The sequence below is a fragment of the Tachyglossus aculeatus genome, chromosome 16 (assembly GCF_015852505.1).
Source record: "Tachyglossus aculeatus isolate mTacAcu1 chromosome 16, mTacAcu1.pri, whole genome shotgun sequence".
Classification (NCBI taxonomy): domain Eukaryota; kingdom Metazoa; phylum Chordata; class Mammalia; order Monotremata; family Tachyglossidae; genus Tachyglossus; species Tachyglossus aculeatus.
In genome coordinates this window covers 48,067,723-48,353,197 of record NC_052081.1, presented here as the reverse complement: position 1 = coordinate 48,353,197, position 285,475 = coordinate 48,067,723, and the positions used below count along the sequence as shown (strand labels likewise).

The window sequence follows — 285,475 nt, the reverse complement described above, 5'->3', positions numbered from 1 at the left end:
CCAGAGGAGGTCGCTGAGGCTCAGAGAAGTTAAGCGACTTGCCCAAGGTCACACAGCAGACATGTGGCAGAGCCAGGATTCGAACCCATGACCTCTGACTCCAAAGCCCGGGCTCCTTCCAGTAAATAATAAATAATAATGGCATTTATTAAGCACTTACTGTGTGCAGAGCACCATTCTAAGCGCTGGGGAATTTACAAGGTGATCAGGTTGTCCCACGTGGGGCTCACAGTCTTCCTCCCCGTTTTCCAGATGAGGGAACTGAGGCTCAGAGAAGTTAAGCGACTTGCCCAAGGTCACACAGCAGACATGTGGCAGAGCCGGGATTCGAACCCATGACCTCGGACTCTCAGTCCCCCCCCAAAAAGCTCCCACCCACTTCCCCAAGGAAGCTCTCTCACCTTCTACCTGGGGCCTAGTTAATTATTCATTCCCTAAGGTCGTTCGCCCAGGAGGCAGATCCCTACTACTCCCTCGGAGGTTAACATAGGTCACAATAATACCAATTTTTTTTATTTTTATGGGCTGTATTAAGCGCTTACTACGCGCCAGCCACTGTACTAAGTCCTTGGGTGGGTACACGCTAATCAGGTTGGACGCGGGCCACGTCCCGCAAGGGGCTGGCAGGAGGAGAAGCAGCGTGGCTCAGTGGGAAGGGCCCGGGCTTTGGAGTCAGAGGTCCTGGGTTCAAATCCCGGCTCCGCCAACTGTCAGCTGGGTGACACTGGGCAAGTCGCTTCACTTCTCTGGGCCTCAGTTCCCTCATCTGTAAAATGGGGATGAAGACTGTGAGTCCCTAGTGGGACAACCTGATCACTTTGTAACCTCCCCAGTGCTTAGAACAGTGCTTTGCACATAGTAAGCGCTTAACAAATACCATCATCATCATTATTATTATTATTAGACAGGGGAGGTTATTATTATTATTATATATAATAATATAATATATTATAATATATATTATATTTTATTATTATTATTATTATTATTATTATTATTATTATTATTAGACACAGTCTTCTAGACTGTGAGCCCGCTGTTGGGTAGGGACCGTCTCTATACGTTGCCAACTTGGACTTCCCAAGCACTTAGTACAGCGCTCTGCACACAGTAAGCGCTCAATAAAGACAATTGATTATTAATCCCCAATTTTTTTATGGTATTTGTGAAGTGCTTTCTATGTGCCAGGCACGTTTTTTTATGGTATTTGTGAAGTGCTTTCTGTGTGCCAGGCACGTACTAAGCGCTGGAGTCCAAGCTAATTAGGTTGGACACGTTCTATGTCCCAGTTTTTGTTTTTTTTGTGGTATTTGTTAAGTGCTTACTATGTGCCGGGCGCTATACTCTGCACTGGGGTAGATGAGAATAATAATGACGGTATTTGTTAAGCCCATGCTCTTCCCACTAAGCCACGCTGCTTCTCGAGTAAGCGCTCAATAAATATGATTGAACGTAAGAAGCCTTTGCCAAGGGGCAGCTGACCGTGAGCCCATTGTTGGGTAGGGATAGTCCGGAGAAGCAGTGTGGCTCAGTGGAAAGAGCATGGGCTTGGGAGTGAGAGGTCTTGGGTTCTAATCAATCAATCGATCGTATTTATTGAGCGCTTACTGTGTGCAGTGCACTGTACTAAGCGCTTGGGAAGTCCAAGTTGGCAACATACAGAGACGGTCCCTACCCAACAGTGGGCTCACAGTCGAGAAGGGGGAGACAGAGAACAAAACCAAACATACTAACAAAATAAAATCAACAGAATAGATATGTGCAAGTATCCCGACTCTGCCACTTATCAGCTGTGTGACCTTGGGCAAGTCCCTTCTCTGGGCCTCACTTCCCTCATCTGTCAAATGGGGATGAAGGCTGTGAGCCCACCTGGAAGAACCTGATTACCCTGAATCTCCCCGACAGTGCTTGGCACATAGTAAGCCCTTCACAAATACCACCGTTATTATTATTACCTGTTGCCCAATTGTACTCTCCGAGCGCTTAATCCACTCATTCATTCAATCGTATTTATTGAGCGCTTACTGTGTGCAGTGCACTGTACTAAGCGCTTGGGAAGTCCAAGTTGGTGACATATAGCGACGGTCCCTACCCAACAGTGGGCTCACAGTCTAGAAGGGGGAGACAGAGAACAAAACCAGACATACTAACAAAATAAAATCAACAGAATAGATATGTACAAGTATCCCGAGTCCGCCACTTATCAGCTGTGTGACCTTGGGCAAGTCCCTTCTCTGGGCCTCACTTCCCTCATCTGTCAAATGGGGATGAAGGCTGTGAGCCCCACCTGGAAGAATCTGATTACCCTGAATCTCCCCGACAGTGCTTGGCACATAGTAAGCCCTTCACAAATACCACCGTTATTATTATTACCTGTTGCCCAATTGTACTCTCCGAGCGCTTAATCCACTCATTAATTCATTCAATCGTATTTATTGAGCGCTAACTGTGTGCAGAGCACTGGACTAAGCGCTTGGGAAGTCCAAGTTGGCGACATATAGCGACGGTCCCTACCCAACAGTGGGCTCACAGTCTAGAAGGGGGAGACAGAGAAGAAAACCAGACATACTAACAAAATAAAATCAACAGAATAGATATGTGCAAGTATCCCGACTCCGCCACTTATCAGCTGTGTGATCTTGGGCAAGTCCCTTCTCGACGGTCCCTACCCAACAGTGGGCTCACAGTCTAGAAGGGGGAGACAGACAACGAAACAAAACATATTAACAAAACAAAATAATTAGAATAAATATCCCAGACTGAGCCCCTTCCTTCTGCTCCCCCTCGTCCCCCTCTCCATCCCTCCTTCCCTTCCCCACAGCACCTGTATATATATATATATATATGTTTGTACATATTTATTACTCTATTTATTTATCTTACTTGTACATATCTATTCTATTTATTTTGTTAATATGTTTGGTTTTATTCTCTGTCTCCCCCTTCTAGACTGTGAGCCCACTGTTGGGTAGGGACCGTCTCTAGACTTTGCCAAGTTGTACTTCCCAAGCGCTTAGTACAGTGCTCTGCACACAGTAAGCGCTCAATAAATACAAGGTCACACGGGTGACGTCACCCAGGAGGGCCGCGGCGCCCTCCTGCGCGCGCAGCTCGGGGCGTGTCCTGTGACCGTCCACATACGGCTGCGCCCGGCGGCGATGACGTCGCCCTGCTGCGCGCGCAGCTCGGGGCGGATCATGCGACCGTCCAAATATGGCTGCACCCGGGGGCGATGACGTCGCCCTACTGCGCGCGCAGCTCGGGTACGGTCATGTGACCGTTCAAATATGGCTGCGATGACGTCGGTCTGCTGAGCGCGCGGCTCAGGGCGTGTCATGCCACCGTCCAAACATGGCTGCGCCCGGCGGCGATGACGTCGCCCTGCTGCGCGCGCAGCTCGGGGCGTGTCATGCGACCGTCCAACTACGGTTGCGCCCGGCGGCGATGACGTCGCCCTGCTGCGCGCGCAGCTCGGGGCGTGCCATGCGACCGTCCAAATATGGCTGCGCCCCGGCGACCAGGACGTCGCCCTGCTGAGCGCGCAGCTCGGGGAGGAGGAGGGGGGTCATGTGACCGCCCAAATATGGCTGCGCGTACGTCGGTCTGCTGCGCGCGCAGCTCGGCGTGTGTCATGTGACTGCTCTAATAAGGATGCACCCGGTGGCGATGACGTCGCTCTGCTGAGCGCGCAGCTCGAGGTTTGCCATGCGCCCATCCAACCATGGCTGCGCCCGGTTGAGATGACGCCACCCGGCTGCGCGCGCAGCTCGAGGTCCGTCCTGCGACCACCCAACCAGGGCTGCGCCCGGTGGCGATGACGTCGCTCTTCTGCGCGCGCAGCTTGAGCTTTGCCATGCGCCCATCCAACTAGGGCTGCGCCCGGTAGCGATGACGCCACCCGGCTGCGCGCGCAGCTCGAGGTCCGTCATGCGACCACCCAACCATGGCTGCGCCCGGTTGCGATGACGCCACCCGGCTGCGCGCGCAGCCCGAGGTCCGTCATGCGACCACCCAACCATGGCTGCGCCCGGTTGCGATGACGCCACCCGGCTGCGCGCGCAGCTCGAGGTCCGTCCTGCGACCACCCACCCAACCATGGCTGCGCCCGGTTGAGATGACGCCACCCGGCTGCGCGCGCACCATGGGGCGCGCCGTGCGACCGTCCAAATACGGCGGCGATGACGTCGCTGTGCTGCGCGAGCGCAGCTCGACGCGGGTCACGTGACCGCCCAACTACGGCTGCGCCCGGCGGCGGCGACGTCGCCCCGCTGCGCGCGCAGCTCGGGGCGTGTCACGTGACCGCCCAACTACGGCTGCGCCCGGCGGCGGCGACGTCTCCCCGCTGCGCGCGCAGCTCGGGGCGTGTCATGTGACCGTCCAAGATGGCTGCGCCCGGCGACGACGACAACAAGGACGACTGGTCGTCGGCCGCCTACCTGGTGGTGAGCGGGATCCCCGGCGCCCTGCGCTCCGCCCAGCTGCGCGATTACTTCAGCCAGTTCCGGGAGCAGGGCGGAGGCGGCTTCCTCTGCTTCCACTACCGGCACCGGCCCGAGCGGGGACCGGGTCCCGGCCCGGGCCCCGCCCCCGGCCCCGCCACCTGCTGCTGCGTGGTGGCCGTGCGGGAGGCCCAGGCCGGCCGCCTGCTCCGCATGTACTCCGCACGACCCTGGCACGACGCCCACGGCAACCGCCTGCCCGGACGCTGCCTCATCCGGAGGCTCCGGGACCCCGCACAGGCGGCAGGTAAGTCCATCAATCAATCAACCAATCAATCGTATTGATTGAGCGCTTACTGTGTGCAGAGCACTGGACTAAGCTCCTGGGAAGTACAAGCTGGCAACATATAGAGACGGTCCCTACCCAACAATCAATCAGTCGTACTGATTGAGCGCTTACTGTGTGCAGAGCACTGGACTAAGCGCTTGGGAAGTACAAGTTGGTAACATATAGAAATAGTCCCTACCCAACAATCAATCAATCGTATTGATTGAGCGCTTACTGTGTGCACAGCACTGGACTAAGCGCTTGGGAAGTACAAGGTGGCAACGTCTAGAAATAGTCCCTACCCAACAATCAATCAATCGTATTGATTGAGCGCTTGCTGTGTGCAGAGCACTGGACTAAGCGCTTGGGAAGTACAAGGTGGCAACATCTAGAGACGGTCCCTACCCAACAATCAATCAATCAATCGTATTGATTGAGCGCTTCCTGTGTGCAGAGCACTGGATTAAGCGCTTGGGAAGTACAAGGTGGCAACGTCTAGAAATAGTCCCTACCCAACAATCAATCAATCAATCGTATTGGTTGAGCGCTTCCTGTGTGCAGAGCACTGGACTAAGCGCTTGGGAAGTACAAGGTGGCAACGTCTAGAAATAGTCCCTACCCAACAATCAATCAATCGTATTGATTGAGCGCTTCCTGTGTGCAGAGCACTGGACTAAGCGCTTGGGAAGTACAAGGTGGCAACGTCTAGAAATAGACCCTACCCAACAATCAATCAGTCAATCGTATTGATTGAGCGCTTACGGTGTGCACAGCACTGGACTAAGCGCTTGGGAAGTACAAGGTGGCAACGTCTAGAAATAGACCCTACCCAACAATCAATCAGTCAGTCGTATTGATTGAGCGCTTACGGTGTGCAGAGCACTGGACTAAGCGCTTGGGAAGTACAAGGTGGCAACGTCTAGAAATAGTCCCTACCCAACAATCAATCAATCAATCGTATTGGTTGAGCGCTTCCTGTGTGCAGAGCACTGGACTAAGCGCTTGGGAAGTACAAGGTGGCAACGTCTAGAAATAGTCCCTACCCAACAATCAATCAATCGTATTGATTGAGCGCTTCCTGTGTGCAGAGCACTGGACTAAGCGCTTGGGAAGTACAAGGTGGCAACGTCTAGAAATAGACCCTACCCAACAATCAATCAGTCAATCGTATTGATTGAGCACTGGACTAAGCGCTTGGGAAGTACAAGGTGGCAACGTCTAGAAATAGTCCCTACCCAACAATCAATCAATCGTATTGATTGAGCGCTTCCTGTGTGCAGAGCACTGGACTAAGCGCTTGGGAAGTACAAGGTGGCAACGTCTAGAAATAGTCCCTACCCAACAATCAATCAATCGTATTGATTGAGCGCTTCCTGTGTGCAGAGCACTGGACTAAGCGCTTGGGAAGTACAAGGTGGCAACGTCTAGAAATAGTCCCTACCCAACAATCAATCAATCGTATTGATTGAGCGCTTCCTGTGTGCAGAGCACTGGACTAAGCGCTTGGGAAGTACAAGGTGGCAACGTCTAGAAATAGACCCTACCCAACAATCAATCAGTCAATCGTATTGATTGAGCGCTTACGGTGTGCACAGCACTGGACTAAGCGCTTGGGAAGTACAAGGTGGCAACGTATAGAAATAGACCCTACCCAACAATCAATCAGTCAATCGTATTGATTGAGCGCTTACGGTGTGCACAGCACTGGACTAAGCACTTGGGAAGTACAAGGTGGCAACGTATAGAAATAGTCCCTACCCAACAATCAATCAATCAATCATATTGATTGGGCACTTACTGTGTGCTGAGCACTGGACTAAGCGCTTGGGAAGTACAAGGTGGCAACATCTAGAGACGGTCCCTACCCAACAATCAATCAATCAATCGTATTGGTTGAGCGCTTACTGTGTGCAGAGCGCTGGACTAAGCGCTTGGGAAGTACAAGGTGGCAACATCTAGAGACGGTCCCTACCCAACAATCAATCAATCAATCGTATTGGTTGAGCGCTTACTGTGTGCAGAGCACTGGACTAAGCGCTTGGGAAGTACAAGGTGGCAACATCTAGAGACGGTCCCTACCCAACAATCAATCAATCAATCGTATTGATTGAGCGCTTACTGTGTGCAGAGCACTGGACTATTTATTTATTTATTTACTATTATTTTTTTATTTTATTTGTACATATCTATTCTATTTTATTTTGTTAGTATGTTTGGTTTTGTTCTCCGTCTCCCCCTTTTAGACCGTGAGCCCACTGTTGGGTAGGGACTGTCTCTAGATGTTGCCAATTTGTACTTCCCAAGCGCTTAGTACAGTGCTCTGCACATAGTAAGCGCTCAATAAATACGATTGATGATGATGATGATGATGGACTAAGCGCTTGGGAAGTACAAGGTGGCAACGTATAGAAATAGTCCCTACCCAACAATCAATCGTATTGATTGAGCACTTACTGTGTGCAGAGCACTGGACTAAGCGCTTGGGAAGTCCAAGTTGGCAGCATATAGAGACAGTCCCTACCCAACAGTGGGCTCACAGTCTAGAAGGGGGAGACAAACAAAACAAGACATATTAGTAAAATAAATAAAATAAATATGTACAAGTACAATAAATAAATAAGTAGAGTAATAAATATGTACAAACATATATACAGGTGCTGTGGGGAAGGGAAGGAGGTAACTCGTTCATTCATTCTAGATTGTGAGCCCACTGTTGGGTAGGGACCGTCTTGGATGATGATGATGATGGCATTTGTTAAGCGCTTACTGTGTGCTAAGCACTGTTCTAAACGCTGGTTCTAATCAATCAATCAATCAATCAATCGTATTTATTGAGCGCTTACTATGTGCAGAGCACTGTACTAAGCGCTTGGGAAGTACAAATTGGCATCACATAGAGACAGTCCCTACCCGATAGTGGGCTCACAGTCTAAAAGGGGGAGACAGAGAACAGAACCAAACATACCAACAAAATAAAATAAGTAGGATAGAAATGTACAAGTAAAATAAATAAATAAATAAATAAACAGAGTAATAAATATGTACAACCATATATACATATATACAGGTGCTGTGGGGAGGGGAAGGAAGTAAGCGCTGAACCCGCACCGGGCCGGGAACTGGAGGACTCACAGTCTCGTCCGTGGAGAACTCTGTCCCATCCGAATCTGCGGGGGGGAAAGAGCGATTTTCGGACGAGACGATCCTCTCCTGACCCTTTCACGTCAGCTAGGCCAGGAAAGAGAAAGCTGAGGAAAGCGGCATTTACTGAACGCCCTTGTGGAGCCATGTACAGAGTAACTTTTGCTTGCCAAAACAGATACTACAGTTATTATCATTAGAATTCCGAGGGAAGACTAACTCTCCTAGTCCGTGAAAGATTAGCACAAAGAGGGCACTGACCTGCCGTCACGGTACTTGCTGAACGCTCACCGGGTGCAGCGTTGCTAGATGGCGAAGCAGCGAAGCCTAGGAGAAAGAGCTCAATCCTGGGCGTCAGGAGACCTGGGTCGCTGCCTGCTGCCTGTCGTGGACAAAAGTTCCCTTAACTTTTTCAGTCGTATTTATTGAGCGCTTCCTGTGTGCAGAGCACTGTACTAAGCGCTTGGGAAGTCCAAGCTGGTGGCATATAGAGACGGTCCCTACCCAACAGTGGGCTCACAGTCTAGACTTTAATCAATCAATCAATCGTATTTATTGAGCGCTTACTATGTGCAGAGCACTGTACTAAGCGCTTGGGAAGTACAAATTGGCAACACATAGAGACAGTCCCTACCCACCAGTGGGCTCACAGTCTAAAAGGGGGAGACAGAGAACAGAACCAAACATACACATAGAGACAGTCCCTACCCACCAGTGGGCTCACAGTCTAAAAGGGGGAGACAGAGAACAGAACCAAACATACCAACAAAATAAAATAAATAGGATAGAAATGTACAAGTAAAATAAATAAATAAATAGAGTAATAAATATGTACAACCATATATACATACTTTAACTTTTCCGTGTCTCGGTGTCCTCATCTGTAAACGGGGGGTTCGGTCCCCGTCCTCCGTCCTCAGCGCGCGCCCCCGGCCTCCCGTCCCCCAGGTCTGGCGGCCTTCCCGTACCGGACCCGGCCGGAGCCGCGGGGCGGGCAGCCCCCCCGACGGGACGTTCACCCTGGCGGACCTGCGCCGGCTGCCGGAGCTGAACCCGCCCGCGCCGATGCCCAACGGGAACGTGGGCACGCCCCTGCGGGTCTTCCTGGACCTGATCCGGGCCTGCCGGCTCCCCCCGCGCGTCATCACGAAGCTGCGGCTGACCTTCCCCAAGACCGGCTCCTCCCGCCGCTACGGCAACGTGCCGTTCCGCTACCGGGACGCGGAGACGGCGGAGCGGGAGGAGATCCCGGAGTCCGGCCCGGGCGGCGACGGGGACCAGCCCGGCCCGGGGGGCGAGGCCGAGACCTCCGGCTCGGATGAGGTACGGCGGCCCGGGCGGGGAGGGGGGACCCCCCGGGACCCGCCCCGGTCTCACCCCCGGCCCGGTGTCCCCGGCAGGACGACGACCGGGGCGAGGAGTGGGAGCGGCACGAAGCCCTGCACGAGGACGTGACGGCCCAGGAGCGCTCGGCCCCGAGGCTCTTTGAGGAGGAGATAGAGCTCCAGTGGGAGAAGGGCGGCCCGGGACTAGTCTTCTACACGGACGCCCAGTACTGGCGCCAGGAGGACGGAGGTGCCCGCGGGGCCCCGGCCCGGGGGGCGGGCGGCCCGGGGGTCTCACCCGCGCTGACGCGTCCGCCCGTCCCCCGGCAGACTTCGACGAGCGGACGGCCGACGACTGGGACGTGGACGTGAGCGTCTACTACGACAGAGGTGAGCCCGCTGTTGGGTAGGGACCGGCTCCATCTGGGCTTCCCAAGCGCTCAGTCCAGTGCCCTGCACACAGGAAGCGATCGATAAATGCCATCGAATGAACGAATGAATACAGTTGAATGAATGGTGGGTGGCCAGAAAGAACAGCAGCAACTTTGGCGTTCAACGAGCGCCCACGTGGTACGCTGCGCCAGCTGACCCTATGCTTTTTGTTTCCCAAATCTATTCAGGGCTTACTACATGTCAGGCACTGTACTGAGCGCTGGAGTAGTAATAATAATAATAATAATAATGATGGCATTTGTTGAGCGCTTACTGTGAGCCCACGTGGTGTGCTGCGCCAGCTGACCCTATGCTTTTTGTTTCCCAAATGTATTTGTTCAGGGCTTACTACACGTCAGGCACTGTACTGAGCGCTGTAGTAATAATAATAATGATGGCATTTGTTGAGCGCTTACTGTGAGCCCACGTGGTGTGCTGCGCCAGCTGACCCTATGCTTTTTGTTTCCCAAATCTATTCAGGGCTTACTACATGTCAGGCACTGTACTGAGCGCTGGAGTAGTAATAATAATAATAATGGCATTTGTTGAGCGCTTACTATGAGCCCACGTGGTGCGCTGCGCCAGCTGACCCTATGCTTTTTGTTTCCCCAATGTATTTGTTCAGGGCTTACTACACGTCAGGCACTGTACTGAGCGCTGGAGTAGTAATAATAATAATAATAATAATAATAATAATAATGGCATTTGTTGAGCGCTTACTATGAGCCCATGTGGTGTGCTGCGCCAGCTGAGCCTATGCTTTTTGTTTCCCAAATGTACTTGTTCAGGGCTTACTACACGTCAGGCACCGTACTGAGCACTGGAGTAGTAATAATAATAATAATAATGATGGCATTTGTTGAGCGCTTACTGTGAGCCCACGTGGTGCGCTGCGCCAGCTGACCCTGTGCTTTTTGTTTCCCAAATGTATTTGTTCAGGGCTTACTACATGTCAGGCACTGTACTGAGCGCTGGAGTAGTAATAATAATAATAATAGTAATAATAATGGCATTTGTTGAGCGCTTACTATGAGCCCACGTGGTGTGCTGCGCCAGCTGACCCTATGCTTTTTGTTTCCCAAATGTATTTGTTCAGGGCTTACTACACGTCAGGCACTGTACTGAACGCTGGAGTAGTAATAATAATAATAATAGCATTTGTTGAGCGCTTACTGTGAGCCCACGTGGTGCGCTGCGCCAGCTGACCCTATGCTTTTCGTTTCCCAAATGTATTTGTTCAGGGCTTACTACACGTCAGGCACTGTACTGAGCGCTGGAGTAGTAATAATAATAATGATGGCATTTGTTGAGCGCTTACTATGAACCCACGTGGTGCGCTGCGCCAGCTGACCCTAAGCTTTTTGTTTCCCAAATGTATTTGTTCAGGGCTTACTACACGTCAGGCACTGTACTGAGCGCTGGAGTAGTAATAATAATAATAATAATGATGGCATTTGTTGAGCGCTTACTGTGAGCCCACGTGGTGCGCTGCGCCAGCTGACCCTATGCTTTTTGTTTCCCAAATGTATTTGTTCAGGGCTTACTACACATCAGGCACTGTACTGAGTGCTGGAGTAGTAATAATAATAATAATAACGATGGCATTTGTTGAGCGCTTACTGTGAGCCCACGTGGTACGCTGCGCCAGCTGACCCTGTGCTTTTTGTTTCCCAAATCTATTCAGGGCTTACTACATGTCAGGCACTGTACTGAGCACTGGAGTAGTAATAATAATAATAATGATGGCATTTGTTGAGCGCTTACTGTGAGCCCACGTGGTGCGCTGCGCCAGCTGACCCTATGCTTTTTGTTTCCCAAATGTATTTGTTCAGGGCTTACTACACGTCAGGCACTGTACTGAGCGCTGGAGTAGTAATAATAATAATAATAATGATGGCATTTGTTGAGCGCTTACTGTGAGCCCACGTGGTGCGCTGCGCCAGCTGACCCTATGCTTTTTGTTTCCCAAATGTATTTGTTCAGGGCTTACTACACATCAGGCACTGTACTGAGTGCTGGAGTAGTAATAATAATAATAATAACGATGGCATTTGTTGAGCGCTTACTGTGAGCCCACGTGGTACGCTGCGCCAGCTGACCCTGTGCTTTTTGTTTCCCAAATCTATTCAGGGCTTACTACATGTCAGGCACTGTACTGAGCACTGGAGTAGTAATAATAATAATAATGATGGCATTTGTTGAGCGCTTACTGTGAGCCCACGTGGTGCGCTGCGCCAGCTGACCCTATGCTTTTTGTTTCCCAAATGTATTTGTTCAGGGCTTACTACACGTCAGGCACTGTACTGAGCGCTGGAGTAGTAATAATAATAATAATAATGATGGCATTTGTTGAGCGCTTACTGTGAGCCCACGTGGTGTGCTGCGCCAGCTGACCCTATGCTTTTTGTTTCCCAAATCTATTCAGGGCTTACTACATGTCAGGCACTGTACTGAGCGCTGGAGTAGTAATAATAATAATAATGGCATTTGTTGAGCGCTTACTATGAGCCCACGTGGTGCGCTGCGCCAGCTGACCCTATGCTTTTTGTTTCCCCAATGTATTTGTTCAGGGCTTACTACACGTCAGGCACTGTACTGAGCGCTGGAGTAGTAATAATAATAATAATAATGATGGCATTTGTTGAGCGCTTACTGTGAGCCCACGTGGTGCGCTGCGCCAGCTGAGCCTATGCTTTTTGTTTCCCAAATGTATTTGTTCAGGGCTTACTACACGTCAGGCACTGTACTGAGCGCTGGAGTAGTAATAATAATAATAATAATGATGGCATTTGTTGAGCGCTTACTGTGAGCCCACGTGGTGCGCTGCGCCAGCTGACCCTATGCTTTTTGTTTCCCAAATGTATTTGTTCAGGGTTTACTACACGTCAGGCACTGTACTGAGCGCTGGAGTAGTAATAATAATGATGGCATTTGTTGAGCGCTTACTATGAGCTAAGCACTGGGGAGGTTACAAGGTGATCAGGTTGTCCCATGAGGGGCTCACAGTCTTCACCATTTTACAGACCAGGTCACAGGCCCAGAGAAGCTAAGTGACTTGCCCAAAAAGTCACACAGCTGATAATCGGTGGAGCTGGGATTTGAACCCATGACCTCTGACTCCCAAGCTGCTTCTCCAAACTAATTAGGGGGTATCTACCCAACAGGTTCTATCTCGATCAATTTGCTTGTATCCACCTCAGTGCTTAATTCATCGCCCGGCACATAGTGTTTAACAGCTCTTCTTCTTCTGATGAAGTTGGAAACAGCCCCGTCCCACATCTTACTATATGCTGCCAACTTGTACTTCCCAAGCGCTTAGTACAGTGCTCTGCACACAGTAAGCGCTCAATAAGTACGATTGAATGAATGAATGTTACAGTGGGGCTCACCGTCTTAATCCCCGTTTTCCAGATGAGGGAACTGAGGCCCAGAGAAGTGAAGCGACTTGCCCAAGGTCACATGGCAGACAAGAGGCAGCGGCAGGATTAGAACACAGGTCCTCCTGCCCGCCGGGCCCAGCCTCTAGCCACTTAGGCCACGCCGCTCGTTGGTCTGTGGAAGCCACCCGGGGTCCGGGAGGGCAACAAGTAGAGAGGGAGACCCCGACCCTGTCGCCCTAGAGAAGCTCAGTGGAAAGAATCCGGGCTTGGGAGTCAGAGGTCGTGGGTTCTAATCCCACCGCCGCCACTTGTCAGCTGTGTGACTTTGGGTGAGTCACTTGGCTTCTCTGGGCCTCAGTTCCCTCATCTGTAAAATGGGGATGAAGACTGTGAGCCCCCGTGGGACAACCGATCACCCTGTATCTCCCCCAGTGCTTAGAACAGTGCTTGGCACATAGTAAGCGCTTAACAAATACCATTGTCATTATTATTATCAGGGGGTCTGAGGTGGGAGGGAGCAAGGTGGGGGGGCGAGGTGATGCGAACCCCTTGGCCGCTGTCCCCGGGTCCGCAGATGGAGGGGACAAGGACGCACGGGACTCGGTCCAGATGCGCTGGGAGCAGAGGCTCCGGGCCGGCGAGGAGGATGGGTCGGTGGCCGGACGCCAGCTTGGCACCTTCGAGCGCCATACCAAGGTAGGAGCCGCAGCCGCCCGGACCCCCGTCTTCCCGGTCCCTCCCTTCCCCGGCCTCTGGACCTCCTCTGTCACCGTACCTCGCTCTCGCCCGTCCCGCCATCGACCCCCGGGCCTGGAATGCCCCCAATCCCTCTGCCCATCCGCCAAGCTCGCTCTCTTCCTCCCTTCAAGGCCCTGCTGAGAGCTCACCTCCTCCAGGAGGCCTTCCCACACTCAGCCCCTTCCTTCCTCTCCCCCTCGTCCCCCTCTCCATCCCCCCCATCTTACCTCCTTCCCTTCCCCACAGCACCTGTATATATGTTTGTACGTATTTATTACTCTATTTATTTAATTTGTACATATCTATTCTATTTATTTTATTTTGTTAGTATGTTTGGTTTTGTTCTCCGTCTCCCCCTTTTAGACTGTGAGCCCACTGTTGGGTAGGGACTGTCTCTAGATGTTGCCAATTTGTACTTCCCAAGCGCTTAGTACAGTGCTCTGCACACAGTAAGCGCTCAATAAATACGATTGATGATGATGATGATGGTTGGCAGGGAATCGGGCGGAGGCTGATGGAGCGGCAGGGCTGGGCGGAGGGCCAGGGCCTGGGCAGCACCAACCTGGGGAGACCCGAGGCCCTGGACGGCGACGGCCAGGACCCCAGATGCAAGCGGGGACTGGGGTGAGTGGGGCGGCCGGCTCGGAGGACGAGGTTGGGGGAAAGGGGGCGGTGGGAGGGGGTTTGCGAGAGGCCCCCCCGGGCCCAAGCTGAGGGCTACCACTCCCTCGGGGGGTCCCCGCTCCCCGCGCCAACTCGGCTACCAGACGTTGATGAGAAGCAGCGTGCCCGGGCCTGGAAGCCAAAAAGACCCAGGTTCTAATCCCGGCTCCGCCACCTTGTCTGCTGGGTGACCTCGGGCAAGTCACTTCACTTCTCCGGGCCTCCTTAATCCCTGGGAGAGGGGGATTAAGATCGCGAGCCCCGGGACGGGTCCCCGGCCACCGTGGCGACGGAGCCCGGGGCTCCCGGGTCTGTGCCGCTGCGCTCGGCAGGTACCACGGGGAGAAGCTGCAGCCGTTCCGGGCGCCCAAGAGGCCCCGCGGGGACGCCCTGGGACTCATCTCCACCATCTACGACGAACCGCGGGCCCAGGACCAGGGTGACCGACTGCTCCGGCGCCAACCGCCCACCAGCATGAAGTACCGGGCCCCCGCCGTGCCCTTCGTGCCCGCCTCCGACCGCTCCTGAGCTCCTCGAGGGGCTCCCACGTAGCCCCCCGGCCTCACCCCTGGGGACGCTTACTCCACTGCCAGTCTGGCCCACCCAGGCCTCACGCTGTTCCTCGGGCCCGGGTTTATTTACTTTCTACAGAGCAGTACTTTTATAACAATAATCACCATTTTTTCAAAATCCTTTCTCTTTTCCTCACTCGGTCCTCATCCTTGAGGGAGGGAGAAGCGGGGGTCACCCTCGCCCTGCTACAGACACAGAAGAGGAGGCCCAGGGAGGTTAAGTGACTGGGCCAGGGTCACCCAGCCGCGTCCCGCACCCGGTTCCGTCCACCCTTGTTTCACTCGACTCTCGGGTCCTGTCGTTTGCCCCGGCAGATTCCCCTGCTTGACCTGGGGCCCATCCCGACGCCTCAGTGGAAGGAGCCCGGGCTTTGGAGTCAGAGGCTGTGGGTTCAAATCCCGGCTCCGCCACTTAGCTGTGTGACTTTGGGCAAGTCACTTCAATCAATTGATCAATTGTATTAATTGAGCGCTTACTGTGTGCGCAGCACTGTACTAAGCGCTTGGGAAGTACAAGTTGGCAGCATATAGAAACAGTCCCTACCCAACAGTGGGCTCACAGTCTAAAAGTCACTTCACTTCCCTGGGCCTCAGTTCCCTCATCTGTAAAATGGGGATGAAGACTGGGAGCCCTACGTGGGACGACCTGATTACTTTGTATCTACCCCAGCGCTTAAAACAGTGCTTTGCACACAGTAAGCGCTTAAATACCAACATTATTATTATTATTTTTCCCCCGGCCCACCCACCCCTGATTTTCTCTGCTGAGGGATGGCTGACCCAGCACTGTCATAATAATAATTATAATAATGGCATTTATTAAGCGCTTACTATGTGCAAAGCACTGTTCTAAGCGCTGGGGAGGTTACAAGGTGATCAAGTCCCACGGGGGGCTCACAGTCTTAATCCCCATTTTCCAGATGAGGGAACTGAGGCACAGATAAGTGAAGTGACTTGCCTAAAATCACACAGCTGACAATTGGCAGAGCGGGGATTTGAACCCATGACCTCTGACTCCAAAGCCCGGGCTCTTTCAGAGAAGCAGCATAGCTCAGTGGAAAGAGCCCGGGCTTTGGAGTCAGAGGTCATGGGTTCGAATTCCGCTCCGCCACATGTCTGTTGTGTGACCTTGGGCAAGTCACTTAACTTCTCTGAGCCTGTTACCTCATCTGTAAAATGGGGATGATGACTGTGAGCCCCACGTGGGACAACTTGATCACCTTGTATCCCCCCCAGCGCTTAGAACAGTGCTCTGCACATAGTAAGCGCTTAATACCATTATTATTATTATTATTATTACTATTTCCACTGAGCCACGCCGCTTCATGTGCTTAGCCCTCCTGAGGCTCTTACTAAATGCCCTTGATTGCTGCGGAGAGAGGCAGGCCTCCCACCTTGCAGGCTGGGGAGACAGAACTCCTTCAATCAGTGGTATCTATTGAGTGCTTACTGTGTGCCGAGCACTGTATTAAGCGCTTGGAAGAGGACAACAGAGTTAGTAGCAGATCCCTGGGAAGCATCGCGGCCTGATGGGTTCTGATTCCGGCTCCGCCGCTTGGGTGATCGTGGACAAGTCACTTCACTGAGCCTCAGTTTCCTCAGCTGTAAAATGGGGATTTTAATACCTGTTCCTCTGCCGACTGTGAGCCCCACGTGGGTCAGGGACTGTGTCCTTGGGGCTTCAACCTCCGTGTTCACTGATTTGCCCCCCTCTCCCCCCGGGCCACCTGTTTACATACATCCTGCCCCGCTCTGCCCGGAGCAAGATATTAACAGCCAACGTCTGCGCCTCTCAGCTCCGGCAGAGTCTCCAGGGCGCTTCCCCCAGCCACCTAATAAAAAATACTAACTGTGGCATTTGTTAAGCACTTATTGGGCTTCAACACTGTGCCAACCCATCCCCCCCATCTTCCCCCTCAACCAAAAGAGGCTGGATGGCCTGGCTGCCATCTGCCCAAAGTCAACGTTTGATCAAAGCACAGCCCATCCGTTGATCCAGACGTAAATAAGCTGTTTAAGTTTCTGCCTAATCTAACACTGTCGTGAACCTGAATCAAGAAAAGAGAATGTGAAATAATTCAAGTACCCTAAAAAGTATTTGAAACCAAGCACGGATTTAGCAAATAGAATGTTTTTATAGAGGTAATACAGAGTATGTTACCAAATGGTTTGGGGTGGGGAAGCCTTGGGGAGATGCTTTAAAATTCTGCATGTGTTCTCTAAAGAGCCAGGTTTTTTTGAGAGGTGAATCTGCCTGGATCAGTGCCTAAGAAAACTGATTGCCACACCCCCAGTAAATGGAAACCAAATGAATCTTACTAGGCAGATTATAAAATCTTGCCCTGATTTGCCAGTAAATGGCTTCATATTCAATAGCTCAACTTGCCCTCCTGGTGTTTGACTGTGCTGTACTATAAAGAAACATAATGGGACTTTAATGACTTCAATGGGACTTTTAGACTGTGAGCCCACTGTTGGGTAGGGACCGTCCCTATATATTGCCAACTTGTACTTCCCAAGCGCTTAGTCCAGTGCTCTGCACACAGTAAGCGCTCAATACGATTGATTGCTTCTATTCATTCACTCATTCATTCAATCGTATTTATTGAGTGTTTACTGTGTCAAGAGCACTGTACTAAGCGCTTGGGAAGTCCAAGTTGGCAACGTATAGAGACGGTCCCTACCCAACAGTGGGCTCACAGTCTAGAAGGGGGAGACAGAGAACAAAACGAAACATTAACAAAATAAAATAAATAGAAGAAACATGTACAAATAAAATAACTAGAGTATCCTGATTATCTTGTATCCACCCCAGCACTCAGTATTCATTCAATCGTATTTATTGAGTGCTTACTGTGTGCAGAGCACTGTACTGAGCGCTTGGGAAGTCCAAGTTGGCAGCATATAGACCGGGTCCCTACCCAACAGCGGGTTCACAGTCTAGAAGGGGGAGACGGACAACAAAACAAAACGCATTAACAAAATAAAATAAACAGAATAAATATGTATAAGTAAAAAAGAGTAATAAATATGTACAAACATATATCCATATGTACAGGTGAATATATGAAGGGGGAGGCAACATCTAGAGACGGGCCCTACCCAACAGCGGGTTCACAGTCTAGAAGGGGGAGATAAACAAAACAAAACATATTAACAAAATAAAATAAATAGAATAAATATGTATAAGTAAAATAGAGTAATAAATACGTGCAAACATATATCCATATATACAGGTGAATATATGAAGGGGGAGGGCAACATCTAGAGACGGTCCCTACCCAACAGCGGGTTCACAGTCTAGAAGGGGGAGATGGACAACAAAACAAAACATATTAACAAAATAAAATAAATAGAATAAATATGTAGAAGTAAAATCGAGTAATAAATACGTGCAAACATATATCCATATATGCAGGTGAATATATGAAGGGGGAGGGCAACATCTAGAGACGGTCCCTACCCAACAGCGGGTTCACAGTCTAGAAGGGGGAGATAGACAACAAAACAAAACATATTAACAAAATAAAATAAATAGAATAAATATGTAGAAGTAAAATCGAGTAATAAATACGTTCAAACATATATCCATATATACAGGTGAATATATGAAGGGGGAGGGCAACATCTAGAGACGGTCCCTACCCAACAGCGGGTTCACAGTCTAGAAGGGGGAGATGGACAACAAAACAAAACATATTATTCATTCATTCATTCAATCGCATTTATTGAGCCCTTACTGTGTGCGGAGCACTGTACTAAGCGCTTGGGAAGTACAAGTTGGCAACATAAAATATGTTATATATTTTTAAAAAAAAATAAGTAGAATAAATATGTACAGGTAAAATAGAGTAGTAAATCTGTACAAACATCTATACAGGTGCTGTGGGGAGGGGAAGGAGGTAGGGCGGGGAGGATGGGGAGGGAGAGGAAGGAGAAGCAGCGTGGCTCAGTGGAGAAGAGCCCGGGCTTTGGAGTCAGAGGTCATGGGTTCAAACCCCGGCTCTGCCAATTGTCAGCTGTGTGACTTTGGGCAGGTCACTTCACTTCTCTGTGCCTCAGTTACCTCATCTGGAAAATGGGGATTGAGACTGTGAGCCCCACGTGGGACAACCTGATCACCTTGTAGCACCCCCAGCGCTTAGAACAGTGCTTTGCACATAGTAAGCGCTTAATAAATGCCACTATTATTATTATTATTATTATAAGGAGGGGGGCTCAGTCTGGGAAGGCCTCCTGGAGGAAGTGGAAATAGAACGCAAATCCTCTGACTTCTTACCTCTGACTGTTGTAACCTCCCCAGCGTTTAGAACAGTGCTTGGCACATAGTAAGCGCTTAATAAATGCCGTCATTATCATTATTATTATTTTCCTCCTGCTCGCCCGAAAAGAGGCCTCACGGGGACCGGAAGTGACGTCACCCTCTTACCCGCCTCCGAGCACAGGCCTCGCGGGGACCGGAAGTGACGTCGCCCTCTTACCCTCCTCCGAGCCGAGGTCTCGCGGGGACCGGAAGTGGCGTCGCCCTCTGTCCCTCCTCCGAGCAGGGGGTCTGGCGGGGACCGGAAGTGGCGTCGCCCTCTTTCGCTCCGAGCCGAGGCCTGGCGGGGACCGGAAGTGGCGTCGCCCTCTTTCCCTCCCCTGAGCCGAAGCTTCGCGGGGACCGGAAATGACGCCACCCTCTGGCCCTCAGAGCGGAGGCCTCACGGGTACCGGAAGTGGCGTCTCTCTCTGTCCCTCCTCAGAGCGGAGGCCCGGCGGGGACCGGAAGTGGCGTCGCCCTCCGTCCCTCCTCAGAGCAGTGGCCCGGCGGGGGCCGGAAGTGACGTCGCCCTCTGTCCCTCCTCAGAGCTAAGGTCTCGCGGGGACCGGAAGTGACGTCGCCCTCTGTCCCTCTCCCGAGCGGAGGCCTCGCGGGGACCGGAAGTGACGTCGCCCTCTGTCCCTCCCCCGAGGGGAGGCTTCGCGGGGACCTGAAGTGGCGTCGCCCTCCGTCCCTCCTCAGAGCCGAGGTCTCGCGGGGACCGGAAGTGGCTTCTCCCTCTGTCCCGCCTCAGAGCGGAGGCCCGGCGGGGACCGGAAGTGGCGTCGCCTACTGTCCCTCGCCCGAGCCGAAGTTTCGCGGGGACCGGAAGTGGCGTCGCCCTCCGTCCCTCCTCAGAGCCGAGGTCTCGCGGGGACCGGAAGTGAATTCTCCCTCTGTCCCGCCTCAGAGCGGAGGCCCGGCGGGGACCGGAAGTGGCGCCGCCCACCGTCCCCCGCCCGAGCCGAAGTTTCGCGGGGACCGGAAGTGACGTCGCCCTCTGTCCCTCCTCAGAGCGGAGGCCCGGCGGGGACCGGAAGTGGCGTCGCCTACTGTCCCTCGCCCGAAACGAAGTTTCGCGGGGACCGGAAGTGACGCCGCCCTCCGTCCCTCGCCCGAGCGGAGGCCTCGCGGGGACCGGAAGTGGCGCCTCCCTCTGTCCCTCCTGAGAGCGGAGGCCCGGCGGAGACCTGAAGTGGCGTCGCCCTCCGTCCCTCCCCCGAGCCAAGGTCTCGCGGGGACCGGAAGTGGCGCCTCCCTCTGTCCCGCCTCAGAGCGGAGGCCCGGCGGGGACCGGAAGTGGCGCCGCCCACTGTCCCTCGCCCGAGCCGTAGTTTCGCGGGGACCGGAAGTGGCTTCGCCCTCTGTCCCACAGAGGACTCAAGGGGACCGGAAGTGGCGTCGCCCTCTGTCCCTGCTCAGAGAGGAGGTCTCGCGGGGACCGGAAGTAGCGTCGCCCTCTGTCCCTCCGAGCGGGGACCGGAAGTGGGGTCGCCCTCTGTCCCTACCGGAAGTGGCGTCGCCCTCTTTCCTTCGCCCGAAAGGAGGCCTCGCGGGGACCGGAAGTGGCGTCGCCCTCTGTCCCTCCTCAGAGCGGGGGCCGGAAGTGACGTCGCCCTCTGTCCCCCCCCTCCGAGCGGAGGCCCGGCGGGGACCGGAAGTGGCGCCGCCCTCCGTCCCTTCTCCGAGCGGGGACCGGAAGTGACGCCGCCCTCCGTCCCTTCTCCGAGCGGGGACCGGAAGTGACGCCGCCCTCCGCCCCTCGCCCGAGCGGAGGCCCGTCCCGTCGCGGCCCGCCATGTCGTCGGCCCCGTCCGGTCGCCCCCTGAGGGCGTTCGGGCAGGCGGTGCTGGGGCCCCCGGGCTCGGGCAAGAGCAGCTACTGCGCGCGCGTGCGTGAGGCGCTGGCGGGCCTGGGCCGGCCGGTGTCGGTGGTGAACCTGGACCCGGCCAACGAGGGCCCGCCCTACCCGTGCGCCGTGGACGTGGGCCAGCTGGTGGCCCTGGGCGACGTCATGGCCGCGCTGGGGCTGGGCCCCAACGGCGGCCTGCTCTACTGCATGGACTACCTCCGCGACCACCTGCCCTGGCTGCGGGCCCGCCTGGACGCCCTCCCCGGACACTACTTCCTCTTCGACTGCCCGGGACAGGTGGAGCTGGGCACCCACCACGGCGCCCTCAGGGACGTCTTCGCCCGAATGGCCGGCTGGGGCCTCAGGGTGCGCCGCCCCGACCCGCCCCGCCCCTTCCCGGGGGCCCAGTCCGGGGGGGACACCACATAGAGAGAGATATATATATATATATATATAGAACGATAGATATGTGTGTGTATATATATATGTATATAGATATATACATCATGTGTATATATAACGATATATATATAACGATATATGAGCGATAGTGGTGGTAGTTCTTAACCGATTGCTATGTGCCAAGCCCTGTTCTGAGCGCTATATAACGAGATATCTATCTATCTATATATATATATATATATAGATCTAGATATAGATAGATCTAGATCTAGATATATGTCTAGATATATATCTAGATCTAGATATATATATATATGTCTATATATACCGATATAAGAACGATAGTGGTGGTAGTTCTTAACCGATTGCTATGTGCCAAGTCCTGTTCTGAGCGCTATATAACGATGTATATAGATATATATATCTAGATATATACAGATATATATCTAGATCTAGATATATATAACGATATAAGAGCAATAGTGGTGGTAGTTCTTCACCGATGGCTATGTGCCAAGCCCTGTTCTGAGCGCTATATAACGAGATATAGATCTAGATCTAGATCCAGATAGATCTAGATCTAGATATATGTCTAGATATATATAGATAGATATAGATATATGTCTAGATATAGATCTAGATATATATATATATATATGTCTATATATAACGATATAAGAACGATAGTGGTGGTAGTTCTTAACCGATTGCTATGTGCCAAGCCCTGTTCTGAGCGCTATATAACGAGATATCTATCTATCTATCTATATATATATAGATCTAGATCTAGATATAGATAGATCTAGATATATGTCTAGATATATATCTAGATCTAGATATATATATATATATGTCTATATATACCGATATAAGAACGATAGTGGTGGTAGTTCTTAACCGATTGCTATGTGCCAAGCCCTGTTCTGAGCGCTATATAACGATGTATATAGATATATATATCTAGATATATACAGATATATATCTAGATCTAGATATATATAACGATATAAGAGCAATAGTGGTGGTAGTTCTTCACCGATGGCTATGTGCCAAGCCCTGTTCTGAGCGCTATATAACGAGATATAGATCTAGATCTAGATCCAGATAGATCTAGATCTAGATATATGTCTAGATATATATAGATAGATATAGATATATGTCTAGATATAGATCTAGATATATATATATATATGTCTATATATAACGATATAAGAACGATAGTGGTGGTAGTTCTTAACCAATTGCTATGTGCCAAGCCCTGTTCAGAGCGCTACAGACCGGGGAGGACCACATAGAGAGAACCAGATAGAGAGATGGATATATATAGAACGATATATATATGTGTGTGTGTGCCAGATATATATATATATAGAACGATATATATATATAACGATATATGAGCGATAGTGGTGGTAGTTCTTAACCGATTGCTATGTGCCAAGCCCTGTTCTGAGCGCTATATAACGAGATAGATATAGATAGATATATAGGGATATATATATCTAGATATATATATATCTAGATCTAGATATATATCTAGATATATATAGATATATATCTAGATCTAGATATATATATATCGATAAATAACGATATAAGAACGATAGTGGTGGTAGTTCTTCACCGACTGCTATGTGCCAAGCCCTGTTCTGAGCGCTATATAACGAGATATATATATATATATATATATATGTCTAGATATATATAGATAGATATCTAGATCTAGATATATCTAGATCTAGATATCTATATATATCTATAGATAGATATCTATATATCTATAGATAGATATCCAGATCTAGATGTATATATCGATATATAACGATATAAGAGCGATAGTGGTGGTAGTTCTTAACCGATTGCTATGTGCCAAGCCCTGTTCTGAGCACTATATAACGAGATATATATATATATAGGTAGATATATATCTATAGATATATATAGATATATATCTAGATCTAGATATATATATCGATATATAACAATATAAGAACGATATTGGTGGTAGTTCTTAACCAATTGCTATGTGCCAAGCCCTGTTCTGAGCGCTATATAACGAGATATAGATATATCTAGATATATATCTGTAGATATATATATCGATATATAATGATATAAGAACGATAGTGGTGGTATTTCGTAACCAATTGCTATGGGCCAAGCCCTGTTCTGAGTGCTATATAACGCGATATATATAGATAGATATCTAGATCTAGATATATATATATCAATATATAACGATATAAGAACGATAGTGGTGGTAGTTCTTAACCGACTGCTATGTGCCAAGCCCTGTTCTGAGCGCTATATAACGAGATATATATATATATATATATATATGTATATCTAGATATATATAGATAGATATCTAGATCTAGATATATATATATATATATCGATATATAATGATATAAGAACGATAGTGGCGGTATTGCTTAACCGATTGCTATGTGCAAAGCGCTGTTCTTAAATCCGGAGAGGTTACAAGGTGATCAGGTGGTCCCACAGGGGCCTCACAGTCTTCATCCCCCTTGGACAGATAACAGGCCCAGTGAAGTGACTTTATATTAGTAATGGCATTTGTTGAGCGCTTACTATGTGCAAAGCACTGTTTTAAGCGCTGGGGGGGGGTACAAGGTGATCAGGTTTTCCCACAGGGGGCTAGCAGATGAGGTCACTTGAGGCCCAGAGAAGAATGATGGCATTTATTAAGCGCTTACTATGTGCAAGGCACTGTTCTAGAATCTGGAGAGGTTACAAGGTGATCAGGTTGTCCCACAGGGGCTTGCAGATGAGATAACTTGAGGCCCAGAGAATACTGATGGCATTTATTAAGCGCTTATTATGTGCCAAGCACTGTTCTAAGCGCTGGGGAGGTTACAAGGTGATCAGGTTGTCCCACGGGGGGCTCACAAATGAGATAACTAAGGCCTAGAGAAGAATGATGGCATTTGTTAAGCGCTATGTGCCAAGCACTGTTCTGAGCACTGGGGAGGTTGCAAGGTGATCAGGTTGTCCCACGGGCGAGGGCTCACAGTCTTCATCCCCATTTTACAGATGAGGGAACTGAGGCCCAGAGAAGTTGTGACTTAATAATGATAATAGCATTTGTTAAGCGCTTACTATGTGCAAAGCTCTGTTCTAAGTGCTGGGGCCGGGGCCTACAGTGATCAGGTTGTCCCACTTGGGGCTCACAGTCTTCATCCCCATTTTACAGATGAGGGAATTGAGGCCCAGAGAAGTTGTGACTTAATGATAGCATTTGTTAAGCACTTACTATGTGCAAAGCTCTGTTCTAAGTGCTGGCGGGGGGAGCCTACAAGGTGATCAGGTTGTCCCACTTGGGGCTCACAGTCTTCATCCCCATTTTACAGATGAGGGAACTGAGGCCCAGAGAAGTTAAGTGGCTTGCCCAAAGTCACACAGCTGACAGTTGGCGGAGCGGGGATTTGAACCCATGACCTCTGACCCCAAAGCCCGGGCTCTTTCCACCGAGCCACGCTGCTTTCCATCTTCCAGAGGAGGGACCTGAGGGACCAGAGAAGCAGCAGGGCTCGGTGGGAAGAGTGCGGGCTTGGGGGTCGGAGGTCGTGGGTTCTAATCCCGGCTCTGCCACTTGTCAGCTGGGTGACCTTGGGCAAGTCACTTCTCTGGCCCTCAGTTCCCTCATCTGTCAAATGGGGGTGAAGACTCAGTCCCCCATGGGACAGCCTGATCACCTTGTATCCCCCCAGCACTTAGAACAGTGCTTGGCATATAATAAGTGCTTAACAAATACCATCATTATTATTATTATCATCTTCCAGATCAGGGAAATGAGGCCCGAGAAGCAGCATGGCTCGGTGGGAAGAGCGCGGGCTTGGGGGTCGGAGGTCGTGGGTTCTAATCCCGGCTCCGCCACTTGTCAGCTGGGTGACTTTATAATAATAATGACGGCATTTACTAAGCGCTTACTATGTGCCAAGCACTGTTCTAAACGCTGGGGAAGTTATAAGGTGATCAGGTTGTCCCGCTGGGGGCTCACAGTCTCCATCCCCATTTGACAGATGAGGGGACTGAGGCCCAGAGAAGTTAAATGGCTTGCCCAAAGTCACACAGCTGACAATTGGTGGGATTTGAACCCATGACCTCTGACTCCAAAGCCCGGGCTCTTTCCACTGAGCCACGCTCCCTCCCCTCAGCCTGCCCCGGGCCTTCCCTCCCTCTGACTTCTCACCCCCCGGAAGGTCCAAGAAGCGCCATGGCTTCAGTGGTTAGAACACAGGCCTGGGAGTCTGCCGTCTAATACAGTATTTATTACTCTATTTATTTTATTTGTACATATTTATTCTATTTACTTTATTTTGTTAATTTGTTTTGTTGTCTGTCTCCCCCTTCTAGACTGTGCGCCCGCCGTTGGGTAGGGACCGTCTCTATATGTTGCCAACCTGGACTTCCCAAGCGCTTAGTACAGTGCTCTGCACACAGTAAGCGCTCAACAAATACGATTGATTGAATGAATGAATGAATGAATAGTTCATTCCATCGTATTTAGTAAGCGCTTACTGCCCACAGAGCACCATAATCATCATCATCATAGTAATAATGATGGTGTTTGTTAAGCACTTACTATGTGCCAAGCACTGTTTTAAGCCCTGGGGAAGATACAGTCAATCAATCGTATTTATTGAGCGCTTACTGTGTGCAGAGCACTGTACTAAGCGCTTGGGAAGTACAAGTTGGTAACATATAGAGACAGTCCCTACCCAACAGTGGGCTTATCAGATTATCAGGTTGTCCCATGTGGAGCTCACAGCCTTAATTCTCCCCCCCACCCTTTTACAGATGAGGGAACCGAGGCCCAGAGAAGTTAAGCGATTTGCCCAAAGTCACACAGCTCACAAGTGGAAGAGCGGGAATTAGAACCCGTGACCTCCGACTCCCAAGCCCAGGTTCTTTCCACTAAGCCGTGCTACGCGCAGAGCACCATACTAAGCGCCTGGGAAAGTATGCTGCGGCAATAAAGAGTGACGGTCCCTGCCCGCAACGAGCTCACGGTCTAGAGGTGGGGGAGACCGACATCAATACAGGTGAATAGGCATCACTATAAATAAGTAAAATCACAGATATAATAATAATAATGATGATGATGACGGCATTTGTTCGGCACTTACTACGTGCTAAGCGCCGCGATAGATACAGGGGTAGATCTTCTAGACTATATGAGCCCATTGGTGGGTAGGGATCGTCTCTATCCGTTGCCGAATTGTACTTTCCAAGCGCTTAGTCCGGTGCTCTGCACACAGTAAGAGCTCAATAAATACAATCGAGTGAAGGTAATCAAGGTTCATTCATTCATTCAGTCGTATTTATTGAGCGCTTACTGTGTGCAGAGCACTGGACTAAGCGCTTGGGCTGTACAAGCTGGCAACATAGAGAGACGGTCCCTATCATCATCATCAATCGTATTTATTGAGCGCTTACTATGTGCAGAGCACTGTACTAAGTGCTTGGGAAGTACAAATTGGCAACATATAGAGACGGTCCCTATCATCATCATCATCAATCGTATGTATTGAGCGCTTACTATGTGCAGAGCACTGTACTAAGCGCTTGGGAAGTACAAATTGGCAGCATATAGAGACGGTCCCTACCCAACAGAGGGCTCACAGTCTAAAAGGGGGAGACAGAGAACAAAACCAAACATACTAACAAAATAAAATAAATAGAATAGATATGTACAAATAAAATAGAGTAATAAATATGTACAAACATATATACAGGTGCTATACATATATACAGGTCCTTACCCAACAGTGGGCTCACAGTCTAGAAGATGTCCCACGTGGGGCTCCCGGTCTTAATCCCCATTTTACAGACGAGGGAACTGAGGCAGAGGGAAGTTAAATGACTTGCCCAAGGTCACACAGCAGACCCATATGTTCCGTAGGGCAGGGAGAGGGGGCGAAGAGCAAAGGGAGCAAGTCAGGGAAGGCGCCACTTTGCCGCGCGACCGTATGCAAGTCACTTTCAATCGTAGTTATTGAGCGCTTACCGTGTGCAGAGCACTGTACTAAGCGCTTGGGAAGTACAAGTTGTCACTTGAGGAGAAGCTGTGTGGCTTAGAGGATAGAGAGCCTGGGCCTGTGAGAAGGACCTGGGTTCAAGTCCCAGCAACGCCACTTGTCTGCTGTGACAGCTTGGGCAAGTCACTTCACTTCTCTGGGCTTCAGTGGCCTCATCCGGGAAATGGGCATTAAGACAGAGCCCCACGGGGGACAGGGACTGGGTTCAACCTGATTAACTCACCTACCCCGGCACTAAGAACAGCGCTTGACATATAATAGTAAGCGCTGTTACTATAGTACTATATACTATACCTATACTATAGGTACCTATAGTATAGTACCTATACTATATACTAGTACTATATACTGAGTACTATATACTCAGTTCCTTACCATCATCATCAACACTCCCCCACCCCACACTGTGAGCCCACTGTTGGGTAGGGACCGTCTCTGTATGTTGCCAACTTGTACTTCCCAAGCACTTAGTACAGTGCTCTGCACACAGTAAGCGCTCAATAAATACGATTGATTGATTGATCACTTCTCTGTGCCGCAGTTACCTCACCTGTAAAATGGGGATTGAGACTCTAGATCGTAAAAGTCTAGAGTCTTTAGACTGGAAGCTCATTGTGGGCGGGGAGTCTGCGTGGCTCAGTGGAAAGAGCCCGGGCTTGGGAGACAAAGGTCAAGGGTTCGAATCCCAGCTCTGCCACTTGTCTGCTGTGTGACCTTGGGCAAGCCACTTCACTTCTCTGTGCCTCAGTTCCCTCATCTGGAAAATGGGGATGAAGACTGTGAGCCCCACGTGGGACAACCTGATCACCTTGTATCCCCCTAGCACTTAGAACAGTGCTTTGCACATAGTGAGTGCCTAAATGCCATTATTATTATTACTATATTGTTGTATTGTACTTTCCCAAATGCCTAATACAAATCCTGGCTCCGCCAGTTGCCAGCTGTGTGACTTTGGGCAAGTCACTTCACTTCTCTGGGCCTCAGTTACCTCATCTGTAAAATGGGGATTAAGACTGTGAGCCCCCCGTGGGACAACCTGATCACCCTGTAACCTCCCCAGCGCTTAGAACAGTGCTTTGCACATAGTAAGCGCTTAATAAATGCCATTATTATTATTATTACAGAACTCTGCACCCAGCGCTCAGTAAATACGATTGACCGACTGGCCGAGAGCCCCACGTGGGACGGGAACTGCGTCCAACCTCATTAGCTCGTGTCTACCACAGTGCTTTGCACGTAGTAAGCGCTTAATAAATGCCATCATTATTATTATTATTACCCCAGCGCTTAGTACAGTGCTTGGCACATAGCACTTAACAGACTCCATTTTTAAAAAAGCCCAACTGAGCCCCCTCGTGTACAGAGCACGAGCCTAAAGGAAGGATCTGGGTTCTAATGTCGCCTCCCCCACTTGTCTGCCGGACGACCTGGGGCAACTCACTTCACTTCTTTGTGCCTCAGTTTCCTCATCTGTAAAATGGGGGCTAAGACCGTGAGCCCCGAGTGGGACAGGGACTGGATCCAACCTGATTATTTATTACTCTATTTATTTATTTTACTTGTACATATCTATTCTATTTATTTTGTTAGTATGTTTGGTTTTGTTCTCTGTCTCCCCCTTTTAGACTGTGAGCCCGCTGTTGGTTAGGGACTGTCTCTACATGTTGCCAATTTGTACTTCCCAAGCGCTTAGTACAGTGCTCTGCACATAGTAAGCGCTCAATAAATACAATTGATGATGATGATGATGATTAGCTTGGATCTACCCCAGTGCTTACTACAGTGCCTGGCACGTAATAAAGCGCTTAACAAACACCATAAAGAAACGCGGGTGACGAGTTTCGCCGCCAGGCAGAGGGGCCCTTGCTGCCCATTCAGCTGCTCACTGTCAATTGATCATATTTATTTATTTATATTGATTGATTGATTGATTGATCTAGACCGTGAGCCCGTTGTTGGGTAGGTACCGTCTCTATATGCTGCCAACTTGCACTATCCAAGCGCTTAGTACAGTGCCCTGCACACGGTAAGCGCTCAAGAGATACGATTGAATGAATGAATTGAGCACTTACCGTGTGCAGGGTACCGTACTGAGCGTTCAGTCCATCCTAACAACGGTATTTGTTGAGCGCCGTGTGCCGAGCGAGCATCGTTGTAAGCGCCGGGGTGGACGCAGTTCCTGCCCCACGTGGGGCTCACGGTCTTAAAGAAGCAGCGTGGCTCCTTGGAAAGAGCACAGGCTTTGGAGTCATCATCATCATCAATCGTATTTATTGAGCGCTTACTATGTGCAGAGCACTGTACTAAGCGCTTGGGAAGTACAAACTGGCAACATATAGAGACAGTCCCTACCCAACAGTGGGCTCACAGTCTGAAAGGGGGAGACAGAGAACAAAACCAAACATACTAACAAAATAAAAGTAGAATAGATATGTACAAGTTAAATAAATATGTACAAGCATATATACATATATATGGGTGCTGTGGGGAAGGGAAGGAGGTAAGATGGGGGGATGGAGAGGGGGACGGGGGGAAAGGAAGGAAGGGGCTCAGTCTGGGGTCAGATGTCATGGGTTCAAATCCCCGCTCTGCCAACTGTCAGCTGGGTGGCTTTGGGCAAGTCACTTCTCTGTGCCTCAGTTCCCTCATCTGTGACCCCCCGTGGCCCAACCCGATCACCTTGTAACCTCCCCGGCGCTTCGAACAGTGCTTTGCCCATAGTAAGCGCTTAGTAAATGCCATCGTTATTATTCTTAATCCCCGTTTTCCTGATGAGGGAGGGAACTGAGGCCCAGAGAAGCGAAGTGGCTCGCCCAGGGTCACCCGGCAGAGCCGCGCTCTCCTCTGGGCCGTGCGGCTTCCCCTGGTCCCCTTCGGCAGCCCTCACGGGCCCACCCCCGCCTGCCGCCCCCACAGCTGGCCGCCGTCCACCTGGTGGACTCCCACTACTGCACGGACCCGGCCAAGTTCATCTCCGTCCTCTGCACCTCGCTGGCCACCATGCTGCACGTGGAGCTGCCCCACGTCAACCTCCTGTCCAAGATGGACCTCATCGAGCAGTACGGGAAGCTGGGTGAGGCCGGATCGGCCCCCGGGGGCCCCGCGGGACGGGCAGAGAGCGGGGCCGGAGAAGGCCGAGGCTTCGGCTTGGGGCGGACGGCGGTGGGTGGCCACGGTGACCCCGACCTCCAGGCTTGGGGGAGGCGGGATGGGTCTACGGGGGCCGGGCTTCGTGGGGAGTGGGCGAGGGTCCCCGTCTCGTCGGGTGGCACCGCGCCGGGCTGGCGGGACGGGGCAATTCCCCATAGAGAAGCAGCGTGGCTCAGTGGAAAGAGCAGGGGCTTTGGAGTCGGAGGTCATGGGTTCAAATCCCCGCTCCACTAAGCGTCAGCTGTGTGACTTTGGGCCAGTCACTTCTCTGGGCCTCAGTTACCTCATCTGCAAAGTGGGCATTAAGACTGTTGACCCCCAGTGGGACAACCTGATCACCTTGTAACTTCCCCAGCGCTTAGAACAGTGCTTTGCACATAGTAAGCGCTTAATAAATGCCATGATTATTATTATTATTTTCCCCCGTCCCCCCGCAGCCTTTAACCTGGATTACTACACCGAGGTCCTGGATCTCTCCTACCTCGTCGACCACTTGGCCTCCGACCCTTTCTTCCGACGTTACCGCCGCCTCAACGAGAAGCTGGTGCAGTTGATCGAGGACTACAGCCTGGTTTCCTTCATCCCCCTCAACATCCAGGTAGCACCCCGGCCCCTTGGAGGCCGGGACGGGGGCACCCCCGGCTCCCCAGCTTCCCAAAGCCGAGGGGGACGACGAGGCTGGGACGCCTCGGCCCGCGCCTGAGGGAGGGTGTCCGTCGTCCCACCCACCTCCACAGGACAAGGAGAGCATCCGGCGGGTCCTGCAGGCCGTGGACAAAGCCAACGGTTACGGCTTTGGGGCCCAGGAGCAGCGCAGCCTGGAAGCCATGATGTCCACCGCCATGGGGGCAGATTTCCACTTCTCCTCGTATCCTTCGTGCCCCGACGGGACCCCGGGCGGCCGGCGGGGAGGCGGGGGTCCCCCGGCGGGGCGGCGGCCCGGGCGGTGGGTTGTCCCGCGAGCACCGCCGCACCGTCCTTGACCGGGGCCCCAGCACGCTGGCCGTCCAGGAGAAATACCTGCAGCCGCCGGAACGGGAAGACGAGGAGCCGTAGAGGCCGTGGTGGGCCGAACGGAGGCACCGTCTCGGGAGTCCGGAAGGACCGGGACCGGACGGCGGGGTCAGGAGTGTCCGGGGCGGGCGAGGAGCCGGCCGGCCGCCCTCCACGCCCGCACGGCTGCTGGTGGATCCTCGGGGGGTGGCACCAGCCTTCCGTCCCTCCCCAACTCTCCATCCCTCCCCCCAATACACGCTCCTTTCTATCTGGCCGAAACCCACTTTCTCCTCAGCCGTGCCACGCGGGCTGGGTCCCCTCAGGCACCGGACGGCGCTCCAGGAGAACCGCGGCGTCCGGTCCCCGCTCCCGCCCCGTCCTTGCCTCAGACCCAGCCTGGCCGCCTGCCCGAACGGCGGGCCCCGCTCCCGGAGCACCCAGCAAAGGGCGGCCGCAGGACGCCCTCGGGGCGGGGGGTGGCCGGCATGGTGGTCAGCGCCCCCAGCCCCTTCTCCGTGGGTGACAACAACCGGGTGCACGGCCCCGACCGCTTTCATCTGCAGAGTTCAAAGCCAACCCCTCCCCGCCGTTCAAGGGCGCCCAAGGAGGCGGCGGGGGGAGAGGACCCGCCTCGCCGGGCCCCAGCGGCAGCCTCCGGGGCCGGGGAGCTTCGGGGCCCGGCTTTACGGGCCGGGGGAGGCGGAAGGCGCCCCAGCCGGGCCTCTGGTGTGGTCGCCCCGTGTGCCAGGGAGGAAGCTGGCCCCGTACCAGGGCTGTGCCCGCCCCAGTTATAGGCTTGGACGCCAACAAAACCCGTCCCCCACCCCCGCTGTCGGCCACCCCACCGGAGGAGCCCAGCTGGAACCGAGGCCCGGGGCGATCCCCCGGAGCCAGACGGCGGTGCCCGTTCCTCAGCCTCACCCCGCTTCCCCAACTTCAAGTGGCACAGCCTTGGGGAAAGAACCCCGGGCCTCCTGGGAGTCAGGCAACCCGGGTCCTAATCCCGGCCCTGTCACTTCACCTCTCTGTGCCTCAGTTTCCTCACCTGAAAAGTGGGGCTTCACCGGCTGTTCCCCCTCCCACTTAGGCCGGGAGTCCCCTAGGGGACCGGGACGGAGTCTGACCAAATGCGTAGTACAGTGTTTGGCACCTAGTACGTGTTAAACAAATACCACAATTATCATTAAAGGCATGATTGCTACCCCCAAGTAATAATAATAATGATGGCGTTTATTAAGCACTTAGTATGTGCAAAGCATCATCATCAATCGTATTGATTGAGCGCTTACTATGTGCAGAGCACTGTACTAAGCGCTTGGGAAGTACAAATTGGCAACGTATAGAGACAGTCCTTACCCAACAGTGGGCTCACAGTCTAAAAGCCCTGTTCTAAGCGCTGGGCAGGCGACAAGTTGATCGGGTTGTCCCACGGGGGGCTCACAGTCTTCATCCCCATTGGACAGATGAGGGAACTGAGGCCCAGAGAAGTCAAGTGACTTGCCCAAAGTCACCCAGCTGGCAGTTGGTGGAGCGGGGATTTGAACCCATGACCTCTGACTCCAAAGCCTGGGCAGCCCTGCCCGGAACCCTTGTTGACTCAACTAACGTTCTCAAGGGAATAATAAAGATGGCATTTATTAAGCGCTTACTATGTGCAAAGCACTGTGCTAAGCGGTGGCAGCAGGGTGTCTGAGCATGCCCCTGGGCCTCAGAGCGGAGCCCTCCGGGTTGGAGAGAGAAGAAACGCGTCAACCGACTCTCTGAAGAGCTTAATCCAGTGCTCTGTGCACAGTAAGCGCTCAATAACGTGGCTCAGTGGAAAGGGCCCTGGCTTGGGAGACCCAGGCCGTGGGTTCAAATCCCGGCTCCGCCACTTAGCTGTGTGACTTTGGGCAAGTCACAACTTCTCTGTGCCCCATCTGGAAAACGGGGACTAAGACCGTGAGCCCCACGGGGGACAACCTGACGACCTCACATCTACCCCAGCACTTAGAACGGTGCTTAAGAGAAGCAGCGTGGCCCAGTGGAAAGAGCCCGGGCTTTGGAGTCAGAGGTCATGGGTTCGAATCCCGGCTCCACCACGTTTGCTGTGTTACCTGGGGCAAGTCACTTCTCGGAGCCTCGGTTCCCTCATCTGTAAAAAATGGGGATGACGACTGTGAGCCCCACGCGGGACAAACCCGATCACCTTGTATCCCCCCACCCAGCGCTTAGAACGGCGCTCTGCACATAGTAAGCGCTTACCAAATGCCATCATTATTATTAATAAGTACTACTGATTGATAGGGGCTGGGCACTGGGGACGATGCCAAGCCGAGGGGGCGAGTCTGGCTTCTCAGTGCCCACGTGAGCCCTCTGAGCTCCCACCCCTCTCTGGACCGGCTCTGAAAGAGCAGAGGGGCTCGGGGGCCTGGTACCCACCCTTGGGGCAGGAACCTGCTCACCTGAGCCCCCCATCCCTGCCCCGGTGAGACCCCCGGGTGCTGGGAAAATGGGGGCATCTCTCTTGCCCCCTACACCAGGAGTGTGGGAGGAGAGCCGTGAGGAAGTCTCCGCTCCCTGGGCCCTGTCCGTCCTTTTCCCACGGCTTGGGACTTACCTGTGGCTCCGGGGCCGGGAAGGAGTTAAATTGTCTTGGGCCGGGGCTCCTGTGCCAAGGAGGAGCAGGGGGGCTGGGGTTGACTCAGCCTCGACCTCCCCAGATGGCATACGTACCTGTCTGCCGCATTCCTGGCTCCCAAACCCTTGGGAAGGGGAAGGGAAGGGCCGCTGGAGCCAGGCAAGGCCTTGGGGGTGGGGGGAAAAGTGGGGGAGTCCTTTACACCCCAGCAGGAGCTAGTCAGGGGTAGGGGGGGAGGTGGGAAGCCCCCCCACCTTCCACGCCCACCCCCTGCCTGCCCTGACAGGCCCTGGGCCTTGGGGGCTGGGAGGAGTGATGGGAGTGAGCCTCTGCAGCAGCGGAGTCAGTTGAAACTGGGGAGGAGGCCCACATTCCTTCCTTCAGTCGTATTTCTTGAGCGCTTACTGTGCGCAGAGCACTGGACTAAGCGCTTGGGACGTACTAGTTGGCGACATTCATTCATTCAATCGTATTTAGACTGTGAGCCCTCACTGTTGGGTAGGGACCGTCTCTATATGTTGCCAACTTGGACTTCCCAAGCGCTTAGTCCAGTGCTCTGCACACAGTAAGCGCTCAATAAATACGATTGATTGATTGATTGAGCCCTTACCGTGTGCAGAGCCACCGGACTAAGCGCTTGGGAAGTACAAGTTGGCAACATCTAGAGACAGGCCCTACCCAACAACGGGCTCACATTCGTTCTTTCAGTCGTATTTATTGAGCGCTTACTGTGTGCAGAGCACTGGACTAAGCGCTTGGGAAGTACGAGTTGGCAGCATTTATTCATTCAATCGTATTTACTGAGCACTGGACGTCTGCGGAGCACTGGACTAAGCGCTTGGGAAGTCCAAGTTGGCAACATCGAGAGACAGTCCCTACCCAACAACGGGCTCACATGCATTCATTCAATCGTATTTATTGAGCGCTTACTGTGTGCAGAGCACTGGACTAAGCGCTTGGGAAGTACGAGTTAGCGACATTCATTCATTCAATCGTATTTATTGAGCGCTTAATGTGTGCAGAGCACTGGACTAAGCGCTTGAGAAGTCCAAGTTGGCAATATATAGAGACAGCCCCTAACCAACAGTGGGCTCACATTCATTCATTCAATCGTATTTGTTGAGTGCTTACTGTGCGCAGAGCACTGGACTAAGCGCTTGGGAAGTACGAGTTGGCAACATTCATTCATTCAGCCATATTTATTGAGCGCTTACCGTGTGCAGAGCCACTGGACTGAGCGCTTGGGAAGTCCGAGTTCATTCATTCATTCAATCGTATTTACTGAGCGCTTACTGTGTGCAGAGCGCTTGGGAAGTACAGGCTGGCAACATCTAGGGACGGTCCCTAACCAACAACAGGCTCACGGTCTAGAAGGGGGAGGCAGACAACAAAACATATTAATAAAATAAAGAGTAGTAAATATGTACAAGTAAAATAGAGTAATAAATATGTACAGACATATGTACAGGTGCTGTGGGGAGAGGAGGGGGCTCAGCGTGGGAAGGCCTCCTGGAGGAGGTGAGCTCTCAGTAGGGCTTTGAAGGGAGGAAGGGGAAGGTGGGACTCCAGGCTTAGGAGTTGTTTGGAAGCCCAAAAGGGTGACCCCCCCAAAAGAGACCCTGCCTCCCTCCCAAGGACAGCCCCAATAATAATAATAATGGCATTTATTAAGCGCTTACTATGTGCAAGGCACAGCAAGCACACACTAAATACCGGAGAGAAGCAGCGTGGCCTTACGAGAGAAGAGCCCGGGTTTGAGAGTCTGAGGTTGTGGGTTCTAATCCCAGCTCCACCAATTATCAGCTGGGTGACTGTCACTTCGCTTCTGTAGGTCTCAGTTCCCTCATCTGTAAAATGGGGATGAAGACTGTGAGCCCCCTGTGGGACAACCTGGTCATCTTAGCTTAGTACAGTGAGCGCTTAGTACAGTGCTCTGCACACAGTAAGTGCTCAATAAAAACGATTGATTGATTGATCTTGTGACCTCCCCAGCGCTTAGAACAGTGCTTTGCACATAGTAAGTGCTTAATAAATGCCATCATTATTCTCTGGGCCTCAGTTATTCATTCATTCAATCATATTTATCTAGATTGTGAGCCCACTGTTGGGTAGGGACCGTCTCTACATGTTGCCAACTTGGACTTCCCAAGCGCTTAGTCCAGTGCTCCGCACACAGTAAGCGCTCAATAAATACGATTGATTGATTGATTGAGCACTTACTTGTGCAGAGCACTGTACTATGCACTTGGGAAGTCCAAGTTGGCAACATCTAGAGACGTTCCCTACCCAACAGCGGGCTCACGGTCTAGAATGGGGAAACAGACAACAAAACATATTAACAAAATAAAATAAATAGAATAAATATGTACAAATAAAATAAATAAATGGAGCAATAAATCCGTACAAACATATACACATATATACAGGTGCTGTGGGGAGGGGAAGGAGATAAGGCGGGTAATGAGGAGGGGGAGAGGAAGGAAGGGACTCATTCATTCATTCAATCGTATTTATTGAGCGCTTACACCAGGTGGTCCAATGTGGGACTCACAGTCTTCACCCCCATTTTCCAGATGAGGGAACTGAGGCCCAGAGAAGTGAAGTGACTTACCCAAAGTCACCCTGCTGACAAGTGGCGGAGCCGGAATTAGAACCCACGACCTCTGACTCTCAAACCCGCTGCTCTCCGGTATTTAATGAGTGCTTGCTGTGGGGAGGGGACTGCAGTAAGTGCTTGCAGCTGGGTAAACCGAGGCCTGGTCAGCTGGGTCCTAGAGGGGGAGAGCACTGTAGTAAGCGCTTGCAGCTGGGTAAACCAAGGCCTGGTTAGCCCGGCAGAGCATCTGGAAAATGGGGATGAAGTCTGTGAGCCCCACGTGGGACAACCTAATCACCCTGTATCCCCCCCAGCGCTTAGAACAGTGCTTCGCACATAGTAAGCGCTTAACAAATACCATTATTATTATTATCGAGCCCAATGCCCTGGTCAGCTGGATCCTTGAGGGCGAGAAGAGTAAGCTGTGTACACGCTTAGTACAGTGCTCTGCACATAGTAATCAATCAATCGTATTTATTGAGCACTTACTGTGTGCAGAGCACTGTACTAAGCGCATGGGAAGTCCAAGTTGGCAACATATAGAGACAGTCCCTACCCAACAGTGGGCTCACAGTCTAAAAGTGGGTTCACACAGTAAGCGCTCAATAAATACGACTGAATGAATGAGCGGGCCCTAAGAGCCCTCCGAGCCCAGCGTTTCGCGGAGGGAATGGCTCAGCCGCAGTCAGGTCCCTGCCAGCGGCAGGCTGGGCTTCTGTGCCTCAGTTTACCTCCCTTTCCTGGGACGAAACTCCCCGCCAGGAAGGCAGGCAGGGTGGGGGCGGCTCCGGGCCCATCAATCAATCGTATTTATTGAGCGCTTACTGTGTGCAGAGCACTGTACTAAGCGCTTGACCATCCACCCCCACCCTTGGGGGGGCCTGCTCGGGTTTGGGGGACCCCCCCCAGCTCCCCATCGGGCCTCTACCCACCTCCCCGTCCCCAGAACTCGTTGTGAGCAGAGAATGGGCCTGTTAAAAATAATGATGATGGTATTTGTTAAGCGCTTACTATGTGCAAAGCACTGTTCTAAGCGCTGTTGATTGTCATCTTCTCTACAGGGGCTTAGTTCAGTGCTCAGCTCATGGTAAGCGCTCAATAAGTTCATTCATTCAGTCAGTCCTGTTTATTGAGCACTTACCGTGTGCAGAGCACTGGACTAAGCGCTTGGGAAGGACAAGTTGGCAACATCGACGGGCTCACAGGCTGGAAGGGGGATAGAGAAGCAGCGTGGCTCAGCGGAAAGAGCCCGGCCTTTGGAGTCAGAGGTCATGGGTTCAAATCCTGGCTCCACCACTTGTCAGCTGGGTGACTTTGGGCCAGTCACTTCACTTCTCTGGGCCTCAGTTCCCTCATCTGGAAAATGGGGATGAAGACTGTGAGCCCCTCGTGGGACAACCTGATCACCTTGGAACCTCCCCAGCGCTTAGAACAGTGCTTTGCACATAGTAAGCGCTTAATAAATGCCATCCTTATCATTATTATTATTAAAGTACGATTGAAGGTGAGCCAGCTGTTGGGTAGGGACCGTCTCTAGATGTTGCTAACTTGGACTTCCCAAGCGCTTAGTACAGTGCTCTGCACACGGTAAGCGCTCAATAAATACGATTGAATGAATGAATGAATGAATGAATGAGGGCTCCTCCCCTCCCAGCCCCCAACGGGAAGGCCCCAATCTGATGACTGTGGTAGCGTCCTCTTCCCAGGCGCTTAGTCCAGTGCTCAGCACACAGTAAGCGCTCAATAAATACAACTGAATGAATGAATGAATGAGGGCTCCTCCCTTCCCAGTCCCCGACGGGAAGGCCCCAGCCTGCTGATTGTGGTAGCGTCCTCTCCCCAGGTGCTTAGTCCAGTGCTCAGCACACAGTAAGCGCTCAATACATACGACAGTGAATGAATGAATGAGGGCTCCTCCCTTCCCAGCCCCCGACGGAAGGGCCCCAGTCAGCTGATTGTGGTAGCATCCTCTCCAGGGGCGCTCAGTCCAGTGCTCAGCACACAGTAAGCGCTCAATAAGTACGAATGAATGAATGAGGGCTCCTCCCTTCCCATCCCCCGACGGGAAGGTCCCAGTCAGCTGATTGTGGTAGCGTCCTCTCCCGGGAAGCTTAGTCCAGTGGTCAGCACACAGTAAGCGCTCAATACATACAACTGATTGAATGAATGAATGAGGGCTCCTCCCTTTCCAGCCCCCAACGGGAAGGCCCCAGTCTGCTGACTGTGGTAGCGTCCTCTCCCCAGGCGCTTGGTCCAGTGCTCAGCACACAGTAAGCGCTCAATACATACGACTGAATGAATGAATGAATGAATGAATGAGGGCTCCTCCCTTCCCAGCCCCCGACGGGAAGGCCCCAGACTGCTGATTGTGGTAGCGTCCTCTCCCCAGGTGCTTAGTCTAGTGCTCAGTGCACAGTAAGCGCTCAAAAAGTACAACTGAATGAATGAATGAATGAATGAGGGCTCCTCCCTTCCCAGCCCCCGAAGGGAAGGCCCCAGCCTGCTGATTGTGGTACCGTCCTCTCCCCAGGTGCTTAGTCCAGTGCTCAGCACACAGTGAGCGCTCAATAAATACGATTGAATGAATGAATGAGGGCTCCTCCCTTCCCAGCCCCCGACGGGAAGGTCCCAGTCAAATGATTGTGGTCGCGTCCTCTCCCGGGGCGCTTAGTCCAGTGCTCAGCACACAGTAAGCGCTCAATACATACGACTGAATGAATGAATGAATGAATGAGGGCTCCTCCCTTCCCAGCCCCCGACGGGAAGGCCCCTCCCAGGCGCTTAGTCCAGTGCTCAGCACACAGTAAGCGCTCAATACATACGATTGAATGGATGGATGAATGAGGGCTCCTCCCGACGGGAAGGTCCCAGTCTGCTGATTGTGGTAGCGTCCTCTCCCCAGGTGCTTAGTCCAGTGCTCAGCACACAGTGAGCGCTCAATAAATACGATTGAATGAATGAATGAGGGCTCCTCCCTTCCCAGCCCCCGAAGGGAAGGTCCCTGTCAGCTGACTGTGGTAGCGTCCTCTCCCCGGGCGCTTAGTCCAGTGCTCAGCACACAGTAAGCGCTCAATAAGTACGACTGAATGAATGAATGAATGAGGGCTCCTCCCTTCGCAGCCCCCGACGGGAAGGCCCCAGCGTCCTCTCCCCAGGCGCTTAGTCCAGTGCTCAGCACACAGTGAGCGCTCAATAAATACGATTGAATGAATGAATGAGGGCTCCTCCCTTCCCAGCCCCCCACGGGAAGGCCCCAATCCGCTGATTGTGGTCGCGTCCTCTCCCCAGGCGCTTAGTCTAGTGCTCAGCACACAGTAAGCGCTCAAAAAGTACAATTGAATGAATGAATGAATGAGGGCTCCTCCCTTCCCAGCCCCCGATGGGAAGGCCCCAGCCTGCTGATTGTGGTAGCGTCCTCTCCCCAGGCGCTTAGTCCAGTGCTCAGCACACAGTAAGCGCTCAATACATACGACAATGAATGAATGAATGAATGAGGGCTCCTCCCTTCCCAGCCCCCGACGGGAAGGCCCCAGCGTCCTCTCCCCAGGCGCTTAGTCCAGTGCTCAGCACACAGTAAGCGCTCAGTAAGTACGAACGAATGAATGAGGGCTCCTCCCTTCCCAGCCCCCGACGGGAAGGCCCCTCCCAGGCGCTTAGTCCAGTGCTCAGCACACAGTAAGCGCTCAATACATACGATTGAATGGATGGATGAATGAGGGCTCCTCCCGACGGGAAGGCCCCAGCCTGCTGATTGTGGTAGCGTCCTCTCCCCAGGCGCTTAGTCCAGTGTTCAGCACACAGTTAGCGCTCAATAAATACGATTGAATGAATGAATGAGGGCTCCTCCCTTCCCAGCCCCCGACGGGAAGGCCCCTCCCAGGCGCTTAGTCCAGTGCTCAGCACACAGTAAGCGCTCAATACATACGATTGAATGGATGGATGAATGAGGGCTCCTCCCGACGGGAAGGTCCCAGTCTAATGATTGTGGTAGCGTCCTCTCCCCGGGCGCTTAGTCCAGTGCTCAGCACACAGTAAGCGCTCAATAAGTACGAATGAATGAATGAATGAGGGCTCCTCCCTTCCCAGCCCCCAACGGGAAGGCCCCAGCCTGCTGATTGTGGTAGCGTCCTCTCCCCAGGCGCTTAGTCCTGTGCTCAGCACACAGTAAGCGCTCAATAAGTACGAATGAATGAATGAATGAGGGCTCCTCCCTTCCCAGCCCCCGACGGGAAGGCCCCTCCCAGGCGCTTAGTCCAGTGCTCAGCACACAGTAAGCGCTCAATACGTACGATTGAATGGATGGATGAATGAGGGCTCCTCCCGACGGGAAGGTCCCAGTCTGCTGATTGTGGTAGCGTCCTCTCCCCAGGTGCTTAGTCCAGTTCTCAGGACACAGTAAGCGCTCAAAAAGTACAGTCGACTGAATGAATGAATGAATGAGGGCTCCTCCCTTCCCAGCCCCCGACGGGAAGGTCTCAGTCAGCTGATTGTGGTAGCGTCCTCTCCCCAGGCGCTTAGTCCAGTGCTCAGCACACAGTAAGCGCTCAATACATACGATTGAATGAATGGATGAATGAGGGCTCCTCCCGACGGGAAGGTCCCAGTCTGCTGATTGTGGTATTGTCCTCTCCCCAGGCGCTTAGTCCAGTGCTCAGCACACAGTGAGCGCTCAATAAATACGATTGAATGAATGAATGAGGGCTCCTCCCTTCCCAGCCCCCAACGGGAAGGCCCCAGTCAGCTGATTGTGGTAGCGTAGCGGCCTCTCCCCAGGCGCTTAGTCCAGTGTTCAGCACACAGTAAGCGCTCAATAAGTACGAATGAATGAATGAATGAATGAGGGCTCCTCCCTTCCCAGCCCCCAACGGGAAGGCCCCTCCCAGGCGCTTAGTCCAGTGCTCAGCACACAGTAAGCGCTCAATACATGCGATTGAATGGATGGATGAATGAGGGCTCCTCCCGACGGGAAGATCCCAGTCTGCTAACTGTGGTAGCGTCCTCTCCCCAGGCGCTTAGTCCAGTGCTCAGCACACAGTAAGCACTCAATACATACGATTGAATGAATGAATGAGGGCTCCTCCCTTCCCAGCCCCTGACGGGAAGGTCTCAGTCAGCTGATTGTGGTAGTGTCCTCTCCCCAGGCGCTTAGTCCAGTGCTCAGCACAAAGTAAGCGCTCAATACATATGATTGAATGGATGGATGAATGAGGGCTCCTCCCGACGGGAAGGTCCCAGTCTGCTGATTGTGATAGCGTCCTCTCCCCAGGCGCTTAGTCCAGTGCTCAGCACACAGTAAGCGCTCAATACATACGATTGAATGAATGAATGAATGAATGGAGGGCTCCTCCCTTCCCAGCCCCCCACGGAAAGGCCCCAATCCAATGATTGTGGTCGCGTCCTCTCCCCAGGCGCTTAGTCCAGTGCTCAGCACACAGTAAGTGCTCAAAAAGTACAATTGAATGAATGAATGAAGGCTCCTCCCTTCCCAGCCCCCGATGGGAAGGCCCCAGCCTGCTGATTGTGGTAGCGTCCCCTCCCCAGGCGCTTAGTCCAGTGCTCAGCACACAGTGAGCGCTCAATACATACGACTGAATGAATGAATGAATGAGGGCTCCTCCCTTCCCAGCCCCCGACGGGAAGGCCCCAGCGTCCTCTCCCCAGGCGCTTAGTCCAGTGCTCAGCACACAGTAAGCGCTCAGTAAGTACGATTGAAGGAATGACTGAAAGAAGGGGCTGGTGCTCGGGTGGGGCCGGGGGGCGGGACGGGCATGCCCAGGACCTGCCTGGGCATCCTGGAAGCCACCAGACCGGTCGGGTGAGGGGGCGGTGGGAAGGGCAGGGCAGGGCTGGGCGGCCCGGGAGGGGGAAGAGGGAGCCCCCTCCCCACCTTCCCCCCCAAGCTGCTCGGGGGGCAGGGGTTAGGGTCGGGCAACCAGGCCCGAACTGCCCCGTCTGGGGGCGGAGGGTCCGAGGTGCCCGCTGTGCCCGCTGCACGGAGGCGGTCCCCTCTGCAGGCCGTCGGTCGAGGCCCGGAGGAGGAGAAGGAGGGAAGGGGGCGGCCCCCGGCGCTGGTCGTGGGGTCAGAGGTCAGGTCACGACCCCTGCAGGGACCCCCCGGACCCACCCTCCCGAGCCCCCCGCCAAAGGAGACCAGACCACAGCAGCGGGCGGAGCGTCAGGGGAGCTTTATTGAGAGGAGACATGGTCACACGCACTCAGACACGCTGTCACATACAGACACACACGTGGACACCCTGTCAGGCGCGGGCGCGCACACAGACACCACACACGCACGCACGCGTGTCCCGCAGCCTCCGCGCCGGCCCTTGCTTCCCCCAGCAGAGACCCCGGGGACCGACGAAGGAGCGGGGGGCGGGCGGGGGGCCGGCCCACCTCCTCCCGCCGCACCCCGGTGGGCCCCCCGCCTCCGGCCCGGGACGCCTCCCCCGGGAGGCCTGCCGCGCTGGGGCCGCGGGCCGGGCGGGACGACGAGGGAGATGGGGCGGCCTCCCCGGGGAGTCCTCGGGCCGGGCCGGGGTTCAGCTCTGGGGGTCCTCGGGGGCCTCCCCGCCTTCCTCCCCGGCGCTGTCGGCCGTCCAGAGGGTGAGGTTGTCGCGGAGCAGCTGCATGATGAGCGTGCTGTCCTTATAGGAGTCCTCGCTGAGCGTGTGCAGTTCGGCCATGGCCTCGTCGAAGGTGGTCTTGGCCAGCGCGATGGCCTCCTCGGGGCTGCTGGCGATCTCGTAGTGGAAGACGGAGAAGTTGAGGGCCAGGCCCAGGCGGATGGGGTTGGTCGGGGGCATCTCGTTCTTGCCGATGTCCATGGCCTCCTGGTAGGCGCCCCGGGCCGAGTCGATGGTCCGCTTCTTGTCGTCGCCCGCGGCCACCTCGGCCAGGTAGCGGTAGTAGTCGCCCTTCATCTTCAGGTAGAAGACGCGGCTCTCGGCGTCGCCCGCCCGCTTGATGAGGTGCGAGTCGAGCAGGGCGAGGACGGCACCGCACACGGCCCGCAGCTCGGCCTCCACCTTCTCCCGGTATTCCCGGGCCTCGGGGCCCCGCTCCTCGCCGCCTTCCTCGGGGCCCCTGTGCTCGATGCTGCTGAGGACCCTCCAGGCGCCCCGCTGGCTGCCCACCACGTTCTTGTAGGCCACCGACAGCAGGTTCCGCTCCTCGCAGCTCAGCTCCTCGCCGCGCTCCACCGCGGCCTTCATGAAGGCCGCCATGTCCTCGTAGCGCTCGGCCTGCTCGGCCAGCTTGGCCTTCTGGATCAGGCTGGCTCGCTCCATGGCTCGGGAAGAGGAGGAGGAGGAGGAGGAGGAGGAGAAGAGCGGGAGGAAGCGGAGGCTCCCGGGCACCTGGGAGGGAAGACGGGCCGGCTCTGCTCGCCACCCGCGCCCGGCCCCGGCTTTTGGCTGGGCGTCCTGCCCCGGAGCGGGGCGGGACGGGGCGGGAACGGGGCGGGATCCCGAGGGGCGGCCCCCCCTTCTCCGTCCCCCCCCATTCCCGGCCCGCGCCCTTTCCGGCTGGTCCTTGAAGGCGATGGCGGAGACGGCTGAGAAACCCAGGTGTGCGGACACGCACAGGCGCCCCTCCCTCCCCTTCCGTTTTTCTTTTAATAATAATAATAATAATGATGATGGCATTTGTTAAGCGCTTACTATGTGCACGGCACTGTTCTAAGCACCGGGGGGGATACAAGGTGATCAAGTTGCTCCACGTGGGGCTCACAGTCTTAGTCCTCGAAAATCTCCAGTGGCTACCAATCAATCAATCAATCAATCGTATTTATTGAGCGCTTACTATGTGCAGAGCACTGTTCTAAGCAGTGGGGGGGATACAAGGTGATCAAGTTGTCCCACGTGGGGCTCACAGTCTTAGTCCTCAAAAATCTCCAGTGGCTACCAATCAATCAATCAATCAATCAATCGTATTTATTGAGTGCTTCCTGTGTGCAGAGCACTGGACTAAGTGCTTGGGAAGTACAAATTGGCAACATATACAGTTCCTACCCAACAGTGGGCTTACAGTCTAAAAGGGGGAGACAAAACCAAACATCAACCTGCGCATCAGGCAGAAACTCCTCACCCTGGGCTTCAGGGCTGTCCATCCATCCCCTGGCCCCCTCCTTACCTCCCCTCCCTTCTGTCCTTCTCCAGCCCAGCCCGCACCCTCCGCTCCTCTGCCGCCGCTCACCTCCTCACCGTTAGGCCTCATTCTCGCCTGTCCCGCCGTCGACCCCCGGCCCACGTCCTCCCCCGGGCCTGGAATGCCCCCAGTCCCTCTGCCCATCCGCCAAGCTAGCTCTCTTCCTCCCTTCAAGGCCCTACTGAGAGCTCACCTCCTCCAGGAGGCCTTCCCACACTCAGCCCCTTCCTTCCTCTCCCCCTCGTCCCCCTCCATCCCCCCATCTTACTCCTTCCCTTCCCCACAGCACCTGTATATATGTATATATGTCTCTACATATTTATTACTCTATTTATTTATTTTACTTGTACATATCTATTCTATTGATTTTATTTTGTTAGTATGTTTGGTTTTTGTTCTCCGTCTCCCCCTTTTAGACTGTGAGCCCACTGTTGGGTAGGGACTGTCTCTATATGTTGCCAACTTGTACTTCCCAAGTGCTTAGTACAGTGCTCTGCACACAGTAAGCGCTCAATAAATACGATTGATTGATTAATCCCCATTTTACAGATGAGGGAACTGAGGCTCAGAGAAATTAAGTGACTTGCCCAAGGTCACACAGCAGACATGTGGTGGAGCCGGGATTCGATCCCATGACCTCTGACTCCAAAGCCCAGGCTCTTTCCACTGAGCCACGCTGCTTCTCTTCACTTCTAGACTGTGAGCCCACTGTTGGGTAGGGACCGTCTCTATATGTTGCCAACTTGGACTTCCCAAGCGCTTAGTACAGTGCTCTGCACACAGTAAGCACGATTGAATGAATGAATGAGTGACTATCAATCGACGGTCTTCATGGAGCGCTCACTGTGTGCGGAGCGCTGTTCTGAGCGCCTGGGAGAGGGCCTACAATGGAGTTCATTCATTCAACCGTATTTATTGAGCGCTTTCTGGGTGCAGAGCACTGGACTAAGCGCTTGGGAAGTCCAAATGGGCAACATATAGAGACGGTCCCTACCCGACAAGGGGCTCACAGTCTAGGAGAAGCATTAAGGCTCAGTGGAAAGAGCCCGGGCTTTGGAGTCAGAGGTCACGGGTTCAAATCCCAGCTCCGCCAACTGTCAGATGGGTGACTTTGGGCAAGTCACTTCATTCATTCAATCGTATTTATTGAGCGCTTCCTGTGCGCAGAGCACTGTACTAAGCGCTTGGGAAGTACAAGTTGGCAACATACAGAGACAGTCCCTACCCAACAGTGGGCTCACAGTCTAGAAGGGGGAGACAGAGAACAAAACATATTAACAAAATAAAATAAATAGAATAAATATTCTATTATTTATTAATTCTATTTATTCTATTCTTCACTTCTCTGGGCCCCAGTTCCCTCATCTGGAAAATGGGGATTAAAACCCTGAGCCCCCCGTGGGCCAACCTGCTCACCTTGTAACCTCCCCAGCGCTTCGAACAGTGCTTTGCACATAGTAAGCGCTTAATAAATACCATCAGTATCATCTTCTAGACCGTGAGCCCACTGTCGGGTGGGGACCGCCTCTCGATGTTGCCAACTTGGACTTCCCAAGCGCTTAGTCCAGTGGCTCTGCACACAGTAAGTGCTCAATAAACACGATTGAATGAATGAGTGAATGCTTAGGAGGGGGGAGACGGGCAACAAAACATGTCCCCTAGCCCCCAATCAATCAATCAATCGTATCTATTGAGCGCTTACTGTGTGCAGAGCACTGTACTAAGCGCTTGGCAACATAGAGAGACAGTCCCTACCCAACGGTGGGCCCCCAGGGAGCTTCCCATCTAGAGGGATTGAGTCTCAGCCCAGACCTGTCTGGGCCTGGGCCCTTATCTAGGGCACTGCCCAGTGGGAAGCGCCCGGGGCTTGGGAGTTGGGGAAACCGAGGACTAATCCAGCCACCGCCACTCGCCTTCTGCGTGACTTGAGGCGACTTGTCACTTTTCTTCTCCATCCTCCCTCCCCCTTAGACTGCGAGCCCCCCTGGGGGATCTTTGGTACCAACTTGGACTTCCCAAGCGCTTAGTCCAGTGCTCTGCACACAGTAAGCGCTCAATAAATACGACTGACTGAATGAATGAATCTGGTTAGCCTGTATCTACCTCAGTGTTAAGTACAGCGCTTGGAAGTGAGCCCCTTCCTTCCTCTCCCCCTCGCCCCCCTCTCCATCCTCCCCATCTTACCCCCTTCCCTTCCCCACAGCACCTGTATATATGTATATATGGTTGTACATATTTATTACTCTATTTATTTATTTATTTTACTTGTACATTTCTATCCTATTTATTTTATTTTGTTGGTATGTTTGGTTCTGTTCTCTGTCTCCCCCTTTTAGACTGTGAGCCCACTGTTGGGTAGGGACTGTCTCTATGTGTTGCCAATTTGTACTTCCCAAGCGCTTAGTACAGTGCTCTGCACATAGTAAGCGCTCAATAAATACGATTGATTGATTGATTGATTGATATCTATTCTATTTATTTTATTTTGTTAGTATGTTTGGTTTTGTTCTCTGTCTCCCCCATTTTAGACGGTGAGCCCACTGTTGGGTAGGGACTGTCTTTAGATGTTGCCAATTTGTACTTCCCAAGCGCTTAGTACGGTGCTCTGCACATAGTAAGCGCTCAATAAATACGATTGATGATGATGATGATGGAACGTAGTAAGCGCCTAACAAACAGCACAGTTACCGGCGCATTAGACGTGTGTGAGTGTGTGCGTGGGGGTCGGCGGGAGGGTTCACCTCACTTTCCCGTCTCCCCCTTCTAATTATAATGATGGCATTTATTAAGCGCTTACTAGGTACAAAGCACTGTTCTAAGCGCTGGGGAGGTTACAAGGTGATCAGGTTGTCCCACGTGGGGATCACAGTCTTCATCCCCATTTTACTAGATGAGGGAACTGAGGCACAGAGAAGTTGTGACACACAGCTGACAATTGGCAGAGTCAGGATTGGAACCCATGACCTCGGACTCCAAAGCCCGGGCTCTTTCCAGGGAGCCACGCTGCTTCTAGACTGTGAGCTTGTTGTCAGGTAGGGACCGTCTCTATATGTTGCCAACTTGGACTTCCCAAGCGCTTAGTACAGTGCTCGGCACACAGTAAGCGCTCGATAAATACGGTTGAATGAATGAGTGACCGCCTCACAGCCAGACTCGGACCCCGGGACCCCCGGCTTTGGGAAGCAGCGTGGCTCAGTGGAAAGATCCCGGGCTTTGGAGTCAGAGGTCATGGGTTCAAATCCCCACTCCGCCACTTGTCAACTGTGTGACTTTGGTCAAGTCATTTCACTTCTCTGGGCCTCAATTCCCTCATCTGTAAAATGGGGATGAAGACTGTGAGCCCACCGGGGGACAACCTGCTCACCTTGTAACCTCCCCGGCGCTTAGAACAGTGACTTCACTTCTCTGTGCCTCAGTGATCTCATCTGTAAAATGGGGATGAAGACTGTGAGCCCTCCGTGGGACAACCTGCTCACCTTGCAACCTCCCCAGCGCTTAGAACAGTGCTTGGCACATAGTAAGCGCTTAAAAAATGCCATCATTATTATTGTGTGCCAAGCACCGTACTAAGCGCTTGGGAAAGCACGATACAGTACTAAAGAGACAATCCCTGTCCGCTTGTCAACTGTGTGACTTTGGGCAAGTCACTTCACTTCTCTGCGCCTCAATTCCCCCATCTGTAAAATGGGGATGAAGACTGTGAGCCCCCCCGTGGGACAACCTGCTCACCTTGCAACCTCCCCGGCGCTTAGAACAGTGACTTCACTTCTCTGCGCCTCAGTGACCTCATCTGTAAAATGGGGATGAAGACTGTGAGCCCCCCGTGGGACAACCTGCTCACCTTGCAACCTCCCCGGCGCTTCGAACGGTGACTTCACTTCTCTGCGCCTCAGTTCCCTCATCTGTAAAATGGGGATGAAGACTGTGAGCCCCCCGTGGGACAACCTGATCACCTTGCAACCTCCCCGGCGCTTCGAACAGTGACTTCACTTCTCTGCGCCTCAGTTCCCTCATCTGTAAAGTGGGGATGAAGACCGTGAGCCCCCCGTGGGCCAACCTGCTCACCTTGTAACCTCCCCGGCGCTTCGAACGGTGCTTGGCACATTGTAATAAGCGCTGTCGTTATTATTATTATTTGGGAAGGGGCGGCAGGGACTACTTAGTCTGTGAGCCCCAGGTGGCACTCAATCAATCAATCACTCGTATTTACTGAGCGCTTACTGTGTGCAGGGCACTGTACTAAGCGCTTGGGAAGTCCAAGTTGGCAACATAGAGAGACGGTCCCTACCCAACAGCGGGCTCACAGTCTAAAAGGGGGAGACGGAGAACAAAACCAAACATAACTCGATTTCCTTTTCTTCATTCATTCATTCATTCAGCCGTATTTATTGAGCGCTTACTACCTCAACGCTTAGTAGACTGCTAGGTACACAGTTGAGCGCCTAACGCACTCAATGAGAAGCAGCGTGGCTCAATGGAAAGAGCATGGGCTTCGGAGTCAGAGGTCACGGGTTCAAATCTCGGCTCCACCAGTTGTCATCTGTGTAACACTGGGCAAGTCACTTAACTTCTCTGTGCCTTAGTTACCTCAGCTGCAAAATGGGGATTAAGACTGTGAGCCCCACATGGGACAACCGGATCACCTTGTAACCTCCCCAGCGCTTAGAACAGTGCTTTGCACATAGTAAGCACTTAATAAATGCCATTATTATTATTATTATTATTATTAACGAATATTATTATCATTTCTCCAGAGCTGTCCGGCCCTGTCCCCTCCCGTCCGGACCCCTTATGCCCAGGGCCGGCCGGCCGTACTGGGGGCCTCTGTAGTGGCCCTCTAATGAGCGCGGACGCTCCGGGCCGGCCCGGGCCCTGTAATTAACCGCGTGGCCCCGGCCTAGGCCCCATTACTCTGCAGTTTTCCCTTTCATGTCAGAGGCCTGTTGGCACTTGCAGGACTTTCCCCGTGACGCGGTGAGAGGCCTAGGCGGCCGCCCCCTCCGTACGGGCCCGGCCCGGCCCCGTATCGGCCCCGCCGACTCCGCCGCTGCCCCACTTCCCGGCCTGACTCACCCGCCACCCCCGGCCCTGGGCGAGGGAAGGGGCCCGACCAGGACCGGGAAAGGAAGCGGCGAGGCCTAGTGCAAAGCGCCCGGGCCCGGAGTCGGAGGACCTGGTTTTTTTTTAATAATGGTATTTGTTAAGCGCTTACTATGTGCCAAGCACTGTTCTGAGCGCTGGGGGGTTACAAGGCGATCAGGTTGTCCCATGCGGGGCTCACAGTCTTCATCCCCATTTTCCAGATGAGGGAACTGCGGCACAGAGAAGTGACTTGCCCAAACTCACACAGTTGACAATTGGTGGAACCGGGATTTGATAATAATAATAATGGCATTTATTAAGCGCTTACTATGTGCAAAGCACTGTTCTAAGCGCTGGGGGGATACAAGGCGATCGGGTTGTCCCACGTGGGGCTCACAGTCTTCATCCCCATTTTCCAGATGAGGGAATTGAGGCCCAGAGAAGTGACTTGCCCAAAGTCACACAGTTGACAATTGGCGGAGCCGGGATTTAATAATAATAATAGTGGCATTTATTAAGCACTTACTATGTGCAAAGCACTGTTCTAAGCGCTGGGGGATACAAGGTGATTGGGTTGTCCCACGTGGGGCTCACAGTCTTAATCCCCATTTTACAGATGAGGGAACTGCGGCCCAGAGAAGTGACTTGCCCAAAGTCACACGGTTGACAATTGGTGGAGCCGGGATTTGATAATAATAATAATGGCATTTATTAAGCGCTTACTATGTGCAAAGCACTGTTCTAAGCGCTGGGGGGTTACAAGGTGATCGGGTTGTCCCACGTGGGGCTCACAGTCTTAATCCCCATTTTCCAGATGAGGGAACTGAGGCCCAGAGAAGTGACTTGCCCAAAGTCACACGGTTGACAATTGGCGGAGCCAGGATTTAATAATAATAATAGTGGCATTTATTAAGCACTTACTATGTGCAAAGCACTGTTCTAAGCGCTGGGGGATACAAGGTGATTGGGTTGTCCCACGTGGGGCTCACAGTCTTAATCCCCATTTTACAGATGAGGGAACTGCGGCCCAGAGAAGTGACTTGCCCAAAGTCACACGGTTGACAATTGGTGGAGCCGGGATTTGATAATAATAATAATGGCATTTATTAAGCGCTTACTATGTGCAAAGCACTGTTCTAAGCGCTGGGGAGGTTACAGGGTGATCGGGTTGTCCCACGGGGGGGGCTCACAGTCTTAATCCCCATTTTACAGATGAGGGAACTGAGGCACAGAGAAGTGACTTGCCCAAACTCACACAGTTGACAATTGGTGGAGCCAGGATTTAATAATAATAATAATGGCATTTATTAAGCGCTTACTATGTGCAAAGCACTGTTCTAAGTGCTGGGGGTTACAAGGTGATCGGGTTGTCCCACGTTGGGCTCACAGTCTTCATCCCCATTTTCCAGATGAGGCACAGAGAAGTGACTTGCCCAAAGTCACACGGTTGAGAATTGGCGGAGCCAGGATTTAATAATAATAATGGCACTTATTAAGCACTTACTATGTGCAAAGCACTGTTCTAAGCGCTGGGGGGATACAAGGCGATCAGGTTGTCCCATGGGGGGCTCACAGTCTTCATCCCCATTTTCCAGATGAGGGAACTGAGGCCCAGAGAAGTGAAGTGACCTGCCCAAAGTCACCCGGCTGACAATTGGCAGAGTCGGGATTTGAACCCATGACCTCTGACTCCAAAGCCCGGGCTCTTTCCACCGAGCCGCGCTGCTGTTCTCACCCCCTCGTCTGCTGCCCCACACGCGGCTCACGCCTGTCCGCTGGGATCGATGCGCTGAGCGCCTACTGCGCGAAGAGCACTGTACTAAGCGCTTGGGAGAGTACACTGCAACAACACGGCGGACCCGTTCCCTGCCCAAAGCCAGCTTACGGTCCAGAGGGGGAGGCAGGCGCTATCAATCAATCGTATTTAGAAATACTAATAGAATATCGTAATCGAAATACTAATAGAATATAGTAATCGAAATACTAATAGAATATAGTAATCGAAATACTAATAGAAATCTAGATGACGGATACAGACGTAAGCGCTGTGGGGCTGGGAGGGGAGGATGAATAAAGGGAGCGAGTCAGGGCGACGCAGAAGGGAGTGGAAGATGAGGAAAAGAAAAACCACGTCGGTCAGTCACTTCACTTCCCTGGGCCTCAGTTTCCTCATCCGCAGAATGGGGATTCAACACCCATCCTCCCTCCTGTTTAGACGGCGACTCACGCGGGAGCTGATTTATCTTTCCAACCTGATTAGCTTCTAGAAGCGGCGCGGCTCAGTGGAAAGAGCCCGGGCTTTAGAGCTAGAAGTCATGGGTTCGAATCCCGGCCCCGCCACACGTCTGCTGTGCGACCTTGGGCACTTCACTTCTATTCATTTTGTTAATATGTTTGGTTTTGTTGTCTGTCTCCCCCTTCTAGACTGTGAGCCCACGGTTGGGTAGGGACCGTCTCTATAGGTTGCCAACTTGGACTTCCCAAGCGCTTAGTACAGTGCTCTGCACACAGTAAGCGCTCAATAAATATGATTGATGATGATGATGACTGTCTCTATAGGTTGCCAACTAGTACTTCCCAAGCGCTTAGGCCGGTGCTCTGCACACAGTAAGCGCTCAATAAATACGATTGATTGCTTCTCTGAGCCTCAGTTCCCTCATCTGTAAAATGGGGATGAAGACTGTGAGCCCCCCGTGGGACAACATGATCCCCTTGTAACCTCCCCAGTGCTTAGAACAGTGCTTTGCACATAGTAAGCGCTTAACAAATATCACCATTATTATTATTATTACTATCTAGCCCAGCGTGTTGGTCAGTGCCTGGCACATAGTAAGGGCTTAACAAATACCTTTTTTTAAAAAAAGAAATGCTCTTAAATACCACAATTTTTAAGGAAGTGGAGGGGGGGAAGCGGAGGGGAGGCAGGGGAAGTATTCTATTTCTTTTATTTTGTTAGTATGTTTGGTTTTGTTCTCTGTCTCCCCCTTTTAGACTGTGAGCCCACTGTTGGGTAGGGACCGTCTCTAGATGTTGCCAACTTGGACTTCCCAAGCGCTTAGTACAGTGCTCTGCACACAGTAAGCGCTCAATCAATATGATTGATAGATTCTCTGAGCCTCAGTTCCCTCATCTGTAAAAAGGAGATGAAGACTGTGAGCCCCCCGTGGGACAACACGATCACCTTGTAACCTCCCCAGCGCTTAGAACAGTGCTTTGCACATAGTAAGCGCTTAACAAATATCACCATTATTATTATTATTATCTAGCCCAGCGTGTAGGTCAGTGCCTGGCGCATAGTAAGGGCTTAACAAATACCTTTTTAAAAAAAAATAAATGCTCTTAAATACCACAATTTTTAAGGAAGTGGAGGGGGGGAAGAGGAGGGAAGGCAGGGGAAGTATTCTATTTATTTTATTTTGTTAGTATGTTTGGTTTTGTTCTCTGTCTCCCCCTTTTAGACTGTGAGCCCACTGTTGGGTAGGGACTGTCTCTATATGTTGCCAACTTGTACTTCCCAAGCGCTTAGTCCAGTGCTCTGCACACAGTAAGCGCTCAATAAATACGATTGATGATGATGATGATGATGGGGAGGGAGGTGCCCAGGAGGACCGGATTTCGGTCTCGGGCCGCCCCGGGCACGGTGGAGGGGGCCGACAGCCCTTCGAGGGCCCCTGTTTGGGGCCCACCCCTAGGAGCTGGCACAGTCTAGACTCCAATTAAGAAGGGGGCTCAATCAATCAATCAATCGTATTTACTGAGCGCTTACTGTGTGCAGAGCACTGGACTAAGCGCTTGGGAAGTCCAAGTTGGCAGCATCTAGAGACGGTCCCTACCCACCAGCGGGCTCACAGTCTAGAAGGGGGAGACAGAGAACCCTCTTCTCCGTCCCGGGGGTGGTCCCCCACACCCTCAGCCTCCCAGCCTCAGTTTCCCTCGGTCCAGGGCGGGACCCGGGGGGGGGGCCCTCAGTGTCCCCTGGCCGCCGGGAGGTTTTGCGGCCTCGGCTGCTGACTCAGTTTCTGACGCGCACCACCTCCCTGGCTCCGGGGCCTCCGCTCGTTTCCTAAACCATCCCGGAGCGGGCCGGGAGAAGCGGCCTGACTTAGTGGAAAGAGCAGGGGCTCAGGAGGCAGAGGAGCTTGCACTCCAATGGCAGGGATAGACATAAAAACATTTCCCAACGGTGAAATCGGAATAATCAGGGAAGCAGCGTGGCCTGACGGCTAAAGCACGGGCCTGGGTTCTAATGCCGCCACTGGCCTTCTAGACTGTGAGCCCACTGTTGGGTAGGGACCGTCTCTATATGTTGCCAACTTGGACTTCCCGGGCGCTTAGTACGGTGCTCTGCACACAGTAAACGCTCAATAAATACGACTGATTGATTGATGGGTCTGCTGTGTGACCTGGGGCAAACCGCTTCACTTCTCTGTGCCTCAGTTCCCTCATCTGAAAATGGGGATGAAGACTGTGAGCCCCACGTGGGACCACCTGATCACCCCAGCGCATAGAACAGTGCTTGGCACGTAGTAAGCGCTTAAGAAATACCGTCATTACTATGGTTAGGAGGACCAGGTGAGAGGAAGAGGGCTACCGGTTACGCAAGGCAGACCCCCGCCCGGGATCAGTTGGGTAGGCCCCAATCAATCAATCAATCAATCAATCGTATTTATTATTAATAATAATAATAATAATAATGTTGGCATTTGTTAAGCGCTTACTATGTGCAAAGCACTGTTCTAAGCGGTTGGGGGGATACAAAGTGATCAGGTTGTCCCCCGGGGGGCTCCCAGTCTTCATCCCCATTTTACAGATGAGGGAACTGAGGCCCAGAGAAGTGAAGTGACTTGCCCAAAGTCACCCGGCTGACAACTGGCGGAGCCGGGATTTGAACCCCTGACCTCTGACTCCAAAGCCCGGGCTCTTTCCACTGAGCCGCGCTGTACACAATAAGCACTCAATACATACGGCTGAAGGAATGAATTCATTTCATTCATAATAATAATAATAATGGTACTCTATTTATTTATTTATTTATTTATTTTACTTGTACATTTCTATCCTATTTATTTTATTTTGTTGGTATGTTTGGTTCTGTTCTCTGTCTCCCCCTTTTAGACTGTGAGCCCACTGTTGGGTAGGGACTGTCTCTACGTGTTGCCAATTTGTACTTCCCAAGCGCTTAGTACAGTGCTCTGCACATAGTAAGCGCTCAATAAATACGATTGATTGATTACTCTGTGCAAAGCACTGTTCTAAGCACTGGATGGGAATGAGCCTGGCTCAGTGGAAAGAGCGTGGGCTTGGGAGCCAGGGGTCATGGGTTCAAATCCCGGCTCAGCCACTTGTCAGCTGGGTAAGCCACTTAGCTTCTCTGTTCCTCGGTTACCTCATCCGTAAAATGGGTTTTAAGGCTGTGAGCCCCACATGGGACAACCAAATCACCTTGTATCCCGCCCAGCACTTAGAACAGTGCTTCGAGCATAGTAAGCGCTTAACAAATACCGTTATTATTTTTATTATTTCATCATCTGGGGACTTTGACACGTTAGGCAGATCTCCGGCTGTCCGGACGGGTGGGTTGGGGCAGGAGGGAGGGAAGGGGATATGCGGAAGCAAAATGGCAGCTCGGCATCAGTCCCTTCTGGAAACCCTATGTGGCTCCCACTGGGGTCCAAATAATAATAATAATAATGACATTTATTACGCGCTTACTATGTGCAAAGCACTGTTCTAAGCGCTGGGGAGATTACAAAGTGATCAGCTTGTCCCACGGGGGGCTCACAGTCTTAATCCCCATTTTCCAGATGAGGGAACTGAGGCTCAGGGCAGTGAAGTGACTTGCCGAATGCCCCCAGCCCCCTTTTTATGGCACTTTTTAAGCCCTTGTCATCCGCCAAGCACTGTACTAAGTGCTGGGGCGGATGGAAGTTAATCAGGTTGGACACAGTACCTGACCCAGTTTTAATCCTACTTTTATAGATGAGGTCAGAAGCCCAAAGAAGTTTTAAGTGGCCCACCCGGAGGTCACGGGGCAGCTTCTAGACTGCGAGCCCACTGTTGGGTAGGGACCGTCTCTATATGTTGCCAACTTGGACTTCCCAAGCGCTTAGTACAGTGCTCCGCACACAGTAAGCGCTCAATAAATACGACTGACTGACTGAATGAATGGAGCTGGGAACAGAACCCAGGTCCTTCTGACTCCCGTGAGCCCACTGTTGGGTAGGGACCGTCTCTCTATGTTGCCGACTTGGGCTTCCCAAGCGCTTAGTCCAGTGCTCTGCACACAGTAAGCGCTCAATAAATACGATTGATTGATTGATTGATTGAACCAGTAGGCCATGCCGCTTCTCCAGGCCCTCGCTTCTGTTGGCTGCACAGTGGGGGAAGACCAGGGGTTGAGGGGCCGTTCTTTTAGACTGTGAGCCCACTGTTGGGTAGGGACCGGCTCTATATGTTGCCAACTTGGACTTCCCAAGCGCTTAGTACAGTGCTCTGCACACAGTAAGCGCTCAATAAATACGATTGATGATGATGATGTGACCAGAGTGGCTTCCCCGGCCCCCGGGAGAGACCAGCCAGGTGCCATCATCGGGCAAGACCCGACTCTCCCGTGCCCCATCTGAGGGTCTGCAGGCCCGGGGGTGGGGGATCCTCCGACACGGACCCCCCAGACTGTCTCAGAGAAGCGGGGAGATTGTACTTTCTCCCATTCTGGGGCATCGCCCCTTTCTCCTCTTCCTTACCAGGCCTCGGGGCCCCGGGTTCAAGAGGGCAGCCCGGTGCCCGGGGAAAATTCCAGCCAGTGATGGGAGGCGGGGACCGTTTCTCCCATCCCTGTCCTCCTTGCTCTGCCCCAACCCCTTCCCGGCTGCCCCAGACCCCTCCCAAGACATAATACATAAAATAATGACGGCATTTGCTAAGCGCTTACTATGTGCAAAGCACTGTTTCTCCTCCACGAAGCCCGTGATACGCCTCCATCCCCCACGCCCCTCAGGTGTGGGCACGAAGAAGGGACGCTTTTATTTGGTTAAAAAACGCGGTAAGGCGGCACCGACCGCCCCGATCTATGGCCTCCGGACTGGGGAAGGCCCCGGACCGTTCCTCGGGGAACGTGAGAGACGGGGCAGCTTCGGCCCGAGGAGCCGGACGGGACCGGAGCCCGCCCCGTCCGTCCCGCCCCATCCCCTCGGCCCTGATGCCGTGGGAGCCGGCGAACACTGCCCGGGCTCGGCAAGGTCACAGTCACGGAACCTGTTTGGCCGCGTCGGCAAGGCCCCGCACAAACCTGTTCGGTTACGCTGCGGCGGCCGGAGGGGGTGGGGGGCCGGGGTCCCCCACCAGGGAAGGGCGGTGGGAGGGTGGGGTCCCCCCAGGGAGGGCAGGGCTCCTTCCGGCCAGCCGCCGCTCTATGGCTTCAAACTCCGCACGTGGAGAGGGGTCTCGGCGCCACCCGGCCTCGGCCGGGCCTCCGGGAGGCCCAGCCGTCGGTGGAGGCCGCGGGTTCGGACGGGCAGGGGCCCCCGATGCCCTCTGTCCACCCCCGGACGCCTCGGAGCGGGAGACGGGAAGGAGGTGTCCTCAAAGACTCCTTCACGTGTCACAGGCGACGCAGTGAGGAAGAGGAAGGAGCTAGAGACGGGAGAGATAGAGAGAAATTCAGAGACAGAGACAGTTGGCGACCGGGGCGGAGAGCCGGCCCAAGGCGGGATGGGGGAAGAGGAGACCGCCCGTCCGGCGGAGACCCGAGGTCGGACCCCAGAGGCGGCGGGCGGGGGACGGGTCTGTTCTCTTGCCCTCTCCCAAGAGCTCTGGACAAAGTAAGCGCTCAACAAATAGGCCCGACTGGCCGAGGCCGGGACCCCCAGCCCCTCTCGGCTGGTCTGGCCTTTCTCGCCTGCCACCCGCAATGGAGTCCAAACCCGGTTGTCCGAGGAGACCCTCGGAGGAGCCGGCCTAGGCTCTCCCCTCTGGGGGGTGGGGGGCTCTGCCTGGCTGTGCCCCCTGGCAAGCCGGCAGCCCGCTCGCCTCCCCCGGCCGACCCACCCCCTGCTCTCCTGGCCTCCCAAGACCACCGCCTCCCACCCCCGGCCGCCGGAGGGGCTCCCAGGGCTCCTCTTCCCTGCGGAAGAGGAGGTGAGCGGGGGCCGACGGGGCAGGAGCGGGCGCAGCCAGGCCGGGTCTTACCCGCAGAGCCGCAGCAGGAGGCAGAGCCCTCCCGTCACGCTGTGCAGGAGATGGCAAAGTCCTGACAAGCTTCGTCCTGGGGGGAGACAGCGGAGAGGGGCCGCGTCACGGGGGGCCTTCGGGGCCCCGCGGCCCTCCCCCCGGGGGCTGGGCAGAGTGCTCATCATCATCAATCGTATTTATTGAGCGCCTACTATGTGCAGAGCACTGTACTAACCGCTTGGGAAGTACAAATTGGCAACATCTAGAGACAGTCCCTACCCAACAGTGGGCTCACAGTCTAAAAGGGGGAGACAGAGAACGAAACCAAACATACTAACAAAATAAAATAAATCGAATAGATATGTACAAGTAAAATAAATAGAGTAATAAATATGTACAAACATATGCTCTTTGGGGGGATTGGTTGTGAGCCCACTGTTGGGCAGGGACCGTCTCGATATGTTGCCAACTTGTACTTCCCAAGCGCTTAGTCCAGTGCTCTGCACACAGTAAGCGCTCAATAAATACGATTGAATGAATGAGGGGAGGGACGACCCCCCCCCCTTGCCACCAGCCCCCGACCACTAGGCTAGCCTCTTGGTGTAAGAAACTCCCGCCAACCCCAACTTCGGGGGCACCAGACGGGTAAGGCCAGTTTGACCAAAGGGGGGGGGGGGGGGAAAGGCCAAAACACTCCAGAGGACCCAAGGAAACGAACTCTCGAAAAGCAGTTTTATTCAGGGTGGAACTAAAAGTGAGTGGCGACGGGCAACCATGGGAGCCCGCCCCCTTGCCTTCCTGCCGGCGAGGGGAGGCTGCCGGGGGTGATGGATTAGTTTGGGGCCCGGCCCCACCCCATCCAGCTCCCCACGAGCCCGGCCCGGCTCGGCGGATCCAGGCCGGAAGGCCGGGACTGGGGGTAGCCGGCATCCCTCACCCACAGGGACTCCCAACATCCAAGTCCGGGAAGGGAGGGGTCGGGAGGCTCCTTTTAAACCCGCACACGCCTGGGCCGTGCCCCTCTGCTCCCCAACGACCAAGAGTCAGGAAGCGAGCAGATAGAGGAGAACGAACACCCGCAAACACATACGCTGCGGAGGAGAATGAACCAACGTTCCCCCTCACGCCACGACCCCGGCCTCTCCCATTTTCAAAGGTTCGGTAGAAAAGGTCTATAAAACTGTGCAAAAAAAACTACCCTGGTTGCTCGAATGACCTCATTTCAAGTGCTGCCAGTGTGGGCGGGCGCCGTCCCGCCTGGCACCGCTCCGGGGCCCGGTTGGGGCATAGGCAGCGCCCCGCTTCCCTCCCCATCTAGGGATGGGGCACCGAGAGGGGAGGGCCCCGGCGGGGCGGGGTGGCAGGCTGGAGGAGACGAGGCCGTTCCCACGATCGGCGTGGACCCGTCCCATCCCGTCCCCGCCCGCGGGCACGGCTCTTTCCCGGGCCTCCCGCCCGGTGCCCCCACACGCTCCCGCCTCCCCGAGAGTGAGGTCGGGGGTGGTCTTCTTCTCCTCGCTCCCCTCCCACGTGGCCGGCCCTCACCTCGGCCCAGGCCTGGAGGCCGCCGGGGAACGGCTCCCGCAGCCGGAGGCCCACGAGGGAGACCTGGTGACCAAGGCCGAGGCGGGCCGTGGGGAAGAAGGAAGGAGGGGGCGTCCCCGTGGCCGGGGACCGGACCCCCGATCCCGCAGGCCGAGGCCCGGGGCCCGGAGGGGGTCCCCACTGCTGTGGGGACGGCGGCCACCGCCTCCTCCTCCTCCTCGGCCGTTGGGCCCGAAGGGCCGTCTTGGCGGCAGCAGCAGTTGCCCACTTAGGGGAGGCCTCCTACCATGCCGGGGGTGGGCTTGGCATCGCTCTTGGCAGGGGACGGTATCCCGGCGTCGGGTGGCACGAACCCTCTCCGGTCGATCAAGCTGCGGACAGAGGGGAGACGACGGGGCTGAGGTCTGGGAGACGGGGGGCCGCGGCTACCGTCCCCCCGACCCGGGGCGGGCTTGGAGGTTCCCAGGCCCCTGCGATGCAGAGGGGAATCGCCTTGGGCACCCCCTACTCTGGTCGGGTCGGTCGTATTTATTGAGCGACTACTGTGTGCCGAGCGCTTGGGAGAGTTCATCCGTCTCCCCCTTCTAGACCGTGAGCCCACTGTTGGGTAGGGACTGTCTCTATATGGGTTCGAATCCAGGCTCCACCACAAGTCTGCTGTGTGACCTTGGGCAAGTCACTTCACTTCTCTGAGCCTCAGTTCCCTCATCTGTAAAAATGGGGATTAAGACTGTGAGCCCCACGTGGGACAACTTGATCACACTGTATCCCCCCAGTGCTTAGAACAGTGCTTTGCACATAGTGAGCGCTTAACAAATGCCATCATTATTATTATTATTATTATATGTTGCTGACTTGTACTTCCTAAGCGCTTAGCACAGTGCTCTGCATTCATTCATTCATTCATTCAATCGTATTTATTGAGCCGCTTCTTGTGTGCGGAGCACTGGACCAAGCGCTTGGGAAGTCCAAGTTGGCAACATCTAGAGACGGTCCCTACCCAACAGTGGGCTCACAGTCTAAAAGTGGGGGGACAGACAAAAAAAAAAAACATATTCACAAAATAAAATAAGTAGAATAAATATGTACAAGTAAAATAAATAAATAAATAGGGTAATAAACACGTACAAGCATATATACGCATATACAAAAGAACAAAACAAAACATATGAACAAAATAATATAAGTAGAATGAATATGTACAAGTAAAATAAATAAGTAGGGTAGTAAATACGTACAAACATATATACATATATACAGGTGAACAAAACATAGTAACAAAATAAGTAGAATAAATATGTACAAGTACAATAAGTAAATAAATAGGGTAGTAAATACGTACAAACATATATACAGGTGAACAAAACATATTAACAAAACAAAAGGAGTAGAATAAATATGTACAAGTAAAATAAATAATAAATAGGGTAGTAAATATGTACAGATATATATATACAGATGAACAAAACAAAACATAGTAACAATATAAAATAAGTAGAATAAATATGTACAAGTAAAATAAATAAATAAATAGGGCAGTAAATACGTACAAACATATATACATGTATAAAGGTGAACAAAACAAAACATATTAACAAAAGAAAATAAGTAGAATAAATATGTACAAGTAAAATAAATAAATAAGTAGGGTAGTAAATACGTACAAACATATATACAGGTGAACAAAACATAGTAACAAAATAAAATAAGTAGAATAAATATGTACAAGTAAAATAACTAAATAAATAGGGTAGTAAATACGTACAAACATATATACATATACACAGGTGAATATATGAATTGAATATATATGAATATAAACTGAATGAATGAATTAATGAACAATATAGCAGATATTCCCTGCCCACAAAGCATATTAACAAAATAAAATAAGTACAATAAATATGTACAAGTAAAATAAATAAATAGTGTAATAAATACATACATATATACATGTGAATATATGAATTGAATATATAAGAATATAAATTGAACGAATGAATGAATGAACAATATAGCAGACATTCCCTGCCCACAGATAAACAAAACATATTAACAAAATAAAATAAGTAGAATATGTACAAGTAAAATAAATAAATAGGGTAATAATTACATACATATATACATGTGAATATATGAATTGAACATATATCAATATAAATTGAATGAATGAATGAATGAACAATATAGCAGACATTCCCTGCCCACAAGCAAAACATATTAGCAAAATAAAATAAGTAGAATAAATATGTACAAGTAAAATAAATAAATAGGGTAATAAATACGTACAAACATATATACAGGTGAATATATGAATTGAATATATATGAATATAAATTGAATGAATGAATGAATGAACAATATAGCAGACATTCCCTGCCCACAAACAAAACATATTAACAAAATAAAATAAGTAGAATAAATATGTACAAGTAAAATAAATAGGGTAATAAATACGCACAAACAGATATACAGGTGAATCTATGAATTGAATATATATGAATATAAATTGAATGAATGAATGAATGAACAATATAGCAGCCATTCCCTGCCCACAGTGAGGCTGCAGTCTAAAGTGGGGGACAGACGTTAAGCTAAGGTCAAGTGAGGAATTCCTCTGCCCCCGTTATCCCTGCTCAATGGGAGCCGGGGGGCGAAGGAGTTGACTCAGGCTGGGCCCACCACCGTATCAGGGAATGCCAAAGCCGGATGATGTCAGGGCCCCGGGATTTCTCCGGGGCACTGGGGTCTGCCCAACTGCCCCCCTCTGCCCCCCACAATCACCAGCCTGGATTGGGCATCACTGGGTGCGCCGCCCTGGGCCGGGCCCGGCGGGAAGGAGGACGGGAAGACACGGCATTGCCCTGAGAGAGCTCCGGCCCGCGGAAGGTGGCAGGACCGACGAGGAGCCGCGGACCGGACTGGCAGCGGACGGGCACCGAGGCGCAAGATGGCACGGGGAAGGGATGCGTGGCGGGTGGAGAGAGGGGAGTTGGCGAGGCAGGTGGGAGGAAACACCCACAGTCCAACCCCGCATGGCAGTGGCAGGCGAAAGGAGAACAAGCGACGGTCCCAAAGTCCGAAGGAAGGGAGAGCTACGGAGGCTTGGGAAGGAGAGGCTCGGGTCGTGGCCTCCGGGCAGGAGGGGGAAAGGTCAGCAGAAAAGCAGTGGCGCCTAGTGGCTAGGGCCCCGGGACTGGGTGAGCCCACTGTTGGGTAGGGACCGTCTCTATATGTTGCCAACTTGGACTTCCCAAGCGCTTAGTACAGTGCTCTGCACCCAGTAAGCGCTCAATAAATACGATTGATTGATCGATTGATTGATCTAGACTGTGAGCCCGTTTGTGGGCAGGGATTGTCTCTCTCTGTTGCCGAGCTGTACTTCCCAAGCGCTCAGGGCGGTGCTCTGCACACAGTAAGTGCTCAATAAATACGGCTGAGTGAATGAATGAGACTAGCAGATCTTTGAGGGCGGGGATCCCCTCTTAACTGTCCTGGGTCCCTCGAATCCAGGCTCGGGTGTAGGCATTCATTCATTCGTATTTATTGAGCACTTACTGTGTGCAGAGCACTGGACTGAGCGCTTGGGAAGTCCAAGTGCATGTATGTACACACACACACAAAGACACGGTGAGGAGGACGAAGATTCAGCACAGAGGGACCCCCAACTAACAGCATCAGGTCTACGGTGAGGGTGGGGGTCTCTGGCCCACCCAAGGGATTGGGGTCTGGGGAAGGAGGAGGGGGTGCAGCAGTAAGCACAGGCGGCAGAGCAGGTGCGGGGGCAACAGGACTTGCTGTGGGCGGGGAATGTGTCTGTTGTATCGTTGTGTTGTTGTATCGCACTCTCCCAAACGCTTAGCATTCTGTTCAGCACACAGTAAGCTCTCTCAAAAGACACGACTGACTGACAGACTCCACGTCTGGACATTCAGTCATTCAGTCAATCGTATTTATTGAGCGCTTACTGTGTGCGGAGCACTGTACTAAGCGCTTGGGAAGTACAGGTCGACAACACAGAGAGACGGTCCCTACCCAACAACGGGCTCACAGTCTAGAATCTGTGAGCATCCTCCAGGAGCAACTGCAGACGGGGCAAGGGGCGAGGGCTCTAGACTGTGAGCTCGTTGTTGGGTAGGGACCGTCTCTACATGTTGCCGACTTGGACTTCCCAAGCGCTTACTACAGTGCTCCACACGCAGTAAGCGCTCAATAAATAGGATTGAGGGGAGGTGCAGGGCGGCCAGGGGCGCTGGGACAGCGGGGTGAGGAGATCCAGGGCTGGGGACGGTGCGAGGGCAAAGGGAAGGGGCACGGGACACCCTCGGGTGAAGGGTAAACTGAGTCCTCTCTCGGGGACAGCCTGCTGCCCAGTCGTGGCAGCCCAGGGAAGCCAGGATTTCGGAAGGCTTCCGACCCGGCCGGGGCTGCTTTTAGAGAAGAGCCGCGGGAGCTGCTTTTAGAGACGCAGCGTGGCTCGGTGGAAAGAGCCCGGGCTTTGGAGTCAGAGGTCATGGGTTCAAATCCCCGCTCTGACAATTGTCAGCTGTGGGACTTTGGGCAAGTCACTTCACTTCTCTAGGCCTCAGTGACCTCATCTGTCAAATGGGGATTAAAACCGTGAGCCCCACGTGGGACAATCTGATCACCTTGTAACCTACTCAGCGCTTAGAACAGTGCTTTGCACATGGTAAGCGCTTAATAAATGCCATCATTATTATTATTATTATTTCCTGGGCTGCCCGGAAGGAGCCAGGGGCCCGGGCACCCCTCCCAGGGGCTCCCGTAAAGTGCTGCTATCAGCTGCGCCAACTCACGGTGAGTCAGGCTGGCATCGGAGAGTCACTCACCTGCCCCGCGGCCGTCTCCTGCCATTGACCCCTTTTCCACGCCCTCTCTCCCACCTGGAACTTCCTTCCCCTTCACATCCGCTGCTCTTCTCATCTTCAAAGCCCTCCTACAATCACATCTCCAGTGGCTACCAATCAATCTGCGCATCAGGCAGAAACTCCTCACCCTGGGCTTCCAGGCTGTCCATCCATCCCCTGGCCCCCTCCTACCTCACCTCCCTTCTGTCCTTCTCCAGCCCAGCCCGCACCCTCCGCTCCTCCGCCGCTAATCTCCTCACCGTTAGGCCTCGTTCTCGCCTGTCCCGCCATCGACCCCCGGCCCACGTCATCCCCCAGGCCTGGAATGCCCCCAATCCCTCTGCCCCTCCGCCAAGCTAGCTCTCTTCCTCCATTCAAGGCCCTACTGAGAGCTCACCTCCTCCAGGAGGCCTTCCCACACTGAGCCCCTTCCTTCCTCTCCCCCCTTGTCCCCCTCTCCATCCCCCCATCTTACCTCCTTCCCTTCCCCACAGCACCTGTATATATGTATATATGTTTGTACATATTTATTACTCTATTTTATTTGTACATACCTATTCTATTTATTTTATTTTGTTAGCATGTTTGGTTTTGTTCTCTGTCTCCCCCTTTTAGACTGTGAGCCCACTATTGGGTAGGGACTGTCTCTATATGTTGCCAACTTGTACTTCCCAAGCACTTAGTACAGTGCTCTGCACACAGTAAGCGCTCAATAAATATGATTGATGATGATGATGATGATGATCTCCTCCAGGAAGCCTTCCCTGACCCGCCGCTCGCTTCCCCCACATTACCGGCCCTCCCTCCCTTCAGGGCCCTCCCTGAATCGGTACCTCTTAGGCACGGAAGGTATTCGCCTCACCCCCGCCTGGTGCTTAACTCATTCGTTTGTTCATTCATTCAACTGTATTTATTGAGCGCTTACTGTGTGACGAGCACTGCACTAAGCGCTTGACACTGTACTAACTGTATATCCTCGTATAGGTGAAAAATAACGTTAATGTCTGTCTCCCTCGCTACACTGAAAACTCGTTGAGGGGAGGGGATCGTGTTGATGCACTCTGTTGGACTCTCCCAAGCGCTGAATATAGCGTGGCTCACTGGAAAGAGACCGGGCTTTGGAGTCAGGGGTCATGGGTTCGAATCCCGGCTCTGCCAGTTGTCAGCTGTGTGACTTTGGGCAAGTCACTTCACTTCTCCGGGCCTCAGTTCCCTCATCTGTAAAATGGGGACTAAGACTGTGAGCCCCCCGTGGGACAACCTGATCACCTTGTAACCTCCCCAGTGCTTAGAACAGTGTTTGGCACATTGAAAGTGCTTAACAAATACCAACGTTATTATTATTATTACTCTGCATCTAGTAGGCATTCAATAAATACTACTGATTGATTGATCGATCCCTCGGGCAAGGCAGCAGATAGGTGTCGGCAGGCACGGGGCTCTCCCTTATAAGAAGCAGGGTGGCCTAGTGGCTACAGCCCGGGTCCGGGAGTGAGAAGGGCCCATCCCGGTCCCGCCAGGTGTCTGCTGTGTGACCTTGGGCAAGTCGCTTCACTTCTCTGGACCATAAGCGCTTTCTGTGTGCCCAGAGAAGTTAGCGAGTGCCAAAATGATGATGATGATGATGATAATGATTCCGGCTCAGGAAGGGGAAGCACGCACCTGGGAGGGAAGGGGCCGCAGAGCACGGAGCAGCAGTTGGTCAGGACGCTGTCGTGGCTGTAGGGGTTGGCCGCTGACTCTGTGCCTCTGTTGCTGGACCAGGAGCCTTTGATCTGGAGCGAGAGCATCCCGCCGCCGCCCCCCGCCCCAACCCCCAGAGGTGGGTGTGAGCGAGGCCTACGCTCCGTCCGAGCGGTGGAATTTTACTCTATTTATTTATTTATTTATTTATTTTACTTGTACATTTCTATCCTATTTATTTTATTTTGTTGGTATGTTTGGTTTTGTTCTCTGTCTCCCCCTTTTAGACTGTGAGCCCACTGTTGGGTAGGGACTGTCTCTATGTGTTGCCAATTTGTACTTCCCAAGCGCTTAGTACAGTGCTCTGCACATAGTAAGCGCTCAATAAATACGACTGATTGATTGATTGATTGATTGGAAGGGGCGTCGGAGACGCGGGGAGGACCCGTCCCACCCCGGGCCGGGGGAACGGCAGCCACGGTGGCCACGGGTGGAAACGACCCCCCCCAAGGGGAACCGTGGCGAGGGGGGCGGAAGGGCCGGGACGAGACCGGAACCCCCCCCCCCCCCCCCCCCCGGGAGCCTGATTCCCAGCTGCTCCGGCTCCCGCTGGGACTCGCTCCCGGCAGCCGGAGAGGGCCGGGTGGGCCGCGGGAGCTGGGCGGGAGCGGCCCCTCCCCACCCCCCGCCGCCCGGCTTCCCGCGCCGCCTCCCCCGCCCACCCGCTCGCACTCACATCTTCGTTGGTCGTCAGGTTCGAGGCAACGAGGTACGTGTGAAACCCTGAGAGGCCCAAGATGGACCAGACTGAGAAGAAGCAGACCACCAGCTCCAGCACAGTGCCGCTCAGTTGTTAAGGAAGCCGCACGGAGGGAGACCGGGGTGGGATGGGGTTTGGGGGGCCCAACCTGGGGTCCCCATGGGATGGGCCCGGAGGTCTACGGCTGCGCCGACAACCTCAGCCCCCCAACGCCCCCAAACTCTGACCTCTCCTTCCCAAACCCCCCTAGGGCTGTTCCTGGGTCTCCTGCTGGGATCTGACCAGCAGGAGAAGTAGTGTGGCTCAGTGGAAAGAGCCCGGGCTTTGGAGTCAGAGGTCATGGGTTCCAATCCCGGCTCCGCCAATTGTCAGCTGTGTGACTTTGGGCAAGTCACTTCACTTCTCTGTGCCTCAGCTACCTCTTCTGTAAAATGGGGATTAAGACTGTAAGCCCCACATGGGACAACCCAATCACCTTGTAACCTCCCCAGTGCTTAGAACAGTGCTTTGCACATAGTAAGCGCTTAATAAATGCTATCATTATTATTATTATTATCTGACCGCCCCTCCCACCCCCTCAGTCCGCAATCGGGCCGGGGGCTGGGACTAACGGAGAGGGGCACCGAGCTCCTCGGGGAATGGCAGCGCCAAGCCCGGGATTGAGCGGGAAGTGCCCCGGGGGCGGGGGCCAGGTCTCCTCTCTGCTTTCTCCGGAGCCACGTGCGAGCACCACCGGGAACTCTGACTGCTTGGAGGAGGAGGGAGGAAGGTCAAGGCCCGGGAAACCCCACTGGGAGGGAAGGGGCTGGGGTGCGGGGGAGCAGAAGAAGAATAATTGCGGTATCTGTCAAGCGCTTACTGTGTGCCAGGTATTGTACTAAGCGCCAGGGTGGAAACAAGCAGATCGGGTTGGACACGGTCCCCGTCCCACGTGGGGCTCCCAGTCTTAATCCCCATTGTACAGCTGAAGGAACTGAGGCCCAGGGAAGTGAAGTGACTCGCCCGAGGTCACGCAGCAGACAAGTGGCGGGGTCGGGATTAGAACCCACGCCCTTCTGAGTCCCAGGCCTGGGCTCTAGCCACTACGCCACACTGCTTCTCACAGGGGTGCGCGTCTCAAAGGATATCTCGCCGGCGTCTCCTTGAGCGTGTTGAGGAAACTGTCGTTCTGGGAGCCTGTGGAGAAAAGCAGGCCTGGGCTGATGTGGGCGGGAGCCCACTGTTGGGTAGGGACCGTCTCTATATGTTGCCAACTTGTACTTCCCAGGCGCTTAGTACAGTGCTCTGCACACAGTAAGCGCTCAATAAATGCGATGGATGATGATGATGAGAGGGACTGGAGCCAACGGAGCGAACGCCCTTCCTTCCCGCCACCGCCCAGCCCGCGGCCCCCTTACGCAGGGTGAGGTGGGTGATGACGCAGGCGAAGATGAAGGCCGTCAGGAAGGACAGGGACAGGATGAAGGCGTAGAAGAAGCGGTAGTTGCGTTTCCCGACGCAGTTGCCCACCCAAGGGCAGTGGTGATCGAACCGCTCTGGAGGCGGGAAGGATGACGTCAGTGCCCGCCCTCTGCCAGCCCCGCCGCCACCCGCCCGAGGGATCTCTGCCGTACTCGCGGCCCTGCCCCCTCCCAGCGGCTTCCTTCTCACACAGCCAACGGGCAGGGACGGCGGGGTGCCCGTGGGGTGCCAGCCGGGTCCTGGCGGGACGTGGTGACCAGCCCCGCGGCCAACCCCGGAGAGGAGGCCCTGGGGCTCACCCTGCCAGGGCAGGAGGCCCGGGCTGACTCACGGGGTGAGGCCCGGCGGGCTCTCTCCCTTCTGCCCCACCCAGGGTGGGCGGGCCTCGCCCTCCCCGTCTAGCTGGGCGATGAGATCACAGCCCAGGTGCCAGGGCCCGTCACCCGGGCCGTGCTCCCCGGGGGCCTGGGCGGGAGCGAGGCCCCCGCCCCCCACAACCACCACCCTCCCAGGGCCATGCCTCCCCCCTTACCACTCCTTCTCCCCTGCTCCCCAGTCCCTCTAGACTGGAAGCCCACTGTGGGCGGGGAACGTGTCTGCTGTACTGTTATGTTGTCCTCTCCGAAGCGCCCAGTACAGTGCTCCACACACGGTAGCGTTTGATAAACCCGACTCCCAACCTCCCCCCTGCAGCCACCCCCTCCCCTGGCCACAAACCACATCCGCCCCTGCTGTGCCCGCCGGAGGGTCTCCGTCTCCTCGCCGCTCACTTCCTCAGCTGGGGACGGGACCCCCAAGCCCCCCAGGCTCGCAGGGTCTCTCGGGGGGGGCGGCAGGAGCCAGCGCGGGCCGGGACGCCGGGGGGCCACTCACCCACGCAGTTGTCGCAGACGCTGCAGTGCGAGGTCCGGGGGGGCCTGAACATCTTACAGGTGAAGCAGTATTTCAGTTTCACCACGTGCCCGTTGATCAGCACCTCTCGCGTCCGCGGGGGCGGCCGGTACGTGGAGGAGCCGGTGCTGTCTGGAAAGGGGGACGGGGGCGGGGGAAGGCGCCGGTGAACCTTCGGGCCCACCTCCCGCCTCACCTCCCGGAAAACCAGCCCCGGAGAAGGGGCGGGAAGCTCCCCACCCTGGCCCACCGGGCCCCCGGCCCATAATAATAACGATAATAATGATAGCATTTATTAAGCGCTTACTACGTGCAAAGCACCGTTCTAAGCGCTGGGGAGGTTAACAAGATGATCAGGTTGTCCCGTGGGGGGCTCACAGTCTTCATCCCCATTTTACAGATGAGGTCACTGAGGCCCAGAGAAGTGAAGGAATGCCCTCCCTCTGCCCATCCGCCAAGCTAGCTCTCTTCCTCCCTTCAAGGCCCTACTGAGAGCTCACCTCCTCCAGGAGGCCTTCCCACACTGAGCCCCTTCCTTCCTCTCCCCCTCATCCCCCCTCCATCCCCCCACATCTTACCTCCTTCCCTCCCCCACAGCACCTGTTTATATGTATATATGTTTGTACATATTTGTCACTCTATTTATTTATTTATTTTACTTGTACATATCTATTCTATTTATTTTATTTTGTTAGTATGTTTGGTTTTGTTCTCTGTCTCCCCCTTTTAGACTGTGAGTCCACTGTTGGGTAGGGACTGTCTCTATATGTTGCCAATTTGTACTTCCCAAGCGCTTAGTACAGTGCTCTGCACACAGTAAGCGCTCAATAAATACGATTGATTGATTGATGACTGGTTGAGGGGAGACCGGGGAGAAGGGATGGGGAATCTGGACACAGTAAGCGCTCAATAAATATGATTGATGATGATGATGATGACTTGCCCAAAGTCACACAGCTGATAAGAGGTGGAGCCAGGATTTGAACCCATGACCTCTGACTCCAAAGCCCGGGCTCTTTCCACTGAGCCACGCTGCTTCTCCAAGGCCCATCTGATCTCTCCCCCATTGCCCACAAGACCCCCGGTCCCGCCCGCCGAGCCCAGCCTCCCGGGAGCCTGCGGGAGGGGAGTGAAGAGCCGGCCCTCCGGCCGTACTAATAATAATGATGGCATTTGTTAAGCGCTTACTACGTGCCAAGCACTGTTCTAAGCGCTGGGAGGATACAAGGTGATCAGGTTGTCCCACGGGGGGGCTCACAGTCTTCATCCCCATTTGACAGATGAGGGAACTGAGGCACAGAGAAGTCAGGTGACTTGCCCAAAGTCACCCAGCTGACAAGCGGCGGAGCGGGGATAATAATACCAATAATAATAATGATGGCATTTATTAAGCGCTTACTATGTGCAAAGCACTGTTCTAAGCGCTGGGGAGGTTGCAAGGTGATCAGGTTGTCCCATGGTGGGGGCTCACAGTCTTCATCCCCACTTTACGGATGAGGGAACTGAGGCCCAGAGAAGTGAAGTGACTGGCCCAAGGTCACACAGCAAGACAAGTGGTGGAGCTGGGATTAGAACCCAGGTCCTTCTGATTCCCAGGCCTGTGGCTCTGCCTAGGCCACACTGCCAACGACTTACCGTCCCTGGACCTCGTCTATCTCACCGCCCACGCCTTGACCGTGGCTCAGTGGGAAGAGCCACTGGAGGCAGAGGTCCTGGGTTCAAATCCCGGCTCCGCCCACTGTCAGCTGTGTGTGACTTGGGGCAAGTCACTTCACTTCTCTGGGCCTCAGTTCCCTCATCTGGAAAATGGGGATTAAGACTGTGAGCCTCTGGTGGGACAACCTCATTAATTCATTCATTCATTCATTCAATCGTATTTATTGAGCACTTACTGTGTGCAGAGCACTGGACTAAGCGCTTGGGATGTACAAGTTGGCAACATAAAGAGACGGTCCCTACCCAACAGCGGGCTCACAGTCTAGAAGGGGGAGACAGAGATCAAAACATATTAACAAAATAAAGTAACTAGAATAAATATGTACAAATAAAATAAATAAATACAGTAATAGATATGTACAAACATATATACGTATATACAGGTGCTGTGGGGAAGGGAAGGAGGTAAGGTGCGGGGGATGGGGAGGGGGAGGAGGGGGAGAGGAAGGAGGGGGCCCAGTAACCTCCCCAGCACTTAGAACAGTGCTTTGCACATAGTAAGCGCTTAATACATGTCATTATTATTATTATTGACCATTGACCACTGGCGTTTCCCCGCGCAGGTTCGTATCCTGCCGACTACGTCTCTCCTTTCCCCTTCTAGACTGTGAGCCCGCTGTAGGGTAGGGACCGTCTCTAGATGTTGCCAACTTGGACTTCCCAGGCGCTTAGTACACTGCTCTGCACGCAGTAAGCACTCAATAAATACGATTGAATGAATGAATGAATGAATGAATCCTCCCCAAACGACAGACCTCCACTCTTCCCATCTTCCAAGCCCTCCTAAAATCCTAACCCCTCCATGAAGCCTTCCCTGACTAACCTCTCATTTCCCCACCCTATTCACCTGTCTTTTGGTGTCACTTTACACTTGGGAATGGACCCCTTAAACACTTTCACCCCCACCACTCATGTACATATTTTGGGCAAGTACCTTGGGCAAGTCAATTCACTTCTCTGTGCCTCAGTTACCTCATCTGGAAAATGGGGATGAAGACTGTGAGCCCCCTGAGGGACAACCTGATCACCTTGTAACCTCCCCAGCGCTTAGAACAGTGCTTTGCACACAGTAAGCGCTTAATAAATGCCATCATTATTATTATTATATCCCCATTCTCTGCCGTCCCCACTTGAAATGTATTTTAATATCCGTCACCCCTGCTAGATTGCCGGCTTCGCGAGAGCAAGTGGTAGTAACGGAGGTAAGCAAGTAACTAAGCACTTAGAGAAGCAGCGTGGCTCAGTGGAAAGAGCCCGGGCTTGGGAGTCAGAGGTCATGGGTTCAAATCCCGGCTCCGCCACTTGTCAGCTGTGTGACTTTGGGCAAGTCCCTTCACTTCTCTGGGCCTCTGTCACCTCATCTGGAAAATGAGGATGAAGACTGTGAGCCCCTCGTGGGACAACCTCATCACCTTGTATCCCCCCAGCGCTTAGAACAGTGCTTGGCACATAGTAAGCGCTTAAGAAATACCATCATCATTATTCATTCATTCATTCATTCAATTGTATTTATTGAGCGCTTACTGTGTGCAGAGCACTGTACTAAGCGCTTGGGAAGTCCAAATTGGCAACATATAGAGACGGTCCCTACCCAACAGTGGGCTCACAGTCTAGAAGGGGGAGGCAGAGAACAAAGCAAAACATAGTAACAAAATAAAATAAGTAGAATAAATATATACAAGTAAAATAGAGTAATAAGTATGTACAAACATATATATATATATGCAGGTGCTGTGGGGAAGGGAAGGAGGTAAGGCGGGGGGGATGGAGAGGGGGAGGAGGGGGAGAGGAAGGAGGGGGCTCAGTGTGGGAAGGCCTCCTGGAGGAGGTGAGCTCTCAGGAGGGCCTTGAAGGGAGGAAGAGAGCTAGCTTGGCGGATGGGCAGAGGGATTGGGGGTATTCCTGGGCCGGGGGATGACATGGGCCGGGGGGCGATGGCGGGACGGGCGAGAACGAGGTACGGGGAGGAGATCAGCAGCGGAGGAGCGGAGGGTGCGGGCTGGGCTGGAGAAGGACAGAAGGGAGGTGAGGTAGGAGGGGGCCAGGAGATGGACAGCCTTGAAGCCCAGGGTGAGGAGGTTCTGCCTGATGCATAGGTTGATTGGTAGCCACTGGAGATTTTTGAGGATTATTATTATTACTGTGTGCAGAGCACTACAGCCAGCGCTGGGAATGAGTTCCCAGGTGGGAATGAGGACAGGGATAGTGTCTACCAACTCTACTGAAGCAGCGTGGCTCAGTGGAAAGAGCCCGGGCTTGTGAGTCGGAGGTCACGGGTTCTAATCCTGGCTCCGGCACTTGTCAGCTGTGTGAATTTGGGCAAGTCACTTTACTTCTCTGGGCCTCAGTTCCCTCCTCTGTAAAATGGGGATTAAGACTGTGAGCCCATCTCCTCCAAGAAGCCTTCCCTAATCCCTCTTTTCCTTTTCTTCAGCTCCCTGCTGTGTCGCCCTGACTTTCTCCCTTTATTCATCCTCCCTTCCAGCCCCACAGCGCTTGTATCTATAATTTACTTATTGATATTGGTATCCGCCTCTCCTTCTAGACTGTAGGCTCATTGCGGGCAAGGACTGTGGCTGTTATATTTTTGTCCTCTCCCAAGCCCTTAGTACAGTGCTCTCCACACGGCAAGTGCTCAATAAATACGACTGACTTGCTGACTTAAATGACGTTAAAAAAGAAGAGCCTCCAACCACGTTGACCAACGCCCGGTACTACTGGCCACAGCATCGCCTCGCCCCCACGGCTGGGGGGGCGGGGGTCTGGACTCCAGGTAAGGGGCCCACAGGAGTGGGCAGAGACCTTGGGGCCGGGCGTCCAGGGTCCGACGAGCTCACCCTGCCGCCACCCCGGGCCAGGGGTCAACCTCCAGAACCGGTGGTCGGGCACTCGCTGCCCCAGAGAGGGACCAGGGTCATCTCGGACTTCGCCCCGCTCGCCCTCCACCATCCGGCCACCGCGGGACCTCCCGAACACGGAGCTCAGGGCTCGTCCTCCGGGACCCGTCGCCGCTGCCGCTCGGAGTCAGGGCAGGGGGCCAAGCCGACTCCCAGCCTCCGCCCGCCTGGGGCAGCCCAGGTTCCCGCAGTGTGGGATGTGATCTATGGACCCAGCCTCGGGGCGCAGCGCTGTGACTGTGGCGGCCCGCTCACCGGCTGGGGCTGCTTTCCTCCCCCGGAGTCCCCGCTCACTTCCTCCTCCTCCTCCTGGGAGATCAGGGCTGGGAAGTAGGTGGGCGCTGAGCTCTCGCGACTCACCCGCGGGGCACCCCTCACCCTCACTGAGGGCCGACCGAACCCCGAGCGCAGCTGGAGGACGAAGAGTCCGAGGCAAACCCTCGGACGGCGGTGGGGGGCAAGGGGCACAGGAGGAGCCAGCCAGACGGAAGGACTCCACACACCCTCCTCTGCCACTCTGACGGCGTCCCCCTTAGGCCCCCGCCGCCTCTGCCACTCCGGAAGCCCTGGAGACCGCACTGCCCATCGGATTCCGGGTGACCGATCGATCGGCGGGACACGAGCCACGGCCTCGCCGCCGGCCCGGGAATCTGGGACACGTCCGGGGTGGGTGAAGGACTAGGGCACAAAGCCAGCAAGCGGGACCAGCTTGGGAGCATCGCTGAGCCCACCCGCCCGAGTGTCCGGGCCCGGGAGGAGAGGCTTGAGGAAAGACGAGTGACCGGACTGGGGGACGGCCTTCTCCGGGGAAGCCCTCCCGTTTCCGAACACGGGCCCGGACCCGCCCGCGCGGGACCTTCTGGGTGCCTGCAGGTGCCTCAGCGGAGCGGCTAGGGCAACTCCGGGCGGAGAGAGGACCCACAGACACCCGGCATCTCCCTCCAGACCGTGAGCTCGCTGTGGGCACGGAACGTGTCCGTTTATTGTTGTACTGGACTCTCCCAAGCACTAAGTGCAGCGCTCTGTCCACGGTGAGGGCTCAATAAATACGACTGACCGAATGAATGGGCAACTTGACCCCGATCACGAGTCCCAGGTGGGGCTACGTTGCCCAGCGCCCGGCCTCCGCCGACGGGGAATCAGCCCGGCACTGGGAAGGCGGTGTGGTCTAGTGGGAATCGTATTTACTGAGCTCTTACTGTGTGCAGAGCACTGTACTAAGTGGTTGGGAGTGGACAATAGAACAGACACGTTCCCCGCCCACAACGAGCTTACAGTCTGGACGGTGGGGGGGGGGGCCGAAGGCTGGGAGTCAGAAGGCCTGGAGTCTAGTCCCAGCTCTGCCACCTCCTGTGGGACCTTGGGCCGGTCACTTCACCCGTCCAGGCCTCAGTTTCCTCACCTGTAAATTGGGGACAGGGACCGTGTCTGGTCTGATTACCTCGAATCATCCCCCGGCACTCAGAGCGCCTGGCGCCTACGAAGTGCCTGACGGATACTCTAATTCTGGGGGCGACCAGTCGTCGGGTCCGGGCTCCGCGCCCCGACCCGCCGTCCTTCCCACCGCCCCGGGGCCCCGAGCGATCAGCCGGCGCCTCACCGATCTGTTTCTCCAGGTCGGCGGCCTCGCTGGGGGTGGCCCGCGGCAGGATCCCAGGGTCCGTGAAGCTGGTCTGCAGCAGACAGCTGACCACGAAGAAGAGGAGGAGCCCCGCGATGGCCGGGATGGCCAGGGTCAGGTGGCGGGCCAGGAACGGGCAGCTGCAAGGAAGCGGACGTGGGAGGGGGCCCTTCGCTTCCCGCCCTCTGAGGGGCAGAGGGGCCGCCGCTCCGATCCCTAAACACCGGCCCTGTGCCACGGGCACGCCGCCGCGTTGGCCGCGGAGCCGGAGGGCTGGGACCCGAGGGGGAGCCCCCGTCCGCTGTGCCCTTCGGCTGCCGTGCCCGGGAAGCGTTGCCCAGGTCGCCCCCGGCCTCCAGCGGCGGTGACGCTCAGGCGGCGTCCCGGCTGGGCGCCCCGGCTGGCAGGGGAGAGCCGACAGACCGTCATCATCGTCAATCGTATTTATTGAGCGCTTACTGTGTGCAGAGCACTGTACTAAGCGCTTGGGAAGTACAAGTTGGCAACACAGACCAGCACCCCCTCCCCTGCAGGACCTTCACCGCTTCCCGGAATGCCACCCACGGGCCCAGTTTCAGCCCCACCGTGCCAATCTCAACTTCCTGCCGGCACTCTCTCTCTCGCTCTCTCTCCATCCAGCTGGCACCACCCCTGGCTCGCCAAACTTGGCAAATATTGGCCCTCGCCAGCCCGGTGGGAGGACCCATCTTCTCAAGGGCCTGGGAGACCCTTATTGGGCACCTTGGCAGCAGACCTCTCCTTGACCTGGGGGCGATTTGGTCATCTCAATCAATCAATCAATCAATCGTATTTATTGAGCGCTTACTATGTGCAGAGCACTGTACTAAGCGCTTGGGAAGTACAAGTTGGCAACACATAGAGACGGTCCCTACCCAACAGTGGGCTCACAGTCTAAAAGGAGGAGGCAGAGAACAAAACCAAACATACCCCCCAAAAAAAAATAAATAGGATAGAAATGTACAAGTAAAATAAATAAATAAATAAAGTAATAAATATGTAATAAATAAATAAATAAGAAGTAATAAATAAATAAAATCTCGGCCCAGAGTCCGGGTCAGTTCTACTCGGCACCCCACGGAAGGCGGCTTGCGGGTCTCTGGACGCAAAAGCGGCTCCCTCTGTGCGACCGCACGGTCTCCTAGACTGTGAGCCCGCTGTTGGGTAGGGACCGTCTCTATATGTTGCCAACTTGGACTTCCCAAGCGCTTAGTACAGTGCTCTGCACGCAGGAAGCGCTCAATAAATATGACTGAATGAATGAACAAGGGGGAACCCAACGAGGCCGGGGAGGAGGCCGCTCTCTGAGCAAGGACAGAGGCCCCGTCGCCCTCGCCGGGGCCCCCCAAAGTGGGGGACCGCCTAGATGCTCCCTTCTCGGTTCCAGCAGCTCCCAATCCGGTGTGGGCTGGGGGGAAGGAGAGGGGACAGGTGCTTAGAGCAGTGCTTCGCACCTAGTAAATACCATCCTTATTATTAATAGCCGGGAAGTGTAACAAGGTCACCCCAGGGTGCCCGAGAAGGATGGCATCACCTCAGGGCTCCGGGGTGCCTGAATCCTTGACCCCACCCTACTCCAGGAGGGCAGGGGAGGTGGGACGGAGGGAAGGCGGCTTGGGAAGGAGACGAGTTTCCAGGATGTCACCGCTCATAATAATAATAATGGCATTTATTAAGCGCTTACTATGTGCAAAGCACTGTTCTAAGCACTGGGGGGGTAACAAGGTGATCAGGTTGTCCCACGGGGGGCTCACAGTCTTAATCCCCATTTTACAGATGAGGTCGCTGAGGCCCAAAGAAGCGAAGTGACTTGCCCAAAGTCACCCAGCTGACAATTGGCGGAGCCGGGATTTGAACCCATGATCTCTGACTTCAAAGCCCGAGCTCTTTCCACTGAGCCACGCTGCTTCTCTGAGCCACGCTCATACGTGGGGGACATGAGCGGGGGTGGCAGTGGCTCTTTGGGAGGGGTCCTGGGACATACGGGGGCCACCAAGAAGCCAGAGCTAGTGCGGATGAGTGTCTGCGGCAGGTGGGAATGAGGCGGTCTGCCGCGGAGCACCGGAGGGATTAGGAAACCTGTGCCGGGGAGCCTGGGTGACTTGAGAGAATGGGACGTCCTCACCCCATGCCTCAGTTTCACCCCTTGGAAAGGGAGAGATTCCCTGTCCCCAGCCCTAGGAAAAACTGACATTCTCTGGGAGAATGATCTTAGCTTGGTGTCTCTCCCGGGAAGATGCTCGGCGAAGCCAGGAATGCCACCGTAGCGGGGGAGGAGGGGGTGAGATTGTGGTCCTGGGGGTGCCAGGAATGGGGATGTGGGGTGGAGGAGAGGGACGGGGGTTGCGGTGGTGCGTGTATGGAGGGGGGTGTCGGGGGTACACAGGGGGTGGGGGGGTCAGGGTGATGTGCATGAGGGAAGTGGGGGGTCGTGATGATGTGTTGTGGGGAGAGTGGAAGGTCAGAGCGGTGGGGATGAGGGGAGCGGGGACGCTGCGGAGGGAGGGGGCGGGCTCCTGGGGATGAGAGAAGTGGGGGTTCGGGGCGATGTGGATGCTGGGGGAGATTGGGGGGGTTGGTGTCGGGGGGAGAGTGGGAGGTCGGGGCGGTGTGGATGACGGGGTGGCATGGGGTGTGTGGTGGGGGGAAGCAGGAGTCGGGAGGATGTGGATGAGGGGAGCAAGGGGGTCGGGACGGTGCGTGTGGGGGGGGGAGCAGGGGTTGGGGTGGTGTGAATGGGAGGAGAGTGGGAGCTGCGGGGACTGTGGATGAGAGGAGTGGGAGATCAGGGGAGTTGGGGCAGTGTGTGCGGGGAAAGCAGGGGACGGAGGGATGTGAGCAAAGCACTGTTCTAAGCGCTGGGGAGGTTGCAAGGTGATCAGGTTGTCCCATGTGGGGCTCACAGCCTATTTTATTTTGTTAGTGTGTTTGGTTTTGTTCTCTGTCTCCCCCTTCGAGACTGTGAGCCCGCTGTTGGGTAGGGACCATCTCTCTATGTTGCCAACTTGTACTTCCCAAGCGCTTAGTACAGTGCTCTGCACACAGTAAGTGCTCAATAAATATGATCGATTGGTTGATTGATTGACTGATGTGGATGAGGGAAGGGGGGATCAGGGTGGTGTTTGGGGGGGAAGCAGGGGTCGGGGGGATGTGGATGCTGAGGGGGGAGCGGGGGTCGGGGCAGTGTGTCTGTGGGGAGATTGGGGGATCAGGGTGGTGTTGTGGGGGGCGAGCAGGGGTTGGGGGGATGTAGATGCTGAGGGGGGAGCGGACGGTGTTGGGGGGGGAGATTGGGGGGTCGAGGGGTGTGGATGCTGGGGGAGAGTGGGGGTCGGGGGGATGTGGAGGTGGGAAAAGTTGGGGTCGGGGGATGGAGAAGCAGCGTGGCTCAGTGGAAGGAGCCGGGGCTTTGGAGTCGCTGGTCATGGGTTCAAATCCCGGCTCCGCCACTTGTCAGCTGGGTGACTTTGGGCGAGTCACTTCACTTCTCTGGGCCTCAGTTCCCTCATCTGTCAAATGGGGAGGAAGGCTGGGAGCCCCCAGTGGGGACAACCCGATCCCCCTGCAACCTCCCCAGCGCTCAGAACAGGCCTTGGCACCGAGGAGGCGCTTAACGAATGGCAACCCGGTTAGCCTCTGGGCCTCCTCAGCCCTTCGATCTGTAAAATGGGGAGGAAGGCTGGGACAACCTGTGGGACCGCCTGATCACCTTGTAACCTCCCCAGCGCTTAGCACATAGTAAGCGCTTAATGAATGCCATCGTTATGATCCTTATGTGGATGAGGGGGTCGGTCGGGGGGTGTGAGGGTGTGCCCGGTCCCCCGGTCCCCCGGGGTGTTCCCGGCGCTCACTCGAAGACGAAGAAGAGGGCGGTGGTGACCAGGATGAGTCCGAAGGTGAGGGCGCAGACGCCGCCGTGCCGGGACAGCATCAGCCGCCCGCCGCAGAAGAACCGGTTGCGGCCCGGAAACACCTCCCACTTGCGGCGGCGGCGGCGCCCGGGGGGTCCGGGGGGTCCGGGGGGTCCGGGGGGTCCGGGGGTCGCGGCGGCGGCGGCCCCGGGTGCGATGTGCTGGTACTCGCACTCCTTCATGCGGCCCGGACCGGGACCGAAATCCTCAGGGGACGGACGGACGGACACACACACACACACACACACACCCGACACCGGGGACCGGCCCACCGACCGACCGGGGGACCGGAGGACCGACCGGCCGACACAGCGCCCCCTGCCGCCGCCCGCCGGAACTGTTACCGCCGCCGCCGCCGCCTCGGACGGGGCCTCCCGCCACAGCGCCCCCTATCTCCGCCCGCCGGAACCGCTACAGCCGCTTTGGACGGGCCCTCCTGCCACAGCGCCCCCTGCCGCCGACCGCCGGAACTGTTACCGCCGCCGCCGCCGCCTCGGACGGGGCCTCCCGCCACAGCGCCCCCTACCTCCGCCCGCCGGAACTGTTACCGCCGCCGCCGCCGCCTCGGACGGGGCCTCCCGCCACAGCGCCCCCCACCTCCGCCCGCCGGAACTGCTACCGCCGCCTCGGACGGGGCCTCCCGCCACAGCGCCCCCTACCTCCTCCCGCCGGAACTGCTACAGCCTCTTTGGACGGTGCCTCCTGACACAGCGCCCCCTGCCGCCGCCCGCAGGAACTGTTAACGCCGCCGCCGCCTCGGACGGGGCCTCCCGCCACAGCGCTCCCTACCTCCGCCCACCGTAACAGCCGCTGCCTCCTCCCGCCACAGCGCCCCCTGCCCCCACCCGGAGGCACTGCCACTGACAACGCCGCCTCCGCCGGGAGCGGGGACCCCGAGGCCCCCCCCGCACCCGCTGGAACTGCCAGACAGAGCCCGCCCTACCTCCTTCCCCTCCCAATACCACCTGTATAGATGTTTGTACGGATTTATTACTCTATTTATTTTTACATATTTACTATTCTATTTATCTTATTTTGTTAGTGTTTTGTTTTGCTGTCTGTCTCCCCCTTCTAGACTGTGAGCCCGCTGTTGGGTACGGACCGTCTCTAGATGTTGCCAACTTGGACTTCCCAAGCGCTTTGTACAGTGCTCTGCACAGTAAGCGCTCAACAAATACGATAGAATGAATGAATGAATGAACCGCCCCAGCTCCCCCTCCCCTCGCTCGCCGGCAGTGCCGCCGCCGCCGCCGCCGCCGCCTCGGCCGGGCCCGGGAACCCCAAGGCCTCCCGCCACAGCGCCCTCTGACCTTGACCGCCGGAACTGCCATTACCCCCCCCCGCCACAGCGCCCCCTGCCCTCGCTCGCCGGCATTGCCACTGCTGCCACCGCCTCGGCCCGGACCGGGAATCCTGGGGCCTCCTGCCACAGCGCCCCCTGCCGTGGCCCGCCGGAACTTCCACTGCTGCCTCGGCCGGGGCCTCCCGGCACAGCGCCCCCTATCGCCACCCGCCGGTAGTGTTACTGCCGCCGCCGCCAGGCGCTCACTACGTTCCCCAGAACACTGACATTTCTCAAGCACCTCTTGGGTGCCAGGCCCGCTCTGCTAAGCGCTGAGGCCATCATAATTAGAATGGTGCTATTTGTTAAGCGCTTACTAGGTGCCAGGCAGTCTCCTAAGCGCTGAGGTAATAATAATAATGACGGTATTTGTTAAGCGCTTACTATGTGCAAAGCACCGTTCTAAGCGCTGGGGAGGTTACAAGGTGATCGGGTTGTCCCACGGGGGGCTCACGGTCTTCATCCCCATTTTACAGATGAGGTCACCGAGGCACAGAGAAGTGAAGTGTCTTGCCCAATGTCACACAACTGACAAGTGGCGGGGCAGGATTTGAACCCATGCCCTGTGACTCCAAAGCCCGTGCTCTTTCCACTGAGCCACACTGCTACAATAACAATAATAGTTGTGGTATTTGTTAAGCGGTTACTATGTGCTAGGCACTCTTCTGATCACTAATAATGGTGGTATTTGTTAAGCGCTCACTGTGTGCCAAGCACTCTTCTAATCGCTGGGGAAATAGTAATAATAATGGTGGTATTTGTTAAGAACTTACTAGGTGCCAGGCACTGTACTAAGCGCTGCGGTGGATACAGGCAAATCGGGTTGGACACAGTCCCTGTCCCACATGGGGCTCGTGGTCTCAATTCCCATTTTACAGATGAGGGAACTGAGGCCCGGAGAAGAGGCGTGTCCAACGGCACACAGAGGCGGGATTAGAATTTAGGTCTTTCTGACTCCAGGCCTGTGCTCTATCCGCTAGGCCACACTGCTTCTCTTCACTTGTTTTGTACATTCCGTGGCTTGCAGTGGGCACTCAACACATACTACAACACAACAACACATAAGAGAAGCAGGTTGGCTCAGTGGAAAGAGCCCGGGCTTTGGAGTCAGAGGTCATGGGTTCAAATCCCCGCTCCGCCAATTGTCAGCTGGGTGACTTCGGGCAAGTCACTTCACTTCTCTGGGCCTCAGTTCCCTCATCTGTAAAATGGGGGTGAAGACTGGGGGCCCCCCCGTGGGACAACCCGATCACCTGGTAACCTCCCCGGCACTTAGAACAGTGCACATAGTAAGCGCTTAATAAATGCCGTCATTATCATCATCATCATCATCAATCGTATTTATTGAGCGCTTACTATGTGCAGAGCACTGTACTAAGCGCTTGGGGAGTACAAATTGGCAACATATAAAGACAGTCCCTACCCAACAGTGGGCTCACAGTCTAAAAGGGGGAGACAGAGAACAAAACCAAACATACTAACAAAATAAAATAAATAGAATAGATATGTACAAATAGTCATTATTGTTATTACTACCTTCTGCGTGACCTTGGGCAAGTCACTTTACTTCTCTGTGACTCAGTTCCCTCATCGGTAAAATGGGGATTAAGACTGTGAGCCTTATGTAGGACAGGGACCGCCCTGTCCAACCTGATTGCATTGTATCTACCCCAGTGCTTAGAACAGTGCCTGGCACATAGCGCTTAACAAATGCCATAATTATTATTATTATTATTATTGCTATTACTGTACTAGTCGGGCTGATAAACTGGGGAGACGTTTTCTGGGCAGGGGGGCCAGCGGCATAACCTCCCCCTCAGCCCCTCAACAGGGTAACCAAACCACTTGCCCCTGTGGGTGTTTTGGGTTGGGGGTTGGACGGGGATGTCCGGACTCTGGCCTCAGTAGGCCCTGGGTGGGAGACTGACCCATTTAGGTATCATTAGCTTTAGAATAAACAGGCTGCTTTTTTTTTTTCATCTTATTTGTGGAGTGCTTACTATGGGCCAGGCACTGTACCAAGTGCCAGGGTAGACATAAGCCAGTCGGGAGGGACACGGTCAGTGCCGCACATGGAGCTCACGGTATTAGCGTGGCTCATTGGAAAGAGCCCGGGCTTTGGAGTCAGAGATCATGGATTCAAATCCTGGCCCCGCCAATTGTCAGCTGTGTGACTTTGGGCAAGTCACTTCACTTCTCTGGGCCTCAGTCCCCTCATCTGTAAAATGGGGATTAAGACTGTGAGCCCCAAGTGGGACAACCTGATCACCTTGTATCCTCCCCAGCGCTTAGAACAGTGCTTTGCACATAGTAAGCGCTTAACAAATGCCGTCATTATTACTATTAATCCCCGTTTTACAGTCGAGGGAACTGAGGCACAGAGAAGTTGAGAGTGTTTTAGTTTTAGACTGTGAGCCCACTGTTGGGTAGGGACTGTATATGTTGCCAACTTGTACTTCCCAAGCGCTTAGTACAGTGCTCTGCACATAGTAAGCGCTCAATAAATACGATTGATGATGATGACAACCTGATCACCTTGTATCCTCCCCAGTGCTTAGAACAGCGCTTTGGACATAGTAAGCGCTTAACAAACGCCGTCATTATTACTATTAATCCCCGTTTTACAGTCGAGGGAACTGAGGCACAGAGAAGTTGAGAGTGTTTTAGTTTTAGACTGTGAGCCCACTTGGGTAGGGACCGTCCCTATATGTTGCCACCTTGTACTTCCCAAGCGCTTAGTACAGTGCTCTGCACACAGTAAGCGCTCAATAAATACGATTGATCGATTGACTAACCCAAGGTTAGTCAGCAGACAGGTGTCGGAGCCAGGATGAGAACCGGGTCCTTCTGACTGGCAGGCCGGAGCGCTACCCATTAGGCTACGCGGCTTCCCGCCGAAAGTACGGCCGCAGTCCTGAAATAAATACGATTGATGATGAAAGCCGAGGCCGGCCCACGGCCACGGGGCGGGGGCCCAGGCCGGTCCTTCGGAGGCCAGGAAGGAATTCCCTCCCTCCCTCCGTCAACTGGGCAGGGTGTGGGCAGCGGGCCAGCCCGGGGTCTGGGCCATCTGCTCAGCTGTCGCTTTCCTCGGCTCCCAAGGAGGCGGCGGCGGCGGCGGCGAGGGCGGCTGGATCTTCCTGCAGCTGCGGCGGGGGGTGGATGACCCTCTCTCAGCCTGCGAACAGAAGCCAAAGGTGAGCGAGGGGTCACCCGGGCCACCCCCCTTGGCACTGCCCCAAATCCCACGCCCCCGTCCATGGGAGGAGGCCCGCTCGCCCTGGGCCCGGAGAGCCGCGCCGGAGGATCAAGGCCAGAGGGAGAGAGGGGAAGCGGGACGGGAGAGAACATCTGCTAATCTCCTCACTGTACCTCGCTCTCGCCTGTCCCGCCATCGACCCCCGGCCCATGTCATCCCCCGGGCCTGGAATGCCCCCAATCCCTCTGCCCATCCGCCAAGCTAGCTCTCTTCCTCCCTTCAAGGCCCTGCTGAGAGCTCACCTCCTCCAGGAGGCCTTCCCAGACTGAGCCCCTTCTTTTCTCTCCCCCTCGTCCCCCTCTCCATCCCCCCGTCTTACCTCCTTCCCTTCCCCACAGCACCTGTATATATGTATATATGGTTGTACATATTTATTACTCTGTTTATTTATTTATTTTACTTGTACATTTCTATCCTACTTATTTTATTTTGTTGGTATGTTTGGTTCTGTTCTCTGTCTCCCCCTTTTAGACTGTGAGCCCACTGTTGGGTAGGGACTGTCTCTATGTGATGCCAATTTGTACTTCCCAAGCGCTTAGTACAGTGCTCCGCACATAGTAAGCGCTCAATAAATACGATTGATTGATTGATTGATTAAATCTGCCAACCCGGAGGAGGTTCCAAGCGGGACCCGGCGCCAAGGAGAACCCACGACAGCTTGGCACGGGGCGGGGGACTCCCCTGCTCCGTGCCCATATTTCTCTCAGCTCTGGACGCCAGAGCAAACACGCTCGGCTGTGGTGATGCCGTTCCCTCCCCGGGCCAAGGGCAGGGGGCTGGCCACACTGGGGGCTACCCCGCTTGACCATGCTTAGCCACCTGGCAGGGGCGGGGTGGGGAAACGGAGTGGAGGGTCAGCGTGGATTCCTTATAAATGCCGTCATTATTATCCAGCGCTTAGAACAGTGCTTTGCACATAGTAAGCGCTTAACAAATGCCGTCATTATTATTATTATACTCGCTCCCCCTGCCTGTAATTTAATATCTGTCTCGGTTAAACTGTAAGCTTCTTGGGGGCAGGGAATCATCATCATCATCATCATCATAACGACGATGGTATCTGTTAAGCGCTTACTATGTGCCAAGCACTGTTCTCAGCGCTGGGGTAGATACAAGGTCATCGGGTGGTCCCCCGCGGGGCTCACAGTCTTCACCCCCATTTTCCAGATGAGGGAACTGAGGCCCAGAGAAGTGAAGTGGCTTGTCCACAGTCACACAGCTGAGAAGTGGCGGAGTCGGGATTAGAACCCACGACCTCTGACTCCCAAGCCCGAGCTCTTGCAACTATGGTTGGATTTGTTAGGCGCTTACTATGTGTCAAGCATTGGGGTCAATATAAAGTCATCAGGTTGGACACAATCCCTGTCTCTCATTCATTCAATCGTATTTATTGAGCTCTTACTGTGCACAGAGCACTGTACTAAGCGCTTGGGAAGTACAAGTTGGCAACGTGGAACTCAGTCTTGCTTGTATCCACTCCAGCGATTACTAAAGTGTGTGGCACATAGTAGACACTTAAGTATCATAAATATTATTATTATTGTTGTTAATCCCCATTTTACCGATGAGGTAACCGAGGCCCAGAGAAGGGAAGTGATTTGCCCCAGGTCACACAGCAGACGAGAGGTGGAGCCGGGATTAGAACCCATGACCTTCTGACTCCCAAGCCTGTACTCTATCCACAAGGCCTCTGTTGGATCGTAGCCTCCCAAGCGCTTAGTACAGTGCTCTGCCCATGTAAGTGCTCAATAAATACCACTGGTTGATTTGGTCTCAATCAACCCCTGCTCTAGACTGTAAACTTGAGAAGCAGCGTGGCTCAGTGGAAGGAACCCAGGCTTTGGAGTCAGAGGTCATGGGTTCAAATCCCGGCTCCGCCACTTGTCAGCTGTGTGACTTTGGGCAAGTCGCTTCACTTCTCTGGGCCTCAGTTCCCTCATCTGGAAAATGGGGATGAAAACTGTGAGCCCCCCGTGGGACAACCTGATCCCCTTGTAACCTCCTTAGCGTTTACAGCAGTGCTTTGCACATAGTAAACGCTTAATAAATGCTATCATTATTATTATTATTTGGAGTCGGAGGCCATGGGTTCAAGTTCCGGCTCTGCCACTTGTCAGCTGGGTGACTTTGGGCAAGTCACTTCACTTCTCCGGGCCTCAGTTCCCTCATCTGGAAAACGGGGATTAAGATTGTGAGCCCCCCGTGGGACAACCTGATCACCTTGTAACCTCCCCAGTGCTTTGCACATAGCGCTTAATAAATGCCATCATCATTATCATTATTAAGCTCACTGTGGGCACGGAATGTGACTGTTTACCCTTCTGTTGTCCTCTCCCAAGTGCTTAGCACATAGTAAGCGCTCAATAAATGCCACACTGTCTGACTGTTCCCAGCATCTTGGTCATCATCATCAATCGTATTTATTGAGCGCTTACTGTGTGCAGAGCGTGGTCCTTCCCCCAGGCCCGGTCCCGGGTCGGGGGCGGCTCGTCTCGGGGCTCCGGCGGTCCGACCGGCCCAGCCCCCGGGACGGACGATCCCTCCGGGTCACGTCCACGGCAGGAAGTTGCAGTGCAGGAGCAGCCCGAGGGCCCAGTAGGTCAGGAAGTAGCCCAGGACGAGCCGGGCGACGGCGGGGCAGGCCCCCCAGTTCCACAGGAGCTCCAAGACGGGGTTGCCGGGCCGGCCCGGCTGAGCCTCGGGCTCTCGCGGCCGGCTCCCGCCCCGGCTCCCGGACTCCTCCAGCAGGTGGGCTGCAAACCAGTACGGGACCGGCGAGGACGAAGCCAGGAATCTAGTGAGAACCTGGAAGCCACAGGGAGAGAAAGAGACGTGGCGGGGTGGGGGGGGTCGGCCAGGTGACCCTGCTGCCCGAATCAGGCAGATTTACTGAGCGCTTACGGGGTGCAGAGCACCGTACTAAACGCTTGGGAGAGTACAAAAGAAACAACAGGACAGTCACATTCCCCGCCTACATCTACAGGGGGACACGGACAGTAACAAGGGCCCCAGACTGAGCCCCTTCCTTCCTCTCCATCCCCCCATCTTACCTCCTTCCCTTCCCCACAGCACCTGTATATATGTATATATGTTTGTACAGATTTATTACTCTATTTATTTATTTATTTATTTTACTTGTACATATCTTACTGAGCGCTTACAGGGTGCAGAGCACCGTACTAAACGCTTGGGAGAGTACAAAAGAAACAACAGGACAGTCACATTCCCCGCCTACATCTACAGGGGGACACGGACAGTAACAAGGGCCCCAGACTGAGCCCCTTCCTTCCTCTCCATCCCCCCATCTTACCTCCTTCCCTTCCCCACAGCACCTGTATATATGTATATATGTTTGTACAGATTTATTACTCTATTTATTTATTTATTTATTTTACTTGTACATATCTTACTGAGCGCTTACAGGGTGCAGAGCACCGTACTAAACACTTGGGAGAGTACAAAAGAAACAACAGGACAGTCACATTCCCCGCCTACATCTACAGGGGGACACGGACAGTAACAAGGGCCCCAGACTGAGCCCCTTCCTTCCTCTCCATCCCCCCATCTTACCTCCTTCCCTTCCCCACAGCACCTGTATATACGTATATATGTTTGTACAGATTTATTACTCTATTTATTTATTTATTTATTTTACTTGCACATATCTTACTGAGCGCTTACAGGGTGCAGAGCACCGTACTAAACGCTTGGGAGAGTACAAAAGGAACAACAGGACAGTCACATTCCCCGCCTACATCTACAGGGGGACACGGACAGTAACAAGGGCCCCAGACTGAGCCCCTTCCTTCCTCTCCATCCCCCCATCTTACCTCCTTCCCTTCCCCACAGCACCTGTATATATGTATATATGTTTGTACAGATTTATTACTCTATTTATTTATTTATTTTACTTGTACATATCTATTCTATTTATTTTATTTTGTTAGTATGTTTGGTCCCCCTTTTAGACTGTGAGCCCACTGTTGGGTAGGGACTGTCTCTATATGTTGCCAATTTGTACTTCCCAAGCGCTTAGTACAGTGCTCTGCACAGAGTAAGCGCTCAATACATACGATTGATGATGATGATGATAACAATCATTCAATCGTATTTATTGAGCGCTTACTGTGTGCGGAGCACGGTACTAAGCGCTTGGGAAGTCCAAGTTGGCAACATATAGAGATGGTCCCTACCCAACAGTGGGCTCACAGTCTAAAAGAACAGAAAGTAACAGAAATAAAGAACATGACAGATAGGGACCTAAGTGCTCTGGGGCCGGGAGGGGGGATGAATCAAGGGAGTAGGTCGGAGCGACGCAGAAGGGAATGGGAGAAGAGGAAAGAAGGGTTTAGGCTTCTAGACTGTGAGCCCGTTGGTGGGTAGGGACCGTCTATGTTGCCAACTTGTAATCAATCAATCAATCAATCGTATTTATTGAGCGCTTACTGTGTGCAGAGCACTGGACTAAGCGCTTGGGAAGTCCAAGTTGGAAACATCTAGAGACAGTCCCTACCCAACAGTGGGCTCACAGTCTAAAAGGGGGAGACAGAGAACAAAACCAAACATACTAACAAAATAAAATAGAATAGATATGTACAATTAAAATAAATAAATAGAGTAATAAATCTGTACAAACATATATCCATATATACAGGTGCTGTGGGGAAGGGAAGGAGGTAAGATGGAGGGGGATGGAGAGGGGGACGAGGGGGCGAGGAAGGAAGGGGCTCAGTGTGGGAAGGCCTCCTGGAGGAGGTGAGCTCTCAGTAGGGCCTTCAAGGGAGGAAGAGAGCGAGCTTGGCGGATGGGCAGAGGGAGGGCATTCCAGGCCCGGGAAATGTACTTGTACAATGTACTTGTACTTCCCAAGCACTTAGTACAGTGCTCTGCACACAGTAAGCACTCAATACGATTGAATGAATGAATGAATGGCCTCTTGGAGGAGATGAGCCTTCCGTGAGGCTTTGAGGGGCTACGGGGGGGTAGTCACTGTCTGTCGGATCTGAGGAAGGAGGGCGCAGAGGCAGGATGAGGACGAGGGGTGGTCGTCGACGAGACGGGTGAGATCCAGGTACAATGAGAAGGTTGGCATTAGAAGAGTGAAGGGGTGTGTGTTGGGAGAGTAGCGAGGTGAGGTAGGAGGGGAGGGTTGGGAGAGGGGAAAGATGGGGGACGTGAGACGAGTCGCCTCCAGGCCCGGCGGGCAGCTTCCTGGACGGGCGGGACTCCGGCCCGGCGGTCTCGGTGTCGCGAATAAACACGGTTCCGGCCCAGTGACCGTGTTAATTGGCCGACGGCTTCCAAACGCTCCACGGGGCCCCGGCCCTGACCTCCCTCCTTCTTGGCAGTCTCACATGTCCTCTTGCCTTCAGGAAATCTCTACCTGGGTGTTCCAGCAACTCTTCAAACTCAACGGGTCCGAAAGAGAACTCCTCCTCCTCCCACCCAAACCCTGTCCTCCCCCTGACCTTCCACCCTTCGCGTGTGACAGAGAAGCAGCACGGCGGAATGGCCAGAGCGCGGGCCTCGGAGTCAGAAGGTCCTGGGTTCTAATCCCGGCTCCGCTCCTCTGCTGTGTGACCTTGGATGGGTCACTTCGCTTCTCTGGGCCTTGGCTACCTCGTCTGTGAAATGGGGATTGAGACTGTGGGCCCCGTGTGGGACAGGGACTGTGTCCGACCCGATTTGCTTGTACCCACCCCAGAGCTTAGTACAGTGTCTGGCACTCAGTAAGCGCTTAGCAAATACCACAGTTATTACGACAGACCACCATTCTCCCCACCTTCAAAGTCTTATTAAAATCACTTCTCTTCTACGAGGCCTTTTTTAAGTCCCCATTTTCCTCACCCGCCCTCACCTCTGCGTTGCCTACGCGCTCAGAACCGTAGCCTTTAATGCACTCGATCTTCACCCCGATCTCCAACCCCACTCCAATTCCCTCCCACTCTTCCAATTCCCCCTTTCCTGTAATTTGTTTTAATGACTCTCTCCCCTCCTGGCCTGGAAGTTCCTTGAAGGCAGGGATGGTGTCTACCAACTCTACTGTAGTGTACCTTCCCAAGAGCTTACTAAGTAAGTGCTCAATAAAACCACCCGATTGATTGATCGGGGGCTCTGGGGAGGGCAGGAAGGGCAAACTCCGGCTCCTGCGGTTCGTACTAAGCGCTCAGTACAGTGCTCTGCACACAGTCAGCGCTTAATAAATACGAATGAATGGATCCAGTTCAGTCCTCACCCTCGAGAGGGAGGTGTGAACCAACGCTCCGGTCAGGGTCCCAGCCCTTCCCGTCCCGCCCAGCTCCTCACCTGCACGTGCATACAGAGGACTCCAAACAGCAGCAGGGCGGTGGCGTGGACCACGTACACGAAGACCCGAGGGCCGAGGAAGCCGTCCCCGGGTTTGTCCGCTTCCACCAGGCCCAGCCGGAGGCAGTGGCGGGGATTGGCGGCCACGTACGTCCAGGCCGCCCAGGCAACCAGCGCTGCCACCGGAGCTGCCAGGAGGAAATTGGGCGCCTGCTTGAGCTCGAAGTAGCGCAGGAAGCCCACGTTCCAGTAGGCGTCCTGGACATAGCCGTAGGCCAGGGGCAGCGGCCAGGAGCACCAGGGGGGCGCCTCCCCGCCCACCACTCGGTAGCCCCGCTCCTCCGCCAGCCGCCGCAGGGGCCCCGGCACGGGCCGGGCCGAGTCGGGCCGGCAGAACTGGAAGTAGGCGTAGGCCTGGAACAGGGCGAAAGGCAGACCGACCGCAGCCGCTCCCAGGAGCGAGGCGGCGGCCAGCCGCAGAACCCGTGCCGCGGGCCGCGGGCCTCCGCTCAGCAGGGCCCGGGCCAGGCCGTGCAGGAGGAAGCCGGCGCCCAGCAGCCCGTTGGATCGCACGGCGGCGGCCAGGGCGAAAAGGAGCCCGGCGGCCCGGGCCCGGCCGCTTTCCAGCCGCTCCATGGCGCTGAACGTGGCCAGCGCGAACAGGCTCTCCGAGTAGGCGGCGGCCAGGAAGACGCCCGCGGGGCTGAGGGAGAAGAGCAGGGCGGCCAGGAAGGCGAGCCGGCGGCGGGCCAGCACGCGGCAGCCCAGCTCGTAGAGCGCCGCGGCGGCCAGCGCCGACGCCAGGGCGTTGAGCAGCACCCCCGCCAGCAGCAGGCGGCTCCGGAGGCCCAGCAGCGGGCGCAGCGGCCCCAGCGCCAGCTCGGCCCCCGCCCGCAGGGCCAGCGGGAAGCCGGGGAAGAAGGCCAGGCTGGGCTCCAGCAGGTAGCCGTGCTCCGCCACGAACAGGAAGTATTCGGCGTCCCAGCGCCCCAGCCCGCCCAGCAGCCGGTCCAGCAGCCGGTCCCCGGGGCCGGGGGGCTCCGGGCGGGGGGGGGAGAAGGCGTCCGCGGCGTGGTCCGGGATCGAGGCATTGGACAGCGCCTGGGGGGGGTGGACGGTGGCGGCGGCTGAGCCGGGGGGCACCGCGACCCGAGGACTGAGCCGGACGCGGGGGAGAGGGGCTCCGGCTCGCCCGCCGAAAGGGAACGGAACCCGTCCGGCCCCGTCTGAGGAGCCCGGAGGTGGCCGGGGGCTGCCTGTCTACACGAGGGCGCTGGGCTCCCCTCGCCCCATCTTCCCCAAAATGGAGGCGAAGAGAGAGAAGGTGAGCGGGCAGGGGGCCGCCGGGCCGCACGGCCGACGTTTCTCACCTGAAGCAGCAGAGTCAGGGCCCGCCAGGCCACGGCAAATCTGACCACCTCCCTGCGGTACGGGTCACCCGCCTGCATCCTCGCCGCCCGCCAGGACCAGGGGCCCTCTGGCTTCTGGGCCCTGGCAAGAGAAGACGGTCAGGACTGGCTCTGCCTGGCCGGTCGGAGGGCTGGATTCCCATCCTACATCTCACCTCGCAGGGCTCTTGGTCTACACCACACTCCCCGGGACTCCCAGTCTACACCACACCTCCTGAGGCTTCTGGTCTACACTGCAACTCCAAGGGACCCGGAATTCCCAGTCTACACTACACCTCCCAGGGCCTGGGGTTCCTGGTCTACACCGCGTTCTCCCAGGGGCCGTGGCCTGAGAACCTTTCTGCCAAACAGCCCTTATCGCTGGGAGTATAATGATGGTATTTGTTGGGCGCTTACTCGGTGTCAAGCACTATTCTAAGCACTGGGGTAGATACAAGGTAAACAGGTTGTCCCACATGGGGCTCACAATCTTAATCCCCATTTTCCAGATGAGGTAATTGAGGCACCGAGAAGTGAAGTGACTTGCCCAGAGTCCTACAGCTGACAAGTGGTGGAGCCGGGATCAGAATCCACGACTTCTGCCTCCCAAGCCCGTGTTTTTTCCACTAAGCCACGTCGCTTCTCCGGGATTGTCTCTCTCTGCTGCTGAACTGTACTTTCCACGCGCTTAGTACAGCGCTCTGCATGCAGTAAGCACTCAATACGACTGAATGACCGAATGAACGCTCTGCACACTAAGCGTTCAACAAATACGATCAAATGAATGAATGAAAAGTGGCAGAGCCGGGGTTAGAACCCACGACCTCTGCCTCCGAAGCCCGTGCTTTTTCCACTAAGCCACCCTGCTTCTCTGGAATTGTCTCTCATTGCCGAATTGTACTTTCCAAGCGGTCAGTACAGTGCTCTGCACACAGCAGGCGTTCAATAAATACGACCAAATGAAGGGGTGAAGAAGAGCGTACCGTAGGCTCTCAACTCCTGGAAAGACACCAGCTCCGTGCGTCATGTCCCCCCTTTGGAGGTCACGGTAAGAACGGGGCGACCGATGTCCCGGAAACAGCGTGGCTCAGTGGAAAGAGCCCGGGCTTTGGAGTCAGAGGTCATGGGTTCGAATCCCAGCTCCGCCAACTGTCAGCTGGGTGACTTTGGGCAAGTCGCTTCACTTCTCTGGGCCTCAGTGACCTCATCTGGAGAAAGGGGATTTAAGACTGTGAGCCGCCCGTGGGACAACCTAATCACCTTGTAACCTCCCCAGTGCTTAGAACAGTGCTTTGCACATAGTAAGCGCTTAATAAATGCCATTATTATTATTGTTATTATTATTATTATTAAACCCATGGCAACCCCGTCCGAGGGCCGGCGGGCGCCGTTCCTCCGGCCGCCACCAGGGGGCGCCCCCGGCCCATAAAGCCAGAAACGTTAGTGGGTCAGCGGGTATTTGATGATGATGATGATGGTATTTGTTAAGCGCCTACTATGTGCGAAGCACTGTTCTAAGCGCTGGGGAAGGTACAAGGTCATCAAGTTGTCCCACGTGGGGCTCACGGTCTTCATCCCCATTTTACAGATAATAATAATAGCAACAATAATGGCATTTTTTAAGCGCTTACTATGTGCGAAGCGCTGTTCGAAGCGCGGGGTGGGGGGTACAAGGTGATGATGATGATGGTATTTGTTAAGCGCCTACTATGTGCGAAGCACTGTTCTAAGCGCTGGGGAAGATACAAGGTCATCAAGTTGTCCCACGTGGGGCTCACGGTCTTCATCCCCATTTTGCAGATGATAATAATAATAGCAATCATAATGGCATTTTTTAAGCGCTTACTATGTGCGAAGCGCTGGGGGGGTACAAAATGATCAGGTCATCCCATATGGGGCTCACAATCTTCATCCCCATTTTACAGATGAGGGAACTGAGGCTCAGAGAAGTTAACTGACTTGCCCAAGGTCACACAGCAGACATGTGGCGGAGCTGGATTATTACCCACGACCTCTGACTCCCAAACCCGGGCTCTTTCCGCTGAGCCACGCTGCTTCTCCTAATGAGGGAACTGAGAATGCCCTCCCTCCTCACATCTGCCAAACTAGCTCTCTTCCCCTCTTCAAAGCATGGTTCAGTGGAAAGAGCATGGGCTTTGGAGTCAGAGGTCATGGGTTCGAATCCTGGCTCCACCACATCTGCTGTGTGACCTTGGGCAAGTCATTTAACTTCTCGGAGCCTCAGTTACCTCACCTGGGGGTAAAAATGGGGGTGAAGACTGTGAGCCCCATGTGGGACAACCTGATCACCTTGTATCCCCGCCAGCGCTTAGAACAGTGCTTTGCACATAGTAAGCGCTTAACAAATGCCATCATTATTATTATTATTACTGACAGCTCACCTCCTCCAAGAGGCCTTCCCAGACTGCGCCTCCCCTTTTCCTCTGCTCTCCTCCCCATCGCCCCTACTCCCTCCCTCTGCTCTACCCCCTTCTCTGCTCCACAGCACTTGTGTATATTTGTACATATTTCTCAATGCATTTTATTAATGATGTGTACATATAATTCTCTCAATTTTGATGGTACTGATGCCTACTCATTTTGTTGTGATGAAGATAATGGTATTTTTTCAACGCCTGCTGTTCTAAGCACTGGGGTAGGTACAAGGTCATCAGGTTGTCCCACGTGGGGCTCAGTTTTTATCCCCATTTTCCCGATGAGGTAACTGAGGCCCAGAGAAGTGAAGTGGCTTGCCCAAAGTCACACAGCTAACAAGTGGCGGGGCCGGGATGAGAACCCACGACCTCTGATTCCCAAGCCCAGTCTCCTGACACTGAGCCCCAGTGCTTCCCTGCTGTATATACGTATATATGTTTGTACATATTTATTACTCTATTTTACTTGTACAAATCTATTCTATTTATCTTATTTTGTTAATATGTTTGGTTTTGTTCTCCGTCTCCCCCTTCTAGACTGTGAGCCCACTGTTGGGTAGGGACTGTCTCTATATGTTGCCAACTTGGACTTCCCAAGCGCTTAGTACAGTGCTCTGCACACAGTAAGCGCTCAATAAATACGACTGATGATGATGATGATGTTGGGTAGGGGCTGTCTCTATATGTTGCCAACTTGGACTTCTCAAGCGCTTAGTCCAGTGCTGTGCACACAGTAAGCACTCAATAAATACGATTGACTGACTGATTTTTCTTCCTTCCTAGAAATCGGGAACCGGTCTCTCGCAGGACGGGCCGGGGAAGCCCTCTCGAACGGAAAGTGACCGCTCCTTCTCCATTTCCCCCCTGCCCTCTCCGCTTCTTCCCACTCCCGGAGGGGACTTGAGCAGGTAAAATCAATCAATCGTATTTATTGAGCGCTTACTGTGTGCAGAACACTGTACTAAGCGCTTGGGAAGTACAAGTTGGCAACGTATAGAGGCAGTCCTTACCCAACAGTGGGCTCACACTCTAAAAGGGGGAGACGGAGAACAAAACCAAACATACTAACAAAATAAAATAAATAGAATAGATATGTACAAGTAAAATAGAGTAATAAATATGTACAAACATATATACATATATACAGGCACTGTGGGGAATCAATCAATCAATCAGTCGTATTTATTGAGCGCTTACTGTGTGCAGAGCACTGTACTAAGCGCTTGGGAAGTACAAGTTGGCAACCTATAGAGACAGTCCCTACCCAACAGTGGGCTCACAGTCTAAAAGGGGGAGATGGAGAACAAAACCAAACATACTAACAAAATAAAATAAATAGGATAGATATGTACAAGTAAAATAGAGTAATAAATATGTACAAACATATATACATGTATACAGGCGCTGTGGGGAATCAATCAATCATATTTATTGAGTGCTTACTGTGTGCAGAGCACTATACTAAGCGCTTGGGAAGTACAAGTTGGCAACCTATAGAGACAGTCCCTACCCAACAGTGGGCTCACAGTCTAAAAGGGGGAGACGGAGAACAAAACCAAACATACTAACAAAATAAAATAAATAGAATAGATATGTACAAGTAAAATAAGTAGAGTAATAAATATGTACAAACATATATACATATATACAGGTGCTCTGGGGAAGGGAAGGAGGTAAGATGAGGGGGATGGAGAGGGGGACGAGGGGGTGAGGAAGGAAGAGGCTGAGTGTGGGAAGGCCTCCTGGAGGAGGTGAGCTCTCAGTAGGGCCTTGAAGGGAGGAAGAGAGCGAGCTGGGCGGGTGGGCAGAGGGAGGGGTAAAAGCACTTTACCGGGCTGGCTCGCTCTCTCCCCGCCCGAATCCGGCGAGCTCCTTGCTATCGGTGGCCGCAGGAGGGGACCCGGTCCTTCGGAGAGCAAGAGAGAGAGAAAAAGAAAATGAAAATGGGTGCAGTCTTTGCTTTAGTGAGGCCCACAACTCCCTAAGTCGGGAGCCGTTTGGGGGGCCGGCATGGTGGACGAGGGCTGATTTAATAATAGCCACGGGGAGGAGGCCTGGCCGTTCCCTTGGGGGAGCTGACCAGTCCCGGGGGCGAGAGAGCGGGGAGTGTGGCTCGCTGGGGCCCCGGCGTTTGGGCGAAAGTCATTCATTCATTCAATCGTATTTATTGAGCGCTTACTGTGTGCACAGCACTGGACTAAGCGCTTGGGAAGTACAAGTTGGCAACATATAGAGACGGTCCCTATCAATCAATCAATCGTATTTATTGAGCGCTTACCGTGTGCAGAGCACTGGACTAAGCGCTTGGGAAGTACAAGTTGGCAACATATAGAGACGGTCCCTATCAATCAATCATCAACCAATCGTATTTACTGAGCGCTTACTGTGCGCAGAGCACTGGACTAAGCGCTTGGGAAGTACAAGTTGGCAACATATAGAGAATGCTATGGGAAGCAGCGTGGCTCTGTGGAAAGAGCACGGGCTTTGGAGTCGGAGGTCATGGGTTCGAATCCCCGACTCCGCCACATGTCTGCTGTGTGATATTGGGCACGTCACTTCACTTCTCTGGGCCTCAGTTACCTCATCTGTAAAATGGGGATTAAGACTGTGAGCCCCACGTGGGACAAGCTGATTACCCTGTATCCTCCCCAGCGCTTAGAACAGTGCTTTGCACATAGTAAGTGCTTAACAAATGCCAATTATTATTATTATTATTATTATTATATAGAGACAGTCCCTACAACAGTGGGCTCACAGTCTAAAAGGGGGAGACAGAGAACAAAACCAAACATACCAACAAAATAAAATAGAATAGATATGTACAAGTAAAATAAATCATCATCATCAATCGTATTTATTGAGCACTTACTGTGTGCAGAGCACTGGACTGAGCGCTTGGGAAGTCCAAGTTGGCAACATCTAGAGACGGGTCCCGACCCAACAGTGGGCTCACAGTCTAAAAGGGGGAGACAGAGAACAGAACCAAACATACCAACAAAATAAAATAGAATAGATATGTACAAGTAAAATAAATCATCATCATCAATCGTATTTATTGAGCGCTTACTGTGTGCAGAGCACTGGACTGAGCGCTTGGGAAGTCCAAGTTGGCAACATCTAGAGACGGGTCCCGACCCAACAGTGGGCTCACAGTCTAAAAGGGGGAGACAGAGAACAGAACCAAACATACCAACAAAATAGAATAGATATGTACAAGTAAAATAAATCATCATCATCAATCGCATTTATTGAGCGCTTCCTGTGTATAGAGCACTGGACTAAGCGCTTGGGAAGTCCAAGTTGGCAACATCTAGAGACGGTCCCGACCCAACAGTGGGCTCACAGTCTAAAAGGGGGAGACAGAGAACAGAACCAAACATACCAACAAAATAGAATAGATATGTACAAGTAAAATAAATCATCATCATCAATCGCATTTATTGAGCGCTTACTGTGTGCAGAGCACTGGACTAAGCGCTTGGGAAGTCCAAGTTGGCAACATCTAGAGACGGGTCCCGACCCAACAGTGGGCTCACAGTCTAAAAGGGGGAGACAGAGAACAAAACCATACTAACAAAATAAGATAAATAGAATAGATACGTACAAGATAGAGTAATAAATCTGTACAAACATATATACATATATCCAGGTGCTGTGGGGAAGGGAAGGAGGGAAGATGGGGGGGATGGAGAGGAAGGAAGGGGCTCAGTCCGGGAAGGCCTCCTGGAGGAGGTGAGCTCTCAGTAGGGCCTTGAAGGGTCCCTACCCAAGTGATGGAGTTTCTGGAGCGGGGAAGGGGGGCAGTTTGGTCTCGGCTGCCATTAACCGTGTCCGGCCGCTCTGCGGGCCCGCAGCTCCTCAAGGGAGGCTCGGGGCCACCGTCAGCGTGGGTTGGGCCACCTCGGGGACCGGAAGGCCCAGGGGGCGGGGACCAGAGGGGGCCCACATGGCGAGGAGGAGGAAGGGAGGGAAGGAGGGAGGGGGAAGGGAAGCCATCGCGATTGTCAGGCGGGGCCAGGCAACGGAGGTGGGGGGCAATCAATGGGGTTAAGGAGACCTTGGCCCCTCAGCCGGGCCTTGCCCCCTCTTCCGCCTCGACCCCCGGCGGCCGCGCATGCGCCATGGCGGCGCCAAAGTCGGCCCCGCCTTCCCCCCCACCTCCCCCGGCGGCCATGTTGGGCGCCGTGAGGAGAATCAATCAATCAGTCAATCGTATTTATTGAGCGCTTCCTGAGGGGGAGGAAGGAAGGGGCTCAGTCTGGAAAGGCCTCCAATCAATCAGTCGTATTTATTGAGCGCTTCCTGTGTGCAGAGCGCTGGACGAAGCGCTTGGGAAGTCCAAGTTGGCAGCAGAGAGAGACGGGCCCGACCCGACAGCGGGCTCACAGTCTGGAAGGGGGGGACAGAGAACAGAACCAAACATACTAACAAAATAAAATAAATAGAATAGATATGTACAAGTAAAATAAATAAATAAGTAAATAAATCGTATTTATTGAGCGCTTACTGTGTGCAGAGCACTGGACGAAGCGCTTGGGAAGTCCAAGTTGGCAACATAGACGGGCCCTACCCAACAGTGGGCTCCCAGTCTAAAAGAGGGGAAGGACTGGCAGGCCCGTGTGGACGCCTGAGGGGCCATGAGGAGAATCAATCAATCAATCAATCGTATTTATTGAGCACTTACTGTGTGCAGAGCACTGGATGAAGCGCTTGGGAAGTCCAAGTTGGCAACATAGAGAGACGGGCCCTACCCGACAGTGGGCTCACAGTCTAAAAGAGGGGAAGGACTGGCAGGCCTGTGTGGACGCCTGAGGGGCTGTGAGGAGAATCAATCAATCAATCGTATTTATTGAGCGCTTCCTGTGTGCAGAGCACTGGACGAAGCGCTTGGGAAGTCCAAGTTGGCAACATATAGAGACGGGCCCTACCCGACAGTGGGCTTACAGTCTAAAAGAGGGGAAGGACTGGCAGGCCTGTGTGGACGCCTGAGGGGCCGTGAGGAGAATCAATCAATCAATCGTATTTATTGAGTGCTTCCTGTGTGCAGAGCACTGCACGAAGTGCTTGGGAAGTCCAAGTTGGCAACATAGAGAGACGGGCCCTACCCGACAGTGGGCTCACAGTCTAAAAGAGGGGAAGGACTGGCAGGCCTGTGTGGACGCCTGAGGGGCTGTGAGGAGAATCAATCAATCAATCGTATTTATTGAGCACTTACTGTGTGCAGAGCGCTGTACTAAGCGCTTGGGAAGTCCAAGTTGGCAACATAGAAAGACAGGCCCTACCCGACAGCGGGCTCACAGTCTAGAAGGGGGAGACAGAGAGCAAAACCAAACATACTAGCAAAATAAAATAAATAGAATAGATATGTACAAGCAAAATAAATAAATAAATAAATAAATCGTATTTATTGAGCGCTTACTGTGTGCAGAGCACTGGACGAAGCGCTTGGGAAGTCCAAGTTGACAACATATAGAGGCGGGCCCTACCCGACAGTGGGCTCACAGTCTAAAAAGGGGAAGGACTGGCAGGCCCGTGTGGACGCCTGAGGGGCCGTGAGGAGAATCAATCAATCAATCATATTTATTGAGCGGTTCCTGTGTGCAGAGCACTGGACTAAGCGCTTGGGAAGTCCAAGTTGGCAACATATAGAGACAGTCCCAATCCAACAGCGGGCTCACAGTCTAGAAGGGGGAGACGGAGAACAAAACCAAACATACTAACAAAATAAAATAAATAGAATAGATATGTACAAGATAAATAAACAAATAAATAGAGTAATAAATATGTACAAACATATATACATATATACAGGTGCTGTGGGGAAGGGAAGGAGGTAACATGGGGGGATGGAGAGGGGGACGAGGGGGAGAGAAAGGAAGGGGCTCGGCCTGGAAAGGCCTCCAATCAATCAATCGTATTTATTGAGCGCTTCCTGTGTGCAGAGCACTGGACTAAGCGTTTGGGAAGTCCAAGTTGGCAACATATAGAGACGGGCCCTACCCAACAGTGGGCTCCCAGTCTAAAAGAGGAGAAGGACTGGCAGGCCCGTGTGGACGCCTGAGGGGCCGGGGTCAGCCTGCTGTCCCCTTCCTTCCCCCTTCGCCTCCCACCACCCCTAATCCCTTCTTGGGGAACATCGTCGATCCCCAAGCCTCCCAAGTGACCCCCTAAGCGGCTCCCCCCGCCGCCCTCTGCCCCGGAAGTTGTTCATTCTCCTCCTGAGGGAAGGGGATGGGAAACCCGGCCTCAGCGGGAAGGGCCCGACCAGCCAAGTTGCGGGCTGTACTTAATAATAATGATAATGATGGTATTTGGTAAGCGCTTACTATGTGCAAACCACTGTTCTAAGCGCTGGGGAGGATACAAGGTGATCAGGTTGTCCCATGGGGGGCTCACGGGCTTCATCCCCATTTTCCAGATGAGGTAACTAAGGCCCAGAGAAGTCAAGTGACTTGCCCAAAGTCACCCAGCTGACAAGTGGCTTAACAGATGCCATCATTATTATTGTTATTAACTGAGGCACAGAGGAAGTGAAGTGACTTGCCCAAGGCCACACAGCAGACAAGTGGCGGAGCTGGGATTAGAACCCATTCTGATTCCCGGGCCTGTGCCGTATCCACTATACTATGCTGCTTCTATTGATGGCTGCCTCCCCTTCTTGACCGTAAACTCATCGTGGGCCGGAACTGTGTCTACCAACTGTTATATTGTACCCTCCCTAGCGCTCAGTACAGCACTTACGTGTAGCCCCAAAGCTGGAGAAGCAGCGTGGCTCGGTGGAAAGAGCACGGGCTTTGGAGTCAGAGGTCATGGGTTCGAATCCCGACTCCACCACTTGTCAGCTGTCGGACCTTGGGCAAGCCACTTAACTTCTCTGTGCCTCAGTTACCTCACCTGTAAAATGGGATTAAGACTGTGAGCCCCACGTGGGACAACCTGATCACCTTGTATCCCCCCAGCGCTTAGAACAGTGCTTTGCACATAGTAAGTGCTTAATAAATGCCATTATTATTATTATTATATATCCAGTGCTTAGAACAGTGCCTGGAACATAGTAAGTGCTTAACAAATATGGTAATTATTAGTATTATAAATCTGTAATTTTATTTGTTTGTATTGATGTCTGTCTCCCCCTTCCCTGCCCCTCCCCAGACCGTGAGCTCATCATTGGCAGGGAATGTCACTGTTTATCGCTGTATTGTTCTTTTCCAAGTGCTTAGTACAGTGCTCTGCACACAATAAGCTCTTAATACAGTTGAATGAATGAATACAGTGCCCTGCACCCAGTAAGGGCTCAATAAATACCACTTATCAGTAGGAGCAGCGTGGCTCAGTGGGAAAGAGCACGGGCTCTGGAGTCACAGGTCATGGGTTCAAATCCCAGCTCTGCCAATTGCCAGCTGGGTGACTTGGGGCAAGTCACTTCACTTCTTTGTGCTTCAGTTCCCTCATCTGTAAAATGGGGATGAAGACTGTGAGCCCCACGTGGGACAACCTGATCCCCAGCGCTTAGAACAGTGCTCTGCACATAGTAAGCGCTTAATAAATGCCATTAAAAAAAAAAGTCACTTTTCTCTGTGCTTCAGTTCCCTCATCTGTAAAATGGGGATGAAGACTGGGAGCCCCACGTGGGCCAACCTGATCACCTTGTAACCTCCCCAGCGCTTAGAACAGTGCTTTGCACATAGTAAGCGCTTAATAAATGCCATTATTATTATTATTAGAACAGTGCTTTGCACATAGTAAGCGCTTAATAAATGCCATCATCATTATTATTGATGGGGTTAGATTCCAGATTGAAGACTCGCTGTGGGCGGGGAATGTGTCTGCTCACTGTCCTCTCCCAGGCGTTCGGTACAGTCACCCCGGAGGCGCCCAGTAAGTAGGACGACATACAGCCCCGCCCCTCGGGCCGCGCAGGGGGTGATGGGCTCACGGGGAAGGGAGGGGAATTCCCGAGCCCGGGAGCACCGGGAAGGAGGGGGAATTCTCCGAGATCCGTTCTCCAAAGCGGAGGGCTGGAGGACTAAGTAGCCATATAGTCAGTCGTATTTATTGAGCGCTTCCAGTGTGCAGAGCGCTGTGCTAAGCGCTTGGGAAGTACAAATCGGCAACCCAAGTAGGCCAGGCAATCATCATCATCATCAATCGTATTTATTGAGCGCTTACTATGTGCAGAGCACTGTACTAAGCGCTTGGGAAGTACAAATTGGCAACATAGAGAGACAGTCCCTACCCAACAGTGGGCTCACAGTCTAAAAGGGGGAGACAGAGCACAAAACCAAACATACTAACAAAATAAAATAAATAGAATAGATATGTACAAATAGAGTAAAAAAATATGTACACATATACATATTTGCAATGAATCCACCTCCTTCCCCTCCCCACAGCACCTGCATATATGTAGATATATTTGTACGTATTTATTACTCTATTTATTTTATTTGTACATATTTATTTTATTTGTACATATTTATTTTATTTTGGTAATATGTTTTGTTTTGTTCTCTGTCTCCATCTTCTAGACTGTGAGCCCACTGTTGGGCAGGGACCGTCTCTAGATGTTGCCAACTTCGACTTCCCAAGCGCTTAGTCCAGTGCTCTGCACACAGTAAGCGCTCAATAAATACGCTGGAATGAATGAATGAACGGCTGCCGATGCGAAGGAGGCTGAGCCCGAGCTGGGCGCTTCCCACGGACGAAACCGGTCAATCAATCAATCAGTCGTATTTATTGAGCGCTTACTGTGTGCAGAGCACTGGACTAAGCGCTTGGGAAGTACAAGTTGGTAACATTTAGAGACAGTCCCTACCCAACAGTGGGCTCACAGTCTAAAAGGGGGAGACGGAGAACAAAACCAAACATACGGGCCTTCCCTGCTCTCTGTTCCCCGGGCCACACAACAAACAAACACACACAACAACACACCCGGGGTTCCCCGCCGCCGCCAGTGATTTTTTTTTATTCTCAAAGAAACCGAGCGCCTGGGTGGAAATGACTGGCGCTGAGCCTCTCCCCACCCTTCCCTGCTTCTTCCTCTGCTGCAGAACCAGGGAAACCGAAATTCCCAATCGGGAAAGCGGCCGGAGGACGGAGGGATCAATCAGTCGTATTTATTGAGCGCTTACTGTGTGCAGAGCGCTGTACTAAGCGCTTGGGAAGTCCAAGTTGGCACCATATAGAGACAGTCACTACCCAACAGCGGGCTCACAGTCTAAAAGGGATCCCCTTCTCCCGGTTTCCCAGCCGGCCGGGAAAATGGAGGCTGCCCGAGGCCTGCTCCACTGGGAATAATCCTCGCCATTCCTTTACGAGCCTCGCTCCTGCCCGGGCTCCATTTGCTCAAAATCTCCAGCCCGCTGCCTTCCCAACAGGGCTTGGCACATAGTAAGCGCCGAACAAACACCGTCGTTATTAAACCCAACCCACCCCCCCTGAAAGCCGTACCCTTGGGGACCGATTCATCAATCAATCGTATTTATTGAGCGCTTACTGTGTGCAGAGTCATCAGAGGTGATGACGGACAGCCTCTTCTGTGCGGACCGAATTTATTGAGGCTGGGTGCTTACTGTCTGGGAAGGGCCCAACTAAGGCCTTGGGAGCCTAGGATTGGGTCGGTAATAATAATAATAATAATGTTGGTATTTGTTAAGCGCTTACTATGTGCCAAGCACTTTTCTAAGCGCTGGGGTGGATACAATAATAATAATAATGATAATGGCATTTATTAAGCGCTTACTATGTGCAAAGCCCTGTTCTAAGCGCTGGGGGGATACAAGGTAATGAGGTTGTCCCACGTGGGGCTCACAGTCTTCATCCCCATTTTACAGATGAGGGAACTGAGGCCCAGAGAAGTGAAGTGACTTGCCTAAAGTCACACAGCTGACAAGTGGCGGAGCCGGAATTTGAACCCATGACCTCTGACTCCAAAGCCCGGGCTCTTTTCCCCTGAGCCACGCTGCTTCTCTACAGGTTATCAGGTTGTCCCACTTGGGGGGTCACAGTCTTAATCCCCATTTTACAGATGAGGGAACTGAAGCCCAGAGAAGTGAAGTGACTTGCCCAAAGTCACACAGCTGACAAGTGGCGGAGCCAGGATTTGAACCCCTGACCTCTAACTCCAAAGCCCGGGCTCTTTCCACTGAGCCACGCTGCTTCCCTGTAGACTCAATCCCTGTCCTTAGGGAGCTTACGGTTCAGCAATCATTCCTTCAGTCGGCTTTCTTGGGCGTTTACTGTGTGCAAAGCACTGTACGGAATCAACCATGTGGCTGGGTCCTGGGTTTTAATCCCAGCCGCCGCTGCGGGACCTCAAATAACTCAGCTTCTCTGTGCCTCAGTTCCTTCACCTGTAAAATAATAACGATGGCATTTATTAAGCGCTTACTATGTGCAAAGCACCGTTCTAAGCACCAGGGAGGTTACAAGGTTGTCCCACGGGGGGCTCACAGTCTTCATCCCCATTTTACAGATGAGGGAACTGAGGCACCGAGAAGTGAAGTCACTTGCCCAAAGTCACCCAGCTGACAATTGGCAGAGCAGGGATTTGAACCCATGACCTCTGACTCCATTCATTCATGCATTCAATCATATTTATTGAGCGCTTACTGTGTGCAGAGCACTGTACTAAGCGCTTGCGAAGTACATGTTGGCAACACACAGAGACGGTCCCTACCCAACAGTGGGCTCACAGTCTAGAAGGGGGAGACAGAGAACAAAACAAAACATATTAACAGAATAAAATAGACTAAATATGTACGAGTAAAACCGTGCCCTTTCCACTGAGCCACGCTGCTTCTCTAAAATGGGGAATGAGACTGTGAACAATAATAATAATAATAATAATAATGTTGGTATTGGTTAAGCGCTTACTATGTGCAAAGCACTGTGGGACCTGGGCTGTGTCCAACCGGAATAGCTCGTCTCTATCTGACTGTTTAGTACAGTGCCTGGCACATAGTAAGCACTTCAATACCATAAAAAGAATGAAAAAAGGCGAGTAGCAGTAGCATTTACTGAGCACCCACTCGAGGCAAGTAGAGAATAACCAAGGGCCATCTCCCCCTCCCACACAGAGTTCACAATCTAATAAGGGAGAGAAGCAGAGACAGGGTGAACTCCACAGCCACTTCAGCGCTTAGAACACTGCTCAGCGCTTAGAACAGTGCTTTGCACATAGTAAGCGCTTAACAAATGCCATCATTATTATTATTACAAAAAGGCTGAGTCTATGCCCAGATGGCAAGCACCCGAGGGTGGTCACGGTTTCTCTGTGCCTGTTACCTGTAAAATTCATTCATTCAATCGTATTTATTGAGCGCTTACCTGGTGCAGAGCACTGTACTAAGCGCTTGGGAAGTCCAAGTTGGCAACGTATAGAGACGGTCCCTACCCAACAGCGGGCTCACGGTCTAGAAGACTGTAAAACGGGGGTTAAGACAGTGCGGGACGGGGATCGTGTCCAACCCGCTTTGCTTGTATCCACCCTAGCGCTCAGTACAGTGCCCGGCGCATAGTAAACGCTTCGAAGATACCGTTATTATTGTTAGACGGGGTCGCTCTCTGCCCCATCCCTCCGCCCGCGCCCGGGAGGTGGGGCGTGGGAGGTTGTTTGGCGCGTACCCCGTGCCCGCTCCACGACGACGGGGCGCGGGGGACAGCAAACCCACCGCCCTCTCTGGGGTGGGGGAAAAAATAAAAAATAAAAACCCTTACAAACCTCTTACCAAGATTTAATGTACATTTATTCTTAACACGTGGAACATATAGTATAAAGATTTCATACTGAATAAATGATATTCATTAAGCCAAAAAAGGAGAAAAAAAAAAAAAAAAGGAGGAATTTACATCAAGTTTGGAGCTACATCGTCTGAAATACAAATATGCAGAATTCATCACTGAAAAAATCTCCATTGTGTTTCTTCATCGGGAACTTCAACTGAACCTAGAACTTTGTCACACCTCGATTAGAAAGGAAACGAAAAACAAAAAAACAAAAAAACCCGGGGTGGGGGGGAGAAAAATAAAACTAGAAGTTGATTGGCTGCTGAGACAGCAATGACTTTTTACACAGAGGCCTGTACAGCATCCTCGGGGGGTTCGGGGAGGAGGAGGAGGGAGAAGGGAGGGGAGGAAGAGGACGTGAGGCAAGAGATTAAATAATTGTGTCTCGCTTGTGCAGGTCACCAACTTGTTAACTCGTCATACTATAAAGGGGGTGAGGGGCGGGGAGGGGGCTCAACTGCGGGGAGTCAGAGTATGTGCAATGTACAACGTCATATATACACACGAGGCGGCCCAGCAGCCGCGGCTAAAGTTTAAAACCGGCTCGAAGAGGTGATCTCAGGGTATCCATACAATCGAGGAGGAGGAAGAGGTCAGGGTGTTGTGGGTTCACACGAGATACTTTGGGGGAAGCCTTTTTTTGTGTGTGTTTTTTTTTTCTCCTCAACATTAAACTAAAAACATCTTTTATTTGTTAAAAACTACAGCCTGCTGCCGATTCGGCGCCCTCCTCTCCCGTTTTCGCTTTCCGCCCGGGGCGAGAGGCGTCGTTCCGGCGCGGGGGCGGGGGCGGCCCGGACCCCGACGCCTCGGCGTTCCTCTCCCGTCCTTCGGAGATCTCTTTTTTTTTTTTCCTTTGTCTGTTTTTTTTTCTTTTTTCTTTTTTTAATACCGTTAAAAACAGTTTACGAAAGGTGGCCCCGCCGCCCCCCGCGGGGAGGCGGGCCGGGGGAAGGCGGGAGGGTGGGGTGGGGGGGCGTCTTCTCATTATCGGGTGGTTTTTTTTTTGTTTTTTTTCTTCCCAAACTCACCGTAAACGACAGTAACTTTGGTTAAAATAAAAATTAAAAAACCAACGGAAAAGGGGGGGAGGAGGACCGGGGCGGGTGGGGGGGGATCTCGTACGTAGGCGATGGGACCGGAGGAGGAGACGGGGAGAGACGGAGGGAGAGGGGCACCAAGCGGGGTGCCTCCCCCGGGGTGGGAGAGAAGCAGGGCCGGACGGGGGGCGGGAGGCGGGAGGCGGGAGGCGGGAGGGAGCGGCTGGATTCTGAGGTGGTTTTGCATAAATAAAAGGGCAACAGTCAGTAAGTCTCCCCCGAGTCGCGCCCGGCCCGGGGCGGGCGCGCAGGGAGGCAGGCACGCGGCAGGCCGGGGCGTGGGGAGGCGCGGGGGGCCCCCGGCCGGGCCGTGGGCGTCCCCGGCCGTCATGACCGGCCGATGAGGAACAGTACGTCGCAGACGACCTGCGAGACCAGCGAGTTCATCAGGGGCGAGACGGAGATGTCGAGCAGCCGCGCCTCGTACAGCGTGAACTCCGGGTGGTTCTCGTCCACCTTGGCCAGCGCCAGCAGCGCCCGGGCCGCCCGGCGCATCATGTCCACGCTGGTGGGCTCGAAGGGCGGGCCGGCCCCGTGCCCCAGCCCGGCCTGGCTCTGCTGGAACTGCGTGGCCGCCAGGCTGTCCTCCAGGAAGCCCAGCAGGTTGCCGATGCTGCCCTTCTGGACGGCGATGGCGCGGGCCGCCAGGCTGTCGCCCTGGGCCAGGTTGGCCAGGAGGACCACGGCCATCTCGCGGCACACGGGGTTCTTGCGGTCGCCCAGGAAGCGCACCATGGCCCCGTAGAGCTTCTCCAGCCGGCTGAAGGGCGGCGTGGCCAGGATGAGGTCCACGTTGTTGTCCTGGATGCTGAGCTTGCTCAGGGCCTCCAGGACCAGTCTCTGCGGCGAGAGCAGCGCGTGGGGGCCCAGCGTGGGGAAGGGGTCCTGGGCCTCGGCCGACGGGCAGACGGCCCAGTGCAGGAGCCCGTCCAGGACCGGCAGGCAGATGCTCTCGGGGTAGGGGGACAGGTCCAGCTGGCCCGAGATGTTGGCCAGGGTCACCAGCGTGTTCTCGCGCAGGGCCTCCAGGCAGTCCCACCACCACTCCACTTTGTTGCAGCTGACGCCCTGGTCCTGCTCCTCCTCCTTCTCGTAGGTCAGGGGCGCCTGCTTGCGCTCCGGGTGCGAGTGGTGCAGGAGGATCAGGCGGCTGAGGACCAGCAGCAGGCCCGGGTGCTTCGACATCTCCAGGTCGTTGCCCGGCACGAACGACAGGCTGCGGATCGTGTTGGACACCCCCACGCACCGCTTGGCCAGGGCGTCCTGCCAGTCCAGGAGGGCGCACAGCGGCGTCTCGTCCTTGCTGCGCGGCTCGTCCTCCAGGATCTTCAGGTGCCGGCGGCCCGGCGCCGGCCCCCCGCCCAAGGGGAGCGCGGGGGGCGGGGGGCGGCCGCGGCCGGCCCCCCGCCGCCCCCCCTCCTCGGCCAGGGCCCCGGCCCGGGCCGACAGCACGTCGTCCATGGTGGCCGTCACCCGCTTCTCGGCCGCCGGGGCGCCCCCCTCGCCCCCGCCCCCGCCCCCGCCCGGGGCCGTCGGCGGGCGCTTCCGGGAGGCGGCAGCGGCGGCGGCGGCGGCCGGGCAGGGCGCCCGCGGGGGGCCCGGCTCCGTCTTGCTCTCGAAGTGGGTCTGGATGTGCTCCGTGGTGTCGCCGCCCCCGATGCGCCAGTGCAGCAGCCCGCTGTCGAACTCCTGCACCCGGCCCAGCCGGTCCGAGCAGTCCACCACGAACGGGTCGCTCTTGGGCACCACCTTGACCGGCAGCTTGTCGAACTTGCTGGCCAACTTGTCCTCGCGGCCCTCCGGCGGGCCCTCGCCCGCCTCCCCCTCCTCCGCCGGCCTGGGGCTGGGCCCCTCCGCCTCCCGCTCCCGGTCCCGGCCCTCCTCCGGCTCCTCCTCGTCCTCTTCTTCCTCCGCCTCGTCCTCCTCCTCCCGGGCCTCCGCCGTCCCCTCCGCGGAGGGGGAGGCGGGACTGGGGGCCTTGCTGAGCCGCTCGGGCTCCAGTAGCCTTCTCTGGCCCGGATCTCCCACCTCGTACTCCCTCAGGATGCCGAAGATCTCGATGAGACAGCGCCGGAAGTATTCCACCAGGAGCTCCAGCAGCCCCGGCAGCTGGGGAGAGGGGGTGGCGTCAGGACCCGGCTCGGCGATCCCCCGATTCTACTCCCCCCCCGCCGACCGCGGGGACCCTACCCCTCCGCGCCCGGGCCCGGAAGCCGGCCGGCCGGTCGGCGGGGGCCCCCGGTCGCGGTCCCCGGCCCCGCACCTGGCTGAGGTTGAAGGTCATGATGCTGTTGTCGTCGTACAGCAGGATGTTGATGGTGTCCAAGGCCCACGTGCTCTCGGCCAGCAGCCCCGACTTTAGAGACATCATCACCCTCCAGGCCTCTGGGGTTCCTAACAGACACGGTAACGGTAACCGCGCGCTCTTTCTTAGACCCTCGGTGGGTGCCGGGCACCGTTCCGAGCGCTGGGGCGGATACGGGGTAACCGGGGCGGACGCCGCCCCCGTCCCCCGTAGGGCTCACGGTCTTAATCCCCGTTCTACCGACGAGAGGACGGAGGCCCAGAGGAGCCATCCGCCCAAGGTCACGCGGCGGGCGAGTGGCGCGGTTGGGATTAGAACCCGGACCCGGGCGGCTACTTCCACTGGGCCGCGCCGCTTTCCGAGACCATCTCGCCTCCCGTTCCCGGATCCCGGCGGGGCCTCCGCCACCCACCCGCCCCCGGCCCCCTCCGCCGGCCACACCGAGGGGCGGCCCGAGACCCCCCCGCCCGCCCCCTCGCCCCCGGCCGTACCGATATCCTTCGTCGTGAGCCGCCGCCTGGGCTTAAGCACCGGCTGCGTGGCCTCCACCGAGCCGGGCGGGAAGGTGATGTCCCGGCGGACCATGGGGGGCTGGCTGGGGGTCGGGGCTATGTGGGAGGCGGGCACGGGGGGCCCCGCCTTCTGCATCTTCATGCCCGAGTGCAGAAACGGGGACTTGCTGGGGGAGGTGCGGCTCTCCAGGGCCCGCGGCAGGGGGGCGGGGCTGGATCCCTGAGGAATGTGGGTCTGCGGCGGGTAGCTGGACTGGGGGGGCCGCGCCATGGGGGGCACGGGGGCCGAGGGGCCGTAGGGGGGCTGCCGGCTCCCGTGGGGCGCCCAGGGGCCCTCGTGGTTCACCCGCTGGTCCGCGTGACCCAGCTCGTCCGTCCGGCTCACGCCGTGGTAGGCGGCGGCGGCGGCGGCGGCCCCCGGCGGGGCGGCCCCCGCGGCCGGCCGGTTCGAGTAGTTGTAGCCCAGCTCGCCCCGCCCCTGCCACATGGCGCCCTGTTGCGGGCCGTCGGGGGCCGAGGCCATCGGCGCCCCCAGCATCTGCGGCGCCAGGCTCTGCTGGGCGCCGGCCCCGGCGGGCGCCGAGACCCGGTCCCGGCCGAACTGGAACGGGAACTGGTTCTGAGGCCCGCCCGCCGGCCGGCGCTCCGGCGGGGGGTAGGCCGCCCCGTACTGGTTGTACAGGTCCTGCTGCGGGGACGGCTGGGCGGCCGGCGGCTGGCTGGCTTGCTGGCTGGGGGCCGGGGGCAGCTGCGGGGCCTGGGGGGGCGGCTGCCCCTGCCCGCCGCCCCCGCCGCCGCCGCCGCCGCCGTACGGCACGTTGTACATCTCCCCTTCGTGCCGCTTGGCCGGGGGGGCCGTAGGCTCCGTCCATGGGCCGTTTGTAGTTCTGCGAGGGCGACGGGAGGAGGGGGAGCGACAGAGGGAGAGAGAGGGAGGTGGGTGGGTGGGTGGGCCGGCCGCCCCCTCCCTGCCCCTCTCGCCGCCCCTCACCGAGTGCCGCTGCTAACTCACCTGCTGCTGTGCCTGGTAAATGGTGGCTTGCTGGCTGGGGAAGGGGCTGCCAGAAGGGGTGCCCTGGGTGGAGAACTGATTGCCATAGGAATCGTGTCTGCGGGAGAGAGCGGGCAACGGCGGGCTGAGCCGGGGCCGGGCCGGGCCGGGGCGGGGACGGGGCCGGGCGCGGGCGGCGGTGACACCCCCTTACCGTTGCTGCGGCGGCTGCTGCGGAGGCTGCTGCTGCTGCTGGGGGGGGTAGCGGCTGGGAGAGTACATCCCCGAGTCCGGGGCCGAAGGCATCAGGCTCGGCTGCGGGGCTCCGGGCCCCATGCTCCCCTCGGGGCCCATGCCGGGCTCTGTCCTGAAGGAACCGCCGGCCCGTGGTGAGCCCGCGGCGGGTCCCGGGGCGGTACGCCGCGCCCCCGCGGCCCCGCTCCCCACCGCCCGGCCCTCCCCGGCTCACCTCACTCTGTCGTAAGGCCCGCCGTAGGGGTAGTGCTGGCGCTGAGCCATGGCCATGTTGCCCATGCCGGGGCCGGCCGGCCGGCTGTAAGGGTCCCCCATCCCGCTGTTGGGGCCCTGCCCTGCCGACATGAAGGGATCGCTCCCCGGAGCTGAGGAAGGGACGGAGAGCGGGGCTGAGTGGGGCTGGAGCCGGAGGGATGGGTCGCCCGGGGCCGCCTCCCCCCATCGCCGCTGGCAGAGCCGCCCCTCTCCCCGCGGGCCGGAAGCCCCCACGAGCCCCCTCGGCACGCGTCCCCAGCCAGGCTCAGTCACCTTTCCTCATTCCGCCGTACGGGTCCTTGCTGGGCTCGTAGGTCACGCGGCCCATCAGTTCGGAGGCGTTCATGCCCGCCTGGTACCCGGGGTTTGGCGTCATGGAGTTCCGCTTGGGGAACGCCGCGGGATCGCCGGCCCCGTCCGCAAAAGCGTCCTGGAGCCCGACCGAGTTGCTCCTGTATCGGATCGAAGGGAGGGCGGTGGTGGGGGGTCGGTCGGCACCGTGGCTTTCCGCCCCCCCCCCAGACCCCCCGTAGCCCTTCGCGGCATCCCGGGCCCGCACCCCCGGGGCTTACCTGATGCCGGGCAAGGGCGGCATCTGACTGTGCGGCGTCGACGCCGGCGTCGGGGGTTTCAGGTCTCCCCCTTCGGCCATGGAGCTGCTGGTCGACTGGGGCGTCTGGGGCCCTTGCATGGAGCCAGAACCGGCTGCAAACGGAGGCGGGCGAGGGGCCGTTCAGAGCGGGGAAGATTGCGGGGGCCCTGCCCCTAACCCCCCGGAGACGTGACTCCTTCGGGCCGATCCCCGGCCCGGCTCGGGAGACCCGAGGGCACGCCGCGGTCAATCGTTATTTACGGAGCACTTATTGTGTGCTAAGCACTGTCCTAAGTGCTCGGCAGAGGACAAGACCACCAAGTTGGCAGACGCCATCCCCACCCATGAGAAGCTTACAGTAAAGAGGGGGAAATGGACTTTGAGCGAGGTGTATAAGTGTTGGGGGGCTGAGGGAGTGGAGTATATCCACTGTTTAAAGAGGACAGATCTTCGTCTACGGTGGTTGGGAAGACAGGGGGAGGACAGATGAATAATTCTGTTTTGGCCATGTTTAGTTGGAAGTTTGACATTCCCGTCAGTTCCTGGGGCTGACTCCCCCGCCCTCCTCCCGACTCTTTAATAATAATAAGGATGGTGGCATTTATTAAGCGCTTAATAATAATAAATAATAATAATGGCATTTGTTAAGTGCTTACAATATGCAAAGCACTGTTCTAAGCATTGGGGGGATACTAGGTGATCAGGTTGTCCCAAGTGGGGCTCACAGTCTTCATCCCCATTTGACACATGAGGTAACTGAGGCTCAGAGAAGTTAAGTGACTTGCCCAAGGTCACACAGCAGACATGTGGTGGAGCCAGAACTCGAACCCATGACCTCTGACTCCAAAGCCCGTGCTTTTTCCACTGAGCTACACTGCTTCTCTTAACAAAGCACTGTTCTAAGCCCTGGGGTTCTAAGCACAAGGTGATCAGGTTGTCCCACGGGGGGCTCACAGTCTCAGTCCCCATTTCCACAGATGAGGGAACTGAGGCACAGAGAAGTTAAGTGACTTGCCCAAAGTCACAACAGCTGACAACTGGCGGAGCCGGGATTTGAACCCCCGACCTCCGACTCCAAAGCCCGGGCTCTTTCCACTGAGCCACGCTGCTTCTCTGGACCCTTTCCACCCCCGGGCGCCGTGCTGGGGATAACAATTCACGGCCACCACCGACGACGGCTCTCTGAGGTCACGTTTCTTTTCTCACTCCCCCTTCCCCGGCACCCCAACTCTGCCCTTCCCAACTGTGGCAGCAGAGCGAGGAGGGCAGTCGGCGGTGAAGCCCACCCCCCGGGTGGGCCCCGACCACCTCAATCCCATCCCCGTGGCCGTCAGTGGGCCCGAGCTCTCCTGGCACACGTGACGAGCCCCGTCCGGGTCTCACCTGGTGACGGGGGCTGGACCTTGGGCTGGGCCTTTTTGGAGTCGGCAGCGGCGAAGATGTCGGGGGGCGGGTCCTCCCCGCGTTCAACCTTGCACTCGAAGGCGTACAGACACTGGATGTACTGCTTCTTCAGAGAGCTGGCGGCGCTGCTTGAGGTCCCCACGTTCAGGTTGGTGGCCAGCTCCCGCCATTTCTTGTTCTTGTTGACCTGCAGGGAAACCCCGGGTTCGGCGCAAGCCCCGATGGCCCTCCGACATGTGCCCGCTCCCCGCCGCCCCATCCCAGACGGGAGAGAGGCAAGGCCTGGGCCGCTCAGGAGGCCCGTGATCGTGTCCCAGCCCAGCTGGGTGAACTTGGACGAGTCACGTCACCTTCTTGGGCCTCGGCTCCTTTCTCCTTTGTAAAGCTTGGGAGAATCAATCAATCAATCAATCAATCGTATTTATTGAGCGCTTACTATGTGCAGAGCACTGTACTAAGCGCTTGGGAAGTACAAATTGGCAACACATAGAGACAGTCCCTACCCAACAGTGGGCTCACAGTCTAAAAGGGGGAGACAGAGAACAGAACCAAACATACCAACAAAATAAAATAAATAGGATAGAAATGTACAAGTTAAATAAATAAATAAATAGAGTAATAAATATGTACAACCATATATACATATATACAGAGAATGATTCCCGAGCCCCAGGGCCCAGCTCGTTTCCACGCCAAGGCCTGGCCTCCTGATAGACCGTGAGCCCGCTACTGAGTAGGGACCGTCTCTATATGTTGCCGACTTGTACTTCCCAAGCGCTTAGCACAGTGCTCTGCACACAGTAAGCGCTCAATAAATACGATTGAATGAATGATAAATGTCGGCCAGAGCCCACCGCCGCCAAGGGAGAGGTAGACGGGGAAGCCCGGTCTCCGCTGGGCCAAGACCCAGGGTTCCCGGCTACCGTGCAGCCTCCCAACTCGCAGGGACCCCGTCCCCCACCATCCGCCGCGCTCTCCGGATTCCGCGGTCCCACACGCCAGAGGCGGAGGGGAATCCGCGGTCCTTACGGCGGGGGCGGGCGGGCGTCCGCGGGCCGGCCTACCTGCGTCAAGCCGCCGATCTCCTTCACCGACACGTAGAGGCGGTACAGGTCCAGCGGCTTGCGGCCCACGGCGGGCAGGTTGGTCATGCCCATGGCCTTCTCTTCGGTGAAGGCCAGGTAGCGGTCCACCCAGATCTTCCTCTCCGGCTCGCTGCCCAGCTCGTACAGCTTGGTGATCTTCTCGTTGGTGGTGGTGGAAGAGCTGGACTTCTGGAACGGGAAGGCGCCGTCGAGGACGGGCACGGGGGCCGGTAAGGCTAAGCCGGGCCCAGCGGAGGTTGCCAGCTATGAGCGCCGGCCGCTCTTCAGTTCCCTCCTTCCTGAGCCCCTTCCTTGGGAAGCGTGGGTCCCCCCGAAGCAGCGTGAGGACAGGGGGATGGCCCGGATGACCCGAGGAGGTGGCGATGATCCCAGCTCCCGTCTCTCCGAATGGTCCTCCAGGTGGGCAGCTGGGATGGGGGGCCCATAGGCACCGCTCCCGTCATCGTGCCCGGGGGTGGTGGTGAGGGAGGGTGGGGCAGCACAGCGAGGGAGTGGAGCCTGGCAGACTATCACGCCCTGGGCAATGTCAAAATCACACCCCACCTCCCCGGGAACAACGCGCCGGGGGCGGAGCCGGGAGAGCAGTCCTGCTGGCCGGGCCCCGGTTCCGGGCCCCAAGCTTCACCTTGGATTTGGACTCGGTTTTGGGGGTCCCGTCGGCCTTGTTGTTCATCTTGGTGGCCGGCGTGAGTTTGACGTCCCCGAGGCCCATCATCTCCGGACTCCCCGCCATCCCTGGAGGACGAGGCGCGCGACCCTCAGGCTCCGCGCTCGGCCCCCGCCGCCCACCCGGCCCCCGCCGAGAGCATCGGCTTACCTGAATTGTTGGCCATGTTCCCGCCCATGGGGTAGGGGGCGGCCTGCGGGTTGATCATGCCGGCCATGCTGTTGATGCCTTGCCCGTAAGGAGGCCCCGAGGCCATCATGCCCCCCTGGTTCATGTTGGGGTAGCCCGGGGGCCTGCGGGGAGACAGAGCGCAGAGACACGCGGTGAGGGCCGGGGGAACGGCCCCGCGGCCCCGCTCCGGATGTCGGCCCTTCCCGCCTCTCCCCGCAAAGGGACCCCCGCGGATCCGCGAGCCCCAGCAACGAGGCGACGGCTCGCACCCCTGGCGCAGATTCTCAGGTTCTGCACCCCTTGTAGCCGCGGGGAGGGCCGGGAGGGGGGGACCCGGCTGCCAGTTCGGACGCCGGGCCAGAATCTCGCCGAGCGCACCGCCTCCCCCTCCCCGCATCCCTCTCCGCTCCGTTCCTCCTCACCCGGCAAGGAGAAGTCAAATCCCCGGTGACCCTCTGCTTGGGAAGCCCCTGAGGCCGGGAGCCCCCACCCCCGGACGGGGCCCGGCCTCAAGGGTCGCCGCAGACCCTCCCTCGGGAGCCGCCGTGGCCGGTCCGTCCCACCCTCACCCCTCCGGGCCGGGCCCTCACCGGTTGGGGATGGAGTTGGCAGCGGCGTGCATGGCTGCGGCGGCGGCCGCGGCGGCGTCTTGTGCTTTCCGGTTCAGGCCCCCCGGCGGGGGGCACATCCCGGTCCCGACCTGAGGCGGCAGGTTGGCCATGTTGGCCATGTTGGGGCCGTAGGGCCGGCTGCCCATGGCGGCGTGGCCCATCCTCCCGGGGGCCATCCCGCTGTAGGGGGGCACCACCGCCGCCTGCCCGTGCATCTGGCTCCCGGCCCCCATGGGGTTCAGGCCGCCCCCCATTCCTGCGCTCGCGTAGTTGGCGTTGGGCATGGCACTGTAGTTTGGCTGTCTGGGGTAGCCTCCTGGTGGGGGGGGGATAGGGGGGCAGGAGGAAGAGGAAGAAGATTCACGGATGCGCTTCCCGACTCCCAGGAGCCCCGGGCGAGTGAAAGGGAGCAGCACGGGTCCGCTGCCCGGCGTCGCCGGGGCTCGGGGCCAGCCCACGACGGGGGCGCGAGGAGCCCCTACAGCCCAGACGGCCCCGCCGTGCTGGGGCCGGGGGCCCACCCGCAGGAAGGAAGGGCCCGGGTCCGATCCACGTTCTGGAGGAATCGGTGGGCCGGTCTCCACCTCCCAAGGGGACCCCCGCCGCCTCCGCCCGGCACGCTCACCTTGCGGCCCGTACTGGCCACCGCCGCCCTGGGGTCCGTAGCCCCCCACGGAGTTCTGCTGATAGGACCCCATGGCGGTGTGCATCTGCCCGGCCGAAGACTGGCGCGGGGATAAGGCGGAGCCGGCCTGGGGCGAGCCGTACTGGGGGATCTGGGGGTTCCTCTGCATGTAACCTGTGAGGGCAGACGGACAGACAGATGGACGGGCCGTTCCTCTCGGAGCCCCCCACGGCGGCCCCCCACCGCTCAAAAATCTCCAGTGGCTACCAGTCAATCTGCGCATCAGGCAGAAACTCCTCGCCCTGGGCTTCCAGGCTGTCCATCCATCCCCTCGCCCCCTCCTACCTCACCTCCCTTCTGTCCTTCTCCAGCCCAGCCCGCACCCTCCGCTCCTCCGCCGCTAATCTCCTCACCGTACCTCGTTCTCACCTGTCCCGCCATCGACCCCCAGCCCACGTCATGCCCCGGGCCTGGAATGCCCTCCCTCTGCCCCTCCGCCAAGCTAGCTCTCTTCCTCCCTTCAAGGCCCTGCTGAGAGCTCACCTCCTCCAGGAGGCCTTCCCACACTGAGCCCCTTCCTTCCTCTCCCCCCCGTGCCCCTCTCCACCCCCATCTTACCTCCTTCCCTTCCCCACAGCACCTGTATATATGTATATATGTTTGTACTTATCTATTACTCTATTTATTTTACTTGTGCATATCTATTCTATCTATTTTATTTTGTTAGTATGTTTGGTTTTGTTCTGTCTCCCCCTTTCAGACTGTGAGCCCACTGTTGGGTAGGGACTGTCTCTGTATGTTGCCAATTTGTACTTCCCAAGCGCTTAGTACAGTGCTCTGCACATAGTAAGCGCTCAATAAATACGATTGATGATGATGATGATGATGATGGGGTCCCGTCCCCTCCCGCAGCCCCGCGGGCCCGGCCCCTCACCTCGGTCCTGGGAGATGGTCGGCTGGCTCACGGCCGAATGCATGATGCCGTCGGACTGGCCGCTGGGCGGGCGGGGGGGCATCTGGCTGCCTGTGGCGCAGGGAGGGGGGCCGGCCGGCCGGTCAGGGGGCGGGCGGCCCCCCGGGGCTGGCCCCCCGCCCCCTCCCGGGCCCGCGCCCACCCTCCGCCCGTACCTGGCACCGCGGCCGGCGAGAGGGGTCCTGAGCGAGGCTGGGCGACGCTGGCGGGGGAGCCCACGGGGGAGGGCGAGGGCCCGCGGATCCCGGGCAGGTGGGGCGAGGTGTGAGGGGAGAACGGGGACTGCGCCGGGTTGCTCTGCTCCCCCTGACTGCTGGAGATGCCCGAGGTGCTCACGCCGGGGCTCAGGGCCCCCTCCGTCCCCATGGCCAGGTCGTCCAGGGAGCCGGACAGGTCCTGCGGGGGACGACACCCGGGTTGGCCATGCCACCGCCCCCTCGCCCACCAACCGACGCCGACCGTCAGAATAAAACAAAGACAACAATGGTGGGGCAAACGTTCTCTGTGCCAGGCACTGGGGAAGATGCAAAATTACAATGACAATAATAAATAATAATAATAGAGGCATCTATTATGTGCTTACGCTACTAGGCACTTTACTACTACTACTACTACTACTACTAATGGCATTTATTAAGCACTTACCATGTGCAAAGCACTGTTCTAAGCGCTGGGGGGGGATACAAGGTGATCAGGTTGTCCCACATGGGGCTCACAGTTTTAATCCCCATTTTACAGATGAGGTAACCGAGGCCCAGAGAAGTGAAGTGACTTGCCCGAAGTCACACGGCTGACAAGTGGCAGAGCCGGGATTAGAACCCATGACCTTCTAATCCTCTCCCTCTCCATCCCCCCCACCTTACTTCCTTCCCTTCCCCACAGCACCTGTATATATGTATATATGTTTGTACAGATTTATTACTCTATTTATTTATTTTACTTGTACATATCTATTCTATTTATTTTATTTTGTTGATATGTTTTGTTTTGTTTTCTGTCTCCCCCTTCTAGACTGTGAGCCCACTGTTGGGTAGGGACCGTCTCTATACGTTGCCAACCTGGACTTCCCAAGCACTTACAGTGCTCTGCACACAGTAAGTGCTCAATACGATTGATTGATTAATTGATTGATGACCTCTAAAGCCCAAGCCCGGGCTCTTTCCACTGAGCCACGCTGCTTCTCTAAGCACCGAGGAAGATGCAAGGCTATAAGAACGATAACAATAGTGGTATTTGTTGCTTGCATGGTATGTGCCAGGCACTGTACTAAGCGCTGGAGTGGATACAAGCAAATCAGGTTGGACACAATCCCTGTCTCGCGTCGCGTTCACGGTCTTAATCCCCATTTTACAGATGAGGTAACTGAGGCCCGGAGAAGTGAAGTGACTTGCTCAAGGTCGCATGGCAGACAAGCGGTGGAGCAGATAATCAAGCCGGAAAGTCCCCGTCCCACATGTAGAAGCAGCGTGGCTCAGTGGAAAGAGCCCGGGCTTTGGAGTCAGAGGTCATGGGTTCAAATCCCGGCTCCGCCAGTTGTCGGCTGTGACTTCGGGCAAGTCACTTCACTTCTCTGTGCCTCAGTTACCTCATCTGTAAAAATGAGGATTAAGACTGTGAGGCCCCCCCCCCCCGGCCGTGGGATGACCTGATCACCTTGTAACTTCCCCAATGCTTAGTAATAATAATAATGATGGCATTTATTAAGCGCTTACTATGTGCAAAGCACTGTTCTAAGCGCTGGGGGGATACAAGGTGATGAGGTTGTCCCGCATGGGGCTCACAGTCATCACCCCCATTTTACAGATGAGGTAATTGAGGCTCCGAGAAGTTAAGTGACTTGTCCAAAGTCACACAGCAGACACGTGGCGGAGTCGGGATTCCAACCCATGACCTCTGACTCCAAAGCCCGGGCTCTTTCCACTGAGCCACGACGCTCCTCTTACAGTGCTTACAGTACTAGTACAGTGCTTTGCACATAGTAAGCACTTAATGAATGCCATCATATTATTATTATTTTGAGGCTCGCAGCCTAAAGGGAATGCAGACTAAGGCACTTCGTCCTCAATGCACAGAGAAGGAAACTGAGGTACAGAAGTGAAGCGCCTTGCCCAAAGTCCCAGATCCTGACGCCCAATCTTGTGCCATTTCTTTCTTTATTTATTCATTTGTTTATTTATTTATTTATTTAACTTGTACATATCTATTCTATTTATTTTATTTTGTTCGTATGTTTGGTTTTGTTCTCTGTCTCCCCCTTTTAGACTGTGAGCCCACTGTTGGGTAGGGACTGTCTCTATATGTTGCCAATTTGTACTTCCCAAGCGCTTAGTACAGTGCTCTGCACATAGTAAGCGCTCAATAAATACGATTGATGATGATGATGATTTCTACTAAGTTCTCCCCAGGTTTCACATTGCCTCTCTTCACCCTACTGGGTCTTTTCCCTGTCTCATTCGTTGAACCGTATTTATTGAGCGCTTACCACTGTACTAAACACTTGGGAAAGTACAACAAGAAACAGACACGTTCTCGGCCCTCAACGAGCTCTCACCCATCTCCACCTTCTTGCCCCTGCCCTCCGTGCCACCCAGACCAAGGCTTTCCCCAGCCCCAGAGCCCTTCTAATAATAATAATAATAATAATAATAATAATAATGGCATTTATTAAGCGCTTACTATGCACAAAGCACTGTTCTAAGCGCTGGGGGAGGTTACAAGATGATCAGGTTGTCCCACGGGGGGGGGGCTCCCAGTCTTAATCCCCATTTTACAGATGAGGTAACCGAGGCCCAGAGAAGTGAAGTGACTTGCCCAAAGTCACACGGATGGCAACTGGTGGAGCTGGGAGCTCCAACTTCTGAGCTCACCTCATTCACTCAATCGTATTTATTGAGCGCTTACTGTGTGCAGAGCACTGTATTAAGCGCACCTCCCCACCCCGGATTCCCTCATCATCACATCGGACCTCGGCTGTCCCCTACATCGGACCTCGGCTGTCCCCTACGTGCTTTGAGACCACTCCCGCAGAATAATAATAATAATAATAATAATGATGATGGCATTTATTAAGCGCTTACTATGTGCAAAGCACTGTTCTAAGCGCTGGGGAGGGTACAAGGCGATCAGGTCGTCCCGCGGGGGGCTCACAGTCTCAATCCCCATTTTACAGATGAGGGAACTGAGGCCCAGAGAAGTAAAGTGACTTGCCCAAAGTCACACAGCTGACACGTGGCGGAGCCGAGATTTGAACCCATGACCTCTGACTCCAAAGCCCAGGCTCTTTCCACTGAGCCACGCTGCTTCTCTAAGAACTGCTGTCCACATCCAAGCGCTTACTACAGTGCCCCCGCACGTAGTAAGCGCTCCACAAATACCGCCGAAGGATCTCAGACTTCTACACGTTGCGGGCAGGGATTGTCTCTAGTTGCTGCTGAATTGTACTTTCCAAGCGCATAGCACAGTGTTCAGCACACTGTAAGAGCTCAATAAATACAACTGAACGCATCTCAGATCCTCCGCTTCGCCCTCCGAGCTCTAATCTACCGTGGCGTCCGTCACCCCGGCTAGACGGTAAACGCCTTGTGGGGAGGGAATGCGTCTCCCGGCTCTGCGGTACGGTGCTCTTCCAAGCGCCTAGGACAGCGCTCTGCACACGGGAAGCCCTCGATCAAAAGCAGGCTCTTTTCACCCTCCATCCTCAACTGGCACCGTTTGCTCCTTCCCAAGCTCACTTTCCAGGCCCTCCCGCCTCCGGCCCCTCGCTCCCGCCGTTCCCCAGGCCCGGATCTCCCTCCCCATGCCAGACCTCCGCTCTCCCTTTCTCCAAAGCTTCCGGAAACCCCACCTCCTCTAGGAAGCCCTCCCCGACGCGCTTCTAAGCCGACGCCTCGGCCCCCGTGCCTTCTATTCCGTTTCTCGGATTCCCGGACACGTTTTTATCCCGCCCTTTTCGAACCCTGTCCTGCCTCGTGCTCCCGTTACTGTGACTTAAGCGCCTGCGTCTTCCGTTGGACCGAAAGCTGCGGGAAGGCAGGAAAACGCCCTCCCGAGTGCTCAGTACGGCGTCTCGACTCGAGGCGCTCAGAGAGGACCACCGACCGATCCATCGACGTCCCCCTCGGCCCCTCGAGGGACCCCCAACTTCACCTGCCCTCGGGGCGCCAGGCCGTGCCAGGAGCGAACTCTAACGCCCGCTCGGGCCCATCCGTGGTTTGTGATGCCCACTGGGCACCGGGCACGGTGGGGGGCTCCAGGGGCGGAGGAGAGGTGGGCACAGAGTCGGTCCTGCTTCCCGGGGACCCGGAGCCGGGAGGACCCCCGGCCGGCCGGCCGCAGGGAAGGGACCCCTGCGGGCTGCACCGGCAGGGAAAGGGCTGGGGGGGAGAAGGAGGGGGAAGCGGAGGCCGCGGCGGGCTTCCTCACGTGTTCTCAATGTGTTCTTGTGCATTTTACTGCTCATCTGCCACGCAGATCAAACCGGCTGGAGCCGATCCAACTGTTTCACACACAGAATCTCACACCCCAGGCTGGCTGCAGCCCCAAAGCCTCCGTCTCTTCCCTTGAAATACTGCCCAGTGTTATTTCGGGATGTGACCCGATAGCGGGAGCCCAGGGGGACTCCCGGGCGGCAGCCGTTCCAGCTGCGATAGGCTGCCCGGCCCGGCCCACGGGAGGGGACGCGCCGACGTCTTCCCCCGAGCGCCGCGACGAAACCACGTCGGAGCCGGGGGACCCCCCGACCCCCCGAACGAGGCCCGGGGGGAGCTGGCCGGAGGAGACTCCCGGTGTGCCACGGAGTGACCGCCGCAGGCCGGGAGCGTCGCGGGATCCGCCAGGCCCCGCCCGCCACGTGCCCTCTCTCTCTCCCGCCCCGTCTCGCTTCACTCACTCATTCAACCGTACTTATCATCATCATCATCAATCGTATTTATTGAGCGCTTACTATGTGCAGAGCACTGTACTAAGCGCTTGGGAAGTACAAATTGGCAACATATAGAGACAGTCCCTACCCAACAGTGGGCTCACAGTCTAAAAGGGGGAGACGGAGAACAAAACCAAACATACTAACAAAATAAAATAAAATAAAGCTTACTGTGCGCAGGGCACTGTACTAAGCGCTTGGGAGACTACGACAGAACAATGAACAGGCACGTTCCCCGCCCACGACGAGATTACAGTCTGGATGGCGGACACTGTCCGGAAAGGGACAGTTCCGAATCAGGAGAGAGCGGTCGTTCGGACCCTTCCTGGGTTCCTACAGCGGGGAGACCAGACGCCCGGACCCCCTCCGCCCCCAGCCAAGGGGCCTTATGGGCAGCACGGGAGGATAGACACCACCCCAAGGATGGCCCTGGGGCTCGAACAAAGACAAAAGCAGTCCCGGGTGGGAGGACAACAGGGATTGGGGCAGGTCACGACCACCGCTGCATGGACGCTTGGAAGACGGAGCAGGCTGAGCTACCCTGGAGAGACTCTGGCACACACCCTCCCCCACCCTCAGCCCGACGGTGCTCGTCCATCTGGCGAGGGCCAAGGCCCCCAGGCGCATCCCAGCCCAGTCGACCCTGCGTCCCCGTGGCGGGCATCCCCAGGTCTGAGCTGACCTGGGCGTCCAATAATGAGCTCACGGGCTCCTCCTCAACCGCCTCCCTGGCTGGTCTAACCAGGGGTGAGAAGGGAACAGAGCCAAAGCACCCCGCGACCCCATCCCGTAGGACTGAAGTTTCTAAAGGGGCCCCCGATCCCCGCTTCCCTGTCCCCTTCCACTCACACCTCCCGCTGACTCAAATGCCCCTCCTGGACCTTCGACCGGCCCTTTCCCGAGCCCTCCTCCCCCGGTAAGATTTCCTGGGTTACAGCGCAGAGAGAGGGTGGCCTACAGCCCGGCTCCCCTCTGGTTTGCTTCAGGAAAAAACCCTAGCAGTGCTCTGCACATATTAAGCGCTCAATAAATACGACTGAATGAACGGTACGTGCCCAGCGCTCGGACTTCGCATCGGGCTAGAGACAAAACAATCAAGGGGAAAACAGTCCCTGCCCTCATGGGGCTCTCGGGAGACAAGAGCAGAACTTTCGGCGGCCCCGCAGACACTAGAAAGTGGAGTCCACCATCCACCCGATCGCTCCCCCCTCCGTGCCCTGAGGACAAAGGGCCGATGATGGAGAGACCAGATGGCCCTGGTGTTGATGGCCCAGCGGGAACTGGGCACTGGGGGACTCCAGATCCCAGCGACACGAGCTCCGTGGGGGACCCGAGGATCTTCTATCTCCCCCAGGGCATTTAGTTCAGTGTCTGGCACGTAGTAAGCACTTAAACGCCCAAATGATTGCTACTATGATTAACAAGGCCTGCCAATCCCTGTCCTCTCCTCTCCCCGAGAGCAGGCACGGGATTTGGGGGCGGCGCACGTGCCCGTGACGGGGTTAGGAACTACCTGCTCGAGAGGCAGAGTCGGGAGGGAGGAGGCCGGCGGGAGGCGGAGCGTCGGGGCCCAGGAGATATTTTGCTCCAATTCGGAGTCCCAGATGCAGCGCCATACTAATAACCCACCTCGGCAGAAAGGGACCCGCCTGAAGGACGAGGAGGAGGAAGAGGAAGGGGAGGAGGTCTAGTTAGGGACCCCTCCAACCCCGCTCCGGGAGCCCAAGACACAGACAGCTCTGCGGCTCCTCGCCCATTGATTTTTCAGGTCGATACTCCACTCCCACAGCCCGGCTCTCTCTGCCCGGGCCTTAATCACATCTGGCACGTCTGCTCACCGTCCCCCTCCCTCCTACTCCCCTCCATCCCTCCCTGACACCAAAAGCCACGAGCCGGGTGGCGCCGGAGATGGACGATGGCCGTGGAAAAGCCCCATCCCCAGGAACCCCTGGCCGATGGATCCCGGGTCACCTCTGTCCAAGAGCCCCTGCAGTTTGACCCCTCGGGGACACCCACCCACCCACCCCAGGTCCTCACCGGCACCTTCAGAGCGCCCGCAGGTTGCCCACGGGGGTCATCTCGCCCTGCCACCTCACCTCCCCCCCACAAGCCCAAGGGCCCAGCGGCTCAGAGGGCAGAGCCTAACACAATTTCCAGGCCTGGGATAGCCAAACTAGGTCAGGGCTGGGCCAGAGATAGCACGGAGAATATTTCTGGGACGTGGACGGTCCCAGGGCCCGGCAGGAAGTGGCCACGTTCCACCGTGCCAGACTGGGGAGGGCACAGAAGGGGGTAGGTGGGAGCCCGTCGAAGAGCCCTCCAGTTTGAAAGGGGCCATCCCTTAGCTCAGTTTCCCTCCATCAAAATGTGTGTGTGTGTTGGGGGGGAGGGAGCTGAGGAGCCCCCAAACCTCCCCAGCATTCTTCTCCAGGGTCAGGCCTGTCGCAATACAGCCCTTGCTTGGCCTGGCTCTCCCTGCATCAGCCTGACCCCTGATCCCTGTTGCTCCCAAACGAAAACCAACACTCTGCTCGCACGGGGCTCCTGCAGAGGCAGACAGAGCTTCCCTCGGCCCGGTGAGGGTGGCCGACGGGTCACCCGGGACGGCCTGGGGCTTGTGGTCCCATTTGGGAGCCAACCAAAAATCCGTCCCGATTTTCGTGAAATGCATTAGTGCCGTCTCTGTACCTGAACCCTGGGGAAGCGGGGTCCCGCCTGCCCTCATTTGGGGGAGCTGAAGTTGGCATCCCCTGGGCAGGCACCTTTGGGCTTCCCGAGAGGGCAGGGATGCCAGCTTCTTCATGCCCTTCCCAAACCCCAGCCTGGCCACACATCCAGGGGAGGGGGCGGCAGGGGGGGCCGTCAGGTCCAAAGGCTAAATATGGGAACCCAGGCTATCAACGGGGAAGCCAAGCCACAGGGAAACGTTTCCCGTTCTCTCCAGCTTTCAGGAGGGAGTGGAAGCATGAACGCGAGGGGAGGAGGAAGAAGGAAAAAAAAAGGCATCTCCATGGCAACCTGGCCCATTCCACACTCTGATGCAGCCTATCACTAGCCCCGGAGGTCAGAGGTTGCCAGAACGGTCAATTACTAGCAAAGCCACCTCTCCCCGTTTCAGGAAGCTCAACAGCCCCTTGAAGAGAGCTCTTCCTTCCTGAATAAAGTCCCGATTAAAGAGAATCAGGAATTAATCACCTGCATCCTGGCAGGGGTGTGATCGGCCCCGGGAGGGCGGCCTCGGTTTCCCAGCAAGTCGCTGCCCAGGCCGAAGGCTGACACATCTGGGGTCACAGCGGGGGGGAATCGGCTGCCCTTCCAAGGGGACCTCGGTTTGCAGGGGCCCACCTCACTGCAGCAGTTTCACCCACAAACATCCCCCAGTACCTCCAAGATGACCACCCCCAGCAGTCCTAGCGGGTCACCCAACGCGTGTCCTTCCTGGACTGAGATCCCCACTCTCCTGGCGTTTCCATAGCCCGGCCCCCCAGGGAAGGAGACCCTGGGGGAGAAACCCTATCTTGATATAGTAATAATAATAATGGCATTTATTAAGCACTTACTATGTGCAAAGCACCGTTCTAAGTGCTGGGGAGGTTACAAGGTGATCAGGTTGTCCCACGGGGGGCTCCCAGTCTTAATCCCCATTTTACAGTTGAGGTAACTGAGGCACAGAGAAGTGAAGCGGCTTGTCCAAAGTCACACGGCTGACAACTGGCAGAGCCGGGGTTTGAACCCAAGACTTCTGACTCGAAAGCCCGGGCTCTTTCCACTGAGCCACGCTGGCCGGTATGCTCGGTACAAACGGCGGAAGGGACGGTGTTGGAGAAGAGAAGAGGTCTTCCAAACGGGGGATCCTTGGGAAAGAGATCCCCAAGCCCCCCATCTCTCCCTGGGACAAAAAAGCGGTTTCTGTTCCAGGAGGGCAAGGCGAGGGGGAGCTCTGGTTGTGCAGGCCTGACGAAGGCTCTCTTGCAATTTCCTGATTAAACAATGAGCCACTAGGCCTCTGGTGGGCGGCTCCATTTTGCTCCCCGTCCCTCACGGGCAAGGGAGAAGGCACCTTGCCAGTGCCCCAAGGCCACTCTAATAATAATAATAACAATAATGGCACTTATAAAGCGCTTACTATGTGCAAAGCACTGTTCTAAATGCTGAGGAGATTACAAGGTGACAAGATATGCTTTGTTCTCTTTCTCTGTCTCCCCCTTCTAGACTGTGAGCCCACCGTTGGGTAGGGACTGTCTCTATATGTTGCCAACTTGTACTTCCCCTCGTCCCCCTCTCCACCCCCCCATCTTACCTCCTTCCCTTCCCCACAGCACCTGTATATATGTTTGTACACATTTATTACCCTATTTATTTATTTTACCTGTACATATCTATTCTATTTATTTTATTTTGTTAGTATGTTTGGTTTTGTTCTCCGTCTCCCCCTTTTAGACTGTGAGCCCACTGCTGGGTAGGGACTGTCTCTATACGTTGCCAACTTATACTTCCCAAGCGCTTAATACAGTGCTCTGCACACAGTAAGTGCTCAATAAATACGATTGACTGATTGATAGTACAGTGCTCTACACACAGTAAGCGCTCACTAAATACGATTGAATGAATGAAAGATAGGGTTTCATTCATTCAATCAGAGAAGCAGCGTGGCTCAGTGGGAAGAGCCCGGGCTTTGGAGTCAGAGGCCGTGGGTTCGAATCCCGGCTCCGCCACAGGTCTGCCGTGTGACCTTGGGCAAGTCACTTCACTTCTCTGAGCCTCAGTTCCCTCATCTGTAAAAATGGGGATGAAGACTGTGAGGCCCCCCGTGGGACGATTTGATCACACTGTATCCCCCCCAGCGCTTAGAACAGTGCTTTGCACATAGTAAGCGCTTAACAAATGCCATCATTATTATTATTATTATAGGGTTTCTCCCCCAGGGTCTCCTTCCCTGGAAACACTCTGGAAACGGGGGTTGTTCCAGGGGAAACCAAAAGTGGCATGGGGAGGAAGATCAATCAATTGATCAATCGCATTTACTGAGCGCTTACTGTGTGCAGAGCACTGTACTAAGCGCTTAGGAAGTCGGCAAGATGGGTAAAACGGACACAGACGCACAGAGGCAGGAAACTGAGGCCCAGCAGCCAGCGACTAGAATAGAAACAGGAAGCGGGCCCCGGAACGAGCATAAGCCAATCCTCGGCCCGACTTCCTCCGACAGAACCCGAGCGGCTTCGGGCCTCGGAGCGCCCACGTGACCCGCTCGGCGGACGCCGATTGGCCGGCCGGTCGGGCCTACGGGGAGGGGGAAGCGGGGGAGCGAGGGGGAGCATGCGCACTGGGCTGGAGGAGGGGAGGCCACGCCCAGCCCCAGCAGCGCGAGGCTTCCGGCCGGGGCCATCCCGCCGCCGGCCGCTGGGGGCGCGGTGGGGCGGGGCGGGAAGGGAAGCTCGCCGCCTGAGGAGCGCGGGAGAACTGACGAGGCCGTGAGGCGACATGGCCCGGCCCAAAGTCATGGCTTCTAATTCGCTCAATCAATCGTATTTATTGAGCGCTTACTATCAATCGATCGTATTTATTGAGCGCTTACTGTGTGCAGAGCCCTGGACTAAGCGCTTGGGAAGTCCAAGTTGGCAACACCTAGAGCCGGTCCCTACCCAACAGTGGGCTCACAGGCTAGAAGCGGGGGACGGAGGACAAAACCAAACATATTAACAAAATAAAATAAATAGAATAGATAGGTACAAGTAAAATAGAGTAATAAGTATGTACAAACGTATATACATATATACAGGTGCTGTGGGGAAGGGAAGGAGGTAAGATGGGGGATGGAGAGGGGGAGGAGGGGGAGAGGAAGGAGGGGGCTCGGTGTGGGAAGGCCTCCTGGAGGAGGTGAGCTCTCAGTAGGGCCCCGAAGGGAGGAAGAGAGGGCAGGCTCAGTTCAATAATTTATTCTGGGTGCAATGACAAGGATCCAATTTTTTCTCTTAAAAATACAAATAAACCAAAAAACCCCACACACCTCCCTCAGAAGTCGGCATCCCTCACAACCCCCACCCACCTCACCCCAAACCAACCTTTGGGGGAGAGGATGGGGAGACCAGACAAGATTGATCAAATGCTTACTACTACTACTACTAATAATAATAATGGTGGCATTTGTTAAGCCCTATGTGCAAAGCACTGTTCTAAGCGCTGGGGGGGGATACAAGGTGATCAGGTTGTCCCGCGTGGGGCTCACAGTCATCATCCCCATTTTACAAATGAGGTAACTGAGGCTCCGAGAAGTGAAGTGACTCGCCCAAGGTCACACAGCTGGCAATTGGAGGAGCCGGGACTGGAACCCATGACCTCTGACTCCAAAGCCCATTCTTTTTCCACTGAGCCACGCTGCCTCTCTGTGTGCACAGCACTGGACTAAGCGCTTGGGAAGTACAAGTTGGCAACATATAGAGACGGTCCCTACCCAACAGTGGGCTCACAGTCATAATACATATTACATGTACATACTTACTATTCTATTTTATTTTGTTAACATCCCCCCTTCTAGACTGTGAGCCCACTGTTGGGTAGGGACCAGCTCTAGATGTTGCCAACTTGGGCTCCCCAAGCACTTAGTACAGTGCTCTGCACACAGTAAGCGCTCAATAAATACGATTGAATGAATGAATGAATATGTTTTGTTTCATTGTCTGTCTCCCCCTTCTAGACTGTGAGCCCGCTGCTGGGTAGGGACCGGCTCTATATGTTGCCAACTTGTACTTCCCAAGCGCTTAGTACAGTGCTCTGCACACAGTAAGCGCTCGATAAGTACGATTGGATGAATGAATGAATAATAATAATGATGGCATTTATTAAGTGCTTACTACGTGCAAAGCACTGCTCTAAGCACTGGGGGGGATACAAGGTGATCAGGTTGTCCCATGGATTCCCCCTTCGCCTCCTGTCTGCTGGGTGGCCTTGGGCGAGTCGCTTCACTTCTCTGGGCCTCAGTTCCCTCATCCGGAAAATGGGCATTAAGACTGGAGCCCCATGGGGGATCAAGCCAACTCCATTAGCTTGTGTTCACTCCACTGCTTTGAACGGGGCTTGGCATATAGTAAGCACTTAAATACCCTAATTAGACACAGCGTGGCCCAGTGGAAAGAGCCCGGGCTTTGGAATAAGAGGTCACGGGTTCAAATCCCAGCTCCGCCAACTGTCCACTGTGTGACTTTGGGCAAGTCACTTCACTTCTCTGGGCCTTAGTTACCTCATCTGGAAAACGGGGATTAAAACTGTGAGCCCCCGGTGGGACAACCTGATCACCTTTCAACCTCCCCAGCGCTTAGAAAAGTGCTTTGCACATAGTATGTGCCAACTATGTTGCCAACTTGTACTTCCCAAGCGCTTAGTCCAGCGCCCTGCACACAGTAAGCGCTCAATAAATACGACTGAATGAATAGTAAGTGCTTAACAAAAAACATCATTATTGCATATTATTAGTGCATAACAAATACCCCCCCATACACACCACGGGTGGCAGGCCCGGTGGGAGTGGCTCGTTCCCCAACTCAAATGGCAACCTGCTCCCCAGAGGGCCCGATTAGTCTACTGCCAAATGCCCAATCTGTCCGGCTCCCAGGACCTCACTGGTTACCTTCTAGACTGTGAGCCCATTGATGGGTAGGGACCGTCTCTAGATGTTGCCAACTTGGACTTCCCAAGCGCTTAGTACAGTGCTCTTGCACATAGTAAGCGCTCAATAAATACGACTGATTGATTGATTACCCGCAATGCCCACAATCTGCGGCCAAGCCAACAGTGGAGGGAAGGAGGGGGCCATCACCCTGCACCCCAAAACCCCACCTCAGGACAGTGGGCACCTCCTGCGGGGCCCTCACGGGCATCTAACCACGCCACTGACGACTCAGACGGGGAGAAGAAATATTCCCCAGTGGACAGAGAGTCAGTCAGAAGGACCTGGGTTCTAATCCCAGCTCCACCACTTATCTGCTCTGTGACCTTGGGCAAGTCACCTCCTTTCTCTTTATCTCTGTTACTTCACCTGTAAAATGGGTATTAAGGATGTGAGCCTAATGCGGGACAGGATTAGCCTGTATCTACCCCAGATCTTAGAACGGTACCCGGCACTCCCTTGGGTGGCCCACCTCCTCCGGCAGGCGGGGTGGAGAGTGCAACTCAAATCAGGCAATGCTAATAATATAATAATAATATAATGATGGCATTTATTAAGCGCTTACTATGTGCAAAGCACTGTTCTAAGCACTGGGGAGGTTACAAGGTGATCAGATTGTCCCACGTGGGGCTCACAGTCTCAATCCCCATTTTACAGATGAGGTCACTGAGGCCCAGAGAAGTAATAGTAATAGTAATAATGGCATTTATTAAGCGCTTACTATGTGCAAAGCACTGTTCTAAGCACTGGGGAGGTTACAGGGTGATCAGGTTGTCCCACGGGGGGCTCACAGTCTTCATCCCCATTTTACAGATGAGAGAACTGAGGCCCAGAGAAGTGAAGTGACTTGCCCAAAGTCACACAGCTGACAATTGGCGGAGCTGGGGTTTGAACCCATGACCTCTGACTCCAAAGCCCGGGCTCTTCTCCACTGAGCCACGCTGCTAATAGTGATCATGGTACTTGTTAAGTGCTTACTATGTGCAAGGAACTGAACTAGGTGCTGAGGGAGATGCAAGCAAATCGGGTCGGACACAGTTCCAGTTTCGATCCCCATTTTATAGACGAGGGAACTGAGGCCCAGAGAAGTGAGGTGACTTGCCCAGAGTCACACAGCAGACAGGTGGTGGAGCCGGGACTAAAACCGACGACCTTCTGCCATGCTATCTGGGGGAGGGCTGGAGCCGGGTGGTTTTCCAAGCCCCCCTGCCCCGATAACTCCAGTTGAAGGGCCCGGGGACACAACCCTGAAAGGGCAAGCACTGTGCCAGGGGCAGGAGCCTCAGCGTTCTGCACCCCACGCCATTGTGGGCCATTCGCCAGGCGCCCAGAGCGGCCGCTCGGCCTCCCTCCTCGCCCAAAGGCCTCTCGGTTAACGTTTGGGGACCGGAGGCCAACTGGTCCAACCCCTGCCTCCAAGAGAACGACAAACCGACCAAATCCTTAAAGTTCCCCGGGGAACACAGACGCCTCACTCTCCCCGCCTAAAAGGGGATAAAACGGTGTCTCGATTAGACTACGAGCCCCTTGTGCGCCACAGACAGCATTCAATCTGAATCCCTTCTGTCGTACCCCGGCACTCAATAAACACTATCGCTCCGATTACTGGAAATTCTTCCTTGTGTCCGACCGAAAACCTCTCCTGCTTTTCAGTGTAAACCCACGTCCTCTCGTTTGGCCCTCAGTCATCATCAATCGTATTTATTGAGCGCTTATTGGGGGAGTAACCAGCTGACCTGCTCCGCGTCCAAGCCCCCGCGCGCTGACTCAACGGGAACACCCCGGTCACCGCATCTGGGATCCCCGTGCCCAACCGGCGATCGCATTTACCGAGTGCCCGGCGTGGGCAGGGCACCGTCCTAAGCGCTTGAGAGAGAACCTAGAAGGACGGCCCTCGCCCTCAGGGACCTTACCCCTTTTCGGAGGGAGGGGCAGCGCCAGAGACTGGGCCCAGCAGAAGGGATCCGCGTCCAGGCCAGCTTTTCCCAGCCGAACCGACCGACACAGGATACCCCCGCGGTTTCTCGGAAGCCGCCCTCCTCTCCAAACCGCTACCGTGTTAATCCAGGAATTTACCCTATCCAGCCTCCCCGCTGACCTCCCGTCTCTTCCCATTCCCGTCCACGCTTCATTCTGCTGCCTGGATCGCTTTTCTACAAAAAGCGATCACCATCATCCCCCAGGCCTGGAATGCCCCCAATCCCTCTGCCCATCCGCCAAGCTAGCTCTCTTCCTCCCTTCAAGGCCCTGCTGAGAGCTCACCTCCTCCAGGAGGCCTTCCCAGACTAAGCCCCTTCCTTCCTCTCCCCCTCATCCCCCTCTCCATCCCCCCCATCTTACCTCCTTCCCTTCCCCACAGCACCTGTATATATGTTTGTACATATTTTTTACTCTATTTATTCATTTATTTATTTTATTTGTACATATCTATTCTATATATTTTATTTTGTTAGTATGTTTGGTTTTGTTCTCTGTCTCCCCCTTTTAGACTGTGAGCCCACTGTTGGGTAGGGACTGTCTCTATATGTTGCCAATTTGTACTTCCCAAGCGCTTAGTACAGTGCTCTGCACATAGTAAGCGCTCAATAAATACGATTGATGATGATGATGATGATGAAAAGCGTTCAGTCTGTGTCTCCCCACTCCCCAAGAACCTCCGGTGGTTGCTCACCCACCTCCGCATCAAACCAGAAACTCCTCGCCGTCGGCTTTAAAGCGGCTCAATCCCCTTGCCCTCTCCGGTCTCACGTCGTTACTTTTGTGAGCTCTATGCATTACAAGGTCTGTCCAACCAGAATAATTTGTAACTACCCAATGCTCAGTACAGTGTCTGGCTTATAGTTAAGTGCTTAATAAATAACATTTAAGAATCCCTCATCTGTAAAATGGGGATTAAAACTGTGAGCTCTTTGCATTACAAGGACTGTGTCCAACCAGAATAATTTGTAACTACCCAATGCTCAGTACAGTGTCTGGCTTATAGTAAGGGGATTAAAACTGTGAGCTCTTTGCATTACAAGGACTGTGTCCAACCAGAATAATTTGTAACTACCCAATGCTTAGTACAGTGTCTGTCTTATAGTAAGTGCTTAATAAATAACATTTAAGAACCCCTCATCTGTAAAATGGGGATTAAAACTGTGAGCTCTGCATTACAAGGACTGTGTCCAACCAATCAATCAATCAATCGTATTTATTGAGCGCTTACTATGTGCAGAGCACTGTACTAAGCGCTTGGGAAGTACAAATTGGCAACACATAGAGACAGTCCCTACCCAACAGTGGGCTCACAGTCTAAAAGACTGTGCTTAAGTAAGTGCTTAATAAATAACATTTAAGAACCCCTCATCTGTAAAATGGGGATTAAAACCGGGAGCTCTTTGCATTACAAGGTCTGTGTCCAACCAGCATAATTTGTAACTACCCAGTGCTTGGTACAGTGTCTGGCTTATAGTAAGTGCTTAATAAATAACATTGAAGAATCCCTCATCTGTAAAATGGGGATTAAAACTGGGAGCTCTTTGCATTACAAGGACTGTGTCCAACCAGAATAATTTGTAACTACCCAATGCTCAGTACAGTGTCTGGCTTATAGTAAGTGCTTGATAAATAACATTTAAGAATCCCTCATCTGTAAAATGGGGATTAAAACTGTGAGCTCTTTGCATTACAAGGCCTGTCCAACCAGGATAATTTGTAACTACCCAATGCTCAGTACAGTGTCTGGCTTATAGTAAGTGCTTAATAAATAACATTTAAGAATCCCTCATCTGTAAAATGGGGATTAAAACTGGGAGCTCTTTGCATTACAAGGACTGTGTCCAACCAGAATAATTTGTAACTACCCAATGCTCAGTGCTTAATAAATAACATTTAAGAATCCCTCATCTGTAAAATGGGGATTAAAACTGGGAGCTCTTTGCATTACAAGGACTGTGTCCAACCAGAATAATTTGTAACTACCCAATGCTTAGTACAGTGTCTGGCTTATAGTAAGTGCTTAATAAATAACATTGAAGAATCCCTCATCTGTAAAATGGGGATTAAAACTGTGAGCTCATTGCATTACAAGGACTACACACTTCACTCCTCTAATGCCAACCTACTCAATGTACCTCCATCTCTTCTATCTCGCCACAGACTTCTTGCCCACGTCCTGCCTCTGGCCCGGAACGCCCTCCCTTTTCACAGCCAACAGACAATTCCTCTCCCCCGCTTCAAAGCCTTAGTGTGCATCTCCTCCCAGAGGCCTTCCCTGATTAACTCCTCATTTCCCTTTCTCCCTCTCCCTTCTACATCACCCGGACTTGCTCCCTTTACTCACTCTGGTCCCGCCACTTACATCTATATCCATAATTTACTTATATTAACTGTGAGCCCACTATTGGGTAGGGACTGTCTCTAGATGTTGCCAACTTGTACTTCCCAAGTGCTTAGTACAGTGCTCTGCACACAGTAAGCGCTCAATAAATACGATTGATGATGATGATATTAACATCTGAATCTCTCCTTTATAATAATAATAATTTTGGTATTTGTTACGCGCTTACTATGTGCCACACACACCCTTATAAGCGCTGGGGAGGATGCAAGGTGATCAGGTTGTCCCACGTGGGGCTCACGGTCTTCACCCCCGTTTTCCAGATGAGGTAACTGAGGCCCAGAGAAGTTAAGTGGTTTACACAAGGCCACACAGCAGACAAGTGGCAGAGTGGGATCAGAACCCACATCCTCTGACTCCCAAGCCCTTATTCATTTGCTCAATCGTATTTTTTGAGCACTTGCTGCATGCAGAGCACTGTATTAAGCGCTTGGTGAACCCACTGTTGGGTAGGGACTGTCTCTATGTGTTGCCAATTTGTATTTCCCAAGCACTTAGTACAGTGCTCTGCACATAGTAAGCGCTCAATAAATACGATTGATGATGATGATGATGATGATGTCAGTAGAACAAGCAGCGTGGCTTGGTGGAAAGAGGCCGGGCTTGCGAGTCAGAGGACGTGGGTTCTAATCCCGACCCGCTACTTGTCAGCTGTGTGACTTTGGGCAAGTCCCTTCCCTTCTCTGTGCCTCAGTTCCCTCCTCTGTAAAATGGGGATCAAGACTGGGAGCCCCACGAGGGACAACCTGATTACTTTGTATCTACCCCAGCGCTTAGAACGGCAATTGGCACATAGTAAGCGCATAATGGTAATAATAATAATAATATTGTTGGTAGTTGTTAAGCGCTGGGGGGAGATACAAGGTAATCAGGTTGTCCCACATGGGGCTCATAGTCTTAATCCCCATTTTACAGAGGAGGGAACTGAGGCCCAGAAAAGCTAAGTGACCTGCCCAAAGTCACACAGCTGACAAGTGGCGGAGCCGGGATTAGAACCCATGACCTCTGACTCTCAAGCCTGGGCTCTTTCTACTGAGCCACACTGCTTTAGGCTGTACACTCGCTGTGGGCAGGCAAGATCAATCGTATTTATTGAGCGCTTACTGTGTGCAGAGCACTGTACTAAGCGCTTGGGAAGCACAAGTTGGCAACATATAGAGACGGTCCCTACCCAACAGTGGGCTCACAGTCTAGAGTGTCCGTTGGGAGAAGCAGCGTGGCTCAATGGAAAGAGCCCGGGCTTGGGAGTCAGAGGTCATGGGTTCAAATCCCAGCTCCGCCAATGGTCAGCTGTGTGACTTTGGGCAAGTCACCTAACTTCTCTGTGCCTCAGTTACCTCATCTGTAAAATGGGGATGAAGACTGTGAACCCCACGTGGGACAATCTGATCACCTTGTGTCCTCCCCGGCGCTTAGAACAGTGCTTTGCACATAGTAAGCGCTTAACAAATCCCATCATTATTAGAATGTCTGTTACGTTGTTGTGCCGTCCTCTCCCAAGCGCTGGATATATGTATATGTTTGTACATATTTATTACTCTATTTATTTATTTATTTTACTTGTACATATCTATTCTATTTATTTTATTTTGTTAGTATGTTTGGTTTTGTTCTCTGTCTCCCCCTTTTCGACTGTGAGCCCACTGTTGAGTAGGGACTGTCTCTAGATGTTGCCAATTTGTACTTCCCAAGCGCTTAGTACAGTGCTCTGCACATAGTAAGCGCTCAATAAATACGATTGGTGATGATGATGATGACAGTGCTCTGCACACAGTAAACCCTCAGTAAATCAATCAATCGTATTTATTGAGCGCTTACTGTGTGCAGAGCACTGTACTAAGCGCTTGGGAAGTCCAAGTTGGCAACATATAGAGACGGTCCCTACCCAACAGTGGGCTCACGGTCTAAAAGGCTAAATACAATTGATTGACTGCAATATTCTTCCCCGCTTCCCGTCCCCTCAGCAAAGGCCGGCTCCCACCTATCCAGAGGCTGGGAATTCCCAGGGGAAAGAGCTCACTGGAAGACCAGGAGACCAGAGAGACCCTCCATTGTCATGCAAGCGAGGGCCACGGAGGTGTGACTAGTAGCCCCCAGCAGCGGGTGGGCTCCAGAACCCCTCAAAGCAGCAAACCGGAGGGGAAAAGGGAAGCCAGGGACCTCTGAAGGAAATGAAGCATTAGTTCCCGCCACCAAGGAAGGCGTGAATCTCAATAGCAGGCTGGCGGCACGAAGTACAATAGTCAGCTGTGTGCCTTTGGCCAAGTCACTTCACTTCTCTGAGCCTCAGCTACCTCATCTGTAAAATGGGGATTAGCAATAATAATCCTTCCTCCTTCCCCTCCCCACAGCAATCGTATATATGTTTGTACAGTGGGAAAGAGCCCGGGCTTTGGAGTCGGAAGTCATGGGTTCAGATCCCGCCCCCGCCACTTGTTAGCTGGGTGACTTGGGGCAAGTCGCTTGACTTTTCTGTGCCTCACTTCCCTCATCTGTAGAATGGGGATTAAGAAGACTGTGAGCCCCAAGTGGGACAACCTCATCACCTTGTATCCCCCCAGCGCTTAGAACAGTGCTTTGCACATAGTAAGCGCTTAATAAATGCCATCACTATGATGGCATGATTGAGGCATAATAAGTAATGCCATCATCATTATTATTATTATTATTATTACCCCAGGGCTCCCTTAACACAATGCTTGGCCCACAGTAAGAGCTTTAGAGGATATAATTATATTAGAAGACTGGCAAAGTAGACCCGAGGGGGGCCCTGCCCCCAGCCTGGAAGCCACTCTATAAAAAGCCACCCGGGGCGGGGAAGCCACCGCTCCCCAGCCCCCATCACGAAACCTCTCAGGGCACGTCCAGTTCTGACGGCACCCCTTTGGACGCCCCCCCGCCCCCCCTCAACGGCGGCCCCCCACTCACCGGCAGGCTGGAGGGTCTCGACTGGAGACTGAGGCTCATGTCGTCTTGCCCTCCTTTACTGGAAGCCATGGAAGGGGCGGAGGACGCCTGGGAGCCAAAGGAGTCCTGAGACAGCTCCTGAAAGACCACGACAGGAGGGTGACTGATAATAATAATAATAATAATGGCATTTATTAAGCGCTTACTATGTGCAAAGCTGATGAGTTGGCCTGGCCAAGGGGCCACGTGTGTGGGAAGGACCGGAGGGCGCAGGGGCATCACCGGGAGGAGGAGCGACGTCAGAGGCCGGGCAACAGTGGGCACATCCGATCCGGCTCCTGTCGCCCCGGACCGGGCCCCACCGACGGGCATCATCATCATCATCAATCATATTTATTGAGCGCTTACTATGTGCAGAGCACTGTACTAAGCGCTTGGGAAGTACAAATTGGCAACATATAGAGACAGTCCCTACCCAAGAGTGGGCTCACAGTCTAAAAGGGGGAGACAGAGAACAAAACCAAACATACTAACAAAATAAAATAAATAGAATAGATATGTACAAATAAATTAAATAAATAAATAGAGTAAAAAAATGTGTACAAACACATATACATATATACAGGTAATATATACGGGCACAGCGTCTGGGGCTCCTGCCGCACTCTTCCTGCTCCCGGCCACCCCCGCTCCGCAGCCCAAGGGGCTACCCGGAGATGCCGAGTGACTCAGTGGAAAGAGCCCGGACTTGGGAGCCAACGGTCACGAGTTCTAGTCCTGGCTCCGCCACTTGTCAGCTGTGTGACTTTGGGCCTCTGGGCCTCAGTTCCCTCATCTGTCAAATGGGGATTAAAACCGTCAGCCCCCCGTGGGACAACCTGATCACCTTGTATCCCCCCCAGCGCTTAACTAACGCCATCGTTATTACTATTATTATTATTACCCGTCCGATCAAGCCGGTGGGCAGCTTTTTCCCCGGAGTCAAAATGGGGTTTCGGGGGCAGTCGGAACGGGGGGAGGCCTACCTGCGGAGGAGGGAAGCGCTGCTGGGAGTAGGCAGATGGCTGGGGTGGCTGCGCCTGTGCCGCCTGGTACCCGGACTGTTGTGCCAGCGCCGTGGCGGCCGCCTGCTGCGGCTGTTGGTAGGGGGACTGGGCCTGCTGCTGCTGCTGCTGCTGCGGCGGCGGTTGCGAGTAGGAGGGCTGGCCCTGCGGAGGGTGTTGCTGTGCCGCGGCCTGCGGCGGCGGGTACGGGGACGGGGACTGCTGGGGCGGCGGCTGGTACGGTTGGGCCGACTGCGGCGGCGGCGGCTGCGAATACGGCTGCGGGCTCTGCTGGTTGTAGTAGGGCGCCTGGCCTTGCTGGCCGTACCCGCTGGGGCCCTGCTGGGTGTACGGCTGCAGCTGCGCGGGACAGCGGGCGCAACGTCAGGCCCCCCGTCGCCGCCCACCGCGCCCACCGCCGCCCCCCGCCCACCCCCGAGGCGAGGGACGGTGGGTTGGCTACCTGCTGGGCGTACGAGAGGCCGCCCATGGCGCTCTGGGCCCGCCCCTGCATGGTCATCGGGTAGCGCTGGGGCGGCTGGGAGCCGTAGGGCTGACCGGGGTAGCCGTGTCCCTGCTGGGCCCCGGCCTGGGGGGGCCCCGGCTGCGGCGGCTGCTGGGAATACGGGTTGCTCCCGCCGCCGTAGGGCTGGGGACGCATCTTGCCCATCTGGTCCATCGGGCTGGAGGGCTGGAAGACAAAGACAGCCGTCACCGCGGGCTCCCGAAGCACGGCCCGGGGCGGGGGAGACGGTCAGCAGGCGCCCCCAGCTCTCGGGGGCCCGGCTACCCAGGCCCACACCAAACCCAGCATGGCTCAGTGGAAAGAGCCCGGGCTTTGGAGTCGGACGTCGTGGGTCCAAATCCCGGCTCCTCCAATTGTCAGCTGGGTGACTCTGGGCAAGTCACTTCACTTCTCTGGGCCTCAGTTCCCTCATCTGGAAAATGGGGATGAAGACTGGGAGCCCCCCGTGGGCCAACCTGATCACCTTGTATCCCCCCCAGCGCTTGGAACGGTGCTTTGCACATAGTGAGCGCTTAACGAATGCCATCATTATATTATTATTATTATGGGCCAACTTGTACTTCCTAAGCGCTTAGTACAGTGCTCTGCACGTAATAAGCGTGCAATAAATATGAATGAATGAATGAAATCCCGGCTCTGCCAATTGTCAGCCGTGTGACTTTAGGCGAGTCACTTCACTTCTCTGTGTCTCAGTTCCCTCATCTGTAAAACGGGAGTGAAGACTGTGAGCCCCCCGTGGGCCAACCTGATCACCTTGTATCCTCCCCAGTGCTTGGAACAGTGCTTGGCACATAGTGGGCACTTAACGAATGCCATCATCATTATTATTATTATGGGCCGACTTGTACTTCCCTGCACGTAGTAAGCGGGCAATAAATATGATTGAATGAATGAATGAATGAATGAATGAATGAAATCCCGGCTCTGCCAACTGTCAGCCGTGTGACTTTAGGCGAGTCACTTCACTTCTCTGTGCCTCAGTTCCCTCATCTGTAAAACGGGGGTGATGACTGTGAGCCCCCCGTGGGCCAACCTGATCACCTTGTAACCTCCCCAGCGCTTAGAACAGTGCTTGGCACATAGTAAGAACTTACCAAATGCCATCATTATTATTATTATTCTCTGGGCCTCCGTGACCTCATCTGGAAAATGGGGATGAAGACTGTGAGCCCCCCCCGTGGGACAACCTGATCACCCTGTAACCTCCCCAGCGCTTAGAATAGTGCTTTGCACATAGTAAGCGCTTAATAAATGCCATAATTATTATTATTATTATTCGTCCCCGGGGTACCAACACAGAGTTGGCCGTCGGGACCGCTTCTGGGCTTGAGATGGGGGACGCGGACCCCGACGGCCACGCTGAGGCAGGCGAGGAAATAATAATAATAATAATGTTGGTATTTGTTAAGCGCTTACTATGTGCAAAGCACTGTTCTAAGCGCTGGGGTAGGTACAAGGTAATCAGGTTGTCCCACGAGGGGCTCACAGTCTTCATCCCCATTTTACAGATGAGGGAACTGAGGCCCAGAGAAGTGAAGTGACTTGCCCAACGTCACACAGCTGACAAGTGAGGCCTCGGGGAGACCCTGGGTTACTGCTGGGGCCGCCGGCAGGCACCCGCTCCCCTCCTTGCCGCCGCCTCAGACGAGGGGACCGAGGCCGGTCCGGCTGATGGCCAAGCTCAGTGGGAATTGGGAGAAGGGGGAGCGAGAACGGTTCAAACTGGTCCAAGACGTGACTGCGGAGACAGAGTACACACCCAGGGGTAGCCCCCCTTCCACGCATCCCCAAACCCACGGACTCCTGAGTGAGACAGAGACATCAGAGACGGGGAAATCAAAAGTTGGAAAGGCAGAGAGAGAGGCCGGATGGAGACCACGGGCTGAGACTTCGGAGGGGCCGAGGGGGCCCCCAATCCCTCTGCACGCCCCTCCCCACCTCAAGCAGGTCAAGAAACCACCCCTGAGCGTTGCCGGGGAGACCCTGAGCCAGGACTCGGCCAGGGATGCTGGGCAGTGATGCCACCCTGGCCTCAGGACGCCTCCTCTCCGACCTCCCCCCATCTCCCTTCTCCAAGGGTCGACAGCCCCCCAACGCTTGCAGGAAGAGGGGCTCGGGGGGGGGGGGGGGGGGAACGACACACGCACAGACCCTCCATGGATCCCAGTCTGTCACTGCGTATTATCCCGACTCCGCCAACTGCCAGCTGTGACTTTGGGCAAGTCACTTAACTCCTCTGTGCCTCAGTTACCTCATCTGTAAAATGGGGATGAAGACTGTGAGCCCCCCCGTGGGACAACCTGATCACCTTGTATCCTCCCCAGCGCTTAGAACAGTGCTTTGCATATAGTATTATTATTATTATTAGAGGCAGTTTCCTCCTCAGCCTGGGCCACCATCATTTAAACAGTTCCAGCAATATCCCACCCTGCCTACACATCTTTCATTCATTCATTCAACAGTATTTACTGAGCACTTACTGTGTGCAGAGCCCTGTACTAAACGTTTAGGAGAGAACCCTATAACAACAGACACATTCCCCGCCCACAATGAGCTTACAGTCCAAAGGGCGAGACGGTCATTAATAGAAATAAATTACATCTCTGGGGTCTGAGGCGGGGCTTTGTGGGCCAGGGCTGTGCCCATCCACCGGTATTTATTGAGCATTTCTTTTAGGCAGCACACTGTACTAAGCACTCGGGAGAGTATGGTAGTGTTAGTAGAATAATAATAATGATGGCATTTGTTAAGCGCTTACTATGTGCAAAGCACTGTTCTAAGCGCCGGAGAGGTTACAAGGTGATCAGGTTGTCCCACGGGGGGCTCGCAGTTTTAATCCCAATTTTACAGATGAGGTAACTGAGGCACAGAGAACTGAAGTGACTTGCCCAAAGTCACACAGCTGACAGTTGGCGGAGCCGGGATTTGAACCCATGACCTCTGACTCCAAAGCCCATGCTCTTTCCACTAAGCCACACTGCTTCTCTACCCTTGAAGAACGGACAGTGTGGTAGGGAAGCCAGTAGACTAAGCTATCGGGGGGAGGGAGTAGCCATGCTTGAAGCTAGATACAGAAGTGAAGTGAATAATAATAATAATTATTATTATTAATAATGGTATTTGTTAAGCGCTTACTAGGTGTCCAGCACTGTTCTAAATAATAATAATAATAATGGCATTTATTAAGCGCTTACTAAGTGCAAAGCACTGTTCTAAGCGCTGGGGAGGTGACAAGGTGATCAGGTTGTCCCACAGGGGGCTCACAGTCTTCATCCCCATTTTACAGATGAGGGAACTGAGGCCCGGAGAAGTGAAGTGACTGGCCCAAAGTCGCACAGCTAAGTGGCAGAGCCGGGATTTGAACCCATGACCTCTGACTCCAAAGCCCGGGCTCTTTCCACTGAGCCACGCTGCTTCTCTGGGGTAGATACGAGGTAATCAGGTCGGACACAGCCGTCCCACGTGGGGCTCACGGTCTTAACCCCCGTTTTACAGATGAGGTAACCGAGGCACAGAGAAGTTAAATGACTTGCCCAACTGGGTGGGGGGGGGGAGCACTGGATTGCTCAGTCAGTCAATGTATTTATTGAGTACTTTCTGTGTGCAGGGCGCTGTTCTAAGCGCTTGGGCGAGTACGCTATCATGGTGTAAGGGACAAGTTCCCTGCCAGCGAAGACAAGAGGAGGAGGGGAAGGAGAGGCAGCAGATTGGTCCGGTCCCCGGGACGGATGGGTCTTTGTGGGGGGTTGCCGGGGGAAACCCTTTCACGGGAAACCACAGGAGTAGATTACTGTGATTACACTTCCAGAGCGCGGACTCGCACCACAGACGCACATAACTGAGAGACGGCCGCCGCTCCTCCGGATCGGGGAACCCCCCAAGTCTCCGACTGCCCGTTCTGGAAGGAAGGGAGGAAGCCCGGGGAGCTCTCCCGCCATCAACCCCGCCCGCCACCCTCCCCAAGCGGACCGGCACCCCGACTCGGTCCGGGCCAACACACACGGACAACGGGCCGGCCTGTCCCGTGGAAACCGGGGAGCGGGCAAACGCCATCCCCCGAGGGGAGCAAGCCACGGGCCACCCCTGAGTTGGGCGCCCTGATGCCCCAAGGGAGAACGCTAACGACTCCTATGGTTCTCAGTATCGGCTCTGCCACTTGTCAATCCATCAATCAATCGTATTTATTGAGCGCTTACTGTGCGCAGAGCACTGTACTAAGCGCTTGGGAAGTCCAAGCTGGCAACATATCGAGATGGTCCTTACCCAACAGTGGGCTCACAGTCTAGAAGGGGGAGACAGAGAACAAAACCAAACATATTAACAAAATAAAATAGAATAGATATGTATAAGTAAAATAGAGTAATAAATATGTACAAACATGTCTGCTCTGTGACCTTGGGCATCTCACTTCTCTGTGCCTCAGTTCCCTCATCTGTAAAACGGGGATTAAGACCGTGAGCCCCATGTGGGACACTGACTGTGTCCAACCTGATTAGCTTGGGTCTGCCCCGGCACTTAGAAGGGTGCCTGGCATTCATTCAATCGTATTTATTCATTCATTCATTCGTATTTATTGAGCGCTTACTGTATGCAGAGCACTGGACTAAGCGCTTGGGAAGTAGTCCAAGTTGGCAACATCTAGAGACGGTCTCTACCCAACAGTGGGCTCATAGCCGAGAAGGGGGAGACAGACAACAAAGCACAACGTATTAACAAAATAAAATAAATAGAATAGTGAATACGTAGCAGCGTGGCTCAGCGGAAAAAGCCCAGGCTTGGGGGTCAGCGGTCATGGGTTCGAATCCCAGCTCCGCCACCTGTCAGCTGTGTGACCTTGGGCAAGCCGCTTAACTTCTCTATGTTTGTACATATTTATTACTCTATTTATTTATTTATTTTACTTGTCCATATCTATTCTATTTATTTTATTTTGTTAGTATGTTTGGTTTTGTTCTCTGTCTCCCCCTTTTAGACTGTGAGCCCACTACTGGGTAGGGACCGTCTCTAGATGTTGCCAACCTGGACTTCCCAAGCGCTTAGTACAGTGCTCTGTACACAGTGAGTGCTCAATAAATACGATTGATGATGATGATGATGTGCCTCAGTTATCCCATCGTAAAATGGGGATTAAGACTGTGAGACACCCCGATCCCCTTGTATCCCCCCAGTGCTTAGAACAGTGCTTCGCATATAGTGAGCGCTTGACAAATACCATCATCATTATTATTCTTATTATTATTCACTCATACTTAATGAGCGCTTACTGTGTGCGGAGCACTGTGCTAAGCTCTTGGGAAAGCACAATACAGCAATAAAGAGAGACAATCCCTGCCCACAACGAGCTCACAGTCTAGAGGAACATAGTAAGCGCTCAGCAAATACCACAGACAGCGGGCCACGCTGAAGCCGCGGTGGCTCTCCCGGCCCAGCCTGAGATGGCCGGGGCCTTCAGGGGCAGAGCCGGGCGCTGGACGGGCAAGTCACTTCACTTCTCTGTGCCTCAGTTCCCTCATCTGTAAAATGGGGATGAAGACTGTGAGCCCCCCGCGGGACCATCTGATCACCCTGTAACCTCCCCGGCGCTTAGAACAGTGCTTTGCACATAGTAAGCGCTTAGTACTAAGAACGGCAGGTGGGCATCGTGGCAGCTGGGGGGCTGGATCCGGAGACCCCGGTCATCATCATCATCATCATCAATCGTATTTATTGAGCGCTTACTGTGTGCAGAGCACTGTACTAAGCGGGGAGCGGGGCCCCCGTCCGGTCGCGGCCGGCTAATTAGACACCCGGGGCCCGCCCGGAGCCTCCGCCGTGGTCCCGGCCCGACCCGCCGTCCGCCTTTTAATAATAATAATAAAAAAAAAAAAGAGTGTCCCTGGCTCTTTAACCGAGAGAACCCCTAATTGATTCCCACAGTAATTAACCTGCATTTTACCTCCGAGAGCGGTAGTTAAGGAAGTCGGCCGGGCTATTTATAACTCATCTCCAATTGAGGGCAGACTGCCTAAAATCTAACACATCCCAGCTGTACTCCTGTTTGAACCGGGGCCAAGGGAGTTTTTTAAAGCAGTCTTGGCACGGAATGAATGACACCAACAGTGCGAGCGGAGACTGGCTGCGTGGGGCCGGTGACGTAGCAGGGAGGTGGAGGCGGGGAGGGGGCGCGCGGGGGGACCCGGGGCCGGCGGGCCAACATCCCGGCCCTCCGCCCGCTGCCCGGCCCAGTGACGACCCCGTGGCCTCCGGGCGCCAAGCCATGTGTTGCCAACCTGGACTTCCCAAGCGCTTAGTACAGTGCTTTGCGCACGGCAGGCGCTCAATAAATACGACTGATCGAAGCCGCCCCGGGTGACCGGGCACGGGGTCCCGTGACTCGGACCCTTCTGCCCCACGGCCCTCTGTTCGTGATGCCCGCCGGCCACCCCACCGACTGCGCCGCCGGGGGATGCGTCCGGGGCACATCCCCGGATATATTAGTTACGCGACCCCCAGAGCTCTGAGAGCTCACCTCCTCCAGGAGGCCTTCCCAGACTGAGCCCCTTCCTTCTTCTCCCCCTCGTCCCCCTCTCCATCCCCCCTTCTTACCTCCTTCCCTTCACCACAGCACCTGTATATATGTATATGTTTGTACATATTTATTACTCTATTTTACTTGTACATATCTATCCTATTTATTTTATTTTGTTAGTATGTTTGGTTTTGTTCTCTGTCTCCCCCTTTTAGACTGTGAGCCCACTGTTGGGTAGGGACTGTCTCCATATGTTGCCAATTTGTACTTCCCAAGCGCTTAGTACAGTGCTCTGCACATAGTAAGCACTCAATAAATACGGTTGATGATGATGATGATATGTATATATGCATGTACATATTTATTACTCTATTTACTTATTTATCTATCTTACTTGTACACACTATTCTATTTATTTTATCTTGTTGGTATGTTTGGTTTTCTCCTCTGTTTCCCCCTTCTAGACTGTGAGCCCGCTGTTGGGTAGGGACCATCTATATGTTGCCGACTTGGACTTCCCAAGCGCTCAGTCCATTGCTCTGCACACAGTAAGCGCTCTGTAAGTACGACTGATTGATCCGGCCGAGGCTCGGCCTCAGGAACCTCCACTCCAATGGGGAAGACGCTCGGCTCGCTCCTTGGCACCTCAAGAGACCCCGGACTGCCAACTGGGCAGTCTCTAAACTATCTCCTCTACACACAAATCAATCTATCGTATTTATTGAGCGTTTACTGTGTGCAGAGCACCGTACTAAGCGCTTGGGAAGTCCAAGTTGGCAACATATAGAGACAGTCCCCACCCAACGGTGGGCTCACAGTCTAGAAGGACAAACACGCCACAGAGCACAGGCCTGGGACTCCGATCATCATGGGTTCCAATCCCACTGCCACCGCTTAATAATAAGAATAATGATGGCATTTGTAAAGCGCTTACTACATACAAAGCACCGATCTAAGCACTGGGGGGGATACAAGGTGATCATGTTGTCCCATGTGGGGCTCACGGTCTTAACCCCCATTTTACAGATGAGGGAACTGAGGCTCAGAGAGGTTAAGTGACTTGCCCAAGGTCAATCAATCAATCGTATTTATTGAGCCCTTACTGTGTGCAGAGCACTGTACTAAGCGCTTGGGAAGTACAAGTTGGCAACATATAGAGACAGTCCCTACCCAACAGTGGGCTCACAGTCTAGAAGGTCACACAGCAGACATGTGGCGGAGCCGGAACTCGAACCCATGACCTCTAACTCCAAAGCCGGTGCTCTTTCCACTGAGCCACGCTGCTTCTCTTCTCACTTGTTCGCTGTGTTACTTTGGTCAATTCCCTGCACTTCTCCAGGCCTCAGTTCCCTCCTCTGGAAAATGGGGAATGCAGACTGTGAGCCCCGTGTGGGACAGGGACCATCTCCGACCTGATTATCTTCTATCTCACCTGCGCTCAGAACAGTGCTTGACACACTGTAAGCGCTTAATCCCATTATTATTATTATAATTATTATAATTATGAACCCCTGGCCCCCAGCAATTTGGCACTTGAGCAGCCTGCACAGTGGGTCAGATTTCTGTGAGCCCACTGTTGGGTAGGGACTGTCTCTATATGTTGCCAACTTGGACTTCCCAAGCGCTTAGTACAGTGCTCTGCACACAGTAAGCGCTCAATAAATACGACTGATTGATTGATTGATTTCCTGGGGATCTTCAGGGGTTGACGAGCTGCCCACAGGGAACCGAGCGTCGCTCGGCTCGAACCACCGAGTCGGTCACGGCCAAGCCCACGACCGCAAGACTCTCTCACTGGCTCTCCGGGCGCCGGGGCATAATAACGATGATAATAACAATAATAACAGTGGTATTTGTTAAGCGCTTACTATGTGCCAAGCACTGTTCTGAGCACAGGGGTAGACACAAGCTAATCAGATCTCTGCCCCATATGGCGCTGACAGTCAATCCCCATTTTACAGATGAGGGAACTGAGGCAGAGCGATGTCACCATCAATCGTATTTATTGAGCGCTTACTGTGTGCAGAGCACTGTACTAAGCGATGTGACGCATCTTGCCCTAGGTCACACAGCAGACAAGTGTGGCGGGATTAGAACCCAGGTCCGCTCCTTCCCAGCCCCGTGCTCGTCTAAGATCGGAGCCCCCTCCTGAAACCCATGGGCTCACGCCAGGCTCCGTGCCACCTAAGTACCCGCAAACTCACAGCCTGGGCACCAATGCCTCCCTGCCCCTCCTAACAGCTCTGCAAGGGCAGGGGTGGCGTCTACTACTAGTATCACAACTACAAATACTAATAATGCCGGTGGTATTTGTTAAGCGCCTGCTCTAAGCCCAGCGTTGTAAAACACAAGATAACTGTCTCACGGGCTCCCACGCGCTCAATCCAGTGCTCTGCCCGCTGCAAAACGCTCAGTAAATAACATCGACTGACCGAGCGATGACCCGCCCAGAGCCACGCTGAGGTCGGAGAACCGCGTGGACCGGTCCCGACGCAATTCATTCATTCATTCACTCAATCGTATTTATTGAGCGCTTACTGTGTGCAGAGCACTGTACTAAGCGCTTGGGAAGTCCAAGTTGGCAACATATAGAGACGGTCCCTACCCAACAGTGGGCTCACGGTGTAGAATCCAGTTCGGAGAGGACCCCGGAGCGGCCCCCACACCTCCTTGCCCTGCCGAGAGAGCAAAGCCAGGGCTCCACTCAACACCCAACAATCACTTGCCTGTTGGCTTTCCCCAACAATAATAATAACTGTGGCATTTGTAAAACACTTACTATGTGCCGGGCACTGTACTAAACCCTGGGGTGACTCCAAGCAAATCGGGCTGGACGCAGTCCCTGTCCCACGTGGGGTTCACGGTCTCAATCTCCGTTTTACAGGTGAGGCAACTGAGGCCCACAGAAGTCACTTGCCCAAGGTCACATAGCAGACCAGTAGCGGCGGCAAGATTTGAACCCACGACCGTCTTGATTCCCAGGGCCGTGCTTTATCCGCTACGCCGTGCCAACGTCAGGATGATTCCACAACGGCGCAAGGAGCCTGGCTGGTTCCGGCACCGCGGACTGTCCTGGAGCACACCTGCCACCGACCGTCGCAAATGACCACCGGCCAACTCTGGACACACAACCACCACCACCACCACTGGCGGGCACCAATCCGCTCCAGCTCCACTGCTGCCCATCTTTGGCACCAGGGCTATTGTTTGACACCCCTCCGCTTACAAACACACACACACACACAACCCCCCCCTCCATCCCTCTGCCCCCGCGCCCACTGGCACCCCTGCCCGCCTCCAGCAACACGGATTGAGGAAAACCTTTGTGGGCAGTGGCTGCCAGGAGACAAAGGTGGGCGTCCAGAAAGTGTTTGGGGAAAGACGCCCCGCTCATTGTGGGCAACGAATGAGTCTGTTATATTGACTGTGAGCCCACTGTTGGGTAGGGACTGTCTCTATATGTTGCCAGCTTGTACTTCCCAAGCGCTTAGTACAGTGCTCTGCACACAGTAAGCGCTCAATAAATACGATTGATTGACTGATTGTCGTACTGTACTCTCCCAAGCGCTTAGCACAGCGCTCTGTACCCAGTAAGCTCTCAATAAATGACTAGGCGCTCAATAAATACGACTGAATGAATGAATGAATGTTTTGTTGTCTTTTTTTTAATGGCATTCATTAGGCGCTTACTACGTGCAAAGCACAGTTCTAAGCGCTGGGGAGGTTACAAGGTGATCAGGTTGTCCCACGGGGGAATTACAGGCTTAATCCCCATTTTACAGATGAGGGAACTGAGGCCCAGAGAAGTGAAGTGACTTGCCCAAAGTCACTGTCTCCCCCTTCTAGACTGTGAGCTCGTTGTTGGGTAGGGACCATCTCTAGATGTTGCCGACTTGTACTTCCCAAGCGCTTAGTACAGTGCTCTGCACACAGTAAGCGCTCAATAAATACAAATGAATGAATGAATGACTATTATTCATTCGACATCTATTTTACTTGTACATAATTACTATTCTATTTATTTTGTTAATGATGTGCATTATAACTTTAATTCTATTTGTTCTGACGACTTTGACACCTGTCTGCATGTTTTGTTTTGTTGTCCGCCTCCCCCTTCTAGACTGCGAGCCCGTTGTTGGGTAGGGACCGTCTCTATATGTCGCCAACTTGGACTTCCCAAGCGCTTAGTCCAGTGCTCTGTGCACTGTAAGCGCTCAATAAATACGACAATGACTGAATGAATTTATTGCGCGCTCACTGTGGGCAGAGCGCTGTACTAAGCGTTTACAAGAGGTGGATGCCCCACGCTCGTGGTTGGCTCCACCTCCCACCCCAGACATCACCCAGATTCGCCTTGGCAACCTGGGTAAACCCCTCTCTCCCGGTACCAGGCCCGCAGGGGGATCCTGGGATCGCCCACCCACTCGTTCCTGGAAAAGCCGAGGTTGGGAATGAGGGGGGGTGGCGGGAGTCTGCATCCGGAAGCCCCCTCCCGACCTCAGGATGTGAACCAGCCTCCCCCCGAGGTTGGAGGGAATTCCAAAATTCCCACTCTCTCGCTACGTGCCACCCTGCCCAAGAAAGTGGCCGCGTGAAAAAGGACACGGGCCCGGGAACCGGGGTACCGGGGCTCTAATCAATCAATCGTTTTTATTGAGCGCTTACTGTGTGCAGAGCACTGAACTAAGCGCTTGGGAAGTCCAAGTTGGCAACATCTAGAGATGGTCCCTACCCAACAGTGGGCTCACAGTTTAGAAGGGGGAGACAGAATAAAACCCAACATATTCACAAAATAAAATAAAGTAGATATGTACAAGTAAAATAAATAGAGTAATAAATATGTACAAACATTTATACATATATACAGGTATATACAAATATACTTAACTTCTCTGTGCCTCAGTTACCTCATCTGTAAAATGGGGATTAAGATTGTGAGCCCCCCATGGGACAACCTGACCACCTTGTAACCTTCCCAGTACTTAGAACAGTGCTTTGCACATAGTAAGTGCTTAATAAATGCCATTATTATTATTATTATTTAAATGGGGATTAAGACTGTGAGCCCCCCATGGGACAACCTGACCACCCTGTAACCTCCCCAGTACTTAGTACAGTGCTTTGCACATACTAAGCGCTTAATAAATGCCATTATTATTACTATTAAAATGGGGATTAAGACTGTGAGCCCCCCGTGGGACAACCTGACCACCTTGTAACCTCCCCAGTGCTTAGAACAGTGCTTTGCACATAGTAAGCGCTTAATAAATGCCATTATTATTACTATTAAAATGGGGATTAAGACTGTGAGCCCCCCGTGGGACAACCTGACCACCTTGTAACCTCCCCAGCACTTAGAACAGTGCTTTGCACATAGTAAGAGCTTAATAAATGCCATTATTATTATTAAACACGCTAGAAGTAGCCCTGGGGGGGGGCCACCCAGAGTCAGCCACCTCCGCCTAAAATCAATCCATCGTATTTATTGAGCACTTACTGTGTGCAGAGCACTGTACTAAGCACTTGGGAAGTACAAGTTGGCAACATATAGAGACAGTCCCTACCCAATAGTGGGCTCACAGGCTAAAAGACTGGCGCTGCTGCCCAGTGCCCGTCACCCGTAGGCCGGGCCAAGGAATCGGGTGCCAAGGGAACGGGCCCCAAGCAGAGCAGAAGATTCAAGTGGGCCCGCGGGCCACACAAGGGTCCTCGCGGAAAAGTCGGTTCACACGTGGACCCCGGGAGAGTTCGGGGTACGGGCCCGAACGACTAGGGTACAGGAGCGTCTCAATCCGGGGTGCCGGCATCGTGATCATGAGGTGCCCCGCCGCTGCCCGTGAGCTCCAGGGACGGGGACACATTCATTCAGTCGTATTTACTAACCACGTATCGTCTAGACCGTAAGCCCGCTGTTGGGTAGGGACCGTCTCTAGATGTTCTCTGTCTCCCCCTTCTAGACTGTGAGCCCACTGTTGGGTAGGGACTGTCTCTATATGTCGCCAACTTGTACTTCCCAAGCGCTTAGTACAGTGCTCTGCACACAGTAAGCACTCAATAAATACGACTGATTGATTGACCGTCTCTATATGTCGCCAACTTGGACTTCCCAAGCGCTTAGTACAGTGCTCTGCACACAGTAAGCGCTCAATAAATACGATTGATTGATTGATTGACCGTCTCTATATGTCGCCAACTTGGACTTCCCAAGCGCTTAGTACAGTGCTCTGCACACAGTAAGCGCTCAATAAATACGATTGATTGATTGATTGATTGACCGTCTCTATATGTTGCCAACTTGGACTTCCCAAGCGCTTGGTACAGTGCTCTGCACACAGTAAGCGCTCAATAAATACGATTGATTGATTGATTGACCGTCTCTATATGTTGCCAACTTGGACTTCCCAAGCGCTTGGTACAGTGCTCTGCACACAGTAAGCACTCAATAAATACAATTGATTGACTGATTGACCGTCTCTATATGTTGCCAACTTGGACTTTCCAAGCGCTTAGTACAGTGCTCTGCACACAGTAAGCGCTCAATAAATACAATTGATTGATTGATTGACTGTCTCTATATGTTGCCAACTTGGACTTCCCAAGCGCTTACTACAGTGCTCTGCACACAGTAAGCGCTCAATAAATACGATTGATTGATTGATTGATTGACCGTCTCTATATGTTGCCAACTTGGACTTCCCAAGCGCTTAGTACAGTGCTCTGAACACAGTAAGCGCTCAAAAAATACGAATGATTGATTGATTGACCGTCTCTACATGTTGCCAACTTGGACTTCCCAAGCGCTTGGTACAGTGCTCTGCACACAGTACGCCGTCAATAAATACGACTGATTGATCGATTGATTTACCGAGCCCTTACTGTGGACAAAGCACCGCACTAAGGGCTCGGGAGTACGGTATAACAAAAAACAGACACATTCCCTGCCCACCACAAGCTTGCAGTCTACAACATCCTTGGGTCCACCAGCACCGAGATTCGGCCCGGAAGACCGAGGGGGATGTTGGTGCCCACTCGGAGGCGGAAGGGCAGACCCGGTGCTCCGGTGCCGGATTCCGGCCATTTCTCCCCCAGGAGCCCCGCGCCATCGGAAGCCCCTCAAACCCTCTTTCATCCCCAAATGGGGGGAGCAAACGGAGCCCCACGGCGGGCAGAAAGAAACGCGAGTGGACAGGAGGGATGATGGACGCTGCCATTCCCAGAACGGATCCAACCCGGTGGCATCAGCATTCCGAGGAGGGCCAGCCCGGAGCCCCGGGAGGCTGCATGGGTAGGACCCCCCTCGCAGGCACTAGCCCACCTGGTCCTGTGTAGAAAAGCAGCACGGTCCTCGGAGTCAGAAGGACCTGAATTCTAATCCCGGCTCCACCGCTCGTCATCTGATCATCATCATCAATCGTATTTATTGAGCGCTTACTGTGTGCAGAGCACTGGACCAAGCGCTTCGGAAGTCCAAGTTGGCAACATATAGAGACAGTCCCTACCCAACAGTGGGCTCACGGTCTAAAAGCTGATGACCTTGGGCAAGTCCTTCACTTCCCTGGGCCTCCGTGACCTCATCTGGAAAATGGGGATTAATAATAATAATGATGGCATTTATCAAGAGCTATGTGCCAAGCACTGTTCTAAGCACTGGGGAGGTTACAAGGTGATGAGGTTGTCCCACGGGGGGCTCACAGTTTTAATCCCCATTTTACAGATGAGGGAACTGAGGCCCACTTGCCCAAGGTCACACAGCTGACAACTGGCGGAGCCGGGATTTGAACCCATGACCCCTGACTCCAAAGCCCGGGCTCTTTCCACTGAGCCACGTAAGACTGGAAGCCCCATGTGGGGCGGGGACTGTGTCCAACTTCATTTGCTTATATCCACCCCACCACCTAGTACAGTGCCTGGCACGGAGTAAGTGCTTACCAAATACCACAATTATTAATGTTGTTACCGTCGTCGCTATTAACAACCCAAGTCCAGGGTGACCCCCAAACCCAACGAAGACATGACGATGAAGTCCCTTCTCGTCCCAAGACGGCCACGTGGCCACGAGGGACGTCGCTATATGTTGCCAACTTGGACTTCCCAAGCGCCTAGTACGGTGCTCTGCACACGGTAAGCGCTCAATAAATACGATTGAGTGAATGAATGAATGAATAAAAGGCATTCAAACCGGGTTCCGCCGCTCGGGGAACCCCTGGACCATCACCCCCATCTCCGTGGCAACCCGCCACGCACAGGGGCTGCGTCCAGCCTGAAGACCTGGGCCCAGAATAAGCGCCGGATCAATACTGCCCACTCTCAATTAAAATAAAATTGGGCCACAGGGCCGTTCCACGGGCCCCAAACGGCCCGGAAAAGCAGGGTCCGTCTTCCCGCCCCCTTCTCTGCTGGACGGACCCCCCGTGCTAGTGGGGGGGGCGTCTGCCCTGCCCCAGTGGGGGGTGACCATCATCCCCACCTGCTCCCAACTTTCATATCGGAGGGAAACCGCGCTGAGGAGACACACAGAGGAAGGGGGTAGGAGGGGAAATCAATCAATCAATCAATCGTATTTATTGAGCGCTTAATGTGTGCAGAGCACTGGACTAAGCGCTTGGGAAGTCCAAGTTGGCAACATCTAGAGACGGGCCCTCCCCAACGGCGGGCTCACAGTCTAAAAGGGGGAGACGGAGAACAAAACCAAACGTACTAACAAAATAAAAGAAATGGAATAGATATGTACAAGTAACATAGAGTAATAAATATGTACAAACACATATACAGGGGAAGAGAGGAAGAGCGAAGGATTCAGTGTGAGGGAGCCCCATCTGCTCTTTCCCAGTTTTTTACTGAGCGCTTACTGTGTGCAGAGCACTGGACTAAGCGCTTGGGAAGTCCAAGTTGGCAACATCTAGAGACGGGCCCTCCCCAACAGTGGGCTCACAGTCTAAAAGGGGGAGACGGAGAACAAAACCAAACGTGCTAACAAAATAAAAGAAAGGGAATAGATATGCACAAGTAAAATAGAGTAATAAATATGTACAAACATATATATAGGGGAAGAGAGGAAGAGTGAAGGATTCAGTGTGAGGGAGCCCCAACTGCTCTTTCCCAGTTTTAGTGACTCAGAAGAGGCTGCCAGCTGCCAACGGCTCGGAAGTAGCGCCCAAAAGGTAGTCGGGATTGTTCCGCTGGTCAACCCTCTTGCCCCCGTGAGCTCCGGCTCCAGACGGACGGTGAGGCCGCGAGTCAGGGCCAGGGGTCCTCAGACCGGCCACCCTCCCCTCCCCAAGGTGGTCTTTCGTAGGTCTGCCCGGAACGATGACCCCTGACGCTCAAAAGGCTTTGGGGGCCGGCGTCCGGCCCAGCCCCGCGAAACAAGCAGGGTGGCTCAATCAATCAATCAATCGTATTTATTGAGCGCTTACTGTGTGCAGAGCACTGGACTAAGCGCTTGGGAAGTCCAAGTTGCCCCGCGAAACAAGCAGCGTGGCTCAGTCAATCAATCAATCAATCGTATTTATTGAGCGCTTACTGTGTGCAGAGCACTGGACTAAGCGCTTGGGAAGTCCAAGTTGCTCCGCGAAACAAGCAGCGTGGCTCAGTCAATCAATCAATCAATCAATCAATCGTATTTATTGAGCGCTTACTGTGTGCAGAGCACTGGACTAAGCGCTTGGGAAGTCCAAGTTGCCCCGCGAAACAAGCAGCGTGGCTCAGTCAATCAATCAATCAATCGTATTTACTGAGCGCTTACTGTGTGCAGAGCACTGGACTAAGCGCTTGGGAAGTCCAAGTTGGCAACATATAGAGACAGTCCCTACCCAACAGTGGGCTCACAGTCTAAAAGGGGGAGACTGAGAACAAAACCAAACGTACTGACGAAATAAAATAAATAGAATAGATATGTACAAGTAAAATAGAGTAATAAATATACTATATATAATAATATATATAGTAGTATAGTAATATATATAATGTATAGTAATATAGTTTATAGCAATAACAAATGCCATCACTATCCCAGCGCTTAGAAGAGTGTTTGGCACACACCACAGAGCACGGGCTTTGGAGTCAGAGGTCATGGGTTCAAGTCTCGGCTCCGCCGATTGTCAGCTGTGGGACTTTGGGCAAGTCACTTCACTTCTCCGTGCCTCAGTTACCTCACCTGGAGAACGGGGGTGAAGACTGTGAGCCCCACATGGGACAACCTGATTACCTTGTACCCCGCCCCCCGCAGTGCTTAGAACAGTGCTTGGCACATAGTAAGCGCTTACTAAAAATGCCATTATCAGCAGTCCCCGAACGGAGTCGGCGACGGTGGAGGGGGGGGGTCTCGCACCCGTGGCAGCTGATGAATCAGTAAAAGCCCCAACCAACCACCACCGCAACGGAGCATTCTGGCTGGCGGGACGGCGAGGGGGCCAAACAGTACCAGGGTACGCACGCACACACGTACACACATGCCGCACATGCTCGCACACAGTAGGAAGGAAATCCTAGGGAGGAAGAGGAAGGCAAGAAGGCGGGCGGCCGCCGCCGCAGCAGAGAGCGGGCCTGGTTTCCGGACGCCGGGGAACTCGTGCGGCGGCAGTTGCCCGTCTTCCCGGCCCGCCCCACCCGCCCCCCGCCTTCCGGATCCGTGGATGGAGACGGGGCCGGGAGTCGGAAGGTCACGGGTTCTGATCCCGGCTCTTCCGCTTGTCTGCTGTGTGACCGTGGGCAAGTCGCTTCACTTCTCTGGGCCTCAGTTCCCCCAGCTGGAAAACGGGGATTGAGGCCCACATGGGACGGGGACTGGGTCCAACCTGATTTGGTTGTACCCACCACAGCGCTTAGTACAGTGCCTGGCACGCAGGAAGCATTTAGCGAATACCATAATAACAATTATAACGATAATCCAGTGCCTCCTACAGTACCTGGCACATAATAATAATAATAATAATAATAGTAAGTGCTTAGTACAGTGCCTGCACACAGGAAGCGTTTAACGAATACTATAGTAACAATTATAACAATAATCCAGTGCCTAGTATGGTACCTGGCACACAATAATAGTAATAATAATAATAATAATAATAATAATAATGATGAAAGTAAGTGCTTAGTACAGTGCCTAGCACACAGGAAGCATTTAACAAATACCACAATAACAATTATAACAATAATCCAGTGCCTACTACAGTACCTGGCACGTAATAATAATAATGATGATGGTAAGTGCTTAGTACAGTGCCTGGCACGCAGGAAGCGTTTAACAAATACCATAATAACAGTTATAACAATAATCTAGTGCCTAGCACAGTACCTGGCACATAATAATAATAATAATAAAAATAATAATAATAATAAAAATAATGGTAAGTGCTTAGTACAGTGCCTGGCACGCTCGAAGTGTTTAACAAATACCATAATAACGATTATAACAATAATCCAGTGCCTAGTACCTGGCACATAATAATAATAATAATAATAATAATAATAATAATAATAATAATAATAATAATGATGGTAAGTGCTTAGTACAGTGCCTGGCATGCAGGAAGCGTTTAAGAAACACCATAATAACAATTATAACAATAATCCAGTGCCTTGTACAGTACCTGGAACAAAATAATAATAATAATGAGGATAAGTGCTTAGTACAGTGTCTGGCACACACGAAGCGTTTAACAAATACCATAATAACAATTATAACAATAATCTAGTGCCTCGTACAGTACCTGGCACATAATAATAATAATAATAATAATGAGGGTAAGTGCTTAGTACAGTGTCTGGCACACATGAAGCGTTTAACAAACACCATAATAACAATTATAACAATAATCTAGTGCCTCATACAGTATCTGGCACATAATAATAATAATAATAATAATAATAATAATGAGGGTAAGTGCTTAGTACAGTGTCTGGCACACATGAAGTGTTTAACAAACACCATAATAATAATTATAACAATAATCTAGTGCCTCGTAAGTACCTGGCACACATGAAGCGTTTAACAAACACCATAATAACAATTATAACAATAATCTAGTGCCTCGTACAGTACCTGGCTAATAATAATAATAATAATAATAATAATAATAATAATGAGGGTAAATGCTTAGTACAGTGCCTGGCACGCACGAAGTGTTTAACAAATACCATAATAACAATTGTAACAATAATCCAGTGCCTAGTACAGTACCTGGCACATAATAATAACGATAGTAAGCGCCTAACAAATACCATGATGATTATTATTTTTTTATCAGCCAGCATAGAAAGCCCATCCATCGGCCATGCCACCTTTCCTGAGCACTTGACCGCAAAGCATTGGACGAAGCACTCGGGAGAGAAAGCCGGCAGCAAGAGGGAATGCTTGCTGAGTCCTTGGAAGGCCTGGGCCCCCCAAAAGCAGGGTCAGAGGGGTGAGCCCGATGCCCCCACCCAGCTGGAGGGAAAGGATTAGACGCCCCAGGCTTGGAATAATAATAATAATAATAATAATAATAATAATAATAATAATAATGGCATTTATTAAGTGCTATGCGAAAGCACTGTTATAAGCTCTGGACATTACAAGGTGATCAGGTTGTCCCACGTGGGGCTCACAGTCTTCATCCCATTTTACAGATGAGGGAACTGAGGCACAGAGAAGCTTCACACAGCTGACAAGTGCTGGAGTCGGGATTTGAACCCATGACCTCTGACTCCAAAGCCCGGGCTCTCTCCCCCGAGCCACGCTGCTTCTCCGAGGCCGGCTGGGGAGGGGCGGGAGCGAAGGCAGTGCGGCCCAGTGGAAAACGCCCAGGGCTGGGAATCTGGAGACCTGGGTTCTAATCCCGGGCCAGCCGCTGATCTGCTGGGTGGCCTCGGGCAGTTCCGTGGCCTCAGTTTCCTCGTCAGTAAAATGGGGATAAAAATGCCGTTCCCCCATCCCCCTTAAAACCGTGAGCCCCGTGTGGGACAGGGACCGGTTCCAACTGACTGCCCCAGTGCTTAGGACAGCGTGTGGCACACAGTAGCCTCTTACCTGCCACTTTAAAAAAATAAAAAAGGGGGCAGAAATAATAATAATAATAATGGCATTTATTAAGCGCTTACTATGTGCAAAGCACTGTTCTAAGCGCTGCGGAGGTTACAAGTAGCAGCCCATCCACTCAAAACCGGTCTTTCTGGGCGCCCCTCTCCCCGACCCTTGGTATCGGGCCCCGGCACGACCCCCCGGGTTCTCCAAGTTGGACTCCCCTTGCGTTCACAAACAGATCCCTTCTCCTCCAGGCTCCTAATAATAATAATAATAATAATGGCATTTGTTAAGCACTTACTATGTGCAAAGCACTGTTCTAAGCGCTGGGGGGATACAGGGTGATCAGGGTGTCCCGCATGGGGCTTACAGTCATCACCCCCATTTTACAGATGAGGTAACTGAGGCTCTGAGAAGTGAAGTGACTTGCCCAAGATCACATAGCAGACATGTGGTGGAGCCGGGATTCAAACCCACGACCTCTGACTCCAAAGCCCGTGCTCTTTCCACTGAGCCACGCTGCTTCTCTAATAATGATAATAATAATGATGATAATAATAATTGTGGTATCTGTTAATCACTTAACCGGTGCCAGACACTGTTCTAAGCACTGGACACAGTCCCCGCGTCACACAGGGCTCCCAGTCTTAATCCCCATTTTCCAGATGAGGTCACCGAGACCCAGAGCAGTGAAGCGACATGCCCAAGGTCACAACACACCCAAATGGCAGACGCAGGATTAGAACCCAGGTCCTTCCAGCTCCCAGGCCCGGGCTCTATCCACTAGTCCACGCTGCTTCGCGGCCCGGGGCCACCATTTCATTCATTCATTCAATCGTATTTATCATCATCATTCGCATTTATCATCATCATCTATTTATTGAGCGCTTACTGCGTGCAGAGCACTGTACTAAGCGCTTGGGAAGGACAAGTCGGCAACATCTAGAGACGGACAACAAAACAAAACATATTAACCGCCAGCCAGTCTGGAACGAGAGACGAGGCCGCACAGAGAAGCAGCGTGGCTCCGTGGAAAGAGCCCCGGCTTTGGAGTCAGGGGTCATGGGTTCAAATCCCGCTCCGCCACTTGTCAGCTGTGTGACTTTGGGCAAGTCACTTCATTCATTCAATCATATTTATTGAGCGCTTACTGTGTGCAGAGCACTGTACTAGGCGCTTGGGAAGTACAAGTTGGCAACGTATAGAGACTTCACTTCTCTGGGCCTCAGTTACCTCAACTGGAAAATGGGGAATAAGACTGTGAGCCCTCGGTGGGACAACCTGATCACCTTGCAACCTCCCCAGGGCTTGGAACAGTGCTTTGCACACAGTAAGCGCTTAATAAATGCCATTATTATTATTATCATCAACTAGCGCTCACCCCACGGGCCGGCTGCGTGAAAAGTGGCGAGGGAACCGCGGCAAGGCCGCTCCGTGGGCCAGCTGTGAGGGAAACCGAGGCCTGGGCACGGGCACCACTGCCGGACACTAGAACCGCAATGACTTCCCCATCCCAGAGGAAGGATTTTTTGGCTGGGGGAGTCGGGGGTGGCGGAGCAGAATGGACATTCTTATTCTTATTTCCCCCCCACATCTTACCTCCTTCCCTTCCCCACAGCACCTGTATATGTTTATATGTTTGTACATATTTCTCTATTTAGTTTACTTGTACATATCTATTCTATTTATTTTATTTTGTTAGTATGTTTGGTTTTGTTCTGTCTCCCCCTTTCAGACTGTGAGCCCACTGTTGGGTAGGGACTGCCTCTATATGTTGCCAATTTGTACTTCCCAAGTGCTTAGTACAGTGCTCTGCACATAGTAAGCGCTCAATACGATTGATGATGATGTTGCCAACTTGTACTTCCCAAGCACTTAGTCCAGTGCTCTGCACACAGTAAGCACTCAATAAATACGATTGATCAATCAATCAATCAATCGTATTTATTGAGCGCTTACTATGTGCACAGCACTGTACTAAGCGCTTGGGAAGTACAAATTGGCAACACATAGAGACAGTCCCTACCCAACGTGGGCTCACAGTCTAAAAGGGGGAGACAGAGAACAGAACCAAACATACCAACAAAATAAAATAAATAGGATAGAAATGTACAAGTAAAATAAATAGAGTATGATGATGACCCTCCTGTGCCCGCCACGGCGACCCCACCACCCCGTCCCAGGGCTCGGCCCGCGGCCTCGCCCGGGGTTTCGAGGGCACACGAGGAGCGGTGCCGATTATCGGAGAGGGTGAAGCTGGGGCGGGACAGGCCAAGGGCCAAGTTGCGGTCCAAGCTCTCCAGGCCTCGGTTTCCTCGGGGAGACCGCTGCGCTCCCTCCCTCGGACCCGAAGCGCATCCGATCTGACGGCCTTCTATCTACCCCAGCGCTTAGCGTATAGTAAGCGCCAAACAAACATCAGCCAAGCCAGATGCAAGACACATTTAGCACTGGGCGCGATAGCCATCCCCAACTGTCACTCTGAACCATCCAAACCTTTGGGTGTGTGTTTGTGTGCAGATACACCCCCACACACCCCTACCCCTAACAACTATGGCCCATATCTTTTTTACTCTATTCCACTCTATCTGCAAATGCCGTTCGTATCCACCTTCCTCAAAAGACTGTAAGCTCCTTGAGGGCACGGATAATCATTACGGTATCTGCCAAGCGCTCACTTCGTACCAGGCACCGTACTAAGCGCCGGAGTGGATACAAGCCAATCGGGCCGGACACAGTCCCTGTACCACACGGGGCTCGGTCTCAATCCCCATTTTACGGATGAGGGAACTGAGGCTCAGAGAAGTGAAGCGACTTGCTTAAGGTCACACACCTTAAGTGGCGGAGCCGGGATCACGTCCACTACGTTTCCTTCCTCTCCCGAGCAGCTAGCGAAGCGCTTAGTCCAGTGCTCTGCACACAGTAAGCGCTCAATAAATACGATTGATTGATTGATTGATGGAAACTAGCACAGTGCTCTGCCCACAGCGGGTGGGATTTCTGGGCTAAGAAGCAGCACAGACCCTGCGGCGTCCGGAAGGTCCAAGCCCGCCCGCGCGCCCACCCGCTCTGGCTGGCCCCTGGCACCACTCTACACCCCCCTCCCACCCAGCCCTCGCCAGGGCACAAATGCCAACCCCCAGCCGGACCGAGTGACAGCAGTCCAACAGCAACAGCGAGAAGCCGGGTGGATTTCACATCCTTTGGGGGCTTCCCTCGACCGCGCGGACCGACCCGCTCCACCGGTGGTGGTCCCGTTTGATCGTCCGACGGCGGCAACGCCAAGCAGGTGGCTGAGGAGTCCAGAAGAGGCTCGACCCCGGGGGGACACGGGAACCTCCTGACCCTCGCTGACCCGGCCACCCGGCGAGGGGAGGGAGGAGCTCAAAACCGTTTGGAAAACATCGGGCTCCGAGAGTTTCCCCTACTAGCGGGGCAGAGTCTCCGAGGGTCGCCCCGCTATTTCCCTCCCCACCCCACCAATCTGATCGCCCATCAACCGTGCCTGAGACCCCCTCCCCGGTTGAGAGGGAGCTCTCCCACTCGCTCTCTTCTCCCACCGCCCTTCAGCTCATGCTCTCTGACACCCTCCAGCCCACCTATTCACTAGGCCTCACTCTTGCCTCTCCCCACTGGGCCTCCTTCTGGTCTCCTATCTGCCAGACCACAGTTCTCCCACTGCGCCTCAGTTACCTCATCTGCAAAATGGGGATTAAGCCTGCGAGGCCCACGTGGGACAACCCGAATACCTCGTATCTACCCCAGCGCTTCGAACAGCGCTTGGCACACAGTATGCACTTAACGAATACCATCGTTGTTATTCACCGCGGTTCGCCTCCTCCTTTTACGCCGTCTTCTCTCCGAGTCACAGCCAACCCTCAGCTGGGCACCCTCGCCCTCGACCACCCGCAAGCCCCTCGGGCTGGGCGAACCCGGTCCCCTGGAATGAGAACCGAGGTCGTGTCCAGCGACGCGTTCGGGCGGCGCTTCTGGACACGGACACACCCACGGATCCACAGAGCCGTTTGCCTCCTCCTTGGGATTATTTTAGCGGCCTTCTCGCCCGGTTTGTGGCGGAGATTGTGTCTTCCCACTCTAAGGCCGCCCTCCCGCGCGGTCAGCGGACGGACAGCGCTCTCCCGTTGCCCTCCAGGACCAGGGCCCTTCCCTTCCCCTCGGAAATGACCGCTCCTTGCCTCCCAGAAGGGACCACTGATCTTTGGGGTGGCCCGGCCACGACGAGGCTCCACCGCCACCTTCTCCCCCTCGTTTCCTCCATCGGCTGCCTAGAGACCGCAGTGCCACTCGCCCACCCGGCACCCGGGTGGAGGCCACAGGCTTCTCCCCTCAGAAGCCATCCGGGCACCTGACGACAGCGATACGGCAGGTATTTCCACCGCGCTCAGAAGCGTGGGGTTCTCTTAAGAGACCAAACGAGAACGGAGGAATGCCGCGGGATAAAAGCAGCGATGCCTAGTGGGAAGAACCCAGGCCTAAGAGTCGGGGGACGTGAGTCCTGATCCCAGCCCTGTCACGTATCCTTGGGCAAGAGGCTTCACGGCCTCATCTGTAAAATGGGGACGATACACCCGCTTTCCCTCCTTAGACCGTGAGCCCCACGTGGGACAGGGACCGTGTCCAACCGACGTATCTTACACGTACCCCCGGCGCTTGGAACGGAGTGGGCACTTAACAGATACCCACCCAACCCTCCCCGTGGACTTCCCTCTCAAGCACATCGATTCCACCAAGCGACAGCCTCTAGGCAAGAGGGAGGGTCACCCTGCTGAGGTCGATAGTATTTACCGAGCGCTTCCTATACGTGAAGCGCCGTACTATGCTCCAGGGAAAGGACAAACCAACAGGCCGACCCACTGCAGCCTTGCCAGCCCCCGATCCCTCCGGCTTGCTCTCGGCCAGCCTCCTGGGCCAGGGTTCAGCCTTCGGACGGGTAAAATCACTCCTCTGATGATTTTACCGGGCGCTTAATGCGTGCAGAGCGCTGGACCAGAGGTTGGGAGAGGGCAGTAAACAGAGCCCATTCCCTGCCCACGAGGACCTTACAGTCGATGGTAGGAGACTGGAAACCGGGCGACGGAACGGGACGGTCTGAAGAGAAATAGTAATAGTAGCAGTTGTGGCGTTTGTTAAGTGCTGAGCGCCGGGCACTGTACTAAGCGCCAGGGCGGATACGAGAAATTACGGTTGGGCCCAGTCTCTGTCCCACATGGGGCTCACGGTCTCAATCCCCATTTTACAGATGAGGTAACGGATACCCAGAGAAGTAAAGTTCCTTGCCCAGGGTCACCCAGGAGACAAGCGGCAGAGCCCGGATTAGAACCTAGGTCCTTTTGATTCCCGGGCCCGAGCTCTAGCCCCTAGGCCACGCTGCTTCTCGTGCCCCGTTTCCTGGCCCCCCGGGGAAGGGTGGGAGAGCAGGTCCCGGAGAAGGGGCTCCACGACTTGGTTTCCTCATCTGCAAAATGGGGGCAAGAGACACGCCCTCCCCCCCCCCAAGATGAGACCAGGAGCCCCCAGGTGGGCCAGGGCCCGCACCCAATCCAATTATCCGTCCCAGCGTGTAGAACGGTGCTTGGCGTGGAGCAGGAGCTTAATGGATACCGGCGTCAGGACAGGAAACCGGGGCCACCAGCCCCGCTGGCAACTTCACGGCCACGGGTAACGGAGTGAGCCCTCACGACCGCAGCGGAGGAGACGAGAGTGGCCGAACACCCCTGCTAGAAAGGACTCGAAGAAGCAAAACAGACCTGAGGTGCATCCCACCCCCACCCCCACCCCCAGCCGGCCTCACCCCCGAACTCGGAGCACAGCAAGCCCGGCTCCTCGGGGCTACCCGAGTCCGCTGCGAGCCCCCGCCGAGGGCAGGGCCTTTTCCTGCCCCCAACCCACCGCGGGGACCCGCTCAGGATGAGCGACCACCCGGCACTACCGCTGGTTGCCGGTCCGAGTCCGCGATCTCCCCCGCTCCCGGGCAGGTGCCCGGTGAGGGGCAGGTTGAGGATCCGGCGACAGGAGATGGGGCCGGCGGCCGACCTGGGCCGCCTTCGGGGTTTGCCCGTGCTGGCCCCTGGCGTGACCGTCGGAGCCCCCAAAGCAGCTCCCACTGTCCACCTGACTCCCAGGAACCCCGACTCTAGCCGGGAGGCCGAGTGGCAGCTGAAGCCCTCGGCCGGGATCCCCAAAAGCCCCCCGCTTCCGACCCCCCTCTGGAGGGGAGAGCTTCGGACGTCGCCCTCGTCCAGCCGAGCTTGCCGGCGGCCAGGGCTCCCTCGTCTCCGTGCCCAGAAACCCCGCAGCCACAGGCGGCCGGACCTAGGATGGGGACCCCCCCCAAAAAAACACACGGGCCCCACCCGTCACCCCCCGCCCCCCGGAACAGCACGAGGAACACAACAGAGAGAGGCGGAGGTGGCCCACGCGGCCAGCAAGGCCTGGCCACCCCGAGTCCCGGGCCCCGCCTGACCCATCCCCTCCTGGCTCAGACACCCCACCGGTCCCTCACGGACCCCAGGCCCACCTAACAGTAACAGCGAGAACGGCATCTGTTGAGCGCTTACTACGTGCCAGGCGCTGGGGCGAATACAGGCAGATCGAGTCGGACACGGTCCCCGTCCCGGCCGGGGCTCACCGTCTTCATCCCCATTTTCCAGACGGGGTAGCTGAGGCCCAGAGATGCGACTTGGCCGAGGCCACACGGCAGACGGGCGGAAGAGTCGGGATTAAAACCCGTGACCTTCCGACTCCAGGCCCGTAAGAGCCCCGGTCCCCGAGGAAGGCTCACAGAGGAGGGCTCCGTCCACGCCCCAGTGCCCACTCGGAACGGGGAAACGGGATCCGTAAGCGGCAACTCCGCTCCGGTCGCTGCCCACGGGGCACGATGTGCCCCGCCCCGGTCCGACCTTCCCTCCCGGAACGCACACGCGGATCGGTGCCCGTGGGTCAGATCGAGGGTGCTCCCCGAGCCCGCAGCGCACAGCCCCGTACTAAGCGCCGGGGAGAGTCGGAGAGAGGCGAGGCTCCCCGTGGCGCTGCCCCGAGCCGGCCTGCCCACCCACGGGCCCGCTCGGGACGTCTCTTCTGGTTTCCATTTATCTCTCCCTCGGGGATTCCCAGCCTTTCCCCTTCCTTCCCACAAGGACCCAAAAGCCCAACTAATGAACCGAAAGGAGTAAAGAGAGTTTGACTTCCTGCCCAGAGACAACCCACATCAATGCGCTGGCAGGGCAGGAAGGCGGGCGCACCTGCCCCTCTCCGGGGGCTGCCCGGCCCGGGGTTTTTAACCCTCCGGCAGCCGGGGCCGGTCACCTCTTTTCACTGGGAAGTGCCTCCTTCCTCTCCCCCTGGGGAGGTTGGCAAGTATCTCGCCCCCTCCCACCCTGGCACCCAGGAGAGGCAAACTCCTCTTGGAGGAGCAACTTGCCCCGAAGAGGAAGAGGAAGGGGGTCAACCGACCACCTGACGGACCCTGGACAAGTTTAAGGAGGGGGCGGCATGGCCCCGGACCCTCAGCTCCGAGGGCTCGGGAAAAAGAGCCAAGTCGGTTCTGACAGGACCCGGTCGAGTGAACCAAATTTCCCCACTCCGATGCCAACGGGAGACTTGGGAGGAAGCGAGAGAGAGAACTCTCCCTCGTCCCAGAGAGAGGATCTCCCTCCACGGGCCTGGGAGGCGAGGGATGAGGAAACGGGAGCGGCAGGAACGGAGGGATTGGGGGGGGGGGCGGGTCCGAGGATGAAGAAGGACTTCCGGAGGATGGAGGGAGATTCCATGGAAGTCATCGGGATCCCTTCTGACCGCACCTAGGATGGAACGCTCCACAAGTAGCGGGGCCTAGTGGACCGGGCCGGGAGTGAGAAGGACCCGGGTTCTAATCCAGGGCACTGCCACCTCTGGGCTGGGTGACCTTGGGCCAGTCACCTCCCTTCTCTGGGCCTCAGTGACCTCGCCTGGAAAACGGGGATACAGACCACGAGCCCTACGTGGGACGGGGACTGTGTCCAACCCCGTTACCTCGTATCGACCCTGGCGCTTAGCACGGCGCCTGACCCACAGCGAGTCCTTAACAGACGCCACTATTATCATTATCACACGCACCCCTACTCCGACCTGAGGCGCAAGCTCAATGCCAACCAAGCCGGACCCCTCAAACGCCCCCCTCCGCATCCACCCACCTACGGGCACCGATCCGCACATGGGACGAGAGACTCCACCCGCGCTCACGTCCAATATTCCTTGGCAAATCCCCTGCTTGTCCAAAACTGCCAATGACAGCTGAGAGCCACGCCGGGCTGGATGCTGAACAGGATCTGGCCCTCTCTCTCCCCTCCCTCCTGGATCTGCCACTCCGCCTGTCTCTCCCCAAACTCCAATTAACGGAAAAAAGTGTTAAAAGCGACTCCACGTGTAAACAAAGAGCGCACACCGTGTTTCCTCTGGGCACGACTCCGTGGTGCCCGCCGAGGACGGATTTGGGGGGGATCCGGCCTCGGGGCCCCCCACGCCCCGGAGCCCCAGCCCGGCCTCTTCGTGTCCATCCTGCAAAAGCTGAAACGGACTCGAAATCCGGTCGGGGGGGGGGGGGACACAAAAAAAGCATCCCTCGTGAGCCCTCAAAAGAAGTCATTGACGCCTCCGGGGACCCAAACACAGCCAGCCCATTGTACCGGCTCCCCATCTGACAACGCGGTAGCTATTTCGGGCCGCGTAAGGCACGACAACCCCAAAAGGGAGAGAGAAAGGGGGGGAAAAATTTTTAAAAAATTCAACCCCCCCCCCCCAACACCGACAAAAAATGCCAGGGCCTCCTCTTTTGTTTCCGGCACAATGCCCGTCCGGGGCTCCCGCTCAACCCCGTCAAGGTCACAGCCCGTTCGGGCCCTGGAACGGGAAGGCGGAGAGCGGCGGGCCCGGTTTGGGCGATCGCCGGCAGAAAAGCGGAGTGTAAAAGTTTATGAGCTCATCAGGATTGTTGTACCATTACATCAGAGGCAATTATAAATGGCCAAGAGCAGGAGATGGGGAGCCAATCAGATCACAGATAGGATGTCAACCTAAGACCAACTGTCTCCTGGCTTTGACAGAAGGATTTTACCTCCATAATTCAAATCCCAAACCCGAGCAATCTGCACTCGCTGCTCCCGTCGCCCGGCTGTTTACCGGCGCTTCCAGGGCCGGGCCCGGCCCCCCCCCCCCCCCCAAATCCCGGCCCCGGGGGCTACGGGCAAAAAGGGGGTCGGTCCCCGAGGGGAAGGGGCCACCCAGCAGGCCCCATCCCCGGGGCCCCTGCTCGGTCCTGGGCCTCTCCTTCCTTCCTTCCTTCCTTCTCCTCCCCCCCATTCGGCCCGCCCCCCGGCTGGGGCGGGGGGCGCCGGGGGGCCACGGGGGTGCGGACACCCCCCACCCCACAACCGGGGAGAGGCCCCACACAAAGGCCGGAGGGGAAGGAGAGGCAGGCGAGGCAGCCATTTTAAGAGAGAGAGGAGAGAGACGAGGCACAGACAATGGCAGCTCCCCGGTTGTGTAGGCCCCAAATTGGGGGGGGGGGCGTCGAGGCTCGGTGTGTGTCCCCCCCCCCCCGAAAAGCCCCCTTACCTGTGGGGTCCTGGAGAGGGGTTGCCCCCCGGCTACTGTTGCTGCTCCTCCTCCTGCGCCGGTCCCGGGGCTCATGGGCGCGTGGTGGCTCCTTTGTTGGGCCCCTCCGGCGGCCCCCCAGCCCTGGCCGCCGCCGCCGCCGGCTCCGTACTGGGCCCCCAAGTCGGCCGGGCCCTTGCCGGCGGGCCCGTCCCCGTAGTCGCCCCCGGAGTAGCCCTGGTAGCCCCGGGCCGAGCTGGGCGACGTGAGCAGCTGGTTGAGGGTGGGGGTGGCGGTGGTGGGCTGCGGGCCGGCCCCGGTCGGGGCCCCCAAACTACCGAACCGCTGCGGCGGCGGCGGCGGCGGCTGCAGGGCGGGGGCGGCCGAGCTGTTGGCGGCGGAGGGCGGCTTGGAGGAGGCGGCCGACGGTCCCGGGGCGGCCGTGCCCGCTCGCGGGGAGCCGAGCGCGTATCCCGGTGCGGGGTAGGCGGCGCGGTTGGGGTAGTAGGAGTTGTACTGGTGGTTGGCGGGGAAGCCGTGGTCGCCGTGCGAGTTGTGCTGGGCGCCGGGGAAGGCGTCCAGTCCAGCGCCGCCGCCGCCTCCTCCTCCTCCCGCTCCTCCCGCTCCTCCGCCGCCTCCTCCGCCGCTCTGCAGCGCCGCCAGGCCAGGGCTTTGTTGTCCGCCATGTTGGTGGAAGGCAGCGGCGGCGGCGGCGGCGGCGGCCACGGCCACCGGGCCCCGGCCGTACGGGGGCCCGAACCCGTAGGACGGCGGCGGGAAGGGCGGCGGAGGAGGAGGGGGAGGAGGAGGAGGAGGCGGCAGGGGCTGCGGCGCCGTCGTGGCGGCGGTGGTGGTCGTCGTCGTCGGGGCGGCCCCGTCCCCGCCCGGCTCCGGGAGGTTATTGTTCAGGGCGGGCCTGGGCCCCGCGTTCCCGTTGGAGGAGCCCTTCGGGCCCGGTTCGCCGTCCGGCCCCGCCGCGTCGGCCCCGTCGGGGAGGTCCTGCCCCGCGGGGCCCTCGCCGTCCGCCGGCATCTCCCCGCCTTGGGCCCGCGCTTCCCCGCCCGCCTCGTCCCGCGGAGGCGGAGGAGGAGGAGGAGGAGGAGGCGGCGGCTCCGGTTTCTTCAGCTCCGAGGGCGGCGTGGGCGGCGTGGGCGGCGTGGGCGGCGGCGGCGGGTTTCCCAGGCCGCCGGCGTTGGCGGCGGCGGGGGCGACCTGCGCGGCCATGATCCCCGCCGACCGGGCGGCCCGGCCGCGGCTCGACGGCGGCCCGCCTGCGGGGGGCTCGGGGGGCTCCGGACGAGCCGCCCCCGGCTCATTCCCCCCCGGCCCGGCCGGGGGGTGGGGGGGGGGGGGGGGGACCGGGACCGCGACCACCACCACCGGGGGAGGAGGAGGCGGCGGCGGAGGCTCCCCGGGGCCCGGCCCCGCTGTGACTCTCCGCTCTCTGCTGCTGCTGCTGCTGCTGCCGGAGAAAGGAGGAGGCGGAGGGGGCGGGGAACGGGAGGGGGAGGGGAACGGGCGGGGGGGGGGAGGGGGGCCCCGGGACGGGCGGCCCGGGGAGGGAGGGAGAGGTGGGACGGCCGCCGGGCCTCTAGTGCCGTGCGGTTGCCAAGGCCGCCGCCGTCCGGTCCCGCCCCCGGTCGTCCGTCCGTCCGTCCGTCCGTCCGTCCGCCGGGCGGGTCGGTCCGGGCCCGAGCGGGTCGGGCTGCCCTCCGTCCCGCGAGGCCCCCCCTCCCCCCCGCCCCTCACTCCGACACGAGGCTCCGCGCTGCCATCTTTCCCCCGCCCGAACGAACGAACGAACGACCGACCGACCGCCCGCGCGGCCGCCCGCAACACCCGGACCGGACTCCGCGCTGCCGCCGCCGCCGGAGCGGAGCCTCCCTCACAAAGGCGGACCCGGCTCCCCGCAGCGCCCGGGAAAACCCGGAACGGACTACGCCCGGGCGGAGGCGGCGGCGGGAACTCGCTCATTCATTCATTCATTCATTCGTTCATTCATTCATTCGTATTGATCCAGCGCTTACCGTGTGCACAGCACTGCACTAGGCGCTCCGCTCCCCGCAGCGCCCGGGAAAACCCGGAAAGGACTACGCCCGGGCGGAGGCGGCGGCGGGAACTCGCTCATTCATTCATTCACTCATTCATTCATTCACTCATTCGTATTGATCCAGCGCTTACCGTGTGCACAGCACTGCACTAAGCGCTCCGCTCCCCGCAGCGCCCGGGAAAACCCGGACCGGATCCCACCCGGACGGAGGCGGTGGCTGGAACTCTCTCATTCATTCATTCGTTCGTTCAATCATTCACTCATTCATTCGTTCATTCATTAACTCATTCATTCATTCATTCATTCAATTGATCCAGCGATTACCGTGTGCACAGCACTGCACTAAGCACTCCGCTCCCCGCAGCGCCCAGGAAAACCCGGACCGGATCCCACCCGGACGGAGGCGGTGGCTGGAACTCTCTCATTCATTCATTCGTTCGTTCAATCATTCACTCATTCATTCGTTCATTCATTAACTAATTCACTCATTCATTCATTCATTCATTCATTCAATTGATCCAGCGATTACCGTGTGCACAGCACTGCACTAGGCGCTCCGCTCCCCACAGCGCCCGGGAAAACCCGGACCGGACTCCGCCCGGACGGAGGCGGTGGCTGGAACTCTCTCATTCATTCATTCATTCGTTCAATCATTCACTCATTCATTCGTTCATTCATTAACTCATTCATTCATTCATTCATTCATATTGATCCAGCGCTTACCATGTGCACAGCACTGCACTAGGCGCTCCGCTCCCCGCAGCGCCCGGGAAAACCCGGATCGGATCCCGCCCGGACGGAGGTGGTGGCTGGAACTCTCTCATTCATTCATTCAATCATTCACTCGTTCATTCATTCATTCGTTCATTCATTCGTTCATTCATTCATTCATTCAATCATTCATTCAATCGTATTTATCCAGCGCTTACCGTGCACACAACACTGCACTAAGCGCTCCACTCCCCGCAGCACCTGGGAAAACCCGGACCAGACTCCGCCCGGACAGAGGCGGTGGCTGGAACTCATTCATTCATTCATTCATTCATTCATTCATATTGATCCAGCGCTTACCGTGAGCACGGCACTGCACTAAGCGCTCCACTCCCCGCAGTGCCCGGGAAAACCCGGACCGGACTCCGCCCGGACAGAGGCGGCTGCTGGAACTCTCATTCATTCATTCATTCTTTCAATCATTCACTTGTTCGTTCATTCATTCATTCGTTCACTCATTCATTCATTCAATCATTCAATCATTCATTCAATCGTATTTATCGAGTGCTTACTGTGTGCACAACACCGCACTAAGCGCTCCGCTCCCCGCAGCACCCGGGAAAACCCGGACCGGACTCAGCCCGGACAGAGGCAGCAGCTGGAACTCTCATTCATTCATTCATTTGTTCAATCATTCACTCGTTCATTCATTCGTTCATTCAATCATTCATTCATTCGTATTTATCGAGCGCTTACCGTGTGCACAGCACTACACTAAGCACCGGACCGGACTCCGCACGAACGGAGTCGGCAGCTGGAACGCTCTCATTCATTCATTCATTCGTTCAATCATTCACTCATTCATTCATTCGTTCATTCATTTGTTCAATCATTCACTCGTTCATTCATTCATTCATTCATTCATTCGTTCATTCATTCAATCATTCGTTCAATCGTATTTATCCAGCGCTTACCATGTGCACAGCACTGCCCTAAGCGCTCCGCTCCCCGCAGCGCCCGGGAAAACCCGGACCAGAGCCCGCCCGGATGGAGGCAGCGGCTGGAACTCTCTCATTCATTCATTCACTCGTTCAATCATTCACTCGTACATTCATTCATTCATTCGTTCATTCATTCGTTTGTTCATTCAATCATTCATTCAATTGCATTTATAGAGCGCTTACCGTGTGCACAGCACTGCACTAAGCGCTCTGCTCCCCGCAGCGCCCGGGAAAACCCGGACCGGACTCCGCCCGGACAGAGGCAGCGACTGGAACTCTCTCATTAATTCATTAATTCATTCGTTTAATCATTCACTCATTCATTCGTTCATTCATTCAATCGTGTTTATCAAGCGCTTACCGTGTGCACAGCACTGCACTAAGCGCTCCACTCCCCGCAGTGCCCAGGAAAACCCCGGGCCGGACTCCGCCCGCACAGAGGCGGCAGGGGGAACTCTCTCATTCATTCATTCATTCGTTCATTCATTCAATCAATCATTCATTCATTCATTCCATCGTATTTATCGAGCACTTACTGTGTGCACAGCATTGCACTAAGTGCTCCGCTCCCCACAGCGCCCAGGAAAACCCTGACCGGACTCTGCCCGGACAGAGGCGGCAGCGGTGGGAACTATCTCATTCATTCATTCAATCGCTCATTCATTCATTTTTATCAAGCGCTTACCCTGTGCACAGCACTGCACTAAGCACTCCGCTCCCCGCAGCGCCCAGGAAAATCCGGACCGGATTCCTCCCAGATGGAGGTGGCAGGAACTCTCTCCATTCATTCATTCATTCATTCAATCATTCATTCGTTCATTCATTCAATCATTCATTCATCCATTCATTCAATCATTCATTCGTTCAGTCAATCATTCATTCATTCAATCAATCATTCATTCAATCATTCATTCAATCATTCATTCAATCGTATTTATTGAGCACCTACCGTGTGCACAGCACTGCACTAAGCGCTCCGCTCCCTGCAGCGCCCAGGAAAACCTGGACCAAACTCCACCCAGACAGAGGCAGCAGGAACTCTCTCATTCATTCATTCATTCATTCAATCATTCGTTCGTTCATTCATTCATTCATTCATTCATTCAATCGTATTTATCGAGCACTTACCGTGTGCACAGCACTGCACTAAGCGCTCCGCTCCCCGCAGCACCCAGGAAAACCCGGACCAGACTCAGCCCGGACGGAGGCGGTGGGAACTCTCATTCATTCATTCATTCATTGTTCATTCATTCAATCAATCATTCATGCAATCATTCATTCAATCGTATTTATTGAGTGCCTACCATGTGCACAGCACTGCACTAAGCGCTCCGCTCCTCGCAGCGCCCAGGAATACCCAGACTGGACTCGACCCGGACGGAGGCGGTGGGAACTCTCTCTCATTCATTCAATCGTATTTATCGAGCGCTTACCATGTGCACAGCACTGCACTAAGCACTCCGCTCCCCGCAGCACCCAGGAAAACCCGGACCGGATTCGGCCCGGACGGAGGCGGCGGCGGGAACTCTCTCATTCATTCATTCATTCGTTCGTTCATTCAATCAATCATTCATTCGTATTTATTGAGCGCTTACCGTGTGCACAGCACTGCACTAAGAGCTCCGCTCCCTGCAGCGCCCAGGAAAACCTGGACCGGACTCGACCCGAACAGAGGCGGCAGAAACTCTCTCATTCATTCATTCATTCATTCATTCCACCATTCATTCGTTCATTCAATCAATCATTCATTCGTATTTATTGAGCGCTTACCGTGTGCACAGCACTGCACTAAGCGCTCCGCTCCCCGCAGCGCCCAGGAAAACCCGGACCGGACTCTGCTCGGACAGAGGCGGTGGGAACTCTCTCATTCATTCAATCAATATCAATCGTATTTATCGAGTGCTTACCGTGTATAGAGCACTGCACTAAGCGCTTGGGAACGACGATGGTGATGGGATCTATTAAGCGCTTACTAAGTGCGAAGCACTGTTCTAAGCGCTGGGGGGGATACAAGGTGTCCCACATGGGGTTCACAGTCTTCATCCTCATTTTATAATAATAATGATAATGATGGCATTTGTTAAGCGCTTACTATGTGCGAAGCACTGTTCTAAGCACTGGGCGGGGGGGGAATACAGGTGATCAGGTTGTCCCACGGGGGGGCTCACAGTCTTCATCCCCATTTTACAGATGAGGGAACTGAGGCCCAGAGAAGTGAAGTGACTTGCTCAAAGTCACACAGCTGACAATTGGCGGAGCAGGGATTTGAACCCATGACCTCTGGCTCCCAAGCCCGGGCTCTTTCCACTGAGCCACGCTTTACAGATGAGGGAACTGAGGCTCAGAGAAGTGACTTGCCCAAAGTCACACAGCTGACAATTGGCAGAGCCGGGATTTGAACCCATGACCTCTGACTCCCAAGCCCGGGCTCTTTCCACTGAGCCACGCTGCTTCCCTGGAACTTTCTCATTCATTCATTCATTCGATCGTATTTATTGAGCGCTTACTGTGTGCAGAGCACTGCACTGAGCGCTTGGGAACTACAATGGCGATGGGATCTGTTAAGCGCTTACTAAGTGTGAAACGCCGTTCTAAGTGCGGGGGGGATACAAGGTGTCCCACGTGGGGCTCACAGTCTTCATCCCCATTTTACAGATGAAGGAACTGAGGCTCAGACAAGTCAAGTGACTTGCCCAAAGTCACACAGCTGACTAGTGTAGCGGCGTGGCTCAGTGGAAAGAGCCCGGGCTTTGGAGTCAGAGGTCATGGGTTCAGATCCCGGCTCGGCCAGTTGTCAGCTGGGTGACTTTGGGCAAGTCGCTTCGCTTCTCTGGGCCTCAGTTCCCTCATCTGTAAAGTGGGGATGAAGACTGTGAGCCCCCCGTGGGACAACCTGATCGCCTTGTATCTCCCCCAGCGCTTAGAACAGTGCTTTGCACATAGTAAGCGCTTAATAAATGTCATTATTATTATTATTATTAGTGGCAGAGTTGGGATTGGAACCCAGGACCTCTGACTCCCAAGCCCGGGCTCTTTCCACTGAGCCACGCTGCTTCTAGTTGGCAACATCTAGAGATGGTCCCTACCCAACAACGGGCTCACGGTCTAGAAGGGGGAGACAGACAACAAAACAAAACATGTGGACAGGTGTTGAATAAATAGAAGTAAAGCTAGATGCACATCATTAACAAAATAAATAGAATAGTCAATATGTAGCAGCCGACACCCCCACCGCGGCGGCTGTCACCAGACACCCGACTGGGACTTAGCGCCTCCGGACCGGTTTTCTTCTTCAAAGCCCCCTCAATCAATCAATCAATCAATCAATCAATCGTATTTATTGAGCGCTTACTGTGTGCAGAGCACTGTACTAAGCGCTTGGGAAGTCCAAGTCGGCAACATATAGAGACGGTCCCTATCCAACAGCGGGCTCACAGTCTAGAAGGGGGTGACAGAGAACAAAACCAAACATATTAACAAAATAAAATAAATAGAAGAGATATGTACAAGTAAAATAAATAGAGTAATAAATACGTACAAACATATATACAGGTGCTGTGGGGACTGGAAGGAGGTAAGACGGGAGGGATGGAGAGGCGGACGAGGGGGAGAGGAAGGAAGGGGCTCAGTTTGGGAAGGCCTCTTGGAGGAGGTGAGCTCTCAGTAGGGCCTTGAAGGGAGGAATCAATCGTATTTTTTGAGCGCTTACTGTGTGCGGAGCACTGTACTAAGCGCTTGGGAAGTCCAAGTTGGCAACATATAGAGACGGTCCCTACCCAACAGTGGGCTCACAGTCTAAAAGGGGGAGACAGAGAACAAAACCAAATATACGAACAAAGTAAAATAAATAGAATAGATATGTACAAGTAAAATAAATAAATAAATAAATAGAGTAATAAACTCAGTGATGGGTCCGCGGGGGTGGGACGGTGGAGTGGCAGAAAGGTGGACTGAACCCTCCTGAGGCCGACAGGCTAGCAGATCATCATCATCATCAATCGTATTTATTGAGCGCTTACTATGTGCAGAGCACTGTACTAAGCGCTTGGGAAGTACAAATTGGCAACCTATAGAGACAGTCCCTACCCAACAGTGGGCTCACAGTCTAAAAGGGGGAGACAGAGAACAAAACCAAACGTACTAACAAAATAAAATAAATAGAATAGATATGTACAAGTAAAATAAATAAATAGAGTAATAAATACGTACAAACATATATACATATATACAGGTGCTGTGGGGAAGGGAAGGAGGTAAGATGGGGGATGGAGGGGGGACGAGGGGGAAAGGAAGGAAGGGGCTGAGTGTGGGAAGGCCTCCTGGAGGAGGTGAGCTCTCAGTAGGGCCTTGAAGGGAGGAAGAGAGCGAGCTTGGCGGATGGGCAGAGGGATTGGGGGCATTCCAGGCCCGGGGGTCGATGGCGGGACAGGCGAGAACGAGGCCCGGTGAGGAGATTAGCGGCGGAGGAGCGGAGGGTGCGGGCTGGGCTGGACAAGGACAGAAGGGAGGTGAGGTAGGAGGGGGCCAGGGGATGGACAGCCCGGAAGCCCAGGGCGAGGAGTTTCCGCCTGATGCGCAGATTGATTGCTGACCCTCACACGACGCTGACCCTCACAGAGCCTGACTAAAGACCCCAACCGGACTACTTCTTTCAGGAGAATCAGCGTGGCTCAGTGGAAAGAGCCCGGGCTTCGGAGTCGGAAGTCGTGGCTTCGAATCCCGGCTCCGCCACGTGTCTGCTGTGTGAGCTCGGGCAAGTCACTTCACTTCTCTGAGCCTCGGTTACCTCATCTGCAAAATGGGGATGAAGACTGTGAGCCTCAGTTACCTCATCTGTAAAATGGGGATGAAGACTGTGAGCCTCACGGGGGACAACCTGATCACCTTGTATCCCCCCCAGCTCTTAGAACAGCGCTTTGCACATAGTAAGCGCTTAACAAATGCCGTTATTATCTCCCCCTTCTAGACTGTGAGCCCGTTGTTGGGCAGGGACAGTCTCTATATGTTGCCGACTTGGACTTCCCAAGTGCTTAGTACAGTGCTCTGCACACAGTAAGCGCTCAATAAATACGGTTGAATGAATGAATGACTGAACCTGATCACCTTGTAATAATAATAATAATAATGATGGAATTTATCAAGCGCTTACTATGTGCAAAGCACTGTTCCAAGCGCTGGGGAGGTTACAAGGTGATCAGGCTATTCCACGGGGGGCTCACAGTCTTAATCCCCATTTTCCAGATGAGGTAACTGAGGCACAGAGAAGTGAAGTGACTTGCCCAAAGTCACACAGCTGACAATTGGCAGAGCCGGGGTTGGCACCCATGACCTCTGGCTCCCAAGCCCGTGCTCCTTCCACTGAGCCAGGCTGCTTCTCCTCCCCAGCGCTTGGAACAGTGCTTTGCACATAGTAAGCGCTTAACAAATGCCATCATTATTATTATTATTATTCGTTCATCCAATTGTATTTATGGAGCGCCGGCCTACTTCTCTCATTCATTCACTCAATCGTATTTATTGAGCGCTTACTGTCTGCAGAGCACTGGACGAAGCGCTTGGGAAGTACAAGTCGGCAACAGACGGAGACAGGCCCTCCCCAACAACGGGCTCACAGTCTAGAAGACTTCTTCTACTTCTTCCCTTCCCCTCAAGGCCCTACTGAGAGCTCACCTCCTCCAGGAGGCCTTCCCAGACTGAGCCCCTTCCTTCCTCTCCCCCTCGTCCCCCTCTCCACCCCCCCATCTTACCTCCTTCCCTTCCCCACAGCACCTGTATATATGTATATATGTTTGTACAGATTTATTACTCTATTTATTTATTTATTTTACTTGTACATATCTATTCTATTTATTTTATTCTGTTAGTATGTTTGGTTTTGTTCTCTGTCTCCCCCTTTTAGACTGTGAGCCCACTGTTGGGTAGGGACTGTCTCTATATGTTGCCAACTTGGACTTCCCAAGCGCTTAGTACAGTGCTCTGCACACAGTAAGCGCTCAATAAATACGATTGATTGATTGATTGATCTACCCCGACCCTTAGCAGGGAGAGAGAGAGAGAGAGAGCATCGTTGGGCGCTGCTTAGACGCTTGGCCTCCTCTGCCCCTGACCAGGCCCGTAGGGCACGGGGCGAGGGATCGTCCCCATTGCACGGAACTGAATACCGAGAGACGGACGGGCGGGTGGGTGTAGTTGCCGCCCTCCCCTCGCCCTCAGTCACTCTGGACTTGAGAGCCTCACTTCAAACTGCTCTCCCGCTCTCAGATCGGGAGGACCACCTTCCTCCACCCGAAGAAGGGGTAGCTGGGTCCCCCGGGAGTGCGGACCACCAGGTTCGGGCCTAAGACGGAAGAGCTTGCTGAGGGGCTTGCGCTTGACGGTGCTCGGCACATAGTAAGCGCTTAACAAGTGCCATCGTTATTATTATTGACGGAAGACATGATCCTGACAAAGAGGGGCCGAGAATCCCTCTGCCACAAAGCACCAAAGGAGCCGGTTCTCCTCTGTCCGTCCTCCCGAGAAAAACTCCGGGCCGGGAGGCCGGGACCCGCTTTCTCCTCCCCATCGGTGTCCCTTCCGGCCCGCGTCATCTCTGTGCAGCCTTTTAGACTGTGAGCCCACTGTTGGGTAGGGACTGTCTCTATATGTTGCCAACTTGTACTTCCCAAGCGCTTAGTACAGTGCTCTGCACACAGTAAGCGCTCAATAAATACGATTGATGATGATGATGCAACCCCATTTGAACCTGCACGCTGCCGGACAGTGAGCCCCCGCCCCATAACGAGTTTCCTATCTAAAATCTCCCCGGGGAAACCCTACTGCTAACCTCGGGCTCCCCTAATCAATCAATCGTATTTATTGAGCGCTTACTGTGTGCACAGCACTGGACTAAGCGCTTGGGAAGTACAAGTTGGCAACATATAGAGACGGTCCCTACCCAACAGTGGGCCCCTAAGTTTGGCTAGGCCCGGAAAGGCCTTCTAAAGGGCGGCTAGGGAATGGGGGCACGGGGAGGGAATTTCCCCCCAGGTGAAGCCTGGTCACTTCCCAGGAGGGAAGCGGTCTGTGAAGTCCGGGCGGCTTTTCAGAGCAGCCAACCCCACCGCCTGGATCCTCGACAGGTTAGGCCAGGAAGCAGAAGACGGCAGAGGCCGGGGCAGATTCCGTCCAGGCCGACCCGAAGGGCTCTCAGAGGAGATCCTGAACGGGGCCGCCACGACCCAACTGGAGAGGGATCCCGGGGTCCCGTGAGATGCCGGCTGACATCCCAACGTCCCGTTTGCCTAGATCGGTTTTTAAACGGCGGTCTCTAGGCCGCGGACCACAAAGTCGGCGTGGGCCCGACCCGCCCTCCATCGGGCTGACACACGGGCCGAACCAACCCATCGGTCGATCGGAGGTGTCCGTCCAGCACTGACGGCATGCGGAGCGCTGTACTAGACGCTTTGGAAAGTACAAGTTAGATCTGCTTACCTCGCTCTCGCCTGTCCCGCCATCGACCCCCGGCCCACGTCATCCCCTGGGCCTGGAATGCCCCCAGTCCCTCTGCCCGTCCGCCAAGCTCGCTCTCTTCCTCCCTTCAAGGCCCTGCTGAGAGCTCACCTCCTCCAGGAGGCCTTCCCACACTCAGCCCCTTCCTTCCTCTTCCCCTCGTCCCCCTCTCCATCCCCCCCATCTTACCTCCTTCCCGTCCCCACAGCACCTGTATATGTGTATATACGTTTGTACATATTTATTACTCTATTTATTTATTTTATTTGTACATATCTATTCTATTTATTTTAATTTGTTAGTATATTTGGTTTTGTTCTCTGTCTCCCCCTTTTAGACTGTGAGCCCACCGTTGGGTAGGGACTGTCGCTAGATGTTGCCAATTTGTACTTCCCAAGCGCTTAGTACAGTGCTCTGCACATAGTAAGCGCTCAATAAATACGATTGATGATCAATCAATCAATCAATCAATCAATCGTATTTATTGAGCGCTTACTATGTGCAGAGCACTGTACTAAGCGCTTGGGAAGTACAAATTGGCATCACATAGAGACAGTCCCTACCCAACAGTGGGCTCACAGTCTAAAAGGGGGAGACAGAGAACAGAACCAAACATACCAACAAAATAAAATAAGTAGGATAGAAATGTACAAGTAAAATAAATAAATAAATAAATAAATAGAGTAATAAATATGTACAACCATATATACATATATACAGGTGCTGTGGGGAAGGGAAGGAGGTAAGACGGGGGGATGGAGATGGGGGACGAGGGGAGAGGAAAGAAGGGGCTCAGTCTGGGAAGGCCTCCTGGAGGAGGTGAGCTCTCAGCAGGGCCTTGAAGGGAGGAAGAGAGCTAGCTTGGCGGATGGGCAGAGGGAGGGCATTCCAGGCCCGGGGGATGACGTGGGCCGGGGGTCGATGGCGGGACAGGCGAGAGCGAGGTACAGTGAGGAGATTAGTGGTGGAGGAGCGGAGGGTGCGGGCTGGGCAGTAGAAGGAGAGAAGGGAGGTGAGGTAGGAGGGGGCGAGGTGATGGAGAGCCTTGAAGCCCAGGGTGAGGAGTTTCTGCTTGATGCGCAGATTGATCGGTAGCCATTGGAGGTTTTTGAGGAGGGGAGTAATATGTCCAGAGCGTTTCTGGACAAAGATAATCCGGGCAGCAGCATGAAGTATGGATTGAAGTGGAGAGAGACACGAGGATGGGAGATCAGAGAGAAGGCTAGTGCAGTAGTCCCAGACGGGATAGGATGAGAGCTTGAATGAGCAGGGTAGCAGTTTGGATGGAGAGGAAAGGGCGGATCTTGGCAATGTTGCGGAGCTGAGACCGGCAGGTTTTGGTGACGGCTTGGATGTGAGGGGTGAATGAGAGAGCGGAGTCGAGGATGACACCGAGGTTGCGGGCTTGTGAGACGGGAAGGATGGTAGTGCCGTCAACAGAGATGGGAAAGTTAGGGAGAGGACAAGGTTTGGGAGGGAAGACAAGGAGCTCAGTCTTCGACATGTTGAGCTTTAGGTGGCGGGCGGACATCCAGATGGAGATGTCCTGAAGGCAGGAGGAGATGCGAGCCTGGAGGGAGGGGGAGAGAGCAGGGGCAGAGATGTAGATCTGGGTGTCATCAGCGTAGAGATGATAGTTGAAGCCGTGGGAGCGAATGAGGTCACCAAGGGAGTGAGTGTAGATTGAGAACAGAAGGGGACCAAGCACTGAACCTTGGGGAACCCCCACAGTAAGAGGATGATGATGATGATCTGCTAGCCTGTCGGCCTCGGGAGGGTTCAGTCCACCTTTCTGCGACTCCACCGTCCCACCCCCGCGGCCCCATCACTGAGTTTTCGGAATGGGGGACCGCAGGCCGGCGGCTGGGGTGCCCCCCCCCACATATACACACACACTCTTACGCACTCGTGATCGGTTCCCACGTTGAGGGTGTCCACTAAGCTCCAGCACTACAACTCCCAGCAGCCCCCGGAGCAGCCGCACACGTGTGGTAGCAGCTCCTGGAAACGTGCCCGGACCCTCTTGTGCTTTGGCCTGGGCTGACTTCCAGTTTTGGAAGTCCGTGTCCTCGGACACGGGGAGCCGAAGCTTGACGTGGGCCGGGAGGAGGCTAGACCAGACCCCAGGTTGCTAGCCCACGTAGGGCTGTTCTTCAGAGAGGCTCAAGGCAGAGAGGAATAGGCCGTACCCAGGGGACCACAAGCGTTCACCTAGAAACGAACCTACTTCCCGGTCAGGCCAGCCCTAAATTTCTCCTAGTTTGGTACTGGATTTTCCCTCATCTTTGGGCTCCTCTCCTGAAACTGGTCCCATTGTCTGCTTAAGTAGGAGAGGCAGAGCACCCAGGGGTCTCTGCATATGGCCTGAACAACCAGGATGGAGTCCCGCGGGGGGTGGCTTTGGTAAATCAATCGGTCGTATTCACTGAGCGCCTAGAGCCCCGTACTAAGCGGTCGGGAGAGTACGATATGGCAGAGTTGGTACACGTATTCCCTGCTAACAGGGAGTTTACAGTCCTTTGGACAACATTGGAGGACTGGCGGGGAGGGGGTGGCACTAAAACTGCCTTAGGATGGCAACCAAATCTGTAATTGTAATAATGATGGCATTTTTTAAGCGCTTACTATGTGCAAAGCACTGTTTTAAGCACTGGGGAGGTTACAAGGTGATCAGGTTCTCCCACGTGGGGCTCACGGTCTTAATCCCCGTTTTCAAGATGAGGGAACTGAGGCACAGAGAAGTTGAGTTCACCTGTATATATGTATATATGGTTGTACATATTTATTACTCTATTTATTTATTTATTTATTTATTTATTTATTTATTTTACTTGTACATTTCTTTCCTATTTATTTTATTTTGTTGGTATGTTTGGTTCTGTTCTCTGTCTCCCCCTTTTAGACTGTGAGCCCACTGTTGGGTAGGGACTGTCTCTATGTGTTGCCAATTTGTACTTCCCAAGCGCTTAGTACAGTGCTCTGCACATAGTAAGCGCTCAATAAATACGATTGATTGATTGATTGATTGATTGAGTGACTTGCCCGAAGTCACACGGCTGACAGGTGGCGGAGCCGGCATTTGAACCCATGACCTCTGACTCCAAAACCCGCGTTCTTTCCACTGAGTCACGCTGCTTCTCCGCTTCTCCGTACTCATCAACTTTTAATTTACCTTAACATTTCGGCACTAACCCATCTACACATCCGTTTTATTTCGTTTCCTTCTGTCCTTTATTTTGCGTCTCTCCCCCGATAGCCTATAATTCTTCAAGGGCCGGGATCCCGTGCCTTCGGTTCTAGTGTACGTTCCCAAGTGCTCTGGACACAGTAGACGCTGAAGAAACACTATTGTTCGATTAGTGGATGCCCCGCTTGAAGGAAACAAACTGATTCAGCCCTTTTAACGCCCCCCACCCCCCCAGGAAATCAAGATACCACCCCCTTCCTCCTCCAAAAATCAATCAATGGTGTTTACTGAGTGCTCGCTATGTGCAGGGCACTGTATTAAGCGCCTGGGAGAGCACAGAACAACAGAATTAGCAGACACGTTCCCTTCCCATAACGCGCTTACAGTCTAGAGAGTCGTCAATCAATTGATAGTATTTATTGAGCGACTACTGTAGGCGGAACACAGGACTAAGCGCCCCGGGGGGAAAGTAGAATAGAGTTACAATAATAATGGTGGTATTTGTTAATAATAATAATAATAATGGCCTTTGTTGAGCGCTCACTATGTGCCAAGCACAGTTCTAAGCGCTGGGGTAGATACAAGGTGATCAGGTTGTCCCACGTGGGGCTCACAGTCTTCATCCCCATTTTACAGATGAGGTAATGAGGCACAGAGAAGTGAAGTGAACTTGCCCAAAGACACGCAGCTGGCAAGTGGCGGAGTCAGGATTCGAACCCACAACCTCCAACTCCCAAGACCGTGCTCTTTCCACTAAGCTAGTAGACGTGACCCCCTGTCCTCAAGGAGTTTGCAATCCAGCCAGGGCGACAGACAGTAGAATAATTTGCCAACAGGAGGAAGAAGAGAAAGAAAAAAGAGGCGGGCGAGGGTGGTGAGCAGCCTCGACCTTTCTTCAATAATAATAATAATAATAATAATAATAATAATAATGTTGGCATTTGTTAAGCACTTACTATGTGCAAAGCACTGTTCTAAGCGCTGGGGGGGGATACAAAGTGATCAGGTTGTCCCATGTGGGGTTCACAGTCTTAATCCCCATTTTACAGATGAGGTAACTGAGGCTCAGAGAAGTTAAGTGACTTTCCCAAGGTCACACAGCAGACATGTGGCGGAGCCGGGATTCGAACCCATGACCTCTGACTCCAAAGCCCGGGCTCTTTCCACTGAGCCACACTGCTTCTCGCTGTGGGCAAGGGATGCGTCCATTTGTTGTTGTATCCTACTCTCCCAAGCGCTTAGTACACTTTACGAGTGTACACTTAGTACACTTTACAGTTTGGTGCCCAGGACCTACCGCTCCCAGAGATTCGTAGCCCCCAAGGACGCGGTGAGGAAATGCGGGCCTGGGCGCCCTCCATTCCGTGTTCCCAAACTCTTTGTATTCATTCAATCCTATTTATTGAGCGCTTACTGTCTGCCCGGGTAGAGAAGCAGCGCGGCTCAGTAGATAGAGCCTGGGCTTTGGAGTCAGGGGTCACGAGTTCAAACCCCGGCTCTGCCAATTGTCAGCTGTGTGACTTCGGGCAAGTCACTTCACTTCTCTGTGCCTCATTACCTCATCTGTAAAATGGGGATGAAGACTGTGAGCCCCACGTGGGACAACCTGATCACCTTGTAGCTACCCCAGCTATTAGAACTGCGCTTGGCACAGAGTGAGCACTCAACAAATGCCATTATTATTATTATTATTACTAACAAATACCACCATTATTATTGTAACTCTATTCTACTTCCCCCCCGGGGCGCTTAGTCCTGTGTTCCGCCTACAGTAGTCGCTCAATAAATACTATGGATTGATTGACTGATTGATTGATTGGTTGACTGACGACTCTCTAGACGTCTAGATGTTGCCATCTTGTACTTCCCAAGCGCTTAGTCCAGTGCTCTGCACACAGTAAGCGCTCAATAAACACGATTGATTGATTCTCTGTGCCTCAGTTACCTCAACTGGAAAATGGGGATGAAGACTGTGAGCCCCCCGTGGGACAACCTGATCACCTTGTAACCTCCCCAGCGCTCAGAACAGTGCTTTGCACATAGTAAGCGCTTCATACATGCCATCATTATTATTATTGTTATTTCCACTAAGCCACGCTGCTTCTCAATTGTACTTTCCAAGCACTTAGTCCATTGCTCTGCACACAGTCTGCGCTCAATAAATAGGATTGAATGAATAAAATGAGCTGGGGAACACGGAACGGAGGGCACCCAGGCCTACGTTTCCTCACCGCGTCCTTGGGGGCTACAAATCTCTGGGAGCGGTAGGTCCTGGGCACCAAACTGTCGGCTGCCTCGTAAAGGGAGCTGGGCTGTTTAATCGAGTGCGTCTACGCTGGCAAACAGTCCAGAGTCCTGAACACGAGTGAGGAATTTTTACGTGCAATTACCCTGCCGTCTTCTAACCGGAGAGCTGTGGTGTAGTGGGAAACCTGGCTCGAAATGAAACCCCGAATCCCAGGGTGGATCCCTCTTTCCCGTCCCTGCCCTCCCTCCTCTCCGGAGAAGGCCCCCGTGTCCCACGTGGGGTTGTTAAACCCGGACTGCGTGGGAAAGGTGCTCAGTCCGGGCTCGCGGAAACAACTCCCATCTCCAGCCCGGAGGCAGCCCGGGGAGAGCTGGGGGTAGCCGGTGGGGAATAATAATAATAATAATAATAATAATAATGATGGTATTTGTTAAGTGCTTACTGTTCTAAGCGCTGGGGACGTTACAAGGTGATCAGGTTATCCCACGTGGGGCTCACAGTCAATCCCCATTTTACAGATGAGGGAACGGAGGCCCAGAGAAGTGAAGCGACTTGCCCAAAGTCACACAGCTGACGGAGCTGGGATTTGAACCCATGACCTCTGACTCCAAAGCCCGGGCTCTTTCCACTGAGCCACGCTGCTTCCCGTGAAGCGTCCTCTCTTTTCCCTCCCGCTCCCTCTGGCCTTGTGGCTTAGTGGAAAGAGCCCGGGCTTGGGAGTCAGAGGATGTGGGCTCTAATCCCAGCTCTGCCACTTGTCTGCTGTGTGACCTTGGGCAAGCCACTTCACTTCTCTGGGCCTCGGTTACCTCAACTGCAAAATGGGGATGAATAACAATAATAATGGCATTTGTTAGGCGCTTACTATGTGCCAAACACCGTTCTAAGCGCTGGGGTAGATACAAGGTTGTCCCACGTGGGCCTCACCGTCTTCATCCCCATTTTCCAGATGAGGCGACTGAGGCACAGAGAAGTGAAGTGACTTGCCCAGCGTCACACAGCTGCCAAGGGGCGGAGCCAGGATTAGAACCCCTACATGTTTTGTTCTGTTGTCTGTCTCCCCCTTGTAGATTGTGAGCCTGTTGTTGGGTAGGGACCGTCTCTATATGTTGCCGACTTGTACTTCCCAAGTGCTTAGTCCAGTGCTCTGCACACAGTAAGCGTTCAATAAATACGATTGAATGAATGAATGCATGAAGACTGTGAGCCCCACGTGGGACAACCTGATTACTCTGTATCTCCCCCAGCGCTTAGAATGGTGCTTGGCACATAGTAAGCGCTTAACAAATACCATCGTTATTATTATTATCCCCCTCCCCACCCCCACACCCCGAGGCCCCGGACCCTCAGTTCCCCCAGCCCCGGCCCCTCAGTGCTCTGCCAGCTCCTGCCCCTCAGCTCTGCAGGCCCCTGCCCCTCAGCTCTGCCAGCTCCTGCCCCTCAGCTCTGCAGGCCCCTGCCCCTCAGCTCTGCCAGCTCCTGCCCCTCAGCTCTGCAGGCCCCTGCCCCTCAGCTCTGCAGGCCCCTGCCCCTCAGCTCTGCCAGCCCCTGCCCCTCAGCTCTCCCGGCCCCTGCCCCTCAGCTCTGCCAGCTCCTGCCCCTCAGCTCTGCCAGCCCCTGGCCCTCAGCTCTGCCAGCTCCTGCCCCTCAGCTCTGCCAGCCCCTGGCCCTCAGCCTCCCGGCCCCTGCCCCTCAGCTCTGCAGGCCCCTGCCCCTCAGCTCTGCAGGCCCCTGCCCCTCAGCTCAGCCAGCCCCTGCCCCTCAGCTCTGCCAACCCCTGCCCCTCAGCTCTGCCAGCCCCTGCCCCTCAGCTCTGCAGGCCCCTGCCCCTCAGCTCTGCCAGCCCCTGCCCCTCAGCTCTGCAGGCCCCTGCCCCTCAGCTCTGCCAACTCCTGCCCCTCAGCTCTCTTGGCCCCTGCCCCTCAGCTCTTCTTGGCCCCTGCCCCTCAGCTCTTCTTGGCCCCTGCCCCTCAGCTCTGCCAGCCCCTGCCCCTCAGCTCTGCCAGGCCCTGCCCCTCAGCTCTCCCAGGCTCTGCTCCTCAGCTCTGCCAGGCCCCTGCTCCTCAGCTCTGCCGGCCCCTGCCCCTCAGCTCTCCCAGCCCCTGCCCCTGCCCCTCAGCTCTGCCAACCCCTGCCCCTCAGCTCTCCCGGCCCCTGCTCCTCAGCTCTGCCAACCCCTGCCCCTCAGCTCTGCCAGGCCCTTCCCCTCAGCTCTGCTGGCCCCTGCCCCTCAGCTCTGCAGGCCCCTGCTCCTCAACTCTGCCGGCCCCTGCCCCTGCCCCTCAGCTCCTGCCCCTCAGCTCTGCCAGCCCCTGCCCCTTAGCTCTCCAGGCCCCTACCCCTCAGCTCCTGCCCCTCAGCTCTGCCAACCCCTGCCCCTCAGCTCTGCCAGCCCCTGCCCCTCAGCTCTGCAGGCTCCTGCCCCTCAGCTCTGCAGGCCCCTGCCCCTCAGCTCTGCAGGCCCCTGCCCCTCAGCTCTGCCAGCCCATGCCCGGGCCACCACCAAAGCAGACAGGGCCCAGCCTCCAAGGAACTTTCTTTGTAGCCAGCCCACACGCCTGACTGGAGGGAATGGCAGGCAGGCAGGCAGGCAGGCAGCTCTCTCCTCTCCCCCCCACCTCCCTCCCCGCCTCCGGTGGGGGTGGGGGAGGGATTTGGGGGAGGGGGCTGGGCACGTGGCGAGCCCCAGGCCTCCAAATCCCGGGGTTGGGACCCTGGGTCCCCTCCCCAGTGGGGACTCCTCCAGGAAGGTGGCCCTGGCCACGGCCAGGACTAGCAAAGCCTCCCTCATGAACCGAGGCTCAGCCAGCAGCGTGATGGCAAATATGGACTGAATCGTTGACATGGAAACCGGACTAAAGTCTCTCCCTCTCTCCCTCTCCCTCTCTCTTCCCTCTCTCTGTCGCTCACCAGAGAGTTCTTATCATTATCCCCGACCACGGGAGCTCCACGGGAAAAGCGGACTGGATCCCGGGGCTGGCGGGACGGGACTGCTCCAGCCCAGCCTCTAGGAACTCCATTCATTCAATCGTATTTATAATAAGAATAATGATGGCGTTTGTTAAGCCCTTACTACGTGCCAAGCACTGCTCTAAGCCCTGGGGAGGTTACAAGGTGATCAGGTTGTCCCACGGGGGGCTCACGGTCTTCATCCCCGTTTTACAGATGAGGGAACTGAGGCCCAGAGAAGTGAAGTGACTTTTCATTCATTCAATCGTATTTACTGAGCGCTTACTGTGTGCAGAACACTGTACTAAGCGCTTGGGAAGTACAAGTTGGCAACATATAGAGACGGTCCCTACTCAACAGTGGGAACTGGCCCAAAGTCACCCAGCTGACTTTGAGCTGGGATTTGAACCCATGACCTCTGACTCCAAAGCCTTTCCATTCATTCATTCGCATTTATTGAGCGGTTACTGTGTGCAGAGCACTGTACTAGGCGCTTAAAAACGGGGTTGGTGTGCAGAGCACTGTACTAGGCGCTTAAAAACAGGGCTGGCAGAGCCACGCTACTTTATTGAGCGCTTACTGTGCGCAGAGCACTGGACAAAGCGCTTGGGAAGTCCAAGTCGGCAACAGATAGAGACGGTCCCTCCCCAACAGTGGGCTCACAGTCTAGAAGGGAGGGGCCAGCAGGATAATAATAACAATCATTTTGTTATCTGTGAGGCGCTTACTACGTGCCAAGCACTGTTCTAAGCGCTGGGGGAGATACAAGGTCATCAGGTTGTCCCCCGTGGGGCTCACAGTCTTCATCCCCCATTTGATGGATGAGGGAACTGAGGCCCAGAGAAATGACTTGCCCAAAGTCACACAGCTGACAAAGGGCGGAGCCGGGATTAGAACCCACGACCTCTGACTCCCAAGTCCGGGCTCTTTCCACTGAGCCACACTGCTTCTCATCTGCTACCCTGCCCAACAACGTCGTGTGACCTTGGGCAAGTCACTTAACTTCTCTGAGCCTCAGTTACCTCATCTAGAAAATGGGGATTGAGACCGTAAACCCCATGTGGGACAACCTGATTACCTTGTATCCCCCCCAGCGCTTAGAACAGTGTATGGCACATAGTAAGCGCTTAACACATGCCATCATTATTACTCATCCCCATTTTCCAGATGAGGGAACTGAGGCCCAGAGAAGGGAAGTGACTTGCCCAAAGTCACACAGCTGATAAGTGTTGGGTAGGGACCGTCTCTCTATGTTGTCGACTTGTACTACCCAAGCGCTTAGTCCAGTGCTCTGCACACAGTAAACGCTCAATAAATACGACTGAATGAATGAATTAAAGTGGTGGAGTGGAATTAGAACCCAGGACCTCTGACTCCCAAGCCTGGGCTCTTTTCTCTGAGCCACGGTGGAGGGGGTTGAAGCGGAGGAGAGCGAGCCGGGCGGGACTGTGCGTGGATGGGAGCTAGAGGAGAAGGTTCTTCCATTTTACTCATTCATTCATTCAAATGTATTTATTGAGCGCTTACTCTGTGCAGAGCACTGTGTTTGAGAGGTCTTGAGCGCTTGAGATCCGCCGGCTCGACCCAAAAACGAGAGACCAACCTCCAATAATAATCCATAGAGTCACACGCAAAAACTAGAATGGAGAACCGGACACCTGGCTCTTGCGGGGGGATGATAATAATAATAATAATCATCATCATCATCATCATCATTCATTCATTCATTCAATCGTATTTATTGAGCGCTTACTGTGAGAGCACTGTACTAAACGCTTGGGAAGTACAAGTTGGCAACATATAGAGGCGGTCCCTACCCAACAACGGGCTCACAGTCTAGAAGGGGGAGACAGACAACAAAACAATAATAATAATAATAATAATGGCATTTGTTAAGCCTTTACTATGTGCCAAGCACTGTTCTAAGCGCTGGGGTAGATAGTTTGGGAGTCAGAGGTCATGGGTTCTACTCCCGCCTCCGCCCCTTGTCAGCTGTGTGACTTTGGGCAAGTCACTTAACTTCTCTAGGCCTCAGTGACCTCATCTGTAAAACGGGGATGAAGACTGTGAGCCCCACGTGGGACAACCTTGATTCATTCATTCATTCACTTGTATTTATTGAGCGCTTACTTTGTGCAGAGCACTGTACTAAGCGCTTGGGAAGTACAAGTCCGCAACAGATAGAGATGGTCCCTACCCAACAACGGGCTCACATCCCCTCCAGCGCTTAGAACAGTGCTCAGTAGGCGCTTAACACAGTGTGACTCAGTGGAAAGAGCATGGGCTTTGGAGTCAGAGGTCATGGGTTCAAATCCCGGCTCCGCCGCTTGTCAGCTGTGTGATTTTGGGCCAGTCACTTCACTTCTCTGTGCCTCAGTTCCCTCATCTGTAAAATGGGGAATAAGACTGTGAGCCCCTGTGGGACAACCTGATCACCTTGTAACCTCCCCAGCGATTAGAACAGTGCTTTGCACATAGTAAGCGCTTAATAAGTGCCATCATTATAATTATTATTAAGCCACTTCACTTCTCTGTGCCTCAGTTCCTTCATCTGTCAAATGGGGATTAAGACTGTGAGCCCCCTGTGGGACAATCTCATCACCTTGTAACCTCCCCAAGGCTTAGAACAGTGCTTAGCACATAGTAAGCGCTTAATAAATGCCATCATGATTATTAAGTCACTTCACTTCTCTGTGCCTCAGTTCCCTCATCTGTCAAATGGGGATTAAGACTGTGAGCTCCCGGTGGAACAACCTGATCACCTTGTAATCTCCCCAGGGCTTAGAACAGTGCTTTGCACATAGTAAGGGCTTAATAAATGCCATCATTATTATTGCCACTTCACTTCTCCGTGCCTCAGTTACCTCATCTGTAAAAGGGGGATTAAGACTGTGAGCCCCCCGTGGGACAACCTCATCACCTTGTAACCTCCCCAGGGCTTAGAACAGTGCTTTGCACATAGTCAGGGCTTAATAAATGCCATCATTATTATTGCCACTTCACTTCTCTGTGCCTCAGTTACCTCATCTGTAAAATGGGGATTAAGACTGTGAGCCCCCCTGGGACAACCTGATCACCTTGTAACCTCCCCAGCGCTTAGAACAGTGCTTTCCACACAAGTGCTTAATAAATGCCATTATTATTATTATTAAAGAGGGAGTTGGAGCAAAAGGGCAACTCTGCCAGTCCTGGGGGGGTGGGGGGTGGCGAGCAAAACTCCAAGTGTGGCTCAAATTCCTCCCCCCAACCGTGGCTCAGTGGAAAGAGCCCGGGCTTGGGAGTCAGAGGTCATGGGTTCTAATCCCAGCTCTGCCACAGTCCAGGATTGTGCACACAGTAAGCGCTCAATACTTGTGGCTCCACCACAAGTCTGCTGTGTGACCTTGGGCAAGTCACTTAACTTCTCTGAGCCTCAGTTCCCTCATCTGTAAAAATGGGGATTGAGACTGTGAGCCCCACGGGGGACAACCTGATCACCTTGTATCCCCCCCCAGCGCTCAGAACAGTGCTTTGCACATAGTAAGTGCTTAACAAATGCCATCATTATTATTATTATTATTATTAATAAATACGATTGAATGAGTGTCTGCTGTGTGACCTTGGCCTGGGCCTGGGTAAAATGGGGATGAAGACTGTGAGCTCCACGTGGGACAACCTGATCACCTTGTATCCGCCCCCCCCCCCCCCCCCCCCCCCCCCCAGCGCTTAGGACAGTGCTTCGCACATAGTAAGCGCTTAACAAATGAGTAGGGACTGTCTCTATATGTTGCCAACTTGGACACCCAAGCGCTTAGTACAGTGCTCTGCACACAGTAAGCGCTCAATAAATACGATTGAATGAATGAATGAATATATAGCTATGTTTGTACGTATTTACTACTCTATTTTACTTGTACATATTCTATTTATTTTATTTTGTTAATATGTTTTTGTTGTTGTTGTCTGTCTCCTCCTTCTAGACTGTGAGCCCACTGTTGGGTGGAGACCGTCTCTATATGTTGCCAACTTGGACTTCCCAAGCGATTAGTACAGTGCTCTGCACACAGTAAGCGCTCAATAAATACGATTGAATGAATGAATGAATATATAGCTATGTTTGTACGTATTTACTACTCTATTTTACTTGTACATATTCCATTTATTTTATTTTGCTAATATGTTTTTTTTGTTGTTGTCTGTCTCCCCCTTCTAGACTGTGAGCCCACTGTTGGGTAGAGACCATCTCTATATGTTGCCAACTTGGACTTCCCAAGCGCTTAGTCCAGTGCTCTGCACACAGTCAGCGCTCAATAAATACGATCGAATGAATGAAGGAACAAATGCCATTATTATTATTATTAATAAATACGACTGAACGAATGTCTGCTGTGTGACCTTGGCCTGGGCCTGGGTAAAATGGGGGTGAAGACTGTGAGCTCCACGTGGGACAACCTGATCACCTTGTATCCCCCTCCAGCGCTTAGGACAGTGCTTCGCACATAGTAAGCGCTTAACAAATGCCATCATTATTATCGTTATTATTAATACGGTTGAATGAATGTCTGCTGTGTGACCTTGGCCTGGGCAAAATGGGGATGAAGACTGTGAGCTCCACGTGGGACAACCTGATCACCTTGTATCCCCCTCCAGCGCTTAGGACAGTGCTTCGCACATAGTAAGCGCTTAATAAATGCCATCATCATCATCATCATCATCATCATCACCGGGGCCGTCGCTGGCTGCAATTCTGGAGCTCGTGGCGAGTGTGGCCCGACCGTGTGACAGCGCTCTGCCAAACTTTGGTCTGCAAATTAAGAGAGGAAAGTGGATTCAAGCGAGAGTCGAGGCAGTTCATTACGTTCCCAGGCCCGGCTGGGAGCCGGAAAACGCGGACAGGGCCGGAATGGAGCCTGCGCTTCCCGGCCCGACCGCAGCTCTTCCCAGGAAAAGAGCAGTCCGGGAAGGAGGAATGAGCATGGGAGCTTTTCCTTCTTTTCCTTGACCCCCCGCGATCCCGAGCCGAGAATCTCGGGATGTGCCTGGCGCGGGCGGGGAGGGGGAGATGGCGAGTGAATCCACCCCTGGGAAGAACCGATTTAGAGAAGGAAAGAGTCCCAATCTAATCAACCAATCAATCCTATTTATTGAGCGCTTCCTGTGTGCAGAGCACTGGACTAAGCGCTTGGAAAGTCCAAGTTGGCAACATCTAGAGACGGTCCCTACCCAACAGCGGGCTCACAGTCTAGGAGGGGGAGACAGACACCAAAACATATTAACAACATAAAATAAATAGAATAGATATGTACAAGTAAAATAAATAAATCCAGATCTAGAAGAAGCAGCAGAGAAGCAGTGTGGCTCAGTGGAAAGAGCCCGGGCTTTGGAGTCAGAGGTCATGGGTTCAAATCCCAGCTCGGCCACTTGTCAGCTGGGTGACTTTGGGTAAGTCACAACTTCTGGGCCTCAGTTACCTCATCTATTAAATGGGGATTAAGACTGTGAGCCCCACTTGGGACAACCTGATCACCTTGTAACCCCCCCAGCGCTTAGACCAGTGCTTTGCACATAGTAAGTGCTTAATAAATGCCATTATTATTATTATTATTATTATCTAGACCCACCTGAGCTGGTAGACCAGAATGAACCAATCCCCCTCCCCATCCCCCCGGCCTTACCTCCTTCCCCTCCCCACAGCACCTGCATATATGTATATATGTTTGTACGTATTTATTACTCTATTTATTTATTTTATTTGTACATATTTATTCATTTTATTTTGTTAATACGTTTTGTTTTGTTCTCTGTCTCCCCCTTGTAGACTGTGAGCCCGCTACTGGGTAGGGACCGTCTCTATATGTTGCCAACCTGGACTTCCCAAGCGCTTAGTACAGTGCTCTGCACACAGTAAGCGCTCAATAACTACGATTGAATGAACAAATGGATGAACCAAGGTGGGGAAGCCTCTTGCTGAGGAGACACAGAGCTCCCTTTTACGTTCCGACACAGAGGAACTCGTCCGCTTTGGCCCTAGAGTTTCTAATTTCAGCTGGGCAACTGGTGGATTGGTACCGGCAGCGTGGCAGAGAAGCAGCGTGGCCCAGTGGAAAAGGCATGGGCTTTGGAGTCAGAGGTTGTGGGTTCAAATCCCGGCTCCGCCACTTGTCCACTGTGTGACTTCACTTCTCTGGGCCTCAGTTCCCTCATCTGTAAAATGGGGATAAAGACTGTGAGCCCCACGTGGGGCAACCTGATTACCTTGTATCCACCCCAGTGCTTAGAACAGTGCTTGGCACATAGTAAGCGCTTAACAAATACCAACATTATTATTACCAGCAGGGCCCTCTTGGCCTCCCGACAACCTGGGGGAGGTCGGTGGCAGTGCCAACCTTTACACTGAAGGCTGCGGCCCAAGAACCAGTCTGCTCTGGTGTGGGCCTTTTAGACTGTGAGCCCACTGTTGGGTAGGGACTGTCTCTATAGGTTGCCAACTTGGACTTCCCAAGCGCTTAGTACAGTGCTCTGCACACAGTAAGCGCTCAATAAATACGATTGATTGATTGATTGACCCTTCCCCGGGGCGGAGGATGTTTGTCAAAACCCCATGCCCTCCGAAGGGAAACCTTCACCCTGCCCCCACCTATGTCTGAGGGGAAGTTTCGGGGTGGAGGACCTTCGGTTTTTAGGGAGGAAAACCAACCCAACAGATGGAATCACATAGATACTCTAAACCCTAGCATAAAGCTCTCTCTCACTGCCATTTTACTGAGATAGGGAAGGGGAGAGGCAGGCTGCTGGGAAAGTTTTTCACAGCAACTCTGGACTGGATCTGGAATGGAGCTGTTTTGCTCCAACCCAAGTTGAGCAGGAGAGGATTGAGGGGAGAGGAGAAAGCAGAGCCGGGTGGGAGAGCCCCCCAAAAGCGAGAGACCGAAAGGGGGTCACGGACCCAGGTCAGCCACACGTCCAGGGGGGCAGCTCCGACACCAGTCATAATGCGGAAACCCCCTCATCGCCTCTCCTGCCTCAACCAGAGTAATAATAATAGCATCTGTTAAGCGCTTACTACGTGCCAGGCACTGTACTAAGCGCTGGGGTGGATGCAAGCCGATCGGGTGGGACGCAATCTCTGCCCCATGTGGGGCTCGCAGTCTTAATCCCCATTTTACAGATGAGGGAACGGAGGCACAGAGAAGTTAAGCCATTTGCCCAAGGTCATGCCTCCAATCAATCAATCAATCAATCGTATTTATCGAGCCCTTGCTGTGTGCAGAGCACTGGACTAAGCGCTTGGGAAGTCCAAGTTGGCAACATATAGAGACGGTCCCTACCCAACAGTGGGCTCACAGTCTAGAAGGGGGAGACAGAGAACAAAACCAAACATATTAACAAAGTAAAATAAATAGAATAGAAATGTACAAGTAAAATAAATAGAGTAATAAATATATACAAACATATATACAGGTGCTGTGGGGAAGGGAAGGAGGTAAGACAGGGGCCCACATCTTGCTTCTGGCCTTGGAACCCCCTCCCTCCTCATATCCGACAATTACTCTCCCTTTAATGAAGGCCCATCTCCTCCAAGAAGCCTTCCCCGACTAAGCCCTCTTTTCCTTTTCTTTCACTCCCTTCTGCGATATCCTGACATTCTCCCTTTGTTCATTCCCCCCGCCCAGCCCCACAGCACTTATGTACATGTCTGTAATTTATTTATTTCTATTAATGTCTATCTCCCCTCTAGACTGTTAGCTCGTTGCAGACAGGGATTGTGACTGGTATACTGTTGTATTGGACTCTCCCAAGAGCTCAGTACAGTGCTCTGCACACAGTAAGCGCTCGATAAATCCGTTTGATCGATTGAGTGGCGGAGCCGGGATTAGAACCCGGGTCCTTCTGACGTCCAGTCCCATGCTGTATCCACTGGGCCATGTTGGGGTTTTTTCTGTGGGAATGAGTGGGAAATCCAAGGACAATAGCTGCCATCAGACAGGAAGTTGAATGTGCCCAGGGATAAACAGGTCTGGCTCTCTCTGATGGGGCTTGGATCCATTTGTTCAGAGAAGATAGAGGAATCAATCGACCAATTAATCAAAGGTTTTTAGAAGCAATTCCTGTGTGCAGAGCACTGTACTAAGTGCTTGCGGGAGTACAATATAACGGACTTGGTAGATATGTTCCCTGCCGTAACGATCTTACAGTCTAGAGGGGAGCTTACAGTCATTTCATTCATTCAATAGTATTTATTGAGCTCTTACTCTGTGCAGAGCGCTGTACTAAGCGCTTGGGATGTACAAGTCGGCAACATATAGAGACAGTCCCTACCCAACGACGGGCTCACAGTCTAGAAGGGGGAGACAGACAACAAAACAAAACATGTAGACTGGTGTCAAAATCGTCAGAACAAATAGTCGAGATGGAGGGGGAAGGTACCCGGGGCAGAGCTGCTTCACTCTGAAAGGCCATGGGCCAGCACGGCGGGGCTGGGGGCGGCCACAAAATCAATCAATCAATCAATTGTATTTATTGAGCGCTTACTGTGTGCAGAGCACTGTACTAAGCGCTTGGGAAGTACAAGTTGGCAACATATACAGACAGTCCCTACCCAACAGTGGGCTCATAGTCTAGAAGGGGGAGACAGAGAACAAAACAAAACATATTAACAAAATAAAATAAATAGAATAGATATGTACAAGTAAAATAGAGTAATAAATATGTACAAACACATATACATATATACAGATACAAAAGAATCCAGTACATTCATTTCCTCCCTCTGAATTGGTAACTTGGGCACCAGATTCTTAAATCAATCAATCAATCGTATTTATTGAGCGCTTACTGTGTGCAGAGCACTGTACTAAGCGCTTGGGAAGTACAAGTTGGCAACATATAGAGACAGTCCCTACCCAACAGTGGGCTCACAGTCTAAAAGGGGGAGACAGAGAACAAAACCAAACATACTAACAAAATAAAATAAATAGAATAGATATGTACAAGTAAAATAAATAAATAAATCGAGTAACAAATATGTACAAACATATATACATATATACAGGTGCTGTGGGGAAGGGAAGGAGGTAAGATGGGGGGTGGAGAGGGGGACGAGGGGGAGAGGAAGGAAGGGGCTCAGTCCCTACCCACCAGTGGGCTCACAGTCTAAAAGGGGGAGACAGAGAACAAAACCAAACATACTAACAAAATAAAATAAGTAGAATAGATATGTACAAGTAAAATAAATAAATAAATAAATAAAATCCAGCCCACCCATCCACTGAACTACCACTTGAGCCCTACTATTCCCTGGAATTCTCAGCAGAGAGGGGAAGAGAAGAACGTGTTCAAACACACAACAAACACAGTCTCACAGAGCGAGTACCCAAGAGCTGTTTCTGTCCTCAGTGTGCACATACTTACACCCCACAAGCTGCTCGTGCACCTGAGAGACGGACAACCTGAGATACCTGAGCCTCAAAACCCATAAAACCAGGTTAAACCCAGAAGGGAATTAAGGCATCCCTCTTCTGGCCGCTCAACCAGGGCCAAGAACCCACCAAAGGCATCTTTATAGAACTCTAGGAAGGCTAAACACGATCGGATTGTGTTATTCTCATTCCCCTTCCAGTGAGGGCCGCTGATCCCTGTGGACTGAGGGGGAGGTAGTTTATAGTTGGTAAGGGGAGGAGGAGGCAATCAATCAATCAATCAATCAATTGTATTTATTGAGCGCTTACTGTGTGCAGAGCATTGTACTAAGCGCTTGGGAAGTACAACAGAGACCCAACAGTGGGCTCACAGTCTAAAAGGGGGAGACAGAGAACAAAACCAAACATACTAACAAAATAAAATAAATAGAATAGATATGTACAAGTAAAATAAATAGAGTAATAAGTATGTACAAATTTTATGTACAATCACCCCTCCCCGCACCATCCACCTCACCTGAACTATAACTGACGACTTGACACCCAACTGGGCAAATATGGATCTGTGAAACTATCTCTGCTGTGATTAACAACCCCCCTCCAGACTGTAAGCTCGTGGTGGGCAGGGAATGTATCTGTTTATTGTTGTACTGCATATCCCAAGAGCTTAGCACAGTGCCCTGCACACAGTAAGCGCTCAACAAATACTACTGAATGAATGAAAGAATAATAATAATAATAATGGCATTTATTAAGCGCTTACTATGTGCAAAGCACTGTTCTAAGTGCTGGATAAGCAATCAATGAAGAGCATCTGTTGTACACCTGCTGGGAAGCAATGAGACCTGGTGGAACAAACATTGGTCTTGCGGGGGGCGGTCAGAAGACCTGGGTTCTAATCCCCGATCTTGCACTTGCCTGCCGAGTGACCTTGGGCGAATCACTGAACTTATCTCTGCCTCGGGGGTTTACTGAGACTGTGACTGTGAACCCACTGAGGGACAGGAACTACATCCGACCTGATTATCTTGTATCTACCCCAGTGGCGCAGAGTAGGCGCTTATCAAATACCGCAATTATTGTTCTTATTATTACTGTGCTGTACTAAGCGCCTGGAGCGGGGACAACAGAAGATCTGTACCCTTTGGACACTTGGTATTCACCCCACTCTCATCCCCGCAGCCCTTATATACATATCCACTATTTATTTATATTAATGTCTGTCTCCCGCTCTAGACCGTCAGTTCACTGTGAGCAGAGAATGTGTCTTCCGAGTCTGCTATACTCTCCCAAGTGCTTAGTACAGTGCTCTGCATGCAGTAAGAGCTCAATAAATACCACTGATTTCTTGATTGATTGATTGAAGATAGGCTCTCTGCTCACAAGGCGCTTGCAATTTAGCTGAATGGTAATAATTCAGATTTTGCCCCAGACTCCCTCAAGATTGTGTTGACTGTCAGAAGACTGTTGTCTTCTAGAGAATTGAAAATTGAGAAGCATGGTGTAGATGCAGCGCTTAGAACAGTGCTTTGCACACAGTAAGCCCATAATAAATAAATATAAATAAATAAATAAAGCCCAGAAGCCTTCGTGGCTCAGTAGATAGAGCCCGGGCTTTGGAGTCAGAGGTCATGGGTTCAAATCCCGACTCTACAAACTGTCAGCTGTGTGACTTTGGGCAAGTCACTTAACTTCTCTGTGCCTCAGTGACCTCATCTGTAAAAGAAGGGGGATTAAGACTGTGAGCCCCCTCAGGGACAACCTGATCACCTTGTAACCTCCCCAGCCCTTAGAACAGTGCTTTGCACATAGTAAGCGCTTAATAAATACCATTATTATTATTATTATTAAGCGCTTAGTACAGTGCTCTGCACATAGTAAGCACTCAATAAATACGATTGATGATGATAATAAATGCCATCATTATTATTATTATCATTAGTGGATGGAGCACAGGCCCACGAGTCAGAAGGACAGAAGGATCTGGGTTCTATTCCCGACTCCACCGCTTGTCTGCTGTGTGACCTTGGACAAGTCACTGCCCTTCTCTGTGCCTCAGTTACCTCATCTGTTAAATGGGGATGAAGACTGTGAGCCCCGCGTGGGACAGGGACTGTGTCCAACCTGATTAGCTCGTATCTCCCCCAGCGCTTGACACATAGTAAGCGCTTAACAAATGCCATTATCATTATTAATGTTATTTGAGGGGAAAAAAACTGGAGCTTGCAGAGGGACCAACTGCCTTGAGGCCCAGCAATGAAATGGGCAGCAAGGCGTGAAGGAGGCATTGAACCCATGCAGGGCTAAATTCTACTCTGCTGCTGTTCTCTGTTTCATGTCACTAATTCACGCCCTTGGTGAGCTGCTAATTGATGGTGAATTTGGAAAGTCTCCATTCTAACACCGGTGGCATTCATCCATTTAGCTTCTCAGTCTCTCTAAGTTCTCTCATCTCAATTGTGTCTCTGACAACCACTGGCCACCGTTCTGGGTCGAATGGAGCGAAATTTCACCAGGGGCATAAACCTTGGGAGAAAGAACTAAGACTTGCTAGCATCATGAACAACAGTCCTTCCCCTCCCACTGCAACCCCCCACTCAAAAAAAAAAAAAAAACAAGTTTATCTCAGTTTGGATAAGGTTTTTTTCTTCTGAAGTCCCAACCTCAGAAAAAAAAGAAAGAAAGAAAGAGAGAAAAAAACCCTGAAGCCCCTGTCTAGGGTGGAGATTTTGTTGAAAAGGGAACCCAGATCCTGGCCAGGATTAAGGTTACACCAAACACATTCTATCCTGCCATTTTCCAAACAGAACTGAGCAGATGGAAAACGTGGAGCGGGAACATCCAGGAATGGAGCACCATTGAGCCAACAACAAGCCTTGCAGCGATGTGGGGTTGTTGAGTGTTTTTTTTTTTAATTTTGGGGTGGCGGGGCAGGGAGGCGAGTGAGGAGAGAGTCAAACAGAGTCACCTCATCAGCTTCAAATGTTCAGCCCTTTACTTCCCCTCTCTGCGTCAGCTATGCACTTGGCTTAAATAATAATAATGATGGCATTTGTTAAGCTCTTACTATGTGTCAAGCGCTGGGGGGGTGGGGGGGTTGTCCCACATGGGGTAATCAGTCTTAATCCCTATTTTCCAGATGAGGCAACTGAGGCACAGAGAAGTGCCCTGCCCAAAGTCACACAGCTGACAAGTGGCAGAGGCGGGAGTAGAACCCACGACCTCTGACTCCGAAGCCCGTGCTCTTTCCACTGAGCCACGCTGTTCCTCTTAAAGATTTTGATATTCACCCCAACCCCACGGTATTTAGGTAACTATTCTGATACTTTACTATTTTCCCTATCCGTCATCACTCTCTCCCTGGAGACTGAAAGCTCCTTGTAGGCAGGGATCCCCACATACCAATTCTGCTGTACGGTACTTTCCCAAGTGTTCAGTACAGTGCTCCACGCACAGTAAGTGCTCAATAGATACGATTGATTGATGGACCGAGTGACACTTAGCCCTTGGTGGGCTCACTGTGGGCAAGAAGCACTTAGTACAGTGCTCTGCACACAGTAAGCGCTCAATAAATACGAATGAATGAAAGAAACGTGTCTACCAATTCTTTTATAGGGTAGTCTCCCAAGCACTTAGTGCAATGCTCTGCACGCAGTAAGTGCTCAACAAACACGAGTGATTGATGGATTGAGAGTACAACACAACAGAATCAGTAGACGCGTTCCCTGCCCACCGGGAACTTACAGTCTAGAGGGGGGGACGGATCTTAAAAATATATTAAAGTGGGGGCGGGGTGAGGGGGGGTGAATATCAAGTGCTTAAAAGGGTACAGATCCAATTACCTAGGTGACCCAGAAGGGAAAGGGAGTAAGGGAAATTAGGTTTAGTCAGGGAAGGCCTCTTGGAGGAGATGTGATTTCAATAAGGCTCTGAAGGTCGTAAGAGTGGTGGTCTGTTATATATCAATAAATACGATTGATTGATTGATATGAAGAGGGAGTGAGTTCCAGGGCAGATGGAGGATGTGGGCAAGGGATTGGCAGGAAGATAGACAAGATCGAAGTACAGTGAGCAAGCTGGCACTTGAGTGAAGTGTACGGGCTGGGCTGTAGAAGGAAATCAGCAAGCTAGGAGGGGGCGGTCAGATACAGTTCTTGTGATTCATTCAATCGTAGTTATTGAGCGCTGACTGTGTGCAGAGCACTGTACTAAGCGCTTGGGAAGTACAAGTTGGCCACATATAGAGACGGTCCCTACCCAACAGCGGGCTCACAGTCTAGACCTGAGGCGAATGGATAGTAAATCCCCATTTTACAATGAGGAAACTGAGGACCAGAGAAGTGCGCTTAGGGTTTCACAGCAGGCAAGTGACGGAGCCAGAATTAGAACCCCGGTCTTCTGATTACCGGGCCCGGGCTCTTTCCACTAGGCCACGCTGTTTTCGAGACTAATCGTAGGGGAGAAGAAGACTCGGAGTGACCAAGCTCTAGAAAGCCACCATTTTGGGTCTTTTCAGTCCTGAGAGGATCCCCGTCAGGTCTTGTCAGAGGCCTGGGGTGAGTGGAGCTGGGAGCGGTGGTAAGCCCGTACAATTTTTGCTCCGAAACGAGGAACAGGCGGAAATATCAGTCAGCTCAAGAACAGTTTGGATAAAACCATGATACCTTCCTGGGCCATTGGGGAGAAGCTAGAGGGGCCTTGGATGGTGGGGGAGGGATCTAAGAGGGTACCCATCGCCCAGCTCCTTCGTGCAGACCCCCGGGGGCCGCTGCCAGGGCAGAACCCTGGCCCGGACTCTCCTTCACAATGTTCTTAGAACAGCCAATCCTCACTCCAGCCTCCCTTTTGGGAGCTCACCTCCTCCAGGAGGCCTTCCCAGACTGAGCCCCTTCCTTCCTCTCCCCCTCGTCCCCCTCTCCATCCCCCCCATCTTATCTCCTTCCCTTCCCCACAGAACCTGTATATATGTTGGTACATATTTATTACTCTATTTATTTTACTTGTACATATCTATTCTATTTATTTTATTTTGTTAGTATGTTTTGTTGTGTTCTCTGTCTCCCCCTTTTAGACTGTGAGCCCACTGTTGGGTAGGGACTGTCTCTAGATGTTGCCAACTTGGACTTCCCAAGCGCTTAGTACAGTGCTCTGCACACAGTAAGTGCTCAATAAATACGATTGATGATGATGACGATGATTTATTTTATTTTGTTAGTATATTTGGTTTTGTTCTCTGTCTCCCCCTTTTAGACTGTGAGCCCACTGTTGAGTAGGGACTGTCTCTATATGTTGCCAACTTGTACATCCCAAGCGCTTAGTACAGTGCTCCGCAAACAGTAAGTGCCCAATAAATATGATTGATTGATTGATTGATTGGAGAATTGTCTTGAACAGTTTTCTGCGGAGAAGGGTCCAGTTTTTCAGCTGTCCCCTGACTGGAGGATAGTTTTCCTCAGCAGGGACCCACCGTGACCACAAGTGCCAACTCCTCTCTCGCTGACGGGGAGAAATCCACCTGGAGCTTCCCCACAGCTCCGAGGTGAGGTTTGCCCTTCTAGGGAGAGGGAGGTACCCTGATACCAGCACCTTACCATGAGCTGAATTCAACGATCTTCTACCTCAGACAGAACAGGAATATATCAGGGCAAGGTTGCCCAGACTCAAATGTTTGAGAAAGCCAACGGGAATTCACTCGTCTGGAATTTCCTCTCGTTCTTCCCAGTACGCTTGGAGATGTCAAGCGCTTCCCTCAGTGTCCAGAACCGGTGTAGATATGAGATAATCAGATCGGGCCCAGGGAGGGAGAACAGGTATTTTAATCCCTACTTTACGAGTGAGGAAACCAGGGCACAGGGTGGGTAGGCGACTTGCCCAAGGTCACAAAGGAGGCCAGTGATGAAATGGGGAATAGAATCCAGGTCTCCCGACACTTTCCTCTGGACCGCACTGCCTGCCTAGAGACAAAGGAGACGCCACGGCTTTGGAGTTTCTCTCCCTCTTCCCAACGTTCTTGAGGGGAAGGGAAGCCAAGGGAGTTAATAAGCGTAGAAGTGATTGAGATCCTCAGAAGTTACCCAACGACCAAGTGGTAATTATCATTATTATTACCTTCTTGAGGTTATACTGGTTTAGTTTTCCCAGAGAGAGAGAGAGTGCTAGCTTCTGAAGAGGAAGGAAAATGACCTGTTGTCAGTAGGGAAAGCGTCTATTTATTGTTATGATGTACTCTCCCAAGTGCTTACTACAGTGCTCTGCATCATCATCATCAATCGTATTTATTGAGCGCTTACTATGTGCAGAGCACTGTACTAAGCGCTTGGGAAGTACAAATTGGCAACATATAGAGACAGTCCCTACCCAACAGTGGGCTCACAGTCTAAAAGACTCTGCACATAGTAAGGGCTCAATAAATACGATCCACTGACTGACTTTGTCTTCCCCCTCCTAATGATGGCATTTATTAAGCGCTTACTATGTGCAAAGCACTGTTCTAAGCGCTGGGGAGGTTACAAGGTGATCGGGTTGTCCCACGGGGGGCACACAATCTTAATCCCCATTTTACAGATGAGGTAACTGAGGCACAGAGAAGTGAAGCCGCTTGCTCAAAGTCACCCAGCTGACAAGTGGCGGAGCTGGGATTTGAACCCACGACCTCTGACTCCCAAGCCCGTGCTCTTTCCACTGATTCTCTAGATTGTCAGCTCCTCAAGGGCAGGGATCTCTGCTGTAATAATAATAATAGTAATAATAATAATTTTGGTATTTGTTAAGCGCTTACTATGTGCAAAGCACTGTTCTAAGCGCTGGGGAGGATACAAGATGATCAGGTTGTCCCATGTGAGGCTCACAATCTTAGTCCCCATTTTACAGATGAGGTAACTGAGGCTCAGAGAAGTGAAGTGACTTGCCCAAAGTCACAGAGCTGACAAGTGGCGATGCCGGGATTTGAACCCATGACCTCTGACTCCAAAGCCCGGGATCTTTCCACTGAGCCACGCTGCTGTAGTCCTTCAAGCGCTCAGTGCAGAACTCTGCACACAGCAGGCACTCAACCAACGCTACTGATTGATGGAGCGATTAGTATTAGGGTATTTGTGAAGCGCTTACTATGTGTCAAGCACTGTCCTATGCGCTCGGCTGGGGACAAATTAATCAGCTTGGACACAGCCCTTGTCCCGCTTACTTGTACATATCTATTCTATTTATTTTATTTTGTTAGTATGTTTGGTTTTGTTCTCTGTCTCCCCCTTTTAGACTGTGAGCCCACTGTTGGGTAGGGACTGTCTCTATATGTTGCCAACTTGGACTTCCCAAGCGCTTAGTACAGTGCTCTGCACACAGTAAGCGCTCAATAAATACGATTGATTGATTGACTGATTTGGGGCTCACAATCTAAGTAGGAGGGAGTAGGATTGACTCCCCATTTTACAGTTGAGAAAAACCCTGGCGCCACCGGGCCTAAACCCCAGACGGAGAAGGTGAACGGCAAACTGTGGCTCAGGAGGGGCAGCCTCCTGGCACCGGGGAAGATGTGCCTGCGCTTAGTACAGTGCTCTGCACACAGTAAGCGCTCAATAAATACGATTGATTGATTGATTGATTGCCCCTCCAGCCCCTCCTGAAGCTCCAGAGCCACTGAGGCAGCGGAGGAGGGAAGACCCATCAGAACTGAATGGCTCAGAAAAGAAAGGCTGCCCTCCAACCTCCCCGAAAATCATTCCAGACAGCCGCAAAGGCTTAAGGGAGGCTGAGACGGGCAGAGCGGGCCGTACCTCCTTCCCTTCCCCACAGCACCTGTATATATGTTTGTACAGATTTATTACTCTATTCATTTTATTTTATTTTGTTAGTATGTTTGGTTTTGTTCCCTGTCTCCCGCTTTTAGACTGTGAGCCCACTGTTGGGTAGGGACTGTCTCTATATGTTGCCAACTTGGACTTCCCAAGCACTTAGTACAGTGCTCTGCACACAGTAAGCGCTCAATAAATACGATTGATGATGATGATGATGACCTTGCCCCGTGCACAAGATGGCTCTAATAATAATAATAATAATAATGATGGCATTTATTAAGCGCTTACTATGTGCAAAGCACTGTTCTAAGCGCTGATAATAATGGCATTTGTTAAGCGCTTACTATAATAATAATGATGGCATTTGTTAAGCGCTTACTATGTGCAGAGCACTGTTCTATGTGCAAAGCACTGTTCTAAGCACTAGAGAGGATACAAGGTGATCAGGTTGTCCCACGTGGGGCTCACAGTCTTCATCCCCATTTTACAGATGAGGGAACTGAGGCGCAGAGAAGTTAAGTGACTTGCCCAAAGTCACACAGTTGACAAGTGGTGGAGCTGGGATTTGAACCCATGACCTCTGACCCCCAAGCCCAGGCTCTTTCCACTGAGCCACGCTGCTCCTGGAGCCAGGGGTCTCGGAGAGCCGAGCGGAAATCCTGGCTCTGGCCAGTACAGCCCAAGCCCAAAGGGCCCTGGGAATCTTGCTTCTGCGACTGTAGCCACAGGGAGAAGCAGCGTGGCTCAGTGGAAAGAGCCCGGGCTGTGGAGTCGGAGGTCATGGGTTCAAATTCCAACTCCGCCACTTCATCAATCGTCATCAATCGTATTTATTGAGCGCTTACTGTGTGCAGAGCACTGTAAGCTGCGTGACTTTGGGTGAGTCACTTCACTTCTCTGTGCCTCAATTACCTCATCTGTAAAATGGGAATGAAGACTGTGAGCCCCCCCGGGATAAACTGATCACCTTGTAACCTCCCCAGCGGTTAGAACAGTGCTTGGCACATAGTAAGCACTTAATAAATGCCATTATTATTATTATTATTACCCGTGGGACAAGAAAGACGATTGATTGATTGATTGAAAGAGAGAGAGGGAGGGAAGGAGGGCATGGAGGGGCCACAATGCCCCCCACACACACACACTCTCTCTCTCACACACTAGCCACAGACCTGTGGTTGGAGCAGCGCTAGCTGACGCTTCCTTGTTGAAGGGGGTGTTTGTTTGTTTTGAGAAGAAAAGACATGAGGTGCCAAAAGGGGGAAACCCCAAAGAACCCCCTGCCCACTCCATGACTCAAAACATGATTCCCAAGCCTGCCCGGGGACCGCGCACCTCCACAACTCCCAGCGCCCTGAGGGTTTAGACTGTGAGCCCACTCTTTTAGACTGTGAGCCCACTGTTGGGTAGGGACCGTCTCTATATGTTGCCAACGTGGACTTCCCGAGCGCTTAGTACAGTGCTCTGCACACAGTAAGCGCTCAATAAATACGATCGATGATGATGGTTTAGTTCGGTCTCTCCAGGTGACTGGGACTTTCTAAAAGGAAGAAATGTAACACGTCGTCGTGCTTCCTCTCTCGATTACGTCAAACTCCAGACCGCCATTCACCCCCTGTCCGTTCTTCTGACTTACCTGCCCTGGGGTGCGTAGGTGGAAGGGGAGACAGGCCACACAGTAAGCGCTCAATAAATACTACTGAATGAATGAACAGGACCCCTTCCCACCTGACAGTCAGCCCTAGAGTTGCCCCAGACTCTCCTCCCTCTGAACCTCTTCCCCACAGCGGGGAATTTTTCCCCTCTCCTTCCTGGACTTTATCAGCTGGGTAAACCACACCTCCCCCAGGGATAATAATAATAATAATGATGGTATTTGTTAAGTGCTTACTATGTGCAAAGCACTGTTCTAAGCGCTGGGGGGATACAAGGTGATCAGGTTGTCCCATAGGGGGATCACAATCTTAATCCCCATTTTACAGGTGAGGGAACTGAGGCACAGAGAAGTCAAGCGACTTGTCCAAAGTCACCCAGCCCCTGTTAGTCTGCAGGCAGAAGCAGTGTGGCCTAGTGAAAAGAGCCTTTTCACTGCTTAGTATAGAGACTGGCAACAGTAAGCGCTTAATAGAGAAGCAGCGTGGCTCAGTGGAAAGAGCAAGGGCTTTGGAGTCAGAGGTCATGGGTTCAAATCCCAGCTCTGCCAACTGGCAGCTGTGTGACTTTGGGCAAGTCACTTAACTTCTCTGGGCCTCAGTTCCCTCATCTGTAAAATGGGGATGAAGACTGTGAGCCCTCTGTGGGACAACCTGATCACATTGTAACCTCTTCGGTGCTTAGAACAGTGCTTTGCACATAGTAAGCACTTAATAAATGCCATTATTATTATTATTATTAATAAATACCATCATCATTATTATTATTAGAGCTCAGATCTGGGAGTCAGAGGACCTGGGTTCCAATGCCTGCTCTGTCAATTGCTTGCTGGGTGTCCTTGGGCAAGTCACTTCACTTCTCTCTCCCTCAGTTCTCCCTCTTACTTAGGCTGTGAGGCCCATGTGGGATACGGACTGTGTCCAACATAGTTAACTCAGACCGCTTGTCTGCCGTGTGACCTTGGGGAAGTCACTTCACTTCTCTGTGCCTCAGTTACCTCATCTGTAAAATGGGGATTGAGCCTGTGAGCCCCGCACGGGATAGGGACTCTGTACGACCCGATTCGCTTGGATCCACCCCGGCGCTCAAATCAGAGCCTGGCGCATTGCAAGCACTGAACAAATACCACAATTATGATTATTATTAGTAGTAAGCATTTAACAGAAACCATAAAACGAAGCAACAAGCAGCAGACCGGTTGGTGCTGCCCATTCCTCAAAGCCCCCGTCTCCAGCCTACCCCCGGCAAACTGAGCTGCTTGTGGTTCGGCCCAATCGAGGCCATGACTCGCGGCACGCCACGGTCAGTAGAGGCCAAGGGCACAGCGTGTGTGAGCACGTGCCGGCCGACGCTTCCAGAGTAGAGCCAGGGTGCCCGAGGAGCGGGGCGGATGGGGTCGGGGGGCGAGCCTTGGCAGGCAGGATTTCCCAATCGCTCCCTGCCGTTTCTCTCCTCCCGTTCATCTTCCGTTCACTTTCATTTCCCTCAGACGCTCCACGGACAGAGTTCCCCATTCACTCCAACTGGCAGTCGACTTGGTTTTGCCTGGCCTGGCCTCAGCTCGGCCCTCTCCACACCCGTCTTCAGGTTATTATTATTATTATTATTATTATTATTATTATGGTATTTGTTAAGCGCTTACTACGGGCAAGGCACTGTACTAAGTGCTGGGGTGGGCCCAATCAAATCGGCTTGGACTCAGTCCCTGTTCCCTGTGGGACTCACATTTTTAATCTCCATTTTACAGAGGACCACAGAAGTGAAGTGACTTGCCCAAGGTCACACAGCAGACAAAGTGGGAGAGCCGGCATTAGAACCCATGACCTTTGGATTCCCAGGCCTCGGCTCTAGCACTACGCCATATGCCACTCTGCCCAGGCCTTTGGATCATCCGACCACCCATCCACCCATCCATCCATGTTGCGACTGTGAGCCCCACGTCACTAGAGAAGCAGCGTGGCTCAGTGGAAAGAGCCCGGGCTTTGGAGTAGTAGAGGTCATGGGTTCAAATCCTGGCTCCACCAACTGTCAGCTGGGTGACTTTGGGCAAGTCACTTCACTTCTCTGGGCCTCAGTTACCTCATCTGTAAAATGGGGATTAAGACTGTGAACCCCAAGTGGGACAACCTCATCACCTTGGAACCTTCCCAGCGCTTAAAACGGTGCTTTGCACATAGTAAGCACTTAATAAATGCCATTATTATTATTATTACTATTATTATCCATTCACCCACCCACCCACCAGCAGTATGCACAGAGCCACTACTGTAGGCAGAGCACTGGAATAAAGTCTAGGAGGAGAAGCAACTGGATATTATCATCGTCATTATTATTATTATTACTCAGTCAATTATATTTATCGAATGCTTACCGTGTGCAGAGCACTGTACTAAGTGCTTGGGAGAATGCAATATAACAATAATCAGACACATTCCCTGCCCCACGATAAGTTTACAGTTTAGATTGCTAAAGTCTAGACTCTACAGTCCACAGTCTAGATAACTGTGATCATTATATTTGTTAAGTGCTTACTCGTTGTCCAGCACTGTTCTAAGGGCTGCGGTAGATACTGTCCTCGCAGTCTAAATAGGTGGGAGAACGGGTTTTGAATCCCCATTTCACAGGGGAGAAAACTGAGGCACAGAGAAGTGAAGCCACTTGCCCAAGATTACACAGCAGCCAAGTGGCAGGGCCAGGATTAGAACCCAGCTCCTCTGATTCCCAGACCTGTGCCATGGTGCTTCCCAGTGGGAAGAGCACAGGCACTGGAGTCAGGAGACTTGCGCTCCCAATCCGGCTCTACCCCTTGTCTGTTGTGACCTTGGACAAGTCACTTAACTTTTCCGTGCCTCAGTTTCACCATCTGAAAAATGGCAAATGAATATCTCCCTCCCTCTCGGATTGTGAGTCCCGTAAGAGACAGGGAACTGTGTCTAACCTGATTATCTTACCTCTATCCCAGTGCTTAGTACAGTGTTTGGTGCACTGTAAGCACTTAGCAAATACCACAGTTATTATTACGGTGATTACAGCATTAAATGACCCAACCCCTACCCACAAGAAGCTTACAGTCTTGCAGAAAAGGGTGGCAGATGCACAATTCTTGACAGAAAGAAGAAACGGACAGATGGATAATAATAATAATGATGATGACAGCATTTGTTAAGCGCTTACTGTTTGCAAAGCACTGTTGTAAGCGCTGGGGAGGATACAAGGTGAACAGGTTGTCCCACGTGGGGCTCACAGTCTTAATCCCCATTTTCCAGATGAGGTCACTGAGGCACAGAGAAGTGAGGGGACTTGCCCAAAGTCACACAACTGACAATTGGGGGAGCCGGGATTTGAACCCATGACCTCTGACTCCCAAACCCATGCTCTTTCCACTGAGCCACGCTGCTCCTCTATTGCGGACCGTAGGACAGTAGGGCACTGGATTAACCACGTAGTTCCTTAGAGTGTCCGTCAAAACGTCCCCCCCGCATCTGAATCCTCATGCTCCCACGGATGGATCGTTTCCTCTCTCTCCAGATAATAATAATAATCATAATTGTGGTATTTGTTAAGGCTATGTAATAAGCGCTGGAGTGGACGCAAGCAAATTGAGTTGGACACAGTCCCTGTCCCACGTAGCCCTCCCGTCCCTCAATTAGTCTTACAAATGACTTCTAGACTGTGAGCCCACTGTTGGGTAGCGAGCGTCTCTATATGTTGCCAACTTGCAGTTCCCAAGCGCTTAGTACAGTGCTCTGCACACAGTGAGCGCTCAATAAATACGATTGATTGACTTTGTAAATGGTTTTAGTCTAGCTCCCTGGTTAGAGCATAAGTTCCTCGTGGGCAGAAAGTTTGTCTTCTCATTCTATGGTACGTTCCCAAGCGTTTAGTACAAGGCATTGGACTCAGGGTTCGCTCAATAAATATCACTTCTATTACCACCACTACTATTTCCTTATTGCCAACACCAAATCCCTACCCAGTGAGAGAGTCAAGCCAGGAGTTATTTCCCATCGCCATATTCTTCCTTCTGCATCCCAGCTCCGCCACATGTCTGCTGTGTGACCTTGGGCAAGTCACTTAACTTCTCTGAGCCTCAGTTACCTCATCTGTAAAATGGGGATTAAGACTGTGAGCCCCACATGGGACAACCTGATCACCTTGTATTCCCCCCCAGCGCTTAGAAAAGTGCTTTGCACATAGTAAGCGCTTAATAAATGCCATCATTATTATTATTATTATTATTATTATTATCTCCAGCCCAGTCCTCAAATTCCAACCGATCTCAGGCTCCAGGCAACTCAAGCTCACCGGTCCAGAAGACCCAACATCCCGTTGGAATCCTGCCTGCGTTTTAGACGAGAAAACTGGGCAGAGAGCTCAATTTTTTGCTCCCACTTCTCGTTTGAAATTTACGACCGGCCCTTTCTGTCGTCTTGAGTAATTGCCAGTCATTTCTTCCTCCGTTCTCCTTTCCCGGGGCAAAACCCCAGCTCTGTTTTGCCTCAGTGGATGCCCGTTTTTGCTCTCTCTTCTCAAGTCCTGCCTTTAGGTGTGTTTCGCGTCGCGTGGATTTCTCACTCCTTCGGCTACTGGTCCGGAGCTGCTCCCCATCTACTGGCCCGGGAATTTCCTGGAATTTCTGCCCAACACCACTACACTGTCTGTGGCCTTTTTCCCTTCGGGTGGATGGGATCTGCCCAACCATCTCATTTCACCCGCATGCCGCTTGGTTTTTATTGTTGAGACCATAAAGGCTTGGCTTAGTAATTGGGGGTGGCAGAAGCTATAGTTCTTGGGGTTTGTCCCTTCTCCACGAGGTTCTGGTTGGTTGGTTACCACCCCAGGGATCTGGGCCACAGGATAAGCAAATCTGAGAAGCCGTACGGCCTTGTGGAAACAACACAGGCCTGAGTCCTGTAGCCTATAAAATCCCCCTTTTTTTTTTTATTAGAGTGGTATTTCAATCAATCATATTTGTTGAGCACTTCCTGTGTGCGTAACGCTTGGGAGAACATAATACAATGGAGTTGGTAAATGCGTTCGTTTTTGGTAAATACTTACTATATGCCAAGGGCAGGAAGAAGGTAATCCCTGTCGCTCATCAAGCTCACCATCTAAATAGGAAGAACGGGTATTAAATTTGTACATATTTATTACTCTATTTATTTATTTATTTTACTTGTACATATCTATTCTATTTATTTTATTTTGTTAGCATGTTTGGTTTTGTTCTCTGTCTCCCCCTTTTAGACTGTGAGCCCACAGTTGGGTAGGGACTGTCTCTATATGTTGCCAATTTGTACTTCCCAAGCGCTTAGTACAGTGCTCTGCACATAGTAAGCGCTCAATAAATACGATTGATGATGATGATGATGATTAAATCCCCATTTTACGGATGAAGAAATAGAAGCCAGAGAAGTTAAGTAAGATGTCAGATCAGGATTAGAACCCAGCTCCTCTGACTCAGGGACCTGTGTTCTTTCCACTAGGCAGTGATGCTTCTCAGGATCGTTTGAGGTGTTGCCCAGAGTCCCACAAGATCTCTGTGGCCAGGGATCATTTCTACCAATTCTACTGCACTATACTTTCCCAAGTGCTTTGGGAGAATCCATTTAAATAATCCGGGCCTCAGCTTCTTCATCTGTAAAATGGGGAGTCGGTGCCTGCTCTCCCTCCTGGACTGTAAGCCCCAGTTGGGAAGGGATCTGTGACCAACTTGATTATCTCGTATCTATCCCAGCATTTGAAAAACAGTAAGCACTTAAATACTATTATTATTGTTACTGTTAATAATCATAATCATCATCACCTTCTGGCCAGTATCTGACCGGCCTGTGGCCGCCTCGTGGCAGCAGAAAGTGGGTGTGGATTAGCCCATTCCCTTAAAAATAACAGTAATAATGGTATTTGTTAAGCGCTTCCTATGTGCTAAGCACTGTTCTAAGTGCTGGGGTAGATACAAGGTTATCAGGTTGTCCCACGTGGGACTCACAGTCTTAGTCCCCATTTTACAGATGAGGTAACTGAGGCCCAGAGAATAATAATAATAATAATGGCATTTATTAAGCGCTTACTATGTGCAAAGCACTGTTCTAAGCGCTGGGGAGGTAACAAGGTGATCAGGTTGTCCCACGGGGGGGCTCACAGTCTTAATCCCCATTTTACAGATGAGGTAACGGAGACACAGAGAAGTTAAGTGGCTTGCCCAAGGTCACACAGCAGCAAAGTGGTGGAGCCGGGATTAGAACCCATGTCCTCTGACTCCCAGCCTTGCTCTCTTTCCACAAAGCCACACTGCTTCCCTGATTCAAAGATATTTTCTGAACATCTTACTGGATGCAAGGCCCTGTATAAGCTGCTTGGGAGAATACAAAACAATCAGAAGCTCCCACCCCTGTCCTGAAGGTGCTTTATTTTATTTATTTATTTTTTGAATGGTATTCGTTAAGTGTTCACTTTAGAGAAGCAGGGTGGTTCAGTGGAAAAGAGCCCGGGCTTTGGAGTCAGGGGTCATGGGTTCAAATCCCAGCTCTGCCGCTTGTCGGCTGTGTGACTTTGGGTAAGTCACTTCACTTCTCTGGGCCTCAGTTCCCTCATCTGTAAAATTAAGGATTAAGACTGTGAGCCCTCCGTGGGGAAACCTGACACCTTGTAACCTCCCCAGCGCTCCGAACAGTGCTTTGCGCATAATAAGCACTTAATAAATGCCATCATTATTATGATGATGATGATGATGATGATGATGCAAGGCCCTGTATAAGCTGCTTGGGAGAATACAAAACAATTAGAAGCTTCTACCCCTGTCCTGAAGGTGCTTTATTTTATTTATTTATTTTTTGAATGGTATTCGTTAAGTGTTCACTTTAGAGAAGCAGCGTGGCTCAGTGGAAAAGAGCCCGGGCTTTGGAGTCAGGGGTCATGGGTTCAAATCCCGGCTCTGCCACTTGTCGGCTGTGTGACTTTGGGTAAGTCACTTCACTTCTCTGGGCCTCAGTTCCCTCATCTGTAAAATTAAGGATTAAGACTGTGAGCCCTCCGTGGGAAAACCTGACACCTTGTAACTTCCCCAGCGCTCCGAACAGTGCTTTGCGCATAGTAAGCACTAGCGTGGCTCACTGGAAAGAGCCCGGGCTTTGGAGTCACAGTTCATGGGTTCAAATTGGGCTCTTTCTTTCTACTTATTACTCTACTCTATTACTCTATTACTCACCAATTGTCAGCTGGGTGACTTTGGGCAAGCCACTTCCCTTCTCTGGGCCTCAGTTCCCTCATCTGTAAAATGGGGATTAAGACTGTGAGCCCCCCCCACGGGACAACCTGATCACCTTGTAAACTCCCCAGCGCTTAGAACAGTGCTTTGCGCATAGTAAGCGCTTAATAAATGCCATTATTATTAATAAATGTCATCATTATTATGATGATGATGATGATGCAAGGCCCTGTATAAGCTGCTTGGGAGAATACAAAACAATTAGAAGCTTCTACCCCTGTCCTGAAGGTGCTTTATTGGGGTTTTTTTGATGGTATTCTTTAAGGGTTCACTAGTACAGTGCTCTGCATACAGTAAGTGTCCCAGAAATAGGATGATGAATGAATCAAGCACCGTCCTAAGCGCTGGGCTCTGTTCTAAGCGCTAGTTTCCAGTCTAGCGTGGGAGAAAGACACTCCTTCCCTTCCCCTGGCTCTCCGCCATCCCAGTACCCCAACTTGTATTTCCAGGTTCCCTCACCCTGGCTTTTACGGAGCTCTGAAGAGGAACCATGAACGTTACTGGAGCTGACTGATCAAAACTCAGGGGAGGCAGGTTCATTTTTGTCGTCGTGCGTTTGGGCGCAAACAGGCCGAAACAAAACAAATGCAAAAACTCCAGCTAAACTTCTCCACGCTCTCAAAAGTTGAAAATTAAATCAAAGCAATTTTTTTTTTTTTTTTTTTACAAGTGAATAAGTCAAATAAATAGTGGAGCGAGAGGGAAATTCCGGAAAGGATGTAGGCTGGAATGGAGCCTAGCTTGGAAAGGTTGGTTCTTTCATCATCATCATCATCATCAACAATCGTATTTATTGAGCGCTTACTGTGGGCAGAGCACTGTACTAAGCGCTTGGGAAGTACAAGTTGGTAACATATAGAGACAGTCCCTACCCAGCAGTGGGCTCACAGTCTAAAAGGGGGAGACAGAGAACAAAACCAAACTTACTAACAAAATACAATAAATAGAATAGATATGTACAAGCAAAATAAACAAATAAATAAATAGAGTAATAATAAATAGAGTAATAATAAATAGAGTAATAATAAATAGAGTAATAATAAATAGAGTAATAATAGAGTAATCTATTCTGCTCTAGACTCCCTAGAAGCTAGACTGTGAGCTCCTTGTGGGCAGGGAATAATAACAATAATTGTGGCATTTGTTAAGCACTTACTAAGTGTCGAGCACTGTACTAAGCGCTAGGGTGGACACGAGCAAATCAGGTTGGACAGTCCCCGTCCCACATGGGGCTCCCAGTCTCGATTCCCGTTTTACAGATGAGGCAACTGAGGCCCAGAGAAGTGAAGTGACTTGCTCAAACTCACCCAGCAGGTAAGAGGCAGATCCAGGATTAGAACCCATGACCTTCTGATTCCCAGGCCCGGGCTCTAGCCACTGAGCTTCTTCTCCGTTTGTTGTTGTGATGTACTTTCCCAAGCGCTTAGTACAGTGCTCTGCACACAGTATGCGCTTAATACGAGTGAATGAATGAATGAATGCTCATTTACCTCACCTTCCCCAAATCATCAACAGGCCCAAATCGTGGAGGGGGGAGGAGGAGGTTCTTGCTTGTGATGATGATGATAATAATTATGGTCTTTGTTAAGCACTTACTACGTGTGAGGCACTGTACCGAGCGCTTAGTACAGTGCTCTGCACACAGTCAGCGTTCAATAAATACGACTGAATGAATAAATACGATTGAATGAATGAATGGGGTGGATGCAAGCAAATTGGGTTAGATTCAGTTCCTGTCCCACGTTGGGCTCATGGTCTCAATCCCCATTTTACAGATGAGGGAACTGTGGCACAAAGAAGTGAAGTGACTTAATAATAATAATAATTAAGGTTCTTGTTGAGCACTATGTGCCAGGCACTGTTCTAAGCGCTGGGGTAGATATGTTGCCAACTTGTACGTCCCAAGCGCTTAGTACAGTGCTCTGCACACAGTAAGCGCTCAATAAATACGATTGATTGATTGATCGATTGACACAGTCCCTGTCCCACATAGGGCTCACACTCTTAGTCATTTTACCGATGAGGTAACAGAGACCCAGAGAAGTGAAGTGACTTGCCCAAGATCACACAGCAGATATGTGAGAAGCCGCGTGGCTCAGTGGAAAGAGCCCGGGCTTTGGAGTCAGAGGTCATGGGTTCAAATCCCGGCTCCTCCAGTTGTCAGCTGTGTGACTTTGGGCGAGTCACTTCACTTCTCTGGGCCTGTTACCTCATCTGGAAAATGGGGATTAAGACTGTGAGCCCCTTGTGGGACAACCTGATCGCCTTGTAACCTCCCCAGCACTTAGAATAGTGCTTTGCACATAGTAAGTGCTTAATAAATGCCATTATTATTATTATTATGTGGCAGAGGTGGGATTAGAATCCATGACCTCAGGCCCAGGCTGTAGCCACTAGGACAGGTCACTCCCCCTGCCCGGGAATCTCACCGCTTAGCACAGTTTGATCTAATAAGTATCTAATACTTACTGATGATGATCTAATAATCTAATGATCTAATGATGATCTAATAAGTATCATCACTACCAAGAGAATTTGCTCGTGGCTCCGCTGTCAAATGTTCAAGGGTATTTTCTGAACATTTTACTGGATGCAAAGGCTTGCATAAGCTGCTTGGGAGAGTAGGAAACACTTAGAAGACACCACTCCTGTCCTGAAGGGTTTTTTTAAAAAAAATGGTATTTGTTAAGCGCAATAACCTGAAATCTCCCAAGCCCAGAACTGTCTTTTGTTGTTGTTGTTGTTGCTCTCTTTTGTCTTTATGCGGTTGTTGCTGCAGGCTTGGTTTGTTGATTCTGTCACTTGTCGCAGGGGGCACGAACTGGGACCGACCTGATTATTTTGTAGCTACCCTTGGTCCGGGCTTCACAAACCACACTGGTCATTCATTCAGTCATATTTATTGAGCTCGTACTGTGTGCGAAACACTGTACTAAGCCCTTGGGAGAGTACAGAACAACAATAGAAGCAGCGTGGCTCAGTGGAAAGAGCCCGGGCTTTGGAGTCAGAGGTCATGGGTTCAAATTCTGGCTCCACCACTTAGCTGTGTGACTTTGGGCAAGTCACTTCACTTCTCTGCGCCTCAGTTACCTCATCTGTAAAATGGGGATTAAAACGGTGAGCCCCCTGTGGGATAACCTGATCACCTTGTAACCTCCCCAGCACTTAGAACGGTGCTTTGCACATGGTAAGCGCTTAACAAATACCATCATTATTATTATTATTATGGACATATTCCCTACCCACAACGAGCTTACAGTCTGGAGGGGGAGGCAGACATTGAAATAAATAACTAAATGACAGATATGGACGTAAAGTGCTTTGGGGCTGGGAGGGGGGATGAATAAAGGAAGCAAGCCAGGATACCACAGAAGGGAGTAGGAGAAGAGGAAAAGGGGGCTTAGTCGGGGAAGGCCTCTTGGGCCTTCAATCAGGATTTAAGCAGGGAGAAGCAGCGTGGCTCAGTGGAAAGAGCACGGGCTTTGGAGTCAGAGGTCATGGGTTCTAATCCCGGCTCCGCCACATGTCTGCTGTGTGACCTTGGGCAAGTCACTTAACTTCTCTGAGCCTCAGTTACCTCATCTGTAAAATGGGGATTAAGACTGGGAGCCCCACGTGGGACAACCTGATCACCTTGTATCCCCCCAGTGCTTGGAATCGAGCTTTGCACACAGTAAGCGCTTAGCAAATGCCATTATTATTATTATCATTATTATTTAATATTATTGTTGCTGTTTACCGCTGGACCCTAATCTCCTTGAGGGCTGAGACTGTATCTGCTAACGTTATGGAAATCTCCCAAGCGGCCCGTTATAGCGCTCTGTGCGCCGTAAGCTCTCAGTCATTGATGGATTGGGTAGTCAGATAAGAGCTCAGACAAGAATCCAAGTCACTACATGGCCTCATTTGGGGTAAGATAAAGAACCAGATGAAATATCTGGTTCCTCGGTATCCCAGAGATTTCCCGAGTCGATGTTATTTCTTGAGCGTTTATTTATTTCCTGGATGCGACTACCAAACGCCTCAAAACCGAAGACCATCCTACGGTTTTCCCAGGATGGGGTGACCTCATCGATCTGTGAGCCATTCGCTTCTGGTCCCCCGGCCGGAATCCGAACGTCTCCCTCCTCCCGGATGGAAGAAATGCCTCAGAGCTCTCGGCCCCTCCATTATTTCTCCCCCTTTTAGACTGTGAGCCCACTGTTGGGTCTCTATAGGTTGCCAACTTGTACTTCCCAAGCGCTTAGTACAGTGCTCTGCACACAGTAAGCGCTCAATAAATACGATTGATTGATTGATTGATTGATTCTGGGGGGAGGCTAGGCCACAAATCCCCCTGGCCGCTCCCCGGTGGGGAAAGGGAGAGGCGACAAAACCTAGAGCAGCCTTGGGTGTGGGTGAAGCTGATAACAATGACCAGTTATTTGCTACGTCTTCTGCATTTAAAAATTAGACTGTAATTATATATAGCACTGCAGGTATATGTGTGGATTTGTATTTATATCCAAAACACCCATACAGCAGACACCTCATTCATTTGGAGAGGAGAAAGGGCTCAGTTGGGACTGTAGAGATAACTCCCTAGACTGTGAATTCGTTGTGGGCTAGTTTTCTGTTTATAATAAATAAATAATGATGGTATTTGTTAAGCGCTTACTAAGTGCGAAGCACTGTTCTAAGCGCTGGGGGGATACAAGGTGATCAGGTTGTCCCACGTGGGGCTCACGGTCTTAATCCCCATTTTACAGATGAGGTCACTGAGGCACAGAGAAGTGAAGCGGCTTGCTCAAGGTCACACAGCTGACACGTGGAGGAGCCGGGATTAGAACCCATGACCTCTGACTCCAAAGCCCCCGCTCTTTCCACTGAGCCACGCTGCTTCGTACTGTATTCTCCCGAGCCTTAATACAATGCTTTGCACACAGTATGTGGTTAATGGGCAAATCACTTAACTTCTCTGGGCCTAAGTTAACTCATCTGTAAAATGGGGATTTAAACTGCGACAAGGACGGTGTCCAACCCGACTTTCTTGCATCCACCCCACTGCTTAGAACAGTGCTTGGCACATAGTAAGCACTTAACAAATACCAAAGTTAACACTTCAGCACTGATGTGTCAGCTGAGACTCCCGAACACTTGTAGCACATCTGTGTGTTTCCACTTTACACCCCCTCTTACGTAAGCAATCATTCTTCTACATTTCCAATCTTCCTTTTTCCTCCTGTCTGTAAATTAATTACCGCGTGCAGAGAACTGTACTAAACATTTGGGAAGGTGCAATACAACCGAGTTGGCAGACACGGTCCCTGCCCACAAGAAGCTTCCTACCTAAGGGGGAGGCAGGCAATACATTTTGGATAGGAGAAGTCGTAGAGAATAAGGATATTTATTTATTTATTTATTTTACTTGTACATATCTATTCTATTTATTTTATTTTGTTAGTATGTTTGGTTTTGTTCTCTGTCTCCCCCTTTTAGACTGTGAGCCCACTGTTGGGTAGGGACTGTCTCTATATGTTGCCAATTTGTACTTCCCAAGAGCTTAGTACAGTGCTCTGCACACAGTAAGCGCTCAATAAATACGATTGATGATGATGATATTTATATGATACATGTTAAGTGCTTACTACATGCCAAGCACTGTACTAAGCACTGGGGTAGCTATAGAACAATCAGGTGGAGCACAGTCCCTGCCCCACATGGGGCTCAGGATCTAAGTAGTAGGAGGGAGAAGGATTTAATCCCCATTTTACAGATGAGGAAACTGAGGCACAGAGAAGCGAGGTGACTTGTCCAAGGTCACACAGCAGACAAGTGGCAGATCTGGGATTAGAACCCAGGTCCTCTGACTCCCAGGCTCTTTGTGCCAGGGCTGGGGTGGGTAGCAAAGTGCTTAAATTATTTTAGAGCCCCTGTCTCTGGCTAGACAGCAAACTCCCTGAAGGCAGGGATTCCTTCACCTAATTCTATTATACTCTCTCAAGTGCATAGTATAGTGCTCTGTACTACACTACCTTCGAGAGGCTAGACCTTTCTGGCCCCGCCTTGTGTTAGAAAGGCTGCCTGGGCTTGGGAGTCAGAGGTTGTGAGTTCTAATCCCGACTCCGCCGCTTGTCGGCTGTGTGACTTTGGGCAAGTCACTTCGCTTCTCTGTGTCTCAGTTCCCTCATCTGTAAAATGGGGATTAGGACTGTGAGCCCCACGGGGAACAACCTGATGCCCTTGTATCTCCCCCAGCGCTTAGAACAGTGCTTGGCACATAGTAAGCGCTTAACAAATACCATCATTATTATTATTTTGCTCCCACTGTAACCGGTACACCTCCCCCGTCTTTGCCAGAGTACTGATTTTTTTGGGTGTGTGGTACTTAATAATAATAATAATAATAATAATAATAATAATAATAATAGCATTTATTAAGCGCTTACTATGTGCAAAGCACTGTTCTAAGCACTGGGGAGTTTACAAGGTGATGAGGTTGTCCCCCGGGGGGCTCACAGTCTTAATCCCCATTTTACAGATGAGGGAACTGAGGCACGGAGAAGTGACTTGCCCAAAGTCACACAGCTGACAATTGGAGGCGCCAGGATTTGAACCCATGACCTCTGACTCCAAAGCCCGCGCTCTTTCCACTGAGCCACGCTGCTTCTCACTTAAGTGGTTACTGTACGCCAAGCACCGTACTAAACGCTGGGGGTAGATACGAGGTTGGACACAGTCCATGTCCCACATGGGATTGACATTCTTAATCCGGGTAGACACGAGGTTGAAACAGTCCATGCCTCACGTGGGACTGACATTCTTAATCCCCATTTTACAGATGTGATACCTGAAGCACAGAGAGGTGAAGTGATTTGCCCAGGGTCACACAGCAGACACGGGGCGGTGTTGGGATTAGAACCCAGGAGCCGCGGACTCTCTGGCCTGTGCTCTAGGTTAGGGCTATTTTCCACCGGCCCCGGGGCCACACGCTGGATGGGGGCCTGTGGGCCAGGGACTATTTGCAAGGAATGGAAATACCAGCGAAATGGGCGGGAAGTGGGCTTCAATTTGCAATCAGTCAATCAATCAATCAATCGTATTTATTGAGCGCTTACCATGTGCAGAGCACTGTACTAAGCGCTTGGGAAGTACAAATTGGCAACACATAGAGACAGTCCCTACCCAACAGTGGGCTCACAGTCTAAAAGGGGGAGACAGAGAACAGAACCAAACATACCAACAAAATAAAATATTTTGCAATATTTTGCAATATTCACAGCCTCCCATCCTTCCTCGCCACAACCCGGGCAGTCTCCCTGGCATTCACCCCCTTCCCCTGGAATTCCGAGTCCTCCGTGGATCCAACTTCTTCCCACCTCCATCCTCTTGTCTTACAACAGCAGCTTCGGGCCTGGGAACCCGCCCCGTGCCAAAGCGAACCCACGTCCTGGAGAGTCCAAGGTGTCACCTTTGAGTGGTGAATGAGCCGAAATAACAAAAACGTCCTATTTATTCCACATGATTTAACCGGGAGCGGGTTGCGCCGAAGAGCCGATCCGCGGCCAGAGAAACAAAACGGTCGGTACTGGAACCAAATCCGCGCTGTCACCACGGCGGGCAATTACGCTTGGTCGAAAGCACTTCGTTACTAACTGGGGAAGACTTTCAATTAATAGGATAATAACAATAATAATAAAGGACCTGTAGGATTGAGCTCCAGGTGTACCGCACTCAGAGTCAAGCTACCGAAAAATGTCTCCGAATTAGAGGCTCTCAATACACTGATATGAGAAGGGAACATGTGCTCAGCTCTCAATTACACAAGTCTCTTGCTACAATGTCTCTTTCTCTCTCACACACACACACACACAAAGACACGTGCGATCGCTCTACCTTCCGGTTCCAGCTTACAAGTCTGTGGTATGTAGAGAGAATAGCAGAACTGGTTAGCGAGTCTTCATCCTCTTGTGTCCCCTGCAAGCCTCTCATCAGCTGGAACATGACTTTAGTCACTGTAGAGGCACCTGCAGAGGCTTCCAGATAATAATAATAACGATGGCATTTATTAAGCGCTTACTATGCGCAAGGCACTGTTCTAAGCGCTGGATGGGACCCAACCCCTGGGAGAAGGAAGGATGAATCCAGGAGAAGAGTATCCCACCCCACCTCACATGAACAGAGAGGGAGAGGGCCCCGAGTCAATGAACCGTACTTATCGGGCGCTTGCTCTGTGCAGAGCACTGTACTAAGTGCTTTGGAGAGTGCGGTATAATAGTTGGTAGGGGCGTTCCCTGTCCACAACAAGCTTACAGTTCCGGAGGGAATTTTTTGATAGGAAACAAGCGAAGAGAAGGGAGAGGGAGGTCGGGGGGAGAGGACTCCCAGGAATGCTATGAAAGCAGAATTGACCCAAGTGTAGGGGCTCATGGAGTTTCTGCCAGGGACGGCTGTGGAACTGACCATGCGATGCATGTTTCAAAACAAACTATTTGATACTGAACGACTTTTCTGCCTCCAACTGAGATTTAGCCTTTGGTCTGGGTCCTTGAGTGGAGCCGGGGACCGGGGACATTTCCCCCAAAGCTGGACCACCCCTGGATTCGCCCTGTCCTTGATGAGGTTAGGGCTGGGGGCAGTGGTGGTGGAGAGTGTATCTGGCACAAAAGACCCAGTGACCTGGGACAAGAGGCTTCGGGATTCCCGGGCCTCAGTTTCCCCATCTGCAAAATGGGGGAGGAGAGCAGAAACACTCCAGGGATTGCTCCTAGCTGGGCAACACAAGGCAGGGCAGAGCAAGGTAGTGTGGCTGGAGAGGGCACAGCTGTTTTGCACTCAGGAAGGGCTGGGAGAAGGAGGGGTGGGGGGAAGAAGAGGAGGAAGGGAAGGGGAAAAAGAGGAGGAGGAGGAGGAGGGGAAGGAAGAAGAGGAGGAGGGGAAGAAGAAGAGGAGGAGGGAAAGAAGAGGAGGAGGAGGGAAAGAAGAGGAGGAGGAGGGGGAGAAGGAGAGGAGGAGGGGAAGAAGGAGAGGAGGAGGGGAAGAAGGAGAGGAGGGGAAGGAGGAGAAGAGGAGGAGGAGGGGACGAAGAGGGGGAGGAGGGGAAGAAGAAGGGGAGGAGGGGACGAAGAAGGGGAGGAGGGGACGAAGAAGGGGAGGAGGGGACGAAGAAGGGGAGGAGGGGACAAAGAAGGGGAGGAGGGGACAAAGAAGGGGAGGAGGGGAAGAAGAAGGGGAGGAGGGGAAGAGGAGGGGAAGAAGAAGGGGAGGAGGGGAAGAGGAGGGGAAGAAGAAGGGGAGGAGGGGAAGAAGAAGGGGAGGAGGGGAAGAGGAAGGGGAGGAGGGGAAGAAGAAGGGGAGGAGGGGAAGAAGAAGAGGAGGAGGAGAAGAATCAATCAATCAATCGTATTTATTGAGCACTTACTGTGTGCAGAGCACTGTACTAAGCGCTTGGAAAGTACAATTCAGCAACAGATAGAGACAGAAGAAGAGGAGGAGGAGAAGAGGAGGAGGAGGAGGAGGAGAGGAGGAGAAGAAGGGGAGGAGGGGAAGAAGAAGGGGAGAAGGAGGAGGGGAAGAAGAGGAAAATAAGGAGAGGCAGAGGAGGAGAAGAAGAGGAGGAAGGGGAAGAGGAGGAGGTGAGAAGAGGAGGAGGAGAAGAAGAAGAGGAGGAGGGGAAGAAGAAGAGGAGGAAGAGAAGAAGAAAAAGAAGAGCAGGGGGGAAAAGAGGAGGAAGAAGGGGAAGAAAAAAGAGGAGGAGGGGAGGAAGAGGGGACGAAGTAGAAGAGCAGAGGAAAAAGAGAAGGAGGAGGAGGAGGAGGAGGAGGAGGGGAAGAAGAGGAAGAGGGAGAGAGTGGGGGCGGGGTAAATGTGAAAGCGGAGCCGGCCGTGGCGGAGTTTGCACCGAGGAGGAGGAGGAGGGAGGGAGGAGGAGGGGGGGGGAGGAGGAGGGGGAGGGGGAGGAGGAGGGTGGGGCGGAGCTGGGGTGAAGGGGTTAGGTTAGGGCGGACGGGACCGCAGTTGGCTCGTCCCCCAGCAGGGCTGGGCCCGGGAACCGCCGCGGCCGATGGGGGAGGGGGATGGGGGGGGGGGGGGGGGAGGCCGGCGGAGCAGCGCGCAGGCGCACTAGGGGAGGGGCGGGGCGGGCAGCGCGGCACACCGCGCAGGCGCACTGGGGGAGGGGGAGGCGGGCAGCGCAGCACAGCGCGCAGGCGCACTGGGGGAGGGGAGGGGAGGGCAGCGCGCGCCTGTGGGGGCCTCGCCCCACGCGGGGTTAAGTGTCGGGGGCGGCGCGGGGCGGAGCGGAAGGGGCGGGGCGGAGCAGGCGGCCCCTCCCCCCCGCCCACACGGGCTCCGAGGAAGCCCCGGCGCGGATCGCCCTCAGGGACCGGGGGGGCTGAGGGGCCGAGTGGCGGGCCGGGAGCCCGGAGCCCACAGTCGTTATCCGCGCCGGGGTTTCCCCCCCGCCCTCCCGCCTCCACTGCGGCCGCTTCCCTCCGCCGCCCCGCCCCGCCGACCCCTCCGCGCCTCAGCCGGGACTCCTTCCGCCCCCCGCCCCTCCCCCATCCGCGGGGCTGGCAGGGGGAGGACCCCCGCCTCCCGGGCCCCGTCCCCGCCTCGGCTCCGGCCCTCCCCCGCCCGCCCGCCCGCCCCCTCTCCTTCCGGAGGCCCGGGCCGGAAAGGGTTCGGGCGGAGGGACTATTTGACGCACACTCCGGCGCGGACGGGTCGGAGCTCTTCCTGGAAAGTCCCGCCTCGGGAGGCCGGGGGGGGAAGGAGAGAGAGTAGGACCCTTGGGGTTGGAACTGAAGCGGGACAACTGGGTGGGGATGGAGCGCTGTGAACGGACACCAAGACGGAGCGGCCTGCCCTGCCCCGCCCCGCCCGCCCGGCCCTTCGGTGGCCGGCCGAGAGGCGAGGCGAGGCGCGGCGCGGCGAACAACAGCCTCCCTCTGCCGCCCCCTGCCGGCCGGCCTCCCGCCCGGCTCCCCCCACTCCTGTAATTTTCCCCGCCGGATGGGCCTCCTGTTGGTGCTCTGCCCCCCATTGGCTGCCCGGTGTGTTCACTTTCTCTTTCCCGCCCCCTAGCGGGCGGGCGGTCGGTCGGTCCTCCGCTTCCCCTCTGCCGCCCTCTATAGGCCGGTCGGCCGACTCCGCTGTTCTCTGCCGCCCTCTATAGGCCTGTCGGCCGATTCCGCTGCTCTCTGCCGCCCCCTACAGGCCGGTCGGCCGATTCCACTGCTCTCTGCCGCCCTCTATAGGCCGGTCGGCCGATTCCGCTGCTCTCTGCCGCACTCTACGGGCCGGTCGGCGATTCCACTGCTCTCTGCCGCCCTCTATGGGCCGGTCGGCCGATTCCGCTGCTCTCTGCCGCACTCTACGGGCCGGTCGGCGATTCCACTGCTCTCTGCCGCCCTCTATGGGCCGGTCGGCCGATTCGCTGCTCTCTGCCGCCCCCTACGGGCCGGTCGGCCGATTCCGCTGCTCTCTGCCGCCCTCTATAGGCCGGTCGGCCGATTCCACTGCTCTCTGCCGCCCTCTATGGGCCGGTCGGCCGATTCGCTGCTCTCTGCCGCCCTCTACGGGCCGGTCGGCCGATCCCGCTGCTCTGTGCCGCCCCCTACAGGCCGGTCGGCCGATCCCGCTGCTCTCTGCCGCCCTCTACGGGCCGGTCGGCCGATCCCGCTGCTCTGTGCCGCCCCCTACAGGCCGGTCGGCCGATCCCGCTGCTCTCTGCCGCCCTCTACGGGCCGGTCGGCCGATCCCGCTGCTCTCTGCCGCCCCCTACAGGCCGGTCGGCCGATCCCGCTGCTCTCTGCCGCCCTCTACGGGCCGGTCGGCCGATTCCGCTGCTCTCTGCCGCCCTCTGCGGGCCGGTCGGCCAGGTCCGCTTCTCTCTGCCGCCCCCTCCTGGCTTGCCAGACAGTCTGCGTGAGTGACTGAGTGTGTGTGTCCCTCTCTCCCAGCTCTTCCCCCTGTTTTCCCTCTTATCCCTTTCCCCTTTCTCTCTTCCGTTTTTCCCCTTCCCCCCTCTTTCCCCTTCTCTCTTCCTTCTGTTTTTCCCCTTCCCCCCTCTTTCCCCTTCTCTCTTCCTTCTGTTTTTCCCCTTTCCCCTTCCCCCCCTTTCCCCTTCCCCCCCTTTCCCCTTCCCCCTCTTTCCCCCTTCCCCCTCTCTTTCCCCCTTCCCCCCTCTTTCCCCCTTCCCCCTCTCTTCCCCCTTCCCCCCTTCCCCCTCTTCCCCCTCTCCTTCTCCCTCTTCCCCCTCTCCCTCTTCACCCCTCTTTTCCCTCTCTCTTCTCCCTTGCCTCTCTTTTTCCCCCTTGCCTCTCTTTTTCCCCCTTGCCTCTCTTTTTCCTCCTTGCCTCTCTTTTTCCCCCTTGTCTCTCTTTTCCCCCTTGCCTCTCTCTTTTTCCCCCTTGCCTCTCTCTTTTCCCCCCATGCCTCTCTCTTTTCCCCCCCATTGCCTCTCTTTTCCCCCCCGCCCCTCTTCCCCCCCCCACCGCCCTTTTTTTCCCCACCTTGCCCCTTTCCCCCCCTTCCCTCTCCTCTTCCTGCTTTTCGCCCAGCCTGCGAGACTCCACTTCTCTTTATCGCCGACTGCGGGCCGGCCTCTCTGCAGGTCCTAACGATAATAGTATCTGTCGGGGGCTTACTACGTGCCAGGCAGTGTACTAAGCGTTGGGGTGGGTAGGAGATCGTCAGGTCAGGCCCAGGCCCCAGGCCGGGCCACGTGGAGCTCAGCCTGCTTCTCTGCCGCCCCCTGCCGGCCAACCCTGCCTCTGCGTTGGCCTCCTCCTCCTTTCCGTCCCCTCTTCTCCCTCATTCATTCAGTCAACCCTATTTATTGACCGCTTACACTGTGCAAAGCACTGTACTAAGCGCTCGGGAGAGTACAAGAGGACAATAAACAGACACCTTCCTGCCGGCTCGATCCCCTGGGGTACTCCACCATGCGGAGTCGGAGGAAACCAACGGGTGTTTTCGTCTTCGGGGGGCCGAAGGGAGGAAAGCCGACCACTTTCCTGGCCCCAAAACTTTCAAGTGGAGTCAGAGAAGTTTGTCGGACCGGTTGGAGCCACCTGCCTCCTCCAGGATGCCTTCTCTGACTTTTTTCTTCCTCCTGGTGTACCTCCCACCTATTGCTACGGCACGCATACATAGCACCTGTACACATAGCACTATACCTAGCTCATGGGTTCTAATGCCCGCTTCGCCACTTGTCTGCTGTGTGACCTTGGGCGAGTCGCTTGACTTCTCTGTGCCTCAGTTACCTCATCTGTAAAATGGGGATTAAGACTGCAAGCCTCCTGTGGGACAACCTGATGGTCCTGTAACCTCCCCAGCGCTTAGAACAGTGCTTTGCACATAGTAAGCGCTTACTAAATGCCACCAGTATTATTATACCTACCTTCGTTTTAAGCACTTACCTACGCATCATTCCATCCTCCTTTTCCTCCTCTCTGTAAGTGATTTTTGTCTCCCCTATAAGCTGCTGGAGGGTAGGGATCCTGCCTCTTGAATTCTCCCAAATAATCCACATTTGGTGCTCAATCTAAACAGTTGTTTGATGATTGATTGGCCTCAGAAGTATCAGAGCGGAGACCCCAGTGTCTGCCTGCCTCCAGCTTCTATCCTGTGGAAACAACCTCCCTTTTAACCAGTCTGGAAGCGAGGGCAGCCCCGCAGCAGACTTTGGAAGGACAGAGGTGTGGGGAGCGAGGTCTGTAGGAGAGTTTTGGGGGGGGCCCCCAAAGGTACACAGGGCTCTGGTTAAAGGCTTCTTTGAGCTCCCAACTTTCAAAGCCGTACTGATGGCACATCTCCTCCAAGAGGCCTTCCCTGATTAAGCCCTCCTTTCCTCCTCTCCCACCCCCTTCTGTGTCACCCTGACTTATTCTCTTCATTCATACCCCTCTCCCAGCCCCACAGATTTCTGTCCATATCTGTAATTTATTAATGTCCGTCTCCCCCTGTAGACTGTGAGCTCATTGTGGGCAGGGAATACGCCTGTTTATCATTATATTGTCCTCTTCCAAGCACTTAGTACAGCGCTCTGCAAACAGTAAGTGCTCAATAAATACGATTGACTGACTTCGGGAGTCCTTCAGCCCGTGTCACTTTCATGGCAGGCCTCAAGGTTTTCTCGGAGTCCGCATTTGTTTACACCTGGGTCCGTGTTGCCAGAGTTCTTAGGCAAACTTGGAAGATCCCTGCTGGACTGGGATTTTTTGATTTTTTTTTTTTAGTGGTATTTGTTAAGCATTTACTAGGTTCCAGGCACCGTACTTACCGTCTAGAGAGGAAGTTTACGGTCCTGGAGGAGCGTCAGGTTCTTCTCTCTCCCACCCTCCACATCCACCATCTCTTCCACTCCAATATTCGCCCCTTTCCCTCTCCTGGGGAGAGAGATGGTGACCGGAGACGGCGTCCTAGCTGTAGTCATTTCCGCACCGAGATAATTTCTTTGAAAAAGGGTTGGAGTCAAGAAGTCCCGGGTGCTGTTTTCCCTGAGTCCCACAAGAGATGCGGTTAGAACAACTTGATCGTTTGCGTTCCCACAGTCTAAGTGGTAGAGCTATTCAAGGTACACCAGGGCAGAGGGGAGCCCGTTATTTCCCAAGCGCTTAGTACAGTGCTCTGCACACAGTAAGCGCTCAATAAATACGATTGATGATGATTATAGGGGAGGGGAATCAATGTGGGTGGGAAGGCAGGCCCGTCTTCAACTGGAGGAGCGTTGGGGTGGCATAACTAGCTGGGCAGGCAGAACCAGGGTTTCGGAGCCACGGCCGGGGAGGTGTAGATGGGAGGAAAGAGGAGGCTGTGGTCAGGGAGATGTAGACACCGGGCAGCTGCAGAGGGAAGAGTGGATGCGGGAAGAGAAGAGATGGGGAAGTGTAGACAGGCAAGATGGGCGAAAGAGGAAGCTATGGAGGGGTAAGCGTAGATGCGGGGAGGAAGCGGTACGGACAAGGAAGCGGAGTGGTCCAGTGGAAAGAGCACGGGCCTGGGATGGAGAGGACCAGAATTTAAATTCTGACTCTATTACTCACCTACTGTTGTGACCTTGGGCGAGTCACTTAACTTTTCCGTTCCTCAGTTTCCTCATTCGCAAACTGGGGTATCAGAACCTGTTCTCCCTTGCCTTGACACTGTTAGCCCCAAGTGGGACAGGGACTGTGTCCTACCTGATTATCTTGTATCTACCCTAGTGATTAGTAATATTAATAATAATGATGGTGTTTAAGCGCTTACTATGTGCAAAGCACTGTTCTAAGCGCTGGGGAGGATACAAGGTGATCAGGTTGTCCCACTTGGGGCTCACAGTCTTCATCCTCTTTTTACAGACGAGGTAACTGAGGCCCAGAGAAGCTAAGTGACTTGCCCAAGGTCACGCAGCTGACACTTGGCGGAGCTGGGATTTGAACCCATGACCTCTGACTCCCGAGCCTGGGCTCTTTCCACTGAGCCACGCTGCTTCGTGGGAGGGATGGGCCGTCAGACACCCCAGCCCCAACGGCATCCCGGCTGGGGCCAGCGGCCACTGACCCGGGGTCAAGGCCGGACCCGACCGACCCCGCTCGGAGTCCGGGTCAGGAGCCCAAGCAGCACGGAGCCAACCTCCTCCTCCATTCTGAAAGAATTTATTAGTCCGATCCTACACAGGTGGGCACTGAGTGTCCAGGCCCTGCTCAAAAGTCAGCTGCCGACATCAAGTCCAGCCCCGTCTTCCCGCTCCGGGGTAGCGACCCGGGCCTACCAAAGGCCACCCTGGCCTCACCACCCCACCTGGGCCTGCCCACCCCTCCCGAGTCCCCCTGCACGCCAGGAGATCATGCCCCCCGCCCCACCGCCCACTTTTCCCTCCCCCTCGCGTCAGGGGCCCAAGGTCCCAGCGGCAGGAGGGGCCGGCGAAAGGACCGGAAAGTCCGAAGGCATCGGGGAGTCCAGCGTCTGTGAGGGCCGGGGGGGGAGAGGGGGGCAGAGTGTGGCCAGTTGGCCCTAGGTTTCAGAAGGACCGCACAGAGCGAGAATTCAGATCCAGGCTGAGGGGCCACAGGCCAAGGGCCGCCCTTCGGGAAAGGGGTCGCCGTGTTGCCCCCCAGGCCGCCCAGCAGCCCGTCAGGGGGTGGGACGCCCAGACAGCGAGCCAGAGGAAGCCCCGGGGCCGCGTGTCCTTGCTGGGCCCCGCTGTCAGGAGCCACCTGGCCCTCCTCCTCCCGCCCGCATGGATGAGGGACCTAGTGGAGATGCTCCTCTCCAGCGACGGTTCCCGCTCCTGTCCGGCTCTCGTCCGGCTCCGGCCCGCTTCCGGCACCGTGCCCAGTCCGCCCTGGGCCGGGGCCTGGAGGGTCGGGGGGCTCACAGTGTGGTGGACGGCAGCTTTTTGACCCTCCGCTGCGCCAGAATGGACGACTCGACGGGCTTCAGCTTGGGGGTCGGCTTGGAGCTGTTGAGGGCGAAGTAGGTGGCCGCCACGGCGCCCTGGGGGCAGAGAGACCGGCGGGGGCGGCGGGTCAGCCCCCCACCAGCTCTGTGGGGCAGCGGGGACCTCGCCTGCTTTCCTCCTGCTCCCCTGAATATCCAGTCTGTGCAGCCTGATTCTGCCTGTCTGCCCCTCTAGACCCCGGCCCACGTCATCCCCCGGGCCTGGAATGCCCCCAGTCCTTCTGCCCATCCGCCAAGCTAGCTCTCTTCCTCCCTTCAAGGCCCTGCTGAGAGCTCACCTCCTCCAGGAGGCCTTCCCAGACTGAGCCCCTTCCTTCCTCTCCCCCTCGTCCCCCTCTCCATCCCCCCCATCTTACCTCCTTCCCTTCCCCACAGCACCTGTATCTATGGATATATGTTTGTACAGATTTTTTTACTCTATTTATTTGTACATATCTATTCTATTTATTTTATTTTGTTAGCATGTTTGGTTTTGTTCTCCGTCTCCCCCTTTCAGACTGTGAGCCCACTGTTGGGTAGGGACTGTCTCTATATGTTGCCAACTTGGACTTCCCAAGCGCTTAGTCCAGTGCTCTGCACACAGTAAGCGCTCAATAAATACGACTGATGATGATGACGGTGAGCGTCCGGACCCGGCCAGAGGCCTCCGGGGACGTCCCCTCCCTTGGGCTTGCTTAGACACCCCGGGCGGGGAGAAGTGGAGCTCCTTACTTTCACCAGTTGCACATCTTGGTGGCTCAGCTGGCTCTGGGGGAGTTTGTCCTTCTGCGTGATCCATGGGTGCTGCAGAACCTGGAGGGCCGTGAGTCGCTGATGTGGATCCACATGGAGCATTTTGGAAACCAGATCCTGCGCGGAGACAGACAGGGCCCGGGGTGGGGTGGGGTGTATGTTTGGGGCACGGCGGGGAAGCCCGCACGGGAATCAATCAATCAATCGTATTTATTGAGCGCTTACTGTGTGCACAGCACTGGACTAAGGGCTTGGGAAGTCCAAGTTGGCAACATCTAGAGACAGTCCCTACCCAACTGTGAGTGGGCTCACAGTCTAAAAGAAGCAGCGTGGCTCAGTGGAAAGAGGAGTCAGAGTCATGGGTTCAAATCCTGGCTCCGCCACCTGTCAGCTGGGTGACTTTGGGCAAGTCACTTGACTGTTCCCTGTCTCCCCCTGTCTCCCCCTTTTAGACTGTGAGCCCACTGTTGGGTAGGGACTGTCCCATAGGGACATAGGGACTGTCTCTATGTGTTGCCAATTTGTACTTCCCAAGCGCTTAGTACAGTGCTCTGCACATAGTAAGCGCTCAATAAATATGATTGATTGATTGATTGATTGATTCTCTGGGCCTCGGTTACCCCATCCGTAAAACGGGGATTAAAACCGTGAGCCCCCGGTGGGACAACCTGATCACCTTGCAACCTCCCCAGTGCTGAGAACAGGGCTTTGCACATAGTAAGAGCTTAAAAATTGCCATTATTATTACAGGGGAAGAGGAGGAGAGTGGGATGGGGAAGAGGTGGGGCCGCACCTTGGCCATCTCGGAAATCGTGTCCCAGTTGCCCCCGCTCAGGGTGAACTTGCCCCTGCCGATTCGCATCAGGATGTCCTCGGGGGAGTCGTTGGGACCGTTGGCGTACGGGGTGTATCTGAAAGGTCAATGCCAGAGCCGTGTGGGCTCCCGACCTCCTGCCCCGTACCCACCCCTCTGTGCCCGCCTGCGCCGCCCGGGCCGCCGCCGCCGCTGCCGTCGTCGTCTCCGGGCCCTTACCCAGCCAGCATGGTGTACAGCAGGATGCCCAGGCTCCAGATGTCACAGCCCACGTCGTAGCCCTGGCGTTTCAGGACCTGGGCGGGAGGCAGATTGGGAGGGAGGGGCCGGTGGGTTTGGGGTGGGTGGGCCCCGTCCTGATCTCTGGGACCCAGGCCCCCCTCACCATGCAGAACCACATTGGGGAAACATTTCTTTTGTTAGTCTGTTTGGTTTTGTTCTCTGTCCCCCCCTTTTAGACTGTGAGCCCACTGTTGGGTTGGGACTGTCTCTATATGTTGCCAGTTTGTACTTCCCAAGCGCTTAGTACAGTGCTCTGCACATAGTAAGCGCTCAATAAATACGATTGATGATGATGATGATTGGTGATTGGCCAGAGGAGCCCCAGAGCCCCTCCTCCAAAACCTCCTGGAAAGTCACCACCTCCAGGGGGGCCTTCCCTGACAATAACAATATTAATATCAATATCAATTAATAATTCCATTTATAATTAATATATTGCACATATAATGGTATACAATTACATTATATATTATAATTATATTACAGATTATATGTAATATATAATCATATATTATTATATTATATGTTATAATGTTATAATATATAATATATAATAAAATTATAATACCATGATATTATGCATTACATGATTATGTAATATATTATATATTATATCATAATCATATACAATTATATATTATGATATATAATATATTATATATGGTCATGTAAGGCATAGTATTATAGCATTATAATTATATTATATATTATATAATATATAATCATCTATTATAATATTATTATATTATATGATCATATAATGTTATAATATATAATATAATTATAATACTATAATATTATGCATTACATGATTGTATATAATATATTGTATATTATATCATAATTATATATTGTAATATAATATAATTAATAAATGTGTTAATGTAATTGATTATATTAATAATATTAATAATATCAATATATAATTAATAATAGTAATCAATCGATCGTATTTATTGAGCACCTACTGTGTGCAGAGCACTGTACTAAGCACTTGGGAAGTACAAGTCGGCAACATATAGAGGTGGTCCCTACCCAACAACAACCTGATCACCTTGTAACCTCCCCAGCCCTTAGAACAGTGCTTTGCACATAGTAAGCGCTTAATAAATGCCATTATTATTATTATTATTATTCCCTGATTAACCCCAACACCTCAAGTTCCCCAACTAAGCCCTCATTTCCTCTTCTCCCACTCCCTTCTGCGACATCCTTCCGCTTGGATTTTTTTTACCCCTTCCTCAGCCCCACAGCACTTATCTAGATATCTATTTAGAGAAGCAGCGTGGCTCAGTGGAACGAGCCCGGGCTTTGGAGTCAGAGGTCATGGGTTCAAATCCCGGCTCCACCAATTGTCAGCTGTGTGACTTTGGGCAAGTCACTTCACTTCTCTGGGCCTCAGTTCCCTCATCTGTAAAATGGGGATGAAGACTGTGAGCCCCCTGCGGGACAACCTGATCATCTTGTAAGCTCCCCTGTGCTTAGAACAGTGCTTTGCACATAGTAAGCGCTTAATAAATGCCATCATTATTATTATTATTTATATTAATGTCTGTCTCCACTTGACTGTAAGCTTGTTGTGGGAAGGGAATGTGCCTACCAACTCCGTTACATTGTACTTAATACAGTGCACACAATAAGCGCTCAATAAATACGACAATGAGTGAATGCTCTGCACCTAGTAAGCACTCAATAAATACCACAGATTAAGCCCTCTTTTCCTTGTCTCCCTCTCAGTTCTGCATCATCTACGAACTTGGATCTGTGACCTCTGGGCATCTGATGTTCACCCCACTTTTAGCCCCAATGCACTTCTGTCCATATCCATAACTTAATTATAATATTGCCTGTCTCCCCTCTTATACCATAATCTTGTTCATAATGATAATAATCATAATGATGGTATTTATTAAGTGCTTACTATGGGCCAGGCATTGTTCTAAGCTCTGGAGTGGGTACAAGATAACCGGGTTGGACGCAGTCCCGGTCCCACACGGGGCTCACAGTCTTAATCCCCCATTTTACCGGCGAGGAAACTGAGGCACAGAGAAGTGAAGTGACTTCCCCAGGGTCACAGAGCAGACAAGTTGCGGAGCTGGGATTTGAACCCATGACCCTATGATTCCCGTGCCTGGGCTCTATCATCATCATCATCATCAATCGTATTTATTGAGCGCTTACTGGGTGCAGAGCACTGTACTAAGCGCTTGGGAAGTCCAAGTTGGCAACATATAGAGACAGTCATCATCATCATCATCAATCGTATTTATTGAGCGCTTACTGGGTGCAGAGCACTGTACGAAGCGCTTGGGAAGTCCAAGTTGGCAACATATAGAGACAGTCATCATCATCATCATCAATCGTATTTATTGAGCGCTTACTGGGTGCAGAGCACTGTACTAAGCGCCTGGGAAGTCCAAGTTGGCAACATATAGAGACGGTCCCTACCCACCAGTGGGCTCACAGTCTAAAAGGGGGAGACAGAGAACAAAACCAACATACTAACATGCTTGCTGCATGCTGCGGCCAGGGAACCTGTCTATGAACTCTGTTTCATCGTCCTCCCTCAAGCGCTTAGTACGGTGCTCTGCACACAGTAAGCGCTCAATAAATACCACTGATGGTGAGGATTGATTGATTGAATCCCACCGCCCAGATCCGGGCCTTAGCCAAGGCCAGAGTCCGAGGTCCCCGCGAGCGGCCCCCGGGAGGCCCGTCATCCTCCCCCACGGCCCCAGCGGGGCAACCGGCGGACCGGTGCGGTGCCCCCCATGCCCCGCGTCCCGCCCCGGCCCACCTCCGGAGCTACGAAGTTGGCAGTGTAGCAGGGCGTCATGAGGAGCCCGTTCTCGGCGCGCAGCTGCTTGGCGAAGCCGAAGTCGCAGATGCGGATGCACTCGGGGTTCCCGGACTCATCCACGTACAGGATGTTGCTGGGCTTCAGGTCCCGGTGCACTACCTGGGGGGGAGTGGGAACGGGGCCCGGAAGCTCAGGGGGAGTGGGGCGGGAGAAAGAAGGGGGAAGGGGAAGAGTGCGGGAGGGAAAGGGGGAGGAAAACTCCAGCGTATCGAACAAAACCTCCTCACTATTGGCTTTAAAGCAGTCCGTCACCTTGCCCCCTCTTACCTTTTTTTTTTTCAATCGTATTTATTGGGCGCTTACTGTGTGCAGAGCACTGTACTAAGCGCTTGGGAAGTCCAAGTTGTCAACATCTAGAGACGGTCCCTACTCACAGTCTAGAAGTGGGCTCACCTCGCTTCTCTCCTTCTACAACCCACTTCGCTCTTCTAGACTGTGAGCCCACGGTTGGGTAGGGACCGTCTCTAGATGTTACCAACTTGGACTTCCCAAGAGCTTAGGACAGTGCTCGGCACACAGGAAGCGCTCAATAAATACGATTGAATGAATGAATGAATAGTACTAACCTTCTCAAAGGGCCTCCATCTCGCCTGTCCCCTGGCCCGCAACGCCCTGCCTCCTCAAATCCGACAATGACTCTCCCCCCTTCAAAACCTTATTGAAGGTGCATCTCCTCCAAGAAGCCTTCCCTAAGCCCTCCTTTCCTCTTCTCCCACTCCCTTCCGCGTCGCCCCGACTTGCTCCCTTTGTTCTTCCCCCCATCCCAGCCCCACAGCACTTATAATGTACCTATCTGTCATTTTATTATTTGTACCGATGCCTGCCTCCACCTGTCTACACTGCAAACTTGTTGTGGGCAGGAAATGCCACTGTTTACTGTTGTGCGTCCTTTCCCAAGTACTTAGTACAGTGCTCTGCCCGCAGTAAGCGCCCAATAAATACGACTGACTGCATGAATGGATGACCGGGGAGGGTGTGGGAGAATGAAGACACCGCGCTGGAAGAGGCTGACCCCCTGTGAGTGTAGGTACTCCACGGTTTTGCAGACAGTGTGTAGGACCGAGCTGGCCTCCCGCTCGGAGAAGAACTTCTGTCGCAGGATCCTATCCAGTAGCTCACCGCCCCGCATCAGCTCCGTCACCAGGTACACCTGCTTCCCGTCGTCGTACACCTGGGGCCCGGGGAGACGCCAGTACGTGAGCCCGGTCAGAGGGCGGGGGCGGCACGTGAGGCGTGAGCGCTTTATCTGCTCTCCACGCGGCCCACGATGGTCTCCAACGCGGAGCCCTCCTGGATACCTGCCCTCATAGCGAGGGATGGGTCATCCCACACCCCTGACTCTCCCCAGTGACCCAGGATGGATAATTCAAGGCCCTACTGAGAGCTCACCTCCTCCAGGAGGCCTTCCCAGACTGAGCCCCTTCCTTCCTCTCCCCCTCGTCCCCCTCTCCATCCCCCCCATCTTACCTCCTTCCCTTCCCCACAGCACCTGTATATATGGATATATGTTTGTACATATTTATTACTCTATTTATTTAACTTGTACATATCTATTCTATTTATTTTATTTTGTTAGTATGTTTGGTTTTGTTCTCTGTCTCCCCCTGTTAAGACTGTGAGCCCACTGTTGGGTAGGGACTGTATATGTTGCCAATTTGTACTTCCCAAGCGCTTAGTACAGTGCTCTGCACACAGTAAGCGCTCAATAAATACGATTGATGATAATCATCACCCCTGACTCTCCCTTCTCCATCCCTGACTCTCCCACAGTGACCCAGCCCGGAACATCCAACACCCCTGACTCTCCCCTCTCCATCCCTGCCTCCGTCCCAGTGACCCGACAAGAACCACTTAGAGAAGCAGCGTGGCTTAGTGGCAAGAGCCCGGGCTTGGGAGAGGTCGTGCGTTCGAATCCCGGCTCCGCCACTTGTCAGCTGTGTGACTTTGGGCAAGTCACTGCACTTCTCTGGGCCTCAGTTAGCTCATCTGTAAAATGGGGGTGAAGACTGTGAGGCCCACGTGGGATATGTTGGGTAGGGACCGTCTCTATATGTTGCCAACTTGGACTTCCCAAGCGCTTAGTACAGTGCTCTGCACACAGTAAGCGCTCAATAAATACAATTGAATGAATGAATGACAACCTGATTACCCTGCCTCTACCCCAGCACTTAGAACAGTGCTTGGCACATAGTAAGCACTTAACAAATACCATCATCATCATCATCAACCACTTTGTAATAATAATAATAATAATAATAATGATGGCATTTATTAAGCACTTACTATGTGCAAAGCACTGTTCTAAGTGCTGGGGAATTTACAAGGTGACCAGGTTGTCCCACGTGGGGCTCACCGTCTTAATCCCCATTTTACAGAGGAGGTAACTGAGGCCCAGAGAAGTGAAGTGACTTGCCCAAAGTCACACAGCTGACAAGTGGCAGAGCCGGGGAACCGATGACCTGTGACTTCAAAGCCCGGGCTTTTTCCGCTGAGCCACGCTGCTTCCCAACTTCCCAAGCGCTTAGTACAGTGCTCTGCCCACAGCACATGCTCCATAAATATATGTACATGTTTGTACATGTTTGATCCTGAGAAGCAGAGAAGCAGCATAGCCTAGTGGCAAGAACCCAGGCTTTGGAGTCAGAGGTCGTGGGTTCTAATCCTGGCTCCCCCACTTGTTAGCTGTGTGACTTTGGGCAAGTCCCTTCACTTCTCTGTGCCTCAGTTAGCTCATCTGTAAAATGGGAGTTAAGACCGTGAGCTCCACGTGGGACAACCTGATTACCTTATATCCCCCCCAGCGCTTAGAACAGTGCTTGGCATATAGTAAGCGCTCAACAAATACCATCATCATCATCCTCCTGCCCCGTTCCAGTTCCAACATCCCGAGGGAGCTGCGGGATTTCGGGAATAGCAATTCCGTTCGCCCTTTCCAGCCCGGCTGGGATTCTGTCCACCCCCGCCTCCCGCCCCGTCCCCACTCCAACGTTCAGCGCCATAGATCCCGGCGAGCAGCCCTCTCTGCGTCACTCACGTCCTTCAGCGTGATGATGTTGGGGTGTTGGCCGTAGCGCAGCAGGATCTCGATCTCCTCCGAGGGGTCCCTCTTGTCCTTGTCAATCACCTGGGTGAAAGGGAGGGGTGAGCGGGGACCTGCAGCCTGGTCGCAGGGGGGACTTGGGGGTCCCGTGGGGGGCTCGGACCTTGACGGCATACTCCGTGTTGGTGGCCTTGTGGACGCAGCGCCTGCACACGGAGAAGGAGCCCACGCCGATGGTCTCCTTGACCAAGTAGCCGTCGCTGAACACCAGGCTCTTCCCGTGCAGCTGCTGCAGGGGAAACTTGGGGCTGAGTCCTCCGCCCTCCCAAAAAACCCCACGCCCTCGGGGAGACCTTCTCAGTCCTCCTGGCCTTGTCCGGTCTCACCCGGCAAGTGGGGGTTTGGGGGGTCGGAGGGTGAAGCTGGGAAACAAGGGCGAGACCCCAGGGAAGCCACCGTCCTGGGCACCGGCCCGGTCCCCTCCTCCCTCCATTCACAGACTTCCAGGCCTAGAGATTGGGCGGGGGGCTCCCAAACCAACCCCATCCCATGCCCTCCGCGCCCCCGATGCCGCCACTACTGGTATACCTGCACCACCGAATGCAGGGGGGCCTGAGGGGTCATCCCCTGACCGTCCTCCTCCAACAGGCCCGTGGCCACGAAGCTGAAACCGCGGAAGAGCTGGTGGGCCCCAGCACTTGGGGGGATCCCCGGAGAGTCTGGGGGGGCGAGCAACCACTGTCAGCTGGCGGAGGAATCCCAGGCCTGGGGCGCCCTTCCTCCCGTCAGCACTGGATGGAAAGGGAGTCTCAGACAGCGGGTTCTGGGACTCACTGCAGATGATCACGGGGACTCCTCACTATTGGCTTTAAAGCGGTCCACCTTTCCCCTTCCTATCTCACCTCACTTCTCTCCTCTGGTGCCGCTAACCTTCTCACCGTGCTTCCATCTCGCCTGTCTCGCCGCCGACCCCCGGCCCACATCCCGCCTCCGGCCTGGAATGCCCTCCCTCCTAAAATCCGACAGATTTTGAATCCCTTGAATCCCTCAAGGCCCTACTGAGAGCTCACCTCCTCCAGGAGGCCTTCCCACACTGAGCCCCTACCTTCCTCTCCCCCTCGTGCCCCTCTCCATCCCCCCATCTTACCTCCTTCCCTTCCCCACAGCACCTGTATATATGGATATATGTTTGTACATATTTGTTACTCTATTTATCTTGTACCTATCTATTCTATTTATTTTATTTTGTTAGTATGTTTGGTTTTCTTCTCTGTCTCCCCCTTTTAGACTGTGAGCCCGCTGTTGGGTAGGGACTGTCTCTCTATGTTGCCAACTTGGACTTCCCAAGCGCTTAGTCCAGTGCTCTGCACACAGTAAGCGCTCAATAAATACAATTGATGATAATGATGATGATGACAGACAATGACTCTCCGACCCTTCAAAGCCTTATTGACATCTCCAAGAGGCCTTCCCAGACAAAGCCCCCCTTTTCCTTATCTCCCACTCCCTCTTACGTCATCCTGACTTGCTCCCTTTGCTCTTCCTCACCCTTCTAATCCCACAGCACTTATTATATATCTGTAATTTTATTCCTTTGTATTGATATCTGCCTTCCCGACTCCAGACCGTGAGCTTGTTGTATTTACGGTTGTATTGTTCTTTCCAAAGAGCTTAGTACAGTGGTCTGCACACAGTAAGCACTTAATCCCACCCCTGCCACATGTCTGCTGTGTGACCTTGGGCAAGTCACTTAACTTCTCTGTGCCTCAGTTACCTCATCTGTAAAACGGGAATTAAAAGTGTGAGCCCCACGTGGGACAACCTGATTACCCTGTGTCTACTCCAGCGCTTAGAACAGTGCTTGGCACCTAGTAAGCGCTTAACAAATACCATCATTATTATTAACAAATACGACTGGATGAATGAATATTGGTTCACTCATCCATTCAACTGTATTTATTGAGCGCTTACAGTGTGCGGAGCACTGTACTAAGCGCTTGGGAAGTACAAGTTGGCAACATATAGAGACGGTCCCAACAACAGGCTCCGTGTCAAGCTCCGTTCTAAGCGTTGGGGTAGATACAAGGTCATCAGGCTGAACGCAGTCCCTGCCCCGCATGGGGCTCACAGTCTTCATCCCCATTTTCCGGCTGAGGTATCGGAGGCCCAGGGAAGTGAAGTGGCTCGCCCAAGTGGCGGAGCCGGGATTAGAACCCAGGTCCTTCTGACTCCCACGCCTGTGCTCCACCCACTAGGCCACACTGCTTCTCAGGCTGCAGAGAGAGAGGGGCCTGGCCAGCCCCTCTGGCCAGGGGCGATGGGGGAGGCAGGGGCTCACCCTTGGGCGTGCGGGACGTGAACTCGGCGTCAAAGTAGAAGGTGTCATCGGGCTGGGCCACGGCAGGCTTGAACGGGGGTTTGATCTCACGACGGTAGAGTTTCTGCGATACAAGAACCCTGCCAGGTCGGCCAGGGACCCCCCGTACCCCCAATCCACTCAGCTGCCCCCCTTCCCTCTCTACGGGGGGAGAAGGGGCTCATTCATTCATTCACTCATTCATTCATTCACTCATTCATTCATTCATTCAGAGGAGGAGCAGCGCGGCTCAGTGGAACCAGCCCGGGCTTTGGAGTCGGAGCTCAAGGCTTCAAACCCCGGCTCTGCCACTTGTCAGCCGTGTGACTTCGTTTATATGTATATATTCATTCATTCAATCGTATTTATTGAGCGCTTACTGTGTGCAGAGCACTGTGCTAAGCGCTTGGGAAGTACAAGTTGGCAACATAGAGAGACGGTCCCTCCCCAACAACGGGCTCACAGTCTAGAAGGGGGAGGCAGACAACGAAACAAAACAAGCGGACAGGTGTCGAGACGTCAGAACGAACAGAATTAAAGCTAAATGCACATCGTTAACAAAATAAATAGAATAGTAAATATTTACAGGTAAAATAGAGTAATAAATCTGTACAAATATATATACAGGTGGTGTGGGGAGGGGAAAGAGGTAGGGTGGGGGGAATGGGGAGGAGGAGAGGAAAAGGGGGGCTCAGTCTGGGAAGGCCTCTGTTTGTACATATTTGTTACTCTATTCATTTATTTATTTTACTTGTACATATCTATTCTATTTATTTATTTTGTTAGTAGGTTTGGTTTTGTTCTCCGTCTCCCCCTTTTAGACTGTGAGCCCACTGTTGGGTTGGGACCGTCTCTATATGTTGCCAACTTGGACTTTCCAAGCGCTTAGTCCAGCGCTCTGCACCCAGTAAGCGCTCAATAAATACGATTGATGATGATGATGATGAAGACACTTAACTTCTCCGGGCCTCAGTTCCCTCATCTGTAAAATGGGGATGAAGACTGTGAGCCCCGCTGTGGAACAACCTGATCACCTTGTAACCTCCCCAGCGCTTAGAACAGTGCTTTGCACATAGTAAGTGCTTAATAAATGCCATCATTATTATTATTATTATTAATTCATTCAATCATATTTATTGAGCGCTTACTGTGTGCAGAGCACTGGACTAAGCGCTTGGAACAGTGCCCAGCTCTTCATCATCATCATCATCATCAATCGTATTTATTGAGTGCTTACTATGTGCAGAGCACTGTACTAAGCACTTGGGAAGTACAAATTGGCAACATATAGAGACAGTCCCTACCCAACAATGGGCTCACAGTCTAAAAGGGGAAAAAAAAAACACTGTTCTAAGCGCCGGGGAGGTTACAAGGTGATCAGGTTGTCCGACGGGGGGCTCACAGTCTTCATCCCCATTTTACAGATGAAGGAACTGAGGCCCAGAGAAGTGAAGTGACTTGCCCAAAGTCACACAGCTGAAAATTGGCAGGGCCGGGATTTGAACCCATGACCTCTGACTCCAGAGCCCGGGCTCTTTCCACTGAGCCACGCTGCTTCTCAGCTCTTAGAACAGTGCTTCACACATAGTAAGTGCTTTATTCATTCATTCATTCAATCATATTTATTGAGCGCTTACTGTGCGCACAGCACTGGACTAAGCGCTTGGAACAGTGCCCAGCTCTTAGAACAGTGCTCACACATAGTAAGTGCTTAATAAATGCCATTATTATTATTATTATTATCATTATTATTACAAGTTGGCAACATCTAGAGACGGTCCCTACCCAACAGCGGGCTCACAGTCTAGAAGGGGGAGACAGACAACAAAGCAGAACAGGTAAACCAAATAAAATAAATAGAATACATATGTACAAGTCAAATAGAGTAACAAATCTGTACAAACATATATACAGGTGCTGTGGGGAGGGGAAGGAAGTAAGGAGGGAGGCTCAGGCCAGCAGCTCCGCTTGGCTTGGCCCCGTGGCCATCCTGGGGGCTCCATACTTCATGCTGCTGCCCGGATTATCTTTGTCCAGAAACGCTCTGGGCATATCACTCCCCTCCTCAAAAATCTCCAGTGGCTACCAATCAATCTGTGCATCAGGCAGAAACTCCTCACCCTGGGCTTCAGGGCTGTCCATCCATCCCCTCGCCCCCTCCTACCTCACCTCCCTTCTGTCCTTCTCCAGCCCAGCCCGCACCCTCCGCTCCTCCACCGCTAATCTCCTCCCCGTACCTCGTTCTCGCCTGTCCCGCCATCAACCCCCAGCCCACGTCATCCCCTGGGCCTGGAATGCCCCCAATCCCTCTGCCCATCCGCCAAGCTAGCTCTCTTCCTCCCTTCAAGGCCCTGCTGAGAGCTCACCTCCCCCAGGAGGCCTTCCCAGACTGAGTCCCTTCCTTCCTCTCCCCTTCGTCCCCCTCTCCATCCCCCGATCTTACCTCCTTCCCTTCCCCACAGCACCTGTAAATATGTATATATGTTTGTACATATTTATTACTCTATTTATTTATTTATTTTACTTGTACATATCTATCCTATTTATTTTATTTTGTTAGTATGTTTGGTTTTGTTCTCTGTCTCCCCCTTAGACTGTGAGCCCAATGTTGGGTAGGGACTGTCTCTATATGTTGCCAATTTGGACTTCCCAAGCGCTTAGTACAGTGCTCTGCACATAGTAAGCGCTCAATAAATACGACTGATGATGATGATGATGATGATGGGGTATCCGTCCCCAACGCCTTTCCAGGAAAGGGGCCCGGCCCACCAGCCGGAAGCGTCCCAGGACGGGGACACTCACGTTCCAGTCGATGGTGGAGTAGAACACGTGGCGCTTGATCTCTTCCGCCCCGTCGGTGCCGGACCCTGCGTAGACAGCACCCCCAGTTTAATAACAATAACGATAATTTTGGTATTTGTTATGCGCTTACTATGTGCAAAGCACCGGTCCAAGTGCTGGGGAGGATACAAGGTGATCAGGTTGTCCCACGTGGGGGCTCCCAATCTTAATCCCTATTTTACGGACGAGGTAACTGAGGCGCAGAGAAGTGACTGGCCCAAAGTCACACAGCTGACGAGAGGCGGCGCCAGGATTTGAACCCATGACCTCTGACTCCCAAGTCCTGACACCTTTTTTTCAGTCACCTAGTCACTCAGAGGGCTGCTTTGGGGTGCCAGGTGGATGCCAGCTAGTCCCAGGTGGGGAGGTGTGTGGGTGACGCCATGCTGACCATCACTGCCACACCTACGCCAAAATGACAAAATAACTGTGGTATTTGTTAAGCTCTTACTATGTGCCAAGCACTGTACTAAAGCAAATCGGGTTGGACACGGTCCCTGCCCCATGTGGGGCTCGCGGTCTCAATCCCCATTTCCCAGCAGAAGTAACTGAGGCACAGAGAGGTATAGCGGTCACACAGCGGGCATGTGGCAGAACCAGGATTAGAACCCGCTGTACTCACTACGCCAGGCCGCTTCTCGAAAATCCCATCCCCGCCGATGATACCGAGGACTCTGTCAGGACGGACTCGAGCCCCGGGGGTCACTCGCTACGCCCTCTGCCCCCTCTCGCTCCAGGGTGAGCCCCCCACCGCCGCCCATAGCGGCCCACCTAGACGGTTGGCAGGATTCCTCTTGAACAGGGCGCGCAGAAGGCTCTGGGCTTCGTTGCTCAGGAACTGGGGCATCCCCAACTTCGCCCTGCAATGCCAGTCGCCTGTCAGTCAGGCGGGGACAGGGGCCCGCCGCCGGCCCCCACCCGGGAATCCTCTCCCGCGGCCCTGGGCCGGGAGAGAGGGATGGGTCCCGACCCCATCGCCCCTTCCCGGATTCCCGCGCTCTCACTTGAGGATCAGCGTCATCGTCTCCTTCCTGTCTTTCCCCTGGAAGGGCAGGGAGCCGGTGAGCATCTCAAACTGCGGGAGCGAGACAGTAGGACATGCTCAGGCCAAAGGCTAAGCCTGACCTTCCCCAAATCCCAACCCCCGGGAATCCAGGAGTCCCTGCCATCCTTATCCGCCCAAATTCCTGGGCAGCTGCTCGGGGCAGGTAAAAGCGTGCACACGGAAGCCCCCGTAGACTGTAAGCTCGTTGCGGGAAGGGAATGCGTCTCTTTATTGTTGTACTGTAGTAATGATAATAATAGTAATAATAATAATACTGGCATTAAGTGCTTACTAAGCACTGGATTAGTTGAGCACTTTCTATGTGCCAGGCAATATAATAATAATAACTGTGATATTTGTTAAGCACTTACTAGGTGCCAGGCACTGTACTAAGCGCTGGGGTGGATACGAGCAAATCAAGGGGGACACAGTCCCCATCCCACGTGGGGCTTCCCGTCTCAATCCCCACTTTCCAGATGAGGGCACTGAGAAGCAGTGTGGCTCAATGGAAAGAGCCCGGGCTTTGGAGTCGGAGGTCATGGGTTCAAATCCCGGCTCCGCCAACTGTCAGCTGTGTGACATTGGGCAAGTCACTTAACTTCTCTGTGCCTCAGTTACCTCATCTGTAAAATGGGGATTAAGACTGTGAGCCCCCCGTGGGACAACCTGATCACCTTGTAACCTTCCCAGGGCTTAGAACAGTGCTTTGCACATAGTAAGCGCCTAATAAATGCCATAAAAAAAAGTGGCGCTGAGGTCCAAATAAGTGAAGTGACTTGCCCAGGGTCACACAGCAGACAAGTGATGGAGCTGGGATTAAAATCCATGACCTTCCGACTCCCAGGCACGTGCTCAATCCACTGTGCCCTGCTGCTTGTCCTGTATGCTCCCAAGTGCTTAGTACCGTGCTCCTTAATAATAATAATAATGGCATTTGTTAAGCGCATACTATGTGCCAAGCACTGTTCTAAGCACTGGGGAGGCTACAAGGTGATCAGGTTGTCCCACAGGGGGCTCACAGCCAGTCCCCATTTTACAGATGAGGGAACTGAGGCCCGGAGGAGTGACTTGCCCAAAGTCACCCAGCTGGCAATCGGCGGAGCTGGGATTTGAACCCATGACCACTGACTCCAAAGCCCGGGCTCTTTCCACTGAGCCACGCTGCTTCTCTGAACCTTACACAGTAAGCCCTCAATAAATGCGATCGAGGGAATGAATGAATGAGAGTGTGTCCTTAGAGGCAACCAAGACGCCCGCCCCACTAGCCAGGGCCACTCGCCCGTCTTCGAAACTCCCGCGGTCTCCCTGCCCCAAGAGATGGCATAGAGGGAGTGGCGCGAGCCAGAGCTTGGCTCAAACTGGGCACGAGGAGGACGGTCGCCCACCGTGGTCCACTCGATGGCCCGCTGCGGCCCACTCCAGCCAGAAGGGTCGGCTCCGGGAGCCGGGGACGTGGGAGAAAGGGCAGCGCTTTCTTTTGCGTAGCGCCCGGGATGGTCACCACCCTTGGGGTCACTGCCTGGGCACCCCCGCATCCTCCTGCCGCTATTTTGTCGGGGGGTAGGGGTCTTCTGGTCCCGGGCCCCTCACCATCAACACCCCGTAGGACCACCAGTCTGCACTGTGCGTGTGGCCCTGGCGGCTGACCACTTCGGGCGCCATGTATTCGACCGTGCCGCAGAAGGAGTAGGCTTTCTTCTCGTGGTCGATGGCCTCCTTGCTCAGGCCGAAATCTGGGGCGGGGGGCGAGAAGAGAGAGCGACCGAGGCCATGAGGCCCCCCGCCGGGCCGCACGAGCCCCCCTTCCCCGGGCAGAGGGAGGCACAGCCCGCTTACCTGTGAGCTTGATGTGACCCTCTTGGTCCAGGAGGATGCTGGCAGGGGCGAGGGAGAGAAGGAGTTAATGCCAACGCCAACTGGCCCACAGACCCACTCCCTGCAGCTAATAATAATAATAATGATGGCATTTATGAAGCGCTTACTATGTGCAAAGCACTGTTCCAAGCGCTGGGGAGGTTACAAGGTGATCAGGTTGTCCCATGGGAGGCTCACAGTCTTAATCCCCATTTTACAAGTGAGGTAGCTGAGGCACAGAGAATATAATAATAATAATAATAATGATAGCATTTATTAAGCGCTTACTATGTACAAAGCACTGTTCTAAGCGCTGGGGAGGTTACAAGGTGATCAGGTTGTCCCACGGGGGGCTCACAGTTTTAATCCCCATTTTACAAGTGAGGTAGCTGAGGCACAGAGAATATAATAACAATAATGATAATGATAGCATTTATTAAGCGCTTACTATGTGCAAAGCACTGTTCTAAGCGCTGGGGAGGTTGCAGAGTGATCAGGTTGTCCCACGGGGGGCTCACAGTCTTAATCCCCATTTTCCAGATGAGGTAACAGGCACAGAGAATATAATAATAATAATAATGATAGCATTTACTAAGCGCTTACTATGTGCAAAGCACTGTTCTAAGCGCTGGGGAGGTTACAAGGTGATCAGGTTGTCCCACGGGGGGCTCACAGTCCTAATCCCCATTTTACAGATGAGGTAACTGAGGCACAGAGAATATAATAATAATAATAATAATGGCATTTATTAAGTGCTTACTATGTGCAAAGCACTGTTTTAAGCGCTGGGGAGGTTACAAGATGATCAGGTTGTCCCACAGGGGGCTCAAAGTCTTAATCCCCATTTTCCAGATGAGGCAACAGAGGCACAGAGAAGTGAAATAAGTAGCCCAAAGTCACCCAGCTGACAACTGGCGGAGCCGGGATTAGAACCCATGGCCTCTGACTCCAAAGCTCGTGCTCTTTCCACTGAGCCCCCTATCCCACCCCGGCCCCGGTCCAACCAACCCAGGCCCGAGCCCCCGCGGGCCGCACTTCTCTGGCTTGAGGTCCCGGTAGATGATGCCCAGGTTGTGCAGATGGTCCAGCCCTAATGCCAGCTCCGCCAGGTAAAACTTCACATCTTCTTCCGTGAACATCACCTGGGGGTAGGGGGGTGGGGGGGTCCAAATCCTGTCTGGGGCGGCTAATTTAGGGCATTGCCCCCCACCTCTGCCCCCTACCCGCTCCAGCCCCAGACCCCGCCATTCCCGGACCGGGCAGCCGATTCGGTTCTCGGCTGGCTGCGGCGGTAGTCGAGGCGGCCACTGCCCTCCTTCATCCTCTGCCGCCTCCCATCCCACCTCCGATATACCGCGGGGAGCCAGAGCGGTTTCAACGAGCGGTAAGCCCCTCCAGCACTTAGTCAATCCATCGTATTTATGGAGCGCTTATCAATCAATCAATCAATCAATCGTATTTATTGAGCGCTTACTGTGTGCAGAGCACTGTACTAAGCGCTTGGGAAGTCCAAGTTGGCAACATCTAGAGACGGTCCCTACCCAACAGCGGGCTCACAGTCTAGAAGGGGGAGACGGACAACAAAACCAAACATATTAACAAAATAAAATAAATAGAATAGATATGTACAAGTAAAATAGAGTAATAAATACGTACAAACATATATACAGGTGCTGTGGGGAAGGGAGGTAGGGACTGTCTCTATATGTTGCCAGCTTGTACTTCCCAAGCGCCTAGTCCGGTGCTCTGCACACAGGAAGAGCTCAATAAATATGATTGATTGACTGATTGATTGAGGTAAGGCGGGGGGGTGGAGGGGGAGAGGAAGGAGGGGGCTCAGTCTGGGTCATCAATCAATCAATCAATCAATCGTATTTACTTAGCGCTTACTGTGTGCAGAGCACCGGACTAAGCGCTTGGGAAGTCCAAGTTGGCAACATCTAGAGACGGTCCCTACCCAACAGCGGGCTCACGTGTGCAGAGCACTGTACTAAGCACTTGGGAGAGGACCATGCAACAGAATTAGCAGACACGCTCCCCGGCCATTAACGAGCTTACAGTCTAGAGGGGGAGACAGACATCAATACAAATATATAAAATGTCAGTTATGGACAAAGTGCTGTGCGGCTGGGAGGGCGGGGATGAAGAAAAGAAGCAAATCAGGGCGATGCGGAGAAGAGGAGAGGAGGGCTTAAGTCAGGGAAGGCCTCTCAGAGGAGATGGGCCTTCAGTAAGTCTTTGAAGGGTGGGGAGAGTCACTGTCTGTCGAATGTGAAGAGGGAAGCAGTTTGAGGCCAGAAGCAGGATGTGGGCGAGAGGTCGGCGGTGGGATAGATGTGATGGAGGCACAGTGAGAAGGTTGGCATTAGAGGAGCCAAGTGTTCGGGCTGGGTTGTACATAATAAATTATCATGGCATTTATTAAGCGCTTACTATGTGCAAAGCACCGTTCTAAGCACTGGGGAGTTTACAAGGTGATCAGGTTGTCCCACTGGGGGCTCCCAGTCTTCATCCCCATTTTACAGGTGAGGGCACTGAGGCCCAGAGAAGGGAAGTGACTTGCCCAAAGTCACCCAGCTGACAATTGGCAGAGCCGGAATTTGAACCCATGACCTTTGACTCCAAAGCCCGGGCTCTTTCCACTGAGCCACGCTGCTTCTCTAGTAGTAGGAGAGGAGCGAGGGGTGGTAGGAGGGGGCAAGCTGGGACCCGCTCTGACCTCCGGCTTCACTCCTAGCATCCCCCTTCCTCCTCCCCCTGCCCCCCGAGCCCTGTGGCTAGCAAGGGGCAACTTACCTCCTTGGAGAGCCGAGTGAACAGGTCGCCTCCACGAAGGAAGTCCAGGATGAGATAGAGTTTGCCCTCCGTCTGGAAGGCTGGGGAGAGGGGGTGCCCCGGGGTCAGAACCCGGCACTGGGCTCGGATTTCCACGCCCCTCGCGCCCCCGCAAACCCGTCGTTGGGCTGTTCAGCCCGGGGGCACTTGGGCCTCACCGGCACCAGGAGGGATTGGGATGGGATGGGATGTACTTCCCGAACCACAGAGAGAGACGAAAGGGATGGCCGAGTGCCCTTCGGTCCAGCCGGTACAGTTATTTGCCCACCTCGCGACAGGGGGCTGGACCTGATGACCTCAAGACCCTTTCGGGTCTACAGCTGTGAGGTGGGTGGAAGAAAGGGCACGGTCTGAAGAGTCTGATGGGATGGGGCATTTGGGGGGAGGGTCGGGGGCAGAGCCAGCCCCAGGCTCCATGAGGAGAGGGGGCCCGGGAAGGGCCGGCCCACCAGCCGAGGATCGACAACACGTACCATAGTGCAGCTTCACCACAAATGGGTGGTTCACATCGGCCAGGATGTCCCTCTCCATCTTGGTCCTGACGCGATCCCGCACTGCAGGGGGGAGGGAGGGCCGGGGGTGAGGCCTCCCCGCCCCCCTCACCCCTTCTTTCATGCCCACCAGTACCACCCGATGGGCGCTGCCCACCCCCTCAACTGGGAGGCACCGCCCTCACCCCTGTACCCCCTCAACCCCCACATTGGGCCCATCTCTGCTCAAGGAATGACACGGTGCCTGTGGGCCGGGACGACTCCCTCACCCCCTCACCCCCTCACCCTTCAGCGTGGCTTTCTTCAGCACCTTCATGGCGTAGAGGTGCCCACTGTCTGGCTGGGTTACCTTCCTCACCAAGAACACCTGGGGGATGCGGGTGGAAGGGGAGATGGGGGTCAAGTCGGGGGCTCTGCCGCCCTGTCCCCTCAGTCCATCCACCCCCACCTCACTTTCACACGGCAGAAGTCCCGCCTCCCCTTCGCCCACTCCACATCCTGAGAAAGGAGGAAACTCCAGGGGTGCAACCTGGCTCTGGGAAGACTGCATTCTGAGGCACAGGTTCTAGTCTCAGCTCTGCCCCGGCCTGCTGGGAGACCTTGGGCAAGACACTTCCCAGAGCGCTCAGTACAATGCTCTGCACGCAGTAAGCACTTAATAAATACAACTGAACGAACGAATCTGTGCTCATTTCTCCCTCTGCAAAATGGGAAGGATCATCCCTGTCTCTCCCTGACTCCCAAGAGTGGGATGGAGACTAAGTGCAATAATTATATTATTATTATTATTATTATTAATATTATGGGTTCTAATCCCAGCTCCGCCACCTGTCAGCTGTGTGACTTTGGGAAAGTCACTTGAATTCTCTAGGCCTCAGTTCCCTCATCTGTAAAATGGGAATTAAGACTATGAGTCCCACGTGGGACAACCTGATCACCCTGCTTTCCCCCACAATGCTTAGAACAGTGCTTTGCACAGAGTAAGCGCTTAACAAATACCATCATCATTATTATTATTATTACTAATTACTAATATATTTGCTAAGCGCTTACTATGTGTCAAGCATTGTTCTCAGTGCTGGGGTAGATACAAGTCAATCAGGTTGGACACAGTCCCTGCTCCACATGAAGCTTGCAGTCTTAGTAGGAGGGGAGAACAGGTGTTTAATTCCCATTTTACAGATGAGGAAACAGACACAGAAGTTAATTCATTCATTCAATTGTATTCATTGAGCACTTACTGTGCGCAGAGCACTGTACTAAGCACTTGGAAAGTACAATTCAAGTACAAGTTAAGTGACTTTCTCAAGGTCAAACAGCAGACAATTGGCAGAGATGGGATTAATAATAATTATTATAATAATGGTATTTTTTAAGCGCTTACTATGTGCAGGCACTGTATTAAGCGCTGGGGTGGATACAAGCAAATTGGGTTGGACACAGTCCCTGTCCCAGGTGGGGCTCACAGTCCCTCAGTTAGAGATGTGGTAACTGAGCTACACAGAAGTTAAGTGACTTGCCCAAGGTCACACAGCGAGAAGCAGCGTGGCTCAATGGATAGAGCCTGGGCTTGGGAGTCAGAGGTCATGGGTTCAAATCCCGGCTCTGCCAGTTGTCAGCTGTGTGACCTTGGGCAAGTCACTTCGCTTCTCTTCCACTGCGTGGCTCATTGGAAAGAGCCTGGGCTTTGGAGTCAGAGGTCATGGGTTCAAATCCCGGCTCCGCCAACTGTCAGCTGTGTGACTTTGGGCAAGTCACTTAACTTCTCTGTGCCTCAGTTCCCTCATCTGTAAAATGGGGATTAAGACAGTGAGCCCCCCGTGGGATAACCTGATCACCCTGTAACCTCTCCAGCACTCAGAACAGTGCTTTGAACATAGTAAGTGCTTAATAAATGCCATTATTATATTATTTATTATTCTCTGTGCCTGTCCCCTCATCTGTAAAATGGGGATGAAGACTGTGAGCCCCACGTGGGACAACCCGGTCACCCTGTATCCTCCCCAGCGCTTAGAACGGTGCTTTGCGCATAGTAAGCGCTTAACAAATGCCATCGTTATTATTATTATTACGATAGCAGACAAGTGGCAGAGCTGGGATTAGAACCCATGAACTTCTGACTCCGAGGCCCGTGCTCAGCCACTACGCCACGTTGCTTCTCATGTGGGAGTACTTGGGGTAACAGAATTTCAGGTTGTTTTATCCTCTCCTCCCCCCCGAGCTGTACGGTGTCCCCCTCCCCTGGCCACCGGCTTGGCAAGTGGCTCCCCTGAGGGCCCGCCGCCCCCACGGCCCCGAGCCCGGCCCTCCCCGGGGCCGGCGCCGGACTCACTTTGCCGAAGGAGCCCTGGCCCAGCACCTTCAAGAGCTCAAACTGGGACGGGTCGGCCTTCTCCGACCCTTCCTTCACGTGGTGTGTGATGTGGATCTCCTTGACCACTCCTTCGTCCTGCGGGAGGGTGAGCCAGAGCTCGGGGGGCGGCTCCGGGACAGCCCCAGGCCACGGGCACGGTACCAGTCGGGCTCCATCGCGTCGCGCGACGCAGGGCCGCTGCTGGCCAACAAGGACCGGGCCCGTCTGGCGAGCCGGCTGCGCTCCGGGGGTGGGAGCCCCTGCCAGAGTCGGGCCAGCCCCAGCGGGCCTCCTCAGTTGGCACCGGCCCCAGAGCCCGGCGGAGAGGGGGATGCCACATTAGGCCGAGCCTCGCTCCCCCACCACCCGACCCCGTGGGCCCTGCCCCTCGGTGACCCAAAGTCCCAGGATCTTCAGGAAGGGCGGTCCCTGGCCACCCCCTCGGGGGTGTCGGATGTGGTTCCCCCATCTTGTCCTCCCCTCCTCCCCTCCCTCCCACCACAAGAGGAAGTCTGTCCGCGCCCTGAAGCCCCGGGGGGGATTATTTTGGGGCCTTTGTTCGGCTGGCAGCTCTGCCCGGCCCGTACCTCGACACCCGGCCCGGCTGCCTTGCCCCCCAGCCCACGGCGGAAGGGAACGGGGCTGGGGTCTGCCGGCCGCTCGCTGGCACCCCACCGGAAGCCGGGGGCTACCATCGACTGACGGTTGACGGACTGACTGGGACGCAGGGCCTGGATGTCGGCCCATCAGAACAGCCAGGGTGGTCGTGTTGTAGGCGAGCCCCCGCCGGTGCCACCCCTCTAGGTTCGGCCCAGCAATGCCCCCCGCCCCACGGGTCCAGAATCCTCCGCCTCAGCGCCCCAGAAAGTGTCCCTCCTCTGCTTCCCCTCTCTGCATCCCCGGGCCGGTGGTCTCTGCTACTCGCCAGTCCTGGGGGAAGACTCTAACCCCTTCCCCCCTGGCACCTCTGCTCCACATTCTCCCTCTAGCTGGGGTGGGGGAAAGCGAGACCAGAGAGGGAAAGCTGCTAGCCCAAGCTCACACAGCAGCTCGGGCCAAGAGGGGACAGACGAGAAGCCCCGATCCTGCCCCTCGGGGTGACCCCCACGACCCCCCACGACCCCCTGGAGGTACGAACCACGTCGCCGGGCTGGCCGAGGTCGGGCAAGGGCCTCTGGCACGGCTTCTCGCGGGGCTTCCTGTGCAGCCACAGGGTAAAGAAGGTGCGGAAGCGGGGCAACTTGGAGTCCCTGTCCATTCTCCGGGCCCGCCGAGTGACGGGGTCGCCCGTCCCCCAGCAGCATGGCAGCCGACGGGGCCGACGCTCGGGGCGGGGGGTGGGGTGCGGCAAACCCAGGGCCGGGAAGAGGACCGGAGGAGGGTGGGGGGGGCGGCGCTGCAGGTGGGGGCGGAAAGGGGGGCCGGGCCGCAGGCGGATATGCGGTACAGAGAGGCACAGAAAGAGCAGAGCAGTGCCCCCACCCCCCAAGCAGGCTGTGGTTTCCTGGGGGTCGGGTCCCCCCTAACTTTTCCTTTCTTCAGGAAGCATCATGGTGGTTCCAGTCCTCCCCCCACCCATCCACCTGAGAGAGGGAAAGCCCCCGGCGCCCAGCTAGGCCCAGGCCTCCCGGTTGATAGGAGCCGATGCCCGGCGGTGACCGCCCCCCCCGGCGCCAGGGATGGCGGAGGAAGTCGGGCAAGGGCTCCGAGCACCACTGGGAAGAGCCACTTGAAACTCGGGGGGAGTGGGGAAGGGCGGCTTCAGGGCACTTGAGGAAAATCCGGCCCTGGGTCCACTCGGACCCCTCGTCCCCGGGGTCCGGCCTTCCCACTCCCGGGCGACTCCCATCGGCGGGACGGCAGCTCGGAGGGGAGCAACCACGCGCGACGGAAACCCACGGGTGGGCGGACTGCGGGGACAACTCCGGTAAATGACGTCCCACCGCGGCCACGTGAAACCGCGGCTCCTCCCAGCGCGAGGGACACGTGGGGCCAGGCTCGGGGCGCGAGGCAGCGGCGACCCCGAGCGCGCACGCCCCTTCCCCACATATCCGTGAACCGAGACGATGACCCACGATCTGACCTCTCGGCCCCCCACCCCCACGGCCCCCTCCTCTCACCTTCCTGGCGGAGTCCACCGCGGATCTCTCCAGCCAAACGTAGTCGCTCTTGGCCTGCATCATGGGGAGGGAGAGAGGGTCAGCGCTGGGCCCAGTTCCGGGTCCTGAGGGACTTCTGCTTGGGGCCCGGGGCCGTCGAGACACTTCCTCTCTGTCCGGCCAGAAGAGAAGGAAGGAGAGGCTCCTCGGACCTCAGCCCGGCCCTCCCGAGGGGTTCCGGGGAGAAGGAGAGGGGGAGCCGGGTGGGCAGAGGCTCCCACCAGGCACCCTGAAATCCCAGGCTTCCGCTCGAGACCCACCCCTCATCCCTCTTTCTCTTCCGCCCCCGTGTTTGGGGCCCGGATACCAGATGGGGAAACGGGAGGCCGGAGAAGGGAAGTGACTTACCCAAGGTCACCCTGCCAGGCCGCGGCCGAGCTCGACAATGGGACCCCGGAGCTCCGAGCCCACCGCCGGCTCCCTAAGGGCCCACCCGGCTCACCCAGGCCCTCCCTGCCGCTTTCCCGCCTGGGGCTGAATAGGAAAGAAGCAGCGAGCCCTAATGGCTAGAGCCCAGGCCTGGGAATCGGAAGGTCATGGGTTCTAATCCCTGCTCTATTTATTACTCTATTTATTTATTCATTTATTTATTTTACTTGTACATTTCTATCCTACTTATTTTATTTTGTTGGTATGTTTGGTTCTGTTCTCTGTCTCCCCCTTTTAGACTGTGAGCCCACTGTTGGGTAGGGACTGTCTCTATGTGATGCCAATTTGTACTTCCCAAGCGCTTAGTACAGTGCTCTGCACATAGTAAGTGCTCAATAAATACGATTGATTGATTGATTGATTGATTGCTCCTCCACTTGTCTGCTGTGTGACCTGGGCAAATCACTTCACTCCTCTGGGCCTCAGTTACTTCACCTGTAAAATGGGAATTAAGGCTGCGAGCCCCACATGGCACAGACAAATCTGATTGGCTTGTATCTACCCCAGCGCTTAGTACAGTGCCTGGTACAAGTAAGCGCTTAGGAAATACTATTTGGCCCTGCTGAGAGCTCACCTCCTCCAGGAGGCCTTCCCAGACTGAGCCCCTTCCTTCCTCTCCCCCTCGTCCCCCCTCAATCCCCCCCATCTTACCTCCTTCCCTTCCCCACAGCACCTGTATATATGTATATATGTTTGTACATATTTATTACTCTATTTATTTATTTTATTTGTGCATATCTATTCTATTTATTTTATTTTGTTAGTATGTTTGGTTTTGTTCTCTGTCTCCCCCTTTTAGACTGTGAGCCCACTGTTGGGTAGGGACTGTCCCTAGATGTTGCCAATTTGTACTTCCCAAGCGCTTAGTACAGTGCTCTGCACATAGTAAGCGCTCAATAAATACGATTGATGATGATGATTTAAAAAAATGCTTGGGGTGAGATCAAAGGGTACAGGGAGAAACCCGGCTGGGCACGGTGGCTTTCCCTCTCGATTGTGAGTTTGTTGTGGATAGGGGAACCCATCTTCCAACCTCGTACTGTATTGTACTTTACCAAGCGCTTAGTACATACAGGGCTCTGGACACAGAAATCGCTCCATGACTGATTGGTTTTCTGGGCCAGGCTGCTGGACCATCCAGTCCCGGGATGCCCAGGGAGCAAATCCCGGCTCTCCCGGCCACCCGGAGAGCTCAGCTAGCTAGCCGAGAAGCAGCCCGGCCTAACGGATAGATTTCGGGCCTGGGAGACAGAAGGACCTCGGTTCGAATCCCGGCTCCACTAAGCGTGGCTTAGTGGCAACAGCCCGGGCTTGGGAATCAGAGGTCGTGGGTTCAAATCCCGGCTCCGCCACTTGTCCGCTGTCTGACCGCCCACTGCTGGGTAGGGACCGTCTCTATTTGTTGCCAACTTGCACTTTCCAAGCGCTTAGTACAGTGCTCTGCACACAGTAAGCGCTCAATAAATATGATTGATTGATTGATTGACCGTGGGCAAGTCACATCACTTCTCTGTGCCTCATCTGGAAAATGGGGATTGACATCGTGATCCCCACGTGGGACAGGGACTGGGTCTAACTTGATTTGCTGCTAACCACCCTAGCACTCAGTGGCACAAAAGAAGCGCTTAACAAATACAATGTAGCTTAGTGGAAAGAGGGGCTTGGGAGTCAGAGGACGAGGGTTCTAATTCCGTCTCCACCACGTGTCTGCTGTGTGACTGTGGGCAAGCCGCTTAACTTCTCTGTGTTTCAGTTCCCTCATCTGTAAAATGGGGATTAAGACCGTGAGCCCCATGTGGGACATTCTGTCTACCTTGTATCTACGCCAGCGCTTAGACCAGTGCTTGGCACATAGTAAGCGCTTAACAAATACCATCATTATTATTATTATTATTATCTGCTAGACCCCACTCTAGGAAAGCCCACTTAAAACCACTGGGGCTTAAGTGGAGATTCCTTTAATGATAATGATGGTATTTGTTAAGTGCTTACTATGTGCCAAGCACTGTTCTAAGAGCTAGGGTAATAATAATAATGATAATCAATCAATCAATTATATTTATTGAGCACTCTCTGTGTGCAGAGCACTGTACTAAGCGCTTTGGAAGTACAAGATGGCAACATATAGAGACAGTCCCTACCCAGTGGGCTCACAGTCTAGAAGATAATAATAATTTTGCTATTTGTTAAGCGCTTACTACGTGCAAAGCACTGTTCTAAGCACTGGGGAGGATACAAGGTGATCAGGTTGTCCCATGTGGGGCTCACAATCTTAATCCCCATTTTACAGATGAGGGAACTGAGGCCCAGAGGAGTGAAGCGACTTGCCCAAGGTCACACAGCGGACAGGTGGCAGAGGAGGCCGCCTTCTGGGTCAAAGCAGGGGCTTGGGTGAGGGGTGGGGGGAGTGGGGGACCACCTCAGGAGGGGAGGAGGGGTCGGGCCGGGAGGAAGGGGGCTTCTGGGCCTTCCCCCAGGCCCGGCCTGCCCCTTGCCGAACAGGAACGGCGCAGAGGTCGTCCCCTCCCCACCCTCTGCCCACAGCTCAAAACTTCCCGCAGGGCCCCAGCAGCCCATCAGATAACGCCTCGCTTGGCCCGGCCGCAGCCGGAGGTTTCGAAAGATGCTCTTTTCCTCTCCCTGTGCCTTCTGCTGGGGCGATCGGCCCGGACCCCCATCTCCGGTAGACCCCGGCCTGGCCCACGCTGCCCCATACCCGGCCTGGCCCTGCTTACTGGGCCTGAGCCCCGGGCCCCTCTAGAACGAGTGGGGTGCAGTCTGGATACCCCAGGGATCCTGAGCTGCCGCTTAGCAGGATGCAAAAGTGTCTACACTGCATAAAGTGGCTCCAACCCCAGGCCCTCGAGGGGCTTGGGCTGCTGCTTTGCTGGGGGCAAAGGTGTCTGTGCTGCAAAGGCGTCTCCGGCCCGGGGGCAGAGGGGAGCCCACCTGAAGCCCGTTCTGCCAGCCCTCGAAAGTGCCAGGCGGGCACGTGTCTATTCCCGCCCTCGATTCCAGGCCCATGTCCCACCCCGAGGCCCGGGGCTAAGGGTCTTGGGTCTGGGCAGGTCAGGGGGCTCTGACTTTAAAGCCGAGCCTCCCCAACCCCCTTCTCTGGGGCTGAGCATGCTCACACTTTGTGGGAAAGGCTGCGCCCCACCCCCTGCCCACCCCCGTCCCGGAGAAGGGTCAGCGGCCTCAACCCAGAGCCTGTGAAGCCCCCCGGCCCCAGGCCCCGGGGTGCGGGCCGCGACTTGCCTCCTGGGTCCTGGGCCTGATGCGGAAGAGGTGTCTGAGCAGCGCCATGGCCTGGACCCAGGAGGGCTCGGCCTCCCGCCGCCGTCCAGACAGTCGCCCGGCCAGTCCCGAGCCCGGCCTAGATCGCCCTGGCCCCCGATAAAGAGGAAACCGTGGGACTTCCCCTGCTCCCGCCCCCGGCCACCACAGACAGCCTCCGGCCGCCCCCGCCTCCCTGGAGGGGAAGGGTCTCCGGGGTCCCTGGCGGGACCCGGCCCAGCCCGGACCCTTCCCAGGGCTGGGGAACGGCTGGTCCCAGGCCCGGCCCCAGGGGCGACCCCAGAGCGGGGTTCATCCTCCTAATAGCCTTTGCTGAGCACTTACTATGTGCCAGGCACTGTATTAAGCGCTGGATGCCCAGACTAAGCCCCACTTTTTCCCTTAGCTCCCCCTCCCTTCTGCGTCACCCTGACTCATTCCTTTTGCTCTTCCCCCACTCTCTCCGCCCCACAGCACTTGGGTATATATATCTATAATTCCATTTATTTCTATTGATGCCCGTTTAGCTGTATTGAGGTCTGTCTCCTCCTCCTAGACTGTGAGCCCGTTGTGGGCAGGGATTGTCTCTCTTTACTGCTGAACTGTACTTTCCAAGCGCTTAGGACAGTGCTCTGCACACAGAAAACGCTCAATAAATATGACTGACTGAATGAATGCCCAAGCCCTCCGTCCCTAGGGGCCAGTGTGGGTGACTGGGGCTAGTCTTCGTCATTCCCTGGGGGGCTCTGGGCCCTCCGGTGCTAGGGACCTGGGGAGTGAAGCGAGGATGATAATGATAGTATTTGTTAAGTGCTTACTATGTGCCAGACACTGTACTAAGCGCTGGAGGGATCCACGCAAATCGGGTTGGACACAGTCCCTTGTCCCACGTGGGGCTCACAACCTCAATCCCCATTCTGCAGATGAGGCCACTGAGGCCCAGAGAAGTGAAGTGACTGGCCCAAGGTAACCCAGCAGGCAAGTGGCGGAGGCGGGATTAGGACTCAGGACCTTCTGACTCCCAGTCCCATGCCCTATCCACTCCACCATGATGCTTGGAAGTCAGAAAGTCATGGGTTCTAATCCCGGCTCCATCACATATCCTCTATTTGACCTTGGGCACTTCTCTGGGCCTCGGTTACCTCATCTTTTCGACTGCGAGCCCACTGTTGGGTAGGGACCGTCTCTACGTGTTGCCAACTTGTACTTCCCAAGCGCTTTGTACAGTGCTCTGCACACAGTAAGCGCTCAATAAATACGATTGATGATGATCTGTCAAATGGGGCCGAAGAGTGCGAGCCCTATGTGGGACGGGGACTGTGTCCAACCTAACTTGTACCTACGCTGGTGCTTAGAACATTGCTTGGCACGTAGTAAGCGCTTAACAAGTACCATAATAATAATTATTATTTTCTAAGTGTCACTAGAAGTGGCCTTTGGACACCTGGGAAAGGGTGCCCCGGCAGCTGGGGGACCCCCCAACCCCACCCTTCTCCGCCCACCCCCTACGGAGGATGGTTTGGGTTTCATAAACAGGAAGCGACGGGGCGAGAGGAGCGGCAACTTTGAGGACGGGCAGCTGCTGCCGGCTCAGGCCTAGACACCCCCAGCCCGGGCCGGAGGAGAAGCAGGAAGAGGAGGAGGAGGAGGACAACTATGCCGCCCGCTCCGCCTCGGCCTTGGGTGGGCTTTGGGGGGATGGGGGTGTGGACGGGGCGAGCAGGGGGGGACCCCTCTAGGCCCGGCTTAGGCTCCGGTCCCCTCCCCTCCCCGAAACAAGCTGCGGAGCAAAACCACAACCGGGCGAGGAGGTGACTGCATCCTGGTGCAACAATGTCACCGTGGAAACCAGGGTGCAGCGCCTCGCAGTTGTGCAACTTTGGGTCCCCAGCACAAGGCAACACCATTTCCAAACAGCCTCGGGCCCCGATCCGACCCACAGGAGCTTCGGGGGGTGGGGGCCTCCACCTCCGAGGCCTGGGCAGGAGGCTCGCGTCTCCGGGGAACAGATAATAATCATAATAATTATGGTATTTGTTAAGCCCGTTGTTGGGTAGGGACTGTCTGTATGTCGCCAACTTCACCATCATCAATCGTATTTATTGAGCGCTTACTGTGTGCAGAGCACTGTACCAAGCGCTTGGGAAGTCCAAGCTGGCAACATCTAGAGACAGTCCCTACCCAACAGTGGGCTCACAGTCTAAAAGGAGGAGACAGAGAACAAAACCAAACACAAAACCAAAACCAAACATACTAACAAAATAAAATAAATAGATATTTATTATAGATGGTATTTCCCAAGCGCTTAGTACGGTGCTCTGCACACAGTAAGCGCTCAATAAATACGACTGAATGAATGAATTTGTTCTGACGACTTGACACCTGTCTCCATGTTTTGTTTTGTTGTCTGCCCCTTCTAGGCTGTGAGCCCGTTGTTGGGTAGGGACCGTCTCTATATGTTGCCAACTTGGACTTCCCAAGCGCTTAGTACAGTGCTCTGCACACAGTAAGCGCTCAATAAATACGATTGAATGAATGAATGAATGAATGAATGAGCTGTTCTAAGTGCTGGGGGAGATTCCAGGCAATCAGGTTGGATACAGTCCCTGTAGCAAGTGGGGCTCACAGTCTCAATCAACATCATCATCATCATCATCAATCATATTTACTGAGCGCTTACTGTGTGCAGAGCACTGTACTACGCGCTTGGGAAGTACAAGTTGGCAACATATAGAGACAGTCCCTACCCAACAGTGGGCTCAGTCTAAAAGGGGGAGACAGAAAATCCCCATTTTAGAGATGAGGGAACTGAGGCCCAGAGAAGTGAAGCGCCTTGCCCAAGGTAACACAACAGACAAGGGGCGGAGCAGGATTAGAACCCATGACCTCTGGCTCCCAAGCCCCTGCTCTTGCCAATAAGATATGAAGTAAAGTGACTTGCCAAAGGTCACAGGGCAGACACATGGCAGAACGTCCAGGGCCGTGCTCTCTCCATTAAGCCACACCGCTTCTCTGTTGTATTGTATTTTTAGACTTTTAGACTGTGAGCCCACTGTTGGGTAGGGACTGACTCTATATGTTGCCAACTCGTACTTCCCAAGCGCTTAGTACAGTGCTCTGCACACAGTAAGCGCTCTATAAATACGATTGATGATGATGATGTATTCTTCCAAGCGCCTAGTACAGTACTCTACACACAATAAGCTCTCAATAAATAGGAATGATTGACTAATGAACCCTGGAGAGAGGTGGCCTGGGAGGCCTACCCTGGCTTGGGTTCTGCTCTGGCTCTTAAATTGGCCTGTCTCGCTGGGCTAGGACTGGGCAGAAAAATAAATAATAATAATGATGGCGTTTGTTAAACGCTTACTACGTGCAAAGCACTGTTCTAAGCGCTGGGGGGATACAAGGTGATCAGGTTGTCCCACATGGGGCTCACAGTCTTCATCCCCATTTGACAGATGAGGGAACTGAGGCTCCAAGAAGTTAAGTGACTTGCTCAAGGTCACGGCAGACATGTGGTAGAGCCGGGATTCGAACCCATGACCTCTGACTCCAAAGCCCGGGCTCTTTCCACTGAGCCATGCTGCTTCCCTGTATATATATTTGTACATATTTATTACTTTATTTATTTATTTATTTTACTTGTACCTATCTATTCTATTTATTTTATTTTGTTAATATGTTTGGTTTTGTTCTCTGTCTCCCCCTTCTAGACTGTGAGCCCACTGTTGGGTAGGGACCGTCTCTATATGTTGACAGCTTGTACTTCCCAAGCGCTTAGTACAGTGCTCTGCACATAGTAAGCGCTAAATAAATACGATTGATTGATTGATTGATTCCCTAAAGGGCCAGGGGGCGACAGGGGGCTCAATGACTTACCCTTGGGCAAGTCACTTCACTCCTCTGGGCCTCAGTTCCCTCATCTGTAAAATGGGGATTGAGACTTTGAGCCCCAGGGACTGTAATAATAACACCACTAATAACGATGGCATTTGTTCAGCGCTTACTATGTGGCAAACACCCCACTAAGCACTGGAGTAGACACAAGCTAATAAGGTTGGACCCAACCCCATCCCACGTGGGGCTCACAGTCTCAATCCCCATTTTCCAGATGAGGGAACTGAGGCCCAGAGAAGTGAAGTGACTTGCCCAAGGTCACCCAGCAGACAAGTGGCAGAGTCAGGATTAGAATCCGGGTCCTTCTGACTCCCAGCCAGTGCCCTAATCAACCCGATTTTCTTGGATCCACCCCAGCTCTTAGTACAGTGCCTGGCACCTAGTCAGCGCTTAACAAATATCACAATTATTATTATTATTATCATTAATAATCAGCAGAGTTGGGAAGAGGTTAGCAAGTCACCTGAGGGGAGGGGGTGGATCGCGTTGGGGGCCCGACCTGTGAAACCCTGGGCTAGAAATAGCAGCCGTGACAGCCTACTGGTCGAGCGCTTAGTACAGTGCTCTGCACACAGTAAGCGCTCAATAAATACGACAATGAATGAGAAGGGGGGATGGGGGTGGGCGCAATGAACCGCACGGCACGGCACCGCACCTCCCCGCTTCGGCCCCGGACTCTGCTCGTCTCCTGTCTACTTATTGAGAGCTTACTATGTGCAGAGCACTGTACTAAGCGCTTGAGAAAGGACAGTACAACGTTTCCAGCCCACAACGATCTTACAGTCTGGCGGGGAGTGGGGGAGGAGACAGGCATTGACATAAATACATTTATTAATAATAATAATAATAATAAGGATGACGGTATTTGTTAAACGCTTACTATGTGCCAAGCACTGTTCTAAGCGCTGGGGGAGATACAAGGTAATCAGGTTGCCCCATGTGAGGCCCAAAATCTTAATCCCCATTTTACAGATGAGGGAACTGAGGCACAGAGAAGTGAAGTGATTTGCCCAAAGTCACACAGCCGATAAGTGGCGGAGCTGGGATTAGAACCCACGACCTCTGACTCCCAAGCCCAGGCTTTTTCCACTATTCATTCATTCAATCATATTTATTGAGCGCTTACTGTGTGCAGAGCACTGTACTAAGCGCTTGACTACTTATAGCCACTTTCCACTATTTATGAGTAAGAAGGCCTTGACTTGTCTGGTATGTGACCTTGGATGATTCACTCATTTCTCTGGGCCTCAGTTACCTCATCTGGAAAATGGAGACTGAGCCTGTGAGCCCCACATGGGACAGGGACTGTGTTCAACTCAATTTGCTTGTATCCATCCCAGTGCTTAGTACAGTGCCTGGCACATAGGAAGCGCTTAGCAAATATCATTATTATTATTAATAATAAACTATTATTAAACGATGAATTGGAAATGACTCGATGGCACTTGATAATAATAATAAATTATTACATTAGAGATTGAGAAGCAGCGTGGCTCAGTGGAAAGAGCCCAGGCTTTGGAGTCAGAGGTCAGGGGCTCAAATCCCAGCTCCGCCAATTGTCAGGTGGGTGACTTTGGGCAAGTCACTTCACTTCTCTGGGCCTCAGTGACCTCATCTGGAAAATGGGGATTAAGACTGTGAGCCCCCCGTGGGACAACCTGATCACCTTGTAACCTCCCCAGCGCTTAGAACAGTGCTTTGCACATAGTAAGCGCTTAATAAATGCCATCATTATTATTATTCCAGCGCTTAGAACAGTGCCTTGCACATAGTAAGGGCTTAATAAATGCCATCATTATTATTATTCCAGAACTTAGAACAGTGCCTTGCACATAGTAAGTGCTTAATAAATACCATCATTATTATTATTGCAGTGCTTAGAACAGTGCCGTGCACATAGTAAGCACTTAATAAATGCCATCATTATTATTATTCCAGTGCTTAGAAAAGTGCCTTGCACATAGTAAGCACTTAATAAATGCCATCATTATTATTATTCCAGTGCTTAGAACAGTGCCTTGCACAGAGTAGGCGCTTAATAAATGCCATCATTATTATTATTCCAGCACTTAGAACAGTGCCTTGCACATAGTAAGCACTTAATAAATGCCATCATTATTCGGGGAAGCAGCGTGGCTCAGTGGAAAGAGCCTGAGCTTTGGAGTTGGAGGTCAGGGGTTCAAATCCCGGCTCCGCCAATTGTCAGCTGTGTGACTTTAGGCAAGTCACTTCACTTCTCTGGGCCACAGTTACCCCATCTGTAAAATGGGGATTAAGACTGTGAGCCCCCCATGGGACAACCTGATCGCCTTGTAACCTCCCCAGCGCTTAGAACAGTGCTTTGCACATAGTAAGCACTTAATAAATGCCATTATTATTACTATTATTATCATTACTTCAGCGCTTAGAACAGTGCCTTGCACATAGTACGTGCTTATGTATATATTTGTACATATTTATTACTCTATTTATTTATTTTACTTGTACATATCCTATTTATTTTATTTTGTTAATCTGTTTTGTTTTGTTCTCTGTCTCCCCCTTCTAGATTGTGAGCCCACTGTTGGGTAGGGACCGTCTCTAGATGTTGCCAACTTGTACTTCCCAAGCGCTTAGTCCAGTGCTCTGCACACAGTAAATGTTCAATAAATACGTTTGATTGATTAATAAATGCCATCATTATTATTATTCCAGCGCTTAGAACAGTGTCTTGCACATAGTAAGTGCTTAACAAATGTCATCATCATTATTATTATTATTATTATATGGACAAAAGGCCCTCCCTGCCAGTCCAGACTGGTGGCGGATGGTTCCTTGGGAAACTGAACTGAGGACAAGTGCAGTCCAGTTACCCACTTCCACCCCCTGGGAGAAAACACAAAAAGAGAAAACACAAAAAAAGAAAACACAAAAAAACACACACAAAAACACACACACACACACAAACAATACATCTCCTCCAAGAGGCCCTCCCCGACTAAACCCTCATTTCCTCCACTCCCTCTCCCCTCTGCATCGCCTCTGCACTCAAATTTACCGCACCCTCAGCCCCACAGCACTTCCGTACGTACCCGCAACTTATTTTAACATCTTTCTCCCCCTCTAAACTGTAAGCTTCTTGTGGGCAGGGAACGTGTCCACCAACTCTGTTCTAGTGTACAGTGCTCTACACACAGTAAGTGCTCTGTACATACCGTTGATTGATAGGGAGTCAACAACCACGCGCCTATAGGCACAAAACGAGGGAAGAAGCAGCGTGGCTCAGGGGAAAGAGCCCGGGTTTGGGAGTCAGAGGTCATGGGTTCAAATCCCGGCTCCACCAATTGTCAGCTGTGTAACTTTGGGCAAGTCACTTCACTTCTCTGGGCCTCGGTTACCTCATCTGTAAAATGGGGATGAAGACTGTGAGCCCCCAGTGGGACAACCTGATCACCTTGTAACCTCCCCAGCGCTTAGAACAGTGCTTTGCACATAGTAAGCGCTTAATAAATGCCATCAAAAAAAAAAAAAGAAGCGTGGCCTGAAGGAAGCAGCGTGGCCTAGTGGATAGCCCCCGGGGCCCGGGAGTCAGAAGGACCTGGGTTCTAATCCTGGCTCTGCCCCTTGTCTACTGGGTGACCTTGAGCAAATCACTTCGCTTCCCTGTGCCTCAGTTACCTCATCTGTAAAATGGGGATTAGGAATGTGAGCCCAACGCAGGACAGGGACTACATCCAACCCGATTACCTTTTATCTACCCCAACACTTAGTACACAGTAAGCACTTAACAAATACCACAATTATTATTATTAGGCAGGGACTGTGTCTATTGTTGTGCTACACTCTCCCAAGCGCTTAGTATAGTGCTCTGTGCACAGTAAGCGCTCAACAAATGAATGAGTGAATGAATTATTATTGTTATGCAGTGCACGAAGAGGAGCACTCAGAGACAATGAGGAAGGGCATTTATATCAATGAAAAGGAGCCCCTTTTCATTGATATAAATCAAAGGTTTCTGCATCTGGAGAAGTAATGAGGATTTTTTTGAGGGGGGGGTGGGCCAGGGAGGGGTGAAGGTTGGGCACGGGCCTTTTATTCATTCATTCAATCGTATTTATTGAGCGCTTACTGTGTGCAGAGCACTGTACTAAGTGCTTGGGCAGTCCAAGTTGGCAACATATAGAGACGGTCCCTACCCAGCAGTGGGCTCACAGTCTAGAAGGGGGAGGCAGACAACAAAACAAAACATATTAACAAAATAAAATCAACAGAATAAATACGTACAAGTAAAATAAATAGAGTAATAAATATGTACAAACATATATACAGGTGCTGTGGGGAGGAGAAGAAGTAAGGCGGGGGGATGGGGAGGGAGCCCTTTTAGCTTTTAGACTGTGAGCCCACTGTTGGGTAGGGACTGTCTCTATATGTTGCCAACTTGTACTTCCCAAGTGCTTAGTACAGTGCTCTGCACACAGTAAGCGCTCAATAAATACGATTGATTGACTGATTGATTGAAGGGGGGGCTGAGTGTAGGAAGGCCTCTTGGAGGAGGTGAGCTCTCAGTAGGGCTTTGAAGGGAGGAAGAGAGCGAGCTTGGCGGATGTGCGGAGGGTAAGTTTCCCTCTCACCTGGGATGGGCCCGGCCTGTACCCTGACCCGATCGGCGGGGCGGGAGTTTGGGCCGGGCCGGGCTCAGAGCCAGCTTTCGGGGCAAAGTTTGGGGTGGGAGAGGACCCGGAAACCAGGGCGCTCCGGAATTGGGTCGGGGAGCACGCCTCCTGTCCGCTCAGAAAGAGGGAAGCTGCGGGCGGGGGGCTTCTATGATGATGATGATGGCATTTGTTATGCGCTTACTATGTGCAAAGCACTGTTCTGAGCGCTGGGGAGGTTACAAGGTGATCAGGTTGTCCCACAGGGGGCTCACAGTCTTAATCCCCATTTCACAGATGAAGTAACTGAGGCCCAGTGAAGTGACTTGCACAAAGTCACACAGCTTACCAGTGGCGGAGCTGGGATTTGAGCCCAGCCCAGGCTCTTTCCACTGAGCCACGCTGCTTCCCCAATAATAATAATAATTATTATTATTATTCTCTGGTCCTCGGTTACCTCATCTGGAAAATGGAGATTAAGACTGGGAGCCACATGTTGGGCACGGACTGTGTCCAAACAAATTAACTTGTACCTGCCCCAGTGCTTAGCACAGTGCCTAGCACATAGTAAATGCTTAATACCATTAAAAAGAAAATCAGCTTCGAGCAGAACTGGGGAGGGAGGGTGTCTGCTGTGTGACTTTGGGCAAGTCACAACTTCTCTGTGCCTCAGTTCCCTCATCTGTAAAATGGGGATAAAGATTGTGAGCCCAATGTGGGACAACCTGATCACCTTGTAACCTTCCCAGTGCTTAGAACAGTTCTTTGCGCATAGTAAGCGCTTAACAAATACCATAATAATAATAATAATGATAATAACCCAATCTTCCATCCGAACAGCCCCTTCCCCCTGAGTGGATCTATAGACTGTACAGCCCCGCTAGTCTGTAAGCTCATTGTGGGCAGAAAATGTGTCTGTTTATTGTTCTACTGAACTCTCCCAAGTGCTTAGTACAGTGCTCAGCACAGTGAGCGCTCAATAGACTGTAAGCCTGGTGTGGGCAGGGATTGACTCTATTGCTGAATTGTACTTTCCAAACATTTAGTACAGTGCTCTGCACACTGTAAGTGCTTAATAAATACTACTGAATGAATGAATGAATCAATAAATACAGCTGAATGAATGAATGATGTCTTCCCAACAGCGGGAATCTTCAACCCGCACCCTTCCTCTCCTCTGCTGCCTCCCGGTTCAAGCCCAATATCCCTGGGAAGACCCCTCCCCCTGCCCCCAGACCCAAACCAGCCCCACCCGGACCTCTCATTCATTCATTCAGTCATATTTATTGAGCTCTTACTGTGTGCAGAGCACTGTACTAAGCACTTGGGAGCGTACAACACAACAATGAACTGACACATTCCCTGCCCATAACGAGTTCACAGTGCAGTAGGGGGGAGACAGACATTAATAGAAGTCAATTAATGACAGATATGGACATAAATGCAGTGGGGCTAGGAGGGGGAATGAACCAAGGGAGCAAGTTCGGGGGATTCAGAAGGGAATGGGAGAAGAGGACAGCGGGGGCTTAATCTGGGAAGGCCTCTTGGAAGAGATGTGCCTTCATTAAGGCTTTGAGTTGCGGGGAGAATCATTGTCTCGCATTGCTTGTAGCCCACACAGTCTGGTCTACCTCAGCGTGGCTCATTGGAAAGAGCCCGGGCTTTGGAGTCAGAGGTCATGGGTTCAAATCCCGGCTCCACCAATTGTCAGCTGTGTGACTTTGGGCAAGTCACTTAACTTCTCTGGGCCTCAGTTACCTCATCTGTAAAATGGGGATTAAGACTGTGAGCCCCAAGTGGGACAACCTGATCACCTTGTATCCTCCCCAGCGCTTAGAACGGTGCTTTGCACATAGTAAGCGCTTAACAAATGCCGTCATTAGCATTATGATTACCTCCCCCCAAGCCCGGCCCCACTGCGGGATCAAAGGCCAAGGGGAGGCCTGAATCATAGTCATTATCTCCTCCCCCTGTGCATGCGGTGGGGTTCCCTCCCAGGTTTGAGTCAGCACCCCAACTCCAGAAACCCGTCATGGCATGCAGATGCTCCCGGCATCCTCCTCTCCCGTGCCCAGGCCTGGGCCTGTGCGCTAGGAATCGCTCTGCCCGCTTCCCTCGCCTCCCTTCCTCCTGCATTCTGGGCCTGTGTTCTGTGAACTGCCCTGGCCACCCCCTTTTCATTCAATCATATTTATTGAGCGCTTACTTTGTGCAGAGCACTGTACTAAGCGTTTGGGAGAGTACAATACAACAGTTAAACGGACACATTCCCTGACCACAAGGAGCTTACAGTCTAGAAGGGGGAAGAGGGGCATTTTCCCCTACTTCTTCTCCTTGGCATTTGGACCTGTCCCCTATAAGCACTTGATGCCCCTCTCCCTCCAAAGTACTTACATCTACATCTGTAATTTATTTGTACTTGTACATATCTATTCTATTTATTTTATTTTGTTAATATGTTTTGTTCTCTGTCTCCCCCTTCTAGACTGTGAGCCCGCTGTTGGGTAGGGACCGTCTCTATACGTTGCCAACTTGTACTTCCCAAGCGCTTAGTACAGTGCTCTGCACACAGTAAGCGCTCAATAAATACGACTGATTGATTGATTTGCTTCTCTGTCTCTCCTTCTAGACTGTAAGCTCCTACCAACTCTGTTGTATTGTCCTCTCCCTAGCTCTTAGTATAACGCTCTGCGCGCAGTAAGCGCTCAATGCAGTCTTTCTAGACTCTAAGCTCATTGTGGGGAGGGAATGTGGTTGCTTATTGTTGTAGGAAGAAGTAAATACCATTGATTGATCGATTAATTGCAAAAGAAGCCTCTAAGCTCATTGTGGGGAGGGAATGTGGTTGCTTATTGTTGTAGGAAGAAATAAATACCATTGATTGATCGATTAATTGCAAAAGAAGCCTCTAAGCTCATTGTGGGGAGGGAATGTGGTTGCTTATTGTTGAAGGAAGAAGTAAATACCATTGATTGATCGATTAATTGCAAAAGAAGCCTGCTTTCCTTCCCTCGCTCCCTGGGGATGGATCGAAAGGGGACCTGGAGTTTCTCCCCTGGAACCTAGTATGGAGGGGAAGATTGGGGAGGGAGCCCCCGCAGTCTTTCTGCACTGTGAGTCTCAGCTTGGGGGGTCGCCGTGATAACGGGGGGGGGGTGTGTGTGTGTGTGTGTGTGTGTGTGTGTGTGTGTGTGTGTGTGTGTGTGTGTGTGTGTGTGTGTGTGTGTGTGTGTGTGTGTGTGTGTGTGTGTGTGTGTGTGTGTGTGTGTGTGTGTGTGTGTGTGTGTGTGTGTGTTTTGTGGGGGGGAATCTACACAAGTTGGGATGATGGCAACTAGGGTCAGTCAATCGTATTTATTTAGCACTTACTGTGTGCAGAGCACTGTACTAAGCACCTGGGAGAGGACAATGGAACAACAAACAGACAGGTTGAGGGGTGCAGGCTTGGGACAGTCGGTCCCCTCCCCTCCCCTGGCCCCGCTTGGCCTTGGCGGCATCCCAGACTCCCTCCCGGGACGGCGGCCGGAGGCTCACGGGTCTCCGGTGGGCCCAAACCACATGGTTGCCCTCAATGGGGGGAAGGGTCCACCTCCCCAACCATCCCGCGGCACTGTCCCCTTGGCTGCAGGGACGGCGATGACCGCACTGTTGGATGGCACCGCGCTGCGAGGAAAGGAAATGGATGGCTAGAAGCAGGAAGGTGTGGAGTGTTTTTCGCCCGGCGTGGCAGAGATCCCCTGGGGCCTGTCCTGTCCTGGCCCGGCCCGTCTTGTTCCAACACGGCCCGCTGCAGTCGGTGACTGGCACTGGATCGGGGCCGGAAGCTCACGGGGCAGCGAGCCAGGGAGCCTCGCTTCTTACCCCGAGGCGCCCTTCACCCAGGTAGAAACCCCCTGACACCGGCCCCAGCCCCGAGGACCCTCCCCGCTGGATCGGTTGTTGTGTTTTTCCCCCCCTTCTCTCTCCCTCAGGAACCGGGGGTGAAGGTGACGGCAGAGACGGGGCAGGCGCCCAGGCCTGGATGGCACTGCCAACCTTGGCCTTGTTGAGGAAAGCCGGGTTGCTCGGGCCCAGCCAAACTACCCAGGGGACTGGGGCGAGGGGGCCTCTGCTTCACCCTGACTGATCAGTGGTATTTATTGAGCACTTACGCTGTGCAGAAAACTAATAATAATAACAATAATAATAGTGGTGTTTAAGTGCTTCCTATATTCAATTCAATCGCATTTATTGAGCGCTTACTGTGTGAGCACTGTACTACGCGCTTGGGAAGTACAAGTTGGCAACATAGAGAGACAGCCCCTACCCAACAGTGGGCTCACAGTCTAGAAGACTAATGCCAATACAATGCAATACAATAAATAGTAAATAGTGACTATTCTTGTAATCTATATGCCAAACACTGTATTAAGCACTGGGATAGATTCAGTTCATTCAGATTTATGCAATCCCTATCCCACACGGGGCTCACAGTCTAAAGGAGAATGGGTCTTAAATCCCCATTTTACAAATGAGTAAATTAAGGCACAAGGAAGTTGAGTGAGTGTGGTCCAGTGGAAAGAGCACGGACCTAGGGGTCAGAGGAACCGGGTTCTAATCAATCAATCAATCGTATTTATTGAGTGCTTACTGTGTGCACAGCACTGTACTAAGCGCTTGGGTAGTACAAGTTGGCAACATATAGAGACAGTTCCTACCCAAAAGTGGGCTCACAATCTAAAAGGGGGAGACAGAGAACAAAACCAAACATACTAACAGAATAAAATAAATAGAATAGATATGTACAAGTAAAATAAATAGAGTAATAATAAATAAATAGAGTAAAATAAATAAATAGCCTCTGCCACCTGCCTGCTAAGTGACCATGGGCAAGACACGTCACTGTGCCTGTTTCCCCATCTGTAAAATGCAGATAAATACCGCTCTCCCTCCTATTTAGGCTGAAGCCCCATTTCAGTCAGTCATTCATTTAATCGTACTTATCGAGCGCTTACTGTGTGCAGAGCATTCATTCATTCAATCGCATTTATTGAGCGCTTACTGTGTGCAGAGCATTGTACTAAGTGCTTGGGAAGTACAAGCTGGCAACATATAGAGACGGTCCCTACCCAACAACGGGCTCAGTGCGCAGAGCACTGTACTAAGCGCTTGGGAAGTACAAATCGGCAACATAGAGAGACGGTCCCTACCCAACAACGGGCACTGGGATACAGTTCATGCAGATTTTTGCAGTCTCTGGAGCTTGACACATAGTAGGGACTAAAATACCACAGTTATTAGTAATAATGACTGTTCTTGCCCCAGGTTCCACAGCAGGCAAGCGGCGGAGGGGTCATTAGAATCCAGGTGTTCTGACTCCCAGTCAATCGTATTTGTTGAGCGCTTCTGTGTGCAGGGCACTGTACTGAACGCTTGGGAAGTACAAATCGGCAACACATAGAGAACGGTCCCTACCCAACAACGGGCCCAGGCTTATGATCTTTCCTCTAGGTCCAAAAGAACAACTAGACACCCCTTTCCTCCACTCTCAATCAATCAATTGTATTTATTGAGCGCTTACTATGTGCAGAGCACTGTACTAAGCGCTTGGGAAGTACAGATTGGCTCTCAGGAGCTTACAGTCTGAGGAAGATGGACCATCTGCCAGGATGGGCGGATCTGCATCCCAAGTAGGCCGGGATCCAGCTGCTGACTTCATTCCCTCCCCTCACCAATCAATGGTATTTACTGAGCGCTTGCTTGCAGAGCGCTGTACTGCTCGTTGTGAGCAGGGAACGTGTCTGTTATATTGTAATAATAATAATAATAATAATGGCATTTATTAAGTGCTTACTATGTGCAAAGCACTGTTCTAAGCGCCGGATGCTTGTATGCTCCCAAGTGCTTACTAAAGCGTTAGGCACCTAGTAAATGCTCAATAAATTGGACCGATGACTGACTTGGGAGCGTCCAGTACAACAGAGTCGGTAGACACGTTCCCGGCCCACAATAAGCTTTTAGTCTTTTAGTCTTTTAGCTTTTAGTCTGGAGAAGGAGCTCACAGTCTAGAGAAGTTTAGAAAAGCAGCGTGGCCCAGTGGATAGAGCAAGCACCCGGGAGTCAGAAGGACCTGGGTTCTGTACCCGGCTCTGTCGTTCATCTGCTGTGTGACCTTGGGCAAGTCACTTCCACTTCACTGTACCTCAGTTACCTCACCTGTAAAATGGGGATTAAGACTGTAAACCCCATATGGGACAGGGACTGTGTCCAGCCTGATTATCCTGTATCTACCCCAGTGCTTGGAACAGTGATGGGCACATAATAATAATAATAATAATAATAATGATAATGGCATTTGTTAAGCGCTATGTGCAAAGCACTGTTCTAAGTGCTGGGGAGGATACAAGGTGATCAGGTTGTCCCATATGGGGCTCACAGTCTTCATCCCCATTTTACAGATGAGGGAACTGAGGCACAGAGAAGTTAAGTGACTTGCCTAAGGTCACACAGCTGACAACTGGCAGAGCCGGGATTTGAACCCATGACCTCCGACTCCCAAGCCCGGGCTCTTTCCATTGAGCCACGTTGCTTCTCTTAGTAAGCACTTAACAAATAAGCACTTAACAAGCACATAGTAAGCACTTAACAAATAAGCGCTTAGTACAGAGAAGCAGCGTGGCTCAGTGGAAAGAGCACGGGCTTTGGAGTCAGAGGTCATGGGTTCGAATCCCGACTCCGCCCCATGTCTGCTGTGTGATCTTGGGCAAGTCACTTAACTTCTCTGGGCCTCAGTTACCTCATCTGTAAAATGGGGATTAAGACTGTTAGCCCCACGTGGGACAACCTGATCACCCTGTATCCTCCCCAGTGCTTAGAACAGTGCTTTGCACATAGTAAGTGCTTAATAAATGCCAATTATTATTATTATTATTATTATTATTATTATTACAGTGCTTTGCTCACATTAGGCGCTCAATAAATGCAATCAAATGAATGAAATATCACAAAAAACAAACAAACACTGGGCTGCTGCACCCAGACTGATCTTACAGGACCCAGGTTCCATGTTGGGGTGAACTGGGATTCACTCCCATGGCCAAGTAAGCCCTGCTGGGGTTGTCCCAGGGACCCCCATGCCCTAGCCCCCATCCCCACCCCAAAATCCACACCATTCCTTACCTTGGATGAAAACTTCCCCGCCTCTTCCACGGCGACTTGTCCGTTCTGGAAAAGAAAGAAGAGAAAAGGGGTTAGCGCCCGGCACGGAGGGTCTGTTGGGGGGGACTGGATGCCACACCAGTCCCGGGGCATAGGGAATGCCCAGTGCCAGGCCCCGGAGGGGATGCACCAGGAAAACCGAGGAGCATGGCAGCATTAAGGCGGAGGGAAGAGATATGCCCTAGGCACAGGGGAAAACCCACTGATCCAAGAGGGCCGAGGCGGCGGCACTAAAGTGACCAGGGAGATGGCCATCCATCAGGGAAGGCTTATCGGAGGATCCATCGATCACTCATATTGACTGAGGAGGAGGCAGTTCTTCAGGAGACTCTGAAGGTGGGTGAGGTGGGGGTTAGTTAGCCGGTCAGGCGTATTTATTGAGCGCTTACTGCGGGCAGAGCACTGTATTAAGCACTTGGGAGAGTACAAGAGAACGAAAAGAAGCAGAGAAGCAACGTGGCTCAGGGGAAAGAGCCCGGCCTTTGGAGTCAAATCCCGGCTCTGCCCATGGTCAGCTGTGTGACTTTGGGCAAGTCACTTCACTTCTCTGGGCCTCCGTTCCCTCATCTGTAAAATGGAGATTAAGACTGTGAGCCCACCGTGGGACAACCTGATCACTTTGTCACCTCCCCAGCACTTAGAACAGTGCTTTGTACATAGTAAGCGCTTAATAAATGCCATCATCATCATCATTATTATTATTATTATTCATTCAATCATATTTATTGAGCGCTTACTGTGTGCAGAGCACTGTACTAAGCGCTTGGGAAGTACAAGTTGGCAACATATAGAGACAGTCCCTCCCCAACAACGGGCTCACAGTCTAGAAGGGGGAGACAGACAACAAAACAAAACAAGTGGACAGGTGTCGAGAAGTCAGAACAAATAGAATTAAAGCTAAATTCATTCATTCAATCGTATTTATTGAGCGCTTACTGTGTGCAGAGCACTGTACTAAGCGCTTGGGAAGTACAAGTTGGCAACATATAGAGACAGTCCCTCCCCAACAACAGGCTCGTCTAGAAGGGGGAGACAGACAACAAAACAAAACAAGTGGACAGGTGTCGAGAAGTCAGAACGAATAGAATTAAAGCTAAATGCACATCATTAACAAAATAAATAGAATAGTAAATATTTACAAGTAAAATAGAGTAATAAATCTGTACAAACATATATACAGGAGTTGTGGGGAGGGGAAGGAGGTAGGGTGGGGGGCATGGGGAGGAGGAGAGGAAAAAGGGGGCTCAGTCAGGGAAGGCCTCTTGGAGGAAGTGAGCTCTCAGTAGGGTTCTAATCCCAGCTCCACCACTTGTCTGCTGAGTGTCCTTGGGCAAGTCACTTCATTTCTCTGGACCTCACTTACCTCATCTGTAAAATTCATTCATTCATTCAATCGTATTTATTGAGCGCTTACTGTAAAATGGGGATTGAGACTGTGAGCCCCACATGGAACAGGGACTGTGTCCAACTCGATTTGCTTGTATCCATCCCAGCGCTTCGTGCGACGCCCGGCACATCGTATTCGCTTAAATGCCATCATCATTATTATTATTAGTGCACTCTCCCAAGCACCTAGTACAGTGCTTTGCAGAAAGTAAGCGCTCAATAAATATGATTGAATGAATTTGCATTTGACCCTTCCGGCAGGCAGGCAGGAAGGATGGAAGGACGGTCCTCTTTAGGGCCTCCCTGTGGTTCTCAGGGACCCCGGAGCCCAGCTGGTTGGGGTCTCCTCCCTTCAGGGCCTCAAAGCCGGACTAAGACCCAGCTTGTTCGCTGGCTCCTTCATCAATCATCATCATCAATCGTATTTATTGAGCGCTTACTAAGAGCAGAGCACTGTACTAAGCGCTTGGGAAGTACAAGTTGGCAACATATAGAGACAGTCCCTACCCAATAGTGGGCTCACAGTCTAAAAGTGGGCTCCTTCCTTCCCTCCGTCCATCCTCCTCCCTCCCGGGGCCTTCTGGACCTTCCCGCTCCCAGGGGAGAGCACTGCGTGCTTGGCCATCTGCGGAGTGCCAGGGCAGACCCCAGGCGCATCCCCTCGCGGCTGGGGGAGGGGGCGGAGGAGGTGGGGGGTCAGCGCCGCCCCTTCCTTCCCACAAAAGACAAACACTTCTGACATCCCAGGAAGCAGGGGAACAGATGGAGGGGCTGGAGAGGGGGAACAGGAAGCAGCTTATCCAGGGTCGATTTGGATCCTTGGGCCGAAGGCCCTGTGCCCTGCTGAGGGCCCGCTTCACCTCGATGGCCACATCTCAGAAGCCCTCTCCGTAGGATATTCTGTTGTCTGTCTCCCCCTTCTAGACTGTGAGCCCGTTGTTGGCTAGGGACCGTCTCTATAGGTTGCCAACTTGTACTTCCCAAGCGCTTAGTACAGTGCTCCGCACACAGTAAGCGCTCAATAAATACGATTGAATGAATGAATATTAATTGGGGCGTTTATTGAGCTCTTACTTTGTGCCAGGCACTGTATTAAGCACTGGGGTAGATTCAAGATAATCAGGTTGGACACTTCCTGTCCCACATAGGGCTCACAGCCTTACTCCCCATTTTGCAGATGAGGAAACTGAGGCACAGAGAAGCGAGGTGACTTCCCCAAGGTCACGCAGCAGACAAGTGCTGGAGTCAGGATTAGAACCCAAGTCCTCTGACTCACAGGCCCGTGCTCTTTCCACTAGGTCAGGATGATCTAGGGATCACTCAGTACAGTCTCACTCTCTCTTCAGAGGGCTGGTGGGGACGGTCCCCTCTCCTCCAGGAGACCTTCCGTGACTAAATCCCGCCTTTCCTCTTCTCCCATTCCCTTCTGCGTCATCCAGACTTGCTCCCTTTATTCATCCTCCCTTCCCAGCCCCACAGCACTTATGTCCATTTCTGTCATTTATTGATTTCTACTCATGTCTGTCTCCCCCTCTAGACTGTCAGCTTGTTGTGGGCAGGGGATGTGTCTGCTTATTGTTCTACTGTACTCTCCCAAGAGGTTAGTAATAATAATAATAATAATGAGGGCATTTGTTAAGCGCTTACTATGTGCCAAGCACTGTTCTAACCGGTGGGGAGGATACAAAGCCATCAGGTTGTCCCATGTGGGGCTCACAGTCTTCATCCCCACTTTACAGATGAGGGAACTGAGGCCCAGACAAGTGAAGCGACTTGCCCAAAGTCACACAGCTGACAAGCGGCGGAGCCGGAATTAGAACCCATGACCTCTGACTCCCAAGCCCGGGCTCTTTCCCCTGAGCCACGCTGCTTCTCTTGCTTGACACACAGTAAACACTTAAATACCATCACCATCATTATTATTATTATTAATTTTTTAATGGCATTTATTAAGCGCTTACTATGTGCAATGCACGGTTCTAAGCGCTGGGGAGGTTACAAGGTGATCAGATTGTCCCACAGGGGGCTCACAGCCTTCATCCCCATTTTCCAGATGAGGTAACTGAGGCCCAGAGAAGTGAAGTGACTAGCCCAAAGTCACACAGCTGACAATTGGCGGAGCCGGGATTAGAACCCATGACCTCTGACTTCAAAGCCCGGGCTCTTTCCACTGAGCCATGCTGCTTCTCCAATTAATTGTACTCTCCCAAGCGCTTTCCACAGAGCTCCGCATGCAGCAAGCGCTCAATAAATACCACTGATTGAACGATTGATTTACGATCACACCTGGGGATTCAGAGGAGGCTGGGGGCTGACCCCCCAACAGGGTCTCTCCGCCCTACAGCTCCGCTTAGCCAGTAGCCCCCCCTGCCACTAAAAGTCCCCTCTCCCCAGAGAAAAGCCAGCCCCGTGGCCACAGCCCCATCAGGAAGAGAATTTGACTCCCAACTAGACAAGGTCACCCAGCCAAAGCGGAGGGCCAGGGCCCCACCTAACTCATTCATTCAATCGCATTTATTAAGCGCTTACTATGTGCACGGTACTAAGTGCTGGGGTGCGTACCATAGAACAACGAACACATTCCCTGCCCACAACACGCTTACGGTCTAGAGGGGGGAGACAGACATTAATGGAAAGAAGTAAAGTTCAGACATGGAGAAATGAATCTAAATAAATAAATTACAGCTCTGGGGCCCTTTCTCTTCCAGCTCCAAGATGTGCCCTGGCTCCAGTATCAGCAGCAGTACCTGCGAGTTGGAGCTCGGTTACAAGGCCCCGGGCGAAAGCTGACACTCCGTGTCCTGGAGAAACAGGAGGGTTTCTGTTCTCCTGTTGAGTCCTCCTGTTCCTCCCCGCCTTCAAAGCCTTATTGAAGGCCTACCTCCTCCTAGAAGCCTTCCCTGACTAAGCCCTCCTTTCCTCCTCTCCGACTCCCTTCTGCCTTCCCCTGAATCGCTCCCTTTATTTGTCCCCCACCTCAGCCTCCCAGCACTTATGTCCATATCCGTCATTTATTGATTTATGTTCCCCTTTTCTCCCCCTCTAGACCGAAAGCTCATCGTGGGCAGGGAATGTTTCATTCAATCAGATTTATTGAGCGCTTACTGTGTTTAGAGCACTGTTTCTATGCTTCTATCCACTCTGTTGTATTGTAATAATAGTAATAATGGCATTTATTAAGCACTTACTATGTGCAAAGCACCGTTGTAGGAGCTGGGGAGGTTACAAGGTGATCAGGTTATCCCACGGGGGGCTCACAGTCGCAATCCCCATTTTACAGATGAGGGAACTGAGGCACAGAGAAGTGAAGTGACTTGCCCAAAGTCACACAGCCGACAAGTGGCGGAGCCGGGATTTGAACCCATGACTTCTGACTCCAAAGCCCGGGCTCTTACCACTGAGCCATGCTGCACTGAACTCTATTTGCCCAAGCACTCAATACGGAGCTCTGCACTTGGTAAGCACTCAATAAATACCACTGATTGATCGACTGATCCACCCCCGCCCCAAACCAGCCCTGCTCCCCTCATCCTCATATATATGTATATATGTTTGTACATATTTATTACTCTATTTATTTTACTTGTACATATCTATTCTATTTATTTTATTTTGTTAGTATGTTTGGTTTTGTTCTCTGTCTCCCCCTTTTAGACTGTGAGCCCACTGTTGGGTAGGGACTGTCTTTATATGTTGCCAACTTGGACTTCCCAAGCGCTTAGTACAGTGCTCTGCACACAGTAAGCGCTCAATAAATACGATTGATTGATTGATTGATCGTCACCCCCAGGACCAGCTTCATCCTGGAGGGTCTCGGCGCGCTTTTTGAAAGCGGTCGTCCCCTTTCCGGTGTTACCTGCCCAGAGGCAGGAGGATGGACTGGATGAACTCTCTGGTGTGGGACCCCCATAGCGCCTACCTGCTCTGCCTCAATCAATCAATGGTATTTATTGAGCGTTTACTGTGCGCAGAGCACTGGACTAAGCGATTGGGAGCGTACGATATAACAACAGAGTTGACCAGGTGGCTCAGGATCCGGGCTGCCCGGGCCTCCCCCTCGCTCCATCATCATCATCAATCGTATTTATTGAGCGCTTACTATGTGCAGAGCACTGTACTAAGCGCTTGGGAAGTACAAATTGGCAACATAATTGGCTCCAGACCGGGTGGGGGCATCTGAGGAGGCAGGAGAGCCCCCGGGCCGCACCCAGCGAAGCCTCCGGACCCCGCAAGACACAGGCCACCCCAGCCCGGCGCCAGAAGTCCTGGCTCCTGGCATCTCCGGAGGGGGGAAACCGGCTCCCTCTCTATGCCCGTGGAGAGCGGCCCAGTTAACACAATCGGCGGAGTTGAGGTCGTCTGCCTGGCACGGGGCGAGGGGGAGCAGGGACTGGATCCCGGCCCGCTCCCAGTTCTCCCTGCCACACCCCAACGTCCACCGCACCGAAACCTCCTCCCTCATCCGGTGGCGGGGGGTGATGGGGGGGATCGGGCGGGAAGACCGCAAAAGGCCTCACCCCAAGAGAGCCGCTGGAAGCGGGATCCCAAGCAAACTGTCTCGAAGAACTATTCTGGATTCCCTCAGGCGGGACTGCCCCCCTAACCCCTTCACCCTCCACCTTGCCCATGGAGCTTGGGCTTCCCCCTCCCCACTGTCTGGCTTGGCTCTGTGGGGAGGAAGGAGAGTCCTCTCTCCCCTGTTCCCCGCCATCCCTCCTCCCCTGAGCCCTTCCATCCCACCCTCGCCGGCGCGCCCCCGGCCTGGATCTGAGGGCTCAGTTCCCTGCCCCCGGCCACCCTCACGGGCCTGGCGAGGAAGGACACCACTGCGTGGGGCAACGTCAAAGCCCAGGCCTACCCTGAAGCCATGGCAAAGGTACAGAAAATCTGAGCACCCCCCTGGCAGGATGGGGTGGGAGAGGCGGTGAGCCGGAGAGGGGGGTGCCAAGGTGGAATACCCCTCCAGCCCCCATTAGACCCGTGGAGAGAGGAGGAACTGGGCTCAGGGCCACCAAGGCTTGGAGACGCCAGAGGCTGAGCCGTGGAAGACTGGTGACCCCAAGCCCCTTGCCCCTGGGGGAGTCCTCCTCCCCACCCCTCTACCACGGACAAGGTACACGTGGCAGGGCGTGGGCCAGGTGACCTCCCCCGGGGTCGGAGGGTGAGAGGCCGAACCCGTGGCCAGATGGGCGGCTACTGGAGTTGGCCGACATCTCATGGGGTCATGGCAAGACCTCCTGCACTCTGGGCTCCTGGTCCCCAACTCCCACTGGTGGGCCCAGAGGAGGTGCCACCCGCTACCTCTATGCCAGCCATTGGTAGGCAGCTCCCCTGGCAGCTTCCTGTGCGGGCCCGTCGGGGAAGGGAGGGCAGGGAGGAGTTGGAGCCGGAAGCGGCAGGCGGCACCCATCCCGGCCCTGCCGCCCAGCTAGGACTTTTGTCCCCTGGGGGCACTGAGCTGGGGGCTGGGCAGGACAGGGTGAAGGAGGGAGAGAGGGGAGGGCATCTGTGAGCCAGGACCTGGGAGGGGCTGACGATGACTGTCAGCTAGTCTAGGGGCTAGACTCTGAGCCCACTGTTGGGTAGGGACCGTCTCTATCAATCAATCAATCAATCGTATTTATTGAGCGCTTACTGTGTGCAGAGCACTGGACTAAGCGCTTGGGAAGTACAAGTCGGCAACGCATAGAGACAGTCCCTACCCAACAGCGGGCTCACAGTCTAGAAGGGGGAGACAGAGAACAAAACCAAACATACTAACAAAATAAAATAAATAGAATAGATATGTTGCCAACTTGGACTTCCCAAGCGCTTAGTCCAGCGCTCTGCACACAGTAAGCGCTCAATAAATACGATTGAATGAATGAATGAAACCCCAGGCCTGGGCTGCCCCTGGGTGGCAGCGAGTTGGGGGTGCCAGGCTGGGCCCCAGGGACCCTCAGCCCCAGGAGGGTGAGCAGGGAAAGGGAAGTTAGGAGAGGAAGGTCCCCCTTACTAATGCTAATGGTGGCATTTGTTAATCAATCAATCAATCAATCGTATTTATTGAGCGCTTACTGTGTGCAGAGCACTGGACTAAGCGCTTGGGAAGTCCAAGTTGGCAACATATAGAGACAGTCCCTACCCAACAGTGGGCTCACAGTCTAAAAGGGGGAGACAGAGAACAAAACCAAACATACTAACAAAATAAAATAGAATAGATATGTACAAGTAAGATAAATAAATAAGTAAATAGAGTAATAAATATGTACAAACATATATACATCATCATCATCATCAATCGTATTTATTGAGCACTTACTATATGCAGAGCATTGTACAAAGCGCTTGGGAAGTACAAATTGGCAACATATAGAGACAGTCCCTACCCAACAGTGGGCTCACAGTCTAAAAGGGGGAGACAGAGAACAAAACCAAACATACTAACAAAATAATATATACATATATACAGGTGCTGTGGGGAAGGGAAGGAGGTAAGATGGGGGGATGGAGAGGGGGACGAGGGGGAGAGGAAGGAAGGGGCTCAGTCTGGGAAGGCCTCCTGGAGGAGGTGAGCTCTCAGTAGGGCCTTGAAGGGAGGAAGAGAGCGAGCTTGTTAAGCGCTTCCTATGTGCCCAGCACCGTTCTAAGCGCTGGCACGGACCGGGAGCCCACCGGGTTGGGTGGGGACCGTCTCTAGATGTGGCCAACTTGGATTTCCCAAGCGCTCTCCATCAATACGATTGATTGATTGATCGATTGAGTGGAGTGGTAAGGGGGGGGGGGGGGCCGGGCCGGGGGCGAGGAGGGGCTGTGGCTGTGCCGGGCCGGTCCTGCCCACAGGTGCCCACCTCCCCCACGTCCCCGCTCTCACCTCCGGGTCCAGCGGCACCAACTCCATGTCCGGCCACGGCTGGGCGAGCTGGGCGAGCGGCATCGTGGCGGCCCCGCCCGTCGCCCACCCGCCGGCCCCCTCTGCCCCCCGGCCCGCCCGCCCGCCCGCCCGCACCACTTCCACCGGGGCCCCGTCCGTCAGCGGGCCCCCCGAAGGGCGGGCCTGGCCTTCACTCGCCCCATTGGCCACCTGGCGACCAGGGGGCGAGGCCGCCAAGGGGGCCAGGCCCCTCCCCAGCCCAGGCGACAACCAAACAGGGCCTGCCTTCGGCTGCTTCGACAGGAGCAGCGTGGCTCCGAGTGGACACAATAATAATAATGGTATTTGTTATGCGCATACCATCATCATCATCAATCGTATTGATTGAGCGCTTACTATGTGCAGAGCACTGGACTGAGCGCTTGGGAAGTACAAATTGGCAACATCTAGAGACAGTCCCTACCCACCAGTGGGCTCACAGTCTAAAAGGGGGAGGCAGAGAACAAAACCAAACATACTAACAAAATAAAATCAATAGAATAGATATGTACGAGTAAAATAGAGTAATAAATATGTACAAGCATATATACAGGTGCTGTGGGGAGGGGAAGGAGGTAAGATGGGGGGGATGGAGAGGGGGACAGGGGGAGAGGAAGGAAGGGGCTCAGTGTGGGAAGGCCTCCTGGAGGAGGTGAGCTCTCAGTAGGGCCTTGAAGGGAGGAAGAGAGCTAGCTTGGCGGAGGGGCAGAGGGATTGGGGGCATTCCAGGCCCCGGGGAGGACGTGGGCCGGGGGTCGATGGCGGGACAGGTGAGAACGAGGTACGGTGAGGAGATTATGTGCAAAGCAGTGTTCTAAGCGCTGGGGGGCTACAAGGTGATCAGGTTGTCCCACATGGGGCTCACAGTCTTCATCCCCATTTTCCCGATGAGGTCCCTGAGGCCCAGAGAAGTTAAAGTGCCCAAGCTGACAAGCTGAAGCTGCGTGGCTCAATGGAAAGAGCCCCGGCTTGGGAGTCAGAGGTCAGGGGTTCGAATCCCGGATCCGCCACATGTCTGCTGTGTGACCTTGGGCAAGTCACTTAACTTCTCTGAGCCGCAATCAATCGCTCGTATTTATTGAGCGCTTACTGTGTGCAGAGCACTGTATTAAGCGCTTGGGAAGTACAAGTTGGCAACATATAGAGACAGTCCCTACCCAACAGTTACCTCATCTGTAAAATGGGGATTAAGACCGTGAGCCCCCCGTGGAACAACCTGATCACTTTGTAGCCCCCCCAGCGCTTAGAACAGTGCTTTGCACATAGTAAGCACTTAACAAATGCCAACATTATTATTATTATTATTATTAAGTGGTGGTCGGGATTCGAACCCACGATCTCTGACTCCCAAGCCTGTGCTCTTTCCACTGAGCCACGCTGGAAATAATAATCAATCAATCAATCAATCGTATTTATTGAGCACTTACTGTGTACAGAGCACTGTACTAAGCGCTTGGGAAGTACAAGTTGGCAACATATAATAATAATAATGGCATTTGTTAAGCGCTTACTATGTGCAGAGCACTGTTCTAAGCGCTGGGAGTGGATACAAGGTGATCAAGTTGTCCCACATGGGGCTCACAGTCTTAATCCCCATTTTACAGATGAGGTAACTGAGGCTCAGAGAAGTGAAGTGACTTGCCCAAGGTCACACAGCAGACATGTGGCGGAGCAGGATTCGAACCCATGCCCTCTGACTCCAAAGCCCATGCTCTTCTCCACTGAGCCACGCTGCTCCTCTAGAGACAGTCCCTACCCAACAGCCGGCTCACAGTCTAGAAGGGGGAGACAGACAACAAAATAAAACATGTGGACAGGTGTCAAGTCGTCTGAACAAATAGAATTAAAGCTAAATGCACATCATTAATCAATCAATCGTATTTATTGAGCGCTTACTGTGTGCAGAGCACTGGACTAAGCGCTTGGGAAGTTCAAGTTGGCAACATATAGAGACAGTCCCTACCCAACAGTGGGCTCACAGTCTAGAAGGTGGAGACAGACAACAAAATAAAACATGTGGACAGGTGCCAAGTCATCTGAACAAATAGAATTAAAGCTAAATGACCATCATTAATCAATCAATCGTATTTATTGAGTGCTTACTGTGTGCAGAGCACTGCACTAAGCGCTTGGGAAGTACAAGTTGGCAACATATAGAGACGGTCCTTACCCAACGGTGGGCTCACAGTCAAGAAGGGGGAGACAGAGAACAAAACCAAACATATTAACAAAATAAAATAAATAGGATATGTACAAGTAAAATAAATAGAGTAATAAATACGTACAATCATTAACACCCTTGGGAGAGGACGATATTACAATACAGTCGTGCCGGTCTACATTCCCTGCCCTCAGGAGTTCATATTCACAATGACTAAGAGTAGGAGGAGGGAAAACGGAGACTATGGCAGAGGAAGGCAACGATATCTTAGGCCGAAGTGGATGGATAAGTCATTCGATGAACTCCTGAGCAATTTGAGAGGCACATGTGCTGAGGCAGGCTGTAGGGTGGATGCCACGATGGGGGATAAATTAATCAGGAAAGTCTTCCTGGAGAAGGTGGGATTTCAGGAGGGCTGGCAGATTTTACAGGTGTGTGCGTGTATGCGTGGAGGGGGAAATAAATCTCACATCTTCCCACCATTTGCTCCCTGCTTCCCCACCCCCTGACCTCCAACTGAGCTCTTTGCAGGGCAATCAATCAATCAATCGTATTTATTGAGCGCTTTCCGTGTGCAGAGCACTGTACTAAGCGCTTGGGAAGTCCAAGTTGGCAACATAGAGAGACAGTCCCTACCCAACAGTGGGCTCACAGTCTAGAAGGGGGAGACAGAGAACAAAACCAAAAACAGGGCAGGACTTCTTCCCTTTATTCATTCCCCACTCCAGGCCCCACAGCACTTTCGTCTGTATCTGTCATTTTTTTTTTCCTCCTATTAACGTCTGTCTTCCCCTCTAGACTGTAAGCTCGCTGTGGTCAGGGAATGTGTCTGTTTATTGTTGTATTATGCTCTCCCAAGCGCTTAGTTCAGTGCTCTGCACACAGTAAGCGTTCAATACGAGAAGCAGCACGGCTCAGAGGAAAGAGCCCGGGCTTTGGAGTCAGAGGTCAGGGGTTCAAATCCCGGCTCCGCCAATCGCCAGCTGTGAGACTTTGGGCAAGTCACCTAACTTCTCTGGGCCTCAGTTACCTCAACTATAAAATGGGGATTAAAACTGTGAACCCCCCAGTGGGACAACCTGATCACCTTGTAACCTCTCCAGCGATTAGAACAGTGCTTTGCACATAGTAAGCGCTTAATAAATGCTATCAAAAAAAAAATAAATACGACTGAAGGAATGAATGAATGATGGTATTTGTTAAGCACTATGTGTCAACCACTGTTTTAAGTGCTGAGTACTGCTCTAAGTGCTGAATAATAACAATGTTGGTATCAGAAGGTCATGGGTTCTAATTCTAGCTCTGCCACTTTTCTGCTGTCTGACCTTGGGCAAGTCACTTCACTTCTCTGGGCCTCAGTTACCTCATCTGGAAA

At 53.5% G+C, this 285,475-nt stretch overlaps 7 protein-coding genes across 12 annotated transcripts; 2 read left to right on the top strand and 5 right to left on the bottom strand.

Moving 5' to 3' along the window:
* Positions 1-4,311: 4,311 nt before the first annotated feature.
* GPATCH3 (G-patch domain containing 3) lies at positions 4,312-15,136 on the top strand. The gene is given in 8 exon segments (XM_038758029.1): positions 4,312-4,746; positions 8,857-8,918; positions 8,920-9,231; positions 9,309-9,483; positions 9,564-9,623; positions 13,620-13,741; positions 14,280-14,407; positions 14,779-15,136. Coding segments are annotated over 8 exon segments (1,419 nt in total). The 5' UTR covers positions 4,312-4,382; the 3' UTR covers positions 14,975-15,136.
* A 5,952-nt stretch (positions 15,137-21,088) lies between these two features.
* On the top strand, positions 21,089-32,065 carry GPN2 (GPN-loop GTPase 2). The gene is made up of 5 exons (XM_038758007.1): positions 21,089-21,539; positions 30,557-30,713; positions 31,228-31,388; positions 31,528-31,658; positions 31,786-32,065. Exons 1-5 carry the CDS (start codon positions 21,120-21,122, stop codon positions 31,844-31,846), a joined length of 930 nt encoding a protein of 309 aa, XP_038613935.1. The 5' UTR covers positions 21,089-21,119; the 3' UTR covers positions 31,847-32,065.
* Positions 32,066-43,541: 11,476 nt separating this feature from the next.
* SFN (stratifin) lies at positions 43,542-44,288 on the bottom strand. Its single transcript, XM_038758416.1, has one exon. The coding sequence runs from the start codon at positions 44,286-44,288 to the stop codon at positions 43,542-43,544; it is 747 nt and encodes a 248-aa protein (XP_038614344.1).
* Positions 44,289-57,771: 13,483 nt separating this feature from the next.
* ZDHHC18 (zinc finger DHHC-type palmitoyltransferase 18) lies at positions 57,772-80,017 on the bottom strand. The gene is made up of 10 exons (XM_038757922.1): positions 79,710-80,017; positions 75,820-75,980; positions 69,589-69,738; positions 68,652-68,789; positions 68,382-68,430; positions 67,231-67,333; positions 66,474-66,586; positions 60,230-60,314; positions 58,417-58,492; positions 57,772-57,861 (listed from the first exon to the last, which is right to left on the bottom strand). The coding sequence occupies exons 1-9, from the start codon at positions 79,949-79,951 to the stop codon at positions 58,451-58,453; spliced, it is 1,083 nt and encodes a 360-aa protein (XP_038613850.1). The 5' UTR covers positions 79,952-80,017; the 3' UTR covers positions 57,772-57,861; positions 58,417-58,450.
* A 3,863-nt stretch (positions 80,018-83,880) lies between these two features.
* On the bottom strand, positions 83,881-99,928 carry PIGV (phosphatidylinositol glycan anchor biosynthesis class V). Of its 5 annotated transcripts, none has more exons than XR_005454415.1 (6): positions 99,919-99,928; positions 96,331-96,405; positions 92,047-92,167; positions 90,677-91,777; positions 86,806-87,175; positions 83,881-84,289 (listed from the first exon to the last, which is right to left on the bottom strand). XR_005454415.1 is itself a non-coding variant. In XM_038758177.1 (5 exons), the coding sequence occupies exons 1-5, from the start codon at positions 98,319-98,321 to the stop codon at positions 86,918-86,920; spliced, it is 1,611 nt and encodes a 536-aa protein (XP_038614105.1). In that variant the 5' UTR covers positions 98,322-98,477; the 3' UTR covers positions 86,780-86,917. The 5 variants fall into 5 exon arrangements, 1 of the variants encoding a protein (XP_038614105.1); XR_005454412.1 differs by lacking the exon at positions 99,919-99,928 and adding an exon at positions 98,266-98,477; XR_005454414.1 differs by lacking the exon at positions 99,919-99,928 and adding an exon at positions 97,567-97,598.
* Positions 99,929-107,534: 7,606 nt separating this feature from the next.
* ARID1A (AT-rich interaction domain 1A) lies at positions 107,535-169,620 on the bottom strand. Its single transcript, XM_038758069.1, is given in 21 exon segments — positions 107,535-109,495; positions 109,650-109,780; positions 110,183-111,056; positions 111,058-111,090; positions 111,216-111,312; positions 111,409-111,561; positions 111,664-111,814; positions 111,978-112,156; positions 112,277-112,409; positions 113,680-113,887; positions 114,765-114,974; positions 115,432-115,541; positions 115,624-115,766; positions 116,235-116,571; positions 116,881-117,054; positions 117,815-117,904; positions 118,009-118,249; positions 137,747-137,863; positions 138,751-139,128; positions 139,232-139,459; positions 168,418-169,620. Coding segments are annotated over 21 exon segments (6,972 nt in total). The 3' UTR covers positions 107,535-107,713.
* A 60,356-nt stretch (positions 169,621-229,976) lies between these two features.
* On the bottom strand, positions 229,977-281,966 carry RPS6KA1 (ribosomal protein S6 kinase A1). 2 transcript variants are annotated; one of them, XM_038757748.1, is made up of 24 exons: positions 281,901-281,966; positions 273,623-273,667; positions 254,190-254,243; positions 253,208-253,268; positions 252,049-252,165; positions 250,002-250,083; positions 249,699-249,779; positions 249,187-249,266; positions 247,426-247,532; positions 246,373-246,410; positions 246,127-246,269; positions 244,496-244,566; positions 244,263-244,351; positions 243,453-243,517; positions 240,633-240,735; positions 238,883-239,013; positions 238,458-238,583; positions 238,289-238,378; positions 236,267-236,425; positions 235,192-235,353; positions 232,332-232,408; positions 232,092-232,209; positions 231,278-231,415; positions 229,977-230,602 (listed from the first exon to the last, which is right to left on the bottom strand). In XM_038757748.1, the coding sequence occupies exons 6-24, from the start codon at positions 250,030-250,032 to the stop codon at positions 230,480-230,482; spliced, it is 1,932 nt and encodes a 643-aa protein (XP_038613676.1). In that variant the 5' UTR covers positions 250,033-250,083; positions 252,049-252,165; positions 253,208-253,268; positions 254,190-254,243; positions 273,623-273,667; positions 281,901-281,966; the 3' UTR covers positions 229,977-230,479. The 2 variants fall into 2 exon arrangements, with proteins under 2 accessions (XP_038613676.1, XP_038613675.1); XM_038757747.1 differs by lacking the exon at positions 253,208-253,268.
* Between the last annotated feature and the right edge of the window lie 3,509 nt (positions 281,967-285,475).

What these genes read in the sequence shown, in the direction of transcription:
- GPN2 (XM_038758007.1), top strand. Translation starts at nt 21,120, where the DNA reads ATGTCGTCGGCCCCGTCCGGTCGCCCCCTGAGGGCGTTCGGGCAGGCG. An exon ending in TGGCCGGCTGGGGCCTCAGG is followed by an intron (nt 21,540 to 30,556) that starts GTGCGCCGCCCC and finishes CCGCCCCCACAG; the next exon opens with CTGGCCGCCGTCCACCTGGT. An exon ending in TCATCCCCCTCAACATCCAG is followed by an intron (nt 31,389 to 31,527) that starts GTAGCACCCCGG and finishes CCACCTCCACAG; the next exon opens with GACAAGGAGAGCATCCGGCG.
- SFN (XM_038758416.1), bottom strand. Translation starts at nt 44,288, where the DNA reads ATGGAGCGAGCCAGCCTGATCCAGAAGGCCAAGCTGGCCGAGCAGGCC.
- ZDHHC18 (XM_038757922.1), bottom strand. Translation starts at nt 79,951, where the DNA reads ATGAAGGAGTGCGAGTACCAGCACATCGCACCCGGGGCCGCCGCCGCC. An exon ending in GCCCTCTTCTTCGTCTTCGA is followed by an intron (nt 75,981 to 79,709) that starts GTGAGCGCCGGG and finishes GCTTCCTTGCAG; the next exon opens with CTGCCCGTTCCTGGCCCGCC. An exon ending in ACCTGACGACCAACGAAGAT is followed by an intron (nt 66,587 to 67,230) that starts GTGAGTGCGAGC and finishes CTCTCGCTCCAG; the next exon opens with ATCAAAGGCTCCTGGTCCAG.
- PIGV (XM_038758177.1), bottom strand. Translation starts at nt 98,321, where the DNA reads ATGGCAGCCGAGACCAAACTGCCCCCCTTCCCCGCTCCAGAAACTCCA. An exon ending in CCAGAAACTCCATCACTTGG is followed by an intron (nt 96,406 to 98,265) that starts GTAGGGACCCTT and finishes TGCTCTCCGAAG; the next exon opens with GACCGGGTCCCCTCCTGCGG. An exon ending in CCCTGACTCTGCTGCTTCAG is followed by an intron (nt 91,778 to 92,046) that starts GTGAGAAACGTC and finishes CACCCCCCCCAG; the next exon opens with GCGCTGTCCAATGCCTCGAT.
- RPS6KA1 (XM_038757747.1), bottom strand. Translation starts at nt 281,963, where the DNA reads ATGCCGCTCGCCCAGCTCGCCCAGCCGTGGCCGGACATGGAGTTGGTG. An exon ending in GGGTCACATCAAGCTCACAG is followed by an intron (nt 246,270 to 246,372) that starts GTAAGCGGGCTG and finishes CCCCCGCCCCAG; the next exon opens with ATTTCGGCCTGAGCAAGGAG. An exon ending in ACTCCACCATCGACTGGAAC is followed by an intron (nt 240,736 to 243,452) that starts GTGAGTGTCCCC and finishes CTTGTATCGCAG; the next exon opens with AAACTCTACCGTCGTGAGAT.